Genomic DNA, 288,358 nt, shown 5'->3' with positions numbered 1-288,358 from the left:
CGCAGCAGACCAGGCAGCATAAGAAGAGGTACAGTTGACGTTTCCGGCCAAGACCCTTCATCAGGACTAACTGAAAGAAGAAATAGTAAGAGATTTGAAAATGGGAGGGGGAGGGGGATATCCGAAATGATAGGGGCCTACATTCATTGGATATTCCTTTAGGCTGTGGTTACGAGTGGCAGAGACATTCATCATCACAAACTCTCACTGCACTAATCCCTGTATTAGCAAAACTGATGCACGAGGAGAGGATTAATCCTGTGGAATTTTACAGGTTTAGGAAAATGAGAGGAGATTCCACAGGAACCTGTAAAATTCTAAAGATGATCAGATTAGAAACAGGGGTAATGTTCCAAACAAAATCTCTTGAAGCTGAGTCAAATTATTTTTGCTAATTGATCTGTAAAGACCTTAGAATATTGTATTCTGCTAAAAGGTGCTAAATTGTTGCTGCTTATTTTAAAAGTTTGTTCCTGAGTTCGTCAAGTTTGTGTTCCAGGTGCTCAAATGTCATAAGAATCCAGAGTAAGGGGTTACAGCCTCAGGATATGGGGTTATACCACTTACGACAATGTTAGGAGAAGGTGAATCTGTAGAAATCCCCATCATCAAAGGCAACACAGGTCAAATCATCACAGGTATTTAAGAAAGACGTAGATGCTGTATTTTTTTTTATCCTTAGGAGATCAAGGTTCATGGGGAGAAGACAGGTTTAAGGTGCTGGGGAGCAGGTACAGAGGAGATGTCAGGGGTAAGTTTTTTACGCAGAGGGTGGTAAGTGCTTGGAATGGGCTGCCAGCAATGGTGGTGGAGGCGGATACAATCGGGTCTTTTAGGAGACTTTTAGATAGGTACATGGAGCTTAGAAAAATAGAGGGCTATGGGCAAGCCTAGTAATTTCTAAGGTAGGGGCAGGTTCAGCACAACTTTGTGGGCCGAAGGGCCTGTATTGTGCTGTAGGTTTTCTATGTTTCTAAGACGGGAATGGGGTATTGAAGTGTATAATTGGTATGATTCAGGCTCACTCCTGCTCCTATTTCTACGTGAAGCTCTATGTTTGTTAGCAATGTGGATCTAATAGAAAGAAACTGTAGATATTTCAAAGATTTTAATGCCAGTGCTTAAAGATCAGATTATTTAACGACAGTCACAATAAAAGGTTTATTACCAAAATTTAACTTAAATCATTGAAAGTGAAATTAACATGATATGAATCAGAATTAGGTTTAATATGACTGAAATATGCCATGAAATTTGTTGTTTTGCAGCAGCATTACAGTGTGATACATAAAATACCATAACGTACAATAGGTTATATATATATATTTATAAATGAAATTAAATAATTAGTGCAATAAGTGAGCAAAAGTGGTGAGATAGTGTTCATGGGTTGGCTCTTTGTTTGGAAGTCTGATGGCAGATGGGAAGAAGCTGTTCCTAAGTGTGTATCTTCTGTACCTCCTCTCTGATGGTAGTAAGTAATAAGAATAGAGGTTGTCCTGGATGATGGGGGATTGTTAGTATAGTTGCTAACTTCATGAGGAATTGCATTTTGAATAAGTCCTCAATGAAGATTTAGAGCTATCAATATTCTTTAGGAGAATTAGAGTACGTTTGTCAGAAAACATTGTTTCCTTCTGTTTCCTCTCAATGGCTCTCCCTTTACTCTTTCTTTGTACTCCATGATGAACTGAAATTGACAATCCATTGCTGAATAGCATTACTTTGTAAAAATAGCTCATATTTAGGACCACCTAATAGATAAATGTCTTATGAATGAGGCAAAGAATATAACCATTTGATACCATTATGGAATATTTATAATTGGAAAATCATTGTCATAAGGGATCCTGAGAGTTGAATTTCCAACTATCACTTCTTAAAAGCTGAACAATGAAATACATGTGAGGAATTTAGGATTCTAGAAAAGATGCGTTACTTGATTTTGTTTATTTGAAGTTATATATTTTAGGATGAACTTAGCAGCTTAATAATTCTATCAAGTCATGCAAGCCTTTACATATCCCTTTGTATGATACCTATAAATAGTACACACTCACAGACAGTCGGAAATTTATGTATTATCACCACTGATAAGCCTGAAAATAGATCGGAGAGATTGTTGCCAGAATAATATGCATAGATTGAATTTCTGCCAAAGTTCTTCTATAGGAGCTTTATTTGAGTTTTCCATTAATCTTCAACTGTCATTATGGCAGGTAACTGGCAGAAGCCAAAGGGAGGATTCTAATGAGGCATTAACATGGTTGGCAGAGATCTGAATGAAATTGGCTTCACAGAGCATCCAGAACATAGTGGTGGACTTTGCATTTTAACCTCTTTCAACTCCAAGACTTTGGCCTCAATACCTCCTTGTGCAATTGGACCCTCGATTTCCTCACTTGCAGTTTGCATTCGGTTTGGATTAGCAACAATATCTCCTCCACGATCTCCCAGCACAGGTACACCAGAAGGTTGTGTGCTTAGCCCCCTATTCTACTTGCTTTACACTTATGACTGTATGGCTAAGCACAGCTCCAATGCCCTGTTCAAGTTTGCTGGCAACACCACTGCCATAGGCCGAATTAAAGGTAGTGATGAATTGGCACAAAGAAGGGAGATTGGAAATCTAGCTGAGCGGTGCCATAACAACAACCTCTTACTCAATGTCAGCAAGACCAAAGAGCTGACTATTGGCTTCAAGAGAAGGAGACCAGGGATCCCTGACTCTGTCCTCATTGGAAGATCAGACATGGAAAAGGTCAGCAAATTTGGAGGACCTGTCCTGGGCCCAGCATGAACGTGCAATTACAAAGAAAGCACTGCAGTGCCTCTACTTCCTTAGGAGTTTGTGAATATTTGGCATGACATCTAAAACTTTGACAAACCTCTATAGAAGCTTAGTGGAAAATATATTGACTGGCTGCATCACAGCCTGATATGGAAACACCAATGCCCATGAATGGAAAGTCCTCCAAAAAGTAGTGGATATGGCCCAGTCCATCACAGATAAAGCTCTCTCCATCACTGTGCACATCTACATGGAGTGTTGTCGCAGGAAAGCAGCATTCATCATCAGGGATCCCCACCATCCAGGTCATGCTTTCTTCTCAGTGCTGCCATCAGGGAGAAGATACAGGAGCCTCAGGACTCCTGTCACTCTGTTCAGGGACAGTTTTACCCCTCAACCATCAGACTCTTGAACCAAAAGGGATAATATCACTCATTTTCACTTGCCCCATCTTTGAAATGTTCTTACAGCCTATGGATTTACTTTCAAGGAGTATTCATCTCATGTTCTCGATATTTATTGTTTACTTATGTATTTATTATTATTATTTCTTTCTTTTTGTGTTTGCACAGATTGTTGCCTTTTGAACACTGGTTGAATGCCCAAGTAGGTACAGTCTTTCACTGATTCTGTTATGGTTATTATTCTATTATGGATTTATCGAGTATGCCCACAAGAAATGAATGTCGGAGTTTTATATGATGACATATATGTACTTTAATAATATATTTACTTTGAACAATGACCATTGAACTTTTGGCCAATACAGAGAGATGGTTAAAGATTCCAGGGCATTAGAACCAGTTCTGGAAGATGTGAGCCCGGTAAAAACTGGAGACTCTACACCAGGGGACTGGGATCAATGTCCCTGGGGGATTGTTTGGTCATGCTGTTGGAAGGGAACATGGCAGGGGACTGGAATCCAGGCAAAAAGACAGAGGGAGGCAATGCAGAGACAGAAGGAGATGTTAAGAAAGAGAAAAGTCAGAGTAGAGTACACAAAAATCAAATTTAAAGGACCCAAAGGTTACCAGGTTTCAAGCACTTTATCCAAATGACCATAGTATTTGATACAAAGCCAGTGAATTTGTGACAATAAACAGTACAAGGTAGTTATATTTGGTGGCCATTACAGAAATGTGGTTGCAGGGTGGAGATGGTTGAGAATTGAATATCTAAGGGTATCAGATAATGTGGAAGGATAGATAGGAAAGGAAGGCAGGTGAGGTGGTACTCTTAATTAAGGATGAGTTCAGGGCGATAATGAGAGATAACATAAGATCTAAGGAGCAGAATATTGAGTCCATCTAGGTAAAGATTATAATCAGTAAAGGGGCAAAAGGTTAATGGCAGTAATTGTCTACAGGCAACCAAATAAAAACATTACAGTGACATGGACAATAAACCAGGAAATATCTGATGCATGTAAGAAAGGAACAGCAGTTGTCATGGGGGACTTCAACTTGCATATTGATCAGGTGTATCAAGCTGGCCGAGACAGTCTTGAGGAGGACTTCATACAATGCATCCATGATAGTTTTCTTGAACAACATGTTAACATAGAAAACCTACAGCACAATACAGGCCCTTTGGCCCACAAAGTTGCGCTGAACATGTCCCTATCTTAGAAATTAATAGGTTTACCCATAACCTTCTATTTTCCTAAGCTCCATGTACCTATCCAAAAGTCTCTTAAAAGACCCTATCGTATCCGCCTCCACTACCATTCCATGCACTACATGCAAGGGAAACATACAAGGGAAAATGTTATCTTAGATCTGGTCCTCTGCAATGAGACAGGTAAACTAATGATCTCGTAGTTAGGGATTCTCCTGGAAAGAGTAAACACAATATGATTGAATACTTTAAACAAATAGGGTTTGATTTATGACTAGTATGTTATTCTTAAGCAAGGAAGACTACAATCGGATGAGGGAGGAGATGACTAGAGTAGACTAGGAACTCAAGCTAGATGGTGGGACAGTTGAGGAATAGTGGAAGACTTACGAAGAGATTTTTCATTGTGCTCAAAAAAAGTTCATTCCAGTTAAAAGCAAGGGTGGGGAGAACCAGCCTTGGATAACTAAGGAAATAAAACAAAGCATCAAACTAAAAGCTCATGCATACAATGTCACCGAGAGTAGGGAGAAACCAGGAAACCTTAAAAAACAACAAAGAACAAGGAAAGGGAAAATAAATTATGAAAGTAAACTACTACAAAATATAAAAAAATGGATGGTAGCAGTTTTTATAACGATATAAAATGGCTAAAGCGAATGTAGGTTCCTTGGAAGATGAGAAGGAGGAATTAATATTAGGTAATGTGAAAATGGCTGAGGCCTTGAATTACTATTTTTGTATCGGTCTTCACTGTGGAGGATGCGTCTAGCATGTGACAGAGAGATGGTATGGATGTGATGGCAGATGAGGACCTCAATACAATTGCAGGGTACTGAAAAAAATGGTTGAAGTTTTGTTAGATGCATTTGTGATAATTTAGCAGAATTTTCTGGACTCTGGACCAGTCCTGGGGGATTTGATGACAGCAAGTATCATGCCACTGTTTAAAAAAGGATGTAGACAAAAGGTGTATAACTGTAGGCCAGTTAGCTTAACAAAATTGGAAAATGCTTGAAGCTATCATTAAGGTTGAAACAGCAGAACATCTGGTTAGAAGTGGTTCCATTAGGCAGGCATGGCATGGATTCATGAAAGACAAGTTCTGTTTGACAAACCTGTTCGAGTTCTTTGAGGATATAATGAATGCAGTGGATAGAGGAGGACAGGTGGATGTCGTATACTTGGATTGCCACAAGGCATTTGATAAGTAGCTGTTGGAGAACTTATCAACAAGAACATAAGACATAGAAACAAATTTAGGCCATTGGCTTATTAAGACTGCTCTGCTATTCGATCATGGCTGATTTATTTTCCCTCTCAACCCTGACCCCATTTTCCTGTCTTCTCCACACAAACTTTGATGCCCTGAAAAAACAAGAACCAATCAGTCTCTTTTTTAAATATACTACACCAATGATTTGGCTACCACAGATGTCAGAGTCAATGAATTCCATAGCTTCAGCACCCTCTGGCTAAGGGAGTTCTCCTCAGCTTTGTTCTGAAGGGCTGTTCCTCTTTTCTGAGGCTGTGCCTTCTGGTCCTTGGCTCTTCTGTTATTGGAAACATCATCTCCATGTCCACTCCATCCAGTTCTTTCAATATTTGATAAGTTACAAACATACGGATCCATGAGGTTAAGGGTAATGAATTAGCCTGGAGGGAGGAGAGGTTAACTAGTAGAAGGAAGGGAGTTGAGATAAATAGGTTTTGCTCTGGTTGGCAGTCAGTGGTGAGCAGAGTGCCGCAGATGCTAATGTTGGTTCCACAACTGTTCACGATATACATGGAAGAGGGGAACCAAGTGTACCATAACTAACTTGACTGCTGATACTAAATTGAGTGGAAAAGCAAATTGTGCAGAGCATGCGGAGAGTTTGCAGCAAGATATAGGTAGATTAAATGATTGCCGAGGGTTGGCAGATGGAGTACAATGTTGGTAAAAATGAGATCATCAACTTTGGAAGGAAAAAAACAGAAGATCAGATTATTATTTAAACGGTGAGAGATTACAGCATGTTGGTATGCAGAGGGACTTAGGAATGTTGGTGCATGAATTGCAGGTGCAAAAAGATATCAAGTGAGCAAATTAAATGTTGGTCTTCATATAGAGTAGTGCTGTAATATTGCAATTTTGCAGGCAATGGGTGAGGCCACACCTAGAGTACTGCATTTCCGTACTTCAAGAAAGATCTATTGGCTTCAGAGGCACTGCCGAGCAAGTTCACAAGGTTGATTCCAGAGATGACGGAACTAACCTCTGAGGAGAGATAGAGTTAACTGAGACTATACTCCCTAGAATTCAGAAGAGTCAGAAGGGATCTTATAGAAACATACTATATAAAATTATGAATGGGATTGATAAAACAGAGGTAGGAATGTTGTTTCCACCGGTATGTGAGACTACAGCTAGGGGACATAGTCTCATAATTTGTAGGAATAGATTTAGGATGGAAACATGGAGAAACTACTTTTCCTAGAGAGTAGTAAATCTCTGGAATTCTCTCTCTATGGAAGCAATAGAGGCTACCTCATATCAAAGGCATCAAAGGGTATGGGGAGAAGGCAGGGGAGTGGGGATGACCAGAAGAATTGGATCAGCCCAAGACTGAATGGCGGAGCAGACTCGATGAGCCGAATGGCCTACTTCTGCTCCTATATCTTATGGTTGTATATATTCAAAAATTTTGTATAACAGTGGCATTAGGGGTTATGAGGAGAAGGCAGGGAGGTGGACCTGATTCCAAAGCCAGATCACCTATGATCTTATTGAATGGTGGAGAAGGTTGAACAGGCCAGATGGCCTGCTCTTGTTCCTATTTCTAACATTCTTCTGTTCAATGCGGTTGAAAGTTTTCAATGTATTGTTATGTACCCCTAGGGGTCATATTTTCTATGGACTATACCTTTAAAAAGAGAGAGAGAGTTGTACAACACAAACACCTTATTATTAAGACAGAGAGAGGCGAAGACTGCTTTGAGGTGGTGTTGTGGTTTCTCTGCAGCATGTTTACACTTCTGCAAGGACACTGTCAGCTTCTAAGTTCTTACAGAGAGAGAAGGGAGAAGCTACTTGATGGACAGCTGGTGTTCAGCATGGTGAGATAAATAGGTCAGATGATAGACTCACCGACACATGGTTTTGGACACTGGATGAGCTTTGTTATGCCCACAGAAAGGTGGGTTTTTGGAGGAGCGATCAGTGGTTCTCGCAGTGTGGAAAAGGTGTGACCGGTGGGAAATTATTCGTGTGTCCAACCCTCGCCTGGGTTGATAACTCTAGCACAGAAGACGGTCTCCTTTTTTGCGGTCACATTCGGTGACCTTAAAGAAGAGAAGAGGGGAGAGGAAGGTTTGAAACAGAAGAAACCTAGTGACAAAGAGGTCACTGTTTGGACTCTCTCTCTCTCTCTCTCTCTAACTAGCCTAGTAGCCTAATGTAAAGGTGAGATTGAGTTCCATTTGAATTCGAAGGTGTGACTGTCACGTAGTTAATCCACAAGAGTGGGTTCTCTGATGAGGGGAGTACCTTTGTGAATACCACTTGTGTGTTACCCTTGTCTGGGTGTGGTAGTTCACTGAAGAAAGGCACCCCTGTGGCAAATCACTGTTGGAGTTATTTTTTATGTCGTGGAACTGGATAAGTGGCTATCACATTGTGTGTTTGGGGTTGGTTCCCTTGAAGAGGGTCCCCTTAGTGATAAGCTACTGTTGGTGATAATTCATATGTGGATTCTGTTTGAGTATCCTGTGGCCACCACTTTGGGATGACCCATAGCTGAATTTGGGTGTGGTACCACTTGTGTTGAAAGGGTATTTGTTGAAGATCACTGTCGGTGATATTTCGTGTGTGGAGTGGAACAACTTCAGAGATAAAACCTACTATTATTGTTATTTTGTATTGCTGTCGGGCAATCCATCGAATGTCGACGTAATAGCCTTCTCTCGACATTTACCTTGGATTACAAATATCTCTCTCTCATCACCTATTCCGTGGATGAACTGAAGTTTCATACTTTACCATCTCAAGACTCTAAGCCTTGTTTCCCCCAAGCTCAATAGTTTGGGAGTTACATTTGTACACATATATACACGTAACACTGCTAACTTGTTTGATTTATCCGGTTAATAATGACTGTATTATGTAGTTACTAATAAAAATAGCTTATGTTAACACCAATACCAGACTCTAGCTGTTGTCCATTTCTGCTGGTTCTTTAACCTGTCACAGAGTGTGTGACAGTATACAAAATTAATTTCTGAAAACTCTAGTTTTGCACTTCTGCCAGAAATGCTTTCAAAGTAGAGTTTGTGTTGCAATTTTTGACTCTGCTGTAAACAAAATTTCTAAAACATTGGTGAAATAGTATAGCACTCTGCCAACAAAAAATCCTCAATAAACAAGAGAAATGACTGTCATGTTCAGAAAGAAGTAGTTTATATCGTGTTTTTTCCAACCCATTAACTTCCATGTACTTTGGGCCTGAATTAAAGTGTTTTGTACATTAGATTTAGATTATGAGGACACGCAGTCCTCTTTTATTGTCATTTAGTAATGCATGCATTAAGAAATGATACAATGTTCCTCCAATATGATATCACAGAAACACAAGACAAACCAAGACTGAAAAACTGACAAAAACCATATAATTATAACATATATTTACAATAGTGCAAAGCAATACCGTAATTTGCTAGATTACAAATTATAGACCATGGGCACGATAAAAAAAAGTCTCAAAGTCTCTCGAAAGTCCGACCATCTCACGCAGATGGTAGAAGGGAGAAACTCTCCCTGCCACGAACCTCCAGCGCCGCAAACTTGCTGATGCAGCACCCTGGAAGCACCCTGGAAGCACCCGACCACAGCCGACTCTTGAGTCCAGCTAAAAACTTCGAGCCTCCAACCAACGCTCCGACACCGAGCACCAAGCACCATCTCTGCCGAGCGCTTCGACCCCGGCCCCGGCAACAGGCAATAGGCAAAGCTGAGGATTTGGGGCCTTCCCCTCTGGAGATTCTTGATCGCGCAGTAGCAGCAGCAGCGAAGCAGGCATTTCAGATGTTCCTCCATGCTTCTCACGTCTGTCTCCATCAAATCAGGATTGTGCACGATAGCTACTTAATAAATACCGATATCATTTCGGAGCGGCCGTGCACGCTGCGTCGCACCACCATCTTCTCCTCCCCTCATTTGGGCCACTACTATCACTTAAGTATTTTTGTGAGTTTCCCTATCCACATATTAAATATCTGATAGCACCAAAGCAATGTGCTGCTCACTTTGGGTAGCAGGAGGTCACTGTTCTCTATAACCTTTGGGTTTAGACTGGTGTTGCTGTATCAAGATAGCTAGTTGGATGCTCTAGGAAAATGAGTGGCTCTTGTCTAGTTATGAAGGATGGGGTTAATAGGTTTAGATAAGACTACCTCTGTTTGCTGCCGCCCTACTGATTCAACCTTGGTTTTATTGTTCCGCATTTCTTTTTATACAAAGTAATTCTTCTCCTTATTCTGCAGTTAACCCAGAAGGGGATAAAGATGCATCTATACAGATGGCTCTGTGGTATGTGGACTTTTGATGAAATCTACTTCCTCTTTAATGCCATGCCTAGGATGTGTGTGCTTGCACTGAGGAGCGGATTAAAGTGAGATTTGAAGGTATAAATATATATTTATATCTGGAGTAGCAATCATTTTGTTCTCCTTTCACTCATGCACTGAAGAATGACCATAAACAATCGTGAGCACAAATCTTAATGTCCATCTCCAAAAGCAGTTACTTACTTACAATGACACAGCACAGAGAGCTGCTGCCTCATAGCTCCAGGGCCTAGAATTCAATCCTGACCTCCAGCACTGTCTGTGTGGAGTTTGCACGTTCTTTCTCTGTGACCAAGTTTCTTCCAGGTTCTCCAGTTTCCTTCCACACCACAAAGACATGCTGGCTGCAAGAATATTTGGCAGGAGTAAAACTGGGTTGCAGCAAAATAGGCAGGGCAGTGGGATTGATGGAACTGCTTTGAGATTTGATGGGCAGAATGGAATCCTATAAGAAAGGACAAATAACTTATACACTTTAATTAGATCCTGTCCTATCCATTTCTGTCTTTTCCCCAACTTTGCTCCTCTTTGTTTCTTGCTGCCCTTCTATGTTTGCACCCTCACATCTCTCTCACACTAATCTGAAATGAGCCAAGGTTAGTTTGAGAAATCCCCAACAATTTCCAATCACAGCACAAGCAGCTTGGAGATCAAATATTAATTGACTCCAAGTTGTCTTTCTGACTTAGAAAGGTCACGGGGTAATCCGAGGTCAAGCAGTACTTTTAAATATGCTTTTCCTTTTGCATATACTTTTGAGGCTGGAATAATGAACAAAACAAATATATTATTCTTTAAAAAATGTTAAACATAATGCAAGCAGTATTTTCTAAATGTACATGACAAAGCTAACTCTACTTATAATTATTCCCAAACTTTTGGGGATTGGAGTTAATTTCAATGAAAAATGTAAAATTCACAAGGACTTCTCGGGGATTGCTCCCTACATGACTCCCTTGTCCACTCGTCCCTGCCCACTGATTTCTCTCCTGGTACTTATCCTTGTGAGCAGAACAAGTGCCACACCTGCTCCTACACCTCCTCCCTCATTACCGTCCAGGTCCCCAAACAATCCTTCTAGGTGAGATGACACTTAACCTGTGAGTCTGTCGGGGTCATATACTGCAACCACAAGGGATCCCAGTGTGGCCTCCTGTATATCGCTGAGAACCAACATAGATTGGGAGACTGCTTCACTGAGCACCTTCGCTCTGTCCGCTATAAGAAGTGGGATTTCCCAGTGGAAACCCATTTCAGTTCCATTTCCCATTCCCTTTCTGACATGTCTGTCCATGGCCTCTTCTACCGTCACAATGAGACCACTCTCAGGTTGGAGAAGTAAGACCTTATATTTTGTTTGGATAGCCTCCAACCTGATGGCGTGAACACTGATTTCCTGAACTTCCAGTAATTTCCCCACCTCCTCTCCTTCACCATTCCCCATTCCTGTTCCTCTCTCCCACCTTATCTCCTTCCCTGCCCATCACTCCTTCTGGTGCTCCTCCCCCCTCCCTTTCTCCCATGGCCTTCTGTCCTCTCCTATAAGATTCCCCCTTCTCCAGCCCTTTATCTCTTTCACCAATCAACTTCCCAGCTCTTTACTTCACCCCTCCCCCTCTCCCGGTTTCACCTATCACCTGCCACCTTGTACTTCTTCCTTCCCTCCCCCCATCTTATTACACTGACTTCTCCTCTTCCTTTCCAGTCCTGAAGTAGGGTCTCAGCCTGAAACCTCAACTGTTTACTCTTTTCCAGAGATGCTGGCTGGCCTGCTGAGTTCCCCAGCATTTTTTATTTGTCTAAAGCTAAGGACCATCTCTTCAGGAGAAAGCGTGGTTCATTTAGGACTGATTTGAGGACTTTTTTACTTAACACTCCAAGGATGCTCAGAACCGGAGCATCATCAAGATTATAATGGATAAGTACCAAAGGAAAGAAAGGATATGGAGATTCAGCTGGAATGTATAGTTGGGGCAGAAATTCATCCAGGGTCTTAGCCAAGGTTTGAATAGCCTTAATATCCATAGTTAACATCTGTTTTTAATTCTTTGGTCCTTAGTAATGGCAAAATTCCAGTGGTAAGGAAAATGGTTTTAAAATCCTGGATAAACTTTCAAGGGTTCTGTTGCTGTCAATGGAGAACAAAAAATGAAAGGTGGGTTGCAGATCAGGATTGAAAAGGTATGAAGTATATTTATGCTGGGAGAAAGTAACAGTCATAGACCATAAGACCACAAGGCAAAGGAACAGAATTAGGCCACTTGACCCATGTTGCACCATTCCATCATGGCTGATTTATTACTGCACTCAATCCCTTTCGTCTGCCTTCGCCCCTTAACCTTTGACATACTTACCAATCAATAACCTATCAACCTCCACTTTAAATAAACCCAATAACCTGGCCTCCACAGCTTTCCGTGGCAATGAATTCCATATATTCACCACTTGCTGGTTAAAGAAATTCCTCCTCATCTCTGTTCAAAAGGAATATCCTTCTATTCTGAGGCTGTGACTTCTGATCCTAAACTCTCCAACTATTGGAAACATCCTCTCCATATCCGCTCTGCCTGAACCTTTCAATATTCAATAAGTTTCATTGAGATTCTCCCTCATTCTTATAAACTCCAGTGAATACCAGCCCAGAGCCATCGAACGCTCATTTCATCCCTGGAATCATTCTAGTGAACCTCCGGTGGCCCTCTCCAATTCCAGTGCACCCTTTGTTAGATATGAGCCCAAACCTGTTCACAAGACTCCAAATTCAGTCTGACTAATGCCTTATAATGCCTCAACATTACATCCTTGCTTTTGTATTCTAGTCTTCACACAATGCTTTCCTTACCACTGGCTCAACCTGCAAGTTAACGTTTAGGAGATCCTGCACCCAAGTTCTCTTGCACCTTTGATTTCTGAATTTGCTCTCTGTTTAGAAAATAGTCTATGTCTTTTTTTCCTTCTACTAAAATGCATGACTGTGCACTTCCCTACACTGTATTCCCTCTGTCACTTCTTTGCCCATTCTCCTAATCTGTCTAAGTCCTTCTGTAGGCTCCCTGCTTCCTCAACACTGCGCGCCCCCTCCACCCACCTTTGCATCATCAGCAAACTTGGCCACAATGCCATCAATTCCATCGTCCAGATCACTGACATTGAACTTGAAAAGAAGTGGTTCCAACACCAACCCCTGCGAAGTGAGAAGTAAAACGGTGACATTTGAGACAATGTTTTGGCACGAATTGGGTGATAATGATACAATGAATTTTAGGAAAAGCAAGATCATTACTGGTAATTCAAAAGAAGCAGATAATTTTTAGGAAGATCATGGAACTGAGAGCTGTGGGGAGCTGATACAGAAGAAAAGAACTGTGGGGAATTGGAACAGGTAAATTGGATAACAGGACAGGTTTGAGGGGTTGAGTAGCATACCACTGTTTCTATTTTCTAGTATTTACATGAATCCCATGGCTGCTGATGGTAAATAGTAGATTTGTTTATTATTGTTTACATGCTCTGAGATACAGTGAAAAGATTGTCTTGCATATTGTTCTTGCAGATCAATTCATTACACCAGTACATTGATAAAACAATAGCAGAATGCAGAATATAGTGTTAGTAACAGAGAAAGTATGGTGCAGATTAACACTAAGATGTAAGGTCATAATGAATTTAGTTTGTGAGGCCAAGAGTTCATCTTATCATACTAGGGGATTGTTCAATAGTCTTAAAACAGTCCTACAAAGGATAAACGGAAAGTAAGAATGTTGTCGATGACGAAATGATTCACTGAAATAGTGGCAGGGATGAGGGCTAGACTGGAGCCCGCAGTACACCAGGTTAGACTGGAAATGTAGGGCTTGGACTTTTTGGAACAAGGAAGGTTGAAAGGAAATTTGACAGAGGTGTATGAAATAATGTCAGATCATGAGGCTAAGCAGAAGCTGTTCCAGTTACTGGATGGTTGAAGAACCAAGGGAGGGAGGGTTAAAATGATGGTAAAACATACAGGAATGAAGGGAAAATCTGTGCAGAGAATGGTTATGCTCTGGAACTCAGTCCACTAGAGTCAGGGCTTTCAAAAGGAACTGGTCAGAATTTTAAAGAAAGAATCATTAACTGAGCTGTGTGGAAAGAGCAGGGAAGTGCCCTAAGTGCAGTGTTGAACATATAAGAGCATTTCCTATAGACAAAGACATAGATTTATACAGCGTGGAAATAGACCCTTCAGCTAACTCATCCACGTTGATCAAGGTGCCAAGGTGAACTAGTTCCATTTGCCTGCATTGCCTTACATCCATCTAAACCTTTCCTACACACGTACCTGTCCAAGTGTTTTTTAAACATTGCTGTTATATCCACGTCTACACTACTTCTGACAGTTCCACATGCCAACTGTGTGAAAATCTTGGCCCTCAAGTCCTCTTTAAATCCGATTTCACTTTAAACCTAAAATGTAGTTGGAAGTCCTGATAACACACGTGGTCTTCCTGCACCACTAGATACATAGCAAATGGCACCTTCATCTCCAGATATTCAGGGGAAACCACAGCTTCCAATTCCCTTGCAATAATTCCTAGATCCCTATAACAGCTTCATAATGTCACACACACCGAAGGTTCCCTTGTGCTCAGGTAGAGTGTGGTTTACTGAAACAGAAGCTGCTGAAGATTCTGATTCAGCAGATTAGGATGGAACCTGGGTTTCTGGTGATGGAAGGTGACACCGATGCCACCATCACCAGCTATGCCACCCTGCTGCCCACTCTCCTCCTCGTCTAATTCCCTGACCATGATTTGACCTTAACTTGTAACCATGGGATTACAAGCTTTGTCATGGCATCTGGAAGATGAGAGTGAAGGGGTAAAAGAGCAGAGTGAAAGCAATCTAGTATATTGATGTTTAAAAAGAAATATTCATTAATAGAATCAGAAGTGTAACCCAGACTGATGTGAACCTAATTGTTAACTTAGACCAGCTGGGGGCACCTGTGAGCTCTCAATAACAATAGCTTGAATCCCTGAACAACTTTTCTCAGATCCTTCGAACCCCGCCTTACTATTTTATGTGTTTTAATTTCACCAGAATAACCAAATGTACCCAATAAATTATTAAACTATTAAAATAAACACCATACAAAACAACTGCACAGTGGGGTAGATGCACAAACTCAGCACTAGTTTTCCATCTAGACTAAAATGGAAAAATACAGAGGAAAGACAAAAAAGGATCCAGAATGTCCTTTTACTACGTTGAATGGAGTTGCCAGTTAGATTTGATACCATTTTAGATATAAGGACTAATTTTGGGTGATAGGTTTGTGTCTACTAGGAATATAGGTGGAAACTAGCCAGAGATGTGTTATTTCTCAATTTTACAACAGTAGAGGACATGAAACTGGCTCTAAACCCAGATCTCACCTGTTAATCTGTGTGTACTCCAAAAGAACCAGTAGATGGCTACCTAATAGTGTAATCCAGCAGTGGTGACTTACTTCCTCTTTTGTATAATTCAGCATATTTAGAAAAAAGATTTAAATGAGCACTTCAGTGAAACAATAAATTTTATTCATAATAAAAATATTTACAAGAATAAATCACTCAATGCCTTTTCTTACTTACATTCATAGTCGATGCTTTCAGTACTGTTCTATTATATTCCTACATACCGACAGCACAGCTGCCTCTCATGTGACCTCTCCCTGGGGTTGTACGACAATAATTGAAGGGATTCCTCACCCAATCCAGCTCCTCCCACTCCAGTAGTGGAAGAACCCAAGATTGTGGTCCTCACCATCCTACTTTGAAATTGGAAATGTTTGAAGCCTGCTCCAGCTGCACAACTATTCAGTACAGTTTCATAAGGTTCTTACTGATACTTTCACAGAGGAAAGATCTGATAGATTTCCCCCTACTGTAAGGACAGAGTTCTGTAAAATGGATCTCTTCATATAGAATAATAATGGATCCATGTGTTTAATGTATAATATCAATTCTATTCTTCTTTACTTGAAAATCACTGGAGTTATATCAAACCATATGGATCACAGACAAAGATGTTCAGTCTTGGTATTTTCTTCTTAAGTGGTGTTGTTTGATTATATGAGCCAGAACTTTGGACTCCATTTTCCCATAAACCACATAATACAGGTCAGCGTATTTAATTCTGCTCTCAGAGCACAAATCAAACCAACCAGAACTGGCACTCTCTCTCTACTTGGTTGCCACACTTGCACGCAAAGTGCATGCCCTCTGTAAATGTTTTGTTGTACAGTCACCACAAAATTGCTGTCTATCTTCCTAGAGAATTGTGGATTTCCAGAAATAATGTCTCAGGGACAGTTTTGCGCAGATTGTGCATCTTTCGAGCTACAAAACCTTTTATCTCATAACTGTGTTGTGAGACAGGATGCAGACCCTGCAGTGTCTGAACCGGCTATTATCTCTCCCTGATATGATCTTCTCTCCGAGCATATTGACTGTCGAATTTTGCTATGTCCAAACTATCCGCCGGATTTCCCTACCTATTGGCAGCAATTGCTAAAATTTCCACTGAAAATAAAGTGCTCTGGAACATTCTGAGGTAATTCAAATACAAGTTTGTTTGTTTTCTTTGCTGCACTGGTATTGTGCACAAGTGTAATGTTGAGAAAACTGAGACAATTGCTATGAATAGAGTGGGGGGGGGGTCACAGAAGCAACCTGGGAGGCCTCTTCTTTTTGATGGAACTGGTTATCTTTTCCTGTTGGGGATTACTATAACAGACTCCTTTCAAAGTCATCTGATATTAATTTTCCCTGTCTTATAGGATCTATATGGAAACACTGAACAGTAAAAATGTTTAATATTTCCATCCTTTCAAGAATTGAACTGCTCAAAATAAATGCTGTGCTAAGGTTACAATCTCATTTAAAAACACCTCACTGGGGCCCAAACTTAATCTACAAAAACAAAGCAGAATATACAGCATATACTAAGTGAGTCCAGACAGTAGGGAGTATAAATCTTCCTGTCATGAAACTGGTTTAAAAACCACTTTGAAATCATAAATATTCAAATATTAAAAATAAATTTCAATAATTGATCATTGGTTTGTTACTGTCACTTGTACTGAGATACTGTGAAAAGCCTTCGTTTGCTTGCCATCGAGACAGATCATTCCATACATAAGTATATTGAGTTAGTACAAAAGGAAAACAAAACAGAATGCAGAGTATAATGATAGTTACAAAGAAAGGATCCGGGAGCACCTGTATTCACCATATACATTTACATGTATTCGGAATTTGCTGTGGTGTGTTGGTCAGGGTGCAATGCAAGTGCAGCACGGGACGAATAACGTGAAAGAGCCATGACGATATAAATGGAGAGATCAAAAGTTCATCTTCATCATATAAAGTGGTCCCTCAATAGTCTTATAAAAGAGGGATAAAGCTTGTCTTTGATGTTGGTGGTACATATTCTCAAGTATTTTTATCTTCTGTCCAGTGAAAGTGGTGAGAAGACAGTCTGCCCAGGGTGGGAGGGATCTATGGTTACATTGGCTACTTTCCAAGGCAGTGAGAAGTGTAGACAGAGTACATGAAGGGATAGGTGTTTTCTGTTTTGTGAATGACCCTCTGCAATTTCTTGTGGTACTGGCCAGACCGAGCTGTGATGTATCCAGATAGGTTCGGAAATATCAGATACAACTGGTGAGGGTCAATGGGGGCAGGCTGAATTTCCTTTGCATTTGACGAAGCAGAGGCATTGATGTCCTTTCTTGGCCAGTGCATCTATGCGACTGGCCAGCATAAGCTATCGATGATGTTTACATCTAGGAACTTGAAAGTCTTAATCATTTCCACTTCAGCAAAATTGAAATAGGGTTGTGTACTCCACTGCACTTGAAGTTAATGACTAACTCTTTGGTTCTGCTGACATTAAAGAAGAGGTTATTGTCTTGACACCATTCTACTAGGCTTTCTCCTTCCAGTACCCCATCTCGTCATTGTCTGAGATCTGACCCTCTGTATCATCTGCAAACTGGAATTAGAGCAGAATCTGGCTAGGCAGTCATGAGTGTATCGGGAACAACATGGTGGTCTGAGGATGAATCCTAGCAGGGCTCCAATGTTGAGGATAACCATGGCACCACTGTGGCTGCCTACATTTACTGAATGAGATCTGTTGGTTAGGGAGCTGGGAATCCAGTTACAAAGTGAAGTGTCAAGTTCAAGGTCTAGGAGGTTAGAGGTGAGTTGGGAATTATGGCATTGGAAGCAGACCTACAGTCATGTTCTATGGCACCGGAGTCTGACATAGGTGTGTTTGCTATCCAGACATTCCAGAGATGACTGTAGGGCCGGGAAGATAGCATCTGCAATGGACCTGTTTAGCAACGGGCAATTTGCAATGGGTCAAGGTTGCCTGGGAGGCTAGAGTTGATACAAAGCATAAGCAGCCTCTCATAGCAATTGATGATAAATTTCAGAGCCACAGGGCAGTAGTCATTAAGGCACATTATTTTTCTTTGACAGCTGAGGTTCCCACTATCTTTTTAAAGCAGGTTGGAGTAGGAGAGGTTACAGATGTCTGTGAATATTCCTTCCAGCTGATCTGAGTGGGTTTCTAAAGACACAACCGGGGACTTCATTCCAGCTAGTCATTTTCCACATGTTTATGCTCAGGAAGACTGGCATGACATCTGGGACCAGCGACAATAAACAGAACTAATGATCATTAAGGGAAAGCATTGATTAACTACAAGTAATCAAAACTGAAACATTATTAGACTGTTTCATAGTTTTCATGCTGAACATAGCTCCACCCCAGCTTCATGGTTGTGACAGCCAGCTGTGCTACACCATCTCACACCTAGCTGCTTTTCAAACTGGACCACTCTTTGAACTCAAAAAAGTAAGGGTTCAAATATAATTCTCACAAACCATCAATCAGAAAGGAAGATTATGACACCATTCAAAAGGTGACAAATGGAAATTTTGTACTTCTTTGTCATCCGTTTATCTAAAACAAACAAAGCCAGGAAGAGATGCATGCAAATGCTGCATGCAGAGGATTGATGGCCAGCTGTTGATATCTGGGACAGCCAGCTGAACTACTTCCACTTCTCTGTGATGTTAAACTTGAAGGCAGGTACTCACTAATGTGACTCATTAGTTGTACATGGGAATTAAAGCTACTAAGTTCCAAGAAACAGCAAAGGAATTGAAAATTATAAATTAAATTTGGGTTACACTTTGGGAGGACAAACTAGCATTGGAGAGAGATCGAAGGAGGCTTATGAAAATTATTCCAGAATTGAATGGCTTGTCATAGGAAGAACATTTGATAGCTCGGGACTTGTATTCACTAGAATTCAGAAGAATGAGTAGTAACTTAATTGAAACCTATCGAATGGTGAAAAGTCTTGATAGAGTGGATGTGGAGAGGATGTTTCCTATGCTGGGAGAGTCTAGGACTGGAAGACACAGCCTCAGAATAGAGGGGTGTTCTTTAAGAATGGAGATGAGGAGGAATTTCTCTACTGAGAGAGTGATGAATCTGTGGAATTCTTTGTCACAGTCATTTGTGCAGGCCAGGTCTTTATGAATATTTAAGGCAGAGGTTGATAGATTCTTGATTGGTCAAGACATGCAGGGATGTGGGGAGAAGGAGGAGATTGGGGCTGAGAGGAATAATAGATTAGCCAAGATGAAGTGGCACAGTAGACTCGATGGGCCAAATGTCCCAATTCTACTCCCATATCTTATGGTCTTATGGACTTACACAGTGAATGGTAGAGCACTGTGGAGCATGGTAGAATGGCGGGATCTGAGGATATGGATGCATATTCCTTGGAAGTGGCGCCACAGGGAAACAGGGTCATAAAGAGAACTTTTGGCACGTTGGCCTTCGTAAATGGAAGCATTGAGTACGGAAGCTAGGCTGTTAATACTGAGGTTGTGTAAGATGTTGGTGAGATCTAATTTGCATTATTGTGTGCTGTTCTGGTCAACTACCTACAGGAAAGGTATTAATAAGTTTGGAACGAGTGCGGAGGAAATTTACACAGATGTTGCCAGGACTGGAGGACTTCAGTTACAGAGAAAGATTAAATAGTTTAGAACTTTATTTCCTAGACCATGAGAGAATGAGGGGAGATTTGACAGTATTAGACAAAATTATGTGTGGCATAAATAGAGAAAATGCAAGCAGGCTCTTTCCACTGAGGTCCACTTGAGTTATGGGTGAAAGGGGAAATATTTAAGGGGAATATGAGGAGGATCCTTTTCACTCAGAGGGTGGTGAGAATGCGGAATGAGCTTCTAGTAGAACTGGTAAATGTGGGTTCAATTCCAGCATCTGAGAGACATTTGGATAAGTACATACATGAGAGAGGTTTGGATGGGCATGGTCCAGATGTATGTAAATGAGACAGTTTAACATGGACTAGATAGGAGGAAGGGCTTTTTTCTGTGCTGTACTGCTCTATGACTCTAAAATCCTCAGCAATATGTGAATATCTACCAATGGAACAACTTAGCAAATGAATGAAACCAAATATAATCTTCTGTGTATCATCCTAATTTTTCAATAACCGAAGGATTTCATGCCTAATATACTGTTTGTAATAATGTTTATAACACAGTAAATGTTATATAATAATTCAAAATTATTGTTGAATTAATACTTTAAAGGTAGGCTTTAACTCATTTATACTTAGGTCAGAGATGGATCAATTGTCTCCATTCAGAAGCCCAGCCTTGTCGCAAAATAACTTGAGGTTCATTCCCTCCTCTAAGCCACCAGCAGAAAAGGCAAAATCAAACAGCAAGCTGACAGAAGGTTCTGTGCAATTGTGTGTCTTTTACTCTAAGTATAACCTTTGTTACTGCTACACAATTCATCCTAACAGGCTGCTGCACTCTTAATGAGATCGTTTCATTCAGTACAAGCTGTGCTTTAATTAAGTGTTTGTCCTTAATTAATTTGAATCCACGAATTATGGCTTCGAAACTCAATTCAGAAACCTGAGCATAAGAATACTAACTGAGATTGGAGCGGGGTACTGAGGGAGTGTGGCACAGTTGGAAGTGCTCTCTTTTTGAGTAAAGTATTCAATAAAGACCATTTTGACCCTCTCAGGTAGATGTAAATGACATAGATGGCATTACTTTGATTAAAGAGAAGTTTATTATGTACCCAAGTCAATTATGTTTGCTCAATCAACATCACCAAATCAAACTGTTTGGGTATTATCCCGCCGCTATGGATGGTCCTGATGGAGGGTCTCCGCACAAGGCATTGACTAAAATGTTTTAGTACTATAAAAGTACAAAAAAGTGGCCACTGAATGTATGTCTGTGGTCTTCCGCTACTGTAGCCAATCCACTTCAAGGTTTTATGTGTTTTACATTCAGAGACACTCCTCTGCATATCACTATTGCAACATGTAGTTATTTGAGTTCCTCTCTTAAGTTCGAAGTTCAGAAGTTCAAGGTAAGTTTATCAAAATATGTATGTATCACCATTTACAAGCCTAGGATTATTTCTTTTGTTATTTTATTTATTTACTGAGATACAGCAGGGAATAGGATCTTCCAGCCCTTTCAGCCGCACCTTCCAGCAACCCCCAGTTTAACGCTAGCCTAATCACGAACAATTTACAATCACCAATTAACCTATCTAGCTGTACATATTTAGACTGTGGGACAAAACTGGAGCACCTGAAGGAAACACACTGTCACAATGGTGGGGCATTGGGAGCAAGGGTGGACCCAAATGCAAGACACATCTTATGAGGTTCATTCAATTTAGTTTATTGTTCGATACCAGTTGAGCAAGGCAGGAGCAGGAATAGCGAACTGGACAGGGACTCAGGACTACGACTAGGCTGGGACCAAGGGTCTGAGCTTGGACTTGGAATCAGATCCCCAGAACTAGAGTAGACATGAAGAGGCTAGGGTATGGACTCCGAGCCCGAGACTAGGCAAGGACCCAGTACCTGGGTCTTGCCTCGGGCTCAGACCCCAGAACCAGGCATGGACATGACATGTGCAAGGGAGAGGAGGAACATGGGAACACAGAGCCTCGGTCTCAGGGAGCGGGTACATGGAACCATGGACACATACACAGAACACAGAGTCGGGACCCCTCCTTGGGTACAGGACATAGGGCTGGGACTCACACACAGAACTGAGAGCCAGGACCCCTCCTTGGGTACAGGACATAGGGCTGGGACTCATGACCCCCCCGCAGGGCAACGGCAAGATGGCGTGAGTTACCCCATGGAGGCGAGGACAAGACAAGACAAAACATGACCCCCGCGGGGCAATGGCAAGATGGCTTGACTTACCCCATGGAGGCAAGGACAAGACAAGACAAGACATGACCCCTCGCGGGGCAACGGCATGACGGCCAGACTTACCCCACAGAGGCGAGGACAAGACAAGACAAGACCAACACGAAAGAACACCAGACCGTACCTATCTAGCTCCGGCGATAGAACTAGACCGAAGTGCAGGCGAGGGCTGCAGACGAGGGTTAGAGGCGAGAGGGGCAGAGAAGGGATTCAGACGGGTGGGGTAGGACAGGAATCACAGACCGCCAGGGCCAGGACTTGACTCGGAACTGGGAAGCTGCCAGGGCCAGGACTTGACTTGGTACTTGAATGCCGCCAGGACCAGGACTTGACTTGATACTTGAATGCTGCCAGAGCCAGGACGTGGTACTTGGAACCTCCGGGTATTGGTGAGCTCTAGACTCAGTCCAGGAACAGTGGACAGCGGCTCCTGATCTATCCGGCGGGTTAACTGATGGACCCACCTTGATGAGGAAACTTTGCAGGCTCGCTTCGGTGAGGTAACTGGACAGGGTTGCTCTGGTGAGGAAGGGAAAATTACCAGCACTCGCTTCAGCAAAGACTAGGCTTGCTCCGGCCAGATGACATCGGCACACCGTACCTTTGATGAATTTGCAGATGCTCCCGCGCCAAACGGCTGAAAGCCGGAGACTATAAACTACCGGTTCAGCCGAGCGTTAATTGCCTCTAATCGCCAAAGCCGAGCAACACGGGAAAACAGGGAATCAGCGGTCCGGATCGTAACATAAACAAGGTAAATTTAAAGGGACCCTGATCCGGACCATGACACACACGTGGTCACAGGGAGAACATACAAACTCTTTATAGTGACAGGACTTGAACACATTTGTCTGTACTGTAATGCATTGTGCTAACCACTGCAGTGCTATGCCACCACATTCACAATAAAACAAAGGAATATACACAGTGACCACTTTATCAGGCACCTCCTGTACCAATAAAGTGGCCACTGAGTGTACATTTGTGGTCTTATGCTGCTGTAGCCCATCTACTTCAAGGTTTGATGTGTTTTGCATTCAGAAACACTCTTCTGCAAGCCTCTATTGCAGTTAAACATAGAACATAGAATAGTACAGCACAGTACAGGCCCTTTGGCCCACAAAGCTGTGCCGACCTTAAACCCTGCCTCCCTATTACCTCCACTTTAAATTCCTCCACCTTAAATTAATAGATTTGTTTACAAATGCTGTCTGACATGTAACTTGCAGTTATTTGAGTTACTGCCATCAGCCTGCTTGAATCACTCTAGCTATTCTCCTCTGACCTCTCTCATTAACAAGCTATTTCTGCCACTCACTTGGGTGCTTTTTTTGTTTTGATTTGTTTCCCACACCATTCTCTGTAAACTGCAGAGTGAAAATCCCAACAGATTAGCCATTTCTGAGATACTCAAACTGCCCCACCTGGCACCAACAATCTTTCTCTGATCGAAGCCACTTAGATCACATTTGTTCCCTATCCTGCTGTTTGGTGAACAACAACTGAACCTCTTGAGAACGTCTGCCTGCTTTTCTGCATTGAGTTGCTGCCACATGATTAGCAGATTAGACATTTACATTAACCAGCTAATTACAGATGTACCTAATTAAGTGGCCACTGAGTCTACAATAGAATCGAAACTACACACGAAGACTGACAAACCACCAATGTGCAAAAGAGGACAATTTGTGCAAATTTTTAAAAAGTAAATAATAAATCAATAAATACTATTGCTAATAATAAATTGTACTCCATAGATGCTGCCTGACCTGCTGAGTTCCTCCAGAATTTTGTATGTATTGCCCATAGATGAGATTTTGCTTTTCAGAAATTGGCTCCCCTTTCTCACCACCTTTCAAAAGTGGATAATAGGCCAAAGAGGGGTTAGGTAGTTAATAGGTAAAAGAGAGTGTAAATCTTCTCTAGCACAATACTGACTAGGTAGGAAATGGTTACAAAGTATAACTGATATTTTGTTTACAGCTAGTTCAAGTCTAATTTTGTAAGCACATTAGGAAAAAATCTTCATTTTAAAAAAAAAATAAGCTGCCAATTTACAAAACAATCCGTAACTTGCTGTATAAAACCATCTTCCCATTTTGTTGCAGCCGGATATGTGTTTAAGCAGGGTCCGGTAACAGACCGTGAGGTCGCGAAGCAACGGCAGTCGGCTTTTCTCAAGTGTCTAATATCATGTATCCCGCGCTATTAAATGGGCATCTCTGGTAATCCAATGGTCTTAAAATGTCATGGTATTCCTCTCTGAGAACCAAAAATTGCGTTTTTGAAATTGCCTTGTTTAGCGTGGACCTGTTGAAAAAAAGATCCCAGGCGAAGTTTGATTACTTCCAGGAGATAAGTGAACACTTCTGGGCTCCGGGGCAGTAAAGAATTAAATTACCGATACGCCTGCCAAATCACACTGCTACTGTTATATTGATGTACGTCCAAAGTGGCTTTGCACCAACGAAGCGGTGATTTAGTGACGTGCTGACTATGTGTGCAGGCAAAAATTGGCTCAAGTTACCCAGGGTTGAAATATCTAATTCCAGGTGAAAGTGGGGACAGGTCATTTCTAATTATCGCAGGATATGCCCGCATAAACTCCTCGGGCCAGACGCGTTTCTTCTTCCTGTCCTGTGATGAAATAAAGGAGTATAAGGGTGATTCTTTCGGCAGTGACCTCTGCATGCAGAATAAAGTGCACTGCATGGTAGAGACAGTCGAGGGTGCGTGTAAGTTAAGCGGTTTCCAATGCAAACTGTAGCTGAAAACCCATTTCTTCATGTGCATCTGAGGGCGAGTGAGAGGGTGGTATAGGCCGACAGGCAGAAGGAAAGAGAGCAACTGTCAGTGATTTGGGAAGTGGCGGCTATGGGCGGGGTGGGAGAGAGGGATGCCGGAGCCAAAATGAACCGAGAGGAAGCACGAAAATAGAAGAGAGCAGAATCGAGTCAGAGAAGTTGAGGATTGAGACAGCTTTTTTTAAAAAAAACATAACTGGGAAGGAGGAAGTCACAGGCTGGGAGCAGCTGGAGGCTGCGGAAGAAGGAGAAAGAAGGGCGAGACCGCGAGGGAAAGGGAACCAGGAAGGGGAAAAACCAGATGGAACAGGAAGAGGAAGGAGGGACACAGAAAGTGGGGCGGTAGAGAAAGAGAGGGAGGTACAAAGTGAGAGGGGACATAGAGAGAGGGGCAAAGGGAGAGAGGATGAGCAGGGAAAGAGTTGCAGAGGAGAAAGAAAGTGAAGGGGGATAGAGACAGAGGGGCAGAAGCAGAGTGTGGAGAAAGAGAGAGAGAGAGAGAGAGAGAGAGAGAGAGAGAATGCAAAAAAGCAAGTAGATAGTAGTGTTAAATGTTTGGCTCAAACCCTGTTGCCCGCAGCGCTGAAGTATAAAGTTAATGACGCAAGGCTTCGTCTGTTCTCATACGGCGGCCAGTAGAGAGGAGTTTGCTGGCTTCTTTCGAGCTAAATGCGTTTGCTGAAAAATGAAAATTTCTAAAGCCTTCAAAAGGAACGCCGCCTAACTCTGCACCTCCCCGCCTCCAGAAACCCGCGGCCCTGGCGGACTGACGGTTCCTAGCCTCGGAAGAATCGCGTCCGAGTTCCTACTGAGCCGGATCTGGGATGATTAAATGTTTCTCCTTAAGGAAGTGGCCGTTCGCGTTTGAAGAGGACAGTGCGGCGGATCAGTACCCAGGACAGCGGTTGGCGGCAGCCTGCCACTGGCCCTTGCGGCGGAGTCAAAGTTAAAGGTCACGGCAGTTCGTGTGTTAATATCGGAACAGAACCATTTGACTGGTTGCTGGTGAGCGGCGCATTTCCGCGATCTCTCTCTCTCTCTTTCTCTCTCCCTCTCTCTGTCTCCCTCTCTCTCCCCCCTCTCTCTCCCCTCTCCCTCTGTCTCTCTTTTTCTCTCTCTCCCTCTCTCTTTCTCTCCCTCCTCTCACACTCACTCACTCACTCTCACAACTCATCAACAAGATGAGCTGTCACCAGCTGCGGTCGGACACTAGCTCAGAGAACTGAAGCCAATGCTTTCATAAGACACCTTCATGTCCACGCACATCCACGGATATATACGGATGCCATGGTCAGTTCTGTTACGGTAAGGAGTTTACTGTTCGTAGTATTATGCATGCTTTAACGTTGCAAAGTTGGAAGGGGAGAAAAGGGTTTAAATTGCGCTGCGTGAGCAAATGTTACTTATTGTGTAGAGGAATTTGGTTTATTCGATGTATACTCCAAATACTTGGAGACGTCTGGTATGCATGCAGTGCGGGCAAGGCAGTCCGTGCAGGATACATACGGTTTGGATTAAGGGCGCAGTTTCTTTTAAGGTTGCCGGGCCTGTGGCGGGGGGGGGGTTGGGGGTGGCTGCAAAACCGATTCCCCCACCTCCACACGTGAAAAAGTCCTTCAGTACATGGCTAGGGCGAGGGCGGCCTGGGCTAGAGAGAGGGGTGTGAGTGTGTCCGTGAGGTTGTGCGCACCGTGCATTAAGTTAGAAAGGTGGAACTAGGGCTGGAGTGAACCAGACTGCAGACGGATATCCATCGCTGCAGGTCTGGTGGGTTGAAGAACCGAGTTTATATCGCACTAAGTCCATCAGCCAACTCTCTGGTTTCGATGGCGCCGATGAAATGCAATATAAAATATCTACTTGACACGTTTGGCAGAGCGAAGGGGTGCAGATGGAATGAGAGGCAAACCTCCGGTGGGGAAGGTCCTGTTAAAAGAGACGAACCCGTTTTCGCTTCCCAGTAAAGTTATTTAAATAAGTTTCGCTTGAAAATAAAACAACCTTCACAATAACGTGCCGAAAAGCAGCGGAGGATTCCAAGAGAACAAAGTAAGAGTTCAATTCGCTCCACGACCTAGTTTTTTTTATAGTGTTCAGTTTATAATGGGACAGCAGATCAGCACGCTCGATAGACCTCCTCTCTCTGGCGACCACCCCCGCCCTTTTCATGTTGGCGTAAAGTAATTTCAGCATTGGATTAGAACTCCGGAAGCGACCGGCAAAGGCAGCAGCCGGGCAGGGACGCCGAGCTCCAGAGCTGGGCGTGCAGTAACAAGGTCCCGCGGACGCGGTAGAAGGACTAATCAATTCTCGGAACTCCGCATCAAAGAACCTGCAACCATTGTCAACAACCCATTTTTCTTCCACCTTTAACAGATGAGCCATACATATTTATTTTATTCTTAGGTGACATTACGCCTTGCTAGGAACATTTATATAGATACACGTTCTATGTGCATAGTGCTCGTTCAGAGAACGAATCCGGCTAAAAAGTCAGGTCAAGAGCCTTCTACGCTTTTAACTAAGTTTATTTTAAAAACGCTGGTGTTTGAAAATATCCTCGATTGCAACGAGATCACAACACATTTGGTAGTCGAATCCTACACTTTTACTTTCAGGGTAATTCCATATCCTGTTTCTGGTACTGTAATCAATCCCACATTAGACATGCTTGGCCAGGCTTGAACATGACATCTCTTTGAGCATAGTTTAAAATTTAACATACCGTAACGATCCTAATTTTCAGTTTGGGTTTAAAACAGCGAACTGTTCATTACTGCATGGTATGAAACGAGTTCAGTCCTCGGCAGTCAAGGGTGAGATCAATTTTTAGAACCTCTTCCTTCAACTTTAAGACACAGCTGCCCAGCGGCGGTTTAAAAAGAGACTGGAGCTCAGGGAGGTTACGATTACGCTTTCTGGGTTGTGTCGTTGACGCCGAATCTGGGCAGGTCCCCGAGTAACACCATGGACCTTTCCTCATCGCTGGTTGTCCCGTCAGTGAGAGTGTTTGGGTCGGTGCACGAAACGTCAGTCTCCCAAAGCTCTAATTACCAGATATTCTGCAGATGCTGTAAATTTAGAGTAACACACGCGAAATGCTGCAGGAATTCAACAGGTACTGACGAAGGATCTTGCCCCTTATTCCGTTCCATGGATGCTGCCTGACCTGCTGAGTTCCTGCAGCATTTGGTACTCCAAACGTTCTAATCGTGAACATACCACAGGGGAGTACATCACTTTTCTCACCTCATTGAAAGTAAATCCATCACAAATACGCCCTGTCACCTAGACCAGCCACTGAGTGAAGTCCATGCCCGTTAAAGATGATGCGGCGCCGCACATATCAGGTTAAGACTCACTCCTCCTGCGGCACACATAGACTAATACTTGCAGAGTGCAATGGAGCACACAGCCCGGGGTGACCAGAGCAGGAACAACCAACCCCACCTGCATCTTGGACAAGTAGGGAGAGGTCTGCTACCTACTTGATGGCTCTTTCAACCACCCAGCCTTCCCAGGGGAAAGGACTATTCCCCACCCGCACCACTATGTTGTTGGCAAAGAACCCAATGTTTAAGTATACACCGGAAAATCAGCATGACATTCCCGTGTAAGTATCGTCCAAGCAAAAGAAACCCTCTGAGAAATCCTCCAACATACTTGAAAGATTACCTTAATTAAGGTTTCAGCACTAGGAATCACCAAGACAAAGGGAGACATAATCCAAATGTCGATAAATGTACCCAGTAGATTAACGAGGATGCTGCCTGGATTGGGGAGCATGCCTTATGAGAATAGGTTGAGTGAACTCGGCCTTTTTTCCTTGGAGCGACGGAGGATGAGAGGTGACCTGATAGAGGTGTATAAGATGATGAGAGGCATTGATCGTGTGGATAGTCAGAGCCTTTTTCGCAGGGCCGAGGTGGCTAGCACGAGAGGGCGCAGGTTTAAGGTGCTTGGAAGTAGGTACAGAGCAGATGTCGGGGGTAAGTTTTTTACGCTGAGAGTGCTGAGTGTGTGGAATGGGCTGCCGGCGACGGTGGTGGAGGCGGATACGATAGGGTCTTTTAAGAGACTCCTGGACAGGTACATGGAGCTCAGAAAAATACAGGGCTATGGGTAACCCTAGGCAATTTCTCAGGTAAGGACATGTTCGGCACAGCTTTGTGGGCCGAAGGGCCTGTATTGTGCTGTAGGTTTTCTAAGTTTCTATGCTTCGTCTGTCGAGGGCATGGACATGGTGAGCCGAAGGAAGACACGAGAGACTGTAGATGAACACAAAATATTCCACGGATGCGAGAAATCTTGAGCAACACACACAAAGTGCTGGAGGAACTCAGCAAATCAGGCAGCATCTATGGAGGGGAATAAGCAGTCATTGTTTCGGGCTATGAGCCTTCATAGGATTAGAAAGGAAGGGAGAAGAAATCAGAATAGGATGGGGGGGTGGAAGGGTGGGGGAATGAATTGATACGGCTGATGCTGGAATCTGGAACAACAAAACTTCCTAGAGGAACTCAACCGGTCGAGCAGCATCTGAGAGGTGAAAAAAATTTCCATGAACCAGGGTTCCGACCAGAAACGCCCGCAGTTACTTCCCTCTGCCCTCCCCCCAACAGATGCTGCTCGACCCACTGTGTTCCTCCAGCAAATTGTTAGCAGGGCCTGCTTTCGCGATGGAAACGCCGAAGCTCAGTTTATACTTCGGGAAGTCCGAATCCCGGGAAGTACGGGGGAATGGGGCAGGATTTTCCTGACTGAGTGAACTGACTTACGTGTCACCGCTCTAGTATTTAGAACCCCACCCCCACCCCCACCCCCCATCCCCCGTCCCCCATCCCTAGCTCTGTACATTGGGGTGTTTTACCTTTGGGGGAGGGTGAAGGTCAGAAAACATATGCACGGAGTACCGAGAACACTAACTTTTATAGCCGTCTCCCCTGGGAATCTCTGCAGTGGGAGAAAAGTGTTCAGTACTGTAAATTGTGCGGCAAACCACACCTGATGTATAACCATAATCATTCCCCGTCGATACTCAGTTAAATATAACTGAGTTTCTGTTGTTTAACGCCCCCTACCCCCACTTCTCGCACGCACACATCCCTTTAAATCTGCCAAGAGGCATTAAAAGCATCAGAGGCAGCTCATTGCCTGGAATATTTGCTTTGTCTCCGTCTGCCACACGGACAGAACAAGCAGTCTGAGAAATTACTTAAAGCGAGAGCAAAAGGTCAAAGCGAATAAAAACAGGTATTAGGCCCCACAGGCCAAAACAACACACGCACAACTGTTTTTTTTGTTATGAGTGAACCTATGAAAATTTTCCTCTTCTCCAGTTCACATCATACAGAATAACTGGGATAAACATTAAACAAGGCAAAACCATATATCATATTCATGTTCTGTGAAAGTGCAACGTCAGAGGTTTCAGCATGCAGCCGTGGGTGAAACGCGGATCAGCTCATCGGGGTCACCGAGTTCAGCGAACATAATTCACAGTGGCCAAAACGCCGTAAAACTTCACACAAAATACTTTAATCCCATTGGCAAATCCAAAGATCGCTAGGTTGCTAACCGGACGCTAGTGTGCAGTGATATGGCTATCTAGAGGAATTAAGTTTCAAATTCTGTCCTACAGTAAACTTAATGTGATCTTCGCCCGGTTTTTGGTTGATTTCAAAGATTTAGTTAGCGAACTAGGAATCCATTACTATCAATCTCCATGCCAAGTGTGAATCGTTGTAATTATAATCTTCATAACATTATGCATCATATTTTTAACTGAAAATGTTAATGAACGAGTGAGGGAGACCATTGGGAATTCGAGGATTTCAAGATTTGGGTTGCTGGTTAGTTTCTCTGAATGCGAGTCAGATAAATATTTTCGAACTATATCTGTTTCTGTTTTAAGTTTGAGTGGTGCTGTAAAATTGTTTCAGGTCGGTCAGGATAGCCTACAGGGAGCTGAGCACCACCGCCATTCGGCCTGGTTTCCCTTTAGCAGACATGTTTGTGTAAAGGTGATTGAGGAAAGTGACTGCTGAGACTACAACCGACCCACCTCCTCGGATAAGAATGTCTTTTAGTGGTTCTTCATCGCTACTTGCAGAACGCAGTTTGCATGGTTGAGAAGGCGAGTCTGGAGGATGAGAGGACGGCAGGGGTTCCATCTCAAGAGAGGGTTCTCTTGGGAAAAGGAAAAATTATTTCAGTGGGAAAGAGCGACACCTTTCGACGAATCAGCCGAAGTCTAGCGCCTCAGATCAGATGCTAAACCGGCCAAAATAATTTTACATCTGCTAAGTAGTTACATATGTTTAATTTCTTAGAAACAGAAAAAAGCGCTTCTTCCCTTTAAGTGTGACGTAATTCCAGTTTAATTATGTACATACAGCCTTGCCGATGTTATATACATGCGCTCCGAACCAGCTGCGTTAAAGTTACCGCCCCACCTATCCTTTCGTCTTTGCCGCTTTTCTTGATAATTTAATCCGTCTCCTAAAACATTAGCATCATATAAGTGCAGATAACACACACGAGTCGCCACGCAGAGAGGGAAAATGTGGGGAAATTTTCTTTTAATTTTCAAGACAAACAATTAAGATCAGCTCTTGGGATGTCGGTTAAAGTTCTGTTTACAAAGAGGGTGGGATGCTAAGATTAATATTGTGCCCAAGCTTCTGATTCATAAATTTGTAGAATCATATCACTGAATTATTATTGTATACATTTTTTTGTGTGAGATCAGAGCATAATTGGTGCTATGTTTGATAAGGTTAATCGTCGTTCTTAAGAATCTCCACCGTCAGTGCGTGGTGAATATTAATTATACTGTGTGTAAAAATGCCTATATACCTTACTCTACACATTTTTACGCGCAGTATAAGTTAGCTGTTGTGCAGAAAAATGAAGGGGGCGCATAGAAGATTGACTTCAACTTCACAGAATGCAAAAAGACACAGAAGATTTCTGTCTTGGGGTGTTCAAGGACATCGTCAATTTTCACTGTTGCGGTACAAAGTCAAAAGGGCATCAAGCATACCAGTATACAAAAAGAGCAAAGTAAGCTGTCTCAATGACCATTACTCCGTGGCACAACACATCTACTGTGCTGAAATACTTTGAGAAGTTGGTCACGTCTAAAATTAACTCCTGCTTGAGTGAAGACCTGAACCCACTGCAATTTGCTTACTACCACAGCAGGTTTGCAGTTGACACAATCTCATCGGCTGTCTGCTCTGCTTTGGAGAACCTAGACAACAGCAAACCATATGTCAGGCTGCTGTTTACTGATCGCAGCTCAGCATTCAACACCATCATCCCAGTATGAATCAATGTAGGACTCTGTAACTGAATCCTTGACTTCCTTCATAGTTAGCGCAGATTAGTGATAGCATCTCCTGCTCACTGACAATCAAAACAGGTGAACCTTAAGGATGTGTGCTTAGCCACTGCTCTACTCTCCCTCAACACTTATGACTGTGAGGCTGGGCACAACTCAGACACCATCTATAAATTTGTCAATGTCACCACTGTTATTAGCAGAATCTCCGACAGCAATGAGGAGGCATAGAGGAATGAGGCAGATTGCCTGGGTTGAGTAGTGTTTCAATAATACTTTGCACTAAACAACAGTAAGACCAAGGAATTGATTGTGGACTTCAGAAAGGGGAGGTTGGGAGAACACACAACAGTCCTCATTGAGGGGATCAATGTGGGAGGGTAAAGCACCTTAAAGTTCCTGTGTGTCAACATCTCAGGGGATCTATCCTGGTCCCAACTGTCACGATGTGTGGTGGCAACATTGGAACACAAGTGCAGAGGAAAGACAGACTCCAATGTAGAGACAACCAGAGCTTATTCATAAGAATTCCAACAGAACATTGGTGGTTCAGCCAAGCAACACTGCAAGATGCAACATTCTCAAAAGGAGGACCCCACAATTAGTGCTAATCCAGTAGCCACTTAAGTAATACAAGTAACATGAAATCCTCAAGCTTACCAAAATAAACTTAACAAGCTTAAACAGGAAGCACCAGGAGTCACTTGAGGAAATCTAAATGATTAATGACCCTTATTAAACAACAATTAACCAATTTAGGTGCTCTGAAACCCTCGGAGCCCAACACTCTCCAGCTCCCCACACAGGCTGGAAGAGCTCATTACACCAACACATTAATGCAATCACACGGAAGGCACACTAGCAGATATGCTTCATTAGAAGTTAGAGGAGATATGTTATGTCACCAAGGTCTCCTGCAAATTTCTACAGATATATGGTAGCAAGCTTTCTGATTAGTTGCATCACAGCATGGTATGGGGCCTCCAATGCACACAATCACAGAGGGTCGTAGACTCAGCTAGCCCCATCATGGGTAGAACCCTCTTCACCAACAAAGGCATCCTCAGAAACAATGCCTGAAGAAGAAGGCATCCTTAATCGAAGATCCTCACTATCCTAGACATGCTCTCTTCTTGTTACTACCTTCATGAACTACGCTCAACGTGTCCATAACAGCTTCTTCCCCTCCGCCATCCTATCTTCGAATAATTCATGAACCCATGAACACCACTTTGCTTCTCATATTTTTTGTAACTTGCCGTGATTTTTATGTCTTGCTCTGTGCTGCGCCACAAAGCAATACATTTCATGATAGATAATAAATCCAAGTTTGATTCTGCAGAGAGTTTGGAGGAATTGGGATTGTAATCCAAAAAGCAATTTAAAAGCAAAGTGAAGTTTCCAATTTTGATGACTCGAATTGATAGAAACTCATAGGAAGATTGACATGTGAGGAAATTGATAAAACATCTCATTGAGAATAAAGAGAAGCAAACAAACTTTTCACAGTAAGTTGAACTTACACTGTGTTTGAGATGAAAAGTCATTCTCCAGGCCATGAAAAAAGACCAGCGATGGGTATTAGTTGGATTGTTTGTTTGTTATGTGCTGTGGGTGGCAGGTTGGAGATACATCTCTACCAAAGGAGGTGTAAGGTGCTCCTTCCCTCAGCTAGACTGCTGTCACACCTGCGCAAGGTTTAGCACCTGTTTAGCACCCCCCCCCCCAATGGTCGTACAAGCAGCTGGTGTATATCACAAGTCCTGGTTTTGTGACCACTGACAGACCAGGCAGACAATCTCTGAAGAGTATTGATAAGGGTTGGGGTCACCTGTCTTGCAAAGACACTGCCAGAGGGCATGGTTTAAGAATAAGGGATAGGTCATTTAGGACAGAGTTGAGAAGGAACCTCTTCTCCCAGAGAGTTGTGGAGGTGTGGAACGCGCTGCCTCAGAAGGCAGTGGAGGCCAATTCTCTGGATGCTTTCAAGAAGGAGCTAGATAGGTATCTTATGGATAGGGGAATCAAGGGTTATGGGGACAAGGCAGGAACCGAGTATTAATAGTAGATGATCAGCCATGATCTCAGAATGGCGGTGCAGGCTCGGGGCCGAATGGTCTACTTCTGCACCTATTGTCTATTGTCTATTGTCAATGGCAAACTACTTCTGTAGAAAAATTTGCTAAGGGCATCCATGGTCAGGGAAAGACCATGATCAGCCAGGTCATTAGTTGGACATCACTTTCAAAAAGCCAGGTAAGGCAAAATTGAACCTCCCTGGGTGCTAAGTTATTTTGCAGACGTAAGGAGTTAACATGATTGGCATAAATCCGAAATTACAGATTGTGCACTCATACTTTCTCGATTAGCGTTAGTGGTCTATCATAAGCTTAAATAAAACCTACTGTATTCTGACATAAAACAGTAGTTGCATCACATTATCATAGTTGCTACATTTCATAGACAGGAAATCAATCCTGAACAGCAGTATGTAAAATAAGATCAGAGTGAACAAGAACTACTCAGTGGGTCAGACAGCATCTAAAGAGAAAGCAATTGCAGTCATCAGTTATTTAGTTAATTGCCTAGAAACAAAAAAAAACTCTCAGATTTTTTCTCAAATTCTATTAAAACTATTTACTTCATTTAATTGTCATGCAATTCAGTTTTTGTTTCAGGTCAATGACTTTCAATAGAAAGGCAGATGGAGAGATCTAGATCTGGAATTGAATGCCTGAAATGTTCAGATCATTAAGTCCACAGATGGAATGCAATGGCCGCAGGATAAAGAAGGGACATTTTGAATCATTTAATTAATAAAGAGTAGTGCGATTTCCATCAGTCCTGGCCAATATTTGCCTCCTGGCCTTCAACACTGAAATAGATTAGCTGATTGTTTATGAGATCTTTCTATTTATAGATTACCTATCACAGTTACCTCTAAAATAATAGTGAATACACATCCAGAGCAACAGAGAATGAATGCAGGAACTCTGAAATAAAACTAGAAAATATTGGAAGCAGCTTTGCCAATAATCGTGCAAAATAAATGGTATGAATACTTCATGTCAATAACCTCTCAAAAGAAATGTTCCAAAGAAATTGACAGACCTGAAACGTTGACTCTGTTTTGATTGCCAGTGCTGGTGCCTGACCCGCTGAGCATTTCTGAGTATTTTTTACTTCTTCAGCATGCTGCAATGTGTTGACAATGATGGCACTGTGCTCACAATGGTCGTTTGTTTTCCAGCCTCATTGAAAGAACAAAACAAACCGGACTTTGAGGCAAAACTAGTGTGAAGACGAAGCCAGATTAAGCTGCTTGTTTTACAGAGTTCAAAGTAAATTTATTAGCAAAGCACATATATGTCACCATATACAACCCTGAGATGGATCAGGTGAGACATGGTGACATTTTGCAAGCACCAACAAAAACTACAAACTATTCTATTAATTATGCTTCTTCTGGACTACAGTCACTGCAATCTGCAGCCTGTAGTTTCCCTTTGAGAGTTGTGCCTTTGAACCATCTGTACAATCTGGCGTTTTTGTGGTATCCTGAAGGAATCAGTGAACTAGACTCTCGAGAATGCAGGTACCACTGTGGCGGCCATTGCTGGAATGGACCAGGGGCTGGATGGAAAACTTGGACCTGACTGATGCAGTGGGATCTGGGCCCAAGTGTGGAAAATGAACCAATGCTGAGCTGATTTAAGCGCTGAGCCAGATTTATAAAGATTGAGGCATTGAGGCTGAGGGAAAAGGATGAACTAGTGTTCAGCTCCGACTGCAAGAAGTTTTACTTACTTCAGTACTGAACTGCTTCTGTGGCAGTGACCTGTAGCCATGAGGTCCCTGGGCAACTGCAGCACAGAACTGGTTCTGTGGCTGTGGACTCACTTTTGGGGACTCTGTGGTTCATGTTCTGTTGTTATTTGTTTACTATTTTTATTGTTTGCTCAACTTGTTCTTTTTTTTTGCACATCGGATGTTTCCTGGTCTTCATTGTTTTTTTTAATGGATTCTATTTTGTTTCTTTGTTTTGTGGCTACCTGCAAGAAGATGAATCTCAAGATTGTACATGGTATACATACTTTGATAATAAATACTTTGATTCGTTATCTTGCGGGCATTCACAGTAAATACAAGGAAACACAATAGGACCAAGATGGACAAACACCAATGTGCAAAAAATAACAAACTGAGCAAATATAAAAATATTTAAAAATAAATATGGAGAACAAGAGACAAAGAGTACTTGAAAGCGAGTCCCTGGTTTGTGGGAACAGTTCAGTGATGGTGTGAGTGTAGTTGAGCGAAGTTAGCCCCTCTGGTTCAGGAGCCTGATGGTTGAGAGGTAATAACTTTTCCTGAACCTGCTGGTGTGGTTCTTGAGGATTCCTGTTCCTCTTTCCCAATGGCAGCTGCAAGAAGAGAGCAAGGCCTGGATGGTTGGGGTCCTTGATGATGGATGCTGCTCTTCTGTGACAGCGCTACGTGTAGATATGCTCAATTATTCCGACGGCTTTACCCATGATGGACTGGGCTATATCCACTACTTTTTGTGGGCTTTTCCTTTCAAGAGTGTTGGTGCTTCCGTACCAGGTTGTAATGCAACCAGTAGTATACTCTCCACTGCATATCTATGGAAGTTTGTCAAAGTTTTAGATGACACGCCAAATCTTTGCAAACTTCTGAGAAAGCAGAAGATCTGCTATGCTTTCCTTGCAATGGCGCTTACATGAAAGATCCTGGATAGATCCTCTGAAATGATAACACCAAGGAATTTAAAGCTTTTGACCCTCTCCTCCTCCAGTCCCTCGATGAGTACTGGTTCATGGTCCTCTGATTTCCTCCTCCTGTAGTCAATAATTAGCTCCTTGGTCTTGCAGACATTGAGTGAAAGATTGTTGCTGGAACACCATTCTCTCTCCTATATGCTGATTCATCACCACCTTTGATTCACCCAATGACAGCGGTGTCATCAGCTAACTTAAATATGGCATTGGAGCCATACTAAGCCTCACAATCATAAGTATAAAGCATATAGAGCAGGGCACTAAGCACAGTAACTTGTTGTGCACCTGTACTGATGGAGCTGTGGAGGACATGCTGTTGCAAAAAATCTGAACTGATTGGAATCTGTAAAGAAATTGAGGATCCAGTTGCACAAGAGATATTGAGGCCGAGGTCTTGAAGCTTATTGATTAGTTTTGAGGGGATGATAGCACTGAATGCCAAGTTGTAGTCAATGAAGATGCATATATCAATGAAGAGTATCCTGATGTATGCATCTTCACTGTCCAGATGTTCCAGGGTTGAGTGAAGAGCCAATGAAATAGCATCTGCTGTTGACCTGTTGTGATGCTAGGCAAAATGGAGTGAATCCAAGTCGTTACTCAGGCAGGAGTTAATATGTTTCATCACCAAACTTGCAAAACACTTCATCAGTGGAGTAGATGCTGTTGATCAGTAGTTATTGAGGCAAGTTTCTGTGTTTATCTTACGCACTGGTATAATTGAAGCCTACCTGAAGCAGGTGGGTGCCTCAGACTGCTAAAGTGAGAAGTTAAAGACATTTGTGAACACTCCAGCCAGTTGATCAGCATAGGTCTTTAGTACTCTGCCAGTTACCCAGTCTGGGCCAATTGATTCACCCTCCTAAAGGATGCTTTCATGTCAGCCTCAGAGACTGAAATCACAGGGTCATCGAGGCTGTGGGAGTTTGTGAACTTGCCTCCTTGTTTCAGTGGTCAAAGCAACCATAGTGAAGCATCATCTGTGTGTTCGCTCTGAAGTAGGTTAGAAAGCCAAGAGACTTTGCACAGCTATTAGTAATTGCCCCATGTTTTCCTTGTTCAGTTGCCTTAGGATAACTTTGTTATGCTTGTTAACTGAGCAATATCCGGGAATTTGCATCTCTTACATGATACAATCATTCTGTTCCTGCAGTAAGTTTACAATCCAGAATTTGGAAGTCAAATTTACTGGTGATATCATGAAGATTAGACATGCATTGTGTACCATGATATGAAAAACCATGCCTGTATTTAGAGCACCTGATGTGGGATATTCATATTACACTCCTTTTATTGTTTTCTTTCTGTGCTAGTATAAAGTGATTACAATTTAGTACGTGAAATGATGAAATATTTCACCATTACTTTTCTGTGGAACTCATGATTGGTCTTATCAGTTCCTCCTATCTGTAGTGGATCAATCAGTCAGTCATTGTACCAAAAATGACATCAACTCTTCCTGTTTTGGTGTTTGGATTAAAATCATAGAATCATAGAAAACCAATTTTTGGTCACAGAATGAGGCCCATCATGGGGCGGCACAGTAGCGAAGTGGTTCGCACAATGCATTATAGTACCAACAGCCCAGGTTCAATTCCCACTGCTGCCTGTAAGGAGTTTGTATGGTCTCCCTGTGATCATGTAGGTTTCCTCTGGGTGCTCCAGTTTCCGCCCACAGTGCTGGTTCAGTTACAAAGGTTTTGGGTGACACTCAACTGTGGTATAAGCTGACATGAGGAACATTCAGATCCCTCCAACTCCTTGCCATCTTACTTTTATACCATAACTGTATCCTATTTGCAGAAATGGCAGAACATAGTCAGTTGGGCCGAAGGGCCTGTTTTCAGGCTGAATGTCTACAATTCTATGTCTCTGCAACCCTGAGGCTGTAAGTAATACCACTGCATTGACAAAGGCAGAGTGTGGGCCCAGTTAGGGGAAATCGTAAATACATATTGGTATCTAACTTGAGCATTCATTTTAAATGCATTCATATTCATCAAAGCTGACGCACTGTCGATTTCAGCACGGAGCCGTAAAGCCAGGAAGCAGGCCTCATAGCCCGACTCATCCACGCTGACAGTGTTGCCAGTGAGCTCGTCACACTTGCCTGTGTTTGGCCCAAAGCCCACTAAACCTCTGCTATCCACGTACTTCCGGTATGTAGATGGCTTTTAAATGTTACTAATGTACCCATATCAACCACAACTTCTGGCAGCTCAATCCCAGTATGCACTACACTCTGCGTGAAGAAGCTGCCCCTAATGACCCTTTTAACTCCCTCACCTCTGATCTTAAACCTTTGTTCTCATGTTTTTAGCAAACCCCTCTCTGAGAAAAAAAGACTACGCACTTTCACCCTATCTATGCCCCTCTTGTGATCTTATATACCTCTATCAGGTCACTCCCCCCACCCCCGAATATCTTATGTTCCAGGGAATCGAGTCCTAATCTACGCAGCCTGCCTTTGTGACTTGGACGTCCAAGTCTTGGCAGCATCTAAATAAACCTTTTCTGCACTCTTTCTAGTTGAATAACATCTTTCCTACAACAGGGTGTCTAAAACTGTACACAATACCTCGAGTACCTCGAGTGGATAACTTCAGTCACCGCAGTGTTGAACTGACTGCACAACCTATAAACTCACTTTCAAGGACTCTACAATTTATGTTCTCAGTATTATCATTTACTTTTTAAATTATTTATACAATTTTGCCTTCTTTTGCACATTGGTTTTTCATCAGTCTTTATTTATCTATAGCCTTTCTATTGTATTTCTTAATTTTCCTCTACATGCTTACAAGAAAAAAATGAACCTCAAGGCAGTATATGATGATATATAAAACATTTTGCTTTGACTTTGATTTAATGTAACTGCAATATAACTTACCAACTCCTCTTCTCAATACCACGTTCAGTTTCTGAAGGCTGTGAACAATCTCCCAGCTAAGATCTCAAATCTGACCTAATCATTGAATATACAATGCTTCACATAAAACATGTTGCATTCAGGATCATATTAAGTGTAGTTTTATTCTATATAGACCCTATACATTGAAGGAGCCATTATGAAGATAATAAGGGGGCCAGTACTGGAGTTTATGTTTTTACAGGTAAAGGAGATTGGAATGTGCTGTGTTCTGCCAGGTGAAATTCAGAAAAAGCTAGTGAATGGCTACAGGCAATCAGCATTTTTCCAGCTGCTTCTTCTCTTGTCTGTATTTTGTACTCTGCTGTAATCCTTGTCAAATGTCCTCATTACCTGGCTGATGTGCAGCATGCAGATCAGGTATGAGAAATCAATCTTTTCAAAACCCTTGATGTCCTGCTGAATGGGTGAGGTGCAAAGCACAAAAATAATTTAAATATCCTTCATATTTTAGGATTGAGAAATCAATTTGAAAGTAGTATATTTATTGTGAAGGAAAAGAAAATTGCCTTTTAAACTCACGAGAGAGCATAGGCCATCAACTTTTTACTGTTGATGTTTCTGTAGCAGGCGATTTCTTTTTCACGAAGTCAAGTTGCTAGCTCAACGCTCAACCCAGCACAGATGGAAAGCATGTCTGGGGAGACGGCTGGGTTCGAACTCGGGAACCTTCGCTCCGAAGTCCAGCGCTGATGCCACTATGCCACCAACTGGCTATATTTATTGTGAAGGTCACCATAAAAATATAGGGGCTGGGGGGGGCACGGGAATTGAAGATCTGCTTTAATATGGCAATGTTATACCTCTCTCCAGGTGCCTTGCACTTACTGTGGAAGCATAATGACTCCTGAAAGCACAGCAGCCAATATGTGACATTGTGCAAATGATCATATGTTAACCCCCACTGGCTGCCATTATCAGTTACAGTCTGCTGGTGTGAAACTGATAAGAGAATTTGGGGGTAACACACACTAAATGCTGGAGGAACTCGGCAGGTCAAGCAGCTTCTATAGTAGGGGTTCCCAAACTTTATTATGCCATGGGCCCCTACCATTAACTGAGGTGTCTGTGGACCCCAGGCTGGGAACCCTTGGTTTATGGAAATTAATAAATAGTTGATATTTTGGGCCAAAAGCCTTCATCAGGTAGGAGTCCTGATGAAAAGTCTTGGCCTGAAGCCTCGACTGCTTGCTCCTCTCCATAGATGCTGCCTGACCTGCTGAGTTTCTCCAGCATTTTGTGTGTGTTACGCTAGATTCAATCTTCATCTACATGAACACTAGATTAAATGTTTTGGGCCGAGACCTTTCATCAGGACTAGGGGATTAGGGAACTGGACTGATAACTCCTCTCCCTCCTCCAGCCTTGTATCTCTTTTGCCAGTCAACTTTCCAGCTCTTGGCTCCATCCCTCCCCCTCCTGTCTTCGCCTATTATTTCAGATCTCCCCCTCCCCCTCCCACTTTCAAATCTCTTACTATCTCTTCTTTCAGTTAGTCCTGACGAAGGGTCTCGGCCCGAAACGTCGACTGTACCGCTTCCTAGAGATGCTGCCTAACCTGCTGTGTCCACCAGCATTTTGTGTGTGTTGCATGAAATTTCCAGCATCTGCAGAATTCCTCGTGTTTGCGTTGATAACTTCCCTATACTGCTTTGAAATATTGCCATGTGATCTGTAGCATGCGTTGAGAAGGGAGATAGTGAGTTGATTTATTGACTCATCCCAGCAGACATCACTCTCTCCCAAATTTAAAGGAGGATTAGGCTCAACATTGCGAACTGCAAGCTGAAGAAGACGGCCCGTCCTGGGGTTAGAGGACTTTGTGTGTGGGTGGAAGGAAGGGATGACTGAGTTTTGTTTTGCTGTTGTTGCTTTGTTGCTTGGCTGTTCTGTTGTGATTTTTGTTCTTCTGCTGAACATTGTGGGCATACTATGGTGGCACCTGAATAGAAACATAGAAAACTCACAGCACAATACAGGCACTTTGGCCCACAAAGCTGTGCCAAACATATCCTTACCTGAGAAATTACCTAGGCTTACCCATAGCCCTCTATTTTTCTGAGCTCCATATACCTGTCCAGCAGTCTCTAAACAGACTCTATCGTATCTGCCGCCACCACTGTCACCGGCAGCCCATTCCACGCACTCACCAATTTCTGCGTAAAAAACTTACCCCTCACATCCCTGTACCTACTTCCAAGCACCTTAAAACTGTGCTTTCTCGTGCTAGCCATTTCAGCCCTGGGAAAAAGCCTCTGCCTATCCACACAATCAATGCCTCTCATCACCTTGTACACCTCTATCAGGTCACCTCTCATCCTTTGTCACTCCAAGACAAAAAGGCCGAGTTCACTCAACCTATTCTCATAGAGCATGCTCCCCAATCCAGGCAACATCCTTGTACATCTCCTCTGCACCCTTTCTGTGGTTTTCACATCCTTCCTATAGTGAGGTGATCAGAACTGAGCACAGTACTCCAAGTGGGGTCTGACCAGGGTCCTATATAGCTGCAACATTACCTCTCGGCTCTTAAACTCAATCCCACGATTGAAGAAGGCCAATGCACCATATGCCTTCTTAACCACAGAGTCAACCTGCGCAGTAGCTTTGAGTGTCCTATGGATTCGGACCCCATGATCCCTCTGATCCTTCACACTGCCAAGAGTCTTACCAATAATACTATATTCTGCCATCATATTTGACCTACCAAAATGAACCACCTCACACTTACCTGCGTTGAACTCCATCTGCCTCTTCTCAGCCCAGTTTTGCATCCTATCAATATCCCGCTGCAACCTCTGACAGCCCTCCACACTACCCACAACACCCCCAACCTTTGTGTCATTAGCAAATTTACTAACCCATCCCTCCACTTCGACATCCAGGTCACCTATAAAAATCATGAAGAGTAGGGGTCCCAGAACAGATCCCTGAGGCACACCACTGGTGACTGACCTCCATGCAGAATATGATCCTTCTGCAACCACTCTTTGCCTTCTGTGGGCAAGCCAGTTCTGGATACACAAAGCAGTGTCCCCTTGGATCCCATGCCTCTTTACTTTCTCAATAAGCCTTGCATTGGGGACCTTATCAAATGCCTTGCTGAAATCCATATACACTACATCTACTGCTCTACCTTCATCAATGTGTTTAGTCACATCTTCAAAAAATTCAATCAGGGTCGTAAAATACAACCTGCCCTTGATAAAGCCATGCTGACTATTCCTAATCATATTATGCCTCTCCAGATGTTCATAAATCCTGCCTCTCAGGATCTTCTCCATCAACTTACCCACCACTGAAGTCTCACTGGTCTATAATTTCCTAGGCTATCTCTACTCCCTTTCTTGAATAATGAAACAACATCCACAACCCTCCAATCCTCCAGAACCTGTCCTGTCCCCATTGATGATGCAAAGATCATTGCCAGAGGCTCAGCAATCTCCTCCCTTGCCTCGCACAGTAGCCTGGGGTACATCTCGTCTGGTCCCGGTGACTTATCCAACTTGATGCTTTCCAAAAGCTGCTGCATATCCTCTTTCTTATTATCTGCATGCTCAAGCTTTTCAGTCCACTGTAAGTCATCCCTACAATCGCCAAGATCCTTTTCTGTAGTGAATACTGAAGCAAAGTACTCATTAACTACCTCTACTATCTCCTCCGGTTCTATACACACTTTTCCACTGTCACACTTGATTGGTTCTATTCTCTCATGTCTTATCCTCTTGCTCTTCACATACTTGTAGAGTACCTTGGGGTTTTTCTTAATCTTGTCCACCAATGCCTTCTCATGGCCCCTTCTGGCTCTCCTAATTTCTTTCTTAAGCTCCTTCCTGCTAGCCTTATAATCATCTAGATCTCCATCATTGCCTAGCTTTTTGAACCTTTCATAAGCTCTTCTTTTGCACTGTTACATGTGTTGGCTGCTAACTCAAACTACTGCATTTCACTGTATGTTTCAACGTACATATGATAAATTAATCTCAATCCGATCAGTGGAGTGGGACGTGTTCTGAGCCTTCCGAATCTGAGACAAAAGTGCTAACAACTGAGGCTAACAAGTAACCCCAAAGAGAAGGTGGTTCGTGGGAATTGTGGGAATTTGAGAATCAGGAACTTGTCATTTGTGCGAGAGAAAACCTGAGGGATTGGGGGGGAATGTTAACCACAATTGGTCCTGATCTGGTTTGGAGTTAATGGAAAGAGAGGCACATAATGTTAAGTAAAATGCAGAGAAAAATAATAGCTTTTGATTGACCTATTCAAAAAGGGCTTGTCAGCAGTGATGCTCTGCTGCTAAGCTCACCAAAGGTTATTATGGAGTCTTTGGCTGTCAGAATTGTGTGCAAATTGAATAATCATGATTGGCATTTATAATCCCTACAGTCAAATCTCCCATAGAGAACATAAAAGACAAAAATACACTTTAAAGAAATTAAATTGTTCTTAAATACTGAAACATAAAAAGTGCACTTAAAGATACAACTGAATATTCAAATTAAGTGAGTTAAATGAAATAAATCAGACTTTCTACCATTTTGCTGGCAACTGTTTCCCCCGATTCATTTCAATGGAGCCTTTGTCCTTGGGCAGGCTGAACTTGGTGCTGCTCAGAGAGTCCATCGGCCCAGTGTCGGGTGGAGGGAGAGACTGTTAGCTGGAGTAGCAAACTGCTCTTCAGCCTGGAGCTCCGATTCCTCAGCTTCCTTAATGTCTGATTAAGTTGTTTAATTTCAATGCATTCAATTATCTTTTTCAGTGTGCATCAGTATTCATTGCTATTTGATTTAAAATATCGTGTTAGAAGTTCACAGATCCGAGAAGATCTGCTGGATTGTAAGTGGTGCATTGTTTTATTGTAGCTAGATAGCCATTGTCCTAACAACTCTCACTGTTTTTCAGTGATTATCCTCAGTTATGCCCTTTAGTGGTCTTTGAACTAATATTTCCTCACGTTTTAAAATCAAAAATGCAATCTAGTTTTAAACTAAGATATTTGATACTTGTGGAAAGAATTTCAGTTTTCTAATCTACCATCTATAGTCAACAAGGCTTAGTGCATGGAAGGCGGGTAGGAGGTGTCTAACCAATTTTATAGAGTTTTTCTAGGAGGTTATCAGGAAAATGGATGAACGAAAGGCTGTGGATATTGTCTACATGGACTTTAGCAAGGCCTTTGACAAAGGCTGGTCCAGAAGTTTCATTTACTTGGCATTCGGGATGAAGTACTAGTAAATGGATTTAACATTGGCTCAGCATGAGAAGCGAGAGACTGTAATTGGTTGCTTCTCTGACTGGAGGCCTGTGACTTGTGGGGTACAGGGTCCACTGTTGTTTGTCATCAATATTAATGATTTGGATGGTAATATGGTAAACTGGATCAGCAAATTTGCAGCCAACACCAACCACTGTGGGCCTAGGGCCTAGTGGACAGCAAGGAAGGCTATCAAACCGTGCTGCGGGATCTCGACCAGCTGGAAAAAATGGGCTGGTAAAATGACAGATAGAATTCAATTCAGGCAAGTTTGAGTTTTTACACTTTGGAAAGAGAGACCAGGGCAGGACTCATAACAGTGAACAGTAGGACGCTAAAGATTGTGGTAGAACCAAGGGATCTAGGAATACAGATCCATAAATTCTTGAATATTGTCTCACAGGGTTGTAAAGAGAGCTTTTGGGCACATTGATTTTCATAATTCGGAGTACTGGGTATAGAAATTGGGACGTTATGTGGAAGTTGTATAAGATGGTGGTGTGGCCAAATTTGGAGAGTTGTGTGCAGTTCTAGTTACCTACTTACAGGAAAGATATCAATAAGATTGAAAGAGTACAGAGAAAATTTACAAAGATGTTGCCAGGACTTGAAGACCTGAGTTGTAGGGAAAAGTTGAATAGTTTAGGGCTTTAGGAATATCAGGAGAAAAATGAAAGGATTTTTGTTAGAGATATACAAATTATGAGGGATATACTTCGGATAAATACAAACAGGCCTTGAGTTGATATTAAAGCAGTAATGAAATTCATACAAACACAAGAGATTCTGCAGATGCTGGAAATCCAGTGCAAAACACAAAATGTTGGAGGAACTCATAGAGAGGAATAAACAGTCAGTCCTGATGGGGGCCTCAATCTGAAATGTTGACTGAAATTACTACTGCTTGTTGTAATTTATGTGCAAATGGAAATGTAACTTTAGATGTCAGTGAACCCAAAATCTAAGTGTGCATTATGTCAACATTAGTTACATAAACATGTCATGTCATAGTTTCATCCTCATTAAAATTGGTCTGAAGTTGCTACATCCATGCATTAGATTTAAACTAAAGTTACTTCAGTGACCCCTCAGCCTTTGTATAGTTAGCACTGTGATATATGTACGTTCTCTTTTTGTGAAAATTAACTATTATAAAGTAGAGAAATGTTCCTTTATTTTACTTGTTAAAAGTTGCAAAATTATAAAACTTTGGATTTTTAAAGGAAATGTTTTCTGTTCTGTTTTTCATTCTTCCTTTAATTTCAGTATTCCTTTCCCTTTGTTATTTTGTCCTTGAGTACTGAAAAGACATTGAAATTACTCAGTTCTGATCTGATTGGTTAAAGAGATAAGTTTACATATTAGTCATGCCCATTCCAAATTCCCTCTTCCCTCACTGCACCATTGTTACTTTGCTCTTTCAGCAATTGGTCGTGGTGGCATCCGTTAGTCTCGCGAGACCATGGATCTGCGCTTGGAAAGTCTTGCTTCAGTCTGTGTTAGAGCAGCTTCTGTTGTGGCTGTAGAGGCCCACACAGGAGTGACAGTCTTGGCTGCATCGACTGCACTTGAAGGCGCTGTCCTCCAGTGTTGTCTTGGTATTTTCAGCACTAGGTGTACAAAAACATTAGCAAGTGAGAAGAGTTCTTGTGTGCCCCCACAGTAAATTGAGAATATGCATTCTAACTCTGACTAAATCACTGATTTTCACTTTTCAACATTGATTTTTTGCTCCCATATCTCACTGCCACTTATGAAACCTGGGCTTTACAAATTCATCTGCCTTAATTCTTAAACAACAGGAATTCTGCAGATGCTGGAAATTCAAGCAACATACATCAAAGTTGCTGGTGAACGCAGCAGGCCAAGCAGCATCTATAGGAAGAGGCGCAGTCGAAGTTTCAGGCCGAGACCCTTCGTTCTGACGAAGGGTCTCGGCCTGAAACGTCGACTGCGCCTCTTCCTATAGATGCTGCTTGGCCTGCTGCGTTCACCAGCAACTTTGATGTATGTTGCCTTAATTCTTATTATCTTTGTTTGTGTGTAGTTTTTTATTATTTCATTGTTCTACTGTGAATGCCTGCAAGCAAATGAATCTCAGGGTTGTATATGGTGGTATATATGTACTTTCATAACAGTTTTACTTTGCACTTTGAACTCAAACACTCCATTCCACTTTCTTGCCCTTATCCCCACCCCCTTCATTTTCGTGTTGATTGTTATTATCTTAAATCTCTGTGCCAAATTTTTTTTCTATATAATCTTCTCACCTGACTATAAAATAGATCACTCTCTTCTTCATAAGTAATTTCACTTTATATTCATATTTGTTGTTTTTGTACTCTGTACTTAAGCACAACTATAAAACACCAGGGTCTCAGAATGAAACGTTGACTGTTTATTCCTCTCCATAGACGCTGCCTGACTTGCTAAGTTCCCACAGCATTTTGTCTGTTGTTCTGTACTGTCTTTATTGGCCACCATGTAATGCATCATTCCTTTCACACATTGTACTTCAGTTTTATCACCACTTAACGTTCCTGTCACCATAAAGTACTTTTTGTCAAAATCCCTATGAACAATCACTTAAATTCAAACACTAAAGCATGTTTATATTATCAGAGATCTTTTGCACTTGTTGGACATGGCAGGTTCATTGGCAATGCATGCTTGCTATTCTAACTGGAGTATGCCTTTCCAATAGACAACTACAATTATCTTACAATCTCTGGTAGTTTATTACTTTTATTTTGTGGTGTTACTGGCAACACCTGTGTTTATTGCCTCTTCCCATTTTCTCTAAATTGACAGCCACTTAACGGGACTTAAAATTCATGTCTGGAAAGCTTCTCTCTTTAAAGGACATTAGCTAACCAGATGGGTTTTTAATGAAAATCCAGTAAGTCCTTGATTATGCTCCTGAGATTGTATTTTCTTAAATTCTAGATTTTTAACTACATGAATTTTATAGTGCTATGGTATGATTCAAACTAATATTGCTAGGCTAAAGGCTTAATGGTGCAGAACGCTGGTTCTCATTTAATAACCTAACCACTAACCTGTTAAGTCCAATATCACTCATCTCCTATTGAAGACAATTTTTCCATTTATGATATTCATTAGCGTTCTTAAAATATTAATGTTAGTTATAATCATTGCATCTCATTTCTTATTTCTTCTAATCTTCCTTATCTGCCTCATTGAATTCTTCAGTTCATTGTGTTGTGTCTTGTTTTCAGTCATTCTTAACTATCCTTAATTTCTTTCATTCTAATTTTGCTTGTACCTTGTTATTTCTTCATCTAAATTCTTTGGCACAAACTGAAGGAAAATATATTTTTTCAGCATCATAGAAATCACATCACGACCCATAAGTTGTTTCTTTACTATTGTGAATGTACCCCCTTTTTCAATTAATCTTAACATTAAGTGTTTATAAAATTTGTCACCCATTGTGATTATGTTATTTCCGTCATTTTAAATCTTGTTAGTTTATTTGCTCTGGGTTTAGTCATTTTTATATCAATTTTTACGAATAGTATCTCAGCTCCTCAAAGAAGTTCCATATTTTTGCTGCACTGCAGTTTTATCGTGTTACCTGATCATCCATTGGATTGATTCTCATTGTTTGTAATCTGTCTTGTTGCCAAGTTGTTTTAAGTGAATATCTAGCTCATCTTCTTAATTGAACTTAGCCTTCTTTCAGCCACTAAAATAATTCCTTATCAATTTTTGTATCACATCCAGGTATAAAAACCTAATTAATTCCCTTGACCTCATTTTACTGCCTGCTCCAGGACTGTCCCTTCAGTGATGGCAGGTAATGATAATGTAGTGTTGTGCGGCTATGGCCAAAAGGCACGGCTTCGGTCTGTGCGCAGCGATGCACCAAATCAGGGACAGAAGTTTTGCAAGTCCAGGAACTAATCCAGAATTACAGGCTTTGTTTGACATTTGTGGATAACTTCACTCACTGCAACTCTGAACTGATTTCACTTCCAAAGACTTTACAACTCATGTTCTCAGTATTATTTATCTGCTCTTAGGTTGTCTGCCAGTCTTTGCTTATTCATAGTGTTTCATAAATTCTATTGTACTTCTTATACCTTAACATATACATACTTCAATAATAAATTTACTTTGAACGTTGATACACAATCCAAGAAATTGATCCTTCATTGCTACCTTCTGTGCTTCCTTTATTCCCTTATCAAATCCACATTTAATGATTAAAGACGCATCTTGGCTTGCACCAGAACTGCAAGTAGCTGTTGATGAAAAAGGGCAAGATATTCAAATGAAAGATCTTTAAATGCTCTTTGAGGGTCAGATTGGGGCTTCCATTGGTCGCTTAAATACAGATTCAATGCATGTTTCAAAATTTTCGTGAGTTTTAAACTGCCACTGACAGACAAACTGCAGCTGTTGGTTCATCCCGTCTGAAAGCACCATGAATGTATGTATTTACATTAAAGTGCTTTTGGGAAATGAATAGTGAGCTATATGCTAACCAGGCATCTGTGCTAGAAACCTCCTTCAATAATGGCTACCTAGCCTAACACCTTCGTCAAAATTTAGGAAAAATACCTCCTCTGTCCATGCATGGCAATAAACAGGAATGATCATTGAACTGACTTTTAGCTTTACAACTTAATGATAAAATGACTCAATTATCAGGTATAATGTGCTCATTGCCGTTTGTTTGTTATGTGCTGTATTGTATGACATAGATGATTATGGTCTTTCCACGACCATGATTGTTCTTGGCAAATTTTTTTCAGAAATAGTTTGCCTTTGCCTTCTTCTGGGCAGTGCATTTTACAAGACAGGTGACCCCAGCCATTATCAATACTCTACATAGATAGTCTGCCTGGCATCAGTGGGCGCATAACCAGGACTTGTGATATGTACTAGCTGCTCATACAACCATTTATCACAGGGGTGGCCAACCTTTTACGTTCCATGTGCCAATTTTTTCATGCATGAGTTCAGATGTGCCTTCTAACTGTTGTACCCCCGCAATTCTTGTAAAAATATGTTAATATAGAACTTGTGCGTGAAAAAATTGACGCATGGAACATAAAAGGTTAGCCACCCCTGATTTATCACCTGCTTCCATGACTTCATCTGACCCTGATCAGTGGGGGGGGGGGGCTGCTAAGCAGGTTCTACACCTTGTCCAAGAGTGACCTGCAAGGCTAGTTGAGGGATGTAGTGCCTTACACCTCCTATAGTAGAAACATATGTCCACCCACCACCCACTCATTGCAGTACTGGCTTTATAACTGCTAAACTCTGGAATCAAAACAGAATTATCTTATTTCCCAGACACTGGGCTGAGAGCTGAGTAGCAGGGGAATGGGGATTGCAGGTAGGTGGTGGTTGGGGATTGGTAGTTAAGGATTTGGGAATGCTGGGTCTTAGTAGATAGTAAGAACTTTGTTATAAAGTTGATCATCCAATATAAACAGAGCTTGTCAGAGGTTTGAGGGGAACAGAATGAATGTTACAATTTGTTTGAAGAGACTTTGACACAATTCTTTCATTTCAATGAATTACCATCGAAACGCTACTCATGATTAAATTAATAGAATATGTATTGTGTCCACACTTGAATGAATTAAATGAAACTTTTTCATATCTTTATAATTAATCCTAGCTTGGAAAATGTTTTGAAATATATGAGAGAATTTTCATAAAGATGGATTTCTGTAACTCAGGTCATTGGTGCCCTTCTGTATTTAACTAAAGAACACAGTTCAGAAATAAAAATGTTGGGTTCAAGCTCTGGTTATAAACATTTCCAAATAAACTTTCTTTTTTTGTAACTGTAGATGTTGGCTTGAAGCTAAAATTTTTATCTCACCTGGTTGTCTTGTGGATATAATATACTGTTTGTACTGAATTGAAAAGCAAAATACTGCCGATGGTGGAAATCCAAAATGAAAGCCATTGAATATTGGACTTACTCAGCAGGTCTGGTCATCAGAATCAGGTTTATTATCACTGAATTTTGACATAAAATATGGCATTCTGTGGGAGCAGTATGGTGCAAAGACATAAACATCTGTAAATTACAAAAATATGTAAATGCAGTAGTGCAAAAAAAGCATAACAGAGTAACATTCATGGGTTCATGAAATGCTCAGAAATTTGATGGCAGAGGGGAAGAACCTGTTCCTGAATCATTGAATGAGGGTCTTCAGGCTCTTGTACCTCCTTCCTTGATTGTAGTCGGCATGCCCTGGATGGTGACAGTCCCTCATGATTGATGCCAACTTTTTGAGCCATCAGTTCTCCTCAAACTTCTAAAGGCTGGTGGTGTGCCATCTTCATGATTGTATTAATGTGTTGAGCCCACTATGGATCCTCTGAGATATTGATGGCCAGGAATTTAAATCTGTTCATGCTTACTGCTGCTGACCCCTCAAAGAGGACTGGCACGTGTGCTCCTGACTTCCCCTTCCTAATGCCCATTGTCTTGCTGATGTTGAATACGAGGTTGTCGTGACACCACTCAGCCAGCCAATCTAGCTTACTTCTGTATGCCTCTTCCTCATCATCTGAGATTTTGCCGACAATAGTGGTGTCATCTGCAAATTTATAGATGCCGTTTCTGCTGCATCTAGCCGCACTGTCATGAGTGTAGCCAGAGTAGAGCAGAAGCTAAGCACACATCTTCTTATTGAGATGAAACTAATTCTGGTTGAGCTGACTGTGCCATGGGAGGAGGGATGGGAAGAGGCCCACGAGAGAAAGGCCTTGAAGTACCAGCCCTTAGTGCAGGAGTGTAAAGACAAGGGATGGCAGGCATGGTTGTTCCCTGTGGAGATCGGCTGCAGAGGTTTCCCAGCCAAATCAGCATGGCGGTTGTTGTCAGATCTGGGCCTGGACGAAAGGAGCAAAAAACAAGCAGCTCGTAGGATGGGGGAAGAGACAGAACGAGCCTCTTGTTGGATTTGGAGTAGGCGAGAGGAGGGGATCTGGAAGTCAGGAGCAGATGGGCAGTGATTTGGCCACCACTGCTGGCCCACCAACTGGAGAGTGTCTTGGTTAAGGGTCGAAACACTCGGTGAAGGTTGGAAACCACCTGATGACATCTGCTCCTGGCTGAAGGCTACGGTTACCTTATAAGGTAACTGGAGAATGCACCCGAACAGGTGTATGTAACAAGGTGTGTCTATGTTGATAGTCAGTAAGGAGGAGTTGTTAATACCAGTCTGCACTGATTGTGATCTCCCAATAAGTAAGTCAATGATTCAGTTGCAGAGGCAATTGCAGAAGCCCAGGCATTGAAGTTAGTTTATTATTACTGGGAGGGATGATAGGGTTGAATGTCAAGCAGTATTTGATGAACAACAGCTTAACATATGTCTTATCTAGGTGCTCCGCAGCAGAGTGGAGAGCCAGTGGGGTTTCATCTGCTAACGACCTGTTCCAGTGGTAGACAAAATGCAGCATGTCCTCAGGCAAGAGTTAATTCTAGTCATAACCAACCTCCCAAAGATCTTCATCACTGTAGAAGTCAGTGCCACCAGCTGATAACCGTTGAGGCAGCTCATCCCACTCTTCTGGGACATTAGTATAATTGATGCCCATTTGAAGCAGGTAGGAACCTCAGGCTGCAGTAGGGAGAGATTGAAGATGTCCCTAAAAGTTCCAGTCAGCTTGTTGGCACAGGTTTGTCATACCTGGCCAGGTACACTTTCGGGGCCTAACTCATTATGGGGTTTATCCCCTTGAAGAATGTTCTGACATTGGTCTCTGAGACAGAGATTGTAAGATTACTGAATGATATGGGCATTTAAAGTATATAGGAGTAGGATTAGCCTTGCTTTCAAAGCAAGCATAAAGCACAGCTATTTAGGCTGTTAGGTTTCACCTCAGAGGACGTACTGGAATGCCAACCCTACCACAGCTACCATGCATTTGATTGTAGCAACTGTGGTAGTAACTCAGGACAGAGAAATATTATTAACATTTTAGATTGAATGACCTTTTGTTAGAACTGAAAGAATTAGGAAAACTGGTATATTTTAAGTTCAAAGTTCAAAGTAAATTTATTGCCAAAGTACGTATATTATATCAACCTCTAATCGGTCTTCTTACAGGCAGCCACATAAACAAAGAAACCCAATAAAACCTAATTAAAAAGACTGTCAAACATCCAATTTGTTTCCTTTTTATTGTTTGTCTGAAAAAAAGAGCAAATTATACGAACAATAAAAAGTAAGCACAATAGTTAGAACTAAAGGTCCACAGCTACGCAGCCAGTTCGTTGCTGCTCAGAAGGCAGAGTTGAGGGGTGAACAAAGGGAATGTCTGCAATAAAGACCAGTGTCAACTGAGAGACGGTGGTGAGGGGTTGTGAAGTGCAGCTAATGCATCTGGAAGGGACATCAAAGGTGAGAGAAAAACAAAATAAAAGAATTGCTGGAAATATGAGATAGAGAGCACCATATTTGCTGGAAATCTGTTATAAATGGGAATGCAGGAAATGTCCTGTAGGTCAGGCACATCTGTGGTGAGAAAAATACTCATCTGCCTGCCCACCACATTAGAAGAGTCTAGGCTTCCCATATTTGTTCTCGCTTGTAGGGGAGCTCTCCAGTTTAACACACACCAAATGCTAGAGGAATGTTGACTTTATTCCTCTGCATTGATGCTGCCTGACCTGCTGGGTTCCTCCAACATTTTGTGTGTGTTTTCTAGACTTCCATCATCTGCAGACTCTTTTGTGTTTATGATTCACTATCCACTGTAATTCAATTTTCCATCTCTTGGCTCAAAGTTTTGTACATAATGCTTCCTGCAAAAAACCCTTCAAGTCCAGGGAGGGCTCCTGCCTTTAGCACTGTGTTAAGCAATGTTATTAACCAGTTATAACTGTTTCTTCATATTCCAGATTATTAATTAAATTAAATTCCACAGCTCTTCTGGTGAAATTCAAACTCAGGTCTCCAGAGAGTTCATCTGGGGCAGGGTTCCCAAGCTTTTTTTAATGCCATGGAGTCTTACCATTAACTGAGGGGTCCATGGATGCCAAGTTGGGAATCTCTGACCTAGAGGAAGGAAGAGGTGTCACCAAAATAGTTGTGAGAGCCTTTGGTCTTCTAATGGATTTTGGTCACTCAATTGTCTTCTGATATGGAAATTAAAGAAAGAGAATAGCGGAGACTGCAATGGATGAAGTGAAACTGCGAGAAAGGTAGAAACTGGCAACCAAAGTGATAAAACTGCATGCTCTAAGCAGGAAGCAACACCAAAAAGTCACCAACGTAAAAGCAAAAAGAGAAAGGGAGGAGTCCTGAAGAGAACTGAGACAGTGACTGTACCACACACCCCACAAAAACATAGGCAAAGTATGAGTACTTACGTTTGGGTTTAATGTGTGTGCTGTGGTTTCATTTCATCTGAACATTCAAATAAACAAATAATGCAAATCAAAGCAGATACGGAGACCATTGTTTTTGTTTAGAATGCCTGAGTCCAGATTCAACAAGTTGCTTCATGTGCAAAGGAGTTTTTAAAGTGGCTGAGACATTTTTAATTATTATTCTTCCGTCCCTGTATGAAGTCAACATTAACCTAAATAGATGCATGCAAACAATTTGTAATGCACTAGGCTACGCATTTAGAAAATATTTATGGGAGGGATTAATGTTTTGTACAATGCTTTAGTGGAAAACAGCTAGGGAGCTGTAGTACTGGGTAACTTTCATTGCCATATTGATGGGATCATACCTTTCCGTAGGATACTGGTGTATTACAGTGGAGAGACCGGAGGTATGTTACTACAGTTTTGGACACTGAATGGGTGGGTCACCATATCACAAGGGCAACAAGGTTTTATGTGGTGCACTGGTGCATATGTTATCTTGGCAGGGGAGTTGGGGTTGGTTACCTGGATGAATGGTGTCAGTTATTTATATATGATGTTCTAGTGGACCTTTTGCATTGGTATAGGACATTGATGGCTGTGGTAGTTTGTGACAGAAGATGATAGTTATTTTGCCTCTCTATGATACCAATGAACATGCTAGGTTTTTACAAGGTATTGGTGACCCTTCTGCACACCACTGTTGTTATACCAAAGGGTCTCAGCCAGAAACGTTGACTGTACTTTTTTCCATAGATGCTACCTGGCCTGGCCAGTTGAGTTCCTTCAACATTTTATGTGGGTTGCTCAGATGTCCAGCATCCGCAGATTTTCTCTTGTTTGTTCGAATCCATGGTTATTTGAGTTCCCGTCACCTCCCTGTCAGGTTGAATCAGTCTGGCCAGTCTCCTTTGACCTCTCACAATAACATGGCATTATCATGCTCCTCACAAAATGTTTTTTTCAAATTTTGTTTTTGTTTTTTTTGCAGCATTCTCCGTAAACTCTAGAGATTGTTGTGTATGAAAATCTAATGAGATTTTCAGTATCTGAGATACTCAAACCACTCCATTTGGCACCATCAATGATTCCATGGTCAAAGTCACTGATGTAGATCACATTTCTCCCCCATTCTGATGTTTGGTCTGAAAAACAACTGAACCTCTTGACAATGTTTGCATGCTTTTATGCATTGAGTTGCTGCCATATCATTGGATGACTAGATATTTGAATTAATGAGCAGGTGTATAGGTGTACATAGTAAAGTAGTCACTGAGTGTATATTACAATGTGATGAAATTCTAGAGTTACAGTTTCATTGAGAGATACAATAAAGAAATAGACCCTTTGTCCCATTGAGTTTGTATCAGTTATTAAGCATCTATTTAATAATCCTGCATGGACCTGTCTTTACACTCCCCACATTCTGCCGCTCATTCACACACAAGGGGCAATATGCAGTGGCCAATTAACCTACCAAGTTACTCGTTTCTGGTGTGAGGAGACCCAGGTGACTGCATGGAGAATGTGGCAAAGCACTGGAGGTCGGGATTGAACACGGTCGCTGGAGTTATGAGGCGACACCTCTCCTTACTACAGCTATGCCTCTGTACCACCCAGACTGATGGGCAACTTCGCCTCAGAGCATTTTAACAGTGCTAGAAATGTTTCCCTACCAATACCATTCTTTTATTAATATCTTTAATGCGATACAGCGCAAAATAGGCCCTACCAGTCCTACAAGCCATGTTGTCAGTGATCTCCTGATTTAGTCCTAGCCTAATCATGGGACAGTTTGCAATGTACCAATGAACCTACTAACCTGGATGATATCCATATGGGTGGAGAACATACAAAGCTCCTTCTAGGCGGTGGCGGGAATTGAACCCCAGTCAGCTGTACTGTAAAGCATTGTGCTAACCACTGTGCTACCATACAGCCTTGCCCATTATAGTGCCTTAATCACAACTAACATCCCCACCTTAATGCCTTCTAAATGTTAACATTCTAACAAAACTTCTAGGGACGATCTAAAGGGAGGTTTCTTTGACGGGCCTGCATTTACAGATCACTTTTTGTTTTGAAGTCACATGTTCTGTGAGGGAAAGTTGTCCTTCACTTTTAAAGATTTGGAAGAGGTACCCTGAATAGAATTGTGGCCAAACCAGAATTGCAGCTCTTAATTCATGAGCTGTAAATAAACTAACAAATTACAAGTTTCAGGGAGATAGGAAATAGTTAGTTAGGGGTTGTACCAAGAAATTCACTTATGCTGCCAAGGGCAGGTACAAAATCTAACAATGGCCCACCTGCATAATCCACAAATGTTGCAGAACCATTTGCCCTTTGTAAATGTCGTAAACTTGGTTCTCCTGCCCATGAGCTATGCTGAGCAGATATTTAAATCAGAAAACTGGGTAGTTAGTATCTTTGCTACATGCTCTCACATAATCCTTCTTCCTTATGTAAGGTAATCTCATGGGCCAGAATCTCTGACTGTCACAATCCATTCTAAATCACTGAAATTGCCTCAATGTGCTGATATTATTTATCAGAGATATCACTTTCAAAAGGCTTCCAAAGGGGTTGAGACACAATATTTCCTAGTCTCATAGGATCAATATCCATGAATGGTTACGTGACAGCTCAGTTTCTGTGCTGTTTGACTCTGACAGGAAAATGGAAGGCTATGTGGGGGGAAGGGTTAGATTGATCTCAGAGTAGGTATAAAGGTCGGCACAACATCATGTGCCGAAGGACCTCTACTGTGCAGTAGTGTTCTGTGTTCTGTGGTCTTTAATTCTATCATGGGCAAAAATGATCTGGGGCATGTCTTATTGATATATTTCTTAAGAGTTAGCATTAGAGTCATGGAGTCATAGGAAAGTACAGCACAGAAACAGGCCCTTTGACCCATCTAGTCCATGCTGAAAGCATTTAAACTGCCTACTCCCATCGACCTGCACTGGGACCATAGCCCTCCATACCCCTACTATCCACATACCAATCCAAACTTCTCTTAAACTTTGAAATCAAGCTCACATGCTTCACTTGTGCTGGCATCTCATTCCACACTCTCAGGACCTTCTGAGTGAAGAAATTTTCCCTCATGTTCTGCATAAACTTCTCACCTTTCACTCTTAACCCAAGACTTCTGGTTATAATTCCCCCGACCTCAGTGGAAAAAGCTTGCTTTCATTTGCCCTATCTATACCCCCCATAATTTTGTATACCTCTATCAAATCTCCTCTCAATCTTCTACGCTCTAAAGAATACAGTCTTAACTTATTCAATCTTTCTTTATAACTCAGGTCCTCCAGACCCGGCAACATCCTTGTAAATTTTCTCTGTACTCTTTCAACATTGTTTACATCTTTCCTTTAGGTAGGTGACCAAAACTTCACACAATACTCCAAATTAGGCCTCACCAACATCTAATACAACTTCAACATAACATAAACACGAGGAAATCTGCAGATGCTGGAAATTCAAGTAACACACACAAACCGCAGCAGGCCAGGCAGCATTTGACGTTTGCAGAAATTTAAATATGAGTGTTTACGTCGGGCCACATGAAATATCCAAACACAAATACAGTGAGCATGCATTATTGAATGAGTGGCAGGGTGAGTGTGGGGCAGGTACCTGCCTCTGTGCATGTTTCTATTGATTGATCCAGGGAGAAGAAGGTGAAAAGATACACCGCTAAAATAATCCCCACAACAATTGTAAAAACCTTTTCAAATAGCACATTACAAGTTTCAGCAGCTCTCATAGAACAAGGTGAAACATTTGAGGTATTATGTATTCTTTAAAAACCGTTCTATATAGGTAGATTTCTATAAAAAACTACTTCACACTGTTCTCTGCATCTGAAATTTGTGGATCCAAATCCCATTTCAGAGAAAGCTCTAGGCTGATGTGTCAGTGCTAGGTTGTTTCGGATACGCCATCAAGGATCAACTTTATTTGCCAAGTACAGTACATTTACATGTATTAGGAATTTGCTGTGGTGTGTTGGCCAAGGTGCAACATGCAACTAAAAACATCAACATCCAACAATTATAAAGTTAGGGGTTAAAGGACCAATATAGAATTAAATGTGCATAAATAAATAAATACCAGCATATAAGAACATAAGAAATAGGAGCAGGAGTGGGCTATCTGGCCCATCGAGCCTGCCCCCATTCAATAAGATCATGGCTGATCTGTCCGTAAACTCAGCTCCATCTACCTGCCTCTTCCCCATAACCCTTAATTCCCTTACTATGTAAAAGCCTATCTAACTGTTTCTTAAATGTATTTGGCGAGGAAGCCTCAACTGCTTCCCTGGGCAGAGAATTCCACAGATTCACCACTCTGGGAAAAACAGTTTCTCCTCATCTCCGTCCTAAATCTTCTCCCTTGAATCTTGAGGCAATGTCCCCTAGTTCTAGTCTCACCCACCAATGGAAACAACTTTCCTACTTCTATCTTATCTATCCCTTTCAAAATTTTGTATGTTTCTATAAGATCCCCTCTCATTCTTCTGAACTCCAGAGAGTATAGTCCCAGGCGACTCAATCTCTCCTCGTAGGTTAACTCCTTCATCCAGTATATCCTTCCTCAAGTATGGAGACCAGGACTACACACGGTACTCCAAGTGCGGCCTCACCAGCACCCTGTATAGTTGCAGCATGACCTTCCTGCTCTTGTATTCAATCCCTCTAGAAATGAAGGCCAACATTCCGTTTGCCTTCTTAATAACCTGTTGTACCTGGAAGCCAACTTTTTGCGATTCATGAACAAGCACTCCCAAGTCCCTCTGCACAACAGCATGCTGCAATCTTTCACCATTTAAATAATAATAAAAATATTAGTAATAATTTACAATATAAATTGAGGGAAATGTAAAACTTCCATTGGTACTACTTGGAGGAATGGAGCAGAGCTTCCCTAGTTTTACGAATATTATTTGATTATCAGTCAACAGCTCTAAAATTAATCCCTACTTATTATCTCGGCAGTGGTTATGAGAATTTAATTGGTTTGAGAAAGCATTCAAAGTGACATCTTCAGAATCACAGGAAACGTAAGTCTGTTATGGACCTTCATACATATTTAGCACAGCATTAGTCAGAAGACCTAGATTCAATTAAGATTTGTTGGTGCTTAATTACATAAAGAAACTGCGCCCTTCCAAGAAACTTACTGCAAACAGCAGGCACCCTGATATGTTACTTAAAGGTATGATAACTCATACTGAGAAATACTTCTGCAATAGACAGTGGTCCATTGTTTGTTGAAGGAGGAGGAGATACTGCATGTTTTGTGTTTAACCTGGATGTATTATGTAACATGGAGGCACTGTTGATTTCATACAAATTCCAAACAGGTGACATAAGCCAAGTACCTTATCAAAGACACTTGCTCATAAATGGATATTGGTGTATATCTGTCAATGTGCCTAATGAGCAGATATGGTTCATCTGGAGATCCTTTCATGATATGTCTGGTGTCTAGGTCTCGTAAGATTAATGTTAATTCATCAAGATTAATGTCTTCCATCTAGGATGGTCTCTGAAACAAATTTTCTGCAAATAATCTGCAGTAGTTAATTCTGTTGTATGAAATGGTGACATTCCTAATGAAACTGAAAATCAAGGACCTGCAGATGCTAGAAATCGAAATAAAATCAGAGAGTACTGGAATACTTAGGTATGACAATATCTATGGAGAGATGAAAACATAATTAATGTTTCAGATCGCAAACCCTTTTTCTGTATTTCTGATGAAGGTTCTGATCACGGTTCTTGTCAACGTGAAACAAAAGCACTCTTTTTCCTTGAAAGACATACATATTTCTGGAGGTACTTGGCAGGTCAAGCAGCATCTCTGGTGAAGAATAAACAGTCTGTGTTTTGCACTGAGACCATTTATCAGGACTGGATCTTAGCCTGAAACATCATCTGCTTATTCTTCTCCATAGATGTTGCCTGACTTCCGGAATTCCTCCAGCATTTTGTGTGTCTAGATTTCCAGCACTTGCAGAATCTCCTGCGAGTTTTCTTTTTCATTCCTCAGATATTGTCTGACCTGCTAAGTGTTTCCAGCATTTTCTGTTTTAATCAGGCAGCACCTCTAGAAAGTAAAATGGAGTTAACATTTCAGGTTGCTGACTTCTCAATGACACTGAAAAAAGTCAGCAATCAAGCATGAATTATATTGCAGAGAAGGGGAGACATAAGGTGAGCTGAGAGAACTTCTGTGAAAAACAAAGCTCTGTTTTCACTTTTCATTTCCAGCATTCTGTAGAAATTGTTCGGCTTAACTTTGGTAATATTGTTGCATGTGTCACTTTAATGCGGCTTGATAGAACTGGTGCAGCACAAATCGGAGTTGAGCTCTTTTGCACCAGAAATATAAGGTGATGAGACGTTTAACTGGTTCAACATGATGTTTGAAACAGGCAGGTTGCAATTTTGCAGGGGCATGCACATGAACAAAACCTGAACCGCTTTTAGGGAGGAGATGGATATTACACATTCTTACTCTGTTAACTGATTACTTGAGGGGCCGAGGGACCTCGGCGGGTGTGCAGTGGAGATTAATGCCCTGAAAAACGTTGACATTTCTGAATGTGGTAATGGCGATTTCACCATATGCCTTTTGATCTCCCCATCAAACAATCCTTTCCCCATCCCTGTTAGTTATGAACAGAAACTGTTTAAAGGGCATGGTGATACCTGTACGGTCTGGTGATACAGTGTGATTTTTTTTCTCCCACTTGTTCATGGCATCCTTCATTCCTGGGCATTCCAGTACTATCCCAGAGAGGTGCTAATCCTCCTTGCACAGGTTCTCATAATAGATGCAGGTACGGAGCATAGCACAAGGTAATGGGCTAAGCAATCAGCAAGGGAAAAGATGGGTTGTTCAGTGGATGCTCTTCTCAGTCCCACCCCACTACAAACACCCCTTCCTACTCTGAGAATACTTCACTGATAGCAGCAAGATGACGTTGACCTCTAATTGGATAATTTAGGCAGTGAACCATTTAAGTTTCAAGCTGCTTAAAAATATTTTACATATTGTGTCTAAGGGTGAATTCAATGCCCTAGTGCACACAGAGTGAAATCATACAGGGAGGGAGGGCAGGAAGCACCTGTCAAGTAGACACCATGGCACACTAGGAATCTTTAACCATTGATTAGGTACATTTCTCTGCCTTCAACCTGCATATAGATTGGGGGCAGTACCTTTGATACGAAAGGCACAAATTGTAACTCAAAGTCAAAGTAAATTTATTGTCAAAATATGCATATCTCAACATATACTACCTTGAGATTCATTTTCTTAGATAAAACATAGAGCCATAGAAAAGTGCAACACAGTGCAGCCATCTAGCCAATGCCATTCAACTGCCCTGTCCCTTCAACCTGCACCCTGACCATAGCTGTCCATAATATTTTAGCCATCTTGCATGCATTTACAGTAAAATAAAGAAATACAATAGAACTTATAAAAGCTATACATAAACAAAGACTGACAAACAGCAAATGTGCAAAGGAAGACGCATTGTGCAAATAAAAAAGGAATATGGGTTATATATAAATAATTAAAAACCAGTGACTCTGCGTTCCTTGTGTGCATGGCCCATATTAAAGCAAATTCATAGGGCGTTAGTGTTAAACTTTTATATTCCGCCTGGTTCTGATCATGAGGAAATGTGAGTAGATGTTTAATGGGAATCATATCATGGCGAACAACACAAGCAGAATGAGAAAAATGTGATTAAAAACAAAAAAAAATGCAGGGAACAGATCTGTGGATAGGGAATCTGTTAAGGCAGGAAACATCAATACTGTTTGTCTTTCCCCAGATGCCCCTTGACTTGCTGAGTGTTTTAACCCAGCACTTTAGATTTTTGATTCTGAACATTAGCATTTTTAAAATGTTTCATTTATTAACACAAGTATAGCATTGACGGGGACGTTCTGTGGGGCTAACGTTAACACGGTGGGGCTGGGGGTGGGTTGGCGGCCGACATCAGGTGCGAAGGCAAGTGATCCTGAAGTAGGGGCAAGTAAAAGGCTCAGAGGGACCCTTGTGATGTGCAGGCGTGCCTCCTCCGCGGACGTGGACTGACCGGTGTGTGCTTCCCTTTCAGATATTACAGGTGAACAAAGTAATGTCTGTCCTGTTGTACGGCATGCTTCTCACTTGTCTCGGTGGCATCCAGGCTACTGCCATGGACAAGGAAAGTTCTTCCGAGGACTCGGTGAGCTCTCTCATCATCAAGATCCTCCAGGCGGACATCCTGAAAGGCAGACTCTCCAAGGAGAGCGAGGGGGTGGAGGAGAAGGACCAGGACTCCCGGGCAAAGAGTGACGCTCAGAGGAACGCGGGCTCCTTGGGAAATACAATCTCTGACTTCCAGGCGCTGGGCTCGGTCAGCGCTGAACTGCTAAAGCAGAAGAAACGCTACCATTCGCCCCGAGTGCTGCTCAGCGACCGCCCGCCCTTACAGCCCCCGCCGCTCTATTTAATCGAGGATTTCACGGGCGCCGCGGAGCTGGCCAACCGAACAGCCAGGAGCAAACGGTACTTGGATCACCGGGTTCACCGCGGCGAGTACTCGGTGTGTGACAGCGAGAGCCGCTGGGTGACGGACAAGACGGCGGCAATCGACATTCGGGGCAGGCAAGTGACCGTGCTGGAGGAGATTAAAACCGGCAACTCTGCCATAAAACAATATTTTTACGAGACGCGCTGCAAAGAAGCCAAACCGGGCAAGAACGGCTGCAGGGGCATCGACGAGAAGCACTGGAATTCCCAATGCAAAACCAGTCAGACGTATGTCAGGGCACTGAGCAAAGAGAACAATAAGTATGTGGCGTGGAGGTGGATCAGAATAGACACCTCTTGCCTCTGTGCATTGTCCAGAAAACTGGGCAGATCGTGAGTCCTCCACTCCCTCTCTCACCCTTCCCTCTTACTGTGTAAATATATAAATTATTACTTTAAATTATATGACTCTGCATGCAGCATATGAATGTTTATATTATAGTATAGTTCATAGTTCTTATTTATTAAATAAAACATCCGATGCAGAAAGCTTCTTCCAACTGGCCAAATCAATATTTCTAAGTTGTGCCTTGCTTTGGTATCTGGCCCGAGCCTTGGCCCGCCCTTGTCACTCCCTCCCAACCCATTTTTTAAACAAAAAAATCTTTACTTAAGTCCGTATCAGTGATTTGGAAAGGCCGGCGATAGGAGGTAACTCCCAGTCACGAGCCGGCACCGTTCATTCGTGAAAGTGCAGATAAAAACGCGAGGCATCTTGAGAGCGGCGTTTGCAGCGAAACTGGGAGGAGGAAGCTGAGATCAGAGAGATTGCTGGCGTGGCCATCTGTGTACATCAAGCTGTTCCATATGCTTCACCCAGTCCCGGAGAGTTATGCTGTCGGAACAGCGTATCATCGTTGCAAAACTGGCAAAAAGACTGCTGTGATCCCCTATCCCTCCCCCAACCAATTACTCTGCACACAATCTAATGTCGACATTTTACTTCACCGATGTACCATTTGCTGTTTTAAACCGATTGGACTCCCCTTGCTACAAATTCTCTTCCGTGTTAAGTCCCTCTAAAGTCGGCCCCTCATTCGGAGAGAACTGGACCCCTTAACCTCCCGTTTCCTTCACTTGACACCGAGTTCCAGGTTAGCTCAACCCTGTGATTCCTCTCCTCAGGAGTTTCAGCCTGTGGAATGGAAACTGCTGTGTGGTGCTATGTATTTGAATGCTTTATATTTTGTACTTTACAACAAGCTGCTCTGTACCGGTGAGGATTGTGGAAGATAATCCCCGTATGCCACAATGCCAACCCGCCGAGGTAAAAGGCTGAATCTTTTCAGTGTTATCCTTGGAATAACATATGGGTTCCAAATTTGAAATTCTGCCAGTCAACCAGTGTAACATTATTCTTTGGTATAGAAAATTCCACTACAGCTGGAAATTATTTGTAGAAAAATGTTATTACTTTCAAATTTCTCAAACAGAAAAGTAATCACAAGATGAGGCACATACTGTATATTCCTTTCCCCCTTGGTGAAATTGATTTAGGTGATGAGGCCACTTGACTTTGAGTAAAGGAGAGCTGGGTCAAACTCAGTCACAAATTGGGTGCAAAGCTAGCAATGAAAATTATAATGACTCTGCCTTCCCACAAAGGAGCACTTTTCACTTTCACTGTTTTGCTTGCTGTAACACAAAGAGTATATCCATATTAGTGTAGCACAGCAGTTTTCTTCTTTAGCTCACTTGGCTGTTTATTCCCAAGATGACACAGAGAAGTTAATGTTTATTGTATCACAATTCACCAAAGTGCTCAGTTTTGAGATTTAATATCAGTCCCTAATCCAAAGAAATATAATCATAACAACATGAACCATCCTGCTTCTTTGATGGATTTCTCAGTACTGTATGGTGTTTGATTATTCAGGCCAGATTGCTTCCACATTTTTTGCTCTGTATTGAATTAGCTACTCTCCATCAAGGACAGCGAAGGCTCAGGTGAAAAGTGTGAGCTACTGTAGGATGGACAGGAACTGAGGGAATGCACCAGAAAAAAAAACCCATCAGATTGTAGGGATGATAAGTTTGAAATAATATTTGTAGTCAAGCATTTTTATGCACTAAATCGGGAATGGAAAACAAATGTCAAGGGTTGGTTCTGTGTCCATATAAACAGATGTCGGATCTTCGCCTCCTTACAAGAATACCCTTTCCAGGCATGAATTAGGATGACATTTGGTGTACAAAGAAGGCATTGCCTTTCATATCTAATATTAAAGCCCATATTAGGAGGATATAAACACTTTAACAAAAGGTTGTTGCTTTCTGCCTATCATCGTAACAATAAGCAATATCACTGGGAAATATATCACAAGTCCTTTGCACCAGCTGTAGGACCTTGCCATGGGTAAACTGGGTGCTGCATTTCCCCATAAAGACCACATTCTCAAACTGCCATTGGATGTAAAGTGGTTTGAGATATCCTGAACTGGTAAAGGATTTATGCATGGCTTCTGGGACATCTAAGGGGAAATGGGATATTGCTAATTACACTCTTTCAAATTCTAACCACAGTTCAACACTTAGAAAGACTTAATAATTCTTTCAAATCAATTAAAATATAGTTATAATTCCATGTAACAAATGTTTTGGTGATACTTCAAGCTGGGATATATTTTACTAATAAGAGCACAGATTGAACACAAAACATTACAGACAGCATCAAAGGAATTCTATGAATTTTTGCCCCCATTGTCTGCTTGTGCAGATTCTGTGACTAACAAAGTGCATTATTTGACACTTTGAAGTGAGACAGGCATTGACGTGTTCACCATTATACTAACCATCCGCCTGATTGTGTCTGGTGAAATAGAATCATTTTAAATGAACTTTAATAGGTTACAGAAAAACAGCATTTAAACTTAGGATCTAGACCATAAGACATAGGAGTAGAATTGGGCCATTCAGCCCATCATGCCATTCTATCATGGCTGATTTACTACACACTCTCAACTCCATTCTTCTGCTTCTCCCTGTAATTTTTGACACCCTGATTGATCAAGAACCTATCAACCTCCACCTTAAATATACTCAATGACTTGGACTGCACAGCCATCTGTGACAATGAATTCCACAGATGCACTACCCCCGGCTGAAGAAATTTATCCTCACCTCTGTTCCAAATGGGTTTCCCTCTATTCTGAGGCTGTGCCCACTAGTCCTAGACTCCCCGACTATAGGAAACATCTTCTCCATATACACTTTATCTAGACCTTTCAATATTGGATAGATTGCAATGAAATCCCCCCTCATTCATTTGAAATCCAATGAGTACAGGCCCAGAGCTATCAAATGCACCTCATATATTAACTCTTTAATTCCTGGGATAATTCTTCTGAATTGCTTCTGGACCCTCTCCAATGCTATCACATTTTTTCTTAGATAAGGGGCCCAAAACTATCAGTACTCCAAGTGTAGTCTGACCAATGCCTTATAAAGCCTTAGCATTACATCGTCGCATTTGTATTCCAGTCCTCTCAAAATGAGTGCCAACATTGCATTTCTCTTTCTTTCTACTGACTCAAACTGCAAGTTAATCTTTAGGGAATCCTGTATTAGGACTCACAAGTCCCTCTGCACCTCCGATTTTTGAATTTTCTTCCCATTTAGAAAATAGTCTATGTCTTTATTCCTTGTGCCAAAGTGCATGACTGTGCACTTCCCTACATTATATTCCATCTGCTACTTCTTTGCCCATTCCCCCAATCTGACTAAATCTTTCTTTAGACACCCTGTTTCCTCAATACTACCTGCCTCTTCACCTACCTTTGTATCATCCGCAAACTTGTCCACAAAGCCATCAATTCCTTCATATAAATCATTGACATAGAATGTGAAAAGAAGCAGTCCTAACACTGAATCCTGTGGCACACTACTGGTCTCCTGCCAACCAGAAAAAGACTCCCTTTATTCCGACTCTTTGCCTCCGGCTCTGGCCAATAAACAATCTTCTATCCATGCTAGTATCTTTCCTGTAACACCATGGGCTGTTATCTTGTTAAGCAGCCTCATGTATGGCTTCATGAAAGGCCTTCCGAAAATTCAAATAAATAACATCCACCGACTCTGCCTGTTATTTGTCTATCCTACCTGTTATCTCCTCAAAGAGTTCCAACAGATTTATCAGGTAAGATTTCCCCTTTTTAAAACAATGCTGATGTCTACTTTATCGTGTGCTTTCAAGAACCCCAAAAGTTCATCCATTAGTAATATACTCCAACATCTTTTCAACCACTGAAGTCAGGCTAATTGGCTTATAATTTCCTTTTTTCTACCTTCTTCCTTTCTTAAAGAGTGGAATGACTTTTGCAACTATCCAGTCCTCAGCAACTATTCCCGAGTCCAGTGATTCTTGAGCAACCATTACTAATGTCTCTACAATCTCTTCAGCTACCTCTTTAAGAACGCTGGGGTGTACTCCATCTGGTCCAGATGACTTATCTACCTTCATGTATTTCAGCTCTCCAAGCACTTTCTCCGTAGTAATAGCAACGACACCCACTTTTGCCCCTTAACACTCGAATTTCTAGCATTCTGCACATGTCTTTCATAGTGGAGACTGATGCAAAATACTTACTGAGTTCCTACACCGTTACTTTGTCCTGCATCATTATCCAGCAGTCCAATATCCACTCTTCTCTCTCTTTCACTCTTCATGTGTCTGAAAAAAAATTCTCTTTTATATTATTGGCTAGCTTATCTTCATATTTTATCTTTTCTCACTTTATGGCTTTTTTAGTTGCCTTCTGTTGGCTTTTAACATTTTCCCACTCCTCTACCTTCTTACTCATTTTTGCAATATTATGTGCCTCACTTTTGTTTTTATGCTGTCTTTGACTTCCCTTGTCAGCCACGGTTGCCTCATCCTCCCTTTAGACTACTTCTTGATCTTTGGGATGAATCTTTCCTGCATCTTTTGAATTTTCTCTGTAAGCACAAGCCATTGTTTTTCTGCTATCATCCCTGCTCGTGACCTATTCCAATCAGCTTATCTCTCATGCCTCTGTAATTCACTTTACTCCCTTCAATTTAATCTTCTCCTCAAACTGCAGGGTGAATGCTATCATATTATCATCACTGCCTCCTAAGGGTTCCTTTACCTTAAGTTTATTAATCAAAACTGGATTATTACAAAGCTCCCAATCCAGAATTACTGTTCCCCTAGCAGGCTCAATCACAAGTTGCTCTAAAAAGCCACCCTGTCGGCATTTTACAAATTCCCACTCTGGGAATTCAGTATCAACCGGGTTTTCCCAATATACCTGCATATTGAAACCCCCCTGATTATTGTAACATTTCCCCTTTTACATGCCTTTTCTATCTCCCATTGTAATCTGTGCTCACATCCTGTCTACTCTTTGGAGGCCTGTATATAACTCCCTTCAGAGTCTTTTTACCTTTGCTGTTTCTTAACTCTACCCTCAAGGATTCTGATCCTATGTCACCTCTTTCCAAGGATTTGATTTCCTTTTTTTTTACCAAAAGAGCCACCCCAACCCCTCTTCCTACCTGCCTGACCCTTTGATACAATGTGCATCCTTGACTACTAAGCTCACAGTTTTGATCTTCTTTCAGCATGCCTGCCAATCTCTGCTCCACAAGATTATCTACCTTATTTTGTATACTGTGTGCATTCAAATATAACACCTTCAATCATGTATTCATCACCCTTTTTGATTTTGACCAACATTACATTTTAACATCCCACTGTCTGCAATTTTGCCCTGTCCTAACTCACAGTCTCATTTCACACTGCATCAAGTTGCATACCAGCTGCCCCATTACTCTCGTTCCTGTCGCCCTGCCAAATTAGTTTAAACCCACCCCCTCAGCTCTATCAAACCTGCCCACAAAGACATTGGTCTGCCTTGGGTTCAGGTCTAACCCATCCCTTTTGTACAGGTCATACCTTCTCCAGAAGAGATCCCAATGATCCAGGAATCTGAAACCCTGTCCCCTGCACCAATTCCTCAGCCACACATTCATCTGTAAAATCAGTCTATTCTTACCCTCACTGGCACACGGCACAAGCAGCAATCCAGAAATTACTATGTTGGAGTTCCTGCTTTTCAGTTTACTGCCTAACTCCCTATATTCTATCTTCAGCACCCCCTCTCTTCAGACTCAGTGCTAGAGACCTGGTCACTCTCCCCCGCCCCCCACCCCACCGTCCCCCAACTCCCCCAACAGTATCCAAAACAGTGTACTTACTATTGAAGAGAATGACCACAGGGGTCATTTGCACTGACTGCCTATTCCCTTTCTCTCTCCTGATAGTTACCCACAGACCAGCCTCCTGCGACTTAGGGGTGACTGTCTCCCTGTAGCTCCTATCTATCACCTCCCCATTCTCCTGTGTGAGTCAAAGGTCATCGAGCTGCAGCTCCATTTCCTTAACACAGCCTCTAAGGTGTGGCAGCTTGGTGCACTTTGTGCAGGTGTAGTTATCAGGGAGACTGGAATTCTCCCAAATCTGTCCCAAGTCCCTGAAAATAAGATGGTAGAAACAGCGTTACTCACTCCATTTGCTTTGTTTTGCTGTTTTGGTCCACATGCATAAGTGCCTCTTTTGTTTTCTAATAAATCCATAGCAATAAAGAAACAGATTTGGCCCACTGACTCCATGATGATCATCAAGCACACATTTACACTAATTCCACACTAGGCATATTTTATAGAACCCCCACCCCCATTCCCATCAATTCTCCGCCTCCTCAATTCTATCACCCACCTACATTAGCGGTAATTTACCGTAGTTAAATACTGCAATCTAGAAGCCCATAATTCCTGGGAATGTATGAGGAAACCAGAGTACCCAGAGGAATCACAATGAGAACATGCAAATTCCATACGGATAATTCTGGAGTTCTGAATCGGACCCAGGTGATTACAGCAGTGCAGTTACAGTTCTGCCAACTGTACCACTGTGTTGCCCTGTGCCATTCTATTTCCTGTTAAACAAGCAACTTGCTCTTTCTTATTTGAATGTCTGCATTGAATCCATAAATTTTTGCTGTAAATTTCACTCACCTGAAGTGTAGAATTAAACAATTTATTTAGCCAGAAGAATGTGTAAAAATATCTGTTAAAGCTGAAGCCTATAAGAAAATCTCAGCAGTATTGATCATTTACCTCATTATGAAGTGGTTTAATAAAATCACCTTCTTGATATATTAAGGAGCTTTACTGTAGATTTAGTAAAAGTAATGTTTCCTAGAGGTGGGGTAGGCATCACAGAAATGACTGATAAGATGATAAGAAGATGAAGCACCAGAGTTCAGGTAGGTAAACTCTGCTGTGTTAATGTGTGGGTAACATTGGCTCATCCTCTAATCCCCGTGCCAAATGGCTTCTGCTTTCAACTCATGAATCCTGAGGAACTACTGAGCAGAGCTGGGAACAAAGCCTTCACTGGGCCATGCCCTTTAAATCACTTCAAAGTTTTATTTGCTGATGATAGAACACAATATCCACAACCTTTCAGGAAGAACAAAAACATACAGTCTCAAAATAAAGCATTCATTATTCCACAGAAAAGTTTGTTTGTGGAGACAGTTCAAAGCCAACCAATACACAAGCCATTTCCATTTTTTAAAGTTTTGATATTAATCAAAAATAAGTAGGCCACTAGAGAGCAGTATTTCCTTAGCTTTAAGCAATGGATAATCTGATAAATTATTTAATATCTTAAAACACTATTCTACTTTATTATCTTCAATGATAAACAAACCAGCCATCCAAATGCAACTTCAGTTTTGAATAAATGATTCAGGTTTTTCAGATTTAATGCCAAAGTAAGTGGAACCAATTTTCCAAAGAATACTTTAACTCATCTTGGTCACCAGTGAACTATCTAATGTGGCATTAAACGTTCATGTAAATTGAACAGTCTCTGAAGTACTTACTCACCATGAACGTAGTTTCCTTTGTCAATTAAATTTAAACAACAGTATGTGAACATCTGACCAACGCCAAGGAGTAAATTACATAAGTTTCAGGTGTCATTGTAAATTACAAAGGCAGCTGAGGAGTTAAGAATGGAATCTAAACTTTTGTTAGATTGAATCACTTTTAAGCTCACTTTGGGATACTGTTGTATTTTAAAATATATAATCCTTTTCATTTTCTCTCTCATAAGTGCGTTTTGTAATTGGAGCATATTTATCATGGGGTTCCATTTACCTTTTCATTAAGAAGTATTTCAAGTTCAAACACCAGTTTCTAACATATGGAGTCAGAGTATGCATTAAAGACATTGAATTTTCTCTAGAAGCCTTAGCCGAGATTATAAATGAATCAGCTAGCAGAAAGATTGTATCTTACCCAGGCATTCATATTACTGTTAATAAACCATGCGGGCATAAACATTCAACAGATGTACATCATGGAAAAAGCATTGAACAAAATGATTATGAACTTTACCTCAAAGTTACAGGCAAAATATCACAATGTCAATCACTTAAGATCTCGGTACATTAACATCAGTCTTGTGAAAGCCACTATGGCAGAGACACAGCCAATATCAGCCGAGAATTTTGTTACACATTCGCGCTCTATGTTGAAGAAAGAATGGTGTTACAGGCAATATGTCACAATGTCAATCATTTAAGATCACAAAGAAATATGAATATTGGTCCTTTAAAAGTCACTATTGTCTACAAACAATATCGGCAAACTACTTTGTTACACACCTACATACTACATTCAAGGGGGAAAAAAGTTTGGAAACCTAACCTATTTGAATTATTCCCATTTATGTTGCATTGTTAGTCAGCAAAACGATCACAAGATTATTAATGCAACAAGTGTATGCTTATGAGTACATCTGAATAGCAATTTCCCGATTATTCTACTGTGTTTTAATCAAAAGTACTCAAATGTGAGAATGGACCATGTATAAATTGAATCCTTGCAGCCACTGGTATGTTTTGAAGGATCTGTGCATTAGCTCCAAATGTACACTTCACTTAAAACAAAACAGAAACCCCCCCCCCTAAATTTCTTCCTTTTTCCCCTAAAAAAGTCAATAAATTATAATCCTCTTGATAAGTGAAGTTACGGGCGGTGTGGAAGGACTTCATCTCTGGTAACCCATCTGAAAAGACAGCCAAGTTGTGTAAGTGCAAAATAATTAAATAAGGTATGTAAATAGCTTTTATTCAAATTGTAATTTATTTTTTCAGTGTCTGAGAAACTGAAATTCTTTATTTTAGTACAGAAGTTGTAAGTTCTCTATTTTGTATGCATTGCCTGCTTGCAGTTGTTTTCCTGATTTGTAAAATGTAATAAAATATCACTTGGAATGTAAGCCCAGAAGAAGCTTGCCATTGATCATGAAACATTATGAAGCCTGAGGCCTAGACACAAATTTCCGTCAGCTTTAAAAAAAAAGCAAATGAGTAAATGGCACCTCTTGTTTATATTCAATGTTCTTCTGTTTAAGAAACTAAGATTTGGTTGTGATGTTTATGGAAAATAATGCACCTTTAGCACCATTGCTGTACAAAAAAAAATCAAATGTCAGTACTTCCTGTAACTTCAAAAGATTTATTACTAACAACCTAGTATTGATCAAATGTCTATTCCAAGTGACTGCACTATTTATATCTACCATGCAGAAATAAAACATTCTAAGTGTTCTCCAAGTGAATAGTGTCAAGAAACTCGTATTCCTTCTTGCAGACTTTAGATTAATTCTAGTTTAATTTGAATATATTTGTATCTGAGAGCACGTGGGTCCAGAGACTATGTGACTTCTATGCAAATTATTTAAAGAGTAATTTGTAATGGGGAAATGTATTGCAGTAGGATCAGCTTTTGCAAGTGTCTTTTAATTCTGAGGTGCTTTGGGAAAAAATACACAGGAATATATTCTGTACACTCTTGAAACACTGTCATACTTCCATTATTTTCACTTTTAACTTATTTTTTATTTTATTTTTGCGATACAGCGCAGAGTAGGCCCTTCTAATCCGTCAAGCTACGCGGCCTCAGCAACCCCGACGAACACGATTAACCCTAACCTAATCACGGGACAATTTACAATGGCCAGTCCACTTACCCTCTAGGCCTTTGGACTGTGGGAGGAAACTGGAGCAGCAAGGAGAGCCCATGCATTCCTGGGGAGGACATATGGAGCCTCCTTACAGAACGGTGTTGAAATTGATCTCCGAACTGCAGAACGCCCCGAGCTGTAATAATGTCACACTAATTGCTACGCTACTGTGGCTTTTGATGAAAGTCTGCACCACTCGGCTAATTCTTCATTATCACTGTCACATAAATTTATCCACATCAGTTTGTGTGATTACTTCCACAACTGAAAGAGCAAAAGGTATTTGGAAAACTGGATCAGAATAGATATTGCTGTTTAAAACTCCTTGACAGATAGAAAAATTTGAGACCAGGGTTAAGAGAAAAATCAGGGTGTGAAATAGATTTGCCAAGCTGGGTGAAAGACAATACCAAGAGGCTCTTAAGTAATATTAACCATAAAGGGTTTGTTCTCTTAATGACTATCAGGACTACCTATGTGTGGAGCCGCAGGAGATAGCTGAAGTTTTTATTGTCTATTTCACTTTAGTGCTTAGTCGGAAGAATACAATGGATGTCAAAGCAAATTTCCATGTAGCAGGTTGATCTGGAAGACGAGGTCTCGTAAGATTCATGGGAGTGAGGAAAGTAGATTCAGTATTGGTTCAACGATAGGAAATAGAAGGTGATAGTTGAAGGTCAGTTCCCTGACTGGAGGCCTGTGTTTAGTGTTATGACCTCTGATATTATTTATTTATGTAAATGATTTGAATAACAATGTCCATGGCAAGCGCAACGAGTTTGCTGGTGATATTATAGTAGGGGTTCTTGTTGACAGTGGAGCAGGTTACAATGAATTGCAAAGATATCTTGATCAGTTAGTGAGATGGGCTGCAGAATGGCAAATGGATTTCAACTTAGCTAAGTATGAGGTGATGCACTTTCAACACAGTCAAACTGGGATAGGAAATGTAAAGTGAATGGCAGGATCTGGGAGTGCAAGTGCACGATTTTTTGAAAGCAGCCGTGCAAATAGAGAGGGTGGTCAAGAGGATGCTTAGCACGCTGGTCTTCATCAGTCAGGGCATCAAGTTTAGGAGTAGGGACATTATGTAGCAGTTATATAATTCAGCGGTGAAGCTGCACCGAGTATTGTGTACAGTTTTGGTTACCCTGTTACAGGAAAGCTATCTGTTAAGCCGGAGAGGGTGCAGAAGAGATTTATCAGAATGCTACCTGACTAGAGGGCTTGAGTTATATAGTGAGGTTGGCCATGTTGGATCTTTATTCCCCGGAGTGCAGAAGGATAGGTGACCTCACAGAAGTTGTTAAAATCATGAGGGATTTCGACGGGATGAATGGTTTTAGTCCTTTCTCCAGGGAGCCTAAAACTAGAGGGCACAGATGCAGGATAAGATGGAAGAGAGTTAAAAGAGAACTGAGCGGTGACTGCTTAACGCAGAAAGTAATGAATACCTGGAATGAGTTGCCCGAGGAGGTGGATGAGGCGGGTACAAATGCAAAATTTACATGGCATTTGGAGAGGTACATAGAAACCTTGGAGGGTTATAAACTGAATGCAGGCAACTGGGAGTAGCAGGGAGAATGCTGTAGACAGCACGGCCTAGTTGAGCCAAAGGGCCTGTTCTATGCTGCATTTCTTTACGACTCAATGACATAACACTTTATACACTTGAGAATTCATTCTTATGCACGTCATTTTCTTCTCCTGAAATGATTTGCTTCTGCTGACAACTTTTAGGTTGCCTCTGGACCCATAAGCAATTGTTTAAGAAACACTCATTCTGTAAGGGAGTGAAGGCTTTCTACTTCCAGGGTGGTGGCGACTATTGTCTTGCCTTCCACTTTCAATGCCAGTAACGTTCCGAAAGTCATAGCGAAGCCTGAAGTATTGAGAGTTTCAAATCCCTTCTAGCTCAACAAAAGAGATGTGAAAAGTGTCATAGTACAAGTTCCTCCCTTCAAAACTATACAATGATTTAACAGGGCATTTTTTTCTTTAGTTATTGTAATATTCTGTCTGTTTTCATTGAGCAGGTTGTCAACTTGTACTGAGCAGTGGATGTTTCTGACTGTATTTATTAAAATAGTGTTTCCAGGGAAACACATTTGCTAAACAGTATGATGAAATATGTTTCATAATAGTTACCATTGGATTGTACAATAATTGTTGTAATGACAAAAGTATTTGGTCACCAAGGTCAATCAATTTTTAAACATTTATTTTTTTTAAAGAGATGTCATTCTGTTTTTAAGCAACACACATAAAATTTGCTGGTGAATGCAGCAGGCCAAGCAGCATCTCTAGGAAGAGGTACAGTCGACGTTTCGGGCCAAGACCCTTCTGTTTTTGTTGTTTTAGGCTGATCAATCAGGGAAACAATCATCATGTTAACATAGAAAAGAGTCACATTTCTTATCATTTTCAGGTGCCCCTTTTGAAGATAAAAATATAACAATGATTTTGACTTGGCCCCAGTATGATTTTAGGAAACTAAATCCAGTAGACTCCTCTGTGAGGAGGAACAAATAATACAATATTTTAAGCATTAAATCTTAATTAAATCAAATAATTATATCACTCTAGGTGAACCAGACACTCTAGAGTGCACACCAGATCCAGAAGGCAGCAAGCGTTGCGTATTCACTGTCAGCAGTCACTTCGACTGATCTGCTGCATATTTTCAGAGTTTTGCATATTAATTTTAATTTGTAGTGTTTTAATTTTCCTTCTCTTAATCACAACACTAATTGTTAGGTTCTGGTGGCAGCTGATATTAGCTGTTAGGTTTGCTGCCTTTGTATGACCAGATGTTTGACCAGATGTCAGGAAATTCCGAAATGAGGCACTTTTCCAGACACACAAATCAATAAAGGCTGGGCTACACTTGAATGGGCTGGGATTAGAATTCAACAGACCTTGCCAACCAATTTAAACTTAATTGGCAAAGGAACAACACCGACAACTCAATGGAGAATGGAAAGTAGGGGTGAAAATTTGTTTGAATTTAATAAGGTATGTTAGTTTACTTGTAAAAAGTTTTTACTTTTGAATGAAATCTATCAAGTATGATTTATGACGACCAGATCTTTCTTGAAAATTAAGCTAGAGTTTTAGGTATTTTTAGCAAAATGCCAATTACTGAAGTAGATTAATGAGATACAGATGTTGACGAGACTTCTGCCATATATTTAGAGTTACAATTAACATATGGGGTGACCAGCTCCCTCTTTGACAACTATGCTTGTCCTTAGGTTTATGCCATTGCCTGTTTCAACAAGTCAAATAATTTTGATGGCATGTCATACCCGGAAAAGAATGGATGCCTTTAGTGTTCACTCTGCTCCTGTCAATCTACATAATCTTGTCGTAGCACGCTTGCTTCCATCTCTACAATAGTTTATGTAGGAAAGTAACTATTTAATTTTCAGACATTTGAACATCTCACAACTGAACTACTTTGCAACAAGAGATGCAACTACATTTGGCAATAGTTCAGATGAAAGTAGGTCCTGAAGCCTTCCTTAACATTTTTAAGCATGTGCCTACACCTCAGTCATTATTTTTGATTTAGCACTTCCGGAGTTCAGTGTAAATTTCATGTTCCTGTGCTCCCTGGAGAAAATAAACTCATTTAACATGGGTTGCAGAAAAGTCATCTCATTTAATTTGACTATACTTCTCTGACTCCCAACTCGCTCTGTTTAAGATCTAAGTATTGTAATAATAGCTCGATACGCTAAGTAGCCACTGTATCGGGTACAGGAGTGTGGCACTTCTGCTGTTGTAGCCCATCCATCTTCAAGGATTGATGTGTTGTGCATTCAGAGATGCTTTTCTGCACACCACTGCTGTGATGCATGGTTCTTTGAGTTACTGTTGCCTTCCTGTCAGCTTGAACCAATCTGGCCATTCTCCTCTGACCTCTCTCATTAACAAGGCGTTTTCATCCACAGAACTGCTGCTCATTGGATGTTTTTTTTTCGCTTTTCGCACCACTTTCTGTAAGCACAAGAGATTGTTATGTGTGAAAATCCCAGGAGATCAACCATTTCCAAGATTCTCAAACCACCCTGATTACATTCCACAGTAAAAATCACTTCGATCACACTTCCCCTCCATTCTGATGTTTTGTCTGAGTAACAGATGAACCTCTTGGCCACGTCTACATGCTGTTATGCATTGACTTGTTGCCACATGATTGGCTGTTTAGATAGCAGATGGGATGGTGTACCTAATAAAGTGGACACTGAGTGTATACAAAGATGTGCCAGTAAATTCAGTATTTTATGTATTCAACCTTGAATTAAGGTTCTGTAGTGCTTTTTGACTAATTATATATACGGTTTTAAATCGATGAGGGTTGAGGAAGAAAAACTGGCAATAGAAATATTGATGGGAGGAAAATATTGGCCACAAGATCAGAAAGAATGTAAATGATTAGGATAAGTTACTTGTATTTACGTACGAATAAGATTTAGTGATGTGACAGTAAGTCATAGAAACCCCAATACAAACATGTCACGTAATCATTTTCCCATTTAAATTCCCACAGAATAAACCTCCAGCAAACAGATTAAGCAGAATTTATTAAACTGTTCACATGCTTACTGGAGGTTTGTTCTAAAACAGTTTGAATTGGAAAATGGTTAATTCTCATGGGGCTGCTGAGGTCTCCATATCCTGCTGCCATGATCTCTATTTAATAGTTAAATAAAAATAACTTTCCTACGCCAGTGATATTTTGTCTAATTTTTCCACTAATGCTCTTCTCCCCTCAGGAATTTTCTGTTTGCTAAGTACACATGAGCTTTGAAGTAAGGAAGGCAAAGCTAATTGATTAAAGACCCAGAATAATTTTATTCTTATATATGAATTCTGAGTATAGGTATAAATAATCCATATATAAAATTAAATGGAAGAAAGTAAAAAGGGAGGTGGGAATGAAGTAGTCATTGTTCCAGAAGGAAATCAAAGGTGATTAGAAACTGGAAATTATATTTTAAAGTAGTGGGTTAGTTGTTGCTAACACCATAAAAATGACAATTAAACTGTCTAATTGATGGAAGCATCGTTTAGAGACGGGAAGCCTCTGTCTCTACCTTCTGTGCCTAAACATGATTCATTCTAACGAATGCCCTCTAATATTACACTCACTTATTCAAATAATCTCTTAAAGGGCCATCATTATTGTCATCTTATGTTTTGTCTGAATATTGCCAGTAGAAGCTCTGCCTGTATCCTAAGTACAACAAAAATCAAAAAGGTTGATTTGGGAAATTTAGCAAAGTAATTAGAATATTTTCAACTAGCGTAAGGTATTAGGCTAAATATATTGTTCTGAAATGTGAGCAGCTACATGAATGGTGACTGTAGCATTGAATTCAATGGTGAGCAGAGTAATGGCTACCATTAATTACACATGTACTATACCCCACACGGAGCCTTTGTGTCAATGCAATGGGCTTTTCACCGGCTGATGGGTTGATGTAAACCTGTAATATTCAACAAAATTCATCCCAATTTAAACATAAATCCTGTACTTGGTGGTGCTGCATCCTAAAAGAATGTGTGTGTGCAATCACAATGCAGGTATGGATAGTGGCAGGATTGTACTTGTCTCTGTTTTGACTTCCACTAGTGCCTTTGATGAAACAATTTCTCATTAATGATACTTTATTTTTGTTGGCTTTCCCCAACTCATCATTATCCCTGCCACTCCCATTCTCTGACTACAGCTTGTTTCAAAATAAGACAAGTATAATTTGTTATTTCATTAATAGCGGAACAAGATCTCAGTGAAACAAAAAGTGCACTGACATAGAAACTGCACTTCTGCCAGGTAACTTACAATCCAGGTAGATAAACAGGCCTGAGAGACGAAGTAAGTGGTTGTTGCTATTGCACAATGCTCAAGAGTTTTTCAAAACCTCTTATGTCTATCCAGTATTAATGGTGAGAAACATGCTCCACCTGGTCCGAATCCCCTCAGAGTTTGTTCAGTATCCAAAGTACTTATAGTGAACTGTCTCCATAATGGCAGCATCCCCAGTGATGTTCATAGTTGCCTGAACCTTTGCCACACCTTGCTGGACTTGCAGGTTTATATCCGGACATCTCTTCCAATTGAATTTCTATGCACCTACATCTTCAGCAGATGAGACTGAGTGGATGGCTGTCCACCATTTCACACAGACAATATTTCATTATTTTACATTTACTTACTTTGCAGCTCATGTATTTTTGAAAGGCTGGAACAAACCTTGTCCTTGTTTCTTCACTTCATCTCTTTCCATTTTTCCTGGAGCTCCCTGAGGCTTCTTCACCACAGCATTTTCCCTCAAAACGTTGGCAAGTTTCCACTTGCAGACCGAAATTAGGCCTAAAGCTTGTGGAGCAAACATGACTAGTCAAACCATGCAAGGTTGCATGGCAGCAGTAACTTCCATTTATTTAGAATCCTTTAGATCAAAATAAATGCGCTATTATATTTTTAGGGGAGTAAGGAAAAGCTGGATGCAGAAACAAGTATCGGAATGAGTAACGAGGTACTTATAGATGTTTTAAGAAGTATTGTTATGGTTTTATCCCTGAGAAGTTAGCGCCCTGCATCACCACCCATGTTGTGATGTTAGTGTGCACCTAATTAAAATATGAGTGTAATAGGGTATTTGATTATGATGGGTTCTGTCACCAAGTCTGTCTTATTTTCTTCCAACACCCATATAATTTCTGGGAAAACCACCCAGCGTGCACTCATAAGTCCCCTGAAAGGAATCTGTAAAGGTACCTATCAGGATTCATCTGAGACAAAGTCCTGAGTCCTTGAAGCCAACAAAAGAATCCAGCTAGTACTCTGGATGAAATTAGCTAACTTGGCACGAATTAATCAGTCAGATATTAAATTAAATATAAAAGATTTAGACAGTTTCTCAACCCAACAGATGTGTCCTATTACGTACTGGGTGCTGGGTAAAACATGTGCATGCCTTGTGGAGCAAGGTTGAGCATCATACACAGATGAACTGTTCAATCTTCCTCACTTTCCATCTCAGTTCAAAGAGTCTGAAAAGCTTTTGTGGAATATAATATTACAATAAATGACTTATCAGTTTGGCTGACACAGCCAAGGAATGGAGCGTGTAAAGGATTTTCAGGATGTATATATGCTTGAGGTTGTCTGTGAGAAACATATGATAGTTATTTTCCAAGCTGTTTAATACCATTGAAGTTCCTTTTCCCTGACAGCCTTGGCAGATGGGCCCCTAATTTTTGCAGTTGGGGCCTAGCACACAATGATGTGAAATTCATTTGTCTTACAATAAGTGTGTTTGCTGTTTAATGCAATTCCCCATCACATCTCAATTTGATCTCTGCTCCTGAAATTTTATATTGTGTTAACTTGATAAGTCAAGGGAAGAAAGAATTTCTCCATCTAATAATCAATAATTAGAGGAGAGAAATTTATTTTTGAATGAGAGGGTTACAGCTTTTTTAAGAATACAATTTTTATGCCATGGAAATGACTTGAAAAACTGTGTTGGAAGTGGGCCCATAATTTGTCATATCATGAAATTTATGCAACAAATCTTTCTCTCACTTGCAGCACACTTATATTTGAATGTCTGTTCTATTATAAATCTTGACATACATATTTAAAAAGATACTGTATCAAAATTATGTTGGGATGAGATCTTCCTGTCAATGGAAGAACTGTAGTTTAGCGTTCAGCTGATGTCTACTTTGGAAAGAAAACCCTGCACTCTGACTAACTCAACCTTATTGCTACTTAATTTGTTGGAAACTTTGCTACTTAAACCATAAATTAGAATAAAATGTTTAATTACAATATAAAAATGAAAGGAAGTATAGCTTCAGATTGACAACTGAATTATTATTGGTTCTTCCAAGCCCTATAACTCCCTCATAACTGTTGGTCCTAACTTCCTGTATACATTGCTGAAATACTCTTTAATAAGCAATGAAATGTTCTCACTTCTGTAATGCCTATGATATTCTTTACAGAATATCCCAAAAGGAAGCAATGAAGTACTTTAAAGGTGGAATCTCCATCAAAAGAGGGAAAACACAGCAGTCAGCTTGTGTAGAGCCGTGCAACATGAACCAGATAATCTTTATTTCAGAAATGTTGGCTGAGATGAAGATATTTATCTAAAATGAATAGATATTTGAAAATAATGATGCAGCCACAACAGTGCCACCATAGAGCTCCAGGACCTAGGCTTGATCTTGACTTTGGGTGGAGCCAGAGGAGAGTTTTCAGGTTCTTCTTATATTCCTATTGGTTTCCTCTGGTGAACTGGTTTCTCCCACATCCCAAGAATGTGCTGAGAGGTTAATTGATGATTGTACTGTGTATTTTCACTCAGTATTAGTAAGAGGGTATGTGAGCGGGATTAAGTTGTAGGGTCACGGGGGAATTAAACAAAAGAGAATCGGACTGAGGTACAGTCGACGTTTCGGGCCAAGACCCTGATGAAGGGTCTCGGCCCGAAACATCGACTGTACCTCTTCCTAGAGATGCTGCCTGGCCTGCTGCGTTCACCAGCAACTTTGATGTATGTTGCTTGAATTTCCAGCATCTGCAGAATTCCTTGTGTTTACGGAATTGGACTGAGGTGGCTGGACGTAATTGAAGACAGCATTGACCAGAGACAGAATGGCCTCTTGCTTTTTGCTAGAAAGTAAATATTAAAAAGTATGAAGGAAAAACAAATGAGTCCCATGGAACAGTTCTTGAGGAGAACTAGATTAGAACTGAGAAATAAATGGCATCCTTCTGCAATGGCAAATTATAGGAATGAAATCCAGCTTTGCTTCCCAACCTCACCCATCAGTATTTGATTATACACTGAGGTCAGTGGGAAAGTATGTCCAGGGCTGAGTACATCCAACAGGTGATACCCCCATAGCCTTTGTGAACATGGAAGAATTTCATTAAACTGAAGAGGCTGATTATAGTCCCTCAGTTTTGATTAAAAGTCACCCAAATATCCCCCTTCTGAATGAACAAGATGTGAATTTTATTGTTTTAGAACTAATTTGATCTATCTGGAAATCAAAAGCATCAAAAAAGGTTATTGGTTTTAGAACAGAAACATTACCTCGATTTAAAAAAAACTGTTGGAAGAATTCAACGTGCCAAGCAGCATTTGTTTGTTGGACCTACATTAGGTCCCGCTGAGTTTCTCCAGTGGTTTATATCTTTGCTCCAGGTTCCAGCACCTGCAATCTTTTGTGTCTCTGTTATCTGTGTTTCTCCTTCCACATTCGCTGCCTGACCTGCTGGGTGATTCTAACATTTTTTTTTTGGTTTTCTTTCATCATTCCAGCAACTGTAGCCTTTTTGATTTGCATTCGAATTTGTTGGATTAACTTCTGTGACAGGATTATGAAAAAATTTAGCAGTGACTATTCCATTCAGGACTGATTCAATGTAGTCTGATGCCAGGAGCTCTTTTGTTTTATGCTAGTACTTTCAGCCATATTATCTCTACTTTGATGAATTATATATCATGACAGGCAGATGCAGTTCATTGTTTCACAGCTCCAATGACCCGGTTTAGTCCTGAATTACAGTGTGACCTGTGTGGAATTGCTAACCATCTGGGACTCCTTCAGATGCTCTGGTTTTCTCCCGCATCTCCAAAACATGTGGGCTGATAGGTTAACCTGTTCCAATGTTCAGGCAAGGGCTGGAAATTGGGTGGAGTTTTTTGGCATTACAATGGGATTAGTATATAAATGGGTGTTTAATGGTCAGCATGGGCTTTGTGGGCCGAACAGCCTGTTTCTAAACTCTTTCTCTTAGTGACGCTAAACTTTTTTTTGTTATCAATGCCACTTCCTGTATTTATGTGCTCAGGTCCCAGAGGATTCTTCCATTGTTCAACTCACATTCGCATTGCTGAGCAAACAGGGTAAAAAGACCCTGGCCTGCTGCTCCAGTCTGCACAATGAATCCAGAAGCAGAGGCCCAGACTAGCTGACTTCACACACTACACGTGTCTAACATCTAGCAAACTACTCATTAAATCATTACATATAATATTATGAAAAAATACCATTTAATTAAAGGTAGATTGAAACACAATCAAGTATTTTCTTAAGTTAAAAAAGGGGAATAAAGCAGACATCCCACCCTGCAAAAACTCACTTCAGGGAGGTAGCACCATCAATTTGCAGGAGACTCCCGGAACTTCCGGGAGAGGTGGGATATCTGCAATAGAGCAGCTTCTTAGCAGCTAGCCAGCTAGTTTAAATAACATTAGCTATGCTAATGAACGAATGACACCTGTTAAACTCACCTCAACATGTCTTTTACAGTCCTAACCCACCATGGGCAATAGAAAAGTCACTGTTGCAAACAGTGCAGCGAGCAACACTGTCATTATTTTTGACCCCTATTAGGCAGGGGTACACTTTAGTGTCGTCTGGGGTGAAGTGCATTTTATATTTTCTTTTTTTGAAACACTCTGCCATTGCGGTGCAGGACACTAAATTGAGCTAATGGAGAGACAGAGGTCGACTGTATAATCCACCCACAGAGAAAACTGATAGGTCTACCTAGCATAAAGAGAGACTAATCAGGACGCCCGCTCCCGCTCTCCCTCTCATTTCCGGGATATTGTATATAATTTGCGGGCGTCAGGGAGCTGCTATTAATATGCAGGAGACTCCCGGAACTTCCGGGAGAGGTGGGATGTCTGATAAAGAGACTAGTGAAAACTTAACTGCACTTACCTTTCTCACAGGATCTGTGATCACTTTCAAATGGACAGGTGCAGTAGCTGGACCTGCTTTCAGGGCCTGTCTTCAGTGGGTCACACTTTCACTATAGGGCTCAGGACTGCAGCGAGTGTCAGAACAGACAGTTAGGTGCAGCCAGATCTGACTTTCAACAGGTTGCAGACTTTCGTGTTTGACTGCAAGTGTACAGCAGGTATGAACAGCCATCAGTCAGCATAATTCAGCCCAAACTCATTCCATACCATTGTTAAATAGAGTTTGTTATTTTTATGGCTCAATTACTGCTTAATAGCAAATACAGACCACTCCTTTGCAGCATAATTCACAATAGTTAAAGATTTTGCAATGTGAAATCATTTTGTTGAATGTTTATATGAAGCACTTTTAGTGAAGCTATCAAATCCAACATCATACTTTAAACATCTGTACATGAATTAATAATCTGCCTCGAGTCTGAAGGAGAACACATCGGGTTAAGCAGCCCTTGTTCGCACTGAGGCATATCTCTTTGATGTTGCCCGTAAACTAAAAATAAACGTTTCCAATTAACACTACATCAAGATATTATTCCATACGCTTTGCAATGCCCTTTTTGTTTTAGCTTCTGGAAAGAACACTTAACCTGTTTATGAACAGCAGTGCAGGAAAAGACAAAGAAAGAAGCCAGTGGAATTTTGGCCCAGAGCTAGTGTGAAGCTCCAGAATCTTCTAATCCTTACTCTGTTCCATCGCCTCTCATAGTTCACTATGAAAAGAATTTTGCTTCATGCACTTGCTTTTAGATTAAACTGGAATAAATATAAATTATATATATCTGTATGAACATTGAGATCCAGTTCCACATTCGGTGTTAATATGCATTCTTTCTACCAAAAAAATCTGGAGAAGAACTGGATATCTATGTCCATAATTGGCTGTACCATCAATCATTTCAGTGACCGACTGCATTGCAACTCTGCGAGACATTCCGAGTCCAATTGCCTGCCTGTAACGTGCTGATCAAAACTGGACAACAAATGAGGAAATGCTGGGTTAGAGGACAGATTATTCAACCGACTTTACATGGAGGGAGTGGAGTGTGACAGTGAGGAAGGGTGAGGTTTATTACTGATGATATGTACTCACTAAAGTAAGCATACGGCTATTTTATATCCTGGTTCTTTGGGGGGGGGGGATTATATACTTAGTTCACTAGACGCATTGCCTATAGGACTGTAAGTTAAACAGAGAGTAAAATCAGAAAAGTAGATGAAACCGGCATTGTGCCTAAACACACACACTCAGCACATGGAAATAAACTGAACTTTGACTCAAGCAAAATAAAGGGAAGAAGGTGATGGGAACTGGAAGGAGGAATGGGGAGAACAGGAGAGTGGAAGAGGGGAAAGAGAAGGAATAATTTTTTCCTCTTCCTGCTGTTTCTACTTTGATCACATAGATTCAACTTATAAAACCAACTAAAACAATTAAACTAATTATTATCCTCCTCTTATCAACCACCACTCCTTGTCTGCATTTTTTTATACTGGCTATCTCCCACTTGCTTTCAAGTCCTGATGAGGGCTCTCAACCCGACTGTCCATTTCCTTCCATAGATGCTGTCTGATCCATTGAGTTCTTCCATCATTTTGTGTGTTACACCAACAATGAACCTATGCAAAGAGAACATCTTTCCCTCCCCCGCCGCTGCTTTCCGCAGGGATCGCTCCCTACACGACTCCCTTGTCCATTCGTCCCCCCCCCCATCCCTCCCCACTGATCTCCCTCCTGGCACTTATCCTTGTAAGCGGATCAAGTGCTACACATGCCCTTACACTTCCTCCCTTACCACCATTCAGGGCTCCAAACAGTCTTTCCAGGTGAGGCAACACCACCTGTGAGCCGGCTGGGGTGATATACTGCGTCCGGGACACTCTATGTGGCCTTTTATATATTGGCAAGACCCGACGCAGACTGGGAGACCGCTTTGCTGAACACCTACGCTCTGTCCGCCAGAGAAAGCAGGATCTCCCAGTGGCCACACATTTTAATTCCACATCCCATTCCCATTCTGACATGTCTGTCCACGGCCTCCTCTACTGTAAAGATGAAGCCACACTCAGGTTGGAGGAACAACACCTTATATTCCATCTGGGTAGCCTCCAACCTGATGGCATGAACATCGACTTCTCTAACTTCCACTAATGCCCCACCTCCCCCTTGTACCCCATCCGTTATTTATTTTTATACACACATTCTTTCTCTCACTCTCCTTTTTCTCCCTCTGTCCCTCTGACTATACCCCTTGCCCTTCCTCTGGGTTCCCCCCCACCCCCACTTTGTCTTTCTCCCTGGGCTTCCTGTCCCATGATCCTCTCATATCCCCTTTGCCAATCACCTGTCCAGCTCTTGGCTCCATCCTTTCCCCTCCTGTCTTCTCCTATCATTTTGGATCTCCCCCTCCCTCTCCCACTTTCAAATCTCTTACTAGCTCTTCCTTGAGTTAGTCCTGATGAAGGGTGTCGGCCCGAAACGTCAGCTGTACCTCTTCCTAGAGATGCTGCCTGGCCTGCTGCGTTCACCAGCAACCTTGATGTGTGTTGCTTGCATTTCCAGCATCTGCAGAATTCCTGTTGTCAAAGAGAAGCTTGCTGGAGGAATTTAGTGGATTCAGCAGGATCTGTGGGGGGTGGGGGGAAGACGTTTCAGGCTGTAAATCAGCCTCGGGGCTATGAAGCTAAATTTGACACTTGTAGAAAGGGACTGATTTGATAAACTTTGCCCACACAATGTTGTTCGACTAAATGAAAGACATTGAGTAATTTGAAGGTTAATCTGACCTGCATTAAGGAGCAGGTGCTGTTAAGAGCATAATGCACATTGAATAATTCACTGGAGGCAACACAGCGATGAAGACAGACACACAGCCTAACTTTAGTGACCTATCAAAGTATGGCCAGGAAATGATTTGAGGCTAAATTGGAGCAAGACTGAAAAAAAAAGATAAACATCGCCTTTGCAAACAGTGAACTTGTAACGAGTTATTTCGTTTCTAAACTTGAACACAAAAGTGAATGAAACTTTAGAAGTTTCACAATTTTCTGTACATCAGCACAGAAGCTATGTAAAAATCACTATGCAGTCATGCTGTGTCCTGTAAGACTCAATTGGCACCTTGACTAAAATGTGATAAGGAAACAAAGACTGGAAATATGCAGCCCATTTTAATCATTTGTTAACCAGAGGCTGCTTTGATGAAACACTTCAATAAAATGTGATGTTGCCTCACGTTCCCACTTCAAGCAGCAGCATAAAAGAACAAACTGAAAATAGTGATGGCGAATCAACAAAACTAAAATAAACAGGCAATACAACATGCTAACTTGTTAACAAAAAATAGGAACAATATAGCACATTGATCTTGCTCCCCATAAAAAAAAGATCGTGTTTGACCCACCACTGTAAGCACGCATAAACATCTGTACTCTAAATTCCTCAATTTCCATAATATCAGCATAAAGTAAAGGCATATATGGTTATGATAAAAGGAAGGGTGCATGAATCAAGGCAGGTCTTGAAATGACTTGGAGAAACGTAAGCACCCAAATATTTGTCATGGACTTGTCTGAAGTCACTTTGCTTAAGGCATGTAGATACTTCACCAATGTGGAACACTGAAATTGCATGCAAAGAATTGAGGCAAACATTTTGACATCCTAGCTTCAAGGACTAGCTTCAAAGTCACAGAAAAATATAGCAGATAGGTGGTATTGACTGCAGGAAATTAAGCCAATTATGAAACCAAAGAAAGAATTATCATCACTTTATATATCTGTTTTGGATCTGATGAGATTATAGACTTGAAATTGCTCCCTTGACTATCTTTTATTATGTCACTAGATTTGTAATTTGGTCCCTGTTTTTGGTGTTAGCCCAAAGCTTCAGATACTGGAAAGAGCACAACAGAGCCTTCAAAGATGGACATGTACTAAGACAGAGAACAAGAAGTTTTTTACCAGTTAATGCTTTAGTTGCTGGACCTTACTTTTTGAAGGTGGGCTGCCCACTAAGCGTTTTAATGAACATGACATCTCTGTGGCCACACATCTGGTTTCCTGATGTACCTTCGCCTGGGTGAGACAACAAACTGGGAGAATTTGTGAAATTATTGGTTATAGTCTCACCCAAGGTGGAATTAAACAAAATATTGAAGGGAAAAATACTGATGGATGTTGAGAAAAGGCATAGAAATCAGATGGTAAGAGAATACATCTGGCATAATTACTTACTGATATTTAGTTGTTTATTTGCTGTTACTAAGGATTGAACAAAGTATGTTTCGGTTACTGAGTAGGAGTACACTGTATTCTTGATAGTTCAGCACTACGAAGGTGGGTGGTTGTCACGGACACAGATAATAATTTATTTTATGCTTTACGTTTCATAAAGTTGTTATGAAATAAAAAGATTGGCAACTGTGAAGCAACTATTGGAAACTTGTCAAATATTAATTAATGAAAGAGTAACATCTTTATAAGGGGCAAAGTTTCATCCCTGGGTGTGGGAGCATCTCTGATTTGTGTATCAGAAAGGGTACTTCAATCGGATTTCCCAGGTTGAACATGGAATGGCCACAACAACAGATTGTATTCCATTTTGAAGAAGAGAGTGGGGTAACAATAAGGATTGCAAGAGGATGCTAATATGAGAAAAGGATAGCACAAAGAGATAGAATATCAGAAAATAAGGGCCATAAGATAGCAAGCAGAGAGGAGAGAGTGCTGAAGACGGAAGTTGTGTTTTGTTTAATCAAAGGCCTCTGTGCTTGTAGTGATATAGAAAGCAATGTGAGAAGAAATGTGATCAGGGAAACAAGACCCAATATTCTTTCTCCTCATGTTGAGCAGAACTATTGAAGTATGTTATGCCTAAAGTAGCTTGAGGACGAAAGGGATACATGCAGTGCATTGCTTCCAGATGAGCTTTATAAATGATTTCCTTGTCTAAAACAAGATTTGATGTAGTTCTCAGTGCTCAAAATCATGATTTGCTTTTCCTAGTCAACAGCTAAACCCTGACAGTTAAAGATATATGCCCTAGTGTATGATGATAGCTCCAACAAAGACTACTGCCATACTGCACAGAGGATTATATATTTTTTTATTTCAAAATATACTTTATTCAAAAATAAAATTATATACGATAAACCATTCAATGATTCTCAATCCTTTACATATGTTTCCATTATGGTCTCTACATATCCACACTTTTAGCCACCCACGTGGCAATCCGTTGTTTCACCTTTCCACACCATTGTTGAGGGGTATACTTCCCGCCACCCGACCCCTCCCACTCCCGCGGGAGAAGAACCCTAAACTGTGGTCCTTCCCCACCAAGCCCTTGCGGTGGCTACACCAAGTTTCAGTGCGTCCCTCAGCACGTACTCCTGCAGCCGCGAATGTGCCAGTCAGCAGCATTCTCCCACGGACATCTCCATGTGCTGGTAGATTATCAAGTTTCGGGCCGACCAAAGAGCGTCTTTCACCGAGTTGATGATCTGCCTGCAGCACCGGATGTTGGTCTCCGTGTGCGTCCCCGGGAACAGCCCGTAGATCAGAGAGTCCTCTGTTACGCAGCTGCTGGGGATGAAACGTGACACTAGCCCGTCCATCCTCCTCCTCCCCCTCTGCGAACAGACAGTGTGCAAAGAGGAGGGTCACAGACTCTTCCTCACTGCAGTCCTCCCGTGGGCAGCGGGGTGTGGAGACGACGTTCCGGGCGTACAGGAGGGAACTGATTGGGAGGGCCCCTCTCACTGCCAGCCAGGCGAGGTCCTGGTGCCTGTTGGTGAGGTCTGGCAATGAGGCATTTTGCCAGATAAACTGGACGTTCTGCTCAGGGAACCACCCCACTGTGTCCATCACGTCCTTCAGGCAGTGGTCAACACTGAGGATTATATTTTTTTTAATTTCAAGATATACTTTATTCAAAAATAAATATATACAATAAACCATTCAATAACTTTCCATCCTTTACATACGTTTCCATTAAAGTCAGTACACATCCATATTTATGGCCACCCACGTGGCACTCCAGTTGTTCACCTTACCACACCATTGTTGAGGGGTATACTCCCCGCCACCCGACCTCTCCCTCTCCCACGGGTGGAGAAACATATAGAAACATAGAAACATAGAAAATAGGTGCAGGAGTAGGCCATTTGGCCCTTCGAGCCTGCACCGCCATTTATTATGATCATGGCTGATCATCCAACTCAGAACCCCGCCCCAGCCTTCCCTCCATACCCCCTGACCCCTGTAGCCACAAGGGCCATATCTAACTCCCTCTTAAATATAGCCAATGAACTGGCCTCAACAGTTTGCTGTGGCAGAGAATTCCACAGATTCACCACTCTCTGTGTGAAGAAGTTTTTCCTAATCTCGGTCCTAAAAGGCTTCCCCTCTATCCTCAAACTGTGACCCCTCGTCCTGGACTTCCCCAACATCGGGAACAATCTTCCTGCATCTAGCCTGTCCAATCCCTTTAGGATCTTATACGTTTCAATCAGATCCCCCCTCAATCTTCTAAATTCCAACGAGTACAAGCCCAGTTCATCCAGTTTTTCTTCATATGAAAGTCCTGCCATCCCAGGAATCAATCTGGTGAACCTTCTTTGTACTCCCTCTAAGGCAAAGATGTCTTTCCTTAGATTAGGGGACCAAAACTGCACACAATACTCCAGGTGTGGTCTCACCAAGGCCTTGTACAACTGCAGTAGTACCTCCCTGCTCCTGTACTTGAATCCTCTCGCTATAAATGCCAGCATACCATTCGCCTTTTTCACCGCCTGCTGTACCTGCATGCCCACTTTCAATGACTGGTGTATAATGACACCCAGGTCTCGTTGCACCTCCCCTTTTCCTAATCAGCCACCATTCAGATAATAATCTGTTTTCCTATTTTTGCCACCAAAGTGGATAACTTCACATTTATCCACATTAAATTGCATCTGCCATGAATTTGCCCACTCACCCAACCTATCCAAGTCACCCTGCATCCTCTTAGCATCCTCCTTACAGCTAACACTGCCACCCAGCTTTGTGTCATCCGCAAACTTGGAGATGCTGCATTTAATTCCCTCATCCAAGTCATTAATATATATTGTAAACAACTGGGGTCCCAGCACTGAGCCTTGCGGTACCCCACTAGTCACCGCCTGCCATTCTGAAAAGGTCCCGTTTATTCCCACTCTTTGCTTCCTGTCTGCTAACCAATTCTCCACCCACACCAATACCCTACCCCCAATACCGTGTGCTTTAAGTTTGCACACTAATCTCCTGTGTGGGACCTTGTCAAAAGCCTTTTGAAAATCCAAATATACCACATCCACTGGTTCTCCCCTATCCACTCTACTAGTTACATCCTCAAAAAATTCTATGAGATTCGTCAGACATGATTTTCCTTTCACAAATCCATGCTGACTTTGTCCGATCATTTCACCGCTTTCCAAATGTGCAGTTATCACATCCTTGATAACTCACTCCAGCAGTTTCCCCACCACCGACGTTAAGCTAACTGGTCTATAATTCCCCGGTTTCTCTCTCCCTCCTTTTTTAAAAAGTGGAGTTACATTAGCCACCCTCCAATCCTCAGGAACTAGTCCAGAATCTAATGAGTTTTGAAAAATTATCACTAATGCATCCACTATTTCTTGGGCTACTTCCTTAAGCACTCTAGGATGCAGACCATCTGGCCCTGGGGATTTATCTGCCTTCAATCCCTTCAATTTACCTAACATCAGTTCCCTACTAACATGTATTTCGCTCAGTTCCTCCATCTCACTGGACCCTCTGTCCCCTAGTATTTCTGGAAGATTATTTATGTCCTCCTTAGTGAAGACAGAACCAAAGTAATTATTCAATTGGTCTGCCATGTCCTTGCTCCCCATAATCAATTCACCTGTTTCTGTCTGCAGGGGACCTACATTTGTCTTTACCAGTCTTTTCTGTTTTACATATCTATAAAAGCTTTTACAGTCTGTTTTTATGTTCCCTGCCAGTTTTCTCTCATAATCTTTTTTCCCCTTCCTAATTAAGCCCTTTGTCCTCCTCTGCTGAACTCTGAATTTCTCCCAGTCCTCAGGTGAGCCACTTTCTCTGGCTAATTTGTATGCTTCTTCTTTGGAATTGATACTATCCCTAATTTCTCTTGTCAGCCACGGGTGCACTACCTTCCTTGATTTATTCTTTTGTCAAACTGGGATGAACAATTGTTGTAGTTCATCCATGCAACCTTTAAATGCTTGCCATTGCATATCCACCGTCAATCCTTTAAGTGTCATTTGCCAGTCTATCTTAGCTAATTCACGTCTCATACCTTGAAAGTTACCCCTCTTTAAGTTCAGAACCTTTGTTTCTGAATTAACTATGTCACTCTCCATCTTAATGAAGAATTCCACCATATTATGGTCACTCTTACCCAAGGGGCCTCTCACGACAAGATTGCTAATTAACCCTTCCTCATTGCTCAAAACCCAGTCCAGAATAGCCTGCTCTCTAGTTGGTTCCTCGACATGTTTGTTCAAAAAACAATCCCGCATACATTCCAAGAAATCCTCTTCCTCAGCACCTTTACCAATTTGGTTCACCCAGTCTACATGTAGATTGAAGTCACCCATTATAACTGCTGTTCCTTTATTGCACACATTTCTAATTTCCTGTTTAATACCATCTCCGACCTCACTACTACTGTTAGGTGGCCTGTACACAACTCCCACCAGCGTCTTCTGCCCCTTAGTGTTACGCAGCTCTACCCATATCGATTCCACATCTTCTCGGCTTATGTCCTTCCTTTCTATTGCGTTAATCTCTTCTTTAACCAGCAACGCCACCCCACCTCCCCTTCCTTCATGTCTATCCCTCCTGAATATTGAATATCCCTGAACGTTGAGCTCCTATCCCTGGTCACCCTGGAGCCATGACTCTGTGATCCCAACTATATCATAATCATTAATAACAATCTGCACTTTCAATTCATCCACCTTATTACGAATGCTCCTTGCATTGACACATAAAGCCTTCAGGCGCTCTTTTACAACTCTCTTAGCCCTTATACAATTATGTTGAAAAGTGGCCCTTTTTAATGCTTGCCCTGGATTTGTCGGCCTGCCACTTTTACTTTTCTCCTTTGTACTTTTTGCTTCTACCCTCACTTTACACCCCTCTGTCTCTCGGCACTGGTTCCCATCCCTCTGTTGTGAACTAACCTCCTCACGCCTAGCCTCTTTAATTTGATTCCCACCCCCCAACCATTCTAGTTTAAAGTCACCTCAGTAGCCCCCGCTAATCTCCCTGCCAGGATATTGGTCCCTCTAGGATTCAAGTGTAACCCGTCCTTTTTGTACAGGTCACGCCTGCGCCAAAAGAGGTCCCAATGATCCAAAAACTTGAATCCCTGCCCCCTGCTCCAATCCCTCAGCCACGCATTTATCCTCCACCTCATCGCATTCCTACTCTCACTGTCGCGTGGCACAGGCAGTAATCCCAAGATTACCACCTTTGCGGTCCTTTTTCTCAACTCCCTTCCTAGCTCCCTATATTCTCCTTTCAGGACCTCATCCCTTTTCCTACCTATGTCATTGGTACCTATATGTACCACGACCTCTGGCTCCTCACCCTCCCACTTCAGGATATCTTGGACACGATCAGAAATATCCCGGACCCTGGCACCAGGGAGGCAAACTACCATCCGGGTCTCTGGACTGCGTCCACAGAATCGCCTATCTGACCCCCTTACTATCGAGTCCCCTATCACAACTGCCCTCCTCTTCCTTGCCCTACCCTTCTGAGCTACAGGGCCAGACTCTGTGCCGGAGGCACGGCCACTGTCGCTTCCCCCGGTCCTTCCCCACCGGGCCCTTGCGGTGGCTGCACCGAGTTTCAGTGTGTCCCTCAGCACGTACTCCTGCAGCTGAGAATGTGCCAGTCGGCAATATTCTCCCACGGACATCTCCATATGCTGGTAGATCATCAAGGTTCGGGCTGACCAAAGAGCATCTTTCACCGAGTTGATGATCTGCCAGCAGCACCGGATGTTGGTCTCCGTGTGCATCCCCGGGAACACCCCGTAGATCAGAGAGTCCTCTGTAACGCAGCTGCTGGGGATGAAACGTGACACTAGCCCGTCCATCCTCCTCCACACCCTCTCTGCGAACTGACAGTGTGCAAAGAGGTGGGTCACAGACTCCTCTTCACTGCAGTCCTCCCATGGGCAGTGGGGTGCAGAGACGACGTTCCGGGCGTACAGGAGGGCTCTGACTGGGAGGGCCCCTCTCACTGCCACAGTGGGGTGGTTCCCTGAGCAGACCGTCCAGTTCATCTGGCAGAATGCCTCATCGCCAGACCTCACCAACAGGCACTGAGGATTATATGTGACAAAAGGACTGCTCTAAGGAACTGATATCTATTTCAAGAAGCCTGACGAAATAGAGCATATAACTTTTTCACTCTCCATCACGTTAATAATGACTGCCCCAATCACAAGGGCGATTTGAATGTTGTTTATTTTCTTCACACATAACCCAACAGTGAATTCTCTGCTGAGGTGACTACATAGCAAGGCTGTGGAAGATCAAGTGCAGCGTTCACTGATCATGTGTTGAGTGGACCTATCCAGATTTCCTGAGATCAGCCACTTACTAGTGGAAATTTCCCAGTCTATTTTGCATCTGGCTTCACTTAAAAGCTTGGGTGCATGCTTAGCAGAAGCAAACCAAATTATGACACCTTTACCAAAGATTACAGGTAAAATATTTGTCAGCCCTACCAAAAAGTGTATGGGGTAAAGTAATGATGGGCAAATCCACAGGGGAAGGTCTGAGAAATGTCAACAAGTGAAGAAGCTGCAGAGCATGCCTCAATCCTTACGAATTAATTCCTGTGATTTAATCCAATCTGCATTCTTCATCAGTAACATGAAGCTCCTCTTCCCACTGTGTGTGTAAATACTATCCTGTGAAAACAAATGAGTTCTGTGGTACCCGATTCTATTCCAGACACACAAGTTGTGAAATTAAACCATCTAATCATAAATTGGTATAAATCTGGTCAACGATTGACACATTAAGTGGCTTGAAGGTTGCATTGAACAGTTGTACTCTTAGAGATAGCCGTTATCTCTAAGATGCCTGTATCAGGATGCTCGTCATCGATTACAGGTCGGCATTTCACACCATCATCCCCTCAAAGTTAATCAATAAACTCCAAGACCTGGGCCTCAATACCCCCTGGTGCAATTGAATTCTGGATGTCCTCACTTGTAGGCCTCAGGATTGGCAAAAGCATCACAGTCTCCCTCAGCACAGGAGCTCCGCAGGGATGTGTACTTAGCCCCCTGCTCTACTCACTTTACACCTATGACTGTGTGGTTAAGTACACCTCCAACACCATATTTAAGTTTGCTGACAACGCCACTGTATTGGACTGCATTGTAGATGGTGATGAATCAGCATACAGGAGGGAGATTGAAAACTTGGCTGAGTGGTGTAATAACAATAACCTCTCACTCAATTTCAATAAAACCAAGGAACTGATTGTAGACTTCAGGAGAGGGAAACCAGAGGTCCATGAGCCATTCCTCATTGGAGGATCAGAGATGGAGAGGGTCAGTAACTTTAAACTCCTGGGTGTCACTATCTCAGAGGACCTGTCCTGGACCCATCATATAAATATAATTGTGAAGAAAGCATGACAGTGCCTCTACTTCCTCAGGAGTCTGTGAAGGTCTGGCAGGATATCGAAAACCTTGACAAACTTCCATTGATGTTTGGTAGAAAGTGTGCTAACTGGCTGCATTAGGGCCTGGTATAGGAACACCAATGCCTTTGAGCGGAAAATCTTACAAAAGGTAGTAGATTCAGCCCAGTACATCACGGGTCAAACCCTCCCAACCATTGAGTACATCTACATGAAACGTTGGCCATAAAAAAGCAACATCAATCGTCAAAGATCCTCACCACCCAGGCCATGATGTTTTCTCGCTGCAGCCACCAGGTAGACAAAACAGGAGACTCAGGACTTGCACCACCAGAATCAAGAACAGTTACTACCCCTCAAGCATTAGGCTCTTGAACAAAAGGGGATAGCTACACTCATTTAAGGACTCTGTTATATTGTTATTTCATGATTATTATTTATACCTGCATTTGCACAGTTTGTTTACTGTTAACAGTTCCTGACGTTTCCAGTTTCCATTTGCTGTTCTATAGATTTGCTAAGTATGCCTGAAGAAGAAAAAACTCAGGGTTGTACATAGTGACATGTATGTACTCTGACAATAAATTTTATTTTGAACTTTGAAATTTGAACTATTGTCACATTTCTCACACATCTACTATCATTCTCCCCTCCCTCTCCCTTGGACTAAACATGTATATAGTTTTCTTGGTCCTCACTTTTCAGTTCCCTACCCTTTCTACCCAGTCTATTATTCTTGGCCATTTTTGAGGGCTCCAGCAGGATTCCACCACCTCCCACTTCTTCCCCTCTCCTCTCCCATTTTGCCTTCTACAGGGATCTCTGTCTCCATGACTCTCTGGTTTGTTCAACCCTTCCCACTCACCCATCCCCATCCCCCGGACTTTCTCCTGCAATTATAGGAGGTGCAACACTTGACCCCTCACCTCTTTCCTCACTGTAAATGCCCCTTCCAGGTGAGGAAGAGATTCATGTGCATCTTGTCCAGCCTTTGTTGCTTGCATTGTGACCTCCTCTACATTGGTAATACCAAGCATAGACTAAGGGTCTGTTTTACTCCGCACATGCACTTGGTCTACGATGGCCAGCTTGAGTTTCTGGTTGCACATCATTTCAATTCCCATCTGACCTCGGACTCCTCCCCTGTCACGGTGAAGCAAAACCAAACACAATCTAGAAGAACAGCGCTTTAAATTCCCGTAGGGTTGTTGACAGTTGAATGGTATGAACATTGAATTTTTCAGTTTTATATAACCCAATCCACATATTATTTGCCAACTTTCACCAGTACACCTATGTTCTCTAGACCTTTCTTTACATTTTCCACCCAAGCCCATCCTCTTTTGTGATCTAGATCTGTTATCCTCCCACGCCTGCTCTTCACAAACCTACCCTTCTACCTGGGTTTCTACTTCCTTCTTTCATTTTCCTTATGGATTCCTCTGTCCATCATAACTGCACCCCCATATGGTTCTATCTAACACCTACCAGTCTCAGTTTCATACCTCCTCTCACCTCTATATAATGGCTATCTTATCTCCATGTTTTTAGTCCTTCATCTGAAATGTTGACCATCATTTCACATCCAGAGTTGTTGCTTGATTTGCCCAGAGCTTATTTTTTGCTCCTGATTCTAACATCTGCAAACCCTTGTGACTCCATTATTGCGGCATTGCCTTCTACAGATTGTGGATATTTTCCAAACAATTATTCGACTTACATGTTTAACTATTATTTCTCTTATATATATAAATAACATCTTAGATGTTTCAAGATGTTTCTGCTTATGCAAAGGTTTTGCATGAAGTTATTATATTATTTCTTCAGGATATATGAATGTTTTATTGTTGACAGAAAGGTATTAACTCACCGTGTCAGTTTAGTCTAATGTAATTCTGTATAGACTGCTTGCAGCATTCAGTTTAACCCAATGGGCTTCTGTATGAAAGTCTATAATACATTACTGCTAATCCTCTGAGGTGTTTACACTGAAAAACATTAACTGAAGAGCTTTATAAAGTTCACTTTTACGGTGAAAGCTTTGAATAAGAAAAGAAATTCCTGCTGCACAAATAAAGGCTCATCTAGATCCAGCTGTAAACACAAGTAGGTTTGATGTAATCAGTGATCTTTTGTTTATGCTCTACTTTTAATTTTGAAAATGGCAAGAATATAAACACAAGAGGCTCTGCAGATTCTGGAAACTCAGAGCAACACGCAATAAATGCCCGAGGAATTCAGCATACCAGGCAGCATCTATTGAAATGAATAAAGAGTCGACATTTTGAACTGAGACATTTCTTCAAGACTGAGCACTTCTTCAGGACTGGAAAGGAAGGGGGAATGACAGCAGAATAAAAAGGTGCGGGGAGGGGAAGGAAGGTCAGCTAGAACATGATAGGTGAAGCCAAGATGGTGGGAAAGCTAAAGGGCTGGAGAAGAAGAAACCTGATAGGAGAGGAGAGGGGACCATAGGAGAAAGGGAAGAAGGAGGGGCATCAGTGGGAGGTGATAGGCAAGTGAGAAGAGGTAAGAGGTCAGAATGGTGAATAGAAGAAAAGAGAAGGGAGAGGGAAATAAATTACCGGATGAGAAATTGATGTTCAGGCCATCACATTGGAGGCAAACCAGATGGAATATGAGGAGATGCTCTTCCACCCTGCGAGTGGCTTCATCATGGCAAAAGAGAAGTCCATAGACCAACATGTCAGGAATGGAATGGGGAGAGGATTTTAAATGGTTAGCCTCTGGGTAATTCCACTGTTGGTGGATGGAGCAGAGGTGCTCGACAAAGCACTTCACCAATTTATGTTTGGTCTCACCAGTGTAGAGGAGGCCACATCGGAGGTACTGGATACAATGGACAATGCCAACAGATTCATAGTGGAAGTATTGCCTCACCTGGAAGGACTGTTTGAGGCCCCAAATGGAGGTAAGGGAGGAGGTAACTGGGCAAGTGTAGTATATCTGTCACTTTCAAGTATATGTGCCAGGAGGGAGATTAGTGTGGAGAGAAAAATAAGCAACTATTGGCTATTTAGTGGCAGTGGCAGAAGTAATTATTGTGTTGACTTATTGATGGTAGCTTGGTGTAGTACCAACGTCCTTGCTTCTAGGTCAGAATGAATAGGGTTTAAAGCCCATTTTGGATCTCAGCATATCTTTTGAAGATGATACTTCACCTGGCGCTGAGGAATGCAGAGTCAGAGAGGCATTTTCTTTCAGCATAATTGTTTACTGAAGTACTCTACAGAGTGGTGTAAACACCCAGAGGACAAATGGGAAGAAAAGATAAGCTTGTGGCATGTCATCCTCAAGGTCTGGCCTCTCTAATCTCAGCACATGTGCTGCTCAGAATAGAGGAAAATGTATGCTGGTGATTATTCCCTGATTGATCATTTAATCTAGGAAGATTAGATATAATTACAAACAGCATAATTTCTTTCTTCACTTGATATCCATGTTAGCTACTACTTGAACAAGAATTTTTAGCTCCATTACTTCACTCTTTCCCCTTAATTCTGATTTTACCTCCCTCATATTGCTATCCTACTTTCTTTTTGATTGAATATTTTTCTGTAACTGCAGAAAGCGTGAGTTCCAGATCTCTGGGCAATAAGTTACTGAGACCATAATGTTGGGGCTTCTACCAGACTCAGGGCTGGGCTAGTGAGGTGGATGGCAGGCTATTACTGGTCCTGCTGACAGTACATGTTATCCAATGCACACCTTTTTAAATGAGAGTTCCGATCTCTTCTTTATAAACCTCAATGGAAACTGTAATTGAGATACAAATAAAAAAACGGCCTAAACTACTATCAGACTTAGACCTTCACCTCTGGTTACTGAGGCTTGAGCCCTGGCTGGTTTTATTGTTGGAGATTTCACAAATGAGGAGAATCTTTTATCGGATCTTATATTTCCAGTGAGGTGCCATATGTAGCAGATGGATAGTTGAATAATAAGGAATGTACTGCCTTGTCCTTTATCACTAAGTGTACACACCAGGTGCAAAGTGGAATCTGCAAAACTCACCTAAAGATTTCATCCTCCTTCGCCTGAGGTTAAAGGACATGAGGTTAATGTAATGTGATACAGCTGAGATTTAGTCTTAATATGTATCTGGAAGTCAGAACTGAACAAACCACAGTCATGGTTTATTAAAGAAAACAAAAATATCCTTGACCATGATTTGGATTAAAAACAATATTTGGTTTAACCTATAATGGACAAACATAAACATTTTGCATTTTACATAAAAAAATTTACATTTCTCAAAGCCAACATAACAGCCAAGGAGAGAGCATACAATACAGCAAAAACTAATGAGAAGATAGAGGATTGGGAAGCTCTTAAAAACCAACAGAAAGCAACTAAAAATAGCCAAAATGAGGGAAAAGCTGAAGTATGAAGATGAACTGGTCAGTAATATCAAATAGGGTACCGAAAGTTTTTTTCAGATATGTGAAGAGTAAAAGAGAGGTGAGAGTAGATATCGGATCTCCGGAAGATGATGCTGGAGAGGTAGTAATAGTGGACAAGGAAATGGTGGACAGACTGCATAAGTTTTTTGCATCAGTCTTCACTGTGGAAGGCACTAGCAGTATGGCAGAAGTTTGTGAGTGTCAAGGGGCAGAAGTGAGTGTACTTGCTGTTACTAGGGAGGAACTGCTTGGGAAGCTGAAAGGTCTGAAGATAGAAAAGTCATCTGGACCAGATGGTTTACACCCCGGAGTGCTGAACAAGGTAGCTGAAGAGATTGTGGAGGCATTGGCAATGATCCTTCAAGAACCAATAGATTCTGGCATGATTCCAGAAGACTCAAAAATTGCAACTATCACTCCACTCTTCAAGAAAGAGGGAGGCGGGAGAAAGAAAGTTATAGGCCAGTTAGCCTGACCTCAGTGGTTGGGAAGACATTGACGTTGATTTTTAAGGATGAGATCTCAGGGTACTTGAAGGCACATGATAAAACAGGTGCAAGTCAGCATGGATTCCTTAAGAGAAAATCTTGCTTGACAAATCTGTTGGAATTCTTTGAGGAAATAGTAAGCAGGGTAGACAAAAGAGAATTGGTGGATAATTGTATACTTGGATTTTCAGAAAGCCTTTGACAAGGTGCTGCACATAGAGCTGCTTAACAAGATAAGAGCCCATGGTATTACAGGAAAGATACTAACATAGATAGACAATTCACTGACTCGCCAGATGCGAAGTCTGGGAATAAAGAGAGCCTCTTCTGGTTGGCTGCTGGTGACTAGTGATGTTCTACAAAGACCTGTGTTGGGACCGCCTCTTTTTATGTTTTATGTCAATGATTTGGATAATGGAATTGACTGCTTTGAGGTCAAGTTTGTGGACAACACAAAGGTAGGTGGAGGGGCAGGTAGTGTTGAGGAAGCTGGGAGGCTGCAGAAGAATTTAGAGAGATGAAGAGAATGGATAAAGAAGTGGCAGATGGCCAACTACTTTGGTAGAAGGAATTGAAGTGTAGACTATCTTTAAGCAGGGAGGAAATTCAAAACTCTGAGGTGCAAAGTGAAATTTTGAGAGTTAAAAGCTTGAACGTACCTGTCAGAATAAAAGGTAAAATTAACAGGTTTAGGGAATCTTGGTTTTCAGAAGATACTGAGGACCTGGTTAAGAAAAGAAGGAGGTGCATAGCAGTTATAGGGATGTAGGAACAAATGTGCTACTTATGGAATATAAGAAATTCAAGAGAACTCTTAAGAAAGAAATCAGGAGGACTTAAAAAAAAGCATGAGGTTGCCCTCGCAAACAAGGTGTAGTATAGTCTTGAGCGATTCTACAGATATGTTAAGAGGAAAAATACTGCAAGGGACGAAATTGGTCCTCTGGGAGATCAGAATGGTAATCTATGCATTGAACCAAAAGAGATGGGGGAGATCTTAAGTGGATTTTTTGCATCTGTATTTACTCAGGAGATAGACGCGGAGTCTATAGAAGTACAATAAAGCAGCAGCGAAGTCATGGACCCTATACAGATTACAGAGGTGTAGGTGTTTGCTGTCTTGAGGCAAATTTGGGTCATCAGAGTCTGACAAGTTCCCTCAGATCCTGTGGGAGGGAAGTTCAGAAAATGCAGGAGACCTAAGGATATTTAAACCATCCTTAGCGACATGAGGTACAAGAGGATTGGATGATAGCTGATATTGTTCCACTGTTTAATAAAGGAACCAAAAATAAGCATTATAGGCTGGTGAGTTTGACATCAGTAGTAGGAAAGTTATTGGAAGGCATTCGAAGGGACTGGATATACAAGTACTTGGATAGACATATATTGATCAAGGATAGTCGGCATAGCTTTGTGCATGGTAGGTCATGTCTAACTTATCTTACAGAGATTTTTGAGGAAGTTACCAGGAAAGTTGATGAAGGTAAGGCAATGTATGTTGTCTACATGGACTTTAGCAGGGCAGTTGATAAGGTTCTGCATGGGAGGTTGGTCAAGAAGCTTCAGTCTCTTGGCATTCAAGATCAGGCAGTAAATTGAATTAGACAAGCAAAAAACATAAAAGTTGCTGGTGAATGCAGCAGGCCAGGCAGCATCTCTAGGAAGAGGTACAGTCGACGTTTCGGGCCGAGACTGAAATGTTGACTGTACCTCTTCCTAGAGATGCTGCCTGGCCTGCTGCATCAACCAGCAACTTTTATATGTTTTGCTTGAAATTCCAGCACCTGCCGATTTCCTCGTGTTTGTGTTTTTAAATTAAATTAGACGTTGGCTTTGTCGGAGAAGCCAGAGAGTGGTAGTAGATAGTTGCCTCTCTGACTGGAGGCCTAGTGGAGTGCCACGGGGAATGGTGCTGGGTCCATCGTTGCTTGTCATCTATATCAATGATCTGGATGGTAATATGGTTAACTGGAGCAGAAGATCTGTGGATGACACCAAGATGACGGGTGTAGTGGACAGTGAGGGAGACCATCATGGCTTGCAGTGATATCTGGACCAGCTGCAAAAATGGGCTGAAAAATGGCAGATGGAATTTAATGCAAACAAGGTGTTGCACTTCAGTAGGACTAACGAGAGTAGGTCTTACACACTCAACGGTAGGACTCTGAGAAGTGCGGTAGAACAAAGGAACCTAAGAATACAGGTTCAGTTTCCTTGAAGTTGGTGTCACAGGTAGATAGGGTCATAAAGAAAACTTCTGGCACATTGGCCTTCATAAATCAAAGTATTGAGTACAGAAAATAGGATATAATGTTACGTTGGTAAGGTCTAATTTGGAGTATTGTGCGCAGTTTTGGTCACCTACCTACAGGAAAAATGTAAATAAGGTTGAAAGAGTACAGAGAAAATTTACAAGGATGTTGCTGTGACTGAGGACCTGAGTTATAAAGAGAGATTGAATAGATTAGGACTTTATTCTTTGAAACGTGGAAGATTGAGAGGAGATTAGATAGAGGTATATCAAATAATAAGCAGTATAGATTGGGTAATTGCAAGCAGGCTTTTCCCACTGAGGTTGGGTGGGACTAGAACTAGAGGTCATGGGTTAAGGGTGAAAGGTAAAAAGTTTAAGGAAACATGAGGGTAACTTCTTCACCCAGTGGGTCGTGAGAGTATGGAATGAGCTGCCAGTACATGTAAGCCCGATTTCAACATTTAAGAGAAATTGGGATAGGTACATGGATGGTAGGAGTGTGGAGGGCTATGACCCAGATGCAGGTTGATGGAAGTAGAGGGTTGAAATGGACTAGATGGGCCAAAGGGCCTCTTTCTGTGCTGTATTTTTCTCTAAAAATTATCCACTGGAAATTACCAAATTAATTTCCCCCACATTGCCACATTTAGTAAGCAGTTCAAAACTGTATTTCAGTAGAATGTAGTTGTGGCTGTTCTTCAACTTTTATTCTGACTGACAGTCCAAGGAACCTGTGCCAGTTTAGGACTGGCAGAAGAACAAAGTCACTCACAACACGTTGGAGGAACTCAGCAGGTCGGGCAGCATCCGTGGAAACGATCAGTCAACGTTTTGGACCGGAACCCTTCGTCAGGACACAAAGTGTTGCTTTGACCCCAGCGTCTGCAGAGTATTTTGTGTTTAAGAAGAACAAAGTCTTTGCTTACAGAGGAATGGTTGTAAGGAAAAAGGTAACAATTAGCTAATTTAGACCTTTTGTATTAACTTTATTCAGATCCATGCTTTTATTTGTTTTCTGTTAGCTTAAGAGTTTTAATTTTGATAGAGGCCGCACCTTTTAAATTTTTAAGTTAATTTTCATGTCTTTTAAATGAGCTTGGACATTCAGAGCAAAAAATGTAATTTTCGATAAGCTGGGCAGTTGGCTAAGGCAGGGCTTACTCGACAGACAAAAGTTTTGTGGATGAACCACCAATGGTGATGTCTATTTAATACTACATTGATACTATTGGATCTTGCTGCTACGTATCAGGATGCCTCGGTGCAGCTAGTTCAAGCTGTCAGATGTGAATTTGGTAGGTGCACTGTGAATAGGTAAGCAATATCTATAATGATGTGGGGCTGGGGAGTTATAGGGGAAGTGGCTCACTGTACATTGAAAATTTAGGTCAGTCATCAAAACCGTAGACTTTATTTGCACTTTATTCAGCATTGTTATTTTCTTTACCTTATCCTGGCTCAATGCACTGTGTAATATGATTTGTATAAAAAGTATGCAAGAGTTGCTTTGCTCAGTATCTTGGTACATGTGACAATAATAAACCAATAGACCAATAAGGTAATATCTTAGAGCACTGAAACTTTTCTGTGTAAGTCTTTGTGAATGCTTTCTAAGCCTGAACGAGCCCCATCCACATCTGTCCAAGCAATATTTCTTGGGCTGAACTTGCTGGGAAACTAGTAGACAACAAAAATATCTCCGAAAAATTCTGACATCAACAAATTAAAATTATTCTCTAACTATTTAACCATAAATCAAACTAACAACTTCTAAGCACTTTAAATACCAGATAACACAAAATTAAATAAATACACTTGGTGGCCTCTTATAAGCTACCTCCTGAACCTAATAAAGAGGTCACCCAGTATATGTTCATGGTCTGCTGCTGTAGCCCATCCACTTCAAGGTTTGATATGCTGTGCATTCAGAAATGCTCTTCTGCTCATCACTGTTGAAAGGCATGGTTATTTGAGTTACTGTCGCCTTCCTGTCAGCTTGAACCAATCTGGCTCATCTCCTCTGACCTCTCTCATGAACCAGTCATTTTCTCCCACTGAACTGCCAGTCACCGGATACAATTTTTTTGTTTTTTTGCACAATTCTCTGTAAACTCCAAAGATTGTTGTGCATAGAAATCCCAAGAGATTAGCAGTTTATACTCAAACCCCTCCCCTATCTAACGCCAACAATCAATCTATGGTCAAAGTCATTTAGATCACATTTCTTCCCCAATCAGATACTTGGTCTGAACAACAACTGAACCACTTGACCAGGTCTGCATGGTTTTATGTATCGAGTTATCACCACATGATTGACTGTTTAAATATTTGCAGTAACAAGAAGGTGTACAGGTGTACCTAATAAAGTGGCCACAGAGTGTACATTTAAGGTACATCGGTGATGCAAAATCTTGCACATTTCCCCCTAAAATTCTTGCTCTCTATTAAAATGAATAGCACTCCTAAATCTGCATCACATCTGATCTGGCATCAGTTCAGCAAATACATTACTAATGTAACTACCAGGGAACATCTGGAACTTGATGTTCCACAGCTGGACCATGTCCATACAGATTTGAGGATCTTTGTTGATACCGCTCTGTTCGTGATAGATCTCCAAGGCCCATAAATAGAAAGATAATTAAGTAGGAAAATTTTCAGCACTGGTTGAGAAGTAAGCCACATCAGAGAATAAACTGTAGTGTCCCACATACAGTTCTGGACAACAAATGACAATAGGAATGTTATGTCATTAGAGATTTTGGGGACTTTGTTCAGGACAGATGAATTTCGGTCACGTGGAAGGATGGGTTAAGCTGGGATTGTTTAGATCAGAGGAAGTTTAGGGGCAATTTTGCAATGAGTTGTAAAATCCTGAGGCCCTTGGATTCAGAGTTATTTATCACATCTATGTTGAACCATACTGTGAAATGTGCTGTCTGCTTTAAGACTAACACACCTGTGCTGGGGGCAGCCCGCAAGTGTTGCCACACATTCTGGCACCATCATAGCACGTCCATAATGCCCGGCAGAACATAAAAAAACAGCACACACCAAACACCGAGACAGCAACAGCAAAACAAGCCCCTCTCCTCCACCCACCCATGCACACACATGCGCACAAGTGGACAGTCCCCCAGCTCCAGCGCAGGTTTCCAACCTCCAGTAAATGAACAAGAAATTCCTATTTCCCTTAGCAGCAAAATTTCGTAACCAGGAGACATTCCTAGGAGGCAACTGTTACGCGGTTAGCGTAACAGTAGGGCATCTGAGTTTGGAGTTCAATCCTGGCATCCTCTGTAAGGGTCTCTGCGCATCCTCCCGTGGAGTGCGAGGGCTTTCTCCTCCAGCTTCCTCCCGCAGTCCGAAGGTGTGCCGGGAAGGGTAATTGGTCCCGTGATTAGGTTAGAGTTATATCAGAGTCGGGGCTTGCTATGCGGTGAAGTTGAAAGGACCAGAAGGACCTTTCCACGCTGTATCCCTAAATAATTAAAACAAACAGGGGGAGATAAGGCAAAGAAAATCAGCAAAAGTGTGAATCGCATGAGGGTGCTCAAACACTCTGTCTTATTATGTTAAGGCAGACACTTGACCTCACATTTGATTTTGTTATGATCTTGCACTTTATTGTTCACCTGTGCTCACTTTCTCCGTAATTCTAACACTTTATTCTGCATTGTTGTTGTTTTACTTCGTGCTAACTCCATGCAAAATGATTTGAACTGCATGAGCAGTGTGCATGACAAGCGTTTCACTGTATCTCAGTACATGTGACAACAGTAAACCAAACCAATTATAATTCTGTTTTGTGTCAGAGTGCAGTATCAAGATCTTCCTTTATCTGTGAGTCTTTTGGCTGGTGAGAGGGGAGCTGATCAGCTAAATGCTTTGAGCAGATAAATTCAACCTTTCCTGTAAAGTAAGTCCAGGCATGTTTACAGCTTATGATATACAAGGAGAGCTGCCACAAGAAAGTAGCATCCATCATCAAGGACTCCCACCATCCAGGCCATGCTGGCTTCTTGCTACTACCATTGCACAGAGGTATTGAAACCTTAGGTCGCACACCACCAGGCTCAGAAATCATTATAACTCTACAGTCATCAGTTTGGCTCCTGAATCAGCATGAATAACTTCACTCACCTCAACTCTGAACTGATTCCAGAAACTACAGACCCACTTTCAATGGCTCTATAATTTATTTTCTTAGTATTATTTATTTATTTTATTTGTACGATTTGTATTCTTTTGCACAATGTCAGTCTTTATGTATAGTCCTTCATAAATTCTACTGTATTTTAAAATTTTCCTGTGAATGCCTGCAAAAAATTAATCTCAAGGAAACGTATGGTTACAGATGCGATAATTGATAACAAATTAATTTTACTTTATACAGTATATGGAGTTTTGTAAAGACGAGAATTTTTATGTATGCTGCTGATGCAGAACATTGATGGGACCATATATCTTGAGATTAAGGGTATACACATCACAACATGATAGGACTGCATATGAAATTTCCCTGTATGGGCTCCTGCTGGGTAAGGTTCCATGGGACATTCAGAAGTTTACCCTCACATTAAAATATTTCATTGATGTGTTAACGTGAAATAATTGGGTTGAGGGAAGGTCTCACGGTGACAGGAATCAGGTCAGGGGTCAGGAATGTGCTTTTTATGGTCACAGGAAAACACTTCATTATTTTGCCGAAACCTAAAGCTTTACCATATGTGGTGGAAGTGCAGAGCCAAGTATTCTTCAGACATGCTTTTATCTTATCTCATTCCAGAGGAAGCTGCAGGTTGTCAATTTAATCTAATCCTTCGGCTACAGGCAATGACTCTCAGATACTTCTGTAATGCTTATTGTATTTTAAATTCACAGCCACGGATCATGTGTCTGAAGCAGAATGCAAAGTGCCGAACAATCAACATGTCACTGTAATCCTCTCAGTGAAATTAAGTATTAATCCTTAAATAGCTATTAAGCAGTAATAAAATATATTTCAGAAAACCATAAGGCATTAGGCTATTTGGCCCATCAAGTCTGCTCCATCATTCCATCATGGTTGAATTATTATCTCTCTCTCCACCTCAGTCCTCATGTAACTTTAGATGCCCTGACTAATCAAAAAATTATCCAACTTCTTTATCTCGTGACTAGGGCTCCACAGCTATGTGTGGCAATGGATTCCACAGATTCACTACCCTCTGGCTGAAGATGTTCCTGCTCATCTCTGTTCTAAATGGACTTCCCTCTATTCTGAGACTGTGTCCTAGAATCCCCCACTATAGGAAGCATCCTTTCCACATCCACTCTATCTTGTCTTTCAATATTCAAAAGGTTTCAATGAGATCACACCTCATTCTTCTAAATTCCAGCCAGTACAAGCCCAGAGCTGTTAAGCTGTCCTCATACATTAACCCTATCATTCCTGGAATTGTCCTCATGAACCTCCTCTGGACTTCTCTCCAATGACTGCACATCTTTTCTTAGACACGGGGCCCAGTACTGCTCACAAAACTAGAAGTGTGGTCTGACCAGAGCCTTTTAAAGCTTCAGAATTATAAGATTCCCCATTAAGGAGATTGTGTTGACTTTGGCCTACATTATCATGTGCCTCCAAATACCCTCATTCTTAATAATGGAATCTAACATCTTGCCAACCACTGAAGTTAGGCTAACCGGTCTATAATCTTGCCTCCCTCCCTTCTTAAACAGTGGAGTGATATTTCAGTTTTCCAGTTCCCAAGAAGCTGAAAGGTCTGAAGGTAGATAAGTCACCTGGACCAGAAAGACGATACCCTAGGATTCTAAAAGAGATGGCTGATAAGATTGTGGAGGCAGTCATAGTGATCTTTAGTAAGAGTAATGACACTTCTGCCCTCTGACACTCTCGAATTTCTGGCATTGTGATAGTGTCTTCCACAGTGAAGACTGATGCAAAATACTTAATCAGTTCATTCTCTATTTCTTTGTCCTGCACGACTGCCTCTCTAGTGTCAGTTTGTAGCATCCAATACCCACTCTTTCCTCTCTTTTACTCTTTATATATCTGAAAATTCTATTTTTATCCTTTGTTTTATGATTGGCTAGCTTACTTCCCTATCTTTTCTTTCTCTCCTTATGGCTTTTTCAGTTGCCTTCCATTAGCTTTTAAAAACTTCCCACTAATTTTCGCTATATTACATGCCCTTTACTTCCCTTTTATACTGTCTTTAATTTCCCTTCTCAGCCACAGTTGCATCGTTCCCCCTTTAGAATATTTCTTCTTCTTTGGGATGTATCTATCCTGCACCTTCTGAATTGTACTGAGAAACTCTGTAATAGAGTCAACTGAAAGAAATTAAGAAAGGCACTAGACGATGGCACAGCTATCTCCATGCTGTACACCATGAACTGTTGTCCAACAGAGAGCAAATAGGTGTTGGTACCAGCCTTCTGTGTCTCTGGTCGGAAAGCATTTTGGACAAAGGAAGGACCACACCGCTCAGAGGAATTGTGAAAGTGATGAAAGCAGTGGTTCAGCTACAACAGCTTTCATAGCAACCTGTCTGAGAAAGCTTCTGATAAGTTACTCAGGCAGTTACTCATAAAATGTGGTTTGGTTTTCAGCTGGGAGAGAATTTAAGGAACTTCTGGAAAGTTGCAAACTCCACAAGGAGCTGTCTCTAACTCTCTTCGATTAGCCCACTCCACAGATTTCATTGGTATCTCCACTAGGAACCAATGGTTTTGAAAATGAAATCTTTTCTTCTGATGGAACTATCAAGTTTATCTTATAATCTTTTATTAGTTCCAGTTTAAATTCAGATGATCACACCACATTTAGCTTGAGCTTCAAAAAGGCACTGTCAACATAGAAATGCATCTAGTGTATGCTGGAACTCACAGAAACCCATGTTATTGTATTGCTGGTGTACAACAAATGAGAGCAAAGATAAAGACAAGAGATTCTGCAGATGCTGGAATTCTTGCACAACACACACAAAATGCTGGAGGAACTCGACAAGTCAGGCAGCATCTATGGGAATGAATAAACAGTCAATGTTTTGGGCTGAGACCCTTCATCAAGATCGAAAATGAATGGGGAAGAAGCCAGAATAAAAAGGTAGGGGAGGGAAATGCGTTACAAATTGGAAGGCGAAAAGTGAGACCAGGTGATGGGAAGGTAGGTGAGTACGGGATTTCGGGGAATGAAGTAAGAAGCTCGGAGGTGAGTGATTCTGGGTACCTTTTTACCCCTTCTTTTATCCTAACATGCACATCACCTCCCTCTGATTCCCCTCCTCTTTCTCTTTATTTGACACTCCACTGACTTCTATCAGATTCCTTCTTCAGCCCTTTACCTCTTCCATTTATCCACTCCCAGCTTCTTTCTTCATGCTCCTTCCCTCACTCACCCACCTTTCCCCTTACCTGGTCTCACCTATCACCTGCCAGCTTTTACAGCTTCCCCTTCCCCACTGCCACTTCTTCAGTCGTACCCCTGGCCCTTTCCTTTCCAGTCTGATGCAGAGCTTCAGCCCAGAATGTTGACTGTTTATTCCCCTCCATAGATGCTACCCGACCTTCTGAGTTCCACTCAGCATTTTGTATGTGCCGTGACAAAGTTGAAATGTGGTTGTTTAGATTTGTCATGTTCAAATCAATAAAGAAATATTTGGTGAATGCTTTCGCTCTATTTGTAATGTCAACTTCTATTTTTAAATCTTGAATATCTGGAAATAACCACTTCCTTTTGAGTACAGTAGTCCACAGGTTAAGATTGGGTTCTGTTTCTGAGAAATATTCATAACCTGACATATCCATAAGTCTGAAATGGACAAAGACAGAGGATCACAGTCGTAGGTGTGACAGGAGGTTGTACAGGCATGGGAAGAATAGCCACCAGCCAGCCTCACTGTTTCACCGTGTCAGGGTCTGCTCCATGCTCCCACATTTGCTCTATTCATCCCTGCTCCTAAGTATTGTGACTCTGGGATGGCGGGGGCAGGGGGGGGCAAGGAAGATGGGGTAGTTGAGAGGGAAGGCACATCGTGCCTTATTTCCATCCAGCAGAAGATGCCTGCAACCAGCAATCCATCCCCATCCATTCCACTGATCTCCAAAATGATCATTCATATGTACCCAATGTCCGTAGGTCAGGTGTTCATAACCTGAGGAGGATGGGTGCAGTGTTGTACAGGTGTACAGTCAGCGCACCTACAAATAACATACATACTGAGTACATGCTGAGAACCCACTTCTCTCAGCACACAAATTGCATGCTCATAACATGCTGGCCACTGCAAGAAGTAAATAATGATTTGTGAATAAAAAGGTGGAGGATTATCAGCAAGACACAAATAAAAGGAGAAACTTTTCATTAGCTGTGAATGAGTGAAGGCTACAACGGTCGATGACCAAACAACAACTTACAATAGCATGATTGATTTGGCAAGGTGGGAAATGTCCTTCAAAACTTTGTTTTTCTCCATACTAAATAAGACATTTGAAGTAAAAATTATTTCACAGAATCTGAGCAGATCTCCCATTTTGGTATTCTTGAACCAAAATCCACAATATTTTGACAATTGGTTGTATAATATTTATGTTTACTGTAGTTAGATCCAAAAATCAGGATGGGCTAGGTAGAGTAAAAGGCAAGTCTCCTTGGTTCTCAAGTAAATTGCACATGTTAAAGGAGTTCATTAATTTTGAAATTATTTTTAATTCAACTAACAGTTGCTAATTTTGGATTAGAGTATTTTTTTTTCATAGTTTAACCTTCCTATGCTTGCTTCTAATTTTTATATTTTCTCCTGGATGTGTGTCATTGTTCAGAGAAATTTCTGTAGATGTAGGAGTGCTGATTCTGTAAGTTTCTCTACAGCCTGTATCATGCCACTGAACTTGATTATTTCATAGCTTATTCCTTTATCACTGGAATGTCATGTTACCTCTCTGGTCTGAGCAGTTTTAGCATAAGAAAACCACCATTTCTTTGTTCTTTTTCTTTATCCTTCGTTGTTCTTGTAACACCTAATAATTAGCCTTAACCAGCAAGAGTTATGCCTTCGTCTGAAGAACCTCTGGATCACAATATCACCAGATCAAACACTCGTACTTCAGTGGGCTGGTTATATGCTCAAATTAAGTAAGTGGCAAAGTGGCTGAGAATTTGGTTTCCCAAGAAGAGTCTTTGAGTAAAGTTGGTTTAGGAACTGACAGTTGATAAATTTTGGGAAACATTTTAATCAAAGTGCTTAAGATAAACCAGTAGAAAAAACTTCCATCTAAATTACAGAATTAAATTAAGACTTGTACTATATGAGAATCAAGACACTGGATCAAAACTGTGCTGTTGAGTGGAAGAGTTAGAAGCAAAGACACTGGGCTTAACTTGGCCACCATCATATGCAGTTTCTCAAGCAAACGTTTGTTGCAGACAGTAATCTTAAAAGTGTAGTTTAATGATATAAGGTAACCAAATGCTATGCCAGATCTTGTGAGAAGGATGTTCTACATTTTTTTTTAACTAAGAGCAATAGCTAATGCACACAAATACAATTACCTCCACTTATAAAGTGAACCATATTAGAATGCAAAAATGAAAGATACCAAAGGACACCTAGAAGAAGCAAAATACAAAGCAAGGATGTACAGGCCCTATGCAACAGAAGGTATGACCACATTAATGGGGTTGTATTATAGACCTCCTAATGGTCAGCAAGAATTGGAAGAGTCAATCTGCAGAGAGATAGCAGACAACTGCAGGAAACATAAAGTTGTGATAGGGGATATTAATTTTCCACATATTGATTGGGATTCCCATACTATTAGAGGTCTAGATGGGTTAGAGTTTGTAAAATATGTTCAGGAAAGTTTTCTAAATCAATATATAGAGGTACCAACTAGAGAGGATGCAATATTAGATCTCCTATTACGAAACGAGTTAGGACAGGTGGCAGAAGTGTGTGTAGGGGAACACTTTGGTTCCAGTGGTCATAATACCATTAGTTTCAACCTGATCATGGATAAAGATAGATCTGGTACTCGGGTTGAGGTTCTAAACTGGAAAAAGGCCAAATTTGAAGAAATGAGAAAGAATCTAAGAAGCGTGGATTGGGGTTCTCTGGCAAAGATGTGATTGGCAAGTGGAGGGCCTTCAAAGGAGAAATTTTGAGAGTGCAGAGTTTGTATGTTCCTGTCAGAATTAAAGGCAATGTGAATAAGAATAAGGAACCTTGGTTCTCAAGGAATATTGAAACTCTGATAAAGAAGAAGAGAAAGATTAATGACATATATAGGAAACAGGGAGCAAATGAAGTGCTTGAGGAGTATAAAAGGTGCAAAAAATACTTAAGGAAGAAATCAGGAGGGCTAAAAGGAGACAAGAGGTTGCTTTGGCAGTCAAGGTGAAGGATAATCCAGAGAGCTTCTACAGATATATTAAGAGCAAAAGGATAGAAAGGGATAAAATTGGCCCTCTTGAAGATCAGAGTGGTTGACTGTGTATGGAACCAAAAGAAATGGGGCCTATCTTAAATGGAATTTTTGTGTATGTATTTACTAAGGAATAGCATGGAGTCAATGGAAATAAGGCAAATAAGTAGTGAGGTCATGGAACCTATATAGATTGAGGAGGAGGAGGTGCTTGCTCTCTTGAGGGAAATCAGAGAAAATAAATCCCCAGGACCTGACGGGGTATTCCCTCAGACCTTGAAGGAGACTAGTGTTGAAATTGCAGGGGCCCTGGCAGATATATTTAAAATATCGGTATCTACAGGTGAGGTGCTGGAGGATTGGAGGATAGCTCATATTGTTCCATTATTTAAAAATGGCTCTAGAATTAATCCGGGAAATTATAGGCTGGTAAATTTGACATCGGTAGTAGGTAAATTATTGGAAAGAGTACTAAGAGATAGGATCTACGAGTATTCGGATAGACGGGGACTAATTAGGGTGATTCTACATGGTTTTGTACGTGATATGTCATGTTTAACCAATTTTTGAGGAGGTTACCAGGAAGGTGGATGAAGGAAAGGCAGTGGATGTTGTCTACATGGACTTCAGTAAGGCCTTTGACAAGGTCCCGCATGGGAGGTTAGTTAGGAAGATTCTGTTGCTAGGTGTACATGGAGAGGTAGTAAATTAGATTAGACATTGGCTCAATGGAAGAAGCCAGAGAGTGGTAGTGGAGGTTTGCTTCTCTGAGTGGAGGCCTGTGACTAGTGGTGTGCCACAGGAATCAGTGCTGGGTCCATTGTTATTTGTCATTTATACAAATGATCTGGATGATAATGTGGTAAACTGGATCAGCAAATTTGCTGATGATACAAAGATTAGAGGTGTAGTGGACAGTAAAGAAGGTATTCAGAACTTGCAGAGGGATTTGGACCAGCTGGAAAAATGGGCTGAAAAATGACAGATGGAGTTTAACTCAGACAAGTTTGAAGTATTGCACTTTGGAAGGATAAACCAAGGTAGAACATACAAGGTAAATGGTAGGGCACTGAGGAGTGCAGTAGAACAGAGGGATCTGGGAATACAGATACATAATTCCCTGAAAGTGTCGTCATGGGTAGATAGGGTCATAAAGAGAACTTTTGGTACGTTGGCCTTTATAAATCAAAGTATTGAGTATAAGAGTTGGAATGTTATGGTGAGGTTGTATAAGGCATTGGTGAGGCTGAATTTGGAGTATTGTGTACAGTTTTGGTCACCAAATTACAAGAAGGATATTAATAAGTTTGAAAGAATGCAGAGAAGGTTTACAAGGATGTTGCCGGGACTTGAGAAACTGAGTTACAGAGAAAGGTTGAATAGGTTAGGACTTTATTCCCTGGAGCAAAGAAGAATGAGGGGAGATTTGATAGAGGTATATAAAATTATGATGGGTATAGATAGAGTGAATGTAAGTAGGCTTTTTCCACTGAGGCTATGGGAGAATAAAACCAGAGGACATGGGTTAAGGGTGAAGGGGGAAAAGTTTAAAGGGAACATTAGGTGGGGGGCTTCCTCACACAGAGAGTGGTGGGAGTGTGGAATGAGCTGCCAGATGAAGTGGTAAATGCGGGCTCACTTTTAATATTTAAGAAAAACTTGGACAGGTACATGGATGAGAGGTGTATGGAGGGATATGGTCCAGATGCAGGTCAGTGGGACTAGGCAGAAAAATGGTTCAGCACAGCCAAGAAGGGTCAAAAGGCCTGTTTCTGTGCTGTAATGTTCTATGGTTTTATGGTTCTATGGTTCTATACACTAATTTACAGGTCATTATTTCCCAGTAGTACCGGAGGGGATAGTGCACCTTTATGAAGACTGGTGGATTCTAACTTTCAAATCTTACACTGTCCATCAACATAATTAAATAAGTTGGTTTCTGGTCAAAAACTATAACATTCCATGACAGGATGTTCTGCTGTCACTTCCCTCCTTGAACAAATCCATGGCATCTACCTTGATGTAATGCTTGCTTGTCTGTTATACAAGTATTGCAGTCTGACATGAAACTGCTACATGACAATTCTAGAGTCAAGCCTTTGGTTCAATGATGTCAGATCAAGATGAAGAAAAGCATGCTATGCATTGGCTATAATTCTATTTCGGTTTTGATATAAAATGTAAATAGAACACATTGTAGGCAGTTTAATTTCCTGCAGAAATTGGTCTTAACTAGTTTATAGGATTATGTCTATTGAAAATATAGCACACACAAACCAAATCAGCCCATTGGGCCTGTTCTGGTAGACAAAGTCGTCACAGAACTAAAAACAAACAAGAGAAAATCTGCAGACATTGGAAATCAAAGCAACACACACAAAATGCTGGAGGAGCTGCAGGTCAGTTGCATCTGTGGAAAAAAGTACAGAAAGTGTGAACTAATCCCACTATTGATACTTACCTGCAGCCCTGCAGGTCACAGTTATTCAGCTATATAGCCAAGTATTTTGTTTAATGATGGTCTCTTTCCCTTCCTCCCTAACAGACCCCTTCACCTTCTGGAAGAAACCACTATCCTCATCTGCCTCTAACACTTTACTAATGAATTTAATTAATTGTCATTTGTATCCAATCCACAGCAGCCCTTCTTCAACCTGTCTTGGCCTTTGGTAATTTTATACACTTTGAGAAGGTCTGTAATCGGCCTCCACTGTGCCAAAGATAACATCTTGAACTTATACATGAGGAAATCTGCAGATGCTGGAATTTCAAGCAACACACACAAAATGCTGGTGGAACGCAGCAGGCCAGGCAGCATCTATAGAAAGAGGTACAGTCGACATTTCGGGCCGAGACCCTTCGTCAGGACTAACTGAAAGAAGAGATATTAAAAGATTTGAAAGTGGGAGGGGGAAGGGGAGATCAGAAATGACAGGAGAAGACAGCAGGGGGAGGGATGGAGCTAAGAGCTGGAAAGTTGATCGGCAAAAGGGATACAAGGCTGGAGAAGGGAGAGGATCACGGTACGGGAGGCCTAGGGAGAAAGAAAGGGGGAGGGGAGCACCAGAGGAAGATGGAGAGCAGGCAAGGAGTTATTGTGAGAGGGACAGAAAGAGAAAAAAAGAGAGAGAAGGAAAAAAAAGGGAAAATAAATAAATAAACAAACAAACAAAAAAACAAACAAACAAACAAATAAATAAATAAATAAATAAATAAGGGATGGGGTAAGAAGGGGAGGAGGGGCATTAATGGAATTTAGAGAACAATGTTCATGCCATCAGGTTGGAGGCTACCCAGACGGAATATAAGGTGTTGTTCCTCCAACCTGAGTGTGGCTTCATCTTTACAGGAGAGGAGGCCATGGATTGACATATCAGAATGGGAGTGGAACGTGGAATTAAAATGTGTTGCCTGTGAGTCAGCTGGTGTGATATACTGTGTCCGGTGCTCCCAGCGTGGCCTTCTATATATTAGTGCGATCCCACACAGACTGGGAGACCATTTCGCTGAACACCTGCACTCTGTCCACCAGAGAAAGCAGGATCTCCCAGTGTCCACATATTTTAATTCCAAGTCCCATTCTCATTCCGATATGTCAATCCATGGCCTCCTCTACTGTCAAGATGAAGCCACACTCAGGTTGGAGGAACAACATCTTATATTCCATCTGGGTAGCCTCCAACCTGATGGCATGAACATTGATTACTTTAACCTCCGTTAATGCCCATCCTCCCCTTCTCACCCCATCCCTTATTTATTTATTTGTTTGTTTGTTATTTTTCTCTCTCTCTCTCTTTTTTCTCCCTCTGTCCCTCTCACTATAACTCCTTGCCCATCCTCTGGGCTCCCCTCTCCCTTTCTTTCTCCCTAGGCCTCCCGTCCCATGATCCTCTCCCTTCTCCAGCCTTGTATCCCTTTTGCCAATCAACTTTCCAGCCCTTAGCTCCATTCCTCCTCCTCCTGTCTTCTCCTATCATTTCGGATCTACCTCTCCCCCTCCCACTTACAAATCTCTTACTATCTCCTCTTTCAGTTAGTCCTGACGAAGGGTCTTGACCCGAAATGTCGACTGTACTTCTTCCTATAGATGCTGCCTTGCCTGCTGCGTTCCACCAGCATTTTGTGGATCCTGAACTTATCTGAGCTTCAATCCTAGATTTAAAAATATCCATTCCTGGCAACGTTCTCTCTTTCTTCAGTGCAATCAGGCATTACAATGTAGAGATCAGACATATGTGTGGTATAGATGTTAGTAACTATCTCATTGATGTGACCAACAACCTTTAAGGATCTGTCCAAGTACACTCTAAGGTTCCTCTCGCCTCCATATCAGTCAGAATCTCAAACAACAGGAATTCTGCAGATGCTGGAAATTCAAGCAACACACATCAAAGTTGCTGGTGAATGCAGAAGGCCAGGCAGCATCTCTAGGAAGAGGTACAGTCGACGTTTCAGGCCGAGACCCTTCGTCAGGACTAACTGAAGGAAGAGTTAGTAAGAGATTTGAAAGTGGGAGGGGGAGTGGGAGATCTGAAATGATAGGAGAAGACAGGAGGGGGAGGGATGGAGCCAAGAGCTGGACAGGTGATAGGCAAAAGGGGATACGAGAGGATCATGGGACAGGAGGTCCGGGAAGAAAGACAAGGGGGGGGGAACCAGCGGATGGGCAAGGGGTATAGTCAGAGGGACAGAGGGAGAAAAAGGAGAGTGAGAGAAAGAATGTGTGTATAAAAATAAATAACGGATGGGGTACGGTGGGGCAATAGCAGAAGTTAGAGAAGTCGATGTTCATGCCATCAGGTTGGAGGCTACCCAGATAGAATATAAGGTGTTGTTCTTCCAACCTGAGTGTGGCTTCATCTTTACAGTAAAGGAGGCCATGGATAGACATGTCAGAATGGGAATGGGATGTGGAATTAAAATGCTGGAGGAACTCAGCAGGTAAGGCAGCTTCTATGGAGAGAATAAATAGTTGATGTTTCGAGTCAAGATGCTTCACTGAGTCTGGACAGGAAGGGGGAAGAAGCCAGAATAAGGAGGTGGTAGAGGGGACGGATTACAAACTGGTAGGTGATAGTTGAAGTCAGGTGAGGGGAAAGGTAGGTGGGTGGAGATAATTCAGTAATCGGAAGTCTATTGGTCTATTTCCAACAGGAATCATCATGCAGATCAGAAGTGTGAGACTTGGCTGATTTCCTCCTCCACAGTTTGAATTCTTCAAGGTTAACTATTGGGTGCACAGACTGTGGATTCAAAACCACATACTACATAATTAAAGAAAAATGGGTGCTTTATTTTACATATTAAAACAATTTTTATTGAGGAATATTGTCTATATTTTAGCAGAATTTTACATAATGATCCTAATCTGACCTTACATAGATCTTTTAACCCATGTGGTGAAAGACCATGAGACATTGAAGCAGGATTAGGCCATTCAGCCAATCAAGTTTTCACTGCCATTCGATCATGGTTGAGTTATTTTTCCCCTCAGCCCATTTTTCCGCCTCTCCCTTTAGGGAATCCTGAACTCGGACTCCCGAGTCCCTTTGCACTTCCGATTTCTGAATTTTATCCCCTTTTAGAAAATAGTCTACGCCCTTATTCCTTCTACCAAAGTTCGTGATCATATACTTCCATATGTTGCATTCCATCTGCAGCATCATCGTCCATTCTCCTAATCTGTCCAAGTCCTTCCGCAGACTTCCTTTTTCCTCAACGCTACCAGCCCTTCAACTTATCTGAATATCATCTGCTGACTTGAACACAAAGCAATCAATTCCACCATTCAAATCATTAACATATAAAGTGAAAATTAGCAGACCCAATACCGACCCCTGCAGAAAAGCATGATTCACCAGCAGCCAATCAGTAAAGGCTTCCTTTACTCACACTCCTTGCCTCCAGTCAGTCAGCCAGTCTTCTATCCATGCCAGTATCTTACTTAAAATAAGATGGGCTCTTCTCATGCCATCAGCTTCATGTACTTCTGAAAATCCAGGTAAACAACATCTACTGACTCTCCTTTGCCTATCCTCCTGCTACATTTTCAAAGAATTCCAATAGATTTATCAGGAAACCAAGCTGACCTGAACTTATTTTATCACATGCCTCCAAGTACACCAAGAAGTCATCCTTAGTGTTGGACTCCAGCATCTTTTCAGCCACTGAAGTCAGACTAACTGGTCCATAATTTCTTGTCTTTTAACTCTCTCCCTTCTTAGAGTGGAGCAACATTTGGGATTTTCCAGTCTTCCAGACACATTTCATGAGAGATCGCCTCTGATGCCTTCTTAATCTCTTCAGCAGCCTCCATCAGAACCCTGGGGTAAAGTCCATTTTCTCCAGGTGACTCATTTACCTTTAGTGCTTTAGTAAAGCAGCAACGATGCTAGTGATGCAAAAACTAAATAAACTCATCAGTAAGGCTAGATTAGTTCTTGGCTATGGCCAAGTGGTGGAGAGGAGGTCACTAAATAAACTGTTATCCACTATGGACAATCTGACACCTCCTCTCCATGACCTACTGAATAAGCAGTGGAGCACCCTTTCGAACCGACTCATTCAGCTCCGCTGTCACAAGCTTCAGTACAGGAAGTCTTTCCTACAAATTGCAGTTAGCATATACAACAGTTCATCTCTGTGTGACAGTAGAGCACATCATAGTGCAATAGTCTCTGTTTAAGTATTTTATACATCATTATTGCACATTGGTGAAATATTTTAGTGTATAATAAAATATTATTATTACTTTATTATTAGTTAGGTCTGCGCACTGCTGTGTGTTTTTAAATATTGCTGCTGTGACAAAAGAATTTCCCACTCTGGATCAATAAAGTACAGTATTTATTATTATTGTTGCTGTTGTTGTTATTATTATTTTGAAATATCTTCTCCTTAGTAATTACACTCACTTCTGCTCTCTGACTCTCATTTCTGGCATATTGCTGGTGTCTTGCACAGTGAAGACTGACACAAAATACTTATTCAGTTCTGCCACCATTTCTTTGTTCCCCGCTACTACCTCTCCAGTAGCAGTTTCCAATGGTCTGATGTCCATTCTTGCCCCTCTTTTGCTTCTTATATATCTGAAAATAAACCAAGTTATATTTAATCTCTTCTCTCCTTATTACATTTTTAGTTACCTTCAGTTGGTTTTAAGAGCTTCCAAATCCTTTAGCCTTCCACTAGTTTTAGTGATATTCTTGCCCTCTCTTTTGCTTTTATGCTGACTTTGACTTCCCTTGTCAGCCATAAGTGCCTCACTGTCTCTTGATTATGCTTCTTCTTCTGTGGGTTGAATTAATCCTGTGTTTTCTGAATTAATCCCAAAAACTCCAGTCATTGTTGTTCTGCCATTACCTCTGCTGGTATTCCCTTCCAAACAACTTTGGCCAGCTCTTCTCTCCTGCCACTTTGATTACCTTTACTCAACTGTGATACCGAATCATCCGATTTTAGCTCCTCCCTCTCAAACAGTATTCTTTCATAGTTTTACTTTAAGCTCCCTAATCAAACCTGGTTCATTGCAGAACACCAAATCTAGAATTGCCTCTTCTTTAGTGGCTTGAATACAAGCTGCTCTAAAAAGCCATCTCATAGGCATTCCACAAATTCCTTCCCTTGGGATCCAGTACCTACCTGATTTTTCCAATCTCCCAGCATTTTGAAACCCTTTACGATCATCATAACATTGCCATTTTTAAATGTCTTTTTCATCTCTTGTTGTAATTTATAGTCTGCATCCTGGGTACTATTCAGAGGCCTGTATATAACACCAATCAGGACTTTTTTACGCTTGCAGCTTCATTACTCAAACACAAGGATTCTAAATCTTCTGATCCTATGTCACTTCTTCCTAATGATTTGATTTGATTTTGTTACCAACAGAACCACCTCACCACCTCTGCCCACTTGCCTGTCCTTTCAGTAGGCTGTATAATAGGCATGGTGGTATAATGGTTAGCACAACATCTTACAGCATCAGTGACCTGGGTTCAATTCCTGCCACTGCCTGCAGGAGTTTGTACCTTCTCCCCGTGACTGTGTGGGTTTCCTCCAGGTGCTCTGGTTTCCACACACAGTCCTAAGATGTGCCAGTTGCTAGGTTAGTTTTTTTTTGTGCCATACTCTGCCAGAGCCTCAGCGACCACTTTTTTTCCCAAGTGGTTGTCTTGGAGGAAAGATTCTGTGAGTGGTCCCACACGTCCTTCTCACAGCGCAGTTTCTTTTTTCTCAAGGCCGAGTTGCGAGCTTGACACTCAACCCAGCACGGATGGAAAGCTGGATTCGAACTCGGGAACCTTCGCTCCGGAGTCTGGCGCTGATGTCACTGTGCCACCAGCCAGTTAATTAGTCATTGTAAATTGTCCCATAAATAGGTTAGCATCAGATTACGGGTCTAGGGAGCTGGAAGGGCCTATTCCACACTGTATCTCAATTTAAAAAAATATATTCCTGGATGTTTATCACAACTCTGTGATGTCCACAATGTCAAACTTGCCAAATTCTAACTGTTCTATAAGCTCATCTACCTTATCTTGAATAGTGGATGCATTCAATTATAAGACTTTCATTCCTGTATTCACCATCCTTCTTCTCAAATTTGTCTCCATGTTGCCTGAGGTTAATTTCTTATCCCTTTCTAAACTGTCTGCCTTATTCTTTATTCTGGAGACTTCAGTCACCTCTCCTGTACTCTCCTCCCCTTTGCATTATCCATACTTTTCCAAGCTGTTGAATCCACTCCCTGCTATTTAGATGAAAGGCCCTATCCACGACATTAGTTATGTGATTCAGCGGGGCCCTTATCTCAACATAGTTCAAGTGGAGCTCATCCTATTGGTGCTGGTAACCCATGAATTCATACCGCTTCTCCCACACTAACCTTTGAGCCATGCTAACTCTCTGACTTTATTAATCCTGTGCCAATTTGCACATGTCCTGGGTACCAATCCACGGATTATTACCTTTTGATTCTGAATTTTAATTTAGCCCCCAGCTGCCCAGATATCCTCATTGGTACCCACATGGACCACCACAACAACTGGATCATTCCCCTCGCACTCCAAATTCCTCTGCAGGCCAGTTGAGTGGCCAAAGCTGGGGCACTAGGCAGGCAGAATACCCTCTGGGACTCTCGATCCTTGCCACAGAGAATTGTGCTTATTCGTCTGACTCTACCACCCCAATTACAACCATATTTCTCTTCTCTCCCACTTCCTGAACCACAGTGCCATGGTTTAGTTCAACGGTCCCTAATCACCGGGCCGTGGAGCATGTGCTATCGGGCCGTGAGGAAACAATATGAGTCAGCTGCACCTTTCCTCATTCCCTGTCACGCACTATTGAACTTGAACATAGGGTTGCCAACTGTCCTGTATTTGCCGGGACATCCGTATATTGGGCTAAATTGGTTTGTCCCATACAGGACCGCCCTTGTCCCGTATTTCCCCCGCTAAGGTAAATTGTTCCTATGAAACCTTTCGTGTCAAAATGGTGTAAAGCAAAGAAGGAATTACCATGAATTTATAATGGAAAATTTCTGAGCATTCCCAGACGCAAAAAATAACCTACCAAAACATACCAAATAACACATAAAACTGAAAATAACACTAACATATAGTAAAAGCAGGAATGATATGATAAATGCACAGCCTATATAAAGTAGAAATAACGTACGTACAGTATAGTCGGGAAGATGAAGACAAAACCGATTTGTGGGAAAAAAATTCAGCACGTACGCGCATGCGCACGTCACGCATGTGCACACAGGTGCCCGTGCAATGCTTCATGGTCATGGTAGTCTTTCTGGGGTAAAGTATCCCAGGATTTGACTGCTACTTTTGTCCCTTATTTGGGAGTGAGAAAGTTGGCAACCCTAACTGTAAAAGACATGTTGAGGTGAGTTTCACCCTACTTGAACACAAGCACCCCCACCCCCGTCAGCCGGTCCACAAGAATATTGTCAATATTAAACCGGTCCGCGATGCAAAAAAGATTGGGGGCCCCTAGTTTAGTTGATCATTCTTCCTGTAGCCTCCACTGCCATTCAAAGACTCAAAGTATATTGATTATTAAAGCAGGAGTGCAGTCTACAACCCTGACATTTTCCTTTCCACAGACAGCCACAAAACAAAGAAACAGCATGGAACCTGTTTAAGGAAAACATCAAGCACACAACACGCAAGAAAAGAGAACCTGCACAAATGTCAAAAAACAGTCATTGAAACATTCTAGGAAGGTTTTGTCTAGATCAGTTTAGTTCAATTTAGCGCTGTTGTTCGTTGACTGCAGGCCGCAAAGCCAGTCCGCCTTGATCAAAATCACAATTAAAAAAGGAGTAACCAGAAACTAGAAACACATCATAAAATTAACTACAAGAGTCCAGTGCATAATTCACATTGATTAAACCTTGCCCAAGTCCCAAGACTCCGGCACCGTCTTCCAGCAGCATTGAGCGAGAGGGAGGGAGAAATAGGTCAAACACAGGCACCTTCCCTTAGGAGCAGCAAGCAAGACCAGGAGTGAAACCAGCCACACGCAGGCACCTTCCTCTGGCAGCAGTGAGCAAGAGGGGGAGAGAGAGACTGGTCAGACGGAGACAGATGACACTGAGCATCCACTCACCTTCCGCTCTCGTCCTCACTGATCTCAATCTTTCTTGATGCTTAATCGGCAAGATCAGTGAGAAATGGCGTCGATCATGGGCTCGTGTCCTGTCTCCAGACCACACACTTTGCTTGAAATCACACTGAACTCTGTCGGAGACCACAAAGTCCCGATTGCTCAATTGGCCTGAAAACACACCATCAAAATAGAAATCAGGGTTTCCAATAGCCGCAGAATCATATTCAAAAGAAGAAGAAATAGAAGTAGTTTTGTGAAGTATCTGAAGGACTTGGGCTTTGCTTGCTTTCGTTGCTGGCACCATCTTCTAAAGTGGGAGTCAGAACAGGAAACTCACACAGGGAGCAACAATCTCAGACCTGTTGGGCAAGCTGCTAGCTGCTAAGGCTCTCCACCACGACCTCTTGGATCCCCTTACCTGCCTCACTCACAGTCACACCCTCCTGTCCCTGAGCACAAATCAAATTCAAAGTAGTTAATCCAATGGGTGTGACTGCCTCATAAAACACTGTATCCAGTGTGGTAAACCATATATATGTTGTATCTGGGTTAACTGTTTGGACACGCCCCTCTGCTGACTGCCCCTGTGGCACCTCCCACAGATTCCTGAATAAAGGTGATTCCGCCTTGCCCATCCCCCTCAGTCCGGGGGCAGACACTCACCATGGAGGTCGTATTGCACAGAGAATAAAAGTCTTTCAGTATTTTACGCAACTTCAGTCTTTTGGAGTTATTGAAGGTGCTTCAATTTTATTCGCTGTACATTTTAAAGCATGGAACAATCTCTGAGACCTGACAAGTTAGACATCGATCCGCAAACGCCTGAAGCTGGAAACGCTTTCGAACTCTGGCTGGCCTGCTTCGAAGCATACCTAGAGGAGATTAAAGCGACCGACCCCGTAGCGAAGCGCAGAGTTCTACTCTCCAAGGTCAGTCCACGGGTCTATTCGCTGATCAGAGACCAGCCGAGCTATGATGGCGTGATAAGCGCCCTCAAAGGACAATACCTGCGGCCGATAAACAGCGTCTACGCGCGACATTGCTTAGTGACACGGCAACAACGGCCCAGGAAATCAAGTGCTGAGTTCATCCAGGCCCTACGGACGCTCATGCGAGCCTGCAATTGCCAGGACCTGACGACGGCACAGCATGCAGAACTCCTAGTGAGAGATGCCTTCGTCACGGGGACCAGGTCAGTGTATGTGCGCTAGCGGCTGTTGGAAAAAGCCAATCTTACCTTAAGTTCGGCGATCGAACTGGCCAACACGCTGGAGGCCGCTCTGCACAACTCTGAGGCTCTCCAGTCACGCGATCCCCCGATGGCCTCGTGGGCACCGCAGACCCCGCAACCCACCGGTGAATCGACCTCGGCTGCTGCCAGTCGCGAGTCTGCGAAGTGCTACTTCTGCGGACTCGAGAAGCACCCCCGGAAAAGCTGCGCGGCCCGACAAGCTACCTGCTCCAGCTGCGGAAAGAAGGGCCACTTCGCCAAGGTCTGTAAGTCAAAACTGCAAGTGGGATCGATCAGCACCACGTGCGAAACATGAGGGTCGCCATCTTGCCTGCCGCCATCTTCCCTGCACGCCGCCACCACGTGCGAGGCATTGGGGCTGCCATCTTCCCTGCACGCTGCCACCACGTGCGAGACATGGGGGCGGCCATCTTGGTTGGCGCCACCTCCCACCGCCTACGACCAATGGGTGCACACGGGGCACCCCACCACGCCAGACCAAGACAGCGACCCAACCCTGGCTTCCGGGACCCTCGACCAAAGCGCTTCCCACCAGCTTGCAAGGTCAATGATGGACATCCTGGTGGAGGGGCGCAGGACAAGCTGCCTATTTAACACAGGAGGCACGGAGAGTTTTATCCATCCGGACACGGTGCAGCATTGCGGACTCATGATACGGCCGGTAAGTCAGAGGGTCACCATGGCTTCTGGGTCGCATACAACAGACATCCGGGGGAGTTGTGTAGCGACGCTAGTGGTGCAGGGCACAGAATATCGGGACTTTACGTTACTGGTTATGCCTCAACTGTGTGCCCCTGTGCTATTGGGCGACTTCCAGAGCCACCTGAAAAGCGTGACAATGAAGTATGATGGGCCCCTCCTACCAATTACTGTCATAAATCCCGTTTTGTAGAGATACGTCACGTACCCCGCTACTGACCACACACACACACTGACCCGCACATCCCACCCAACATCATGCCAACTGCCGCACTACCGACGCCACTTGTGACCTCTCTACCCTCAAGATCCCTCCCCCACCGCTGTTCGCCAGCCTGAACCCCGACTGTAAACCTGTGGCAACTAAAAGCAGGAGGTACACCGCGGGGGACAGAGCTTTCATTAAGTCGGAGGTGCAGCGGCTGCTCAGGGAGGGGGTCATTGAGGCAAGCACAAGTCCTTGGAGGGCGCAGGTGGTCGTTGTTCGGAACGGGGAGAAGAATAGGATGGTCGTGGACTATAGCCAGACCATCAGTAGGTTCATGCAGCTCGACACACACCCTCTACCCCGCATTGCGGATATGGTCAATCAGATAGCACAGTACAAGGTGTACTTGACCATAGACCTAAAATCCGCTTACCATCAGCTACCCATCCGCCGGGAGGACCGCCCTTACACGGCCTTCGAGGCGGACGGCAGGCTTTATTACTTCCTGTGTGTCCCCTTTGGTGTCACGAATGGTGTATCTGTCTTCCAGAGGGCAATGGACCAGATGGTGGACCAGTGCCAACTAAAGGCCACGTTCCCCTATCTGGATAACACCACCATCTGCGGTCACGACCGGCAGGATCACAGCAACAACCTCCAAAAATTTCTCCAAGCGGCCAAAGCTTTCAATCTCACCTATAACAAGGACAAGTGTGTATTCGGGACCATCTGACTTGCTATCCTTGGATGGAGAATGGAGTCATTGGCCCTGACCCCAACCGTATGCGCCCCTTGTTGGAACTCCCTCTTCCCAACACCCTCAGAGCCCTCAAAAGGTGCCTGGGCTTCTTTTCATATTACGCCCAATGGGTCTCTAACTACGCAGACAAGGCCTACCCCCTGGTCAAGTCCACCACATTCCCCCTCTCTGCCGAGGCCTGCGCGGCCTTCAGCCGCATAAAAGGGGACATTGCCAAAGCAGCAATACATGCGGTGGATGAGGCCATTCCCTTCCAAGTAGAGAGTGACGCCTCCGACTTTGCGCTGGCTGCTACCCTCAACCGGGTGGGAAGACCAGTGGCATTCTTCTCCTGTACCCTTCAAGGCCCTGAACTTCGGCACTCCGCACTGGAGAAAGAGGCCCAGGCCATAGTGGAAGCTATTAAGCACTGGAGGCACTATCTCGCTGGCAAAAGGTTCACCCTGCTAACTGACCAGCGCTCAGTCGCATTCATGCTTAATAACCAACAGCGGGGCAAAATCAAAAATGATAAAATTCTGAGGTGGAGAATCGAACTCTCCACCTACAACTATGACATCCTGTACAGGCCTGGGAAGGACTTGAGGCATCTATCAGGTGAGTGTCAAGTCACAAAGTTCCTCTCTTAGATCAATTCTTTTGGCCTTCTGGAAGCCTACCTGCAAAATGTGCTCAATGTCACAATTAAATTTATAAAAACCATTATGCATTGCCTTCTTCAAGGAGTTGTTTATTGAAGGAGATGCATCTTAAATAATGCCCTTATTTAACTTCAGTCTTGTTTTTGTTTTCTCAATCTTTTATGTGGTAGGTATGACTGGTGAGCCCAGTGCTCATTGCTCATCTTTCACTGGCTTTGGAATTTCAGGATTGCGTTTGGTATTGATGCCAGGTCCGACTGTTTATTTCCATGTCATGTTGGTGCACCACATGAAAGGGAATCCTCAGAGATGATTTTCCCATGTGCCTTAGGGCCTTATTCCACTAGAAATCATAGATTTGGGAGGAGTTGACAGAGTAGCGTACGTGAGTAACTACAAAATGTTCTGGAGCAGCCGGAGGCAAGTCTCTTGACACAGGACCTGCTGACCTGCTCTTGCAGCCCTGTTATTTACTTAACTGTTCCAGCTGAGCGTCTGGTGACTGGGAGCTGATGAACTGAATTGACTTTATTTCCTACATCCTTCACATACATGAGGAGTAAAAATCTTTACGTTACATCTCCATCTAAATGTACCATGTGCAATTGTAGTAATTTATAATAATTTATAAGAAATAGAACAGTCAGTGTAATATAGAGTACACTCAAATCAGCGTGAGTTCATCAGTCTGATGGCCTAGTGGAAGAAAATGTCCCAGAGCCTGTTGGTCCTGGCTTTTATTGTGTGCAGTTTTGGTCCCCTAATCTGAGAAAAGACATTCTTGCCATTGAGGGAGTACAAAGAAGGTTCACCAGATTGATTCCTGGGATGGCAGGACTTTCGTATGATTAAAGACTGGATCGACTAGGCTTATACGCTCTGGAATTTAAAAGATTGAGGGGGGATCTTATTGAAACGTATAAAATTCTAAAGGGACTGGACAGGCTAGATGCAGGAAAATTGTTCCTGATGTTGGGGAAGTCCAGACGAGGGGTCACAGTTTGAGGATAAAGGGGAAGCCTTTTAGGACCGAGATGAGGAAAAACGTCTTCACACAGAGAGTGGTGAATCTATGGAATTCTCTGCCACAGGAAACAGTTGAAGCCAGTTAATTGGCTATATTTAAGAAGGAGTTAGATATGGCCCTTGTGGCTAAAGAGATCAGGGGGTATGGAGAGAAGGCAGGTACAGGGTTCTGAGTTGGATGATCAGCTGTGATCATACTGAATGGCAGTGCAGGCTCGAAGGGCTGAATGGCCTACTCCTGCACCTATTTTCTATCTTTCTATGTTTCTGTGTTATGCTGCGGTACTGCTTTTGGAACGGTCGCAGCTGGAATAGATTGTGGCTGGGATTACTTGGCTCCCTAATAATCCTGCGGGCACTTTTTCCACAGCTGTCCTTGTAGATGTCCTGAATCATGGGAAGTTCACAACTAAAGATGTACTGGTCTGTCCACACCACTCTCTGCAGAGTCCTGCGATTAAGGGAGGTACAGTTCCCATACCAGGCAGTGATGCAGCCAGTCAGGATGCTCTCAATTGTGCCCCTGTAGAAAGTTCTTAGGATTTGGGGGCCCATACCAAACTTCTTCAACCGTCTGAGGTGAAAGAGGCGCTGTTGTGCCTTTTTCACCACATAGTTGGTGTGCACAGAACACGTGAGGTCCTCGATGATGTGGATGCTGAGGAACTTGAACCTGAGCTAACTTGAAGTTAGCCCATCTCCATTCCTCTTGTAATCCACAACCAGCTCCTTTGTTTTTCCAACATTGAGGGAGAGGCTATTTTCTTGACACCACTATGTCAAAGAGATGACTTCTTCCCATAGGCCACCTTATTATTGTTTGAGATAAGGCCAATCAATGTAGTTTCGTGGGCAAATTTAATTAGCAGATTGGAGCCGTAGGTGGCAATACAGTCATGGGTATACAGGGAGTAAAGGAGGGGAGTCAGTACGCAGCCCTGAGGGGCTCCTGTATTGAGAGTCAGATGGGTGGAGGTGAGGGAGCTCACTCTTACAACCTGCTGTCGATCTGACAGGAAGGCCAGGATCCAGCTGCACAAGGCAGGGTCAAGGCCGAGGTCTCTGAGCTTCTTGTCGAACCTGGATGGAACAATGGTGTTGAATGCTGAACCTGTAGTCCAAGAATAACATTCTCAGATAAGCATCCTTCTTCTCCAGATGTGACCCCTCAGGATGTGGGGACACCATAAGACATAGGAGCAGAATTAGGCCATTCAGCCCATTGAGTCTTTTCCGGCATTCCATCATGGCTGATCCCAGATCCCACTCAACCACATATACCTGCCTTCTCACCATGCCCTTTGATGCCCTGACCGACCAGGAAACAACTAACTTCTGCCTTAAATATAGGCACTGACTTGGCTTCCACTGCAGGTTTTGGCAGAGCTTTCACAGATCCACTACTTTCTGGCTAAAGAACTTCCTCCTTACTTCTGTTCTAAAAGGTCACCCCTCAGTTGTTTTGAGGCTGTGCCCTCCAGTTCTGGATATGCCACCACAGGGAACATCCTCTCCACATCCACCCTATCTAGTCCTTTCAACATTCGGTCGATTTTAATGAGATCCCCATGCATTCTTTTGAATTCCAGTGAGTACAGACCCAAAGCTGCCAAATGCTCCTCATATGTTAACCCCTTCATTCCCAGAATCATCCTCATGAACCTCCTCTGGACTCTCTCCAATGACAACACATCCTTTCTGTGATAGGGGGCCCAAAACTGTTGACAATACTCCAAATGCAGTCTGACTAGTGTTTTATAAAGGCTCTGCATTATCTCCTTGCTTTTATATTTGATTCCCCTTGAAATAAATGCCATCATTACATTTGCCTTCTTTACCACAGACTCAACCTGTGAATTAACCTTCTGGGAGTCTTGCATGAGGACTCCTAAGTCTCTCTGCACCTCTGATGTTTGAACCTTCTCCCCTTTTAGATAATAGTCTGCTCTATTATTCCTTTTACCAAAATGCATTATCATACATTTCCCAATTCTGTATTCCATCTGCCACTTTTTTGCCCATTCTTCCAATTTGTCTAGGACCTGCTGCAATTACATTGTTCCCTCAGCACTACAAACCCCTCCACCTATCTTTGTATCATCTGCAAACATTGCTACAAAACCTTCAATTCCATTATCCAAATCCTTGGCAGACAATGTGAAAAGTAGCGGTCCCAATACTGACTCCCTAGGAACACCACTAGTCACTGGCAGTCAACCAGAAAAGGCCCCCTTTATTCCTACTTGCTGTCTCCTGCCTGTCAGCCATTCTTCTATCCTTGCCAGTATCTCTCCTGCAATGCCATGGGATTTTATCATGTTAAACATCCCCATGTGTTGCTCCTTATCAAATGTCTTCTGAAAATCCAAGTAAATGACATCCACTGCCTCTCCTTTGTTCATCCTGCTTGCTACTTCCTGGAAGAACAGAATCGTCAGGCAAGATTTTCCTTCACAGAACCCATGTTAACCTTGGCTTATTTTATCATTAATGTCCAGGTAGGCTGAAACATCATCATTAATAATAGACTCCAATACTTTCCCAACCACTGAAGTTAGGCTAACTGGCTTATAATTTCCTTTTTTTTTTGCCTTCCTCCCTTAAAGAGTGGAGTGACATTTGCAATCTTCCAGACACAATGAAGGTAAAAGCATTAAAGATCAAAAGTGTGTGGTTAAACTCTGTCTTGTTCATTGCAGTCCCGATCTGCTCACTCACTAAGTCAGTGGTTTCCAATCTTGCTTTATGGTATCGTCCATGTTATGAAAAAAGGCTGGGAACCCCTGCACTAAGGAGCTGCAGACAGAATTGAACATTGGGCTATTATCCTTCTGATGGAAGATCGGTCAGTGATGAATCATCTGATTATGGCTGGGCACTGGATAGTGTTTTGAGGAGCTGATTGACCATCAACAACTGCAACCATAAGACAGAAGAACAGAGTTAGGCTATTTGGCCTGTCGAGTCTGGCTCCGCCATTCAACCATGGCTGATTTATAAACAAGAGAAAATCTGCAGATGATGGAAATCCAAGCAACACTCACAAAAAGCTGCAAGAACTCACCAGCCCAGGCGGCATCTATGGAAAAAAGTATAGTTGACCTGGTGATAGGTGAAACCATGAGGGGGAGGGATGAAGTAAAGAGCTGGGAAGTTGATTGGTGAAAGAGATACAGGGCTGGAGAAGGGGAATCTAATAGGAGAGGACAGAAGGCCATGAAGAAAGTAAAGTGGGGAAGAGCAGCAAAGGGAGATGATGGACAAGTAAGGAGAGAAGGTGAGAGAGTGAAAAGGGGTTGGTGATGGCATTTCCAGAAGTTTGAGAAGTCAATATTCATGCCATCAGGCTATAGGCCACCCTGTTCAAATAAGGTGTTGTGCCTTCAACATGAGTGTGGCCTCATCATGACAGTAGAGGAGGCCATGGATTGACATACCGGAATGGGAATTAAAATGGGTGGCCACTGGGAGATCCCACTTCTTCTGGTGGATGGACCGTAGGTGTTTGGCGAAACAGTCTCCCAATCTACGTCGGGTCTCACCGATACACAGGAGGCCACACAGAGAGCACCAGACACAATATATGATCCCAGCAGACCACTGGTGAAGTATCACCTCACCTGGAAGGACTGTTTAGGGCCCTGGATGGTAGTGAGGGAGGAGGTGTAGTACTTGATCCGCTTGCAAGGATAGGTGCCAGGAGGGAGATCAGTGGGGCGGGGTGAATGGACAAGGGAGTCGCAGAGGGAGCAACCCCTCAGGAAAGCAGAAATTGGGAGGACGGAAAGATTGCGTGGTGACGGGATACCGTTAGACATGACAGAAGCTCCAGAGAATTACGTGCTGAAACACTTTTCCTTTTCATTCGACTGCTCCCTCTCTAGCTGTAAGGAGATGTTGAAGAAGTTGCTCACCGTCATGGGTGAAGGTCAGCTTTGAACAATGGACATGAAATTCCTTGATGCTTTTCCCACTGGAACTATTTCCACTTTCCCACTGGACAATTCAGATACCTATGACGGGATGCCATTTATCCACTGCAGCTCAGCGTTTTTAACACAATCATCCCTACAGTTTTGATCATAGGGCTCCAGAACCTGGGCCTCTGTACCTTCCTCTGCAACTGGATCCTCGACTTCCTAACCGGAAGATCACAAGCTGTGCAGATCAGAAATAAAATTTTTACCTCGCTGACGATCAACACTGGTGCACCTCAGGGAGGTGTGCTTAGCCCACTGCTCTACACTCTCTACACCCATGATTGTGTGGCTAGGCACAGCACAAATGTCATTTATAAATTTGCTGAAGATACAACTATCGTTGGCAAAATTTCAGATGACGAGATGACATACAAGAGTGTGACATATCAGTTAGTTGTGCAGTGTGGCAGCAGCAACCTCACACTCAATGTCAGTAAGACCAAAGAACTGATTGTGGACTTCAGAAAGGGTAAGCTGAGGGAACACACACAAGTCCTCAAAGAGGGATCAGAAGTGGAACGAGTGAAGAAGTTCAAGTTCCTGGGTGTCAAGATCTCAGAGGATCTACTTTGCAACCAACATATCAATGTAGCTACAAAGAAGGTACGACAGCAGCTATATTTCATTAGGAGACTGAGGACATTTAGTACGTCACCAAAGGCACATGCAAATTTCTATAGATGTACCATGAGGAACATTCTAACTGGCTGCTTCACCATCTGGTATTGGTTGGGGCGGGGGAGAGGGTGGTGCTACAACGCAGGATCAAAATAAGCTGAAGAGAGTTGCAAACTTAGTCAGCTCCGTCATGGGCACTAGCCTCCATAGCATCCAGGACATCTTCAGGGAGCGATGCCTCAGAAAGGTGGCATTCATTATTAAGGACACCCATCACCCAGGCCATGCCTTGTTCTCATTGCTTCCATCAGGAATGAGGTGCACAAGTGAGAAGGCACACATTCAATGTTTCAGGAACACCTCCTTCCCCTCTGCCATCTGATTTCTGAATGGATATAGAACCCATTGTCACGTGACCGGCAACAATGAATATAGAAATGAGTCAGGTTTTATAAACAAATAAACATTTATTAAACTCGGCTCAAAATTAGTAAAAAGATAAACAAACAAAAACCTTAACCGGAACTAAACTGCTATGTGGCCATTTAACAAATCACCAAACTCAGTACTAGTCCTTAAAGCAATATATGCGAACACAGTTCTTAGAATGGTAAATTAGAACACAGTTCTTAGAATGATGAATTTGAAAGTCCAAGAGATTTATACAGTCAATTAGGAGAGACTTTCCTGAAGTAAAGAATTCCTCGAAGACTCGACATTGCTGCCGATCCCAGCTGGAAACCGCCTTGTCCGCAGGACTCACGACGAGAGAAATAAAACAGTTTAAAGGCACTGACCTTTTCCTCCGTAGGCTAGATACTGCACAACCTTTTCTGCTGCTTTTAGCAGAGGTTATCTCATGCAGATCACTCTTACTTGAACAAATGCAATATTGGTCGATCCACTCCAAAACCGCTGACTGACTCCTTAAGGTTCCTGTCTTCACTCTCCAATACTACTGAAAAGATACATCAACAAACCTGTCAGCGACTGGTAAAACTACCAGCCCAACACTTCTGTATGTTACAAAAGAAAGTAAGACACCGTTTTAAAATGAAACTGCGTCATAAAAAAAAGCGCAGCAATACGGAGTAACTGATGAACTTAATTTAAAGCTCAACTTGGAAAACTAACTGTGTCACCAGGGGTCTACCCTTATATATACCTGTTGAGAACAGGTCATCACGTGACCTCACGTCGGCAGGAAAATTTACATCATGTGACCTCCGCAAGACCATTACATCATCCTCATAAGACAGTCACAAGCTATCCATCAGGTATGTAATGCCATGAACACTACCTCACTAGTTTTTTTTTATTTCCCCCTCCTCACGTCACTAATGTAGTCCAAGGTAAGGGCAAGTGCTGATACAGCTTTGCACAAGTGTCGTCGCTGAGGTTGCCAGAGTGAAGTTGTAAGCAACACCAAACTGCCTTAAGGACCCCGGCTCTGGATTTCTTCCTCGGGGTTTACTCCCGAAGCCTTTTCCATGGGTGGGTATGGCCACAAGGCAGCAGAGGTTTAAAATCAGAATTTTCCTTCTCCTAGTCGGGCTGCCATCCAAGGCTGACGAGCCCCACCTGCCCGAAGCAACTGGTTTTAAGGGGCCAGTGGTCCGCCTTTGCCCCTTACTTTGTCAGTGGAAACAGTTCTGTTGGGCCTAGTAGCTAAGCCACACGTGAAGGCCAAGAGTTGGACTTGGTTGTCAGAGGCTGTTAGTGACACACACCATTTGGAGCTCTTTATAGGTGGTGGGAGATTATCCCCACTACCACCCCAGCTATGACAACCTTAGGAAGCCATCACCCAGGTATATATATACTTATGTTAATTCACAGTCTTTTTCTCTATTATTGTGTATTACACTGTACTGCAGCCGCAAAGACAACAAATTTCGTGACATATACTAATGATATTAAACCAGATTCTGATTCACCAGTACGGCTTTGCTGGAATAGTGACATAAACCTATTTGGCATGTCAAATTGATTGAATGGAAAAAGCTGTAAGATATTTCACACTGACTGTAGCTATTTTTTGTTATAAAAGTTTACAAAAAAACAAAATGTACCCTGAATGGACCGCATGACTACCTTCATAACTACAGATTATATTACATGGAAGACGAGCGAGACTGACACCAGCACATTTCCTTCTTGCTACGAGCCACACTGAAAATGGATGAGTTTAATGCATTTCCACAGAAGAGATATTCACTGCACTGGCTGCAATCCAGTTCCGCCTGGGAAGAAGGAAGGTATGAACTGGCATACCACACACGGCAAAATTATCCCAGTGTGCAAGGGGACCTTTTGTAACACCAAAACCATACACCCTGAATCAGAATCAAGTTTATTATCTTCGACTTACTTGAAGTGAAACTTAATGCTATGCAGCAACAGTTCAGTTCAAATACATCAAACTACCTTTAATCTCTCACCTTTCAAACCAGAGAGCTGTAAGCATCCACGGTTGCAATGAAGCCAATGTAAGAGAAAATGGAATAAAGGCCAGTCAAATGACTGGATTACTACTGCCCACTTCAAACTAATTTAAACCCCAGTGTTCCTATATAATCTCTTTCAACTAAATGTCTTTCCAAGTCTTTCATTCTGATTGTGAGTATAACAGGCTGTGAAGTAAAGAAATATTTATTTTTAAAAACTATGATTGTTTTTCCCTTATGTTTGAAAGTACTTATGCAGACATACTGCTGAGCACAATATAAAGAACAGGTATTTTTTTTTTATTGCTGGGTATGCTCTTAAAAAGGAAAGGAAATGCACAGATGTAATTTAAGATTTACGTAACAAGACTACACTAGATTCATAAAGCACAGAAAAATGCCTTTTGGCCCATCTAGTCCGTGCCAAGCTCCTCCCATCCATGCACTTATCTAAACTTCTCTTAAGTGTTGCAATCAAATGCACATCCATCACTTACCCTGGCAACTCGTTCCACAGTCTTACCACCCAGTGAGTGAAGTTCCTTCTCAAGTTCGCCTTAAGTATGTCACCTTTCACTCTTAACCCTTAAACTCTAGTTCTAGCCTCACGCAACCTCAGCTCCTTTGCCCCCACATTTTTATTCTGGCATCTTTCCCCTTCCTTTCCCCTCAAGAAGAAGGGTCTCGGCCCCCAACATCAATTGTTTGTTCATTTAATTTCACTGCTTTATTTACCTCCATGTTTCTGTGGTAAATTACTCTTCATATTATCTAGCTCATCTTTTCTTATTTCCCGAGCCTCTATGAGCAGGTATATATATGAAAGGTAATCCAATTGTTCCCACTGTGTAAGTGCTCACTATTACCACTATATTTTCTCCTATCTAGATTTTGTTTCTGGTCAAGGCCAGTTTATTGCCTTGTTTTGCACAATAACATTGTCTTCCACCGCAAGGCCAGTTTTTTTTTGCACAGTGAGTATTTCAATCACATTGCCTTCTACCTCACAATTCACCTGAACCCATGGTAGCTATTTAGTAAAAGAAAGCCTCACATTTATGTGGAACCTTTCGAAATCAGGATCTCCAAAGCATTTAACAGGTATCAATGCTGGTTAGCCGGTTCAGAATGTCTTTTGTTCATGATAAAGAATCACAGCGAATGCCATCCTGAAGTTCTGCTGATAAAGACCACAGGCAGGATAATTTAAGCAATATGGGTCCTGACGCATTGAAGGTATTCCCCAACCTATTCATAAAACTTAGGAGTGGAATTAAGCCATTCGGACAATTGAACCTGCTCTGTTATTTCATCATTGTTGATCTATTTCCCTCTCAGCCCCAATCTCCTGCCTTCTGCCTGTAATCTTTCACACTCCGACTAATCAAAAAGCTATCAACCTCTGCCTTAAATACACCCGATGACCTGACTTGTCAGGCAGGCAGGCTGTCTATGATGAGAAGCCATGTGATTGAAAATAAGAAAGCCAGGAATAAGGAAGAAGCAAGAGTCTGTTCCATGCAATATCTCGAAATAAACAAAACCAAATAAAACCCGAGAACCCAAGGCATTTGCAAACCTTTCTAACAATACCTTGACTTAGTTTTTTTACCAAGTTGGGAAGTTTTTGACTTCAGAGGTGAAACTTAGTTACTGTCCTTTCAGAATCAGAATGAGAATCAGGATCAGGTTTAATATCACCAGCAAATGTTGTGAAATTTGTTAACTTGGTGGCAGCAGTAAAATGCAATACATAATAATAGAGAAAATATCATGTAGATCAATTACAGTAAGTATAAATGTATATTAAATAGTTAAATTAAAAATGGTGCAAAAACAGAAATAATAAAAGTGAGATAGTGTTCATGGATTCAATGTCCACTTAGCAATTGGATGGCAGAGAGGAAGAAATTGTCCCTGAATCACTGACTGTGTGCCTTCAGGTTTCTGTACTTCCTTCCTGAGGGTGACAATGCAAACCAAGCATGTCCTGGGTGATGGGGGTCTCTAATGATGGATGCCACCTTTCTGAGGCATCGCTCCATGAAAGTGTCTGGGATACTACGGAGGCTAGTGCCCAAGATGGAGTGGACTAACTTTACAACTTTCTGTAGCTTCTTTTGGTCTTATAATTTAACCTCCTCCCCCATACCAGGCAGTGATGCAGCCTATCAGAATGTTCTCCATGCTACATCTGTAGAATGTTTCAAGTGTTTTAGATGACAAACCAAATCTCCTCAAACTCCTAATGAAATATAGCTGCTGTCTTGCCTTCCTTATAGCTGCATCGATATGTTGGGACCAAGTTAGATCCTCTGAGATCTTGATACTCAGGAACCTGAAATTGCTCACTCTCTCCATTTCTGAACCCTCTATGAGGATTGGTTAGGGTTCCCGCGTCCTCCCCTTGCTGAAGTCCACAATCAGCTCTTTGGTCTTACTGACGTTGAGTGCCAGGTTACACCACCGTGACACCACTCAACTAGCTGGAATACCTCCATCCTCTACACCCTCTTATCTCCATCTGAGATTTTGCCAACAATGTGTCTCATCAGCAAATTTATAGATGACATTAGAGGTGTGCCTAGCTAGACAATCATGGGTATAGAGAGAGTAGTGCTGTGGGCTAAGCACACCTCCCTGAGGTACACCAGGGTTGATTGTCAGCAAGGATCTCTATGTCTCCCCTATTTTTCCCAATACATTTTTCACTATATCTACTATTTCCCACATATCAAATAAAATATTACTTATGATTTTTTTCTAACTGTTTATAAATGGCAAAATTCACTTGTAAATGTGTAGGTTTTCACAAATAAAATGAAGTGGGCCATTTTATGTTTCAGAAAAGCTGTAGTAATTCATTTATTGAACACCGAAAACAGAACTTACAGTGTGGTAAAAAGTCTTATCATCATGTGATGTTGCCAACTCACGTCAAGAGCCATCCGGAGCATTCGTGTATAGCAACCATCTAGAGACTTTCGCATAGTCTTGGTGAGTGTCCACGCCTCACATCCGTACGTGAGAATGGACTCTGTGACTGCTATGAAAATCCTCTTTTTGAGCCCTCTGGTCAGTGTTCAGTGACCAATAATTATTCTCTCCATTTGGGTGTTCTAATAGACTCACCACTCTCGCAGCCATGGAGTAGCTGAGCGACACTACCACATAGAAATATTTGGTGTTGTCGGCGGAGATTTCTTGAAGCATGTATTGAGCCTCTGCTTGTATGAACCAAGTGAAGGCATTTCCCAAAACTCTGGCAGTTTGAAAGCGGCTGCATTGGCCGACATGTTCAATAACTCTGGAATTGTGCCAGAGCATCAGGGTCACCAATGTAGGTTTTCACAAATAAAACAAAGTGAGGTGTGTTTCAGAAAAGCCGCAGCAACTCATCTATTGAACACAAAAGAACTGACCTCAAAGCGCGCTAAAAGCCCTTCATGCAATTACATCATCACTTCAGATTTAAAGTGAAACCCCAACTCAATGTCGGGTGGTTGTGAATTATGTACATTTCCACCAATTATGTTACCCTACAATTGAACACACTATTGTATATTTTGTTTCCCTCTTTGAACATATTTCCCAGAGATTACGGTATTTGTTGTAATTCACATGCTACGGTTATTGGGCAAAAGTAAAACTTCACAGAGTACTGTTGATTGTTGTGTTCTCTCTTGTTCTGCCAGGGATCGTGGGCATGCTTTGTTGGCATCAGAATATGTGGGACACTTGCGGACTGTTCTCAGAATATCCCAGGATGTGTAGATTGCTAATGTAAATGACACATTTCACTGTACATTTTAATATTCATGTGATAAATAAAATGAATCTGAATATGAACTGGCGCTGGTATCTTCATTGGACCACTTACCTCAGTGTGTCTGATGTTTATTCAGCATCATCGCATGGCTAATAACATCACAAACCACTCAGTACACTTCCTGCACTGCCAGCAGAAATCAAGCTCTTATTGCAATCTTCAACTTCTGTTGTTCACTCACTGAGAAAAAAAATCTAAGAGGACATCATACAGTGACCAGAAATCAGACACCAATTAAAGGGTCTTCACTGTGACGCCAATGTCTTGCACCAAAATATGCCAGGTTCAGTTTTCAATGGTCAACGTTCTGGAAACTACATCATCCTCTCAGCATACAAAGGACTGTTTCTCTTCAGCTCTGTGGTACCCTTTACTGCAGCTCTTCTATAGCTAAGCTGGTGAGCATTCCTCAAGCTCTGATTGGCTTCCAAAATATCAGGGTATCAATGGCATGGTAAGTGAGAGCTCTTTAGACAGTTACTAAAAGCGACTGCCCAGGTCCTATTTTGCCACAGGATTCTGGATACAGATCTCCACAGGACTACAGTAATGGAATTTCATGCCATTTCATGTATTTTTGCAAAGGACTGGAGTACCATTGGTGGAACAAACAGCACACATTTCATAAAGCAAAAGAGAGTGAATCCCAGTAGGTGTCATATTCTGCCTCAAATATTCTTTAAGAGTTGGGATGTCTTGTTGCAACTGTACAAAATCGTGGTTAGACTGCACTGCAAGTTTGTATGCAATTCTGTTCACCACACTACGGTAAGGACGTGGCAGCAACAGAGAGTGCAGAGTCCAGGATGAAGCGTGAAATGGAAGAAAAGATTTGTGATGTGTGATTAGACAGGCTTAGGTTATTCTCAATGGGACATAAGAGAATGAGTGGAGCCCATGCAGAGGATTATAAAGTGATGTGGGGTTTAATTTGGATAGGACATCAGAATTTTTTCCTAAGGTTGTGTAAAGTGGATATGTAGGGCATTGAGGATTTAAAGTGGGAGGAAAGAATTTTATTTCTTTCACACAGTGTGGAAGATGTCTGGAACAAGCTGCAATAGAAGGTGGTGGAAACAGATACAATTATAGAACAAAATCCATTTGGATAGGAAAGGAATAGAAGGATGTTGGCCCAATGCAGAATTAGCATAGACACAATATGCATCACAACTGGCACAGAAGGGGATGGATAAAAGGACCCATTTCTGTGCTTTACGTCTATCTGATTGATCTAGAAGTAACTGAATTGCTATCAAACTGGAGTAAAGAGATTCAAACAAATATGAGCAATTATCTTTAAAAGCATTCAGTTTCAAATATCTATCCAATCTATGTGAGAAAATAAATGCTGTAGATGTATGTGATAAAGATACAATTTTTACCAGAGTCCCACCTTGATTTTGAATTGATAATCTGTAAAAATCTGGCAACTTTCTTGGAAGACGTTTTATAGTCAACGGAATGATCAGAATGTTTACCTGGAATGGAGAAACAATGATACCATTAGAAGAACCAGACTGACTACAGATAAAAGCTTTCAATCCTAAATTGCCATGAGTCATTTCCCCCCCACAGATGCTGCTTGACCCATTGACTTCGTCCAGAAGTTTGTTTTCCACTCTGGCTTCCTGTGTCTCAAAAAAACCAGACTATACACAATGCAAATAATTACACAGAATTCTCCAGTCAGTGAGAAATGCACGTTTGTTTTGTGAGATTTGGTAAGACAATACCTTTTTGAAAAGTGTTCAGGATGACAGGCTTGTTTTTAAGAGAAGACAGCATAATGTGGAATCTACCCTAGCAAGCTTGGATTGTTTAGGAATTCAGAGAGGAAAAACAAAGTACATGTTATCGCAAGACAATGAGTTCCAGCATTTCAATCATTCTGCATTTTTTCTACATTGCCTTACAGATCTGTGCATTTGTGATTCTAGTTACCAGAATTCCAGAGATCTGCGCAGCTGCCAGAATCAGCCAGGCCATGAATTTCTGTGATATCTTTTACTTAAAACTTCTGTATTGGATCATTGAAATTATAGTACAGATACATGTTGCACCTCTCTAAATGGACCTGGTGACCCTAATTCATTATGCCTTTCTTTCTTGTCTTTAATATAATTTCATTTATCTCTATGATCTTGTATTTTCAAGGAATGTTACTTATTTAAATAACACTTACTGTTCTTCAATAAGTTCAGACAATGCTTTAAAAAGGGCCACTTTTCAACATAATTGTATAAGGGCTAAGAGAGTTGTAAAAGAGCGCCTGAAGGCTTTATGTGTCAATTCAAGGAGTGTTCGTAATAAGGTGGATGAATTGAAAGTGCAGATTGTTATTAATGATTATGATATAGTTGGGATCACAGAGACATGGCTCCAGGGTGACCAGGGATGGGAGCTCAACGTTCAGGGATATTCAATATTTAGGAGGGATAGACATGAAGGAAGGGGAGGTGGGGTGGCGTTGCTGGTTAAAGAAGAGATTAACGCAATAGAAAGGAAGGACATAAGCCGGGAAGATGTGGAATCGATATGGGTAGAGCTGCGTAACACTAAGGGGCAGAAGACGCTGGTGGGAGTTGTGTACAGGCCACCTAACAGTAGTAGTGAGGTCAGAGATGGTATTAAAGAGGAAATTAGAAATGTGTGCAATATAGGAACAGCAGTTATAATGGGTGACTTCAATCTACATGTAGATTGGGTGAACCAAATTGGTAAAGGCGCTGAGGAAGAGGATTTCTTGGAATGTATGCGGGATGGTTTTTTGAACCAGCATGTCGAGGAACCAACTAGAGAGCAGACTATTCTGGACTGGGTTTTGAGCAATGAGGAAGGGTTAATTAGCGATCTTGTCATGAGAGGCCTCTTGGGTAAGAGTGATCATAATATGGTGGAATTCTTCATTAAGATGGAGAGTGACATAGTTAATTCAGAAACAAAGGTTCTGAACTTAAAGAGGGGTAACTTTGAAGGTATGAGATGTGAATTAGCTAAGATAGACTGGCAAATGACACTTAAAGGATTGACGGTAGATATGCAATGGCCAGCATTTAAAGGTTGCATGGATGAACTACAACAATTGTTCATCCCAGTTTGGCAAAAGAATAAATCAAGGAAGGTAGCGCACCCGTGGCTGACAAGAGAAATTAGGGATAGTATCAATTCCAAAGAAGAAGCATACAAATTAGCCAGAGAAAATGGCTCACCTGAGGACTGGGAGAAATTCAGAGTTCAGCAGAGGAGGACAAAGGGCTTAATTAGGAAGGGGAAAAAAGATTATGAGAGAAAACTGGCAGGGAACATAAAAACGGACTGTAAAAGCTTTTATAGATATGTAAAAAGGAAAAGACTGGTAAAGACAAATGTAGGTCCCCTGCAGACAGAAACAGGTGAATTGATTATGGGGAGCAAGGACATGGCAGACCAATTGAATAATTACTTTGGTTCTGTCTTCACTAAGGAGGACATAAATAATCTTCCAGAAATACTAGGGGACAGAGGGTCCAGTGAGATGGAGGAACTGAGCGAAATACATGTTAGTAGGGAAGTGGTGTTAGGTAAATTGAAGGGATTGAAGGCAGATAAATCCCCAGGTCCAGATGGTCTGCATCCTAGAGTGCTTAAGGAAGTAGCCCAAGAAATAGTGGATGCATTAGTGATAATTTTTCAAAACTCGTTAGATTCTGGACTAGTTCCTGAGGATTGGAGGGTGGCTAATGTAACTCCACTTTTTAAAAAAGGAGGGAGAGAGAAACCGGGGAATTATAGACCGGTTAGCTTAACATCGGTGGTGGGGAAACTGCTGGAGTGAGTTATCAAGGATGTGATAACAGCACAGTTGGAAAGCAGTGAAATGATCGGACAAAGTCAGCATGGATTTGTGAAAGGAAAATCATGTCTGACGAATCTCATAGAATTTTCTGAGGATGTAACTAGTAGAGTGGATAGGGGAGAACCAGTGGATGTGGTATATTTGGATTTTCAAAAGGCTTTTGACAAGGTCCCACACAGGAGATTAGTGTGCAAACTTAAAGCACACGGTATTGGGGGTAAGGTATTGGTGTGGGTGGAGAATTGGTTAGCAGACAGGAAGCAAAGAGTGGGAATAAACGGGACCTTTTCAGAATGGCAGGCGGTGACTAGTGGGGTACCGCAAGGCTCAGTGCTGGGACCCCAGTTGTTTACAATATATATTAATGACTTGGATGAGGGAATTAAATGCAGCATCTCCAAGTTTGCGGATGACACGAAGCTGGGTGGCAGTGTTAGCTGTAAGGAGGATGCTAAGAGGATGCAGGGTGACTTGGATAGGTTGGGTGAGTGGGCAAATTCATGGCAGATGCAATTTAATGTGGATAAATGTGAAGTTATCCACTTTGGTGGCAAAAATAGGAAAACAGATTATTATCTGAATGGTGGCCGATTAGGAAAAGGGGAGGTGCAACGAGACCTGGGTGTCATTATACACCAGTCATTGAAAGTGGGCATGCAGGTACAGCAGGCGGTGAAAAAGGCGAATGGTATGCTGGCATTTATAGCGAGAGGATTCAAGTACAGGAGCAGGGAGGTACTACTGCAGTTGTACAAGGCCTTGGTGAGACCACACCTGGAGTATTGTGTGCAGTTTTGGTCCCCTAATCTGAGGAAAGACATCCTTGCCATAGAGGGAGTACAAAGAAGGTTCGCCAGATTGATTCCTGGGATGGCAGGGCTTTCATATGAAGAAAGACTGGATGAACTGGGCTTGTACTCGTTGGAATTTAGAAGATTGAGGGGGGATCTGATTGAAATGTATAAGATCCTAAAGGGATTGGACAGGCTAGATGCAGGAAGATTGTTCCCGATGTTGGGGAAGTCCAGAACGAGGGGCCACAGTTTGAGAATAGAGGGGAAGCCTTTCAGGACTGAGATTAGAAAAAACTTCTTCACACAGAGAGTGGTGAATCTGTGGAATTCTCTGCCACAGGAAACAGTTGAGGCTAGTTCATTGGCTATATTTAAGAGGGAGTTAGATATGGCCCTTGTGGCTACGGGGGTCAGGGGGTATGGAGGGAAGGCTGGAGCGGGGTTCTGAGTTGGAGGATCAGCCATGATCATAATAAATGGCGGTGCAGGCTTGAAGAGCCGAATGGCCTACTCCTACACCTATTTTCTATGTTTCTATGTTTAATGCTACTTACTAAACGCTGCCGAAGGGTCTTAGCCAGAAACATCAACCGTACTTTTTTCCATAGATGCTGCCTGGCCTGCTGAGTTCCTCCAGCATTTTGTGTGAGTGGCTAAATGCTTATTAAATTACATCTTTGACCCTTCCTGCCTTGTTAAATTGTCTATTATGTTTTTGGTCTTTATTAACATATTCCACCATTTGTCAAACCTATTATTTCTGTGTTAGCAACAAGCATTATTATGATTCCTATCACAAACAAGAAAAAAAATCAACAGATGCTGGAAATCCAAGCAACACACACAAAACGCTGAAAGAACCCAGCAGGCCAGGCAGCATCTATGGAAAAGAGTGTCAGAGAGCAGGAGTGAGAGCCATTGCTATTATAAAGGAAAACGTGCTGGGCAAAATCAAAGGTCTTAAGGTGGGTAAGTCACCTGAACCAGATGGACTACATCCCAGAGTCCTGAGAGAGGTTGCTGAAGTGATAACGGATGCATTGGCCATGACCTTTCAAGAATCACTTCATTCTGGAGAAAGGGAAGATTGCAAATGTCACTCCACTTTTTAAGGGAGGAAGGCAAAAGAAAGGAAGTTATAGGCCAGTTAGCTTAACCTCAGTGGCTGGGAAAGTTTTGGAGCCTATTACTAAGGATGAGGTTTCAGGGTACCTGGAGACTAATGATAAAATAAGTCAAGTCAGCATGGTTTCTGTAAAAGGAAATCTTGCCTGACAATTCTGTTAGAGTTCTTCGAGGAAGTAACAAGCAGGGTGGACAAAGGAGAGGCAGTGGATGTATTTACTTGGATTTTCAGAAGGTATTTGATAAGGTTCCACCCTTGAGGCTGCTTAACAAGACAAAATCCCATGGCATTGCAGGAAAGATACTGACATGTATAGAGGAATGGCTGACAGGCAGGAGGCAGCAAGTGGGAATAAAAGGGGCCCTTTCTGGTTGGCTGCCAGTGACTAGTGGTTTTCCTGAAGAGTCAGTACTTACATTGTTTGTCTATAATTTGGATAATGGAATTGATGGCTTTGTGACAAAGTTTGCAGATAATATGAAGATAGTTGGTGCTGAGGAAGCAATACAAATTGCAGGTGGACTTTGACAAATTGAAAGGATGGGCAAAAAAGTTGCAGATGGAATGCAGTGTAGGGAAATGTTGGATAATACATTTTGGTAAAAGAAACAATAGAGAAACTATTATCTAAATGAGGAGAAGGATCAAACATCAGAGGAGCAGAGAGACTTAAGAGTCCTCATGCAAGACTCCCAGAGGGTTAATTTGCAGGTTGAGTCTATGGTAAAGAAGGCAAATGTAATGTTGGTATTTATTTCAAGGGGAACAGAATAATCAAAGAAATAATGCTGAGGTTTTATAAGACACTAGTCAGGTTGCATTTAGAGTATTGTCAACAGTTAGAGCCCCATATCTCAGAAAGGATGTGTTGTCATTGAACAGAGTCCAGTGGAGGTTCACAAGAAAGATTCCAGGAATGAAAGGGTTAACAAGGGTTAATTCCTGGGATGTCCGGACTGTCTTACGTAGAGAGGTTAGAGAGACTGGGCTTGTACACGCTGGAGTTAAGGAGATTGAAGGGGGATCTAATTGAGACATATAAGATTATTAAGGGATTGGTCAAGATAGAGGCAGGAAATATGTTCCAGATGCTGGGAAGGTCCAGTACCTGAGGGCATGGTTTATGAATAAGGGGTAGGTCATTTAGGACAGAGTTGAAGAGGAACTTCTTCTCCCAGAGAGTTGTGGAGGTGTGGAACGTGCTGCCTCAGAAGGCAGTGGAGGCCAATTCTCTGGATGCTTTCAAGAAGGAGCTGGATAGATATCTTACGGATAGGGGAATCAAGGATTATGGGGACAAGGCAGGAACCGGGTATTGATAGTAGATGATCAGCCATGATCTCAGAATGGCGGTGCAGGCTCGAGGGACTGAATGGTCTGCTTCTGCACCTATTGTCTATTATCTATTATCTATTATATGAGGAGAGTTTGGGCCTGTACTGACTGAAATTTAGAAGAACGTGTGGGGACCTAATTGAAACCTACCTAATGTTGAAAGGACTAGATAAGGTGGATGTGGAGAGGATGTTTCCTATGGTGGTGGTATTAGAACTGGAGGACACAGCCTCAAAATTGAGGGATGACCTTTTAGAACAGAGGTAAGGAGGAATTTTTTTAGCCACAGAGTAGTGAGCCTGTGGAATGCTCTGCCACAGACTGCGGTGGAGGCCAAGTCCGTGGGTATATTTAAGGTGGAATTTGATAGTTTCCTGATCGGTCAGGGCATCAAAGGATATGGTGAGAAGGCAGGTGTATGGTGTTGAGTGGGATCCAGGATCAGCCTTGATGGAATGGTGGAGTAGACTTAATGGATGACTGGCTTAATTCTGCTCCTATGTCTTATGGTCTTATGATGCTTCCAGGATTGGATATTGTATCATGTTGTATGAGGATAGGTTGAAGGAACTGGGGCTTTTCTCTTTCAAGCAAAAAAGGATGAGAAGTGATTTGATAGAGGTGTACAAGATGATAAGAGTTATAGATCGAGTGGATAGGCAGAGACTTTTTCCCAGGGTGGAAATGCCGAATATGAAGGGCATAATTTTAAAGTGATATAAGGAAACTATCAATGGGATGTCAGAACTACGTTTTTCCCCAGAGTGGTGGGTATCTGTTACTTGCAGCCAGGTGTGGTGATAGAGACAGATATATTAGGGACATTTAACAGACTCTTAGATAGGCATATGAGAGAAAGGAACGTGAAGGGCTATGTGGGAGTGTTAGATTGATCTTGGAGTAGGTCAGCAGGTTAGAACAACATCACGGGCTGAAGGACTTGTACTGTTTTATGTTCTTAAGCCTTATGCCAGAAAATATAAAATGTCCGTATTGAGGACTTGGCGGTTTGGTTTTCCTCGAAAGCACTTCTGAGTCAAGCATTGAATTACTTGGTTACTGTTACCAATACATACATTTAATCTAGAATAATTTAATCACCTGAAACTAATATCCTTACTTGACACAGTAGATTTTAACTATTGTCTCTGGATATCTGGTTGATTAACATAACTGCACTGTTCCTATTCGCTGTCCTTTGTATCATTATCCCATCTGCATTTACTAGTGTAAGGGGTTTCTTCTTTTATGCTACTGTGTAGGCTAATTAAAATGGCTTCTTTGTTACGTTATAATTAAAATGGATTCTTTGTTATGTTAACTGCTGAGAAAGTCCTCCCGCTAGCAGTTTGTTTGGAGTATGTTATTGATAAGAGAGCGAACAAACTGATTGGGATAGATGTTATTCTTTCTAGTGTGTCTCTAAGTTATTATGATGCATGGGTTTAGGGGCAGAAGGCGCGAGAGAGCAAGAGCGAATGGATAAGGTGCTGTGAGTTGGCTAATGGGGTCAGACCCGAGCAGGAGTCCGAGGTCCAGGGTGTTCGGCGAGGAGAGGAGATGGAGACGGACTCGTGTGGAGCGTCTGGTCGACCACCGTTGTTGGTGCCAGGCGGCAGGTTGAGGTGGGGGATTGCAGGGTGGAGAAGGAAGGTCCCAAGCTCCAACTGTTTGTGCACGAAGAGATTGAACTTTGATAAGTGTGATGTCTTTTATCTTCCTTTTATATTTTATCTCTATTAATTATATAGTTCCAGTAATATCTATAAACTGTAATTCATTTAATCGTATCTGGTGTATTGTTTGTTATTTGACGGGGTAGGGTACATCGCACAGCATCCACACAAACTAATTACCCAGTTCGGCGGGGCCGAGGGCTGTTTCCCTAGACGACAGTGAGCTGAGCGACCCTGAGGCTTGCCGGGGGGCTACACCAGTCTTCATTTTGCTCTCTGAATGCCTTTTCAAAGTTATCCGTATTTGCCCCTTCATATTTCTTGATTTAGAATCTAAATGCGTCACAATCAAAATTCTGATTGTTTGAAGAACTTCATCGGGGTTCTTCTGCTCACACACACCACAGGTGCCACACTGGACAAGATAGATAGATAGCTAGATAGATAGATAGATAGATAGATAGAAATACTTTATTGATCCCGAGGAAAATTGGGTTTCATTACAGCTGCACCAACCAAGAACAGAGCATAAATATAGCAATACCAAAACCACAAACAATCAAACAACAATATGCAAACTATGCCAGATGGAAATAAGTCCAGGACCAGCCTATTGGCTCAGGGTGTCTGACCCTCCATGGGAGGAGCTGCACGTTCGATGGCCACAGGCAGGAACAACCTCCCATGACGCCTAGTGTTGTATCTCGGTGGAATATGGCCGGAGTCCAACAGTAAAAAGTTCAATATCCGGTCTACAAACATGTTCCTCGATCGTGATATGACCAGGATTGCACCATCCGTTGTTAACCAGAACAGCAAGCCCCCAACTCCTTGACACTTACTGCTCTCAGTGCCCTTCCGGTCAGCCCGAACAGATACAGATTCTGTTTCAGCTCTTAATCTTAGTGAGACTATGGGCAAATGTCAGCAAAACCCCCTTCCTTTGTCACGGAAAACAAAATCTGTCAATATAATCAAAATGCCGTAAACATTTGAAAAATGAAGAAAAATGACTGAAAATAGTCAACTATCCAGGTGAGGGAGAAATAGAGCTAATGGTTCAAGTGGTTGACCTTTTATCAGAATTGTGTGCAATAGATTGAATGGACTATTCTATAGTAAGTCCCTCACTTCCATTAAGATTAGTATTGATATGAGATTTACTTTGGTTGGCACTGTCACTCATAACGTTGCTGTTAGGCTCAATTTATCAAAAGACTTTCCAATGCATTTAGTTTAACTGGCTTCCTTCATCAACCTTCCTCAACACAGCCAAGGGCAGAGCTGATTATTATATCCTCAAAAAGCCCTTTGTAAAGTAGGAGAGATCTCAAATTATAGGAACGCTGTCACTAAATTTAAATCAGTTTGGACAAGCAGCTTTGCTCACTTTAGAATGAGGTTTTATTTCTAGCTGATGAAACCATTTAAGATTCTCTCTGGATTTGCTTCAATGGCATTGAAATTTAAACTGCACTGTAATCACAAAATGAAAATGAGCTGACTCCCATTAATAAATCAGTTCAACTACTGATTTATTCTGAAGTCCACAGGTAGATTCGATTCCCAGATTGGCAAATTTATTATAATTAATTTGGGTAAGTGTTTTTTGAAAAGGAGTCAGGTAAAACTCCTTCAACAATGGACCTTGGATCTCACTTCTAGTCTGATTATTTTCACACTCCCAATGTCATTCCTATTAAAAAGAACATCTAGCAAGGCATTTTCGCAGCCTCTTATAAATAAATCTTTACTAAATAAAAAGAGGTAGATGCAGCTGCCTCAATAATTTAGAAATGAACAAGCAGTTTTAGTACATGAACTTCCTTCATATCATTCAGCAATCCCAGATTCCTCACAAACATTGCAGGATTTATTTGTGTTTCATGATCCATCATTCTGAAAATTGCTTGTCAGTCATAAGTAGATTTGTCATCACTTTACATCACATGTTGAGAAAATTCAAGGGCTATTTTTATTCATGGTAATATAATTCACGAGGAATACATTATCAGCAGAAAAGGATTGGTCATCCTACATGAGGGGTATTGATAGGGTAAATGCAAGCAGATTTTTTCCACTGAGGTCGGGTGGAACTATAATCAGGCGTCAAGAATTAAGGGTGAAAGGTGAGAAGTTTAGGGGAAATCTGATAGAAAACATCACTCTGAGGGTTGTGAGAGTGTGGAATGAGCTTGCAGCACAAGTGGTGCATACAAGCTCAATTTCAACATTTAAGTGAAGTTTGGTTAGATACATGGATGGTAGGGATATGGAGGGCTATGGTCCTAGTCCAGTTCGATGGGAGTAGGCAGTTTAAATGGTTTTGGCATGAACTAGATGGGCCAAAGGGCATGTCCTGTTCTATACTTCTCTATGATTCTATGTAATACATTGCACTCATTCACTAAGATGTGACTGTCCATTGAAGTTTTCACATGGCGACTTGGAAAAGTAAGGAACAATTAGAATAAATGTTTTCAATCCATTACACTAATTATGCTGTCTAAGTTGCATGCCAGCTCAGACAATGTCTCCCATCCACTACATAATGTACTGGGTGGGCACAGGAGTACATTCAGCCGGAGACTCATTCCACTGAGATGCAACACAGAGCGCCATAGGAAGCCATTCCTGCCTGAGCCAATATGCTGGTCCTGGACTTATTTCCTGGCATAATCTACATATTACTATTTAACTATTTATGATTTTATTACTATTTAGTTATTTATGGTGCAGCTGTAACGAAAACCAATTTCCCCCGGGATCAATAAAGTATGACTATGACTATGACTATGACTATGTCACTAGGATAGTAATCCAAGGGTTTTAACTAGTAATCCAGAGAAAGTGAGTTCACTCTCTGGGGAAGTTGGAAAATTTGAAAATAATGGGAAATAAAGGGCTGATATCTGTAAAGGTGAGCACAATGTTGTTGATTGTAATTAAAGTCTGTTCACTAATGTCCAATGGGAAGGACATTTGGTGTCCATACTTGGTCTGGACTATCCAGTCCAATCGACAAAAGTGTCCTCAAAGTGGCCAAGAATGGTTTTAATTACATAAAACTTCAAGGCTATTTTAAAAATGAATTTGCTTCTAATGTTGTTCTAATGTTCGAATGTAAAAAAAAACATTGCACCTGGTTATTCCAAGGCTTTTGGAGTTCAGTACATCATGGGGGGAATCAAAGCCAAAATCCAAGTGGATTATTATGGTGGGTGCTTGTTATTGTGCCCTGAAAGCACCAGACAAATCAGAACTGTTGCAAAACTCTTCTGGCAGTAATCAAGTCTTTCTTCCTCACCTTAGAAACTACACCATACTGATTACTGATTATAATGACTGAATTTATTTTATTCTCTGAGCTGAATAGTTTTGCCCTCCCCTAAATGGCACAGAATAAAGCTACACCACGTGCCCAGCCATCTCAAAGTGGCTCCTTCGAAGAGAATTAAAAAATAGCTGAATAAATTATATGACAGTACCCTTATAGAACAATAACTTTCATGCATCATGTTGGTCATAGCGTGCTTAATTAATCTGAAATGATAAGAAATATTGGCACCAAAATTGAACTGAATGGCAATAGTTTCTGTAATCCTGGGAGATCTATGTATAAACATGCAATCTCTCCATATCTACCCCATGGAGGAAATTAAAGAACGATCAGCTATCTTACAACTGTCTCCAGGCCATGCTGAATTAAAATCACTTATAGATTTCTTTTCCTCAAACTCTCTTTAGCATTCCTCGATAACCTGTATTATTCACTTGTAGACCACAGTTATAGTCTGAAGTACTCTGAAAACCTAATTACACCATTTTAAAGAAGATACACAGGACTGTAGATGCTGAAATCTGGAGCAAAAGATAAACAATCTGGTAGAAGAAATCAAAGGGCCAAATAGCCTCAGTGGAAGCTGAGGAATAGTCAGCATTTAAGATTGATACCGTGCATCAAAGTTCAAAGTTCAAAGTAAATTTATTATCAAAGTACATATATGTTTCCATATACAACCTTGAGATTCATTTTCTTGCAGGCATACTCAAAATCCATAATGGAATCGGTGAAAGACCGTACCAACTTGGGCATTCAGCCAGTGTGAAAAAACTGTGCAAAAACAAAAAGAAATAAATAATAATAGCAAATAAATAAGCAATAAATTTTGAGAACATAAGATGAAGAGTCCTTGAAAGTGAGTTCACAGGTTGTGGGAACATTTCAATGATGGGCAAGTGAAGCTGAATGAAGATATCCCCCCTAGTTCAAGAGCCTGATGGTTGAAGGGTAATAGCTGTTCCTGAACCTGGTGGTGTGAGTCCTGAAGCTCCTGTATTGAGAAAAGAACATTACCTGGGTGGTGGGGGTCCCTGATGATGGAAACTGTTTTCCTGCAGCAAAGCGTTGTGTAGATGTGTTCAACGGTGGGGAGAGCTTTACCCATGATGGTCTAGACTGTATCCACTACTTTTTGTAGGATTTCCCATTCAAGGGCATTGGTATTTCCATACCAGGCTGTGATGTAGCTGGTCAATATACTCTCCATGACACATCTATAGAAGTTTTTCAATGTTTTAGCTGTCATGTCGAATCTTCGCAAATTACTTAGGAAGTTGAGGCACTACCGTACTTTTTTAGTAATTGCCCTTATATGCTGGGCCCAGGACAGGTCTTCTGAAATGATAACACTGAGGAACCTCTCCACCTCTGACCATCCAATAAGGATTAGCTCACGTGTGGTAAACCATATATATGTTGTAACTGGGTTATCTGTCTGGACACACTCCTCTGCTGACTGCCCCTGTGGCTCCTCCCACAGAATTCTGAATAAAGGTGATTTCGTCTTGCCCCTCCTCCTCAGTCCAGGGGTAGACACTCAACATGGATGTCGTATTGTTCTGCAGAGAATAAGAGCCTTTCAGTATTTTACACAACCTCAGTCTGATGGAGTTATTGAAGGTGCTTCATCGTGGACCTCTGGTTTCCTCCTCCTGAAGTTAATAATCAGCTCCTCGGTCTACCTGACGTTGAGTAAGAGGTCATTGTTATTGGACTACTCAGACACATTTTCAATCTCCTTCCTCTATGCTAAATTGTCACTACCTTTGATCTGGCCTATGACAGTGGCGTTGTCAGCAAACTTGAATAGAGCATTGGAGGTATGCATAGCCAAACAGTGTTAAGAATAAAGTGAGTAGAGCAGGGGGTTAAGCACACAGCACATGCACTGATGGATATTGTGGAGGAGATGTTGTTGCTAATTCAAACTGACTGGCGTCTGCAAGTGAGGAAATCCAGGATCGAACTATACAGGAATGTACTGAGGCCAAAGTCTTGAAGCTTATTGATTAGTTTAGAGGGGATGATAATCTTGAATGTTGAGCTGTAGTCAATAAAAAGCACCTTTTTCTGTCCAGATATTCAAGGGTTGAGTGAAGAACCATTGAGATGGCATCGGCTATGGATCTGTCGTTCTTGCAGGCATATTTAAAACAGATCCAAGTCGGTTCGGTTCTCAGATTGGAGTTGATATATTTCATCTCTAAACTTTGAAAACACTTCAACACTGTGGATGTAAGTCATACAGGATGATGGTCATTGGGGCACTTATAAACACTGAAAGCTTAAAAACTGTCATTTCACACACTTCTAGAATTATAGGGTTTTATTCAATTGGTTTAAAATTGATCCTGCATATATTTGCATTTAGATTGTCAAAGATGTTTAATTTCTTTATAGAATGCATTGTGCTTTGGTGTATTCTATTAAAAAGTAACAGTGCAGTGGTTAAAAGTTTATTTCAAGGTACCTTATTGTTGGATTTACTTTTGAGAGGAATTTGAAACGTCTAATAATATTTGATTTGGAGGAGAAATTGTGAAATGAAGTACACTTGAGGTGGAAGCACTTCCAACACTCTCTCACATATCCTGTGCAATTTCTGAGGTCACGCAAACGTAGAGCAAAGCATTTGATAATTCACATGAAATTACTGGTGAAGATAAACTGAAAATCAACACAAACTCTAAAACTGGACAGAAAAGAGAACTGTGCAAAAACATTTAGAATTAACGTTAGGATTTTTTTAAACAACTGCAGGTGGTGAAAATCTGAAATGAAAACAGACAATGCTGGGGTCACTCAGCAGGACAGGCAGTATCTGTGCTGAAACTTTCACTTGGAAGGAAAAGCAAACTAAGTGTTTTGAGTCAAAGATGAGGCCTGACCTGCTGTATCTTTCCAGTATATTGTGCTTTCATTTTTTTAATTCACAGCGCAAGTTGTTTGATGTGTGAGACAGACTGAAACTGGAGAACAACAGAATAATGGAAGACAAGGCTATCTTGGGGAGTAATAATTCATGGCTAATAATTTTTTGATGAGGCTCTATGGACTAGATTTCCTATTTTCACTCCTGTATGCTTTCATACATTTAAATGGCATATAAATATAAATTACTAAATATATTTGTTCCAGGCCAGAGTTTATGCAAAATGCTACTGGGCAGTTTTCCATCGAAACTGTTCAATAAAAGCCAATGGTTTTTTTTTTCTCAACAATAATACACTGTACTGCCATCCAAACGTTGTACATGCTTCATTGACATATTCCTTCAGGGAGATGTCCCATTGTCTTGTGTAGTGAAGAGCACAGGAAATTTGCCTGGAACCAGATGCTGAAAAAAAAACGATCCAGTCTGTGAATTAGAGCAAAGCTGAAAGTCATTTTTCATCACCACTGACATAACAAATCTCAAATGTCTTTTAGAGATACAGGGATTCTACAAATGCAGGAAGTCTTGAACATCACACACAAAATGCTGGAGGAACTCAGCAGGGCAGGCAGCACCTATGGAGAGAAATAAACAATTGATATTTCGGGCCGAGATGCCTTTTCTGGCTTATTTTCTTCCCTTGTTTAAGTCTCTTTTTTGAAGTATTAATATGCATGCAATCACACACAGAGTTTGTTTCACTTCGGTTGCTTTTTGGACTATCTTTAATCAGTACTATTATTGCAAAGTGGCATCCTTTTGGAGTTAACTATGACAGGAAAAAATACTTGTGTTGGTTTACAGTAAAGTGCAATCATTAATTTATTTCTCAGCATATGTTTTGATTAAATAGGTAAAACCTCAGAAAAATCTGAGCCACAGACTTGAAATAGTTATTTACTCTGCTTTATTTCTAAGGCTGTTTACTCTCCTCCCCAGATGCAGCCTAAATTACTCAGTTCCTCCATTATTTCCAACCATAAGACATAGGAGCAGAATTAGGTCATTTGGCCCATTGAATCTGCTCTGACATCCAATCATGGCTGGAGGAATTCCAAGTGGCTGCCTCTTCGAGTTCATCTGCAGAAACAGCTTAAACTCCTCTCTTTAATGTCTAATTTTTTTATTTTTCAAGGTGGTTGGGGTTCTATCGAGGTCCTAATCTGCAAGTGGCGCTTAAACTGTTTTTTTTTACTGCGGATAAGTTCCTGTTCATGGAGCTCGCCGGCTGACCATTTTCCGACATTCTCCAGGTGCGGCTTGGAAGATGGCGCCTCCGGGACGCAGCCCTGTGGGCAACCGATTTCAGGCCAGTGTTGCTGACCGAGGCTTCGCGAGGAGATGGAACATCAGGATTTCCCTGCCGTGGATGTATGGACAGAGGTCTCTGTCGTCCAGCAAATCGCACACCCTCATTCTTCCAATGGTGGCAAGAGTTTGCTGCTGATTCTCGAGCCAGGAATCTCAGAATAAAAAAACAATGCTACAAACAGTAATATCGTAACCGTCACTGTCAGCCTGCCCCCTTTGCTGTGAAATAGGTGATATCTCTCTGTTCCTTGTTAGTGAGAGAGAGAGCCTGTGTCATGTCGAACTGTCCGATAAACAATAGTTTTTGTTGACTGCGGATCACGGTCTTTCTTTGCCGTCACTTGCCAGCTGGTGGGCTCAGGCGCTTTTTGCTGAACCGGGTGGGTGGGAGGTTGATGTGTTGATGCTTGCGGGGGGTGGGGGCTTTCGGGTTGTAATGTTTTTCTGTCATTCATTCTTTCGGGGTCTTTCTGTTTTTCGCGGATGTCTGCGAAGGCCAGTATTTCAGGTTGTGTACTGTATACACAATAAAAGGAAACATTTGAATTCAGAAGGTCCAGCAGCATCTACAGAAATGAATAAACAGCTGACGTTTTGGGCTGAGACCTTCTTCAGGATAATGGAACAGCAGTCTGCTCTGGTGGCCAAGGACTCTGGCGAAGCAGCAGTAGAAATGAATGCTGTCGTCCTCTGACAGGTCATCGGAATTGTACTTCATGATAGCACCATTTTTCCTGGGTAGTTCTAAGCAATACAAGTAAGAAAGACGGCTGGACTCCATTGGAATCTGTAACGCCATTTGAGCATAATGGCAGTTTTCTGAACTTGTGTCATCTAGGTGTAAAAAACTACAAAAAAAACCCTCTGATACAGGATATTGTTTCTGCATTTTACCAGATTCTGCAGTATGTCTCCAAGCTGGCATGGGAATGCTCCAAGGCTGGGCCTGCATTCTCCCATGCTCTGAAATTTGCAGCCATCTGCACAAGCACCAAGCTCTGCACTGTTCACATCCTGCAGCCAACTCCTGCAAACGCACTCCATATGACATTTCTGCTGTAGAACACAAGTGTGAACCAGAGAGGGGAAGAGGGGGATTAGGAGGGAAATTAGTTGTTGGAACTTACAATATTGCACTATTAGACTAAATGCAACTGCCTTTTTTCTGAGATTTACTTGCATGATGACATTCTCATATGAAGTTGCAGGGAAATGGAGCACAGGTGAATAAGTTAATCAGTTATAATTAATTGCCCCCTGGCAAAAGTGAAGGGCTAAGTGTATGAAATGATATTCCCACTGTGGAATCTAGCCTGGGGACCAGAGTCCATGTGATGCCTAGATAGGGATGGAATTGGCCACAAAATTTGGCAGATGTGCTCCTCATAGCCAAGATTCCAAGTTAGGATTGTGATTTTTTTTCAACTTTTCACTTCATACAGCTGGTTTGAAGAATAAAAGCAAACTAATTTGAAATAAGAGGTTTATTTTACCCAGAGTTGGCATTTTTGGGCAGGCATATTAAACATCTGCCTTGGTTATGATCCAAAGGAACCATTGTAAACTGTATATTGCCTATTTAAAACTCCTTTTTTAAAATGCAAACAGCAATTTACTTATTATTTTAATGATGAACAGTACATGATTGCAAACATTTAAATACATCACATGACTGATCTCAACAACTAACCCTAATAGGCTCAAACCTATCAACTTCCCTTTAGGTCCCTTTCTGACTTTGCAGTCAAGTTAAATGAACAGCCATCTGTTTACACTGATATCTTCCTATTATTTTTCAGTAAGTTCTTATCCACAAAGTTGTGTACTTGTGACAAGGTGCAGTCTTGCTTTTCCTGTGGTCTTGCAGTCCAGTCCGTACACACCACCATGATTTTCTGGTAAGAACATCATAGTTGCAGCTTATCTCAGATAGCAAACTTTCTCTTGTTCCCCCAATGTCATAATGTCAAGTGCACAGGGGTTAGTCCTCTGAATCACTGTAAGCTCAGACATCGGTGTGCCTAAGGCTATATGATGTCAACTTGCAATGCTGATTTCTGTTGGGTTGGGAGAAGCTGGCTGCTCGAGCCTTTCGAATGTCACTGCTGGGGTTTTTCTTCTGCCTGTCCCGCACCAAAAAGCTTTCAATTAGATGAATTTTCTCCCGCTCTTCCTTCAGGAACACATCGACGAGAAGACTCTTCTCCCTTTTCATGCGTACGCTGATGTCCTTGGGAATATCGGGTATCAGCCAATGAAGAACATCACTTAAAAACATCACCAGGTTCTGAAAGTTAAGAAAGAGAGCACTGGGTGATTACAGGGTTCACTTATGACAGCCTCACATTTCCCCTCAGCGCCCTCCAGGGTGTGAAGTATAGGCAGGGGAAAAAGTCAGTCTTAATTTGTGTTCAGCAGGGGGTAAATTACCGAGAACATTTATTATAAACTCAGAGAGAAGAGTCCCAGTGCATTGAAGACAGTCCTGTGCTGACTCTTTGAAAGAGATGCCACAAAAACACAAGATAATCGCTACTTCAGCCTGTCCCAACTTTCAGTATTATTATGATGAATCTATGCCAGGCCTCTTCTCTGCTAGCTCCACACAGCCCTCAGTTCCCTGATCTTTGAAAAAAATTACCTGCCCCCCTCTTTAAATACTCCCAATGGTTTAACCTCCACCATACTCTGGGACAGAGAACTCCAAAGGTTCCCCACTCTCGGTAAGAACAAATACTTAAGTTTTAGATGAGCATTCCCTAATCTTATAACTACGTCATGCCATTCAAGACTCCTACTAACGGAAACACCCTCCAGTTAAGATGGCGCTGATTTGCAGTCTCTATTGAGGTCATGGCTCAGACTTAGTTGATGTCTAAGTTCATGGAGGTGGTTTAGGGGACAGAAAGGTGATTTAGGGCTTAGGACAGGGATGTGGAGGGGTTAAAGGTTAGGCTGCTGCTCCATGCTCTGCATTTGAACAGAATGATGTGGATGGGTGGTGAAGAACATCTGGAGTCTGTGCCTCCACTCCACCCTCGAAGACCTATGATGTGGACATGGGCCAAAGGACATCCGGAGTCTAGACCTCCTCCCTGTCTTCAAAGGCCAGAGACGTGGACGTGTGATGAAGGACAGCTGCAGACATTGGGCTGGCAAGTGCTGTGGACGAGGAAATGGTGGCTCACTGGGTCAGCGAGTCCCCTCAGGTCATGGTTCCCAGGATTGGCTTTCCATGTGAATAGGAGACACGAGATTCACTGACCCCCTAGCTATATAAGTCAGTGAGTCTGGAGTTTGAGGCCGGGAGTTGGGGTCCTGTTATTGGGTAGTTTTGGGATTGATACCAAAGATCGAAGCCCGAAGATCACTTGGAAGTCCATAAGTCAAAGCCCAATATCTGAAGCCCTGGATCTAAGATCTTGAAAGCCCACTGGGGAAGTCGAAGGCCCAATTGTCTGCAAATCCCCGAGTCTACTGGAAGCTGGAGGCCCAGAGGCCTGCCCGAGTTCGGAGGACTGTCTGTGTGTGCAAGCTGATGTGTGGGTGGCTGGGGGGGAGGAAATGTCTTGTTTTTCTGTTGTGTTGCTGCTGCTATATTCTGTTTTGTTGTGTTCTGTGTTGTCCTGCTGAGCATTGAAACATTCTAAGTTGGCACTGGAATGTATGGCAACACTTGCTGGCTACCGCAGCATATCTTTGGGTTTTGCTGGTTTGCAACACAAATGATCATTTCACTGTATGTTTCGATGCACGTGGTAAATAAATGAATCTGAAACTCAACATCTACCCAATCAGTCTAATTTCTGATTCCTCCTCATAATGATGCAATCAATGTCTCTTTTCAAGGATATAACTTTGGATGTTAGTAGTGAATGTGTTTGCACCAATGTTTTTTAGTTCCCCTCTGATTGTTATGCCAACTGTGTCCTCTAGTTACTGATTATCTTACTGGCAGAAACTTTTTTTTAAACTTTATCAAGGTCCTCCAGATCTTTCAGCACCTTTATTGCACATACCCTGACCTGTTCGCATTCAAAACTGCAGTCCTTCATTTCTTTAAAATTACACGTATTCTCTTTTCCAGGTCTTGGCATCTTTCTTATAATGCAACATCCAAAACAACAATACTGCCACTTTCTTACACATTTACTCTGATTTTCCTGAGTTGGGGCTGCTGCTCATGTTGCCTGCCTGCATTTCCCTTGGCCTCAGTTTGTGTTTCTGGATTTGGAAGACTAGTCCTGTTGGTGGAGATGGTCCTAGAGCCCAGAGGTCATTCATTAGCAGCGATGAATCCTGAGTGACATAACTGGGTAACTAAGATGGGGCAAAAGACTGCTGCCCACAACATGCACCTGTTTAATGTCGACAAAAAGCAGAACCAGCTCCAACCTCATCTCTAGCTCTGCCGTACATCATAGCCCTCAAAAGCCTTGATTCCTTTACAGGCGGATTTATGACATTCCAGGATTGATATCCATATGAATAGGAGACACGAGATCCATTGATTCCCCCCGCCCTTGGCATTATTTCAAAGAACAGTGCTAAGTGGTTTGGAATAACTTACTTGATTGTTCAACTCAAGTCTGAGAAGTTAGATCCAAATGTATAAGAAGTCAACCATACAATCAAAGCAGTGTTTTCAGATCAAAATGCATTCATTTCAACTTCTTTAAAAATCAAAAACACTGTGGTACTTTCTTTTAGGGAACATTATTTTGTGCCTTGTGGTGCTGAGTGCTTTGCAGTCATTTAGTTGATTGTGCAACTTAATTCTGAGAAGTTAGATCTACATATGAATATTCACTAGATCATTATCACTTTAACGTGGAGGAATTGGCTGCATCAATACTTAAATTACAACTCTTCTGAGAGGCAGGATGGTGCTTTAGTCACGTATAACTAGGGGAGAAAATGCAGTAACCTCTTATTTTATTTCAGCACAGGTATCCAGGATGATTCAATAGGATAAAATGAAAACAACAAAAAAAAAGAAAACCAACTTGTTTTCCTTACTTAATCTCGGTTTCTGTCATGGACAATTTCATCAGGAAGCTTACCACTTACCTTGATCTGTGATTTAGTTTAGTTCTTCTCCCTTGGCCACAGGCCACTTTCAGTGTGCCTTACGTAAGTGAAATCTCTTTGAAATTATGTCACAAGTTCTTTAGAGGCAGCAGTCCTAGTAGTACATTACTACCTCTGTACTACACAGCAGTATCAAAGTCAAACAACTTGACATAGTGGATCAGATTTACAGCAGTCAGAGCTATGTGGATGTCAACCACATAAATTGCTTCCCATGTCTCCACTTAATTTAAAAAATGTCTTTAGTACAATGCTAACTGGGCTGCATGCACACCATAGCCTAGATTATTAGTGCTCAAGTTTATTGAGAGAGCATTGAACCCAGGATCTTGAGAACCTAATGACAAGAAATACCACATCTGTAGCTACAGGTGACAAAACAGACCCTGATGACTGCTGTGGTGCAGTAAACCCTGATCAGTAATACGAGTGCATTAACATTTCCTTGTCAGTGTTAATCTGCCGATGGAAGCTTGGAACTGTGCATTGACAAATAAAGACAATGTGTGGTCCAGATCTACCAAAATCAAAGGACTGAGTGAAACTAAAGCCAAGATGTTTGATTTTGGTCATATGATTATCAGCCTAAGTGGCTTCCCCAAAGCATCTGACCCCTTCATCTATGTCAAGCCCACTACTGGCAATCACTATTTATGTAACCCATTTCCTCAGTAGTATCCTCTCTGGGAATGGATAGCACTGGTTCATAGCTGTGAGGAATTGGGTCATAGAATCATTGAGATGTACAGCACCAAAACAAGCCCTTTGTACCATTGTGTCAATGCCAACCATCATGTCTACCTATACTATTCCCACTTGCCTGCATTTATTCCAAATCCCTCTATGGCCCGCTCATTTAATCATCTTTCTAGATGCCTCTTAAATTTTGCCACTGTTCCTGTCTCCATCATCTTCTCTGGCAACTCCTTCTGGATGCCAGCTACTTCTTGTATGAAAAAATTATCCCTCAGATCTCCTTTAAGCCTTCTCCTTCTCGCCATAAAACCATGTCCCTAGTTCTGGACACCGATGTGAGAGCAGGCCTTCCTACGGTTAACTGAAAGACTTGGGTCAGCAGGACAAGCATCAGCTATGAGAATCTTTAGCTGATGGCAAAGCCCCAACCCATTTTCCAGAAGCACTAAAAATTAAACAACTGAAGGAAATACTCTATGAAATAACAATACATGAAACAGTGTTATACAGCACAGAATCACACTCTTAGTCCACAAGGCTCTGTGCTTAGCTTCCTGCTTTGTACCTATGATCTTGTGGATAAGTACAGCTCCAGTGTCATATTCAAGTTTGCTGATGATACCATTGCTGATGGCTGAATTAAAGATCGTGACAAATTGGTGTATGGGAGGGTTATTGAAAATCTGGATGAATGGTGTCACAATAACAACCTCTCAATCAATATCAGCAAAATCAAAGAACTGTGGGCTGAAGTACCTGTGTTGTGCTGTAGGTTTTTTTTTTAACTGATTATCGATTAAAGGAGGAAGAAACCAGAGGTCCATGAGCCAGTTTTCATTTGGGGATCAGAGGTGGAGAGGGTCCAGTAATTTTAAGTTCCTTGGTGTTATTGTATCAGACAATATGGGGCAAAGTGGAAGTGTAGAGGTTAGTGCAACACTTTACAGTACCAGTGACTCAATTCCTGCCGCTGCCTGTTCTCCCCGTGACTATGTAGGTTTCCTCTGGTGATCCAGTTTCCTCCCACAGTCAAAAGACGTACTGGTTGGTAGGTTAACTGGCGATTGTAAATTGTCCCATGATTAGGCTACAGTTAAATCGGGGAAATTGCTTGGCGGGGCGGCTCGAAGAGTTGGAAGAGCGTACTCCGCGCTGTATCTCAATAAAATAAAAGACCTGCCCTGGGACCGGTATGTAGTGCCATTACAAAGAAAACAATAGAGTGCCTTTACTTTCTTCTGCAGATTCAGTATATCACCTAAAACTTTCACTAACTGCTATAGATGTACAGTGGAGAGCATCCTGACTGGTTGCATCACAGCCTGGCATGGAAACATTAATGCACAAAACTGGAAAAGCCTACAAAAAGTGGTGGACACAACCCAGTCCTTCATAGGCAAAACCCTCCCCACCATTGAACACACCGTTATTACCCTTCAACCATAAAGTCTGCTGAATCAGTGTGGACAATTTCACTCACCTCAACTCTGAACTGATTCCACAACTCATTTTCAATGACTCCACGACTCATGTTCTCAGTTTAATCTATCTATCTATCTGTGGAGTATATCTTATCTTGCACTTTGGTTGTTTGTCAGTCTTTGTGTGTAGTTTTCATTAATTCTATTGCATTTTTCTGTCCTACTCTGAATGCTTACAAGAAAATGAACCTCAAGGTACTTTAACACGAGGAAATCTGCAGATGCTGGAATTTCAAGCAACACACATAAAAGTTGCCGGTGAACACAGCAGGCCAGGCAGCATCTCTAGGAAGAGGTACAGTCGACGTTTCGGGCTGAGACCGAGTCCTGACAAAGGGTCTCGGCCCGAAACGTCGACTGTACCTCTTCCTAAAGATGCTGCCTGGCCTGCTGTGTTCACCAGCAACTTTTATGTGTGTTGCTCAAGGTACTTTGTGGTACTTTGAAGTACTTTTAGGTAAAGTCATGGTACTTAAATTAAAAATTTATGTTGAACTTTGAACACTGACCATTTATACTAATCCTATTTTGTTATCAATCGCATTTTGTTATCCCCATATTCCTATCTAAACCTGCAAGATTCAGCCACTTGCCTACACGAAGGCAATTGATAGTGTCCGATTAACCTACCGATGGAATGTATGTGGGATGTGGAGGGAAACGTCAGCAGTCAGAGGAAACTATGCAGTAATGGAATAAAGATGTAAGTTTCACACAAGCTGCACCGGAGGTCAGGGTTAAAACTGGCTCTCTAAAATGCAGCTCGATTATGAGGAAATCTGCAGATGCTGGAAATCCAAAGCAATGCACATAAAATGCTGGAGGAACTCAGCGGGTCAGGTGGTATCTATAGAAAAAGAGTGCGCAGTTGACGTTTCAGGCCAAGACACTTTATCAGGATTGGGAAAAAATACGAGAAGTCAGAGCAAGATGATGGTGAAAGGAGAGGAAGTAGTACAGGGTGGTAGGTGATAGATGAAACCGGGGGGTGGTGTGGGCGAGGGGCGGTGAGGGATGAAGTAAAGGGCTGGGGAGTTGGTTGGTGGAAAGGATGAAGGACTGGAGAAGGATGAAGTGTATGTTGCAGATCTATTAGCTGTGCTGCCCCATAATTCTAAAAAACATAAAAGGAAATATAATTAAGAAACAATGGTACCCACATTATCCTTTCCTTTCATCCTCACAGTACCATAATCCCCAAAACTCGATTGTGAGTAAATCCCCAAGCACATCATGAAGGATCACACCCACCACTCTAATAGGCTGTTTGTCCCACTCCCATCAGAAAGGAGGCTACACAGATTTCACGTCAGGACCACAGGACTCAGAAACTTCCAAAAAGCCATCAAGGCTATCAACATCTCCACCATTAACCCACCCCACCACCACCACACCACTACCACATACACATCACCTAGCATTGCATTATGTATATATAATCAGTCTACATACAGTACAGTGCAACAGTCTTAGGCCTCAGGGCTGGTTGTGTCTTCACCCATGTCGCTGGCATTCCAAGTTACAGACAAGTAAATTCAGGACTAATATGTCTGTGTGAAAGTTTGCCTGCTAAATTCTAGCAATTCTACAGTATATGGAACTGCTGGCGAACCCGGGAAAATGCAGTCTTAGATGTGTCTTTAGCTACTTGAGAAGGTATAAAACATTGAGTGCAGGGTCGAGAGAGAGAATATAAACTGAGCAGATTGTGAGAATGCCAACAGATATTTATGTATATCTACGTATTCAGAATGGGAACTCAAGAAGTGAACCAAAATACACCCGAAGTGCTGGAGGAACTCAGCAGGTCAGACTTCCATTGAAAACGATGTTTTAGGCTGAGACCCTTCATCAGGACTGGGAAAAAAAGAGATTAGAAGTCAGAATAAAAAGGTGGGGGGAGTCGTGGAAGTTCAAGAAATTGACTTTAAGGCCACACAGGTCGGAGGAGCAACACCTTACATTCTGTCTGGTTAGCCTCCAACCTGATGGAATGAACATTGATTTCTCGAACTTCTGGTAATTCCCCCGCCCCCCCCCCCACTTCAGCTTTAGCATTTTGCATTCCCATTTCCCTTTCAGATCTTATCTCCTTATCTGCCCATCACCTTCCTCTGGTGCTCCTCCCCCTTCCCTTTCTTCCATGGCCTTCTGTCCTCTCCTATCAGATTCTCCCTTCTCCAACCCTGTATCTCTTTCACCAATTGACTTCCCAGCTCTTTACTTCACCACCCCCGCTCCTGGTTTCACCCTATATCACCTACCACCCTGTACCTCTTCCTTTCCTCCCTCCACCTTCTTACTCTGACTTCTAATTTTTTTTCAGTCCTGATGAAGGGCCTCAGCCCAAAACGTCAACTGTTTAATCTTTTCCATAGGTAGTGCCTGGTCTGCTGAGTTCCTCCAGCATTTTGGGTGTATGACTTTGATTTCCAACGTCTGCAGATTTTCTCTTGTTTGTGATTCAAGAAGTGAACAACTTCTCCGCCCTGCATTCTGCACTACCAGTTCTCCATGTCAAAGTGACACCATCATTCACAAAGAATACTGCTTTATAGACAATCTGTTCCTTGCAGTTACCTGAATTACTGATACAAAGCACACAAAGATCGCCTGCAAAACATTAATCACATTGATTCTCTCTCTACAAGTACTGATTCAACCTTCAGGAGATATCAGGCAGTTGCCCATATTCTTTCTGAAATCAACAACAGCCTGGAATAACCTTCAGGAATAATCAACGATAATGGATAGTAGAAACGATTAAGCCATAATTAAGGGCACACAGGCTGACTGAAACGTGGATCCTTCAGTTAAACACCCTACCCTAGGTAAATGACCTACTGTCAGAAGGTCCCATTATTAGCTTAGTAAACTGCAGAGCACTAGGAATCTTAGGACAAAGGAGCTTGCAGCCCAGAAACCCAATAGTTCTATGAATAGCTCACCAAAGGCTTCCCCATAAACATTACTTCCTGCCATTTTCCCATTCTGCTGAATAGTTTACATTTGCCTCTTAAACTCCACTTTCACATTTTGATTCTTCAGCTAGATCTCAGAACAGTGGGTGATAATCATCCAGTCCTGTTTTGACCTGTGCTTCCCTTCAGAGCAATTGAATTGAAAGGGATGACAACATTATTGACTGGCTGATACCTGCAGCTTGTGTTCCAACGGGTAACAAATACATTACAAGATGTCATCCTCTTTTCAATTTATTGTAAATACTGATATTAAACCTCAGTCACTTTCTGCTCAATTTTGAGCACAGAACTCTGCTTGTTGGGTGCCACAGTGGCAGAGATGAAAGAGCTGCCGTCCTCACATCTCCAAGAACCTTGGTTCAAAACTGACTTCTGGAGTTTACACCTTCTCACCATGGCCATGAGATTCCCAGTGACATAAAGATAAGCAGAGTGCGGCCATCTTAAAATTAATACAATAATGCGAAGCTCCGGCAAATTGATTTCACCCAGGGTAAATATGAAGTCATCCATCTTGGAACAGAATACTATCATATCAGTGGACTGACTGCAGACACAGAGGGCACAGAAGCTCAGAATCTATTCTGTTGAATTTAATTGGGTAGGGTATGAATTAAGAGATAATTTGTTTGAGGAACAAAGAGAGAAACTGATGGGACGAAGGAACAGATTTTTTTAAAGTTAGGTTTTTTCAGGAATGAAAATAGAGAATACTTTGTAATGTTGAATATGTTGAAGTTTAGAACTCACCACTGCAAAAAGCAATTGCAGTTATTGCTCATGTATGAGTATGATAGATTGTTCATAACTAAAGTTGTTAAAACCTATTGAGTTAAAGAAATGGACATAGATCAACTATTATCTCACTGAATGGTCCAACAAATTCAATGTGCTGACTAGACTTTTTAAATGTAACACACTGATTAACATGCCCTTTCAGCCAAGCCTGTGAAATGTTCCCTTGACAACAGTGATTGCCCAGATGAAGGATTTCGAACTGAAATGTTGACTGTCTATTTACCTCCCTGCCTGACTTGCTGAGTCCTTCCAGCATCTTGTGCGTCACATCAGTGATTGTTCCATAGCGAAAACTGAGGAAGTATTCAACCAGAGGAGAATACTGCACTGAAGTGCAATTATACTAATCCACATAAAGAAAGCTCCCTGACCATAATCAACTGATGCTGGGGAAACATTTCTTAATGTTTAATAGATGGAAAACTGAAAGAAAAATCATCGAAATTTACTTTTCCACCAAGTCAAATATCAAGCAGATTGGAAACTCATCTGCTTTTAACCTGGCTGTGGTTGTAGTGAAACCCTTCGTCATTCTCAGCTACAGTGTGCTTGTGACAGCCTGTCAGGCCAAACAGTCACTTTCTGCTTCCAAGTGTGAATTGGTAATGGTGAAACAGAGTCAACAGGGCACCTAAAACCTTTGTGGAAGGTGTGGACAGCAAACAATTTCCCCAATTAGTTATATTTGAGGTCTATGTTCTGTGGAGTGCAGAAGACTTGGGGTTAAGTGACCTACAGCATCCAATTTGGTGCATTTTTATGCCTTATTGAGCAGGGCATATGACTATGCAACACAATTAATGTGACAATTGTCAAGTTATTTTGGTAATGAATGATTATGGTCTGAATTAAAGTTATCTCTCTGGTTTCCATTTCTCTGGTTGGTTTGTTCTGCAATACCTATCATGACTTGTACTAAGGATGGGAATGTCAAGAGAGGCTGAGAAAAATGAGCCAAGTCGCCTGGTGAAATGAAACACTTGCTCTGTGTTTCCCATTCTCTAGGTTATGTGTCAGGAACAATGAGTGATTGATTGCTTGAACAGGAAAACATCGATTTAATCTTGTTCAAAGTGAAACATGATGCTTCACTTGATGAAATACTCCACTGTGCATCTTAATATGGCTGACTGGTGCAATTGTTTCCAATGAACCTTACCTTGAATTCCATGAGCAAATTTTCATTACTAATTAAGAGTGGAGTTCATTTTCTTTAAACATTAGTCCTTCAAAGCATCTGCCTACCCAATACTTCTCATGATCCATCTTCTCTTCCTATACCAAGTTCTCATTTTATCTTAACTGAGTTCCAAAATGTTTCTAATTCTCAGGCCTATCATTATTTCTGGTAATTTAATTAGGGCTCTTTTCATTTCGAATTGTTGTTAGTTTCTTTTATCAATATTTGATTACTTTTCCTTTGGGTTCTTGTGCTTGGTTGAATATTGACGCTGATGATGACAATCGTCATAGTGTGGGGAGGTTATTTGGTTTGCATTGGAAATATAAATTTTCAGGCTGCTCATGTGAACTGTCTTTCAGTCATTGAGTCCACGTTGAACTGGTGTGACGATACATCTCTCCCATGCTCAGTTGATAGTCTTCAAAGTCTTCTTCTGCCTATGGTCACTGCTGATCTTCATACTCTGTCTCGTGTCCCTCAGGCAGAGAAGAGAATAAGAGAATGCCTGATCTTTTCAGGGATGCACTTGAACTCCTCGGTCCCTCTGTTCTGTAACACCTTCCGGGACCCTGTACAAATCCTATCCTGGTTTGACCTCCCAAAGTTACGAGCATAAATGGAAAGGATCTTTGCACTGTTTTGTCCTTTGTGTGTATATATGATATTTTAAAAACCCTATTATCTGTATTGAAAGCCATTTTCCATTCTTCACTTAGCCCACATACCCAGCTGATCAAAACCCTCTGCAATTTTTCATAACCTTCTACACTGTCTACTGCACCACCTATTTTAATATCATCCATAACATTACTAATCGCGCCTTGTACATTCCCACCTAAATATTTGTAAATAAATTAGAAACCACAGAGGTCCCTGAGGCACACAAGTAGACACAGGTTTCCAGTCTGAGAGACAACCCTCGACCATTCCACTCTGTTTCCTACTACTGAACCAATTACGAATCCAATCTGTATTCTCCCCCATAATCCCATGTGATCTTATCTTCCACACTTGCCTGCAATGGGGGAGCTCGTCAAAGTCTTTTTTAAGGTCTATATAGATAACATCCACTTCCCTACCCTCATCTACACTGAACTCTAAGAGATTTTTCAGACATGACTTCCCACACACAAAGGTGTGCTGACTGTTCCATATGAGACCTTATCTCTCCAAGTATTAGTAGATGTTGTCCCTCAGAATCCCCTCTACCAAATTTCTCACTAGTGATGTCATTCTCAGTGGCCTGTGATGTCCTGGCTTGTTTATAAAATCTCTTTTTAAACAAAGGAGCTCATTAGCCACTCTCTAGTCCTCCAGAATCTCACCTGAGCCATACATGAAGCAAAAGTCTCTGAAAGGGTCTCCACAACTTCTTCTCCATCTTCCCACAAGGTCCAAGAATGCACTAGGTCAGGCCCTGGGGATTTATCCACCCGAGGGCACTTCAAGGCTTCCAATACCTCCTCCCCGCTAATTCATATGTGGTCCAAGAAAATATCAGTTACATCCCTTATTTTCTTAGCTTCCATCATTCTCCCCACACTAAAAAATGAAGAGCAATAGTCATTAAAAATCTCACCCATTTCCTTTACTTCCACTTATAGATGTCTATGCTGATCTTTAAGGGAACCCATTCTCCCAGTAGTTATGATTTTAATCTTAATATACCTATAAAATCACTTGGGATTTTTCTTCATTTTGCCTGCCAGATCTATCTCATATCATCTTCTTGCCCTCCTAACTTCTCTTCTAAGTGCACTCGTTCATTTCTTGTCATCATCACGACGATCACTAGTTCCTCAATGCTCATGCACAGTGTATGCCTTGTGCTTTTTCTTAACTAGAGCTCCAATACCTCTTGTCAACCAGTTTTCTGAAACTTGCCAGCTTTGCCCTTCACCCTAACAGGTACATGCAGGCCCTGAACTCTTGACATCACATATTTAAAGGTATCCCACTTGGAAGACACTCCTTTCCCTTTAAAAAATATTGCCCGAACAACCACCGCAAGATCCTGTTTACTGGCTCCAAAAGTTGCTCTGCTTCAGTTCAGGATCTTAATTGGTCAACCCACCAATTATTTCTCTATAATTAATTTTAAGCTAATAGAATTATAGCTACTAGACTCACCTACAACACTTTGCCCGCTCCATCCACCACAAGTGGAACTTTCTGGTGGTTAAACATTTTCATTCCGATTCCCATCCCCATACTGACACGTTAGTCCATGGTCTCCCCTTGTGCCAAGATAAGGCCATCCTCAGGGTGGAGGAGCTACACTTTATATTCTGTCTGGGTAGCCTCCAACCTGATGGCATGGATATTGACGTATCCTTCCAGAAAAAAATTATCCCCCCTCCTCCCTTGCCTATTACTTCCCTTGTGTCCCCTCCTCCTTCCTGTTCTCCTATGATCCACTCTCCTCTCTTACCAGATTCCTTCTTCTCCACTCCTTGTCCTTTACCACCCACCAGGCTTCACCTATCACATTCTAGCTGCCCTCTTTCCCCTCCCCCTACTTTTTTATTCCCCTTCCTTCTCTGTCCTGAAGAAGAGTCTTGGCCCGAACTATTTAAATTTAATTGCACAGAGGCTACTTGACCAGCTAGGTTCCTCCAGCATTGTGTATTTGTTACCTTTTCCAATTGCCCAACCTCATTTCCCAGGAGGATGACCAGTATAGCACCCTCTCCAGTAGGTCCCTCTATATATTGATTGAGAAAGCTTTCTTGGACCTGTTTATTTCGAACTAAGGTCTAACCTACCTATAGCAATTGATATCTTCAAAATGTGTTTATTTTTAGAGAACCTTGTTGACTTTGTTACAATTATTGCTCCACTTATGTACAAACGGTATTGGTACTGTTAATCTAACTGCAAATCACTTACCTGGAAGATGATAACAAAGATCAAGCGAGCAGCCAGGATTGTCCAATACTGCTTGGAATAGTCATATGCATGATCAGACCATGGTGGCTCTCTGTAATCCTTATACCTGTAGCAATGTGTCAGGGTGGGAGAGAGTACAGGTTCTACAATTAGTTAAACTAAATTGCAATATTAGAACCATAGAACATTACAGCACAGAAACAGACCTTTTGGCCCTTCTTGGCTGTACCGAACCTTATTATATAAGTAAGAAAGAATACTTATGCAGTTATATATCCACAGGAAAAAATGTTCTTTCGAAGAAAAACAAAAAATGTATAATTGTTGGTAGGATCAGATTCTGCAGTTTGAATCACCAAGAAGAACTCACAAATGGAGGTCAGTAAGAGTTACTATGGGCAGTCTCAATACCAAATACACAAGTGATGGAACCTCCATCTCTTTTAAATGCTTTGCTATGATTGCAGTCATTAGCAACTTGGATTGCAGATCACAGGCCCATCATTTGATTGAAGAACTATTTCTACAGCTCAATTAATGTAAAGTATTGCACAAAAGCATTCCTTTTACCAGCTAAGTGAGAACTTCACATTGCTACACCAATTAAGAAAAAGAATATGGAGGGAGACATTAATCTTGAGAGAAAACTTTAAAAAATATTCAATCACTGGAAATCTGAAATAAAAAAAGAAAATGGTGGAAAACTCAGAGGTCAGACAGCACCTTTACAAAGAGAATCAGTTAATGTTTTATATCTGAGACCCTTCCCCAACTCTGAGAAAGAAGTTAGTCCAGTCTGTATAGTCTGGTCTACTGGGCACATCCCAGTAACCAAACAATGCAACATCATACAGACTTTACAACATTGGCAACACATTACACAAAATAACATAATCTGTCCCTTAAAAGCTACATCATTTCACCCTATCAGAAAACTTTCATAATCCACCCATTGCCCTCTCCACCCTCTGTAATACATGAACTAACTTCTTTCCCAGTCCTGACGAAAGATCTTGGACCTGAAACGTGAACTTTTTCACTTTTCGTAGATGCTGAACATATTCTGTATTTATTAGATGCTGTGAACTTTGGATTTGGAGGTGGTAACATTGGGTGGGGACTGGGGTGGGGGCATCTTTGTACTTTTAGCATATCCCTAAATGTGAAAGCAGAGTAGAGCCTTGAAGCTGTCCAGTTAAATTTATTACCACTGATGCGTGTCATGGAAAGTTGTTGTTCTGTGGCAGCAGTACAGTGCAAGACATAATCATTGCTATAAATTACAAAAGTGCTCTACAGCAAAATGCCAGGACAACTACACTTAAAGTCAGTTACTTTCGCCAAGCAGTAAAACTGATCAACACCTCCATCCCCACCACCACTACTTTATCATTTCCTGTCAGAGTCTCCTTATTTACTGAAAGACACTTCTGTGCCTAGCGACACTTTATGGGCATACAATCAATCTATGAATGTAATATCTTATGCATTTGTATTTATTCTATTTTTTATTATTGCATTCCTTATATTATTGTATTTTTTTGTACTGCATCAGATCAAGAGTAGCAATTATTTTGTTCTCATTTACACCTGTGCACTGGAAATGACATTAAACAATCCTGAAAATAAATAACTTGTGCAAAAGACAAGTAACAAGGTGGTATTCCTGAGTCCATGAATCACTCAGAAATCTGATGGCAAACAGGAAGAAACTGCTGTTAAAGTGCTGAGTGTGGGTCTTTGTGTTCCTGTAGCTGCTCCCTCTGGAGTGATAGCTTGGAAGCTTCAGAATAATGATCAGCTCTCTGGAGCAATCTCAAAAGGAACTTATGGTTCTGACTAAGAGTGCAGAGTTTCCGGGCACAGTCCAGTACTAATGCATAAAGAGTTGACAAGCGAATCTGGAAATGAACACTTCAGTATCAAAGCTGTTTCCTTGAATGTCAAGGAAAGGCTTCCCTCGAGATTGTTGATAGTCTGTTTAGCAAAAGAGATGTAAGCTCACTTACGAATTTTGCTATTCTTTTGCTAAATGAATTGAAGGCTTTAGCCATAACTCTAGCAGTGAACAAAGATTGAACTTCGTTGACCCACCTCAGAACCATAACCTGAAGAGATGCAAGTGACCTCTTGTGTCAAGTGGTGGCAGATATCGGAATCAACCTTAATCAGAACCTGTTACCCGCAGAACCTGCTGGCTACATTTCATCAACGGGTACCACTTGATCAATGCTCTCACCTTTTCTTAGCCTTATCATCTATCCAACTCTTGGATGGAGATGTGCAAAGGAGATGATCTCCACCATCTCCTGATCATTGAGTCAGCCACACGTAGAAGCCAAACTGCTTCATCTCCAGCTGTGGAAGGGCAGAACTCAGCCATCGGGGCATGAGACAGGAACTGATAGTAAAGGTGTGTAGAGAGCAGAGGACGGATGGAACACTTTGATTCAAGTGCCAACTTTGGTGTTCTTTGTTACCAGAGAGATGGTTATCGTCTTCAGGGGAATGTATACACTCACACTCTCCGTTACATTGGCGCCGCAGCGGTGGAGACTGCAAGCAGCTTCAAACCCCTGAGAGTGTACATCAAACACATCCTCTCGTGGCCCTAGAACCCACCCTACACAGTCAGGAAAGCTCACCAGGAGGAGGCTGAAGAGAGCTGGACTTTGCACATCCATAATCACGTCATTCTGCAGATGTGGAGTAGAGAGCATCCTTACAAACTGCATCACTGCTCGGTACAGAAACTGCGGTGCAGAGGATAAGAATGCTCTACAACTGATAATCAAAACTGCCCAATGCATCACTGGCACCACCCTACCCACCATCGAGGACATGTATACAGAAAGGTGTCTGAAAGGGCCAGTGGGCAGAATCTTACATACCCTGCTCATGGACTGTTTGTCTCACTCCCATCAAGGTGAAAGCTACATAGCATCTAATCAGGACCACGAGACTCGAAAACAGCTTCTCTCCCCAAGCAGTAAGACTAATCAACCCACTAACTCCACTAGAACTTGACTATTTCCTGTCAGTATTCAATAGGTTTCAATGAGATCCCCCCTCATTCCTCTAAACTCCAGTGAGTATAGGCCAAGAATCAAATGCTTCTCATACATTAACCCTTTCATTCCCAGAATCAATCTAATGGACCTCCTCCGGACTCTCTCTAATGCCAGCACATCCTTTAATAGATAGGGGCCCAAAAATGCCCAGAATACTCCAGTGAGATCTGGCCAATGCCCTACAAAGCCTTGGGATTACAACCTTGCTTCTAGTCCTCTTGAAGTGAATGCTAACTTTGCATTTGCTAACACGGTATATTGGAAAGTTATATCTCAGCTTGAAGGTTAGAATAAGGCAGGCCTTTTCTGAGAAAAACAGTAATCAAGCATCAGCAACAGTTGAAAATATATTGAATTACCTGCAGACTTTAATATTGGTGAAATGTGATGATTGGGGATGTGTGGTCTGTTGAAATTCACTGATATTGAAGTATGACAAGGTATGATTCACAAAGCCATGCATACTGCCATCATCACTGTACATGTACTGGTAAGCAAGGCGTGGGATGAAGTCTGATGTGATAGCGATTACAAATGCCTGGATGATACACAAATAAAATATTTTAATGCCATAATTCAACAGATGCAAGATCAATTCCAATGTTAAACTAAATAGGGTTACTGTTTTCTCTCAGTAATGGACATTAATTTGTTGTAGAATTATATGAAACAGGTATTCACTAACAGCTGCACACAGAAAAAATCCTTTCAGTCCATTGGGTCAGCAAGGGTACATTCAAATTTGTCCCTCTCCCCTGTTCCTTCATTTATTTATCCAACTGCATTACAAAGACATATTAAACATACATCCACTGTCGGCTTAAGCACTACTTTCCACTTCCTCTCCAAAAGACATATATTCTGTTATTGGTTCTTTAGTCAATGCTCTTAGGTCAGTGGTTATTGGCATGTTAGTTATTGGAAGTAATTTGTCCTTAGGTACTCCATTTGCTCCTTCATAATTTTATGAATTACAGAGGCATAGAGTCATAACAGCACAGAAGGTGAATATTTCCTTGATTTTTTATTCTTTACTCTAATATTCAATTCATGTATCATGGTCCTACACCATTCCTTGGAAAACACCAGTAATCACCATTTTCCTCTCCAAAAAACTACTTGCTTTTTGTTCATAAGCCAACTTTTTTGTTTACCTAAGTCAACACTGATCATTCCACTGCATTTTTCTAACGAGTTTTTTATGTGGTACTTCATTCACACAGTTTCTCAAAACCTATATAGATACTATGATTGCATTCCCTTCTATCAATTCTCTCTTGCCTTCTTTGATTTAGAGACAACCCCAACTTCTGTATGACTAATCCATCACTTCTGGGACTTCTAATAAACTTCCTCGTGCCGTCTCCAAAGTCTTCATTTTTTTGTGTGCCTAAAATGCAGTGCCCAAGATGGATCAAACCAGTGTTTATTATAAGTTTGTATAAAAGTCATCCCTTTACTTGCTGTGCTTATATCATGTGGAATGATTGTTAATCATAGCACATATATCATTACAGAATCTGAATATCAACAGTACACATTTGAAATTTTACATTTGGACGGTCTGTTGCCAAGAAGGGCATTCTCGTCCTTTAATTGTCCACTCTGTTGTTTCTGTAAAATCTGTTCAATAGTCCAGAATTTTGGTGTGTGGATGCTGAGTACTTTGAGAAGCCTGACCTAGGGCCTGATTATCTGAATAACTCAGGATTAGAGCCATTCTTCAGTTTCAAGCATAGTTCTCCCTCTGCCTTGAAACGTCAGATCACTATCTACAAACAGGAAAAGGTGCATCCCCTAATGCAACATTAAGGGAAGGCTTTCCACGGCACAGTCTGCCTTAGGACATCTCAATTAGTCCTGAAATGAGATCAAGATTGTTTCTTTTTCACTAAGGAAGTTTACATTGAGCTCTGCCAATTTGTTAATTTTACTTCCACAAGGGAATATATTCATTAAGTCAACAAATCTAACATTGGCCTCAGTACATCAGTGCAGAGTGTTCCTTATAAATCAATGCTGGAAAATATAGCTTCCTGCACAATTTACTTGAGTTTTTGTTGATGGATGCCACAACAGCATAAAAAACTATGAAGAAATAAAGAAAATTAATGGACACATAACAGGCAGAGCCTGTGTTAAATTTGCTTCAAGTTAAACAAACACAGGAAGTCACTGTTTGAACAGAAAGTCAACATTTCTAGAACTTTCAAATTAAACCTGCCATGTAAGCAGTTACATCATTTGACTTTGAAGGAGGCTATTTGGCTCATCGGGTTCCATCGGAGAAATTCCTGAGCCTCAAATTCACCTCTCCTTATTTCCCAGTACCTCTTTGACTTTTTTTCTTTCATAATCAAACTTCCTTTGATTCTTTTTTCACTTACAGGAATCGATAACCTTGCAGGAGGGAAATGAAGCAACTAGTGAAAGCCCATACAGTCCCAGAAAAACAACTCCACTTGTACTGCACTCCAGGATTCAGGGTTTATGAGTAGAACCAATAAGAGCAGAATTTTCCATTCACAGTTTAGATAAATGATAATTATTCTGATTTTACTCTACAAATTGTTTAATAAAAAGGCAATCATTTGTGTCACTTCAATTATGGCTAAACCCTGTTTCATATAAATGAAGATTCTATTTGTTTAGTAAAGTTAGCAGAAAGTTTACTGACTTACATTGATGAAAACTGAGAGTTTCCCCAGTCCACTCAGAATGTTATACCAGATGCCTATTAGATAAAGAAGACACACTTATATAAAAATACAAGACCATCAGTGCAAATCACATTCACAGGCATGATTTCCAGTGAATTGTAAATGCATATTTTTTAGTGCAGACGTACCTATGTCTTTTGCACGCTCTGCATTTGGCCTTCTTAGCTCAGTGACAAATTTTTTGGCATCCAGCCGTATTTCAATGATGTTGTTTAGAAGCGCAAACAATGGTGCCAAGGGAAAGGATGCGACAAAAAGCGTCACAAAACCAAACTGGACAACTGGAAAAAAATAATGTTTATTAAAGCCTCTCAACGTACACAATTTCAGTTCTCTGTATCATTCAGTTAAGTGTGGAGTAAGGAGAACAAAACGTTGGTCTCTACACTACCCGCACACCACAATAATTGATACCATTTGTGAAATCTACACCATCAAATTACACGGCTTGTCCGACAGTATCTCCCAAATTTCTTATCCTTATCCGTCTAAAAGGAGAACAGGTGCTTGGGATTGAAATCAACTGTGTTCTCCTCCAAGTCGTCCATCATTATGACAAGGCGATACACCGGCATTCCTCCAAGGTCACTGAGTCTACGTTGTGTAACCTACTGCTTAACAACTTTCAGACAGGCTGCAGTGATTCAACTTTCCACTAGGTTCTCAAGGACAGTTGGATTTGGAGAATAAAAATTCCCCAGAAAATTATGTCTACATATGCTTAGCCAGCCTCTTCTTAAAAGTATTGGCACTATTCACTTCATCCACTGCCTGTGGTGGTGACTTCCATATTCTCAGCATTTCTTGAATAAAGAAGTTCCTTTTGAATTCCTTGTTGGATTTCTTAGTGACCATCTAACATTGATGGCCCTTTGTTATGCTCTCCTCTCATTGGCAAACATTATCTCTCTATTCACTCTGTCAAAAAGCATTCCATTTCCTTGATCTCTATCAGGTCATCCCTATGCCTTCTTCTCTTCAGAGGAAAGTAAGCCAATCTGTTCACCTTTCTCTGACCCTGGTACCATCCTTACACAGCTTCTTTGCACCTTATCTAATGACCCAATTTCCTCATATAGAACAGAAATCAGTATTGTATGCAATAAACATTATCTAGCTTAACCAAGGCTTACACAGGTTAAGGAAAACTTACATTCTTTATAATTACATACATAAACCCTGCTGCCTAGTTAACCTTGGCAACCAGTGATAGTAACTGTCAGTAATTAGTGTATTGTACTCCAATATCATTTGTTCCTCTATCCCACAAACTCACATCTTCTAAATTATACATGGTCTCCCAATTTTTCCTCCTGAAGTGCAGCAGGATGCACTTTTCAGTGCTGAACTTATTTTCCCATTATTCACCCATCCTGAGTATTCCCTCACATCCCAATGTGTTTTCATCCATAAATTCAAAAATTTAGAATGAGGTTTTATCCTCCTTTAGGTTTTAGATTTTTTTTCCAGGATAGGAACATTGCTATTAATGTCAGTATTTACTGTCCAATCTTCTTTGCTCCTAAAAATAATGGCGGTGAGACAACTTCTCCAACCACTGCAATCGTTCTCATGGGAATTTCCTGGATTCTGTTGGGCTGGGAGTTCCAGGATTTACACCGGGCACTAACAATTTATTTCATAGTCAGGATGGTGTCTAACTTGGAGAGAATACGTAGGCCTTCAGAACTGCAGCTGGTGTGCTATTTGGAGCGTACCCATTGCTGAACCTAGTGCTCTCAACCACTTCTTGATATCACATGAAGTGACTTAAACTGATGTAAGATTGGCTTCTGGGATGGTGAGTCAAGAGGAAGGTTATTTTGCTGAAGATGGTTATGAATTCTTCAGCTTTAGTTTCCACTTTCATGCAGGGCCCCATCATTACAGAGACTGGGAAAGTTTTCGGAGATTTTTAATTGTCCCCTGCTCTTCGGAATTAGATATAGCCGGGCAGCAGAGCTTTAATATGATGTGTCAGATTGTTTAACTTCGTTTATTGCATGTTTTCCCCCTGTTTGGCATAAATCTACTCTTTGTGTTGCAGCTTGATCAGATTGGTAGTCTATTTTTATTTTATTTAATGCATACTGTTCCACTCCTTTCAAATTGTTCATCACTCATCATACTTCTCGTTTTGAATGTCATGTTCACTCTTCTATTCCTCCTAGAAAATATTGATATACAATTATAATTTATCATTTCTTCCATTTTCCTGCTGTTACTTGTACTATTGTCTCATCTGCCCCTTAATGGCCTTTTCCACATCCTCAATCTTCGTATTCTATTAATGCGCTACTAAAATAATTCTATTATTTTTATGTTCCCTGATAATTTAACTTCACCATTCCCCTTTGCCTTCTTAATCATTTCTTTTACTTCTTTGAATTCTTTCAATTTCTTCTTAACAAATACTCCCAAGCGGTCTATAAACACTTTTTTTTTTAGGTACACCTGCTTGTTAATGCAAATATCTAACCAGCCAAACATGTGGCAGCAACTCCACTCAAAAAGCATGCAGACACAGTCAAGAGGTTCAGTTTTTGTTCAGACTGAACATCAGAATGGGGAGGAAATATGATCTAAGTGATTTTGACCATGGAATGATAGCTGGTGCCAGATGGAGTGGTTGAGTATCTTAGAAATAGCTGATCTCTTGGGATTTTCACACACAACAGTCTCTAGAGTTTTTCAGAGAAAGGTGATAAAAGCAAAAAAAAAAAAGCCCACTGAGTAGCAAAAGCACCTTGTTAATGAGAGAAGTCAGAGGAGAATGGCCAAACTGGTTCAAGTTGACAGGAAGGCAGCAGTAACTCAAATAACAATGTATTACAACAGTGGTGCGCAGAAGAGCATCTCTGAATACACAACATGTTGAACCTTGAAATGGATGCAGATGAACAAACCAGGTTCTACTCCTGTACTAATAAGTGGCCACTGATTGTATTAAATATATGTCTCTTTCCTCATCACCTTTGTTCCCTCATATATTCATTCATCTTGATTCATGGTTATTTTAATCATTTTACTGGACTGTATTTTGCCTGTACCCTATTGAGCACCATTTTATGTTTTCCATTATTGTTCTACAGTTTCATTTTCTCAATATTTTTGCTCACTAATTCTTCTTAAATTCTATTTTAACACATCAAAATCAGCTCTACTCCAAACCATTAACCTGACCTTCAATATGCTTATATCTTCCACTATTGTCATCTTCAAGTGTATCTTCTCCTTGCTGTTGCACCTAAAGAATACCGCTTAGCTCACTGCTCTACTCCTTCTGCACCCACGACTGTGTGGCTACGCACAACTCAGATGCCAACTATAAATTTGCTGAATACACAACTATTATTGGCAGAACCTCAGACGGTGATGAGAAGGTGTACAGGAGTGAGATAGATCAGCTGGTTGAGTGGTGTCACATCAACCTTGCACTCTGTTTCAGTAAGACAAAGGAATTGATTGTGGACTTCAGGGAGGAGAAGTCAAGGAAACACACACCAGTCCTCATTAAGGGATCAACAGTAGAAAGAGTGAGCAGTTTCAAGTTCATGGGTGTCAACATCTCTGAAGACCTATCTTGGACCCAACATATTGATATAAAGAGGTCATGACAGTGGCTATATTTCATTAGGAGTTTGAGGAGACTTGGTATATCGCCAAAGACTCTTGCTAATTTCTACAAATGTACCATGGAGATTCCAACTGGTTGCATCACCATCTGGTACAGCGGGGCCACTGCACAGGACTGGAAAAATCTGCAGAGAGTTGTAAACTCACTCAGCTCCATCATGGGCATTAACCTCCCCAGCACTGAGGACATCTTCAAAAGGTAATGTCTCAAAAAGACGCCATGCATCGTTAAGGACCCCCATCACCCAGGACATACCCTCTTCTCATTGCTACCATCAAGTAGGAGATACAGGAGACTGAGGGCATACAGTCAAAGTTTTAGGAACAGCTTCTTCCGCACCACAATCAGTTTCCTGAATGGACAATGAACACATGTACACTACCTCACTATTTTGTCTCTCTTTTTCTTGCTCTCTTTTTGCACTACCTATTTAGTTTAATTTATATATATATATATTTCTTATTGTAATTTATAGTTTATTATTGTTATGATGTATTGCAATTTACTGCTGCCACAAAACAACACACATCATGATATATGCCAGGGATATTAAACCTGATTCTAATTCTGATTCTGAAACATTTAGGTCATTGTGCTTAGATATTCCCCTACTTTTATTTCTTTTATTTATTCTGCTTTATTTTTTATTATTAGATTCAAGAGATCCTACCCTGTTGCTTTTTTTTGTAAAAGGAGTAAATAAGAATCTTGTATATATTGTAGGGACTCGTTCTCTGATTGTCTTTATCTACCTCTTCTTGCCTATCAACAACGCGGGAGATACAATATCACAGAATAATTACTTTACATTTTTAAAGAATAATGGATTTGTTTATTTATTGCATTGCCTTTAGATCATGTGTCCTCTTTGTTTATCAGCATCATGGACTCAAGAATTGTCTTCCTTACAAGTGTCTCTGTTTCTACTACCTTATAATCACCAAAGTTGGCTGTACTCCAATTCTGAAATATATAAACTCACATTTCTAATTTCTCTGCGCTCATGTCTCTGTAATCCTAAATATATCTGGGATTTGTGATTTCCTCCAGCTCCCCTGCTTTATTATGGACATTGTACATCTTGCTACACCCACAGTCTAATTCTTCTTAATTCAAATCAAGTTATGGAACTGGAGGCTAATAAGATGATGATCTTTCTTATTAGATGTCTAAATCTGTAACATATTTCACGCCCTTGCTATCAATGGCTTTCCATACTTTACACTGTTGTTGCTCTATTTCATTGAATTCAGTGGGAAAGAAAATTCACTCCTTCTCACTGTCATACAAAATGAAAGAAACCCCATCCTATCATGCGAACAGCCCGAACTAGCCGTGAATTTGTTTATCTACTAATTAAATTTGTGAAATAAGTGTCTTATTCTGCAATGTTTTGTTCATCTCATGCAACAAACATTTCCGACCACATTTCAAAACTGGTAGATCCACTTGAAAGTATATAAGCAAGATTCACAATCAATAAAAAAACTCACTCATCTCCATATACTCTGGCGTCAGACCAGTAAAATGCTCCAAATTATAATCCAGATCCCATTGTTGTGGTTCCCTAATAGCATCTGGGATACTCGATATGTTGGTTTCAGTCCTTTCATCCTTTAGCTTTCTGAACAATTTTTTTATCCTCCTGTGAAAAAGCCAAAATTAATATTTCTGTAACTGAGGCACAAAATTGGAAACATGACCTTTGACAAGATCATGCATTTGGTGCAGCAGAGTGTCAACTCCTCTCTGAAATTATAGCAATCTAAAAATTTAAAAATTAAAATGGGATTAAAAGAGCATTTTACAGTCAAATTCCTTCATGTCTGCAGTATAAAATGCTTGAGCACAGTGGGGCTTTTACCTTCTAATTTGACATTTAATTCAATTTTGCAAACATCCTATCAATTTTTTTGTGTAGCTGCATAAATGACCTTAAAGCTTTCCGTAACTCATTATAAAATAATGTTTGTCTTTCTCATATTTATATTTCCCATCATGATTGCAACCTCATCATTGTTCAAGATCAAAACACAGTCCAGGACTGTAGCCCATTTGCTTGGTCAGTCATTCTAAATTCATTTCCTCCACCTTCAAATTGTTTTCAAGCTCGACAACGCCACCCAAGCACATAATCGCTTATCTTGTAACAGATCGAGGAGAGTAACAACTTGGAACATCATCACCAGTAATTTCTCCTCTAACTCAGGCAACATCCTGACTTGGAAATGCGTCACTGTTACCGGCTCACAGCCCAGCATTCTGCTGGAGGATTTCTTCCACTGACAGCTTGTAACAGATGAAGCTGGCATATCATCAACAAGTGCACAATTAGCAACACTGCCAACTGGCCAGTGGTGCTGGTGCCTGCAACCCAAGCATCCTGAGTAATGAGGGCTCCTTGGCATCTCTAATTTTGCCCAGCTTTCTGCTCCAGCACTACCTTTAATCAAAAAGTTTGCATCCTGTGGCACCTATAATAGAACATTCTATCTAAGACTCTCAGTTTTCCTTTACTAATTGAAAATACTCAGAAATTTTGCCCTCAAATAACCCTTCTCCTTCACTAAGAGTCTTGTCGCCTTCACCATTATGACTACAGAGTGCGGCAGCACAGTAGCATATTGGTTAGCACAAAACTGTACCGTACCTGCAACAGGGGTTCAATTCCTGTCCTTGCCTGTAAGAAGTTTGCACATTCTCCCCGTGACTATGTGGGTTTCCTCCAAGTGCTCTGGTTTCCTCCCACAGTCCAAAGACATACAGGCTGACAGATTAATTCGGCATTATAAATTATCCCATAATTAGGCTCGGATTAAATCAGGGGATTGCTGGGTAGCGTGGCTCAAATGGCTAGAAAGGCCTGTTCCATGCTATATCTCAATAAATAGATAGATGGATGGATGGATGGATAGTTCAATAGATGAATAGATGGATGGATAAATGAATGAATGAATAAATAAATAAAGGCATTTTATTACATTGAGAAATGTCATATAGTTGCAGGCTTAATCTTTCAGTTTGGAAGAAACTTCTGGTCTGGCTTCAAATCTTACTGCTTATCTCAGTGTTCCTCCTGAATATAGCAAGATATAATCGAACGAGTTCCCACCAGTATTTAGCACAAGTTGCAAATGTTTATGTCTGACTGTTGACCAGGGTCCTCAACTCTGTTACACATTACTTAAATCAAGTCTAATCTTGTTCTTCCTGAAGAAGACAACACTATCATGACTGTAGGTAGAAACTTGGTCAAAGGATAGATCACAAAGCATATGAGACCAATTTTCCCCTCTATATTATTGTCCTGAATTAATGCCCATACATATATCAAAGAGATATTTCAGGTCTATAGATATAGTTAGTAACTGGACAAGTTCACCAAGTGTTGCCTCGGCTTCCTTGCTGCCTTGCATACAATATATGAAGTTGCAATATGAGGTAAAGAAATATCCTTTTGGTTAGAAAACAGTTGAAGAACAAACAGAAGCAGTGATAGTACGTACGGAACTCCAATTTCGAAGAGATTGTTTTGAATAAGTTGCTTTCCAAGCATAATAATGCTGAGCTGGATACAGAGCTCAATCAGACAACCTCCAGGGGCGCACTGGTTAGAAGTGAAGGGAAAGTGAAAGTATTTTATCTTGAAGCATATAAAGCATTAAATTTTATATAATGAATTCCACAGAATTATTCAATGCTACAGTAACACCGTGCATAAAATTTGTCCTCCTACCTCTTCCATTCGATAGTTGTGAAAGACATAAACATATTTCCCAGGTCGACCAACAAACCTGCCGTGGAGATATACTATTATCATGTACTTCAACATACAACTGTGCTTCTCACATTGTTTATTCATTTTAATATAAATGTCATATATATAATTATATATTTAATATAAATTTAATATTCATTTGAATAAAAGCAGTAAATCATCAGATGGTCAGTTAAATCATAAGATTGTGGCTTCACTTCAAGGTTAGACCATCCACAACAATAGCAGCATACTATTACTTTCTAATGCACAGATAAATACTCCTCAGTGAGACTAACAGCTGAGGATGAATAAAATGCTATTTTTGTGTTCCTTCTGAGAATACAAAATACAGCAGACACTCATCTTATGCAGTAATGTAAAGCAAATTTCCATCATATTGGCAGCCAGTTATCTTTATCTACAGTTCCATTGACTTCAAGTAGAGTGCTTACCAACAATAGCTTGTATTTATATAGCATCAAGATATCCCTAAACAGGAAAACTATCAAGTAAAGGTGACCTGGGTAGCACTCCCAATTACCAGTTCCTCATGAGAGAAATGCGCATCAACAATTTGGTTCAAAACATAAAATCCTTAGAATTTCTAAATGCTCAGATCAATCAAATCTAAATTGAGGAACAAAGTGCCAGTTCAGTTGAAGCTGTACCAAGTTAAATAAGTCAATTATTCGGAATGGGCCATAAACTTAGAGTCCTGGCAATCAATACAAGCACAGCCATTGCCAGCTTTCCATTCCTTTTAACACTATTACAGGGAATGTCCTTGGTGGTTTTCCTGATCAACTTTCATTGTGCAGGAAGATTGAGATAAATCTCAGAAACAGCAAATTAACAATCTTCCTTTAAGATTCAATGTAGACTATACCATTTATTCTTTTCAAAGAATATTAAATCATTGAAATTTACCGTCCTTTAAAAAAGGCCACATAGAAAATAGAAGCATAAGAGTTGACAAATTTTAAGAGGAATGCTTTCAGAATTAATCTTTCTTCAAAGATCTTTTCTGTTTTGGGAACTTCTGAAAAAACAAACAGATAACAGATAACTCTAAGTATATTTAATAGGTTTTGATGAGCTATTAGTATCAGAACATGTTCAAAACTATTAATACTCATCTTTTAACTCTATTTGAATATCATGCTTCACAAGGCTTCCTACTTTGCATGAAAGTTGAGTCATGAGAGTGGGAAAAAGTCTTTGAAGTTGTGCCAAGTCTGAGCCAGGGTTTCTATGGGCTTAACCCGTTCACTGACATACAAAGCATTAGACTGTTAAGTATACTTCAATAGCAAACAAACCATATAGCATGTTATTACCAGATATTTATCAGAGTTTTCGTGTACTTCGTCATTAACTTGCTTTAATTCTTTTCCCATCCACAAAGCCATAATCCAGTAGCCACTTTATGCTGAGTTAATAGTCTATTCAGATACGGCACAGAATAGGCCCATCTGGCCCTTTGACCCACACCGCCCAGCAATCCTCCAATTTAATTCTAGTCGAAACACGAGGCAACTTACAATGACCAACTAACCTACCAACCGGTATGTCATTGGACCGTGGGAGGAAACCAGGGCACCTGGAGGAAACCCACATGGTCACTGGGAGAACATACAAACTCTTTACAGGCAGCACTGGGAATTGAACTCTGGTCACCTGTACCACAAAGCATCGGTTGCTGACCACTATGGTACAGTGCTGCTGTCATGGAACACACTCCAGAACAGTCCATCTGCCTCAGAGGTAGAAATCTGGGGCTTCAGGTCGCACACTCAAGACTAGAGGATAGGCGTGCACTCTTATACTTGTGTGCAACGCTGATGGTGCATTGCACAACGAAAGGTGTCATCTTTTAGATGAGGAATTAAATCAAAATTCAGTTGCTCCTTCACTGAATACTAAAGTTCACATGGAACTTGTTTGGGAAGTGTTAAGGAAGTACTACCATTGTTCAGGCTACAGTTAACCCTCAAAATCATTACAAAAAAGTGCACACAATTAAGCTCTGTTAATCCAACACATTTTGGCGGAGCTGGACTGGTAACCTTCTGGACTATCTGATGTTATTTTCCTTTAACAACATTTCTAATGCATGTTTTTTTAATACAACACAGCAGTAGAATAAACTTCCCTGTCAACCTGGTTAATTTAAAGGGAGAGAGGGAATCAGAACCAGGTGAGCTTGGGAAACAGGACCCTGGTGAGTTTGAAAGGATTGCTGGATCTAATGCCCCAGTGTTTGAAAGGGAGTGGGGAAACCAGTGGTCTGGTATGTTAAAAAGGAACACATGAAATAGGAAAGCACCAAGTTTAAAGGGAGTTCAGGAACAAGAGCTCCAGATGTGTTAAAGGGAACATAGAATCAGATGCCAAACCACTGGGATTTCCAAGCAGTGGAAGAGAGAATGATCAGAGCTTGTCTGTAATGGTTCATAATTCTGATGCAGTACCTGAAGGAATGAAGGCTACAGATTGTCTCCCACCTTACAGTGGTAATTATCTTTTAAAAGTACAGCATTAGACACAGGTTGGTTTGGGACCTTGCAAAAGCAGTCACCTGGAGGCAAATCTTTTCTGTAAGAGAAAAAGAGTTTGCACCTGTGCAGAGCAACGTCATATTCATAGTTTATGCCTAAGTGCTTCATGATAAGGAATTATTTCTAAAGTGCAGCCATTGTTGTTATGCAGGCAAAGCTGCCCACTGAACTAAGCTGAATGGTATGGGCCAATGGAAAAATGTTGATTCGGACTCTAAAAATATTTTGTTTAGTTTCAGTGTCCTGCAAGCTTCACATCTACCTGGACAGGTACACTGGGCACTGAGCTTTATTTTCATGCCTAAAATAAAGATCTACATAGTCTGGCCATCTTCTCCCTTTAACTCAGGCTTTTTTAGCCCTGTTAACCCTCTCTACACTCTTCCCAATTTGGCCACTTTTAGCAATAATAAGGCAACCAAAACTGCACACAGTGCAATTCTTTACATATTTAAAAATCATTCATTCTTTAACATATGGAAATATACTGATCTCTAGTCTAGAATATAACCAGTGTGTTAACCTCCAGTCAATAGCTTCAATGTCCCAGAAATAAATTTTAAAGAACTATAATCCTCCAGAAGTGTTTTTATCCCATCTGAACAAAAAATTCTTTTAAAAACTGACATAATAATTTATTTTATTGTTTTAGAAACATTAACCCCAATCATTACAATCTTAACAATGTGGACGAAGGAATGACCCCAGAAGGTTTCAGTGACACCTCACTGAATATTTGACTCCTTCTGGACGGACCTTGTCATTTGGACGTACCCATTTTCGTCAGCCACTCAGCAACAGCTCCATAAATCTCATCCAGGATAAGAATCAGCAAAAGGTTAATGATAACAGCAGTTGTAGTCACTGTGACCCGGATGTTTGACTTGCTGCCCTCAGTTGCACTTATTGCCATGGCTGTGGCTATGGAGATTCGATATATAATGACTCCAAAGACAGCAGAAAATGTCAGACCAATCTGCACATAAAAGAAAAGTAGTCAGGATTATCGGCTTTCACAAACTTCACTCTGGGCAGCATTACCTCCAACAACAGCCCTTGGCTGGACTTGAGGCACTTCTCGTTCTTGACATTTTGTTTTAAACACAAACCTCAAATTCCATTTAGTAAAATGTTGCTTCAGACTGATACTGTTAAAAAAGAAGTGCCACTGATCCTACCATGAACAGAATCGAGACAAAGTTCCCCAGGTAGCCAAGAACTCGATCCCGCCAGGTCAGCTTCTCATTCTCAGCCTGTTGGTTGGAAAAGGTGTGGTTAGAGGGAAGGTAAAGTATCCACACAGTAATTAACAAGCGGTCATTGAGAGACAGTCTGCTGTAGTTTCTGTATGTTGTGAGCATCCTCTCATTGGCTGCAGTCTATCATCACTACAGGGCTTACAAAGTGACGGGTAGGAAAATAAAAACCATCCCAGACACTACCCACTTAGTGAGCTGCCTTTTCTAAATGCTCCCTTCAGGAAAGTGCTAAGGATCTAAAATAAAAACTTTAAGCCAACCTCAGTGTTTCTTCACCAGGAAGCTAATCTGATCAACCATTCTAGTTACCTCCCCCACCCTCTCTATCAGTTACCTCAGTCACTGCACTGTACTGTAAACACTGTAAACTAGTTTTTATAATGCTATTTACATTGTAACTACCTCCATATCTATACTTCTATCTTTATTTTTATATAATTCATTATTCTTTGTAATTTCCAGCATCTGCAGAAACTTTAATGTTTATAATTGTTGATTTTTTGTTGTTGTGCCAACACGCCACAGCAAATTCCCAATACATGTAAATGTGTTTAGTGAACAAAGTTGATTCTTGATCCTTGTTTTATATCAGAGCCAGGTTGGGGGATCAATAGAAAATAAACTGGAGTTTCATTGGTATAGTTTCACTTCCAAGTCGTAATCCCATCTAGAGAGACACAGACACACACGAGGAATGCTGCAGATGCTGGAATTTCAAGCAACACACATCAAAGTTGCTGGTGAACGCAGCAGGCCAGGCAGCATCTATAGGAAGAGGTACAGTCAACGTTCACCTGCTGCATTCACCAGCAACTTTGATGTGTGTTGCTAGAGGGACTCACAATACCTCAGAAACTGTCCTAGCTGGGTTTCAATGCCTCCCTCCGTAACTGGATCCTGGACTTCCTAACAGAAAGTCCGCGTGGGTAGCAACATCTCTAGCTCTTTATGCTGAGCACTGGCTCTCCCCAGGGCAGTGTGCTCAGCCCACTACTGTTCACATTGCCGATGCATGACTGTGTCGCAGGATTCAGCTCAAACCGTATCATCAAGTTTGCGATGACACTACAGCGGTTGGCTTCATCAACAACGACGGTGAGTCGGAGTGCGGTGAGCAAGTGGAGCGGTTGGTGAACTGCTGTGAGAACAGCCAAAATTTGAATGTAGGGAAGATCAAGGAAATGATTGTGGACTTTAGGAAGGTGCAGATGCACCATCTCTCTCTGTGTATACAGTACATGGCTCCTCTGTAGACAGAGTTAACTGCACCAAGTTCCGGGAATTCACATTGCAGGCGACCTCACCTGGTCCTTCAATATCACCTTGCTGAATAAGAAGGCACAGCAGCACCTCCATTTCCTGAGGACATTGAGGCAAGCGAGGAACCTTCCCCCATTTTAACTGAATCTTACAGGAGCACCATTGACAGTGTTCTGACAGGTTGCATCTCCATCTGGTTTGGGAGCAGCCGAGCATCAAACTTGAAATCCCTACAAAGGACTGTGAGAATGGCCAAGAGGATCAGAGGAGTCTCTCTACCATCCATCAGGGGCATTTATCGGGGGGGGGGCTGCATACACAGAGCCCTTAGTATTATCAAGGATCCCCCCCCCCCCACCCATCCATCCAGCATCCTCTTTAACTTTCAACCAACAGGCAGGAGGCTACGATTCATAAAATCAAGAACGGTCAAGATGAGGAACAGTTTCTTCCCAAAGGCCATCAGGCTTCTGAACTTCCTGCTGCATTGTATTTAAAGTGACACTGAATAATTTGTACTGTACCCTACTATATTTAGACTCTGAGACAGGCAAATAGATAAATGAAAACTGGGAAGTTATGAGGGAGGGAAGCTTTAATTGAGATTGGCATAGGTGAAAAGGTTGGTTTAGCATTGTGGGTCGAAATGCCTGTACTGTGCTGTACTGTTCTGTGGTCTATGCAATTACAAGTATACTTCAAGCCAAATTTGTAAGTGTTAATTGCAATACATCACCTGCCTGCTTATGTTTGACACTATCTACTGACTGCGTAATCATCACTGCTTGTCTGTCTGCCTACAGCAGACTCTATCTCAGAATCAGAATCAGAATCAGGTTTATTATCACTGGCATGTGACGTGAAATTTGTCAACTTAGCAGCAGCAGTTCAATGCAATACATAAACTAGCAGAAAGAGAAATAATAATAATAATAATAATAATAAATAAAATCAAAACATAATAATAAATAAACAAGTAAATCAATTAAGTATATTGAACAGATTCTTAAAATTTGCAAAAACAGAAATACTGTATATTAAAAAAAGTGAGGTAGTGTCCAAAGCTTCAATGTCCATTTAGGAATTGGATGGCAGAGGGGAAGAAGCTGTTCCTGAATCGCTAAGTGTGTGCCTTCAGGATTCTGTATCTCCTACCTGATGGTAACAGTGAGAAAAGGGCATGCCCTGGGTGCTGGAGGTCCTTAATAATGGACACTGCTTTTCTGAGACTCTGCTCCCTAAAGATGTCCTGGGTACTCTGTAGGCTACTGCCCAAGATGGAGCTGACTAGATTTACAACCTTCTGCAGTTTCTTTCGGTCCTGTGCAGTAGCCCCTCCATACCAGACAGTGATGCAGCCTGACAGAATGCTCTCCACAGTACAACTATAAAAGTTTTTGAGTGTATTTGTTGACATGCCAATTCTCTTCAAACTCCTAATAAAATATAGCCGCCATCTTGCCTTCTTTCTGACTACATCAATATGTTGGGTCCAGGTTATATCCTCAGAGATCTTATATTAAAAATCAAAAATGCCGAAAACACTCAGCAGGTCAGGGCTCTAGAAACAGAGTCAACGTTTCAGGTCAGAGTTTCTCTGTCCACAGGTGCTGCTTCACCTCCTGAGTATTTCCAGCAAAAAGTTTTGATTAAATTTTATATTTGCAGCATTTGCAGTTTCATTTTGACTTTCTGTCTTATTTATTTTGCTTTTGTGTGTAGTTTTCTAACTATTACTTGTCTATCACTGACTTCAGAAAGCGTAGTCTGTTGATTAGTACATTATACCCATGGAGCCAATATAAAATTGGAGAAACAATACAAAGTCCGTACTCACCTTGGCAGGACTGTATTATTAACTATTACAACAGTGATTACCTGTTCACAGTAGTGGATTTTTCCATCTCTCAATTATCCTCTCTGAGACTATTTTGTTTCAATGCATTTCCTTTCAAAAACCTTCCCACAGCCCAGGCCTACAATCTAACTTATAGTCCACAACTTGTTCTTTAGCAATTTTAAATAAAAGCAGGAAATGTTCAGCAGGTCAAGCAGAATCCGTGGGGAGAGAGATAGAGTTAATGTTTCAGGTTAACTACCTTTCACTCAGAAGGAGAAACACAGCGGTTTGTGACTGGGCACTGAAGGCAGAAATTGTGAAGTACTGATAATGGTTCATGTGTCTCTAAACGGGAGAAAATAGAAGGCCTGGTCCATCTATTTTCACCCATTTTGAGATACTCATATCGTTTTCAGTACTACATTCCTTCAAGCTTATACTGTCATCCAGTATGATCACAGCAGGTAGTCGAAGTTCCTTATTTTAGCTTTCTTGCCATATTCTTCGATCTGTCTAGGTCTAATAAGTAATTTAACCCCACTTTGAATATATTTAACAAAGTCAAGTCAAATCAAGTCAAGTTTATTGTCATTTAACTATACACATGTATACTGTCAAATGGGACAATGTTTTTCCAGTCTAGGGTGTAAAGCACAGTAGTACACATAACACATTCATAACATACAATAACATAGAAAAGTTACAAATGAATTACACATAGATAAACAAAGTGGTGCATAAATTAACTATTATAGGGCACTGTAAAAATTATCTGGTTGAATATGATGAAACAGGGAATTCAAGAGCCTAACTGGTTTGAACTACCTTCTGTAGCAGAGTGGGAAACAGACAGAACTATATTTTTGTTTCCATTTCCTCATAGAGTATCATAAAGTCATACAACATAAAATCAGGCCTTTCAATCCACCTAGTGCATTCAGACCATCAAGCACTCATTTCCATTAACCCCCTTTTATTCTCCTCACATTCCCATCAAATCTCACAGATCCCACTGTACACTTGCACACAAGTAGCACTTTTACAGTGGCCAGCGAATCGCTGTGCAGCACAACTTTGGATGTGTGTTGAAACTGGAGCTGCCAGGACACAGAGAGAATGTATAAGCCTCAATGGGCAGCACGTGAGGCAGCAATTGGTCTCGAAAGTGTGGGTATAATTTAGAATGAAGGTAATTGTGCATCCAACATCAAGAAAGGATTGAATTAGAAGATCATTGGGAGATGAAGAAGTGGATGAAGTCAGAGAGTAAAAGAGGATATAAAGTTCAATAATATTTCCGTTCAAGAAACTCATTACAGCAAAAAAGATGTTGGAAGTATGTGAAAGATGTAAAGATGGTGAGAGAGATATGGAACTACACTGGTCATGTCTTAATCCAGTTTTGGGCAGCATGGTAGCCTAATAGTTAGGTTAGATTAGATTAGATTAGATTATGAGGACACGCAGTCCTCTTTTATTGTCATTTAGTAATGCATGCATTAAGGAATGATACAATTTGTTCCTCCAGAATGATATCGCAGAAACACAAGACAAACCAAGACTAAAAAACCACATAATTATAACATATAGTTACAACAGTGCAAAGCAATACTGTAGTTAGCGGCAGTGATCCAGGTTCAATTCCCACTACTGTAAGGAGGTCGTACATTCTCCCTGTGACCATGTGAGTTTCTTCTGGGTGCTCCAGTCTCCCAAATCCCAAAGGCATACAGTGAATTGGTCATATGGGATGTAATTGGGCAGTATGGGCTTGTTGGGCCGGAAGGAAGTGTTACTGTGCTGTATCTCTAAATAAATCAATAAAATCAAATCAATGTCAACAGCTATTTTGGCCATGGACCTGCTACTTAAATATTCAGCAATGGCTGATGCTCACAGTGTCAGCTGGCCTTACGCCGTGAAAGGCCTTTTTTTCCCACAGCCCTTTCCAATACCAATCTCATGGCAGACAACAGGTGAGGCTGGGGTTTGGGAGAGTGTGAGGATTGGCTGGTGAGTACTGGTGAGGCAGCATTTTAGGGAAGAGGACAACTGAACTATTTGGAGGCTGATGACAGGGATGCAAAGCTTCAGTGAGACAGACGGAGGTCACTTACTTGGCGTAGGGTTGTCCCTGTTCTGTGTGAAGCCTGTCAAATGTACCTAACGAGGTCTGTGATCATATATACAAACATGTATTTTTCAGAAGTCATTAAAGACTGGTGAAATCCCTAAGGACTGGAAATGGGCTAGTGTTGTCCCAGGATATAAGGAGGGTGACCACACTGACCCTGGTAACTATAGACCAGTAAGTTTAATGTGTATTGCAAGCAAGATAATGGAAACAATAATAAAGAATGAGATGGAAAGGCAACTGGTAAGAACAGGCATATTGGCAGAAAGCCAGCGTGGGTTCAGAAAGGGGAGATCATGTTTTACTAATATGGTGGAGCCCTATGAAGAGGCAACTAAAATTTATGATAACAGTGGTGTTGTTGATATCATTTACTTGATCTTTCAGATGGCTATTGACAAGGTACCCCATGAGAGGTTAATAATCAATTTACAGGAGGTGGGAATTCAGGGTAAGATGTGTGAATGGGAAGAATTGGCTCAAAAACAGGGAACAATGAATTACAATGAGAAGGTCATTTTCACACCTAGAAGACGTTAAAGTGGGGTTCTGCAGGGATCAGCTCTGGGACCACTGCTGTTTCTAATTTACATTAATGATTTGGATAAACACATAGGAAACTATTAAAGTTTTTCGATGGCACAGAACTAGAGGGACAGACTGATAACATTTTGACAGCAGAATCAATACAGTTAGATCTGAACAAAATCTGAAGATCTGAACAAAATAGATGTGGGCAGGTAGATGGCAAATGAAATTTAATGTAAATAAATGTAAAGTATTATATGTAGGACATAGAAGTATCAGAATTAAATATACATTTGGTGGGGGGGGGGTAGTCTTGAGTCAAAAAGCACACTGTATGAGAAAGATTTGGGCATCCTGACAGACTCATCACTGTCAACATCTGGACAATGCACAGAAGTGATAGGGAAGGCTAATAGAACGTTGAGCTATATAATACGCTCAGTGGAGTTCTAGTCAAGAGAAATTCTCTTCAAGCTGCAAAATGTACTTGTGAGGCCACACCTTGAGTACTGTGTACAATTTTGGTCTCCATATTGTGTGTGGGATTTGAAGGCACTGGAGAGAGTCCAGAGATGGTCGACTAAACTCATTCTAGGTTTGCAAGGTATGAGCAATGAAGAAAGATTGAAAAAATTAAATCAACTATAGCCTGAGTAGATGTAAAATGAGAGGAGACATGATAGAATCATTAAGGGTATAATTAAGGTGGATGCCAGCTGTTACTTCAGAATTAATCCATCAATGAGGACACAGAGTGATAGGTGGAAATTGGCTAAAGGGAGATTTCAGACTAACATCAGGAAGCATTTCTTTGCACAGCGAGCTGTGGACACATGGAACAAACTAGCTAGTTGTGTAGTTGAGAATAGTACCTTAGAGACTTTCAAATCTAAACTTGATAATTATTTCAACACAATATGCGAATAGGAATTCGGCAAGCTTTGTTGGGCCAAATGGCCTGTTTTTGTCAAAAACTTTCTAATGTTCTAATGTTTTAAAAATTCTGGAGGTAGAGGATCAACCAGTTGATAGTTTGGGAAGGAAGATAGGTTTGAGTGCGGAGAACAGAAAGCCAACCTATTCTGTTCCTGGAAACATAAATCTATTATATACAGCCCTGGGGAAAGCAGCACCACATGTCCATACTGCTAACCATATATTTTAAGACAAACAGATAATTGATGAAGACAAACTGAGTTGATTTATTTGGAGTGGTGGAGACTGAGTGGAGATCTGATAGAGATTGAAAAGATTATGAGAGCGTAGATAGAGAAACAATATCTTTTTCCCGGGGTTGAAATGTTTAATACCAGAGGGCATGCATTTAAGGTAAGCTCAAAGGAGATGCGAGTGGCAAGTTTTTTTACACAGAGAGTGCTGGGTGACTGCAATACGCTGCCTGGAGTGATGACGCACTGGGGAATTTTAAGAGATTTGTAGATAGGCACATGAGTGAGAAGGTAATGGAAGGATATGGACATCATGTAGCCAGAAGTGATTAGCTGTCCATTTGATTACTAATTTAATTGGTTCGGCACAAGATTGTGGGCCGGTAGGTCCGTCTTTGTGCTGTACTGTTCTATGTTCTATGTTTGGACCAGTATGGGGTTTCACTGTAAGCTGGCTTTAGCTTGTTTGATCTGCTTTTCACCTCTAAGCAGGTAACAGATCCACTGAGTTGAAGTGGCCATAATAATTAAAGAAGCCTTTTAGGTCCAACACAACACACACAAAATGCTGCAGGAAATGAGTCGATAGTTGACATTTTGGGCCAAGCCCCTTCTTCAGACAATGAATCCAAATCCCATTGGATTCCCATTGCTCTTAACAAAATCTCTAAGATTCCTCTTGTCCGGCTTTTTAGTCTACCTTCATGAATTGCAGGGTGATTGCAAAGGAAATTACTGTTTTCTGAGACACTACATAATAAAAATACAGGAGTAAACAGGCAATATTTATGGAAAAAAAGGTTAAACTGCTTGGTTGCAACTGCCTAATACAATTACACAATACAGAAAACGTGACTTCATTTTACTCATATCACATGGTTGTTGGGAAGCTGTAAAGTAAATAAAAAACAACTGGAACAATCAGATGAAATAATATCCTCTGGTTATATAAACTGAATGATTCACTTTCCCTATCCAAACAGAACTGTTTAACAACAAGCAGGGTGCCTCTTGGTATCTCAATCATACAAAAATATCATTATGCATCTGTTGCCATTGCCAGCAAATTACTCATGTTCAATGAAGTGTAACTAAGGGAACAAGTCAATTCTAAAGACCAACAATTAATGAACTACAGTAGTGCCTCTGATTATTTTCCCTACTAGGATCATCTCCCCATCATTTACAGTATAGGAAAATCCATTTTCTAGCCTTAGAGCACTTGAAGTTTATTGAGCCATTGCTGACTCTTGGAAAGTGTTACCCAAGCACTCAGGGTAACCTGATCATTCCCACATGCTTCACTCTTCTTCTTCTTCTTCATGCATTGAAGGGGAGAGGGGTGCTAATTTAGGACTTACAGCTTGATCATAGGAATTATATGGATTTGTGTGGGGAGATTGTTTTTCTCATGTGCTATGTGAATGGTTTGCATTTGACATATTTGAAATTAGCAGCCAATGCAAAATATGGCAATGTAATATCTAGTGCGCAAGATAACCAACAAATTTAAACACAAGTGATTTTGCAGATGCTGGGAATGCAGAGCAACACACATAAAATGCTAGAGGAACTTAGCACGTCAGGCAGCATCTATGGAGAGGAATAAACAGTAGACATTTTTGGCCGAGGCCTTCACCAAGACTGGAAGGGAACTGGGATGAAGCCAGAATAAGAACAATGGAGTGAGAAGCCGGGAGTAGGTAGGTGGAAAAGGTAAAGCCTGCAGAAGGAATCCACTAGGGGAGCTGAGTGGGCCAGGGCAAAAAGGGAAGGAGGAGTGAACTAGCAGGAGGTGATCAACAGATGAGGAGAGAAGGGGTAAGAGGGGGGCCAGAAAAGGGAATGAAAGAAAGAGGGAGGGGTGAAGTTAGAGAATTCAATGTTCATGATAAGAGGTTGGAGGTTACCCAGGCAGAATATTGATCCTCAAACCTGAGAGTGGCTTCATTGTGGCAGTAGAGGAGGCCATAGACCTACATATCAGAATGGGCATGGGAAATGGAATTAAATGGGTGGCCACCTGAAATCCCGCCTGTGTGGTGGACAGAGTGAAGGTGCTCCATCAGCCCCAGCTTTAGGAGCCTACAAATTTAGGATTGCAGAGGGAGGTTATTGAAATGGGCAGTCACACTTCAAACAGAGTTTGGTAATGCAAAGTATGAAGTGATGCACATCGGCGTGGAGAGGTCATGTAAAATAAATGAATTGTATTAGACAGGCTACAAGAGCAACGAAACATTGATGTGGATGATAAGTTACACTTAAATTTTACAAATCTAGATATAGCCAATGGCAGAAACAATTAAGTATAGCAGGTAGCAAACATCACTGATCTACAAACAAAATTACCTGAAGACCAATGAAGGAAAAGAGTTAACATTTCTCCATACAGTCAGCTCCCATGATTCAGAGCACACATCCTGAAAGAGTGGTGAAAGCACATCCTACAGGAATTTTCAAAGGCCAACCGAACACTTACTCAGAGTCATAGAGGGATACAACATGGAAACTGGCTCTTTGCCGATGCGTCAGTACCAATCATCAACCACTGATCCAGCATTCAAACTTGAAGGGAAGGTAAAAGTTTACAGGGAAAATCCAGAGACTCAGCTTTGACTTGGTACCACCTCCAATAATCCAGCAAAAACACTATAGGCCAAATAAATTGTTAGAGAGCTGCCGAAGCCAATAGTTCTGTGATTACATTTGTCCTTTACCAAAACTGATGAGTTAAAGATAAAAAAGTGTGAGACTTTAGTGTTGCCATCTCACAAGTTCAATGATCTGAGTTCAATCCTCACTTCCCATGATCTCTTTATGGAATTGGCACACTCTCCCTGATACCTCATCACCTTCCTGTGAGAGCGCCATATCCTCCAGTTCCCAGGGCCAATGCGAATTATACCTCAGTGCAGATGAGTGTCGGGCAAGTTCAGAATAGATTACAGGGCAAGACCTGGAGGAATGGGACAGACAGAATTAATCTAGTAATTAGTAGAGACTCAATGGGCTGAATGGTATTGAGTATCATGGGGAAAAGAGAAGCAACTTTTCAATCTGGAAAGGTGTGAAGTTATTCACTTTGGAAAGTTAGACTTAAAGGCAGAATACAGGGTTAATGGCCGGATTCCTACCAGTGTGGAGGAACTGAGGGTGTCACTGTCCCAATCGCTAATTCCCTATCTTTCTCCTAATTTCCTTTGATTGTGCCACGGTTCTGACCGTTAATTTCCCATTTGCTTCTAATTCTCTTTGATGACGGCACACCTGGTTTCCATCAAGACCTTCAGCGTAAGAACCCCAGCATTACAACCACTATTCACCAGATCGTTGGTTTTGCCTGTGTGGTAATTAATGTTTCCCAGCTGCTTAGGACTGTGTGTTCAAGGTTTTGCTCCAGTTTCAAGGTTTACCTATGAAACTCCGTCTCTCCATGTCAAGATCCCTCCTATTTGCTGCTCAACGTTCACGTCCACGTAAGCATCGTAACTCAATCTCCGTGCCTGTGTCCTGCACTTGGGTTCGCGTCATTTGCTCATTGTAACAGAACGATCTGGCCACAATGGACCCAGCGGACATGAATACTCTGCAACAAGCCAGGGCTCCCTACTGGGTCTACACGATCGGCTTCTCCGGGATGTCATGGAGAACCTCCGTTCCCTGTCTGCTGATGTAACAAAGATCGGTGACCAGGTGGACCGCGTATCCACTCATTTTACCCCATCCACTCCTGGAACTCTGTCTGACCAGCCCAGACAGCCTGTAGTGGCAACCCCCTACGTGTCAGCAACACACCCGCCAAGAGAGCCACACGTACCTGAACCAGAACACTACGCTGGGGATTTGGGCAAGTGGCGGGCCTTCCCTCTGCAATGCTCCTTGGCATTCGAACAGCAGTCATCCTCGTACTCCACAGGTAAGTCAAAGACAGCTTATATCATGGGGTTGTTGCGGGGAAGTGCCTTAGCGTGGGCTACAGCTGTTTGGGATAATCAACCGGATATCTGCTCTTCTTTCCCTACCTTTATCGCAGAAATGAGAAAGACCTTTGACCACCCCGTCCATGGTAAAGATACCGCTAAGCGTCCACTCACTCTCTGTCAGGGCTCACACACTGTTGCCGAATATTCTGTGGAGTTCCGGACGTTAGCAGCCAAATCAGGGTGGAATGAGGAGGCACTCTAAGGGGTATTTAGGAATGGTCTCAGTGACATGGTGAAAGATGAGTTGGCAAGAGATGACAGTGACAGCCTGGATTCCTTGATCTCTCTAGGCACGTTGGACGATCGTCTTCGAGAACGCCATAGGGGAAGAACTGGTCGTCCACCACCTTTGGCCACTCCATGGCACTCATTACCATCTCCCACCAGCCCAAGCCTCTCTTCTCCTCCTACTCCTAGAATAGCTGCCAGCCCAGCCGTTTCCTTCGCCCCGGGAGAGGAACCCATGCAGCTGGGACGGAACTGTCTTTCTCCCATAGAGTGACTCCAGAGGTTGAGAGTGGGGGAGCGTCTATATTCGGCCAGTCTGGCCACTTCCGTGCTACCTGTTCCCCTCGGTCAAAAGGAAAGGCTCACCAGTAGAAAGGGGGACCCTGGTGAGCCAGACAACATTCCCTTCCATCCCCCGAACCCGGACGCAGATCCCAGCTACCTTACGTTACAACCAACAGGCCCTGCCTCTGTCAGCTGTAGTGGACTCTGGCGCTGAAAGAAAGCTTTTGGATGAAACCATAGCCTCCCGGACCGGAATTCCTCGGGAGCCGTTGAGTACACCTCTGGAAGCCCGGGCACTGGATGGTAGACTCCTGGCCCGAGTCACTCAGTGCACACCACCCCTGTCTCTTATTCTCTTCAGGAACCATTGGGAACAGGTACAACTTAACCTAATTTCCTCTCCTCAAGCTCCTATAGTTCTTGGGTACCCCTGGTTAAGCCACCATAATCCCCACACTGACTGGTCCATCGGGAAGATAGTCAGCTGGAGTCCGTTCTGTCTCTCCACTTGTCTACAATCGGCCCTTTCCCCTGTGAAAGTCACCGCGATCTCGTCTGCCTCTGAAACCCCCGACTTATCCAAGGTTCCAGCAGAGTGTCATGATCTGGGAGAAGTATTTAGCAAACAACGGGCTCCTTCCCTGCCTGCACACCACCCTTACGATTGTACAATTGACTTTCTCCCCGGAGCCCCTCTACCCACAAGACGGCTGTATAACCTGTCCCGACTAGAAAAGGAAGCAATGGAGGCTTGCCTAAATGACTTTCTTGTGGCGGGCATTATTCAACCCTTATTTTCCCCTGTTGGTGCAGGTTTTTTCTTTGTGGGGAAGAAAGACGGCTCACTGCGCCCCTGCATTGACTATCAGGGCCTGAATAGCATCACCATATAGAATAAGTATCCACTGCCCCTTATCAACTCTGCTTTCGAGCCCCTTCACGGAGCCACCATCTTCTCTGAGTTGGACCTACGAAGTGCCTACCACCTGGTCAGGATAAGGGAGGGAGATGAGTGGAAAACAGCTTTTAACACCCCTCTTGATCACTTCGAATACCTGGTCATGCCATTTGGTCTCACCAGTGCCCCCACCGTCTTCCAAGCTCTGATAAACGATGTCCTTAGGGACTTAATTAACTGTTTCGTTATTGTTTATTTTGTTTATTTTTTTGTTTATCTTAATCTTCTCCCACAATCTTCAGGAACATATCCACCATGTCCGTCAGGTTCTGCAGAGGCTTTGGGAGAACAAACTATTCGTGAAGGCTGAGAAGTGCGAGTTTCATGTCCCTTCTGTCAGTTCCCTAGGGTACATCATCGAGAGTGGGCAAGTGAGGGCAGATCCCAAAAAGATCCGGGCGGTGGCGGTGTGGCCAAAACCCACGACACTCAAGCAACTCCAGTGACTTCCGGGGTTCTCAAACTTTTATCGTCACTTCATCAGGGACTACAGCTGGGTGGCAGCACCCCTTTCTCGACTCGCCTCTCCTACCACCCCTTTTCACTGGGACCCCGAAGCGGACTCAGCCTTCTCGGAGCTGAAGAAGCGTTTCACCTCCACTCCCATCCTGGTCCAACCTGACCCCTCTCACCAATTCATTGTGGAAGTCGACGCCTCCGACTCTGGGATGGGAGCCGTCCCCTCCCAACGCTCTGTCCCAGACCAAAAACTCCATCCCTGTGCCGTCTTTTCTCGCCGGCTATCCCCTGCTGAATGGAACTACGACATAGGGAACCAGGAGTTACTGACCATCAAGCTCACTTTGAAGAGTGGAGGCACTGGCTGGCAGGAGCGGAACATCTAGTCATCGTCTGGACTGATCACAAGAATCTTGCATACATCCAAACCGCCAAACGCCTGAATTCCCGCCAAGCCCGTTGGGCATTATTTTTCGGTCGTTTTAGATTCACACTCACCTGTCGTCCGGGGTCCAAGAACAGGAAGCCTGATGCTCTCTCCCATCAATACATCTCCGAGGAGAGCCTTCCCAACCCCGACACCATCCTTCCACCATCCTGTGTAGTGGCTGCCCTCACCTGGGAGATCAAATCCATAGTCAAAGAGGCCCAACGAACTCAACCTGACCCAGGCAATGGACCCTCCAATCGCCTCTTCGTGCCTGACTCTGTTCGGTCTCAGGTTCTCCAGTGGGGGCACAGTTCTCGTTTCGCCTGTCATCCCGGAACCGATCGAACTCTGTCCCTCCTGAAGAGACATTTCTGGTGGCCCTCCATAGACGCTGACACTCGTTCCTTCATCTCTGCCTGTTCTGTTTGTGCCTCAGGAAAAGACTCCTACTGACCAACTGCTGGGTTGCTTTGACACCTACCTGACCCCAGCCGCCCTTGGTCTCACATTGCGCTGGATTTTGTCACCGAACAGAGTCAGGCACGAAGAGGCGATTGGAGGATCCATTGCCTGGGTCAGGTTGAGTCCGTTGAGCCCCTTCACATGGGAACACTGCTGTATTTATCGAGGGGGACCACTTCTCTAAAGCTGTGCATTTCGTAGCCCTTCCCAAACTCCCTACAGCCCATGAGACAGCCAACCTCATTGTTCATCATGTCTTCCGCCTTCATGGAATTCCCTCTGACATTATTTCTGACTACAGTCCCCAATTCATCTCTCAAGTCTGGAGATCCTTTTGTCAAGCCCTTGGAGCCTCAGTAAACCTGTCTTCTGGCTTCCATCTGCGGACTAACGGTCAAACAGAATGAGCAAACCAGGATTTGGAAGCAGCACTGTGCTACATAACCGCCAACAACCCGTCATCCTGGAGCACCCAACTCGTTTGGGTGGAGTATGCCCACAACTCTCTGGTCAGCACCACCACTGGAATGTCTCCCTTCGAATGCTCCCTCGGTTACCAACCCCCTCTGTTTCCCGCACATGAAGACGACATTGTTGTGCCTTCTGTTCAGGCCCATCGTCGCCGGTGCGCAAGATCTGGAAGGATGCACACACGGCCCTGCTCCGCTCAGCGGACCGCAACCGGAGGATTGCCGATCGCCATCGAATTCCTGCACCAAATTATCGGCCTGGGCAGAAGGTTTGGCTCTCATCAAAATACATCCCCCTCAAGAATGAACCCAAGAAACTAGTCCCTCACTACCTGGGACCATTCGAGATTGAAAGTGTCATCAACCTCTCAGCGGTCAGACTCAAAGTGCCCAGATCCATGCACATTCATCCCACATTCCACATCTCCCAACTAAAATCTGTGTCTGTCAGTCCTTTGTGCCCTCCTGCCGAATCCCCTTCACCCGCCCGGATCATTGACGACCACCCAGTGTACACCGTCCGGTGAATACTGGATGTGTGCTGCCGAGGCAGGGGCCTCCAGTACCTGGTCAATTAGGAGGGATACAGCCCAGAGGAGCGCACCTGGATTCCCCACTCCTTCATCCTGTATCCTTCCCTCCTCTGTGATTTCCATCCAGACAATCCGGACAAGCCTGGTGGTTCGCCTGGAGACTTCCATTGGCGGGGGATGGTGGTATTGTCATGGTCCCACTCATTAATTCCCTATCTTTCTCCTAATTTCCTTTGATTGTGCCACTGTTCCGACTGTTAATTTCCCATTTGCTTCTAATCCTCTTTGATGATGACACACCTGGTTTCCATCAGGACCTGCAGCATAAGAACCCCGGTGTTACAACCACTAGTCGCCTGATCATTGGTTTTGCCTGTGTGGTAATTAATGTTTCCCGGCCGCTTAGGATCATGTGTTCTAAGTTTTGCTCCAGTTTCAAGGTTTACCTATGAAACTCCATCTCTACGTGTCAAGGCTCCGTGTCAAGATCTCTCCTGCTTGCTGTTCAACATTCACATCTGTGTAAGCATCCAAACTCAATCTCCGTGCCTGTGTCCTGCACTTGGATTCACTTCAATCGTTCATTGCAACAGAGGGATCTTGAGGACAACACCTATAGATCCCTCAAAGCTGTTATACAGGTTGATAGGATGGGGAAGGGTGCCTGGTGTGTTAGCCTTCATTAGTCAGAGATATTAATTCAAGAACAGCAAGGTAATGTTGCAGATCTATAAAACTCTGGTTAGACCACATGGCATATTGTGTTCATTTCTGGTTGCCTCATTATAGGAAGGATGTGGAAGCTTTAGAGGGGGTGCAGAAGAGATTTACCTGGATGCTGCCTGGATTGGAGAGCATGTCTTATAAGGAAAGATTGAGTGAGCTGGGGATTTTCTGTTTGGAGTGAAAGAGGATGAGAGGCAACATGATAAAGGTGAACAAGATGACAAGAGGCATAGATAGAGTGGATAACCAGAGAACATTTTCCCAGGGTGGAAGTGGCTAATATGAGTGAATGTTATTTTAAGTGGATTGGAGGGAAGTATAGACAGGATGTCAGATGTAGTTTTTTTCACATGGAGTTCTAGGTGCATAGAATGCGCTGCCAGGTGTGGTGATAGAGGCAGATACATTAGGGACAGTTGAGAGACTTGGACAGGCACATGGGAAAACTGGAGGGCTCTAAGGGTAGGAGCAACTAGATTGAACTTGGAGCAGGTTGAACTTAGATTGAACTTGGTACAACATTGTAAGCTGAAGAGCCTGTATTTTGCTTTACTGTTCTATGTTCTAACTTGACCCTTTTTAATGAGTTTCCTGTCGTGGCTAGCAGAAGCAGAATCAGAATCAGGTTTAACACACGGTGAAATTTGTTGTTTCATGGCAGCAGTACAGCGCAATACACAATAACATGGATTACAATAAGAAAATATATATATTTAAAAATTAAATTAGATAAGTTGTGCAAAAGGACTAGTAAAAGTAGTGAGGTAGTGTTCCTGGGTTGACTTATTGTCCATTCAGAAATCTGACGGTGGAGGGAAAGAATCTGTTCTTAAAACTTTAAGTAACAGATACAAAATGCTGGAGGAACTCCGCAGGTCAGGCAGTGTCTATGAAAGTGAATAAACAGTCAAGAATTTGGGCTGAGACCCTTCATCAGGACTGGAAAAGAAGGGGGAAAAGCCAGAAGCAAAGGGCGGTGGGGGAGGGGAAACAGTACAAGTAGCAGCTGAAGCCAGACTGGTCCATGTGTTCTCTACTGCCACAATGAGGCCACTCTCAGCTTGGAGGAGCAACACTTCATACTCCGTCTGGGTAGCCTCTGGTTTGACTTCATGGACATCAATTTCTCTATCTTCCGGTCATTGAATAATGTTTAATGTTTCACCCAAAACAAGTCACCTCAAATATTGCAGCATTATGTGCTGACATTCCAATGTGTGTGCTTTTTTTAACCAATGGCCTTTTGAGCTCCAAGATGCTAATTGCCAAAATCAATTACAATTTAAATATTTCTGTCCCAGGATATGAGACAGCAGTTGATGGGGATTTTTTTGAAGAGGAAAATATTGGTCAGAAAACCGAATAAGATTCTGGGTGTTGCTTGAAAATAAATGCCAAGCGGGGTTTACATGTACCCATAACCGAAGGGATCAAGACTTTACCACTTATCGAAAATTTCAAGTTTTTATGCAGATGGATAGATTGTCTACACATGCACACCGCCTAGTGGCAACATTCACTTCAAAATACATCATTCCGCACACGGAACTGTGACAATTACAAACTCTGGTGAACTGAAAACCTTTCTGTCATAAAATTCTACTCTAATGCACAGAATCATGAATTACAAGAGGTGGGGGCTATGATTAAAAGGCATCTTGAGCTAATCATTACTCTGTGATTTCTCAAGTAGTGGTGAAGAGCCTGGTGACAAGAAAAGCGATTAGTCTGCAAACCAATACTACTGATGTTGGTCACATCTTGTATTATATTTATTACATGTGCATTCAGCAACCTCCTGTGTGATATAACTGCAACATAAAGGCTTGGGTTGATTGTGAAATACCGTGCGAATTCTACCTCCAGGGTGTCTCACTCTAAAGGCTCACTTAAACTTGTGCGTACTAACTTATGCTGTAGCCTACGCAAGTGGGCGACGCCATTGTGAGCATTTATACTTATGCGTTGGTGTGTCTGCGTCTCTCTGCAGTTCACCGCCAAAACGCTAGTTGGCGGTGGGTTTCTATGCCAAAGTGTTGAGTTTCTTCGTGTTGAAACTCAACCCGGAGAAACTCAAACTTCGAACAGTGGCGACTGAAACTGAAGCAGGGTGAAGTTTCTGTGCTTGTCCGGCCAATGAGAGACATGGACGAGGAAATGCATTTCAAATATTTTCGGATGTCGGCAGGTAGATTTGATGATTTGATTCGTCGTCTCCAACCATTTATTTGGCATCAGTATACGCACAGTATACTCAGAGACTGGCAATCACCATTCGAGTTTTAGCTTCAGGTGGAAGTCAACAGACTGTAGCAGCTAGCTACAAACTGACGTCAAGCACAGGGTCCTCCATAATTTCGGAGGTCTGTACAGCTTTATGGAAAGCATCGCAGCCAGAGTTCCTTCCCTGCCCTTCAGTCGCCCAGTGGGAAGCTATTGCAGTGTAGGAGGAAATGCGATGCTACCAAGCGACCGATCACAGTTACATTTTGGGAGAGGTGCGCGTTAGGCTACGGCGTAGGGTTCGGCGTAGAGTACAGCGTAGGGTACGCGCCTACATTGTACTTATGACGTACATTTGACGCACAAGTATAAATCAGCTTTAAGGCTCCTCTCAAGTCTAAACCTGAGTCCAGACTCAGTCTTGAGTTAAACTAAGTTTACAAACTGTTTGGTTTGAAATACAAGTTTAGCACATGGCTGGATTTCCCAAGATACCTCCTGGCAGCTGGTGCTACCGTTAGAAACACAGCCTTGTAAAACATTACTCCTTGGCTGAGAAGCAGAAAGTGGATTTAACACCATAAATTCCAAGAGCCAGTTCACTGGTGCTGGACCTCCCCAGGTTCATCATATTCCACCAAAATAACAGCAGCTGTTTTCTAATTGAAATGCCTCCCTTCTTCAGTTCAAATCCACTCAGAGTGGTTTGGGTCCTATGGTGGTAGTTAAAGGATTATTTGTCACATGAAAACCAAGACATACAATGAAATTGTTCACTTTGCGTCAATGACCAACACATCCACACAGAAACTGCCGATTTGGTATCAGGCCTTGTAAACACCCAATAAATGGGCTGCTTTGAACTGTAGCAGAGGTACCAGAGGGAATGAGTCTCAGAATGACACCTGCTACACCTCAAGGGAATCAATACAAAAAAGATAATTTATCTGGGCATCTCAACAACCAAACATAGTTCCTCTAATAAGTAGACATACAATACCCCTAGCCTAACAGCTTCTTACTGGGTCCCACTTCTTTCCCACTTATTCTTGGCCATTGTTGCCCTTAATCTCCCAATCTCATGTTCATCACTACTTAAATTCTCAGGCTGGTGGCAGAAGATACATATTGTATTTCTCAGAACTCTGTTCAAGCTATGAATTTGAAACTATCTGTGCAGATACCTCTGCTCATGTCTGGCCTTAAACTCTATTCACAGATTAATATGCTTACATTCAGAATGTATTGTATTTGGGATGAAAGTTCTCTGCTAAATTATATTCTGTAATACCATAAAATATAGGAGCAGAAGTAGGCCATTCGGCCTATTGAGTCTGCTCTGACATTCAATCATGGGCTGATCCAATTCTTCCAGTCAGCCGAATCCCCTGCCTTCTCCCCATACCCTTTGATGCACTAGCTAATTAAGAACCTATCTATCTCTGCCTTAAATGCACCCAATGACTTGGCCTCCATAGCCGCTCGTGGCGACAAATTCCACAGATTTACCACCCTCTGACTAACGTAATTTCTCCGCATCTCTTTTCTAAATGGACATCCTTCAATCCTGACGTCATGGCCTCTTGTCCTATGTGTGCATTTACCCAAGCCAAGTTTGTCTTTATTAAGACCAAACATAGCAGGTATGACTTAACTGTTGTGACTCTCAGTTTTGCATCACTCACTTCAAGCTTCAAGCTGACATTTTTTAGCATATATTCTGCCTCAGATAATGTCACCAATTCAGCTCTGACTGGAGTTCTGCTTGTCCCAATACTGTAGCTGCTCCATTACACACATAGTCTGCTCATGACCCTGACTCCAACTATTCCTCTGTTCAAACTGACTTCCCTACTTCTGAAATCTTCACATTTCCAAAACTCTTTTGAACTGTTTCCCATCATCCGTCTTCTGTAAACCTGACCAATCCAAAACTCCATTTTCCATGTCCTGGTCTAATTCTTGTTCACTCACTACTCCAGTATAAGTACTGCTTACTGAAACATACATCACAAGAAACTGCAATGCATACAGCTGGCCAGAAGATGTCACTGCACATGAAACCTCACAGTGTCTTTGAAGAAACCTTTTTTCAAAATTCTGGGGTCAAGAGCAAAGTGTTCTCTAATAGACATCTGACTACTATTATACACAAAATGCTGGAGGAACTCAGCATTTCACCAATCAACTTCCCAGCTCTTTACTTCACCCCTCCCCCTCCCGATTTCACCTAACGCCTTTGGTTTCTCCCTCCCCTCCTCCCACCTTTTAACTCTACTCATGGTTTTTTCTCCAATCCTGCTGAAGGGTCTTGGCCAGAAACATTGATGGTTCACTCTTTTCCCGACCTGCTGAGCTCCCCCAGTGTTTTGCGTGTGTTGCTTGGATCTCCAGCATCTGCAGATTTTCGCAAACACGAGGAAATCTGCAGATGCTGGAAATTTAAGCAACATACATAAAAAATGCTGGTGAACGCAGCAGGCCAGGCAGAATCTCTAGGAAGAGGTACAGTTGACATTTCGGGCCGAGACCCTTCGTCAGGACTAACTGAAAGAAGAGATAGTAAGAGATTTGAAAGTGGGAGGGGAAGGCGGAGATCCAAAATGATAGGAGAAGGCAGGAGGGGGTGGGCTGGAGCTAAGAGCTGGAAAGTTGATTGGCAAAAGGGATACGAGGCTGGAGAAGGGAAACGATCATGGGATGGGAAGCCTAGGGAGAAAGAAAGGGGGAGGGGAGCCCAGAGGATGGGCAAGGAGTTATAGTGAGAGGGACAAAGGGAGAAAAAAGAGAGAGAGAGAAAAACTGTGTGGAAGAGGATATTGCCAGTTTATCGTATGTTCCTTCTAACTGGGATGCCTCAAAGATCAATTAAATCTCTCACCGAAAAAAAAGGCACTACTGTCTGACAGCTTTCCGTGTCACCCACTCCACCTGTTATGAGAGTAAGCACAGCCATCCCTTGTCTCAGTCCTCAGCTGTGGACCTTTCATTTCTCAGATTCACAGGGACCCCTGGCAGATGGAAGGGACCTATACAACAGGACCATAGCATGCATTTAATTCCAAAGCTTTGGTGGAGTCACATCTTCCTTTCATTTGCAGTCCCCTTGTCCCTATGTCTTGGAGTACTGTGTTCAGTTCTGGTCACCTCACTACAGGAAGGATGTGGATACTATAGAGAGGGTGCAGGGGAGATTTACAAGGATGTTGCCTGAATTGGGGAGCATGCCTTATGAGAATAGGTTGAGTGAACTTGGCCTTTTCTCCTTGAAGTGATGGAGGATGAGAGGTGACCTGATAGAGGTGTATAAGATGATGAGAGGCATTGATCCTGTGGCTAGCCAGGGGCTTTTTCACAGGGCTGAAATGGCTAACACGAGGGGGGATAGTTTTAAGGTGCTTGGAAATAGATACTGAGGGGATGTCAGGGGTATGTTTTTCACACAGAGAGTGGTGGGTGTGTGGAATGCACTGCTGGCGGCAGCGGTGGAAGTCGATGCAATGGGGTCTTTTAAGAGACCCTTAGATAGGTACATGGAGCGTAGAAAAATAGAGGGCCAAGTGGTAGTTCTAGGCAGTTTCTAGAGTAGATTACATGATCGAGGAGCCTATAAAGTGCTGTAGATTTCTATGTTTTATGTTCTATGTTCTATAATTTCTGCCATTATTAAGGTTATGGCATCTGTCATAAATTGTCAGATTACCAGTTTGAATAACACCTATTCTTGACGGTTGAGGCCAGTAATGCAACACAATGTGTTGTCACCTCACAGTAATCCGAGTTCCATCGGGGACAATTTTGTTAACTAGTGAAGAGTGAGCTTTGAAAATAGAGGTAAATTCCTACCTAATGACCCGGTGTTTACTTCATTTGTTTATAATTTCAAGTTTTAATTTATAAGCCAGTCTGACCATGTTTCTCTCAAAAACTGAATATCCACAGATCTAACTGACGCTTGTGATTTCAAACGACTTTTGTTAAAAAACCATCCCTTAAAACAGGGGTTCCCAACCTATGTCCAAGGATCCCTTGGTTAGTTTTAGCGGTCCATGGCTTAAAAAAGAAAGCTGGTAACACAATCATGCTTCTTCAATAGAAGAGGAGTTTGATGGAAGATCAGAGCTGAAATAGGCCACAAAGGATCAGGAACAAAAGAAATCCAGAAGTCCAGGTAAGTAATTAGAAGTTAATTCAGACTGTTGAGTTGATTTATTTTAAAACTTTAACGTTCTTGTCAGAAATATTCTTCACCCCATACTGGGTGGGACTAAAACATAAATGTCCCTTTCTGCTCATGTACTGTATTATTCTGACAAATTTTGTGATCATTTCGTAGATTTGTATTTGGAGCAATCTTCACCACCTTGGCATGTTCACAGTGCTTCACAGCCAAAGCATTTTTTGAAATACAATCACTGTTATAATGTTGATTGCATTCATTAAGGTCACAGAAACAGCAATAAATAATCATCAGCTAATTGGGTTATTGATACATGCTGAGGGTTAAATAAAGTGTTAATGACTCACTGGAAAGAGGGGACCTCTGGCCACATTACCCTCTCAATCTTGAATACAAAAAACTGGAGTCTCAGCCCAGTTTAAAACACTGTAGTGAATTGGAGATGGAAATGGTGTCAATAAGCTATGGCTGACATCTCAATGAAGGAGCCAGTCCCAAGGGCATTTCCAGCATTATCCAGCAGTTTAATATTTGCTTCCCCAGAAGGATTTAGGAGATTATCTACTAATTAACCACTAATGTGAGATCATGTCTCCATGGAAAATCTAACGTCGGCTCCTTGGACGTACTTGATGGAAGTTAGATCCTGAATTCCAATATCAATAGTGGCAATCAGTTTGAAACTGATTGGTAAAAAAGATCAAGTGGCTACTTCACTGCTCAGAGATTTGAGTCCTTTCTGCAGAACCTATTAGGGAGACAATCTTTCTTACACTCTTGAAGAGTTCTGGGGAAGGTACACTGGCAGTATTCTATTTCAAAGCAATTCCTTATTGCTGACACAACACACTTCATATTTCAGAAGTGTGGCCATTATCATCTGCACCTGTGGCAGGATAAAGGATTATCAACAAACATCATAACACTTAACAGACCCATGAATACATCCTGGTTTTGATTTGAATAACTCATGCATTTCCAATTACAGCAGAAATGTGCACCAAAGCGAGAGAGAAATCATTTTAACGTGGTGTTACTGACTGCTTTCTGTTAGATGATTCTACTGCCTATGTAAGCACAAGCAGGTGAACGTGGTTGGAGAGTGAGGAAGACCACGGGACAGGATTGACAAGTCTTTGGTTTATACACATACAGTTGAGGTGGAAATTTGGTCTATATGGTGCAAAAACTGGGTGGTGGGGTGGAGATATGTCTCTACCAAAGGAGGTGTAAGGTGCTCCTTCCCTCTGCTGGCCTGAAGGCCACCCTTGGGCAAGGTGTAGCACCTGCTTAGCCCCCCAGTGATCAGGGTCACATGAAGCTATGGTGGCTGGTCGTATGAGCAGCTGATTCATGTCTCAAGTCCTGGTTATGTGACCACTGATGCCAGGCAGAGAATCTCTGAAGAGTATTGATAATGGCTGAGGGTGCCCGTCTTGTAAAGACACTGCCCAAAAGAAGTCAATGGCAAACCACTTCTGTAGAAAAATTTACCAAGAACAATCATAGCCAAGACCATGATCGCCCACATCATATGACACAGCAGATAATGATGACGATGAGTGCAAAAGTAGCATTTGAATGAGGAATTAAACATGAAGAGACTGCAGGAAAGTACATGTATACCTGTTATCGCTAGCTATTTAAGAAGAGATACTTAATTAGCAGTTAATCTTTATGCAGTTGTAATTCTACAAGCTTTGTCCTGGTCTTGGTCAATGCAAAGAGGCACATGGATTCCACAGTATTCCTCCGAATGATATTATCACATCCTTGGAATACTCATTGTTGGAAGCACTACGGGAGATACAAGGCTAAACAGCTTATGTTCTGGTGGAGATATTGGGGTTTGCTAAAGGTTAGTCGTAAAGAAAGCCTCCAAGGACGACACCAGAGACACTGAAACAGCTGGATAGCTACAAGCTGAGAGATCACCAGAGTTTTAGGTCTTCACACGCAAAAATCATACAGGTTAATGATAGCAGAAATGACTAATCGCAAGCTCATTTGTACATAATTGGCTCTGTACTGATAATCATACATGCATCAAATGAAGATAATGTACATTCTTTCAAAGCGTCCATAAAAATGTTGTATATTATTGCATTGTACTTTAAGACAGACTGCACAGGCTCCAGCCCCGAAGGCAAATGGACTGTTCCCCCAGCTGCTAATTTAGATTGTTCATAATAAATGTGCTGCTACTTGACCACTTGAATGGATAGTCAGAGAGAATCTTTGCTCCGTAACAACAGATTGAGATTATTCAGTCAACACTTCATGTTTGTGATTTGTTAATCTGAATGATGTTACTACTGAAATAATTGGAGATCATGAATCACACGCTTTCTTATGGGGACTTCCATGTACTGAATAAGACAATGTTTCTGAACACATTAGACAAAGTCTATCCCATCTAGTCCTTTTACTGTACGGGAGTCCCAGTCAACATGTGGAAAGATAAAATCACCTACTGTAACAGCCTTATGTTTCTTGCAACAGGCCATGATCTCTCTGCAAATCCTTTCCTCTAAATCCCTTGGACCATTGGGTGGTCTATAATACAGCCTGATTAACAAAGCTATACTTTTCTTATTCCTCAGTTCCACCCACAAAGCCTCACTAGACGAGTTCTCTGGTCTGTCCTGACTGAGCACTGCTGTGACATTTTCCCTGACTAGTCACTAGCTTTCTATATTTAGTTCCCCCTAGTGTGGGAAGGACAACGCATATTTGGGATTTGAAGGTAAAACCAATGAAGTTTACAACTTACTTTGTTGTTCATTGTTAATAAATGGAAAGAAAAGCATGTCTGCAAAAAATCAGTCAGTTAGTCTCCACATTCATATATTAAAACTGCTTTCCCTTTGTGCATCCCAAGAGCAATGAGTGTTAAATCAGGAAATTTACCCAGCTTGTTACCTCATTACTGAGAAAGAGTAAAAGCTGAAGAGAATCTAGCAAGGTCCATTGTGGTTCTGCAACGGTAAACGCAATTTTCTCTGCTGTTTCATGGTGGGCAATGCATTCTACATCACAAACAACACCTTCATATTTGTCCACTCCCTAGCCTTAGCTGAAAACAGCTCATTTATTCTCTATGACCCATAGACTATCAACCTATATTAAAAAAAAGCCCCTTAACTTGAATAAGCTTATAATCACCTCGGGCCATTTCATGTTCAAATATGGGTCACTATACCAGCAAACACATGAATAGACCACCTCCACACAAAGAGTGTTTAATTTTCTTCAGAAATTAGGCATAAAGAGGCAGAAACACAAATCAGCTGACTGCATCCCTTGGCAATAAGTTTTTAATTCATCAGCTGTGGTAGCTAGTCCCAGTACTATGTTTCCCCATTAACTGCGAATAGCCATATTATCAAACTTCAAAGTACATTTATTATCGAAGTATGTATACTTGATACAACCTCGAGATTCATCTCCTTGCGGACAGCCACAAAACAGGGAAACCCAACAGTACTCGTTTAGAAAAAAGAATCTCAGCCAATGAGCTGAGAGAAAAATAAAATCATGCAAGCAATAAAAGTAAGCAAATAGCATGCAGAACTGAAGTTTATGAAAGTGAGCAGAAGTTTAAGAAAAGTTCTTAAACAGGGAAGTAAACAAGAGTTCAGCACTTTATCGGTATCAGAAAGGTAATGTGTCCAAGTTCCTCGTGTTCTCTATACTGCTTCCTGTAACTCAGTGCAGAGGATTCATTGTGCTGAGGTTGCTAAAGGGTGTACATAATGCAAATCTTTTTTTAATATCCTTTCTGTTCCCTGGCCATTGCATCACATCTGCAAAAATATAATCTCATTTTCTAATCTAATTCACTAGCACAAAAGATGATTATGACGTGTATTTTAATGCTGCTAATTAGATGTTTGCACCATTTAAATGACATAACTGTGACAGATGTAGATTTATAACTTTCTCCAAATTATTGAGGCGGTAAATTCAGAAGTTTCATAAAGAAGCTCGGAGAGTATTTGTCACACTTTATCGGGGGAGGATCAAAGAACAAACTGTAAATTACAGTTTTCTCATAAAGCTCATATGTGCTTATGAATCAAATTAAATGGTTTTGATATTAACTGCAGGCATACCTCATGCACCAATCCCAAGAGAATGAAATTGCTTTGATGATTCACCACAACACCACAACATAACAGACAGATATTTACCAAGAGGGTGCTTCATTTATCAACCTTGGTATTCACAAACAAGGGCCACAGCTGACTAACCAGCTAATAGGTATATTACAAATCACTCATTGTATTGAACAGTACAGCACTGGAACAGGCGTTTGGCTGTCAATGTCTGTGCAGAATTCAATGCCAAATTAAACTAAATCTCTTCTGCCTGCATATGGTGCATATCCTTCCATTCCCTGCATTGCTAGTCTATGCCCATTTACAGAGGAAACTCATTCCCTCATTAATTTTCCTTGAAAAACTGCTACCTTGACATTCCCATTAACTCCCCCAGAATCTACCATTTACCCAAACACGAGGGGCAACTGAGAGTGGCTAATTAATCGACCGGCTCACAGCTGACCTCATTATAACTTCAACTCTACACCCTCAACTAACCATTTTGTCAGCTTTCAGTACAATTCCATTTCCTCAGTAATTTTCCTGGCAGCCTACTCTTCCCTCAGATTCTACCAGCCATTTACACTTGGGGCAAAATACAGTGGTCAGCCAGAACATCTTTAAAATTTAGGAGGAAACCAAACCATCGCAGGTAATCTCACACAGTCAAGGGAGAAAGTACAAGCTCCACACTGAAAGAACCAGAGGCCAGACTGTACCCAGATTTTTCAAGTTGTAAGGCATGAACTTGTGCTACTGTGCCATCCTCTACACACAGATGTCTCTGGCTCTCAGAGTTTTGCATTCATTTGCCTTGTAGATAATATGTTTCTTTATTTTTCTAGTCAAAAATCTGGCCAATTTCCTATCTTTTCACATCATAGTGCATTTGCCAGATCTTTGTACACTCACATAACCTATCCGTGCATCTCTGTAGCCTTCATGTCATCTTCACAAATTAATTTGTTGTTTATGTCATCAGCAATTTTAGCCAGCATTCCTTCAGTCCCTTCATCCAAATAATTCATAAACTGTGAACAAATTGATATCCCATTCTGAAACCCAGTGGCACATTAACCATCATTATATTAAATTGAGGTTTAGGGTTAACCTACCCAACCATAAACAAAATATGTATGCCTATTCTCTACTTCCTGTTAGCCAGCCAATCTTTATCCACACCAATAAGTCACTTACTTTTATTTTCTTCAACAACCTTTATCCACCATAAAATTCCTTTATCCACAGCACGTTACTTCCTCAAAAAGTCCAAGGAACTGGCCAAACATGCATACCCTTTATTTAAACCCCAGTGACTTGGTCTGCACAGTAGGGCAGTGGCTAGCATAATGCTGTACAGGACTAGCTACCCGAGTTCAATTCCTGCTGCTGTCTTTAAGGAGTTTGTACGTTCTCCCTGTGACCACGTGGGTTTCCTCCCACAGTTCAAAGACGTGCTGGTGGTAGGTTAATTGGACATCGTAAATTGTTCCATGATTAGGCGAGGGTTAAATTGGAGGTTGCTGGGCTCAAAATGCAGAAAGAACCTATTCTGTGTTGTAACTCAATAGAAAAATTATATTTCTTTTTCCCTTACGTGTGCTATTGTCTTTAGTAATATTTTCTGATATTTTCCATGAGACATATTAAGCTAACTGGCCTCTGGCTTCCTACTGCCTATCTAATTTTCTTTTAGAACGAAGAAGTTACATTTGATGTTTTCCTATTCAGGAATCCAGGGAATTTTAGAAATTTAAAACCTACTTATCAACTATCTCACTAGCCATTGAGATCTAGGACCAGGTGAGTTCACAGCTCTAGTGATTTGTTCAGAGTAACTCCCCTCATGACCATAATCCTCCCACACTCCACGAGTTCCTCCCTTGATCCTTTAATTGAATTTGCCAATGCACCTCAGTGAGGTGAACTGGCAAATGCCCTCATAAGTACCCTTACTTAAAATAAGTGTATTTGACTCATTCTTCTCTCCCTCAATGAACATAAGATTCAGTCACATTCGGATAGATAGTCCCTCAAGGTACCTTCATTAATTCATTAGTCATTAATCAATTCTGTCTCATGGCACAGTTAAATATACTTTCTAGTTGACTTCAGGATCTACTATTGTAAAAAAACTATCTTGAAAATACTCAAAGAACTCTTCATCTAAGCTTCATTTACCATCTGAACTTTCCACTCTGTGCAGATTAAAATCTTTTGCCGACTCCTATGTTAGGCAGCACCTCAGAGCTATGACACAGATTGTCTCCCTTATCTTCTCCAGGATCAAATTCTGTCTAGTATATTTGATTAAGTCTTAAACAAGGATGAATCTGAACCTCAAACATTAATTTATTCATCCCAATGAACCCAAGATGTAAAACAAGGAAAAGTAAATCTATTCCTTTCATCCCTTCAACATATAAATTACAAAGGAAGACCAAACATGGCCCAATAAATGTTGCAGCTAATTCAATTTAGGTTCAGCATTAGACAAGTATGATTATTATAAAGGGTTATAGTTACCAGGTTCAGCCCACCCATGGCTGACAGAACTTTGTCTCTCCATTTGTTACTGTCTTTTGTACATCCTTCCTGCTCCTTTTCCTGTTGTAAAATAATGTTGTTTATTAGTATTGAAGGGCAGGCGGTGATCAAAGTCAAACAGGCATCGATAGCAAAATGATAGACACAGATCTTATTAAAGCAAGGATTCATCACAGAAAATTTTAAGCATGAGCCACAATCATACAAGCTCTGAATACTAATTTTACAGAATAACGACGTCAAGATAGAAACTCTCTTATGCACAAAAATATATTGTTGAAGCAACACTCTCTGCACAGTTGTGAGGTATGTAACAGCTCACTGAGGCTGTGGAAGCAGTAGCTTCATTGATGCTTTTCATTACAAAGGAAAACAGATCTGTCAGTGTTGCTACCTATGAGTTCCCCCCAAAGTCACACACTGTCCTAACTTGGCATTGTCAATGTCTGAAACCCCTACCCAACTACTTCATGTGAGTACCTCCTTCAGAATGACTGGTGCTGTAGAAAGTACTTTACTTTATTGTCGCCAAACAATTGATATTAGAGCATACAATCATCACAGCGATATTTAATTCTGCGCTTCGTACTCCCTGGATTACAAATTGATGGTAAATATTAAAAATTTAAATTATAAATCATAAATAGAAAATAGAAAAGTGAAAGTAAGGTAGCGCAAAAAAAAAGGCAGGTCCGAATATTTGGAGGGTACGGCCCAGATCCGGGTTAGGAAATGGCTCATCACAACTTATCTTAGAGTATGAGGCCATGTCAACAATTAATATTCCAATTTTTAAAGTAAACACGAGAAAGTCTGCGGATGCTGGAAATCCAAAACAACACACACAAAATGCTGGAGGAACTCAGCAGGTCAGACAGCATTTATGGAAATATCTGTCTATGGACAGTCGACATTTCAGGCCGAAACCCTTCTTCAGGACTGAGAAGAAAGGGGGAAGATGGCAGAATAAAAAGGAGGGGGGAAAGGGAAAAGGGCTGGCTGGAAGGTGAGAGGTGAAGCCAAGTGGGAGGGAAAGGTCAATGGCTGGAGAAGAAGAAATCTGATAGGAGAGGAGCATGGACCATAGGAGAAGGGGAAATAACCCAAAGGGAGATGATAGGCAGGTGAGAAGTAAAAGGTCAGTGTGGGGAATAAAGTGGGCAGGGGGAGAATTTGTTTGTTAGAAGGAGAAATTGATATTCATGCCATCAGATTGGAGGCTACCAGATGGAATATAAGGTGTTGCTCCTTCACCCTGAGGGTAGCCTCATCTTGGCACAGAAGGAGTTGATGGATGACAAGACAGAATGGGAATGGGAATCCTAATTAAAATGTTTGGCGACCCGGTATTCCGCTTGTGGTGGGTGGTGTGGAGGTTCTTGACGAATCAGTCTCCCAATTTATGACGGGTCTCACCAATGCAGATGAAGCTGCATCAGGAGCACTGGACACAATAGATGACTTATTTTGAATGTTTTTGTTCAGGCCCAGCTATAATCTGATGTGTACAGCATCATGGTAGGAGTTTGTTATAGATTTTACCTCAAATGGCTGGTTGGAATTTTTTCTCCAGTCTTGCCGAAGGGTCTCGGCCCAAAGCGTCAACTGTACTTTTTTCCACAGATGCTCCCTGGCCTGCTGAGTTCTCCAACATTTTGTGTGTGTTGGCTGGTTGGAATATGGTGACAGAATATGCTCATCTGATGGCCATTGTCATCATGATAGATATCCAGGAGAGGCATTGTGGTGGTCAGGTGTGACAGATCTCAGGAAAAAGGCATTGTATGAAGACTTAATTCTGCAATTGGGTTGATGCTTTTCCCAAATCAATATTCTCTTACATGATAGTCCACTCCTAGTAGCCTTTGTACGTGAGCATTTCTTGCTGCTAACAGACTCAGGACTACGATCTCCCAAACCGTGCCACTCCTCCCAAAGTTATCAAAAGGGCTTCAGATAGACTTCTTCTGCAGTAAAAATATGATCACATAACTTACGTGTAGTTCTTTTTTTTCTTTTAGAAGTTTCTTCTGTAAAAGTTTAGTTTCATATTCAGGTCTTGGATGCTCCTAAAACAAAGCAAAACTTGTTAAGAACAATTCAAGAAAATTGAAACGATGAACTATTATTCCCAGTCAGAAGCATCACAGAGCTGGAAAATGCTTTCCCTGCACTGGTACTTTTTGAATTTGAATTTTGCACTATTTTTGAAGGAAGGAAGGAAATTTTAGGAAAATGGCTCTTTTCATAAAAGATCCCGAAGAGGACGTGGTTTCTATTCTATGATTTTAAGTAGGTGATGGTATTGCTGGTAAATTAACCCTAATCTTCCAAAATCCTAATAATGCAACTATTGATTTTGGAAAATTGTATGTGCAACTCCTGAACACAGCATAGATTGTGGGGCAAAAATTAAGCACAAAGAATCTGACTGGAGGGAACCAATGTGGGTTTGTAAACAGGTTATATCTGTGACACTTCAGTAAAATCTTTGTGCAGGTAACCAAAGTGTCAATGTCTATGCATTGACATAATATCGAGTTCCACGATATCTCATAAAAGCTAAAATGATTGAATTGAAGGTAAATGGTTAGAAAGGTTAGGCTTTAGAAGACTAAGATTAGGTACAATGTGTATCTCAGATAGGAAGGAAGGGATTGCTGTAATCTTAATAGAATCTGTGCTGGACCTTCAAATATTTACATTTTTGTCTAGTGACATGGATAACAAAACCAAGTTTGCCAATGACACAAGGATGGTATTATAATTGACACAAACAGAGATAGAAAGACACAAGAAACTAAGTGAATGGTCAAATTTGTGGCAGATGGTTTTCATCATGTTTGAGGTCATTCTGAATGGAGTGCTTCTTGTTTAAGAAAACTGTTTGAAAATAGTAAACTGTTAATAGAAAAAGAGGAACTGCGTAAAGATGGAGTCAATTTAGACAGATCACTTAGACATTGTAGACAGATTCAGAATAATCAGGAAAAGGACGAAACGGAACTTCACATACAAGGTAGATTGAGAGTACTTGTTTGGCTCTGTGTAAAAGTCCAGTTAGATCATATATAGTGCTCTGTACACAGTTCTGGACCACACATTACAATAAAATCATTCATCTGGGAAGGACAGCAGTACAGATTCTGCAGAATGATGTAATTACCAATGCTGCTGAAATGTACTAAAAGGCAAACAAAGAAAATGTCTACATTCAAACAATCTCAAACCTGTATACGTTCCTTGATGCATAATTGGCAACAAAAGAGAGAAAGGAACCAAATTTAAAATAAAATCTTTCATAGCAGAAAAGAACATTTCTAGCACAGGGATCATGTTAGTGGTAACAGTTCCAATAACACATAATGGCTATAAATGTTGCACAAATAAAGATTGAATGGCAAAAGTACAGGTTGGCATAATCCAAGCATCCATTTTACAGTTCCATACATGTTATCTCACCTCAGTTGTTAATCAACATGTTAATACCCCCATAAATTTAGAACATAACAAATATGGTGTGAATATGAAAAACGTTATCAAGATTATTTTCATTAGATCTTAATTCCTTTTTCTGTCCTTTTAACCATGTAGCTGACACTTACTGTTTTGTTATGTACTCCAGCTACAAGAATTTTGTTAATGACTTTCGTGCCATTTCTTCAGCCAATACAAGTCAAACACAGAGTAATACTCTTCCTATTTCATTGCATTAGATAACCCGACCCTAACCAGCTCACCATGACTAACACTTTTTTTCACATTTACAAAAGTGCCACCCAGGCCTCATCACATATGAAGCATTATACTCTTTACTTTTAAACGTGTCATAAATGCGCCTTTTTTATTTGTGTTAATATTGCTTTATGTGCTGTGTGTTTGTTATATTAACTGTGTTGTACACCTAGGTCCAGGGGAATGTTGTTTTGTTTGGTGGTATACATGTATACAGATGAATGACGATAAACTTGAACAAGAGCTTAAGGATCATTATAGCAGCTTACGTGGACTGTCAATCTGATGTCAATTTAGTTCTAAGCAATGAGTAACAGTGTGATAGGGATCCTCAGGAACAAATAATAATTGATTGTGCAAGAGGAATGCTTTTAGCTGACTGAACTATTCCATTAGCCTGGATGGATTGAACCTCAGATCCTAAGACGTAAATAGACTTAATGCTCTATTCAGTTATTCAGATTTTTGAAATTTCTTTTGAAGTCTGGGGCATTTTAACTGGTTCTACAGATACTTCAAACATGTATGAAGGATAACTCTGTGCTCTTTTAGTGAACTTCACTTGCAAACTAATATCTGAAGAAAATAGGCCAGATAAGGTTACATCACTGAATCAATGGAGAATGGGAAATGTTAGAAGATCCAGTTTCTTTTCTTGCTTAAAAGCTAAAATCTATTCAATCTGCTTTTAATCTCAGGATGGCCATGGAATCCAGACCTTAAAATCAATCAGGTTGATGGAATTGCCAAGGACAAGTGCACCCACTGGAAACACACAGGAACAAGTGAGGGCAGCAGACCAGATCTAGCTTTTGTAACTTGCTGTACAAAGTATAGATGTTAAGAGTTCATTGTATCCAATAACATGCTATAGTGGTTGAAAAGTGTTATTAACCCCTTATTACATTAATGCAAATAGTTTGGAGTTTAAAGTGACACCAAGAACATGACAAGAATGTGACATGCATGGCTGAAGGGTGGTGGATGAATCCTAGGAGCTTTGGCTTTTGTTAATACGCCCAAGTCTGATGAGACTTGGCTTTAGTCGAAGGACTCCATCGATATTTGTTGAGAGATTGATGGTATGAGCAGGAATTAATTTAGAGAGAAAGAAAGAAGAGGTTACCTTCCTCATGGAGCTACTGGCATTGTCAGCTACCTGTAACTCAGAAACCTCACCATTTCATGTGAGCAGTGACGTTACAGATGCTGGGTGAAACTCAGAGAGCTTATCCACACATTTTTAGCTTTGTAAACCAAGGGAAATGGTGACCCTGAGAACACTGAGCTGTTAAGTGTCGCTAAGTATCACAACATTTACTTCATTACTGACCTGATTTGTACGGCAACTTGTGCTGCTTTTAGGAGTTCTATTATAATGTTGGGATTATTCCCCAATACTCACTCCCAGTGGGTTGATGATCATAATGAGAGCACACAATCAGTATTGCTCCTCTAAGGAATATGGAAACACTCAGCAGCTTCAGAGCATTTGTGGAAAGGGAGTTGACATTTCAAGTCAATGGTCTATATTATAGTTCTACACACAGATGCTGCCTGACCTGCTGAGTGTTTTTGGATTTTATTGCCTTTATTTCCAATTTCCAGCAACTGCGGCACATTTGTTTTTATCTGTACCTTGCTGCATTAGTTCCAGCATTATTCCTCTCTGACAAGGGTTATTGAATTAGTTTGTGTGGTTTTTAAATGCTAGATATATATTCAATGTGAAAAGAAATTTAGTATTTGCTCACTTCTTCCTCTTCCAGACCAGTCAAATCCCACTGGTAACATAATCTCATCTGTCGTCGCTTCCAGCATTCAAGGAAAAAGGTTGCTGTGAAGAAAGCAATTTTAATGAAAGATGTTAATAAAAAGTAGTCAGATTGTAAACATAATTGGCAGCTGCTGACTTTTTCATTTCTTTCTCAAATGCCAGTTCCAGGAATAGTTCAGCAAGGCATTCACTCTATTTACTGCCTTTGGTACCTCAATACTGTAAAGTAATTGCTGTGTTTTCTTATAGAACTGCGAGTGGACCAGAAGAAACAGAGTGAATATGAAGTACAAAATTCTTGTTCTTTCTATATAGTGACAAACTTTTGAGGGACCATGAGTTCAAATAACAGCATAGGTGTTAACCCAACTCAGATTATCACCAGTCAGTGAGTTTTACAAGTTACACATTTGTCTTTAGTGCACTAAAGCGCTACCTTCCAGACCCATGACGACTACCATCTAGAAGAACGAGAACAGCAGATACCTGGGAACGTGACCGCTTGGAAATCCCCCTCCAAGTCACTCACCGTCCTGACGTGGAAACATATCGCTGCTCCTTCATTGTTGCTGGGTCAAAGTCATGGAATTCCCTCCCTAACAGCACTGTGGGGGTGCCTACACCTCAGGGACTACAGCGGTTCAAGAAGGCAGCTCATCACCACTTTTCATGGGCAGTTAGGGATGGGCACTAAATGTTGGCTTAGCTGGTGATGCCCTCATCCCGTAAATGAATAAATAAAAAATATTGAATTACACTGCACATTTATAAAAACAAACTGACATTTTCTTAGATTTCCACCTGAAACATTGACTATAATCTTTTCCATAGATGCTGTCTGGCCTGTTGAGTTCCTCCAGTAATTTGTGTGTGTGGCTTACATTTTCTAATGCCTTTATCTTAAGTCAGAGTTCTGTGAAATAGCACAGAACGTCTTACATTAGAATGGCTGGGCTTTTGCAAAAAGCTACACATCGCTTCACAGAACTCTGATTAGATAAAATGGACATCAAGTCAAAAAAGGTGACTGAAAACTTGCCAATGTTGTACAGAGAGGATCTCAGAGGTGGAGAATGAACTGAAAAGGCAGAGAGGTTTCGGGAGGAAATACATGAGCACTGGTGGACCAGAGATGTGACTCCCAATAGTGGAATGAAAGATATGGAGATCCACAGGAGGTCAACAACAGAGGAATGCAGGGCTAGAGGGAATTCTGACTGGAATATACAACAAAGGTAGTTGAAAGACTGGCAAGTAGAAAGGAAAGGAATAGGATTTGATATAGGTTAGGAGTTGGCAACAGTTTTGCATGAGCTTAGATGTGTAAATGCTGAAGACAGGAGAATAGCAACACAGGCAATAGACTAGCTGCACTTGGAGATGCCCAAGGAAAGATTGTGAGTCTTAGAAATAGATTGGCAGAGAAAGGCAATGTCATAAGATGGAATAGATAGTCTTTCTGATGGAGAAGAATTGGCTTCACATTTGCAATCACAATCTGATTCACTCTGTGGCCAGGAATCAGAACAGAAGAATATAAGTTTATGGTTGGGACAGAAGGTGGAGAGTTAGGACATCTTGATTTTGATGAAAATGAACAGTGATTCTCCTAGTGCTAAATATTGTATGAACCAATAGACAGGGAAGAAATGCAGGAGTGAAGGCATGGGTCTGTATTTTTCCAACAGGAGCAAATTAAGAAATCATTCTAGGGCTGAGGAGGAGATTGAAGACTCAAGAACAGAATGGCATCAAAGACTTGGGAGATGAGAATAGGAATTGGAAATGATTCTCAAGGGAGATTGGAGAAAGTCATGTTTGCAAGGTCAATTTTTTAAAGCTGGGGTGTAACAATCAAAACTTAATGTAAGGGGATTTACGAGAAGAGTGCTCATAAAATGCTGCATGGGACTTCCAAATCCAGATGGTTATTGTTAAAATATTCTAATATATTGACTTTGAAAAGCCTGGCTATTAATCAAACTCTCTTAATTCATGGTAAATTAACCTAAATAAAAAATGTGATGCTATAGTTCAATCCTCCTTAAGGTTTTAATATATAAAACAATTACTTACAGGAGATTGTTATGTATTAGAAACATATAGGTATTCAACTGCTAGCCACTGCCTAATATCCTTGGATTTCTGAAACTATTAACCAAATGTCATTATTTCTTTAAGCAGAGTTTGGTTATATTTATTTCAATATATAGTCAGGAGAGGATGAGATTGTCCATAAAATGAAGGTTTTTCCTCGAAACCTTTCTCTTTATGTGAGTCAAGAAAACGGATCTGCACACACCGAGATTTATATCAATATTTGGAAAATTGGGAATGCTGCAGATCAGGACCTGACTGACAGCAAGATGAGGACGAGATGAATTAATTAACAGTATTTCACAGTGGTAGGGCTGATGCATTCCTGCTTCATGGAGAATGGCTAAAATCCTCCAAATTTCCAGACCCAAAGTCCTATTCTGCCAAATGTTCCATGGGCAGAAAATCTAGGTCGAGCTGAGATTACTTTTCAGAATGCCATGGCAGATGATTGTGATGTAACGAAGTTCTCCCATGGCTCCACTCACCGTGAAGTCTGGTACGGCTGCCACTACACCACTAGCCAGCTATGACCTGAAAAATTGAACCTCTGGTACAGAATACTTTTCCTAACAGAATCATCTTGCCATCTCTGAGAAGAATTGTAATCACTTGATATAAACTGAAAATAACATGATTATGGTAGAATAACTGACCTGGCTAAAGCCATGAAATTTTACTTACATATTTTGGCACAGGTTTACAATACAAGTAAAATAAGATTAATGTTTTTTTAAAATTTCCCATTGTCGCATTATTCTCTTCATTATTCCAAGCTTTCCCCTATAATAATTCTCCGTTTGGGCTAGACTGAATGCAGAGTTCAATCACTCCAGTTTACACCTCCTTTCTCAGTGCTTGTGCTATTAGTTTTACAATCCTTCAATCGGATCGAATAAGGGCTACACAGTCGGTCACCCAGTCCACTTTGGCCCCAAATTCCCTGCTACCCCACGACAATATAGTCAGCTTATATTTTTTAGTAACATAGCAGGCCAGAAAATGAAAATATGATCAAAGCCACTAGGCTTTACAACCTGAGGTGAATTGTTTGCCTATGAGGAGAAATTAAGTAGACTAGGCCTAGGCATTCTTGAGTTTAGCAGAGTGAGAGTTGATCTCACTGAAGAGCACAATATTGTTGACTGGACAGAGGTGTATCTGATATTTCTCATGGATGACATGAATGAAAGCAGGGCACAATCTCAAAGTAAGTCAGTCAAATCAGAGATTAGAAGAACTTTTCACCCAGGTGGTGGTGAATCTTTGGAATTTTACATCCAAGAGGTTGTAGAGGCTCAATCATTGAACATAATCTGGATAGAATCATAGAGTTGTAGAGCACAGAAAACAGGCCCTCAGCCCATGAACTATTTTGCCCATTCACACTAATCCTATTTATATGCATTAGGTCTGTATCATTCTATATTTTGCCAATTTAAAAGTCTGTCTAAATGCCTCTTAAGCCTAGAACAGGGATACCAATCTTTTTTATGCCATGGACTAATACCATTAAGCAAGGGGACCATGGATGCTGGGTTGGGAACCTCTAACCTAGAAGAACATAAGGGACCACAGCAGAGGAACGTGATGTCTTCGCCAGACAGAACGTCAAATTAAAATAATTCTCTTCTGTATGCACATAATCCATATCCCTCTGTTCCCTAAATGTTCATATGTGTATTTAGCAGCTTCTTAAATGACACTATTACATCTGCTTCCACCATGACTCCTGGCAGCCCGTACCAGGCACCCTCCACTCTCCGTGTACAAAAAAAATGTGGTGTATCTGCCTCCTTTAAACTTTCCCTCTTTTACCTTAAATGTGTGTCTTCTAGTACTTACATTTCTCCCCTGGGAAAAATATACTGGCTGTCTACACCGCCTATGCGTTTATAATCTTAGAATCTTCTATCAGGTCTCCTCTAGCCTCCGACACTCCAGGGAAAACAACTCACATTTGCTCAAGCTCTCCTTAAAGCTCATATGCTATAATCCAAGTGGCATCCTGCTGTACATCCTTTTCAAAGTCTTGACATCCAGAATTGCACACAATTATATATGATTTCACAGCCTCCTCTTACAGCAAGTTCCAGGTGTCAACCACTGTGTTAAAAATAACTTTCCCTTCAAATTCCCATTAAAACACCTTCTTCTCACATTAATCCCACACCTTCTTGTTTTTAATATCCCAAGCATGACAGATAATTCGATATTGAGAATCGAGAGATAGGTGGATGAAGGTGATGTTGAGAGAAAAAAATAACCAATAATTATATTGAGCGGCAGAGTAAACACAAGCTGAATTTCCTACTCATGATGTTTCTTCTTATATTTTTACTCTATATTAATTTGTTAGCATGTTAGTTACCTTAACTGATGAACTCCTTGGAAGTATCAATGGTGGGCTCGTAATTGCTAAACTTTATAGAAACATAGAAAACCTACAGCACAATACAGGCCCTTCAGCCCACATAATTGTGCCAAACATGTCCCTACCTTAGAAATTACTAGGCTTACCTATAGCCCTCTATTTTACTAAGATCCATGTACCTATCTAAAAGTCTCTTAAAAGACCCCATCGTATCCACCTCCACTACCATTGCCAGCAGTCCATTCCACACACTCACCACTCTCTGAGTAAAAAACTTACCCCTGACATCTCCTCTGTACCTACTTCCTTGCACCTTAAACCTGTGTCCTCTTGTGGCAATCATTTCAGCCCTGGGAAAAAGCCTCTGACTATCCACACGATTGATGCCTCTCATCATCTTATACACCTCTATCAGGTCACCTCTCATCCTCCGTCGCTCCAAGGAGAAAAGGTCGAGTTCACTCAACCTATTCTCATAAAGTATGCTCCCCAATCCAGGCAACATCCTTGAAAATCTCCCCTGCACCCTTTCTATAGCTTCCACATCCTTCCTGCAGTGAGGCGACCAGAACTGAGCACAATACTCAAGTGTGGTCTGACCAGGGTCCTATATAGCTGCAACATTACCTCTCGGCTCCTAAATTCAATTCCACGATTGATGAAGGCCTACCATACACCTTCTTAACCACAGAGTCAACCTGCGCAGCTGCTTTGAGTGTCCTATGACTCGGACCCCAAGATTCCTCTGATCCTCCACACTGCCAAGAGTCTTACCATTAATACTATATTCTGACATCATATTTGATCTACCAAAATGAACCACTTCACACTTATTTGGGTTGAACTCCATCTGTCAATTCTCAGCCCAGATTTGCATCCTATCAATGTCCCACTGTAACCTCTGACAGCCCTCCACACTATCCACAGCACCTCCAACCTTTGTGTCATCAGCAAACTTACTAACCCATCCCTCCACTTCCTTGTCCAGGTCATTTATAAAAATCAGAAAGAGTAAGAGTCCCAGAACAGTTCCCTGAGGCACTCCACTGGTGACCAACCTCCATGCAGAATATGACCCGTCTACAACCACACATTGCCATCTGTGGGCAAGCCAGTTCTGGATCCACAAATCAATGTCCCCTTGGATCCCATGCCTCCTTTCTTTCTCAATAAGCCTTGCATGGGGTACCTTATCAAATGCCTTGCTGAAATCCATATAGACTACATCTACTGCTCTACCTTCACCAATGTGTTTAGTCCCATCCTCTAAAAATTCAATCAGGCTCGTAAGGCATGACCTGCCCTTGACAAAGCCATGCTGACTACTCCTAATCATATTATACCTCTCCAAATGTTCATAAATCCTGCATCTCAGGATCTTCTCCATCAACTTAAGTAAGACTCACTGGTCTATAATTTCCTGGGCTATCTCTACTCCCTTTCTTGGATAAAGGAACAACATCCGCAATGCTCCAATCCTCTGAAACCTCTCCCGTCCCCATTGGTGATGCAAAGATCATCGCCAGAGGCTTAGCAATCTCCTCCCTCACCTCCCACAGTAGCCTAGGTTACATCTCATCTGGTCCTGGTGACTTATCCAACTTGATGCTTTCCAAAATCTCCAGCACATCCTCTTTCTTAATATCTACATGCTCAAGCTTTTCAGTAAGCTGCAAGTCATCCCTACAATCACCAATATCCTTTTCCATAGTGAATACTGAAGTAAAGTATTCATTAAGTACGTCTGCTATTTCCTCCAGTTCTATACACACTTCCCCATTGTCACACTTGATAGGTCCCATTTTTTCACGTCTTGCTCTTCACATACTTGTAGAATGCCTTGGGGTTTTCCTTAATCCTGCCCGCCAAGGCCTTCTCATGGCCCCTTCTGGCTCTCCTAATTTCCTCCTTAAGCTCCTTCCTATTAGCCTTATAATCTTCTAGATCTCTAACATTAACTAGCTCTCTGAACCTTTTGTAAGCTTTTCTTTCATTCTTGACTAGATTTATTACAGCCTTTGTTCACCATGGTTCCTGTACCCTACCATAACTTCCCTGTCTCATTGGAACATACCTATGCAAAACTCCACACAAATATCCCCTGAATATTTGCCACATTTCTTCCATACTTTTCTCTGAGAATGTCTGTTTCCAATTTAAGCCTCCAGTTTCCTGCCTGATAGCCTCATAATTCCCCTTACTCCAATTAAACAATTTTCTAACTTGTCTGTTCCTATCTCTCTCCAATGCTATGGTAAAGGAGATAGAATTATGACCACTATCTCCAAAATGCTCTCCCACTGACGAGATCTGACACCTGACCAGGTTCATTTCTCAATACCAAATCAAGTACAGTCTCTCCTCTTATAGGCTTATCTACATATTGTGTCAAGAAACCTTCCTGAACACTGCTAACAAACTCCTAAACCCCTTGCTCTAGGGAGATGCCATTCGATAATCGGGAAATTAAAATCTCCCATCAGGACAACTCCGTTATTATTACACATTTCCAGGATCTATTTCCCTATCTGCTCCTTGGTATCCCTGATACTATTGGGCGGCCTCTAAAAAACACCCAGTAAAGTTATTGACCCCATTCTGTTTCTAACCTCCACCCACAGAGGCTCCGTAGACAATCCCTCCATGGCGTCCACCTTTCCTGCAGCTGTGACACTATCTCTGATCAACAGTGCCATGCCCCCACCTCTTTTGCCTCCCTCCCTGTCTTTTCTGAAACATCTAAATCCCGCACTTGAAGTAACCATTCCTGTCCCTGAGCCATCCAAGTCTCTGTAATGGCCATCACATCATATCTCCAAGTACCGATCCACGGTCTAAGCTCATCCGCTTTGTTCACAAAACTCCTTGTGTTAAAATAGACTCATCTCAAACCCATGGTCTGAGCACGTCCCTTCTCTATCACCCGCCTATCCTCCCTCTTGCACTGTCTGGAAGCTTTCTGTATTTGTGAGCCAACCTCCTCTTCTCCAGTCTCTTCAGTTGGGTTCCCACACCCCAACAATTCTAGTTTAAACTCTCCCCAGTAGCCTCAGCAAACCTCTCTGCCGGGATATTGGTCTCCCTGGAAACTGGAAACTCTGCATCATTTCAGAAAATGATACTTATGCTTTAACTCTGAATTTATGATATATTCATTGTGAAGAAAAAATGATGTTGCTGTATATTTATTCCAAGTTTTAAATAATTAATCAATAATTTTTAACAAGTGATTTTTTTTGTCATTTTCTTCTGGACTATAAGCAGTGTTCACAGGACTACTTTCAGGCTTTTAAACCTTCATTAACCAACTGCAGTCTTAAAACAGGACTAGTGGTCTTCTGCTTCTGTAGTCATTCCACTTCACAGTTCGATGCTCTTCTGCATACCACTTTTTAAATGTGTGTTATTTGAGTTACTGCCACCTTCCTGTCAGCTTGAACCGGTCTGGCTATTCTCCTGTGACCTCTATCATAAACAAGAAGTTTTCACTCAAACAACTGCTGCTCACTGGATGTTTTTTTTCTGTTTCTCACACCAATCTCTGTAAACTCTAGAGACTGTTATGCATGAAAATCCCAGGAGATCAGCAGTTTCTGAGATACTGAAACCACCCTGTCTGGCACCAACAATCACTTCACAGTCAAAATCACTTAGATTGTATTTCTTCCCCATTCTGATGTTTGGTCTGAACAACAAATAACCCCTTTTCTTCTTCTTGTAAAGTTTAATAGCGGTTGGCAGACCAACATAAGGTGCATTACTGCCACCTACTGAGGTGTAGTGTAGAGAAAAGAGACAGGAAGTATACCCATTAAATTCCCCTCCCCAAAATAAATTCAAACAATATCAAAGAGTCTAAAGCTTTTCAGAAAGTCAAACACACATCATCCTGATATACATCACGATGGCAGAGATATCCTAACAAACTTTTCATGTTAAACTGTGTCTGTCCAAAGATCTATTAGATGTTTCCTTTACATCTCATAGGAATGGCATTTAAACAATATATGCTCATCATTTCCTGACAAGCGCACGCTGTACAAATGCCCGTATCATGCATATTAATTCTGAACAAGGAACTATTCAAACTAGAATGTCTAATACATAAATGTATATGTATAACCTCTTCCCTCTTTTTATACTCATCTCCAAGTTGAGTTCCCACCATCCCCCATCGAAATTTTATGTAAAAGCTGTCCTTTCTTTTCTTATCCCAACTTTGTTGCACAATTTTTAATTATGAACTGACCCTCTTGAAAAAGTTTGCATACTTTTATGCGTTGAGTTGCTGCCACATGATCGGATGATTAGATATTTGCGTTTACAAGCAGATGTACAGGTGTACGTAATGAAGTGGCCACAGAGTATATAAACGGCCTGGAGTGACAGTGGTTCCCACAGGCTATAAGCCCAGCTGAAGCAGTGTCTCCTTCTCAGAAGCGGGCAATAGTACTAACACAAGACAGATTGCTTTTAAGTACACTTTATAAAAAACTCCCCTCATTAGACAAACTGGAATAGCCGCGCATCTGGCAATGAGTTCATCAGCTGTCCAATCAAATCCTAAATATAAAGCAGAACATTTTGCTTTCAGAAGAGATCCATCTGAGGAAGATTGCAAGCCACTTGCTTTCAAACAGTGGCGTGACCAACCCAATGGGATGTCTAATATGAAAACTCCACTGGAATGTTTCCTCTGGTTGTTTATTTTCGTGTATAACATCAATCAATAAAGGATACTTATCTGTTCTGAAATATGGATTCCTTATCCGCAAGTACAAGATGCGAACAAACAAACAAACAGCCGAGCATGGACCACTGTGCAAGCGGTTTACCCTCAAAGTGGTTTCAACTTTGCCATGTAGACTATCATTAGCCAAGCATTTTGTCCGGTCATTGTAAGGTTCACCTGAACTTCTCTTCATTTGGACTAGAACATGAGGATGACTAAGATTATTCCATGAATGAACACAAGAATGCAAGAAAGGAGGAGAAGACGCTCAAGCCTGACTCTGTCCTGTTATAAAGATAAAAGATGGTGCCGCACAGAGTTGCAGTGGCTACTCTGGCTCCCAATAATGTTGTTAGCTTTAAATTCTTAGATATTGTTTCAAAGTTTCTGGTCAGGGTTTCAGTCATCCAAAGTTCTGTGAATATAGCGTCACTGAACTCTTAGACAAAATGACATTTAATTCTCCTGCAGTAGAGTTAATAGCGAGGCTAACAGAGGAGGGAGTTTACAGACACCAGACCTAGCGACAGCGACCTGCCTGAGTGGCTCAGCTGAGGAAGTGGCTGTCGTAGACGGTGTGAGAGGAAGCAGAAATATGACAAGAGTGCTGGGGCTCTAGCTCAGCTGACAACTAACTAACCAAACAGTTGGTACCATCACTTTTCCTGGCCAACGTCCATTCACTAGATGATAAAATGAACTTAATGAGACAGAGAACAACCGTACAGAAAGAGATGAGAAACTGCTGCATTTTGGTTTTACTGAAATATGGCTAAACAATAACATGCACAACACAGCGTTTCAACTCAATGAGATGACTCTGTTGCACGCAGACAGAAACTCCCTGTCAGGGAAGTTCAAAGGAGATGGTGCACAAACTCAACTGTAGTTAGCAGTCACTCTTCTGGGGAAATTAGGCATCTTACCATTAAGTGCTGGCCACATTATCTGCTCAGGGAATTTACTGTTGTGTTCATCACTGCTGTCTAAATCCAGCTGGCTGAGCACGAATACCAAGGACACACTGGGAGAGCTTTACAGTATCACCAGCTCTTTACAAAACAAGCACCCGTACAGTCTCTTCTGAATGCCCAGGATACTGCCTTCATGTGCGGTGACAGAACAGCTCTCAGAGCACCCAGGTGAAACTTCATCTTAGGCATCAAGAGGACAAAGGTGCATGCATTCAAAAAGTTAAGGAACACCTGTCTGATAACGATCCCTGGCATATGTGGCTGGGCATCGAGAGCATTATTGACTACGCAAGGAAAAACAGCGTTGATTATACCAGTGACACTTCCAGCCCTGATACTCTAAGTAACGTTTTTGCACGCTTTGAGGAATCCAACGTCATGCCGGTCACAAAAGCTACCCCTCTCCCAAGTGAGCAGCCACTGTCTGTAGACAGCGAGATGGACTCTGCAGTCAATCACCATAACGCAGTCAGGCCAGACAACATCACAGGCTAAGTGCTCAGGGAGTATGCACACCAGCTCACTGACATCTTCACAGTTCTTCACTCATCCAGTTTGCTATCCTCAATGTGCTACAAATCAGCCACATCATCCCTATACCAAAGAACGCTACACCTTCAGAGCCAAATGACTAATGCCGGTTAGCATTGACGCCAATCATCATGAAGTGCTTTGAACGACTGATAATTGCACCTATCAAAAACTCCATTCCTGCCATATTGGAGACTCACCAATATGCTTACCGACAGAACCATTCTATGACAGATCTGTCATATACCCGGCCCTGACACACCTAGGAAACAAGGATGCTTTGTCAGAATGCTGTTTCTGGATTTCAGGTCAACACTGTTAAGTGGCCAAATGGTTAAGGTGTTCATCTAGTGATTTGAAGGTCGCTAGTTAGAGCCTTTGCTGAGGCAACGTGTGTGTCCTTGAGCAAGGCACTTAATCACACATTGCTCTGCGACGACACCGGTGCTAAGCTGTATGGTTCCCAATGCCCTAACCTTGGACAACATCGGTGGCATGGAGAGGGGAGACTTGCAGCATGGGCAACTGCTAGTCTTCTAGACAACCTTGCCCAGGCCTGCGCCCTGGAAACCTTCCAAGGCGCAAAATCCATGGTCTCATGAGACTAATGAATGCAAAAAAAACCCCCAAAAAATCGACTATCCCACATTCCTTGGTGAACAAACTCCTACTCCCCGCTTTAAATACACCTCCGTGCAAATGCACTTCCTAACCAACAGACCTTAAATAGTCAGGATACACAGCCACTACTTCCTCCCCACCATCCTCAACAAGGACATCCCCCAGGGCTATGTGCTGAGCCTCTTTCTGTACACTGCTCACACATGACTGCAGGACCAAACACCCGAGCAATAATCATTATACACCAGTCATTGAAAGTGGGCATGCAGGTACAGCAGGCGGTGAAAAAGGCGAACGGTATGCTGGCATTTATAGCGAGAGGATTCGAGTACAGGAGCAGGGAGGTACTACTGCAGTTGTACAAGGCCTTGGTGAGACCACACCTGGAGTATTGTGTGCAGTTTTGGTCCCCTAATCTGAGGAAAGACATCCTTGCCATAGAGGGAGTACAAAGAAAGTTCACCAGATTGATTCCTGGGATGGCAGGTCTTTCATATGAAGAAAGACTGGATGAACTGGGCTTGTACTCGTTGGAATTTAGAAGATTGAGGGGGGATCTGATTGAAACGTATAAGATCCTAAAGGGATTGGACAGGCTAGATGCGGGAAGATTGTTCCCGATGTTGGGGAGGTCTAGAACGAGGGGTCACAGTTTGAGGATAGAGGGGAAGCCTTTTAGGACCGAGGTTAGGAAAAACTTCTTCACACAGAGAGTGGTGAATCTGTGGAATTCTCTGCCACAGCAAACTGTTGAGGCCAGTTCATTAGCTATGTTTAAAAGGAAGTTAGATATGGCCCTTGTGGCTACAGGGGTCAGGGGGTATGGAGGGAAGGCTGGGTTCTGAGTTGAATGATCAGCCATGATCATAATAAATGGCGGTGCAGGCTCGAAGGGCCGAATGGCCTACTCCTGCACCTATTTTCTATGTTTCTATAACGTTTGCCGATGACACGACACTGGAACAACGGTGAGACAGCCTACAGAGAGGAGGTGAAAGAGCTCGAGGCCCGGTGCCAAGCAAATAACCTCTTCCTTAAAGTCAACAAGATAAAGGAGATGAATATCGACTTCAGGAGACCTCACACCACACATGCCTCCCTTTACGTTGCAAGCAGTTTCAAACTCTGGGGAGTAGTCATTACACACAACCTCTCATGATCTCAGAACACATCTTACACAGTCAAGAAAACTGTCCAATGACTCCACTTTCTGAGGAGGCTGAGGAGAGCTGGACCTAGCACATCCACACTGACGCCATTCTACAGACACATAGATTGTGTGCCCATAAATTGATGCTAGCCTGTACAGAAGGTGACCTACAGGAAATAATACAATAGTGGTGGATTTAGTGGGTGGAGGTATTGATCAGTCTTACGGCTTGGGGAAAGTAACTGTTTTTGAGTCTGGTGATCCTGGTGTGGATGCTATGTCACCTCATCCCTGACAGCCATGAGCAGGGTGGGTCAGATGTTACTGGCTGTTTTCTGGAACTTTGTATTTATTGTGGGTTTTATTATTATTGTGTTCTATGTGCTGAATCTGATCCAAAGTAACAATGATTTTGATCCCTTTCCTTGGGCCGGCCGGTAATGTAACGGCTTCAGCACTGGACTTCGAGGCAGATGGTCCTGTGTTCGAATCCCAATCTGGTTGGAATCCCAGATGGATCCTAATCTGGGCAGCAGCCGTATATGCATGGAAGAAAGGGCTGGCAATGCAATCTATTTCTGTATCTTACCACCAAAACAACTATGGACAACTACATGAGTCAGCGACAATTCGACGGGTCTCTACAACACTTGTGTTCAGGAAATTATCTTGAATCTTATAGAATAAATTGTTGGTTTTAACTTGCCAAATCCAAAACTGCTGGATCTCACCTTAGTTTAGACAAAGTCTCACTGATTCTCCGGTATATTTTATGACTTGGAGTATTGTGAGAATTTTTGGGCTTTATATCTAAGACAAGATGTGCTGGCATTGGAGAGGGTCCAGAGAAGGTGAATGAGAATGATCCTGGGACTGACAAGGTTAACATATGAGGAGCATCTGATGGCTCTGGGGTTGTACTCACTGGAATTTAGAAGAATGGGGGGAGATCGTATTAAAATCTACCAAATATTGAAAGGCTTTGAGCAAGGGTTCCCAACATTTTTTTATGCCATGGAGCCTTACCGTTAACTGAGGGGTCCATGACCCCAAGCTGGGAAACGCTGGCCTAGGGTATTTCCAAAAGTGGGCGAGTCTAGGAGGACAGGGTACAGCCTCAGAAAAGGATGTCCCTTTAGAATAGAGATGAGGAGGGATTTCCTTAGCCAGCAAGTGGTGAATCTGTTGAATTCATTGCCACAGAGACTGAGGAGGGCAAGACATGACTATGTTTAATGCAGAGTTTAACAGGTTCTTGATTAGTAAGGGTGACAAAGGCTACAGAGGGAAGGAAAGGGAATGGGTTGAGAGGGAAAATAAATCAGACAAGATTGAATGGCAGAGCAAAGTCAATGGCCCTAAATGTCCTACTACTGCTCCTATGTCCTCATGAACTTGGTATACACACATTTCTTCATTAAAGATTAACAAACTTCGAGAAAATATCCCTTCACATCTTAGTCTTATCTTGAAACAGTGCTTCAACATTCAAACTCATCTACCAAAGGAAACATTCTCTCTCATAGCTTCCAGCTTAAGAAGCTCTCGCAAAACAATACACCTCAAAAAGAAATAACTTCTGATTCTTCCAAAACTTAAAAGAACATTTTTGACTGGAGATCAATCCAATCCAAAAAAGATTAGTCCCAACTCTTTTTTATTTCCAGAACACATTTACCCAGAACCCCTTGAATGTTGTTAAAAGCCTCCTATTGTTCTGACGCTTATTTACTTTGAAGTAGGTACTTTCAATTCTCTTTTGTTAACTCTCCTCCCAGTAAAACTGGCCTTATCATAATTTAAGACTCTCACTCCTATTTTACCTTTGCCTTTTTCCATAACTATGCTAATTCTAAAATAATTATGGCCACCACCACCAAAATGCTCTCCCAGAGACACTCCTTTATCCGGGCCACCTTCATTCCCTGAACCAAATCAAGAATTCCCACCACCATCTGTTCCCTTGCACCAACTACATCCCTAATCCTGACTCCTACCTGATTTGCTCTCCATCAGCTAAAAAAAAAGCTCAGAATAAAGCTTAAGAATTCTGTGCCCTCAATACTTTCTGCAGTGTTAATATTAGGCTATTGAATTCTCTGCCCTAGAACACTTGATTTTTAGAAATAATACCTACACATTTATTCTTTCCTCTCCCTTGGATTGCCTGGAAGTCTGCAGCACATTACCAGCAGTGTGATTACCCATGTTCTTTAATTTAATCTATGTTGTCTCCTTAGGATGGTAATGACATTAGTCTGGCACACTGGGTGAGATATGCAGCTGAGAACAAAGATTTTAAATATCTACACAACGCTGCTTTTCTTTGCATAGTCAATAATGCCCTTGATGCCCTGCCACATATGCCAGGGATCATTATCAGACAGGTGTTCCTTAATCTTTTGAATGTGTGCACCTTTGCCCTCTTGATGCCTACACAAGCTGTTATGCAGCTTGTAAAACAGTATAGAAATCCACAAGAGAGCCTGCAGATGCTGGAAACCTGGAGCAGCAGCATACACAAATTTTTGGAGGAATTCAGCAGGTCGAGCTCGTATCTATGGAGGGAAGTGAACCGTTGACATAACAGATTGAGACCCTTTGTCAGGACACTTGAAGCCAAACTCCTGATGAACAGTTGCAGCCTGAAACATCAACTATTCCTTTCCCTCTATTGATGCTGCCTGACCTGATGAGTTCCTCCAGTACTTTGCATGTATTGTATAGGAAACCACATGCTCAATCTGCTCAAGAGGTTCTGGAGAAGCTGACAACTAGCCAATATGCACTTGCAGTATCCAAAGGCTGAAAACCACCAGGCAGGAATCAGTACCACCTGCTATATAATTATTATTTAACTAAAAGCTGAACAGCAGATAATTCTTACCCCAGAGGACCATAAAGATAGAAAAAAAGACAGTAGCAGGATTATCAAACAAATGGCTGGCACGGGCTGTGGCACACGCTGTGCTGAGATGCCAATAGTCACAGGACTTGTCACAGAGTGGGCACATGGTGAAGTTATTCTGCTCATTACACATCTCCATACTGAAACAAAGAAAACCAAAGGACATTGAGAATCTGAACTTAGCCAACACAATCTTATTTCCATTTAAGTCAGTTATCTGTTATGCAAATTTTCAAAATGGGAAGAGTTTTTAAAAATCTCCTTCCTTTATTATTCCCATTATGAACCCCCAGGAATTCTCATCCTCTTAACTGAGGTCTCAGGAGTAGTGGGTGTGATGGGGGAAGCCAAAGGGCCAAGGGAAAGTAGGGGACTTGCCTGAATGTAGTCTCACTTTAGCTCTGGATTGCACTGGGGATGCTCAATAAATTAAGTTAATGTCTCCATTGACACTGTGATTAGAATGGAGACTGGTGAATGAAGTCATCCCATGTGCACATCTCACAGAAATCAGGCTGAATTAAATGAGGAATTGAATGTTTCTGTACTTAAAATGTCAACATTTCCCCCATTTCCATTGTAACTGAAACTGGCCTGAACAAGTGCTTTCGATGCTGAGTATAATGTACTTCAGCCTGCAAATATGCATGGTTCTTTGTCCTTTCAGCCGTCTAAGGAAAGAAAGAGAAATGGCCACAGAACAGAACAATTTCCAGGCTGCATAATCAGTCTAAACTGCTGCTTGTTATCACTGATCACAAGGAACTTTCAACCATAATCTGTATTCAAAGTGTGGAACTTTTATCAGTTGAGGTTATTGAGGTAAATGGATGTTTTGAGGGTGAAGCATGATGAGTACAGTGCATACTGATAATGTAAGGTAAAGTATGGTAGAAACAAACCTGTGAGGAGCATTAATAGTTGTATAGACCTCAGGGCTGAATGGCTTATTTTTCTATCATCAGTCTCCTATCGTTCCATGTGCCAATAGTTTTTGATGGGTATTACAAATCACTCAATTGATAATCTTCTTCTTTTTCCCATTACACCGCTGGCGTTTAGGGCAGCAATGAATGTCCTCCATCTCTGGCGGCATTCAGAGCTTCCTTTACTGTGTCAATAGCTCCCTCTCGGTTTACTGTCAGTCATACAAGTCCTGGGTGGAGACTCAGGAATACCATCACACAAAGATGTAGAAGGATTCTTCATTGCTCCTTCCGTGAAAGATTTTTTTTTGACTAGTCAGGGTTGTCAGCCCTGAGCTGAACCCTGAACCCGAAGGTCCAGTGGACCACTCTTAGTCTGGCCTCTGACCTTTGACCTGTTTGTTGTGGGTGAACCTACCAAGAGCCAACACTAACTGATGGTTCAACAGCACTTTAAATGGAACAATATTATACAACTGCGATTGTATAATATATGATTGTATAATTCTGCTAGAACGAGACAATTCAATAATATTAATAGGATTAACTGCTCTTATTTCTCCTCAATAAATGATAAGATATTAACAAATTTCTCTCTTTTTGTTTACAGTAAAATCTTACCTTGGTATATCATTGCCTATAGTAATACAACCATAAAAAAATACGATGATCCCAACCAGTGATGCTGGCATCAGCATTTTCGTGTATAGTCCCAACCATGCAAAATACAGGCCAATCTTCTCACCAAAGTACTTCCTATAAAAGATGTGATAAATGATTAGATGTTAAATTAGTAGAAAGTAGGACACAATATTCCAGATTTTCCCTGATTTCAGCAAGGGACCTTGCTCAAAGAGACCACACATGGAAAAATCAGTTATGGATGTAGCGCTCTCCCTAACATAATCTGTCTGAGTTTGGCCCCTCACTGAGCACATGAATCCAACAAAAAAATCACAGGAAGATTATTGGGTTTTAAATGGTTCACTGAAATACATAATAGAAATGTCAATCTTATAATACTTAAATACGTCACAAATCATAATCGCAGGAGATTCTGCAGATGTAGGAAATCCAGAGTAACACACACATGATGCTGGAGGAACTCAGCAGGTCAGGCAGCATCTATGGAAAGGATAAACAGTTGACAATTCAGACCAAGACCTGCCATCAGGACTGATGAAGGGTCTCAGCCTGAAATGTTGACTGTTTGTTCCCTTCCTGACCTGCTGAGTCACAGAGTCCATTCTCACGTACGGATGCGAGGCGTGGACACTCACCAAGACGATGCGAAAGTCTCTGGATGGTTGCTATACACGAATGCTCCGGATGGCTCTTGACGTGAGTTGGCAACAGCACATGATGAACCTCGAGTTCTATGATGACCTACTGATGCTCTCCACTAAAATCGAGGTGAGAAGACTGCAACTAGCGGGGCACTGTCTACGCCACCCCGAGCTACCTGCCAGCCTAGTCATCATATAGGAGCCCAAGCATGGGAGGATGAACCCTGGGCGCCCACCCAAGACTATGGTCAACACGCTCCTAGAAGACAGCGGCGCGGCTAATGTAGATGAACTGAACACACTGATAAGGGAGAAGGAGAAGTGGAGAGTCCATCATAGTGCCCAACGCTGGCCCCCTGGGCCTGAGTCGACGTAATAGTAGTAGTGGCCTGCTGAGTTCCTCCAGCATACTCACAAATCATAATGCTGTTTTTAAACTAAAGTACTTGATAATTATAAATTCAAATATTCCAGAGAGGAGTAGCATTATACACAGAATGGCTTATAATTTTATGTGAAGATCTTTAAGGAATTGTTATATGCATCAGGAATCCAGATAAGAACATTTCATTCTTTGGTCATACTCTTTAGGTTTTTAATTTTATTAGACAGAAGTTTATATAATCAGAAACCAGCACTCGAACCTCCATGACAGCGTTCTAGATTTATTCTCCCACCATATAAATTCAGTGAGTGTATCTACTTAACAAGATTTACACCAATGATTCTTCAGTGAAGAATTTTGTTTTCCACTCCACCAATGATTTGGTGCATGATGCTTTAGCACAGAACGTTATTGATAGTACAGAAACAAGGGCAGGTTGATAGAGGACAAATGAACTGTAGATGTTGAAGGAAAGGCCAATCCTTTCTTTGCTTCAGTGAAAGAATCAGTGGTTGCTTTGAATTGAGCTTCTGAGCACCCACAAATGCAACTCCTCTCTCGAGGTTTAGGTAACCTTGATTCTGGAGCGTAGTTGTTCTTGTTTAAAGAGCTTCTTTTTAGAAACATAGAGCATAGAAACATAGAAAACCTACAGCACAATACAGGCCCTTTAGCCCACAAATCTGTGCCGAACATGTCCTTACCTTAGATATTACCTAGGGTTACCCATAGCCCTCTATTTTTCTGTGCTCCATGTACCTATCCAGGAGTCTCTTAAAAGACCCTATCGTATCCGCCTCCACCATTGTCGCCGGCAGCCCATTCCATGCACTCACCACTCTCTGTGTAAAAAATTTACCCCTGACGTCTCCTCTGTACCTACTTCCAAGCACCTTAAAACTGTGCCCTCTCGTGCTAGCCATTTCAGCCCTGTGAAAAAGCCTCTGACTATCCACAAAATCAATGCCTCTCATCATCTAATACACCTCTATTGGGTCACCTCTCATCCTCCGTCGCTCCAAGGACAAAAGGCTGAGTTCACTCAACCTACTCTCATAAGGCATGCTCCCTAATCCAGGCAACATCTTTGTAAATCTCCTCTGCACCCTTTCTATGGTTTCCACATCCTTCCTGTAGTGAGGCGATCAGAACTGAGCACAGTACTCCAAATGGGGTCTGACCAGGGTCCTATATAGCTGCAACATTACCTCTCGGCTCCTAAACTCAATCCCATGATTGATGAAGGCCAATGCACCGTATGCCTTCTTAACAACAGAGTCAACGGCACAGCAGCTTTGAGTGTCTTATGGACTCGGACCCCAATATCCCTCTGATTCTTCACATTGCCAAGAGTCTTACCATTAATACTATATTCTATCATCATATTTGACCTACCAAAATGAACCACCTCACATTTATCTCGGTTGAAATACATCTGCCCACTTCTCAGCCCAGTCTTGCATCCTCTCAATGTCCTGTTGTAAATTCTGACAGCCCTCCACACTATCCACAACACTTCCAACCTTTGTGTTATCATCAGATTTACTAACCCATCCCTCCACTTCCTCAGCCAGGTCATTTATAAAAATTATGAAGAGTAGGGGTTCCAGAACAGATCCCTGAGGCACACCACTTGTCACCGACCTCCATGCAGAATATGACCCATCTACAACCATTCTTTGCCTTCTGTGGGCAAGCTAGTTCTGTATCCACAAAGCAATGTCCCCTTGGATCCCATGCCTTGCATGGGGTGCCTTGTCAAATGCCTTGCTGAAATCCATATGCACTGCATCTACTTCTCTACCTTCATCAATGTATTTAGTCACATCCTCAAAAAATTCAATCAGGCTCGTAAGGCACAACCTGCCTCTGACAAAGCCATGCTGACTATTCCCAATCATATTATACCTCTCCAAATGTTCATAAATCCTGCCTCTCAGGATCTTCTCCATCAATTTAAGTAAGACTCACTGGTCTATAATTTCTTGGGCTATCTCTACTCCCTTTCTTGAATAATGGAACAACGTCCACAACCCTCCAATACTCTGGAACCTCTTCCATCCCCATTGATGAAGCAAAGGTCAACACCAGAGGCTCAGCAATCTCCTCCCTAGCCTCCCATAGTAGACTGGGATACATCTCATCCGGTCCCAGTGAGTTATCCAATTTGATGCTTTCCAAAGCTCCAGCACATTCTCTTTCTTAATATCTACATGCTCAAGCTTTTCAGTCCGCTGTTGAAGAGTAGCTTGAATCTTCAGAGAAGTTCAGTGGAGGTAAAATATAATGCCATGGCAAGGAAGATAGAGAAAATTTCTGGGGCAAAGAGGCAATGTTCATTGACATTGGCATTCACTGACAATGAATCTGCTGTAGATCTATTGGTTAGTACCATGGTTTGCATATTCTTGCTTGCAAGGGTAAGATAGAGATGAATTTCCATAAACAGATGAATTTAAGGAGGAGGTTCCATCATCTGATTGATGAAAGAAACTGCTTGGTGAGATTGAGAAAGGCCAGGCCTAATGACCAGTCCAGTGATAATAAAAGTTCACAGACCCTGAAAAAAAAACATCTTGGGAGGCTTCTCTCAGCAAGGGCAAACATTAATGTTGAAACTCACCACTACCTTCAATGAGCGAACAGAGCCTTTGGTCAATTAATGAAAGGGGTATTTGAAGAAGCTGGGATTCTCACTGGAATATAGCGGGCTGGATTGAGGTTTTTAAATTTATGAGTAGGCTGTCGATGGCTTTGCTCAGCTCTTCAGCAATCAGCAATGCATCCAGTTCCTCCATGACAGGCAGGCATACCAGGGCGTCTAGCGCGCTGCCCGTGATGCTGTTTTCCCTGGAGGAGAGTTCAGAGTAATGTTACACCCATCTCTCCATCTGCTTGCCTTTGTCATTGATGGTCTCGGCTGTTATTGTTTTCAATGGTGTTGTCTTGCTCTGGGTTGGCCTGATGGCTTTCTTGATCCCCTCGTACACTCCACGGATGTTTCCTGTGTCAAATGATGACTGAATGCTTTCGCGTAGTTGTAGCCAGTAGTCATTTGCACAGCATCTGGCTGTTTCCTGGGCCTTGCTTCTTGCTGTCCTTAGTGCTTGCAGTGTTGCCTGGGTGGGGTGGCATTTGTGCTCTAGTAGTGCAACATGCTTTACCTCGATGACACCGGTGAGCTTACTTGAGCTCGCTTCAAACCAGTCCTGTGTCTTACCCCGTTTCTTCCCGAAGGCCTTAAGTGCAGTGCTGTGGATAGTGTCCCTGAGAGAGTCCCATCGCTGACCATCTCCTTCTGGTGGGTCTGCAAGGAGAGCATCCTCCAGTGACCTGATGAACTCTGCAGCTTTGTCTGGGTGTTATGTCTTACTGGCATCGATGCGCTGCTTGCCTGGAGGCTTGGCGCAGTGCATCTTCTTCGGCCGAAGTCTGATCTTGAAGCAAACCAGAGAGTGATCTGTGTCGCAGTCGGCGCTCTGAAAAGAGCGAGTCATGAGCACGTTTCTCAGGTGACGGCGCCTTGTGATTATCAGGTCTAGCTGGTGCCAGTGTTTGGAGCGGGGATGCTGCCAAGACACTTTGTGCTGAGCTTTGGTCTGGAAGTAGGTGTTGGTGACGCACAATTCGTGGAGCATGCAAAGCTCGAGCAGTCGTTGCCCGTTGTCATTCATGCTGCCAATCCCATACCGCCCCAGGCAGCTTGGCCAGGAGTCATGGTCGGCACCCACTCTGGCGTTGAAGTCGCCAAGCAGCAGCAACTGTTCCTGACTTGGGATCTCCTGTATCATCATTGAGAGCCAATCGTAGAACTCATCCTTTGTGTCTTGTGTAGAGTAGAGGGTTGGGGCATAGACGCTGACAAGGTTGACAGGCCCGTCGGATGTGTGGAGTCAAAGTGAGAAAATCTGCTCCTCCCTTTCTTGCTAGGCTCTACCATCTTCAGCAGCGAGTTCTTCACGGCAAAGCCTGGTGCACTGGGAAGGCACCAGGATTGGATGGCATTCCACCAGAGGCCATCAAATGGGCAAAGGGCGACCAGCTAAACCACTTGCATGAGCTACTGTGCCAGTGCTGGATAGAGGGAGCAATGCCGCAAGGCATGAGAGACTGCAACACTGTCACCCTATATAAGAACAAAGAGGACAGAAGCAACTGTAACAACTACAGGGGAATCTCCTTGCTGAGTATCGTTGGGAAGATCTTTGCCCGTGTGGTCCTGAAGAGACTGCAGAAAGCAGCCAAAAGGGTATATCCCGAGTCTCAGTGCGGTTTCAGGTCAGAACGCTCCACAATTGACATGATCTTCTCCCTTCGACAGCTACAAGAGAAATGCAGACAGCAAAGACAACCACTCTACATCGCTTTCATTGACCTTACGAAGGCCTTCGACCTTGTGAGCAGAGACGGCCTGTTCAAAATCCTCACCAGGATTGGTTGTCCCCCGAAGCTTGTCAGGATAGTTCAGTCATTCTACACAGACATGAAGGGTGTCATTCAGTTTGACAGCTCTTCTTCGGAGGCCTTCGACATCCGCAGCGGTGTGAAGCAGGGCTGTGTTCCTGCCCTCACCCTGTTTGGCATCTTCTTCGCAGTCATGTTGAAGCACGCCTTTTGAACAACAACTGATGGCGTCTACCTCCACACCGGATCAGATGGGAGACTGTTCAGTCTGTCCCGACTGAGGGCAAAAACCAAGGTTCGTGAAGTACTCATCAGGAACGTGTTGTTTGCAGACGATGCGGCACTGGCAACACACTCTGAAGAGCAACTGCAATGCCTCATGGTCAACTTCTCAAGAGCCTGCCAGGACTTCAGCTTGACCATCAGCCTGAAGAAAACCGACGTGTTGGGCCAAAGCACTGAGCACCCCCCGCCATTACCATCAACAACTACGAGCTGGAGGTAGTCCACGAGTTTACATACCTTGGCTCCACCATCACAGACAGTCTCTCCCGGGACCCTGAGATCAACAGAAGGATTGGACGAGCAGCCTCAACATTTGCTAGGCTGACAAAGAGAGCCTGGGAGAACAGAAAGCTGACAACGCACACCAAGGTTGCAGTCTACAGGGCCTGTGTCCTCAGCACACTGCTTTACGGTAGCGAGACCTGGAGCCTCTACTACAGACAAGAGCGATGTCTCAACGCCTTTCATGTTCGCAGCCCGAGACGCATCCTGGACATCAAGTGGATTAACCAAGTCACCAGCAATGAGCTCCTGGCCCATGCCCAGATACCCAGCCTCTTCACCCTGCTCCAATAACACCATCTCCGCTGGCTGGGCCATGTACACCACATGTCAGACGGGAGGATCCCAAAAGACTTGCTGTACGGGGAACTGGCCTCCGGCAAGAGTGCACAAGGGTGGCCCCATCTTCATTTCAAAGATGTCTGCAAGAGAGACATGAAGTCACTGAACATGAGCGTCGAGAGGTGGGAGGACATCGCAAGCGATCGCTGTCACTGGAGGCTGGAACTACGCAAAGGTCTAAAAAGAGGAGAAGAGAAGCTGAGGCTTGCTGCTGAAGAAAAGCACACTCATCGGAAAAACAGCACCAAGACAACACTAGAGGACAGCGCCTTCAAGTGCAGTCGATGAAGCCGAGACTGTCACTCCCATGTGGGCCTCTACAGCCACAACAGACGCTGCTCTAACACAGACTGAAGGAAGACCTTCCAGGCGCAGATCCATGCTCTCGCAAGACTAACGGATGCCAGCACCAATAAATTTATGAGGGACATGGATAGAATAGATAGTAAAAGAAATTTCTGCTAGAAGAGTCTAGAATTAGACGGCATTGCTTAAGGTGAAAAGGGAAAATTCTGAGGAGATCTGAGGTTTTCCACACAGAGGGCGATGAATCCTTGGAACAAGCTACTAGAGGAGGTGGTGGAGGCAGATTCAATTAAAATGTTTAAAAAGGTAGGTACTTGGAAAGGAAAGGTGCAGAGAGATACGGGGTTAATGCTGACAAACGGGATTAACGTAGACAGAGGTGACAGTCAGTGTTAACAAGAGGGACTAAAAGTGCACAATTACATATTTCTAAGATCAAGACCTCAGATCTGGCATAAAACTAATTGTCCTTTGGCTACCCACCTATATGCTACTAAATGCCACAGCAGGCAGCACAAGTCACTGGAAAATACCTTAAAATCATTTACATTTACAGAAAGGATAAATAAATCATTGGCAGCACCTTCTCTGGGCTAAAATTCCTACTACTGTGGCTGTAGTTACCACTTTGGCCATTTTTAGTAGGCTGCATCTTTTATATGATAGGAACCAGATTTCTAAGCTAGCTATTATATAACAAGCTCATTCAAAGGAAGAGATATCCAAGTAAGCGAAAGAAAAAAATTAAGGGTGTGCTCAAAGCTCCTGGAAGAATTACAACACCACAATCCCACTGGAGAGAACTGCTCAAAGTGAAGAATGTACGTTCAAGATGGTATGGAAAGCTTCTAATCCATGAAGTGGCAGCACAAAGACCCCCTGTGTGAGTGGTGAAAGGTACAGACCGTATCACAGACTGCTCACCCATCTCCCACTGTCAGCCATCTGACTTCCATTCTGTGATTCCCTCATTGGCTTCATAAGTCACTGATGAACCCTCAAAACTAGAGAGTAAGTTATCTACAATCCTAGGGATTGTCTGAGATGATTATTACAGTTAAGAAAAAACTATATTTCAGGAATCTGAAAAGAACATGTCAGAAACTACCTTATGAGATCAATTGGCTGGTATTTATAAAATGCTCCATATTGTGCCCACTCTTGGTACAGCAGCTGTAATGTCAAAAGACAGTATTAATACTTTGGAAGGCATCTTAGTATTTTAACAAATATTGTGTTACATCAAGCTAGCAACACAAACCTATCAAGTAAAATAAAGTTAATGGTATTTAGTTTTGTGCTGCCCACTGTATTGAATATGCAATAGCCAGCACACTTAGTAAAGTTACATAAAAATTGATCAGCGTAACTATTATCAATACATTTCCACCTGTTTCTATTCTAACCTGTAAAGTGCAAGAGCTAGTATTAGTAAGGAATATTATAGATGACTCTCTTACCCTGCGCTCATTCTCCTCTGGGTCAGGTCTGTCATAATCACCCTTTATAAAACAAATATTACATGGAATTATACAGAATAGTGCAAAGGCCTTTTTACCAATTAAGTCCACGCTAGTTTTAAAGTTCCATACATTTCTCCTCCTTCATTTTTTCATTGAATCTTATTAGAGTAACCTTTTCTTCAACATCTGGGGTTCCTAATCTTCTTTTATGCCATGGACCCTCTACCATTAACTAAGGAGTCCAAGGACCCCAGGTTGGAACCCTGCTCTGCATACAATTATCTAGCCCCCTCTTAAAATCTTACATATTCTTTGCCCCATACCACCTGAGGTAGCAAGTTCCATGATTGTCAGTGAGTTCCATAGCCTTATGTAAGGGGTTTCTTCTTTTATGTTACTGTGTAGGCTAATCAAAATGGCTTCTTTGTTATGTTAACTGCTGAGGAAGTTCCCTCTCTAGCAGCTTGTTTGGGTTATAAAGAGAGTTGTATTCATTTGCTCACCAATTGGGATAGATGTTATTCTCTCTTGTGTGTCTGTAAGCTATTGTGTTGCGCGGGCTTTGGGGCAGAAGGCGCGATGGGGACAGAGGGAGGAGACACGATGCTGTAAGCTGGCCGATGGGATGGAATCTGAGGCCCAGGGTCTTCGGCGAGGAGAGGAGACGAAGACAGACTCATGCAGAGTGTCTGGTCGACCACAGTGGTTGGTCCCAGGCGGCGGGTCGAGGTGGTCAGAGGGGATCGAATGGTGGAAAGAGGACCCCGTTACCTGAACTCCAACTGTTGTGCACGAAGTGGTTGAACTTTGATAAGTTTGGCATCTTTTACTCTCCTTTTATATTTTATCTCTATTAATTACATAGTTCCAGTAATATCTATAAATTGTAATCATTTAATCACATATGATGTATTGTCTGTTATTTGGCAGGGTGGGGTACATCACACAACATCCACACAAACTCGATTACCCAGTTTGGTGGGGCCGAAGGCTGCTTCCCCGAGACAAAAGCGAGTTTAGCGAGCCTGAGGCTTACCAGGGGGCTACATTTGGGGGCTTTGTCCAAGATTGAAAAGAGGATGCTGTCCAAGTTGCATGCCATCTTGGACAATGTCTCTCCCATCCACTACATAATGTACCAGGTGGGCACAGGAGTACATTCAGCCAGAGACTCATTCCACCGAGATGCAACACAGAGCGTCATAGGAAGTCATTCCTGCCTGTGGCCATCAAAGTTTACAACTCCTCCCTTGGAGGGTCAGACACCCTGAGCCAATAGGCTGGTCCTGGACTTATTTCCTGGCATAATTTACATATTACTATTTAACTATTTATGGTTTTATTACTATGGTGCAACTGTAATGAAAACCAATTTCCCCGGGATCAATAAAGTATGACTATGACTATGACTATGACTATGACTATTGGATTCAGTGGTGTGCTGTGTGATTGCCCTGTTTAAATCAGTGCTGCTATGTCTCTGTGGGATTGCTGGTTATTACTGCATGCATATTGGGTGGGGTCTTTGTTTGAGTCCAGACTAGCACTGATGAGTTGGTGGTGGGACCGCCAATGTCAATTGGTGCTCTAGGTGAGATGGGATCATGGGCTGTCCATACTTTTAAGAGGGAGAGGAAAGAGTGGTCTGATTCAGAGGTACTGTCTGCGAATAAATGTTCCAGTTATGGCAGGCTCCGCCTGGCTTTTGGGATATTGTCCACCTCTAAAGAGGCGGAGGCATACGAGACGTGGGCAGAGCGGATCCCTCAGTTGTTAGATGAGTGGCAGTACTCGGTTGAGGGAGAGCGACAGGGATTGGTTGTAAGTTTGAGTAGGTGGGCTGTTGATAGTGTTAGAACTGTCAGGTTCAATTACCCCGTAGTGACAGCTGCCAGTTATCTGAAAGCAGGGGAAAATGCTCTGGTTCAACTGAAAGTAAAATGCAGTGCCTGGGGGGCTTTCCGTACCTGTGTCAGGAGATTGGGGAAAAGCTTTCAGTGTATCTTCTCTGGCTAGGAGGGCAGCTAAATTGCTTGCAGTGCCAGTGGGATCATTTCAGGGGATCAGCCCCTCCTTCAGTTGTTCAGCTGATCAGAGAGGAATCGGGAAACTTAGTGGAGGCCCAGAGGGGAACATCTTGGGGTCTCTGGGGGAGCACATTTCCAGCAATGTACCAAGGAACTTTCGAAAGGAAAAGACCCTATTCTTGAAGGCTTAGCGGGACCATGCCCCCGTGTATAGTTACGGATCGATGAAAGCTATGCTAAAGCCATCCTCGATACCGGGGCGCAGGTCAAGTTGTTGTGCGGTTCATTTTACAACCGGTGTCTGAAGCATTTACCCTTGACAACATTAAGAGCACTGGAGATTTGGGGTACCAGTGCCAGTGATTATCCAGAAGACGATTATTGGTTAGTGAAACTGGAGTTCATGGGGGCATTGTCTGTGCACCCAGTGCTTTGAGCTGCTTGTGAGGACGTGTGTAGCAGCCTTGGGCCGGTACCGAATTTAAACGAGACCCGATTGTGGTACGGCCTGGGGGAAGCATCTGAGGGTGAGGCCCACTTAGTAGATGCTCCGAAATACCATGAGGGAGGGGAGTTGACCGCTGAAGACACCTCGGTGAGAGAGAGGTCGCGGCGACTGGACTCTGTAGCCGTGGAAGACATAGGCAACGTGTGTGTGGATTATAGGACTCTGAACAGGCGCACTGTCATTGACCAGAATACGGCACTGAGGGCCGAAGACGCTATGGTCTGTCTGAATGGTGCGACGTGGTTTAATGTGCTGGATCTAAGGAGTGGATGTTGCCAGATCCCCATGAGTGAGACCGACAAGGAGAAGATGGCCGATATAGGTTCCCTAGGATTCTTCTGATCTGAAAAGATGCCACAGGGCATATCCGGAGTCCCTGCAACCTTCTCATGGGGCATGAGGAAGACCGTGGGGGATGTGGAGGTGTTTGGAGTTTTGGCGTATGTGGATGATCGCCTAGGGTTTGGATTCGCCCTGGGGGACGATGATGTGAGGCGAGTGCCAGAGCCCGGGACAACCAGTGAAGAATTGGAGTTCATGATTGTCAAAGTGGAGACGGAGAAACGGAAATCCAAGCCAAAACTGCGGCCATGTACTGATGAATTAATCCAGAGAGGCGAAACAATGACCAACCTTCGAAAGGATCAGCAGAAACTTAAGAAATTGATCCAGAACAGATTGGAAGAAGCTGGTGGTGTAATTGCATCCCAGATGGAGATGGACACGAAGCGTGGGTCAGAACTGCTGAGACTGGGGCGAGAGTTGGAGGAGTCAGAGAAGAAGCTGACGTCTCGACTGCAGGAGGCTGAAGAGGCTGCTGAGGCAGCCCAGACTAAGTGCTTCAGTTTGGAGAAAATCAAACAGTAGCTACCGATCGAGGGAATGAGGAAGAATACGGCTTCGAAGGATGATGTGCGGGATGTGTGTTACATGCTGCCTTTCGCTAACTTCCCCGTGATTGAGGAAGAGACTTTTGGCCCTTCTCCTACTGAGTCAGGTGTAGTGGGGAGGGCTAGGTGTCGGCAGCCTGGACTACAGCAGGACCCTGAAGGAAAAGAAGTGGGGCCCCGGACACGGGAAAGGGGGCTCCGAAATTCAGTGGAGGCATGAGTGAGAGATTGAGAGAGGAGTTGACAAGCAGACCCGAGGTATCCCCAGTAGTGTTCGAGTCTTAAGGGTTTGGGTGAGGGAGTATGGAGGTCTCGGAGGATTAGGAAACTCCCAGATAGGTTGGCCTATGTAGCGCCCGTGGAACCATGTGACTGTTTGTACCTGGATTGGGTTTTTGTGTCGGCAGGAATGGTTGGCGAGTTATTTAGAAATCATGAGGACATGACCTTTTTTGGTGGGGGGAGAATGTAAGCGGGTTTCGACTTTTATGTTACTGTGTAGGCTAATCAAAATGGCTTTTTGTTATGTTAACTGCTGAGAAAGTTCTCTCTCTAGCAGCTTGTTTGGGCTATAAACAGAACTGTATTCATTTGTTAACCAATTGGGATAGATGTTATTCTTTCTTGTGCGTCTGTAAGCTATTGTGTTGCGCGGGCTTTGGGGCAGAAGGCGCGATGGGGACAGAGAGAGAAGCCACGATGCTGTAAGCTGGCCGATGGGACGGACCCCGAACGGAAGTCCGAGGCCCAGGGACTTCAGCGAGGAGAGGAGACGAAGACAGATTTGTGTGGAGCATCTGGCCGACCACCGTGGTTGGTCCCAGGCAGCGGGTCGAGGTGGTCAGACGGGGTCGGATGGTGGAAAGAGGACCCCGTTAATTGAGCTCCAACTGTTGTGCACGAAGTGGTTGAACTTTGGTAAGTTTGGCGCCTTTTACTTTCCTTTTATATTCTATCTCTATTAATCAGATAGTTCCAGTAATATCTATAAATCGTAATCATTTAATCACATATGGAGTATTGTCTGTTATTTGGCGGGGTGGAGTACATCACACAACATCCACACAAACTCAATTACCCAGTTTGGCGGGGCGAAGGCTGCTCCCCCTAGACGAAAGGATTTGAGCGAGCCTGAGGTTTACCAGGGGTGCTACACTTATATTAAATCTATTATTTAACGTGCATTAATATTACTCATGACAGTCTGAACATGATTGTTATTATTTACTGCCTCTGCTTGTTTACTATATAACTTTTCTTTTCCCTAATTAAGCAACCTTATTTTTTCAGGTATCTGAATTTCATTATCTTCAAGTTGTTACCTTTAAAATGCTGGCCTCAATAAAACTGCAAATCAGACGAGTTACGTTGCAAAAAGCTGACTTCTGCTGTTTATCGTACACTCACAAAGTCAGAATAAACCCTTCAGCTGTAAGCATTGCTCCTTAACTCCATTCACTTTCCCACTCTCTTTCAGCACATGCTCGTGGTAAGTCACTCAGTTGTCTGACCAGTTTGTTCCCCTGTGTTGAACAGCAACAAGAAACTCCACCACCAAATAATGTATTATTGTGCAGTGATCCCTTTAGGAAAACAGATTAAACAGCAAGTGTCAGACTTACATCATGAAGAGGGTAAGCTGACTCATAGACACCATTTGCTATTAAAGTTGTTATACCTGAAAAGCAAATTTACAATATGAATTTCTACCACACATCACCTTGTAATGACAAATGAACCAGCTGATAAAGACAGCTTCACGTTGCCATTTTTTGGCATCATGCTGTCATGACAGCAACGCTCCCCACTAATGCCCTTCCCCCAATGGTCCCCACCCCCTAGCAGGTCCATAGCTTCCTAACCACAAACCCCATCCTTCTCCTGCACCTACCGCCAGGATTTGCACCTACCTAGGCCTCCCCACCAATATCGCTGTTTTGGCTGCTGGGAAGAGCAGCACAAATTCCCCAAAAGCATAGTTTTAACTCAACGTTTTAGCTGCAACAGAATTTTTAGGCTGGATACTTTGGTATAAAAACAATGTGGAGTTCGATTATAAACACAAGAGGTTCTGCAGCTGCTGGAAGTCTTGTGCAACACACATAAAATGCTGGAGGAACTCAGCAAGTCGGGCAGCATCCATAGAGGAGAATAAACAATCGATATTTCAGGCCAAGACTGTTTATTAGGACTGGAAAGGAAGAGGGCAGAAGCCAGAATAAGAATAATACAAATTTCCCCATAAATACCTATATCTATTTTAGCTACTTAAGGATTACACTGAAAGAGGTTTTCAAGGATTGTGAAACAATCTTACCCATGTTATATCTGGCTCTTGCACATGATGTTCGTTTTAAAATTTCATAAACCTTTATGGAAATTAAAAAAGAGTCAATAATCCAAAGTTAAGCTGCATTAGCATCATCAGAAGAGAATATTAATGTCTTCAAGTGCTGCTGTGACACACAAGCTACAGGTAATTAAAATATTTAGTATTAAGGTTGCAGAACATATGGAAATATATATAAATTAAAAACTGGCTCATTTCCAACTCTTGTATCATCATATACATTTTGATTTCAATGTGTTTTTAGCATAGACAGAATTAAATCACTGTGATATTGGAAGTTTTTAGAGATGTTTGTTGAGTTGCTTTTGGCACACCAAATTTTGTTTCTGAAATAATCGTAATTGGGCTCAGTTTTGGGGTCATGATTCAAAGGGAGGAATGAGAAGTACAGCTTTGTTTTTGAAAGATTCTCACTTTATCATATTGAAGCAATCCCATTGAATCATTGCATAGTTTGGAAATAATATTTACTTACCAATTAAAATAGATGCCTCCCCAAGGCATCCCCAAAAAAAGTGAGCACTAAGTCAACAAATTCATGAAATTCCAGCCAGACAGAAATAAATACCAATCAAAAGTAATTTGTTCAATAGTAACTTTCACAAGTGCTTAGGCCAAACATAACGCCATTTGGTATTAAACTCAGTATCAGTGTTGGGGCTGATTCATCATTCTGGCTGTTGGCAAGAACTAGGTTGTGTGGACAAACTGTGAATTGAAATTTGAATTCATCCTGATTTCTGGAAAATAGATGGGAAATAAGCAAAAAATATGGATTCAAGGTCTATCATACAAATGTGTAGATACACTGTGGGCATACTGGCAGCTTTTTTCAAACCAAGCAATGAGTTAGAATAGACTTCAACTGGTGCTTTCATGGTCAAGGTATTTGTAACTAGATTTACGATTTATTTTGATAATTTGACTTACTATTCGACTTCGAGTTGCATTGTCAAAAAATGTTTCCTTATTGGTTATGTTGTACCTATAAATAACAGAGAGATTGTTAACTATTTATGCATCTGGTATAGAAGTATTTTGCCCCTGTACCACCCTCTCTTTTGCCTCTTGACATCCAAACTTCTAGCCCTCGCTGCACTCTGTACTACATAATCACCATTACAACTAAGATTCAACCCACACGCTATTCTCCATTCCTTTATTTCTTTGTTTATTGCTTCATCAGTTCTTACTACAGTATTATAACAATAACAGCTCCAGAGCAATGGTGAAGGATGGGACTGGTACCAAGAAAATTTCCACCAAGTTTCTTTGGTGTAACTTGGGCAGATAACCATACAATCCACTGGAAAACAAGGAAGGACAGGATAGGATAACGAGATTGAGTCAACTCCATCAACAACACCTTCGAGGGGCAGTGCCTCAAAAAGGCTGCATTCATCAGAGGACATACCCTCTTCCCGTTACTACCATCAGGGAGGTGATACAGAAGCCTGAAGGAGGAAGGGCACCAGAGGGGGATGATGGGCAGTTGAGGAGAAGGGGTAAGAGGGGAATCAGAATGGAGAATGGAAAAAAAGAGAAGAGGGAGGAGGAGAAATTACTGGAAGTTAGAAAAAGCGATGTTCATGCCACCAGGTTGCGTGCTACCCTGACAGAATATGAGGTGTTACTCCTCCAAGCTGAGAGTGGCCTCATCATGATAGACACATCGGAATGGGAATGGGGATTGGAATTAAAATGGTCGGCCACAAGGAAGTTCTGCTTATTACGGACAGAGTGGAAGTGCAGCCTTTCTCTGACTACTTCCTCATAGTGCAGTGGTACAAAGCAATATATCCAAGGAGCTTTGAAAAGTGCAGGGAAGGGAAGTTGTCTCTGGAGCACTGAGCTCCCTGGGGGCCTGGCTCTCTGTCATTGCTCTGGCATTGGTGACCACTGAATGAGAAAACTGTCAGTCCAGCTCAGATGTAAAATCCAACATGACTCGGAAACTTCCACTATACTGCTAGTGTCTTCCACAGTGAAGACTGATGCAACGTACATATTCAGTTTGTCTGACATTTCCTTGTCCCCATCATTACCTCTCCAGCATCATGTTATGCATCTGAAGAAACTTTTGGCGTCCTCTTTAATATTGGGCCAAGAACCTTCATCAGGATCATGGCAATGACCATTCATTCACTTTCCTCCATCTGCTAATATGCATGCCTGGACCCCTAAACGTTAGTATTATTAAAATCATGGACTTCCATGCAGTACTTACAAATGGACCTTGTCCCTGCTGAAGGGGTGTGATAGGTGCTTGCTGCTCTGGTTCAGCTGTCCGACCTTGGGTTGAAAAGGCTTTGTGAATTTCTGCAAAACTGAGTTCATTTTTGCTGTGATTCCACCATCGCGTTTTATTTCAAGTATCTGGGAAAGAAGTGAGAGCAACTCAGGTTAAACACCGAAGTAAAATCCAGTCAATAGATCTGCTGAGATTCATCAGAGTATTTCTTCATGAAGAGGATTTTTTTACTAGGATTTCCTAATTATTAATTATGAGTGCAGAGCTTCACATTGAATTTGAATCTGAATTATCTTCTCCTTCCTACCTTCAAAGCCTTGAAAGGGCATGGTTAATGCTTATAACAACTCGTTAACCAAGCTGGATATTATCTGTGGTAAAACAAAGAATCATAAAGAAATACTTCTTCAGAATAACTTGTTCACTGTCAGAACAAGAATATTAATTGATGCATTCCTGAAATCCAACCTTGTTGATCGCAGATTGCACCTTTTACAATTGTTTGCCAAGATGGTTAAAGAAGTTTGGGCAGTCTGTTCTATCACTAACTCAAGAAAATTTCTTAATTGAAACATATTATGTCATTTACAAGATGGCGCTGGTGAACTATGGCAATGTTCTACAGGCTACATATAATACATATCTGTCGAGTATCCCGCAAGAAAATTAATCTCAGGGTTATGTATGATGACATGTATGTGCTTTGATAATAAACTTATTCTGAACTTTTTATAAATATGCTATATCTTGGAGAATATTTAAAAGAGAGAATTTAAATTTTATTGACTGTGGTTAATAGTCTACATCCTGAGATTTCAAAGAGGACACATTATCATCACAAAACTTCCACCAAATAAAGAACTTCAGATAACTTCAGATACAGGCCCTTTCGTGACCCCAGCTCTGGCCAATTTCACCGATTAAAGTGCCGAGGAAGATTGAAATCATCCAGGCGGGTGCAGAAGGTGAGCGATTGTTCAGTGCCGTCAGGCTCTCACTCACAGCTGCCGGAAAAGGTGCCTGCATGTGATGGTTTCTCATTTACTCTCACATGTTGTTCCAAAGGGAAGGTGTTTGCATTTGAGTGATCTCTCTCTCTCTCTCTCTCTCTCTCAATGCTGTCAGTGGGTGGTGCCAGGGCAAGTCTTGCAGACTTGGACTCTGATTCAGTTTTAATGATGTCTTCTACAAATGTAGTTTCCAGTTCTAGTTCCGAACTCTCGTTTTCATTACTAATTTTGGGCAATTTTTGAATTGGAGAAGCCTGCAAATAATGTACACTGAGATGATCTGAACTGAAATATGACTTTTGATTTTGAGTTTTATATTCTGAGTTTTTGCTTGTTTAATTTTTGCTGCCGTTTGTTAATTTCTTTTGTGCGTGGGGTTTGATGTTTTTCTTTGAACGAGTTGGTTCTATGATTCTTCCTTGTTTCATGTCTGTCTATGGGGAGTCCAATTTCGGGGTTGTATACTGCATATATAGTAAAGGCATCTGTTAGTCTTGCGAGACCATGGATCTGCGCCTGGAAAGTCTTCACTCTCCAGGGCGCAGGCCTGGGCAAGGTTGTATGGAAGACCAGTAGTTGGCCATGCTGCAAGTTTCCCCTCTCCACAACACCAATGTTGTCCAAGGGAAGGGCAAGGGCCAATACAGCTTGGCACCCGTGTTGTCGCAGAGCACTGTGTGGTTAAGTGCCTTGCTCAAGGACACCATACGCTGCCTCAGCTTGGGTTCGAATTCACGACCTTCAGATCGTTAGTCGAATGCCTTAACCACTTGGCCACGTGCCCACTACATATATACTTTGTATTTTGAATCTTTGAATCTTGAATCATGCAAACTCAGCTATTCAGTAGCAGTAGTTACAGCACAGACAAATTAGTAATACGAATTAGATTATTATCCTCACAGCCAGAATTGATCCAGAGATGCAAGTTCGAGTCTGCCATGGCTGTTAGGGAGTTTAAGTTTGTCTTAATAAAGTAATCATGAAACTCCTGGATAATCAACTAAACCCATATGGTTCATTCAAAGCACTAAAGGAACTCTGTGAGTCAGGCAGCATCTATGGAAGGAAATGGACAGTTGACATTTTAGGTCAAGACACTTTATCTGTACTTGAAGAGACTTTGCAGTGGAGCAGCATATTGGGGATATTAGAGGCTAGAAATGCTGGAGTCTGAAGCAACACACAAAGCACCTGAAGAACTCAAGGGATCAGGCAGTACCTGTGGAGGGAAATGGACAGTTGACGTACTTCCCCTTTGCCGAAGCAAGTGTGCCTGCCTTACCCAGTCTACCCTATATTGATCTCTTGGATTGGATCTCAAATGTCTGCTCAGTTCAGAGGCAAATAGGGATGAGGAATAAATGGCCACATTGTTAGAGAAAGCCATATCCCATGCATAAATAAAATAAAAATTATTCATCGGTATCCATGATTCTCAGCATATCAATTAATGAAAAGTATGATCTTAAAAGATTTTGCTTTAAACTTGAGAGACAACTAAATTATGTAATGAAATGTAAATTGTGGCACAATGATTGTTTTAATTCCTGATTTTTGTCACTATAGTCAAAAAAGTCATCTTCTTCTGTCTGCTTTCAGATTAATATTGCTCTGTTGCAGAAAAATGCATTTTTATGTTGTACCAAAGGTTTTTGTCAAATGAAGGTTTGAAGGTTTGACGTGAATTGATGATTTTCTCTCAGTGTTCAGATATACAAAGAGCTTCAGCATTGTACAGATGTCTGACTTTGCCTAACATTGTCACACTTGCGATACTGGCTGAGAAATCATCTATCAAACTTGCACAATCCGATAACATCATCATTTAATGAAGATGCTGGAGTTCATCCTCACAGAAGTATCTATTACATGCACTTGTATCCCCAAAACTCCTTATTTAAAGACTGATTGCCACGAGCTGGCCCTGAACAAAGAGGCTGGGGTAGTGCTAAATGAGAACCAAGCATTCCTCTTCTGTCAAATTTAAACTTCAGTCACGATAGCTGATGGAAAATGTATTTGGTTAAATATTTTAAAATGCTTTTCAGATAATTCCAATATAACAGCTAGCACATACCAGAGGGGTTTTAATAAATACAGAACTACCGTTTGGTCTGGCAAGATTGCAGGTAATTAGAGATTCCAGATTCAATTGAAGCAAAGGAGTGATGAGGAACCAAAATATGCAGGAATATGGGACTTGATACAGATGTACAATGTTTATTTTTACTATTTTGGGGATAAGACATGGCAGCGGAGGTCACTGATTCAGTTCTTCAAAGCTTTGGTATCGTAATGATAGGCCCATTGATCAACCTAATCAATACCACTCCCTTTAGGTTCTTTGCTGTGTGGATAAACATCCTGAAAACTTAGTATTTTCATAAATATTTAACTCAACTGTTAGCTTATTATAAAACTGTACAAAGCAGAGGATTGCTGCTTCCTTGTAATAGCTGTGACCTAGGTCCTAATCTCCGGCGCTACTGGAGTGAAGCTTGGTTGTTGTCCCCAAGACAGTCTGGGTTTTCCCTGGGAGCTCCACTTTCTTCCCACATCTAAAAAGCTGGGTAAGCTAATGAGCTACTGTCAACTACCCCAGGTGTAGGTGGGTGGCAGGAGAATAAGGGGAAATTAATGGATACATGAGAGAAAAGAGCTTACAGGGAAATGGGATTTCTTAGTCAGTCCTTTGGGATTCAGTTTGATTTGTTTCCACTTGGGTTTTGTGGATTCTGAAGTAGCTAATGAGGGTGATATGGAAAATGCAGGCTCCGTTCTTGTTCTCAGTGTTACCATCAGGAAGGAGGTACAGAAGTCTGAAGACACACACTCAACAATTCAGGAACAGCTTCTTCCCCTCTGCCATCTGATTTCTGAATGGACATTGAACCCGTAAATGCTACCTTTTTATTTCTATTTTTGTACTACTTATTTAACTTAACTATCAATTTCTATTATTACGTGTTGCATGGTGTTGCTGCCACAAAAAACAACACATTTCACAACATATGCCGGTGATATTAAACCTGATTCCGAGATGGGGCAGGTCAGATGGCTGATGGTTCAGGCTGCTGGTCATCCATAGTGTGGTACTGTCCTCCCGTTACAAGCTCCCAATATGTGGTCACAAGGTTTTCAATATGCACTTTGCTGATGCACCAGGAAGCCCCTGAACCTCTGAGCATTTCCTCAGATCTTTCTGCCTATCCTCTCCTTATTACTTCAGGGGTTGTGGACAGTAAAAGCAAGTATAACAGCAGTAGTCCATTCCTCATTTCTCTTCCTCTTAACTGAATAAGAATCCATCGAAAAGACTGGAACTACTAAAATCTGGAAATACCCAGAACCCTGTATCAAATGATCAAATAATGCGTTCTGGAGCTTGAAGTTCAGAACACCAGCACAGGAGGGCTTAGCTCATAACTCCAGTATAATATTTTTCTTTGTGTGTGTGTGTGAGAGAGAGAGAGAGAATGAGAGAGAGTGGGAGTATGTCCATGAGAAAGAGCATAAGCATGTGGTGTATGTGAAAGAGTGTGTGGGCGTGTGGTACGTGGGATAGGGAGAGCCAGCGTGTGGTGTGTGCGACAGCGTGTGCATTCACTGTTAATCATAGTGCATAAATGAGTGCTAAGATCTGGAGAGAGTTAACAGAAATCTGGAGAGAATAAGGCAGAGTAGAGTAGGATTAGTGTAAATATGTGCTTCGTGGCCAGTACAGGTTTAGTGGGTCAAAAGGCTCATTTGTTTTGGACTGTATGTCATGGAAAACTACTTAATGACCATTCAGCCCATCAAGTCTGCTCCACCATTCCATCATGGCTGATCCCGGCTCCCACTCAACCCCATACACCTGCATTCTTGCCCTATCCTCTGATGCCTTGATGAATCAGGAAATGATCAACTTCCGCTTTAAATATACCCATGGGCTTAGCCTCCACCACAGTCTGTGTCCGAGCGTTCCACCGATTTACTACCCTCTGGCTAAAAAAATTCCTCCTTACCTTTGTTGTAAAAGGTCGCCCCTTAATTTTGAGGCTGTGCCCTTTAGTTCAGGATACCCCCACCATAGGAAACATCTTCTCCACATCCAGCCTATCTAACCCTTTCAACACTTGGTAGGTTTCAATGAGATTCCCCCCCCCCAACATTCTTCTAAATTCCAGTGAGTACAGGCCTAAAGCTGCCAAATGCTCCTCATATGTTAATTCCTTCATTCCCAGAATCATGTTCATGAACCTCCTGTGGACTCTCTCCAATGACGACACCTCCTTTCTGAGATATGGAACCCAAAACTGTTGACAATACTCCAAGTACGGCCTAGCTAGTGTCTTACAAAGCCTCAACATCATCTCCTTGCTTTTATATTCTATTCCCCTTGAAATAAATGCCAACACTGTATTTGCCTTCTTTATCACAGATTCCACCTGTAAATTAAGCTTCTGGGAGTCTTGCACAAGGACTCCTAAGTTCCTCTGCACCTCTGATGTTTGAATTTTCTCCCCATTTAGATAATAGTCTGCACTTTTGTTCCTTTTACCAAATTGCATTAAAACACATTTCCCAACACTGTATTCCAGTGTCACTTTTTTGCACATTCTTCCAATTAGTCTAGATCTTGCTGCAATCGCATTGCTTCCTCATTACTACCTACCCCTCAACCTATCTTTGTATCATCTGCAAACTTTGCCACAAAACCATCAATTCAATTATCTAAATCACTAACAACGTGAAAAGTTGTGGTCCCAATGCTAACTACTGAGGAACACCACTTGTCTCCAGCAACCAACCAGAAAAGGCCCCTTTTATTCCCACTCGCTGCCCCCTGCCTGTCAGCCATTCTATTTCTCCCCTGTAACGCCATGGGATTTTGTCTTGTTAAGCAGCCTCATGTGTGGCATCTTATCAAATGCCTTCTGAAAATCCAAGTAAATGACATTCCCTGCCTTTCCTTTGTCCAGCCTGTTTGTTACTTCCTTAAAGAACTCTAACAGATTTGTCAGTCAAGATTTCCCTTCACAGAAACCATGCTGACTTCGCTTATTTTATCATTAGTCTCCAAATACCCTGAAACCTCCAAGACTTTCCCATCCATTGAGGCTAGGCTAACTGGCCTATAATTTCCTTTGTTTTGCCTTCCTCCCTTCTTAAAGAGTGGAGTGACATTTGCAATCTTCCAGTCCTCTGGGACCAAGTCAGAATCAAGTGATCTTGAAAGATCATGACCAATGCATCCGTTACCTCTTCAGCAACTTCTCTCAGGCCTCTGAGATGTAGTCCATCTGGCCCAGGTAACTTATCCACCTTAAGAACTTTGAGTTTGCCTAGCACTTTTTCCTTTGTAATAGTAATGGCACTCACCCCTGCTCCTTGACACTCACAGACCTCTGGCGCACCGCTAATATCTTCCACCGTGAAGACACTACTGTCATAGATGAACACAAAATCACTGAATAACATATCCCCTTTGGGCCATTCATTCATTGGTTTCAACTTATGGTCATTGTGGTGTTACACACTGTCCAGATTGCAGATTCTTATGTGATGCGATGAGTTACTGCAGACTCAAATAATTATTGGCTAATGTCCCCAATAATGGATAGGGGATAGGAGATACATCTGAACTAAAGCACCACAAATGCCAGCAATCAAGCCTTGTTTTTGGCTGTGATCGATGGAGAAGGAGGTGGTTAAAAGGTGCCCAACCAAATACTGGATGTTCCTTTTCAATTGCAATGGCAGCCAAGGTCAGGGTGCTACAATAGCAAGAGTTAGCCCTTTTGCTTTTTCAAGCTTTAGTATAATGAGCTACAAGCTGGAGTTAATAATCCAAGAAATACCTCAGGCAAGATGTCAGAGATGGAGCTATTAATCTAAATTTTCTTTCAGTGAAGCATTCACCTTCAAGTATCTCCACGTTCGATCCAACAATAGCTATTGCCATTATTAATAAACCAGCTAACCAATTGCAGGGGCAGCCAATTGCTGAGACCGCTGTTAGTCTATACCACAATAACAATCATTCCTACTGATGAACCTTAAAGTGGCCATCATTTCTAACAGTCTCTAACAATGACCAATGCTGTCATCTACCCAAATTCAAAGTACCCTTATGTAGCAAATATTGTGGAAGAACATAGGAGACAATTAAGTAACTCTTTGAAACAATAAGTGTGCTGCAGCTGGCAATGTTACACAATTATGAAGGCAATTTCTCAGTGGATTCTAGCAACAGATTTCAGGTTCAAACTGGAGATAATACCCATGAGATATGACCTATATCTTTATTAAATACATTGCCTCAAACGGCTTAAAGGCCTGGCTTCTTGATCCAATAACAAAGGAATTGCTCAGCTGAGGACACAAACAATGTCTCTAATTGAGATATTTAATAAACATGCAGTAGTAGGGCTATTCAAAAACCCCTGGAAAATGCTTCATCCTATCCGTTATTGATTTTACGGCTTTTTCTTTGCACATTAGCCATGTCTACAAATTTAAATTAAATCAGTGAAATCAGATGAAGGCCTTTCAAATTAATGCCAATCCAGAACATTAACAACAGCTGACTGACTGACTGTGGAATGCAAGACAAGGAGTAAGACAGGATGCCGTGTAACCTGAGCTACAGGAATATATGTGTTTCATCAAAAATGCTGAAGGAATTAGTTAATGCTTTAGGAACAGCTTTTTCCGCTCCATCATCAGTTTTCTGAACAGACGATGAACCAACACATGAACACTATCTCAGTCTTTTTCCATTTCTTATTTAATTTAATTTAATTTATTTTATACATATTTCTTATTGTAATTCTTAGCATTTTTACAAATTGCACTGTACCTCTGCCACAAAAGCACAACTTTCTTGACATATTCCTGTGATATTAAACCCAATTCTGATAAAAGACGCCTCTCACGAGCAAGATAAAAGAGACCAGGTTCATTTACAAGGGAGTATGAAAACAGAAAATACTGGTAGGACTCAGTAGCTCAAGTAATATGTGGAGCATGAAACAGAGTTAATGTCACAGATCACAGACTTTTCTATAGGTCTCGCACATGCTCCTTATCCTGAGTTAACCAAAGGAGAAAACGTCACTCAATTTCCCTTGCCCCATCACTGAAATGTTACCAGAACCTATGGACTCACTTTCAAGGACTCTTCATCTCTTGTTCTCAATATTTATTGCTTATTATTATTATTATTATTTCATTATTTGCAGTTTGTTGTCTTTTGCACACCGGTTTACCCCTCGCTGGTACAGCCTTTCACTCATTCTGTTACGGTTACAGTATTGGATTTATTGTGTATACCAGCAAGAAAGTTCTGACATATATGTACTTTGATAATAAATTTACTTTGAACTTTTAACTTTGAGAAAATATCCATTTTTAGAGGTATTTCACAAAAACAAGAGACTAAAGATGCTGGGATCTGAAGCAAGAAGCTGCTGGTAGATCTCAGCAGACTGATCAATATATGTGAGAGGAAATGAACGGTCAATGATTTGGGTCAAAACCTGCATCTTGAGACCTGGTGCAGGGTCCCGACCTGAAATGTTAGCAGTTCCTTTCCTCCGATAGATGCTGCTCAACCCACAGAGTTGCTCCAACAGAGTGTCTGTTGCTTTAAAAGTATTTCTCCTGGTATTAGGTCAGAAAGATTAGGATCAGTTTTACCTATTTTTCTTTATTATTTTGTGAAGAACAATTGCTGAATGGCAATAGATTTAAGTCCCAATGCATCAGCCACCATGGCCTTTGGAGGCTTGGATGAAAAGTTTGCATTGCATATATTCAGTTAAGCTTTATAATAAAACAAAGGGATTCCATGTGGTGTTCAACATTTTTACTGGAAGTTATAGGTCACAACCTGATTCACGTTTCCCAAGATCTCTCAACATTCTTTCGGCCCTGTCTTTCTGCCCTCCTGAGGCCAACACCTCACCCTCCCTCCTTGACATAGACAGATCCCCAGGATCCTGCATGTACTATTTCCTTACCATTCCATTTAGCCTGACCTACCTCTCTCTTATTTTTGTGGGATCATTTCCCCATAAGCCAATATTATCCTGGGTCTTAGCATCCTGTTGCCATTGGTTATGAAATAGATCTTACAAGTGATTTCAACCATCCTGTCCATTGGAATGTGAAGCCAGTCAGGTGTCTGAAAGGCATCGGAGAAGTTGTCTGCACCATCAGTTTCATGCCACTTGCAGACCCTGCCATGCAAGTTTTGTTTGAGACAGTTTTTAAAGAATAGCAGTAATCTCCCTCAGCAGTGTTCATTTTGAGAACATTTAAAAACCTCTGATTTCTTCAGCTTCTCTCCTTGTTACCCATCTCACTTTCTCCATGTTCTCACAATGCAATATTGAAGGCACCAGATATCTATATGAAAAGTTATGTTTATACAAAATTGAATCCTATAAAATCAGAATCAGAATCAGGTTTAATATTACCGGCATATGCCCTGACACTTGTTAACATTTTAGCTGCAGTACAATGAGATACATGATAAATAAACATAGAGAAAAAAGCTGAATTACTATATATATATATATATCTATTAAATAGTTAAGTTAAAAATAAGTAGTGCCAAAAAAACAGAAAATTAAAAAAAAGTGAGGTGGTGTTCATACGTTCAATGTCCATTTAGAAACCAGATTGCAGAAGGAAATGTGCTGTTCTGAATCACTAAGTGTGTGTCTTCAGGCCTCTGTACCCCTTTTCTGATGGTTACGATGAAAAGAGAGTATGTTCTGGGTGGTGGGGGTCTTAATGACGAGCACCACCTTCCTAAGGCACCGCTCCTTGATGACGTCTTGGAAATTACGGACGCTAGTACCCATGATGGAGCTGATTAATTTTACAAGTCTCTGCAACTTATTTCGATCTTCTGCAATAACCCCATCTTCCTGCCTCGACACAGATGGTGATGCAGCCAGCCAGATGCTCTCAGTGGTACATTTGCAGAGGTTTTCAAGTGTTTTAGTTGACAAACCAAATCTCCTCAAACTCTGAATGAAATATACCCAATGTCTTGCCTTCTTTATAGCTGCGTCAATATTTTGCATCCAAGTTTGGTCCTCAGAGATATTGACACCAGCATCTTGAAGTTGCGCACTCTCTCCACTGCTGATCAGAATTCTTAAGCTTCTATTAATTTTACCTACTTGTTCAAATTTATCTTCTAGTTTTGAAGGCCAAGATTCCTTCCATGTTGTAATCAGCAGGTATATTGGAAGTTATATGTTGAGGCACTCAACAGGATGAAGTCTCGCTGCCTATTGGACCTGAGAACTACTTGAGCAAGGTGGATGGACAGGTGGAAGGGTGTAACATTTTGTAGAGCTGTGGCTGAGGCACTGAACATCACCCATACAACAGGCTTGGATCTGAAACTCTAAAGTAAGAGGGGGTAAACTGGGTTTCAACTAACCCGCTCTGCTCCTTTGCCTGGTCTGGATCTTTTCATCTCTGATTGCCAACGAGACTGTAACCATTTCGATTTCAACGCTCCTCTCTCCTCCTGCAACCTGACCCCTTCAAAACGCACTGGCCTCCATTCTCCCAGCACCAGTCCCAAGCTCACCATTAAACCTGCAGAAAAAGGGGGTGCTGTTGTAGTGTGATGTACCAACCTCTACCTGCGGAGGCCAGGCAGCAACTCTCAGACGCCTCCTCATACCTACACCTCGAGGAGGACCCCACTCCACACCATCAGAAAACTGTCTCCGACACCATCCCTGACCTCATCCACTCTGGAGAACTCCCAACCACTGCCACCAAACTCATAGTCCCCTTACCCCGCACTGCTCGTTCTACCTCCTACCCAAGATCCACAGACCAGACTGTCCGGTTAGGCCCATTGTCTCTGCCTGCTCCTGAACTGGCGTCCTCATATCTCAATTCCATTCTATCGTCCTTGGTTCATTCCCTTCCCACCTACATCCACAACACTTCTCTTGCTCTCAATCTTCTCAGTAACTTTCAATTCCTTGGCCCTGACCGCCTCATCTTCACCGAGCTTTCAGTCCCTATACACTTCTACCCCACCTCAGGAAGGTCTCAAAGCTCTCTGCTTCTTTCTTGACAAAAGGACTAACCAATCCCTTAACACCACTACCCTCCTCCATCTGGCAGAACTGGTCCTCACCCTCAACAGGTTTTCCTTTGGCTTCTCCTACATTCTCTAAACAGAAGGGGCAGCCATGGTCACTCACATGGGTCCAGGCTCTGCCTGTCTCTACGTTGGCTATGTAGAACAGTCTTTGCCGGTTATACTCCCTTACTCTACCTCCACCACATTAACAACTGCATTGGTGCTGCTTCATGCACCCATGCTGAGCTCATCAATTTTATCTCTAACTTCCACCCTGCCCTTAAATTCATTTGGGCCATCTCTTAGACCTCCCTCCCCTTTCTTGCTCTCTCCACCTCCATCTCTGGAAACAAACTGTCAAAAGACATCTTTTATAAACCTGATGACTCCCATGGTTATCTCAACTACACCTCTTCCCACCCTATCTCCTGTAAAAGTGCTATTCCTTTTTCTCAGTCTCTTTTCCTCCGCCGGATCTGTTCCCAGGATGTGGTTTTCACTTCCAGGACATCAGAGATGTCTTCCTTCTTCAAAGAACAGAATTTCCCTCCCTCTACTATTGATGCTGCCCTCACTTGCTTCTCCTCCATTTCCTGTACATCCACACTTACCCCATCTTCCTGCTGCCGTAGTAGTGATAGAGACCCTTTTGTCCTTACCTACCACCCCATCAGCCTCTGCATTCAACACATTATCCTCTGCAACTTCCACCATCGCCAAAGGGATCCTACAACTAAACATCTTTACCTTCTTTCCTCTCCGCTTTCTGCAAGGAACGCTCCCTCCATGATTCCCTTGTCATTCGTCCCTCACCTCTGCTCCCTCTAGGCACTTGTCTCTGCAAGCAGAAGAGACCTGCTGTGCTACACCTGCCCATACACTTCCTTCCTCACCTCCATTCGGAGCCCCAACAGTCCTTTGAGGTGAGGCAACAATTTACCCATGAATCTGCTGGGGTCATCTATTATATCCAGTGTCTTCTCTACATCGGTGAGACCTTTTGTAAATTGGAGGACCACTTCTTCGAGCATCTCCACACCTTCTGCCCCAAGGGTGACTTCCTGGTTCCCAAATATTTTAACTCTGACTCCCATTCCTGTTGCAATGCATTGATCCATGACGTCCTCTTGTGCTAATATGAGGCCAGCCTCAGAGTAGAGGAGCAATACACAATATTCCATCTGGGTATCCTCCAACCTGATGTCATGAATATCGATTTCTCTTTCCAGTGAACAAATTCTTCCCTCTCTCTATTGCCCATTCTGAGCTTTCACTTCTTTTCACCTGCCTATTACTTCCCACTGTGTCCCCTCCTCCTTCCCTTTCTCCTGTTGTCCACTCTCATCTCTGTCAGATTCTTTCTGCTCCTGTCCTTGACCTTTCCCACCCACTTCGCTTCACCAATCACCTTCCAGCTAGCTTCCTTCCCCTCCCCCCAACTTTACATTCCGGCATCTTCCCCCTTCCTTTCCAGTCCTGTTATAGGGTCTCGGCCCAAAACATTGACTATCTGCACTTTTTCATAGATGCTGCCTGACATGCTGAGCTCCTTCAACCTTTTTGTGTATGTTGGTTTAGATTTCTCATGTTTTCAACTAGACTGGCCGGGCATAATTTAAAACCAGAACCCAATGGAGAGGTCAATGGATGGCTAATTTTAAGTGACTCAATGCCAGTTTAAGCAGCATTGGGGAGTCCTCTGTGTTCGCCAGCATTAGGAAGCAATAGGTTGTAATGTTTGCTAAGACGGTGGACAATGGAATCTAGAGACCAAAAAAAAAGGGGAGGGAAACAAGCCAATAAATTTTGTCCCAGACTATTACCACCCCAACTGAAGTGGTCTACACATTTATTCCTGCCTGCCTTACTGATCTTTCTCAAGCCTTCTAGGGGTTATTATTGGCATAACACTTGCTCATTATTCAACAGGTTGATTCACTGCTTCCTTGGTGCAGCTGAAATGGGAAGGGTGATAAGGCATGTATAGACAGCACCAAAAGTTTCAAAAGTCCATTAAGAATGATTATTGAACATGCAATGGAGCAAGACAACAAAAGCTGCTTTCATTTTCAAGTGGGTATATTCAGAGACTAGAGGATAAAACATTAAGACTTGGGGAAATTTTAAAAACAAGCTGTATTACCCTTCTAAAGTCTTTTGCTATTTGGTTGTAATATTTGGTTATTAGGTTCCGAAGAGTTGCAACAAAAATAATTTCAAAATATCAGGTTTGCAATGTTCTGTGTTATTTGTACATTTTGATTCAATACCTTAATTCTCTTGGGTAAAGTAAAATCAGAGTAATTCAAATATGACAAATTCTGGCAACTATGGTCAGAAAATAGTACCAGTCACACCTTTTTAATATTGATTTATTACCATGGTATGCTAAAAATTACTGGCCCTTTAAAAGTATAAAACCATTTCACGTGAAACATACTTTAAAACACTGAATACATATGAGAGAATCTACATGAATCTACTACAAATCAGAAATGCTTTTGGACATCTCTCCACCATCATAAATTGAAGTAACCAACTTTCTTAATTGTATACCGTATTGACAAGGACAGGTAATATTTGCAACTTAGGTCATGAAAGTGCCAGTGAAATGGTATTCCAAATGCTAATTACACAAAAAGAGCACAGCATCATTCAATAATTCATAACAATAAAACTCCAAAAGATTAACTTCCATAACCATTAAATCTGGAGCCCAAATTTACTAAAGCAGAACTCATGATTCCCATTCATACAAGACTCTGACATTACAACACAAACAAGAGGAAATCTGCAGATGCTGGAATTTCAAGCAACACACATAAAAGTTGCTGGTGAATGGAGCAGGACAGGCAGCATCTGTAGGAAGAGGTACAGTAAACGTTTCGGGCCAAGACGTCAACTGTACCTCTTCCTAGAGATGCTGCCTGGCGTGCTGCGTTCACCAGCAACTTTTATGTGTGTTGTCTGACATTACAAACTCCCTTGTGTGTGCACCGTCACAATAACTCACAATATCAAACATCCTTCCTTCACAATACTACGAGATTACAATATCATAATATCACAATGTTAGATTATTTTCAATCAACTTGCAATTATATGTCAATATCATAATTGTATTTATCTGTGTAAATACTACCTGTCTTTTCATTCAGTCACCTCGGATAATTGTAGCAGCTGCTCAACTTCAAAACAAAAATTCACTTTGATTCTTTCTAACAGATAAGGTGTTTCATTGAATCATACCATACCTTTCTGGTCTGAACCTTTATTTTTAGAAACTCTGCCTCTCGACTGAGGACCTGCCAAGGGGCATGTATCCTGACATAGCCAATGCCATGGGAGTTACACTGAAAGAATAAAACAAAGTAAATTAAAATTAGTTACAAGTAAGTGTTCAGAAGAGTTCAAGAAAGGTAAAAAATCATTACACAAAATTCACACACCCCATTCTTTAGGGTATTAATGTCACCCACCAAGTCACCTGTTCTCCCAATTTTCCAAAGGCTCAGATTGGTAGAGGAATCATGCATCTTATTGCTTCATTCCTCTAGATCTGCAGTCTCCTTCTGAAACTCATCTGATGCTACCATAACCATCCCAAATATCCTTGCTGTTCTAAGTTACTCATCCAAGTTTAAGGTGAGTATCTCAGCCTTTCCTTCACCATTTAAACACAAAGAACACCAACAGGCTGAAGCCAAAGTGGAATTTTAGAACAGATTACTGCAAACAGAGAAGAGGATAATTTATCCTACAATCAATGCCACTTTATTCAGTACCTCCTCTACCTCTCTCCTTAAACTTTCTCCATAACAAGACTTTTTTTTTGCCCACAGAATGGTACTCACTAGATTTTTTTGTTTGTTTTTGCACCATGCTCTCCAAACTCTAGAGACTGTTACATGTGAAAATCCTAAATCAGCTGTTTTTGAGATACTCAAACCACCCCATCTGGCACCAACAATCATTCCATGCTCATAGTCATTTAGATCACATATCTTTCTCACTTTAATATTTGGTCTGAACAACATCTGAAATTTTTGACCACGTCTGCACGCTTTTATGCATTGAGTTGCTGCCATGTGATTGGCTGATTAGATATTTGCAATAACAAGGAGGTGTATAAGTTTAGCTAATAAAGTGGCCACTTAATGTATATTGTCATTTTCTGGAGTAACATGAAGGAACTAGGAAGGAATGGTATTGTAGAAGCAAGTTGCTAAAGAGGTATTGGAAGAAGGCATAACCAATATTTTCAAAAGCAGATTAATTGAGTTGGTGAGTAAGTATGAGGAGTTCATATCAGAGTCACAGAAGAGGAAATGCATACTCTTGGCCAGTTCAGAGAAGTTACATTAAGAAGAAATTCACTAGAGTGCTCCTCCTGGATGTAGGCGATCTCAGTTATGAGGAGAGACTGGTTTGTTTTCTTCCGAGCAGTGGTGGCTGAGGGAGAACCCGGGAGATGTACAAATCAATGATGGTCATAAACAAGATGTATAGTGAGAACTTTTAACAGATCAGAGGTTTTTAAGGTCGGGGGCACAGATTGAAGGTGAGAAATATAAAGTTTAGACGGAATCTGCAGATTTTCCCCCTCACTCGGACAATGAATGTGATCCAGACCACACTGTCCAAGAAGGTGAAGGAGGCAGGCACCCTTTCAATAGTTAAAACACATCGAGATGAGCACTTGAAATCTCCAAGGCACAGAGTTTAAGGCTATGGAACAAGTGAGATTGGTGGAGATTGGTATTTGATGGTCGGCATGTACACGATGGGCTGAAGGGCCTGCTTCTGTGCTGCATGATTCTGCAGCACAACAACTCTAAGAAGGCCAGAAACCAAACAATGGGAACACAGACGGTGGGCTGGGAATCAAGAGTGAAGGTAAAGTTAGCATCAGGAGGAAGTGTTAATTATAAAATGGTGAATTAAGAAACTTTGAGTACTTAATACGTAGAATGTACAAACAAAACAAAAGATCGAAAGATTACCTCGATGAAGAACAACAATTCTATGCATACAATGGATGAATACCAGTTCCAATGGTGGGAATATACCTCAGGTAAAAGTACTTTATCAAATGCAGGAAGCACAACACTTTAGGAGCTCAAAAGGATCAGAGTTTTAGAAGCATTATTGAAGACCTCTGCTACTTATTCCACGATCTCTTTGACCCACTATCATCAGGAAGGAGGTACAGAAGCATCAGGACTAGGAGTGCCAGAATGGGTAACAGTTTCTTCCATCAGACTGTGAGACTAGTAAATACCCTGCCACCACTGAGGTCTCATCACTAGGATAGCAAGATGTTTACTGTTTACTGCTTATCTGTGCTGTGCACTACATGAATTTTGAATTATGTTTTATGAGCTTATTTATGGTGATACTTTAGTTTATGTGCTGTGTGTGATGTATGTTTTGTGTGTGCATCGTGTTCCAGAGGAACATTGTTTCGTTTGGCTGTATATATGTACGGTCAGATGACAATAAACTTGAACTTCAGAATTCGAAATAAATTTATTATCAAAGTACATATATGTCACCATATACAACCCTGAGATTCATTTTGTGTGGGCATAATCAAAAAATCTATTGAATAATAACCATAACAGAATCAATGAAAGACCACCCTACTGGGAGCTCAACCAGAATTCAGGAGACAATACATGGTGCAAACCCAAAATGAAAGAAATAATAATCATCATCAATAAGTAAGCAATAAATATCAAGAACATGAGATGAAGAGTCCTTGAAAGTGAGTCTATTGGCTATGGGAATGTTTGAATGATGGGGCAAATGAAGTTATCCCCTTTGGTTCAAGAGCCTGATGGTTGAAGGGTAGTAACTGTTCCTGAATCCGTTGGTGTGAGTCCTAAGGCTCCTGGACCACCTTCCTGATGGCAGCAGTGAGAAGAGAACGTGTTCTAGATGGCAGAAGTCCCTGATGATGGTTGCTGCTTTCTTGTGACAATGTGACAATGTTTCAGACAGGTATGCTCAATGGTGGCAAGGACTTTACCTGTGATGGACTGGGCCGTATCCAATACTTTTTGTAGGATTTTCTGTTCTAAGTGTTTCCATACCAGGCTGCCAATCAATATACTCTCAACTGCACATTTATAGAAGTTTTTCAAAGTTTTAGATGTTATGCTGAATCTCCACAAACCCATAAGGAAGTATAGGTGCTGCCGTGCTTTCTTTGTAATTGCACTTATGTACTGGATCCAGGACAGGGTCTTCTTAGGCTTGAATGTGAGCACTCAGCTGAACGATTCTCAGAAGGCTGACAAACAAAACTGAGAGCAGCAAGGTCAGATAGTTTTCAACTGGGAAGGAAATCCAAATATGAGGACAAAAACCCTTAATTCTGTGCTCTCCATTTCTCAGCATGTGTTCTGTCAATCAATCTCAAAGTCTTGTATCTTTCAATAGGTGTAGAAATTGACACCCTTTTGTTGGTATAAAATAACAAATGTGTATTCCAAGCAACACACATAAAAGTTGCGGGTGAACCCAGCAGGCCAGGCAGCATCTCTAGGAAGAGGTACAGTCGACGTTTTGGGCCGAGACCCTTCATCAGGACTAACTACAAGAAGTGCTAGTAAGAGATTTGAAAGTGGGAGGGGGAGGGGGAGATCCAAAATGATAGGAGAAGACAGGAGGGGGAGGGATGGAGCCAAGAGCTGGACAGGTGATTGGCAAAAGGGATATGAGAGGATCATGGGACAGGAGGTCTAAGGAGAAAGAAAAAGGATTGGGCAGAGAAAAAACTAGAGGATGGGTTAGGGGTATAGTGAGAGAGACAGAGGAAGAAAAAGGAGAGAGAGAAAAAGAATGTGTGTATATAAATAAATAAACAGATGGGGTACGGGGAGAGGTGGGGTATTAGCGGAAGTTTGAGAAGTCAATGTTCATGCCATCAGGTTGGAGGCTACCCAGACGGAATATAAGGTGTTGTTCCTCCAACCAGAGTGTGGCTTCATCTTGACAGTAGAGGAGGCCGTGGATAGACATATCAGAATGGGAATGGGACGTAGAATTAAAATGTGCAACTAAAACCAGCAACTTTTATGTGTGTTGCTTGAAATTCCAGCATCTGCAGATTTCCTCGTAAATGTGTATTCCATTTCAGCAATCCAGTCCTATAAAAACCAATGGACTAAATCTTGGAATTACAATGACAGCACCAACTACAAGTACATCTAGGGGCTTGTGAATTACAGAAGTTTATTTGGCCCATCAGAACAATTCTAGCTCCCAGCAGAACAACCCTATCAGTCCTGTCCTCCTTCCCCTAATTCACTTAACATAAATGACCGGGCATGAAGAGCTTGCTCCAGAAAGTCAAGCCAATCAGCCATTCCCTCAATTCCAAATATCCTACTAGTTGACTGGAGCATCAAGGGACCAATGAATCACGACTGCCTCCCACATAACATGCATTTATGTGGATGAAATTGGACACAGTGATTCAGCATTAATTAAGTCCCCTTTGGTTGAATGAATATCATGGGCCAGGGAAGGAGCACCAATGGCCACCTGAGGACAACCTAAAGCTTCAAGTACTCATGAAGGCCCCCAATCTACCAAAAATTAAAAGGACTGCTCATTCAACTGTCTCTCCCATGTGAATAACTATGCCCTGTTACATTAGTCTGCTTGAAAAATAGTGATTAATTAATTAGTTCATTTGAAACTGTGCACAAGCTGCTCGAACCGGTTAGTTCTCTCTGGAATTTCCATAGCACTGGCTAATTAGGTGGACTAATGACGTTATAAACTACAGAGAATGTTGCTCTCTTCCTTCAGAAAGCTTACATCTCTTCATGTAAAATGGTACAAAACATTTTCAGACCCTCAGGAAAGAAGCAGAACCAAATAGCACAAGTGCTCAGAGATTGCCAACCAGGTTTTCAGGTCTGTACACATTTGGACTGCTCGTGGTTTCTGCATCTCTGCCTTCCAAGTCCAAAAACCCAGTCTCTGCTATTTATTCATTGCTTCTTGCTAAGAGGAAGCCTAACTGAAAACCTGCACTGTGCTAGAGAAATGATCAAAGGTAAATATTAAAGGTACTTTATAAATAAAGTGAAAATCAAAACTGAAACGAGCCAATACAAAACAGGTCATAAACAACTATCACTGCGGATCCTGGTTACCACAATAATAACATAATAGTAATGGTTACAAGACAAGATCACAAGACAAAGGAGCAGAAGTAGGCTATTCGGCCCATCGAGTCTGCTCCGCAGCTCCCCCATGAGCTAAACTATTCATCCATCTAGTTCCAATTTCCGGCTTTTTCCCCATATCCCTTGATACCCTGACTAATTAGATACCTGTCAATCTCCTCCTTAAACACCCTCAATGATCGGGCCTCCACAGCTGTATGTGGCAACGAATTCCACAAATCCACGAATCTCTGGCTAAAAAAATTTCTCCTCATTCTCTGTTTTAACTGGGAACCCTCTAGTTCTAAGACTATGGCCTCTTGTCCTGGACTCACCCACCAAGGGAAACAACCTTTCCACATCTACTCTGTCCAACCCTTTCAACATTCGAAATGTTTCTATGAGATCCCCTCTCATTCTTCTATACTCTAATGAATACAGTCCAAGAGCCGACAGACGCTTCTCATATGTTAGCCCCTGCATTCCAGGAATCATCCTCGTAAATCTTCTCTGAACACTCTCCAACATCAGTACATCCTTTCTAAGATGGGGGGCCCAAAACTGCACACAGTATTCCAAATGAGGTCTCACTAATGCCCCATAGACCCTCATCAACACCTCCTTACTCTTATACACTATTCCTCTTGAAATGAATGCCAACATAGCATTACTGCCAATCCAACTTGGTGGTTAACCTTTAGGGTATCCTGCACGAGGACCCCCAAGTCTCTTTGCGCTTCCGATTTTTGAGTTTTCTCCCCATCTAAATAATAATCTGCCTGATTATTTCTTCTTCCAAAATGTACAACCATACATTTTTCAATGTTGTATCTCATCTGCCATTTCTTTGCCCACTCTCCTAAACTGACTAAGTCTCTCTGCAACCTTTCCATTTCTTCAACATTTCCTGCTCCTCCACCTATCTTGGTGTGTGACGAGAATACACATAAAATTAAGATGTTTGCTGGCCTGGGTTAGCATCAGTGACATCAGCAAGTGGTCTGCCACCTGCCCTCAGGGGAAGGAGAGATAAGGAACAATGGAGCAGCGTCTGGAGATGTGTAATGAAGGGACGTGGGAGAAAGAGAGCTGTCTGGAGCGGCTCCCCCTTTGAACCCTGAACTGTTTGAAGTGATGGACAGGCGATACCCCAGCAGGGGGATAAAAAGGGACAGGTTCGCTAAGGCAGGACACATGCCACCCGAGGTAACGAGACCCTGGAAGCGGTACGCTTCTCACGAGTCGGTGAGAGGTATCGGACAATGGCCAGGGTGGAAAGGTACGATCAGCGGGAACCCAGTGTGTGTCCGCCCTTGCCTGGGTGCCAGGTTTACTGCAGAGGATCGACCGCATCTGGAGGAGGGGTCACAGTCGGTGACCTCAGGTGACATCACCAAGGACCCGCCCAAAAGTTGCTTGTGAGCAATCTCGCCGGTCTGTGAGTGAAGCCGTTCTGAATGATCAGTTGTTCCTGTTCTATCTCTCTCTTCCCCAACTTTGTCCATCGCCATGGCAACGATTACTGCGAACTGAACTACTAACTGGACTGAACTTTGAGTCACTTTGAAATTTGGTCATTTACCCCTAGACAACGATAGAGCTTGATTGATGCTGTTATCTTAATTCTGTGCACATGTGTGTTTATCATCGCTGAACTGTTGCATTTATTATCCTTTCGATTACTGTGTTGCTTGTTTCTTTAATAAAACTTTCTTAGTTCTCGTACTCCAGACTCCAACTGAGTGATCCATTTCTGCTGGTTTGGCAACCCAGTTACGGGGTACGTAACAGGTGTCATCCGCAAATTTAGCCACAAAACCATTTAATCCATAATCCAAATCATCAATATACATCGTAAAAAGAAGCGACCCCAACACCAACCCCTGCGGAACATCACTGGTAACCGACAACCAATCAGAATAGGATCCCTTTATTCCCACCCTTTGCTTTCTGCCTATCAGCCAATTCTGCACCCATTTCAATTTCTTTCCTACAATTCCATGGGCTCTCATCTTATTAAGCAGCCTCACATGCAGCACCTTATCGAAGCCCTTTTGAAAATCCAAATACACAACATCCACAGCCTCTCCCTTGTCAATCTTATTCGAGATTACCTCAAAAAATTCCAATAGGTTGGTGACGCAGAATCTTCCCTTCATGAAACCACACTGGCTTCGGCCTATCTTGTCATGCATCTCAAGGTATTTCATAACCTCGTCTTTGAGGATTGACTCCAATTATCTTTCCAACTACCGATGTCAGACTAATAGGTCTGTAATTTTCTTTTCGCTGTCTCCTTCCTTTTTTAAATAGCGGAACTACATTTGTGACCTTCCAGTCCTCCAGAACCATGCCAGAGTCTATTAATTCCTGGAAGATCATTTCCAATGCTTCCACAATCTCCAAAGCCACTTCCTTCAGAACCCTTGGGTGCACCTCATCCGGACCGGGAGACTTATCTATTCTTAGTCCACTCAGCTTCCCAAGCACTTTCTCTCTAGTAATCTTGACTGTACCTAATTCTATTCCCTGATACCTCTGGTTATGAAGTATACTGCTCATGTCTTCCACTGTGAAGACTGATGCAAAATACTCATTCAGTTCCTCCGCCATCTCTTTGTTATCCATTATAATTTCTCCAGCATCATTTTCAATCGGTCCCACATCTACCCTTGTCACTCTTTTACTCTTCATATATTTAAAAAAACTCATAGTATCCTTTTTTATGTTAATCGCCAACTTCCTTTCATAATTCATCTTTTCTTTCCAAATGACTTTCTTAGTTTCCTTCTGTAAGTTTTTAAAAGTCTTCCAGTCCTCATTTTTCCCACTAATTTTTGCTTCCTTGTACACTGTTTCTTTTGCTTTTATTTTTGCCTTAACCTCTCTCGTTAGCCACATTTGTGCCATTTTTCCATTCATGATTTTCTTTTTTCTTGGAATATATTTTTCCTGCATTTTCCTTATTTCCTGTAGGAATTTCAACCAATTCTGCTCTGCCATCCCTCCATTTAGCTTACTTTTCCAATCGACTTGGGCCAGTTCCTCTCTTATACCCCTGTAATTTCCCTGTTCCACTGAAATATCGATACACCTGATACCAGCTTCTCCTTTTCAAATTTGAAACTGAACTCAATCATATTATGATCACTACTTCCAAAGGGTTCCTTTACCTCCAGCTCCCTAATCGCCTCAGGTTCATTACACAGCACCCAATCCAAAACAGCCGGTCCCCTGGTGGGCTTCTGGACAAGCTGCTCCAAAAAGCCATCCTGTAGGCATTCTACAAACTCCCTCTCCTGAGATCCATTACCTTCCTGACTTTCTCAATCCACTTTCATATTAAAATCCCCCATAATTACCTTGACATTTTCCTTCTGACATGCTTCTTCTATTTCCAGTTGCAACTTGTAGTCCACATCCCGGCTGCTGTTTGGAAACCTGTATATAACTGCTATTAGTGTCTTTTTACCCTTGCCGTTTCTTAATTCTACCCATAAGGATCCTACCTCTTCTGATCCTATATCCCTTCTTTCTATTGATTTGATATCGTTACTTACAATCAGGGCCACGCCACCCCCTTTACCTACCTTCCTATCCTTCCTGTACACTGTGTATCCTTGGATATTCAGCTCCCAATCACATCCATTATTTAGCTATGACTCGGTGATGGCCACAATGTCATATCTTTTAACCTGCAGCTGTGCAGCAAGGTCATCCACTTTATTTCTAATGCTGTGTGCATTTAAGTACAGTACATTTAGATCAGTATCTGTTGCCAATTTTGCTATATTTCTATTTTGCAGCAAATTATCCTGTATATTCACCGGCCTGTCCTTCTTGCCATCTTTGCTGCACAGTATTTTTGACTTATTTCTATTTTCCTCTTCCTCGACCCTAACACCTTGGCTTCCTTCCCCTTACCAACTTGGTTTAAACCCTCCCTAACAGCTATATTAAAGAATCCCGCCAGGATATTAGTACCTTTTGAGTTCAGGTGTAATCCATCTTTTTTGTATAAGTCATCCCTTCCCCAAAATAGATCCCAATGGTTCAAGAATTTGAAGCCTTGCCCCCTGCACCAGTTACTTAGCCACACATTCATCTGCTTAATTCTGCTATTTTTACCATCATTAGTGCGCAGCTCAGGCAGCAATCCTGATATTATTACTCTGGAAGTCCAGCTTTTCAATTGTCTTCCTAGCTCCCAGTAATCTTTCTTCAGGACCTCCTCTCTTTTTCTGTCTATGTCATTGGTACCAACATGTACCAAGACTTCCGGCTGCTCGCCCTCTCTCCTCAGAATACTCCGGACTCGATCTGAGACATCCTGTACCTGGGCACCAGGGAGGCAACACATCATCTGGGTATCCTTGTCCGGCTCGCAGAATCTCTTGTCCGTCCCCCTTACGATGGAATCCCCTATAATTACCGCATTTCTTCTTGCTCTCTTGATTTCGGCACTGGGCAGAATGCCAGAGTTTCATTCACTGTGGTCCTCCTCTGTCAGGTCTGCCTCTTCAACAGTATCCAAAACGATGTATCGATTTCTGAGGGGGACTGTCACAGGGGTGCTATCCACTTCCTCTCTATAGGTATTATCTATCACCTCCTCACTTTCCCTAATTAGCCAAAGGTCATCAATTTCCATCTCCAGCTCCTTAACACGGTCCTACAGGAGCCTCATCTCAGTGCACCTGGTGCAGATGTGATCCTTGGGGAGGCTGGGAGTCTCCCAGGGTCCCCACATCTGGCACTCCAAGCACAACACTAATCCTAGATGCATACCTCTAATGCTACTGTTTGTACTAAATACCAAAAAACTGAAACTTACTCCATTACTATGAGACTCGACGGTCGCAGGAAGCCTCTTCCCGTCTCCGCCGAAGCCCATTGAGCCAAAGCCCTTTCACTCTGCACACTCTCTTTCCGCAGCCCTCTCCGACGCTGTCTGCTGGATATGGTGGTTTTCTTTTTAAACTGTTCGTGCTCAACTGGCTGACGTCACGCGCCTGTGCAGTCTGGCCTCTCTCCTACTCCCAGAAATAAAATGTCTTCTCACTGGAAATCCTTAGCCTCTTACCACTGTCTTCTTGATCCGAAGAGAAAAAGTTTGGGACTTCCTTCCTCTTTTTAAACTGTTCGCGCTCAATTGGCTGACGTCAGGCACCTGCGCAGTCTGGTCCCTGTCCTACTCCGAGAAATAAAATGTCTTCTCGTTGGAAAACCTTAGCCTCTTACCACTGTCTTCTTGATCCGAATAATATTGTTTAATATAATATAATAATATTGTTTGTGTAGGGTGGGAATCACAAAAATTGCTCATGTCAATGTAGGTTCAATCTTTCAGACTCAGAATCTAAAACTATATCTATGTACCCATAACCAAGTTCTAAACAGTCATTGTTTAAAATCATTACCCGAAGATGGCTTGCCTCTATAAGTAGAACAACTCCAACTGAGTCAATGTTCTCTGATCAATATTTGCTCTTCACCTCCTTCTGGTGCCTGTCCTCCTTCCCTTTCTCCCATGGACCACTGCCATCTCCTATCAGATTCCTTCTTCTTCAGCCCTTTGTCCCTTGTCCACCTATCACCTCCCAGCTTCTACTTCAACTGCCCCACTCCCTCCTACCCACCTTCCCCCTCACAGGTTTCACCAATTGCTTGCCAGCTTGCCCTCCTTCTCCTCCATACACCTTCCTATTTGGGCTTCTCCCTTTCTTTTTCCTCCTTTAGCATTTTAAACGTCTTTTTTTATGATCGCAAGATCATAATGCTGTACGTTAAGAACTTCAAGTACTGCAAGTCTACCCCATTAGCAAGTTGCTCATTGGCAGAGGAGCTGGACTGGTGCTACTCAAAGGCATCGGGGTTGGTGCATGAAGGTGGTGTGCAGTCTCACAGCGAATGATTGTCTCAGGTAGCTTTCTTGTGATTGCAAGACCCTGTTGGACATTAGTGATGTAGAATACAGCAAGTCTGGTTCACTGGTTTATTGAAAAGACCAAAGGCGGGGGAGCTGCGTAGCCTCACTTATAGTGTGGACTGGACCTCATGCCATGGGGTCTCCTGTTGTAGCCACCCAGGAAAGGATATGTCAGAGGCGGTGTGCGGCGGCGTCCATACTGTGTTGGGGGCTGCCCCCTTCCATTGGTGCTTCCCTCCAGTGTTCGTTCGCTGGAAGACAAGCTGGGTTGTGTTCATCTGCAGAGTGCTGTGGGCCCTTTGTTGCTGACAACATCCATGTAGCATCAAACTACAGGAAATGACTCTCAGCGGATTGAGCTAGATTATATTTTTCTGTGTGACTGTACACTCACTACTATTTTATGTGTGCTACATATGTTTGTGTTGTGTTATGTATGACTGTTGGCACAGTGCTTTGCACCTTGGCCCAGAGGAACACAGTGTCAATTGGTTGTTTATACATATATAAAACATACATAAAGAGAGTATCAGCTATTTCCTCACACAATTCATGTTACTATTAGGCTCTCCTCTCTCAATTTCCTGTGGGTGGGAGCGATGGACTGAGTGGTCTGTTTTTCTGTGAATTTAAATTTAGTAGTTAAATAAATCTTGCTACTGAAGCAGACAGGGACTGAGTTTTCTGAAATAAATTGTTCACCTAATAGTTTATATCTTTCCAATATATGCAATGGAGATGAAATGTTTGAATGCTCTGTACTTGATTAAGTGTATCTTCAACATCACTCAAAGAGGTCAACCCTGTGAGTATGGTACTGTTGGTTAACTTACTGGACTAGTAACCTAGGCTTTATCATTGAGGTCCCCCATAATCCATCATTAAGTACCCCCATCACCCAGGCCATGCCCTCTTCTCACTGCTACCATAAGGGAGGAAGTGCAGGGGCCTGAAGACACACACACACACACACACACACACACACACAATGTTTTCAGAACAGCTTTTTCTCCTCTACCTTCAGATTTCTGAATGGACAATAAACCATCAACCCATGAACACTACCTCAGTATTTTTGCACATATTGCTAACAAAAAAAAGCATATCTTTGCCCGTGAAGACTTTGCAAATTGCCACTTAAAAGATATTGTGAAGATGCGGAAGGTCTTGTGGTCAGATGAGACTAAAGTGAAAAATTTTGGCCTCACCACTAAGCGGTACATATAGCGTAAATTTAATACTGTGCATCAGCCAGATAACAGCGTTCCTACTGTAAAGTATGGTGGAGTTGGCTTCATGCTGTGGGGATGCTCTTCAGAAGAAGGGACTGGAAATCTAGTCAGGATTGATGGGAAGATGAATGCTGCTAAGTACACAGAGAGATCCTAGATAAAACCTTCTAGCCTGTGCCAGAAAAGTTAGGCTGGGAGGAAGTTCATCTTTCAGCAGGACAACAACCCAAAGCACACTGCCAGAACAACCATGGATGGCTTCAAATGAAGAAAATTGATGAACTTGCATGGGCTTAACCTGATTGATAATCTCTGTGAAGAGCTCAAGATTGTTGTCCATCGCCGCTCCCCAAATAACCAGGCACAGCATGAGCAAGTTTGCAAGGAGGAGTGGGCAAACCTTGTTCCATCACTTTGTGCAAAGCTAATAGAGACTTATTCAAAAAGACTACTAGCTGTAATAGCTGCGAAAGGTGGTTCAACTAAGTACTGAGCAAGGGGGGATGAGTAGTTTTGAACTGCTGACATTTCAGTTTTTGAATTTTTAGTATTTTATACTTCCCTGTTTTTGGCTTTTACTGTGAAAAATGGAGCATGGAGCATATTCACAAACAAAAGTTCTGAGTTAAATTGATCAAAATTCCTCGGTCATTTATGTGAACAAAGGTTTGGGAGCTGCACACTTTTTCAAGGCACTGAATACCTGGATAATTACCTCTATTCTCCAAAAGAACCACAACTGTAGTTTGGAGGCTTTTGTGCCTCGATGACCTGGAGAGCTATGTGGCTGGAGTCATGGCCTCATGCTTTGGCTTTTGGTAGGGTCACCCATGACAAACAGGCTAAAAGGTAGAGGTCAAGCTAAGGTGGCCCACCAGTCCTCTAGGTTTGAGGGTTCAGCTCAGACAAAACTGTTATGGAAACAGCAATGAAGAATCCTTCTACATCTGTGTGAAACTGTATTCCTGAGTCTCCACCCGGACTTGCATGGCTGACAAATGAGAAAACCGAAAGGAAGCTGCAGGCATGATGAGGGAAGCCCTGAAAACACCATCGAGAACATGGCCAACTTTGGGTTAGGACTCTGAACTACACTTGTGGCATAATAGAGAAGATGGCCAAGGACGAACAGTGATGGGGGATTTTCACTGCTGCCCTTAAATGCCAGCAGGCTTAATGGGCAGTAAGTAAGCAAACAGGAAATGACCTCCATGTTTACACAAGAGAATGGGAGAGCTGGGTGAAAGAGCAGTGGTAATATATTAGGTGGAAAGGCTGCTGTTACTGGGTGCAGTGGCAATAGACTGGAAAGCTTGGAGGTGCCAAGATTCTATCTTATGAAAATGTAATTCACTTTTTAAAATTCTATGCCTGTGCACATATATGTGCGTATGTCTGCATGTATATCTACGTTAAATTTCAACAATTAAATGTTACAAACAGAAGGAATCAGACATTTATTTGTAGGAGTGGTATGTGTGCCCTTCACTTCCTGCTGACCCATCAGGACGCTCAAATGAATACTTGTCTTCAAGAGCCAGCTGCATCCCCTCCAGGCTCTGGAAATCTCACTACCAGCTGTTAATTTAAACTTAAGTTGCCAATTGCACAACAGGGATCTGGTACAAATGTTATAATAAAGTCTTTCACAATCCAGAATGGGACAACCCATCACTAAAAATATCTTTGCACATTCTTCGTTTTTAACTCCATCTTGTGCGACATTGTTGTCAGCCAACATTTGTTTCCGTCTTTCAGTGCACAGAGATCATTGTAATTAATGTACTGTATTTCTTCAAGGACAAACCTTACTTTGCTTATTCCTAATAATTAATCTATTGTCAGCCATCAATGCATTATGATGATGAATTGTGCGCATGTTCTTGGTTTGAGACATTGCCAAGCTAAAGTTAAGTATGGCAGCCAGAAAGGACCACAAATCATCTCAATGTTCAGGATCAAATAAAAAGTACAAAAGGTTTTTCACTTTTTTTAAAAAGAGGAATTCAATTACAAGTTGTGAATCTCATTAGCTAGACCAGCAGCCAATATCCATCCTTAAATGCCTCTGAACAGAGTGATTCATTGAGCTTAGAGTGTAGATGGGGTTGCCAGCAGCTCTGCCTGATAATCAGGCCTAATAAAGCTCTGTTAAAGGACTATATGAATGTGAAGCAGGAAATAGACAGAGCTGGACAATCTCACTATGTGCAACAGAGTCAAACAGCACAGAAACAGGCCCACCACATCAATGCCAACCATTTTGCCCATCTATTCTAATGCTATATGCCTATGCAAGATTCACACCCTTTATGCCTTGCCTTTACAAGTGACTGTCTAAATGTCTCAAAAAGATAATACTGTCCCCTCCTGCAGCAAAAGTTTCTGATATCAACCAAACTAAAAAAAATCTGAAACAAAGGTAAAAAAACAAGCTGAAAACGCTCATCAGGTCAGGCAGCAAATGCAGAGAGTAACCGCTTCAGATTCGAGACAGGGAACGTGCTTATCTTTTCGCTGATGTTGCCTGAGTTACGGAGTATTTCCATTTATCTTTCTACTTCTGTATTCCTTTAAATAGTGCAGGTACAAAGTCTAATCCCACTCTCCAGGCTTGATTTCTACATGTAGGTCACTCTGGTGTTGATTGGATTGAATAGAGGTGAATTAAGAACACAGCAGGGTATTAAATTTGTATTGCACACAGAACAAGAACAGCTCTACACATAGGTCAAGCAAGGAAAAACGCAACTTAATCATGTCATTGCTTACACTTCATGATCAATTTTACGGGTCAGTATAGTGCTTAGAAGTATGCACTCTACAAATGATCTTTTCACCCACTTCTTATGTACGAAACCTTATCTGTTCAATAACAGAGGGCAGATAAATTGACTTTTCCCTTAACTGAGCCCATGTGAAAATTTCCCTTTGTCACCAGTGAAATTGTTTATATATCATTTTGCTGTTTGTGAATGGAAAATATTTAGTATTTAAATGGAGAATAAAAAAATCTGCCATCTATAACCTGCCTCACAATTGTGCAACACTGGGCCCACTAATGTGGGCAAATCTAACTTCCATCTTGGAGACTTTGAGGATGGATTTCAAATGTAGTTACTTGTGAACAAACAGCATACAGAAGATCCAGACAACGATTTTCATTAAAAGGAACAGACCCTCAATAATTGATGATCGTTCTTAGGGACGTGAGTGAACAAATGGATTATTTGACTTTGAATATGAGAAACAAATTTAATGGGGTATTATAGATTGAGATTATCAGATGCAGATTCAGATTCAGATTTATTTATCACAAGTAGATAGAAGCATTGTTACGCTATGCACCAGCCTCTAGGTTTGAATATCTGGAGTATGGATACCAGCGCAGTCACTTAAAGATTCTGGCTTGCTTCGCTAATTGGCGGCCATGTTTTGGTGCCAAGATTTGGATACTTAATGAGCATTTGAACTCAGGTTCAGTGCTCAATCATCAGCTCAACATTGATTCAGTCTGTGATCGTGGGATTCTGTCTCGTTCAGATTCGTGGCTAGTCTCGTCAGGTTCTCATTTAGCATCTAGTCAAGAAACCTGTTCCTGTCTCAGTTTTGAAATCATGTGTTTGTACTAGTCTCAGATATTCCAGCACTTGGGTCCTCACCATCCCTTGCCTAGGCCTCTTGTCACAAGCATACTGTGAAATATATCATTACATTAATACACCTAAATATGTACTGGGGACAGCCTGCAATGTGATGTTACAAAAGTTCCTGACAGCAGAAATAGAGAAATTATTTCCACCAGTGAAAAGAATGAATATCATGGGACTCATATTTTAAATAACTCTCAAAAGAACCAGGTTGGATTTGTGTCACAAATTGTTATTGTGCAGACAAGCTGCAAAAGCATTTTGACAATAACTTTCAAAGAATTGAATATATAATTGCAACAAATTTTAAGAGCTACTGGGGAAGACTGTGGATTGGGACTGATCCTGTAATTGTACAAAATTTGTTGAAGCAGGTAATCTTTTTATGTCTCTTTATCCCATCAAAATACTGAGATGCAACTTATAAATTAATGTCTCTGCTGTTTGTTTCTGCACAGGAAGCTTGGCTTAACTTAATGAATAGTTACTTAAAATCAGCTATGAAAAATAACATCTGTTTAAACATAAATGGATGACTGGTTTACTGAAACAGAGATGCAGAGAATTAGAAAGAGATTTATTTAACATTCCTGCATATTACCTTGGAGTAGAAATTTGAAGACCTTTCTAATTATAGAGTTCCATGTTTTATTTTCTATTTTTAATTGACTACAAAAGTTTATCTTAGATTTAGGAAAGAATTTTGTAATAAGTAGGATTGAGCCTGAGAAACGGTCTCAGCCCGAAACATTGACTGTTCATTCATTTCCGTAGGTGCTGCCTGAGCTGCCGAGTTCCTCCAGCATTTTGTGCGTGTTGCTCTAAAATTCTAGGAATATGAACGGAGTTTAAAAACAAAATCCAATCCAATTGTCCAAGGGCTATCAAAATCAAAAAGCACTTTATATTGCATTCACTTGCATATTAGCTCATTGCACACAAAAAGATACTGATGCCAGTACAAATTAAAAAATGCCAAAGCATTGACTTGTTACACAAGTTTAAATACAAAGAAACTGGAATTAGTTATCCCAGTTTGGCATTATATGTTCAAAATAAAATTAGTAGTTTATTCCATCAGATTACTTTTGGTGAGTCTGTGATTAACTGTCCCATTAACAAAATGTAGGGGAGAATTTGCTGATAGAACGGAAGACTTCTGTACCATACAGTACATTCAGTGATCTGCGGGATTTCTAATGTATTACAGATAGATTGCTTTCCAATAGACTGCTGTGCCTACAGCTCAAGTTCTGGATATTACTGCACAAACATCTTTGCCCATGGCCCACCTTTATTTTTTTTAAACCTCTGTTAAGGTACGGTGAGGGCACGACACCTAAATTGTTGGGTAAGTAACCCAGAAGCCTGTACCAATAATCCAGAGACTGAAGTTCAAATTCCAAACTCGGATTTAAGGTTTAATAAATTTCTTATCAGAGGACAATTCATATTCTCACCGTTTTGTCTTTCTCTATCTCTAGTCCGCTCTCCATGAGGTTCTTCTCAAATTCTTCTCTACGAGCTCTCTTTTCTTCCTCCACAGACCCATGCGGAATGCCAATCTCCAGCACAACCTCTTGTTGACACTCTTGATGTTCTGCGTGGTCTTTAACTTTGTGCAAAGTTGTTGCAGATCCATTCAGGACAAAAGCTCCTGTGGACAACGAAGTGACTTTTTTGTTTTGATAAACCAAGACATAGTCTACCTTTCTCTTTCCATCTCTGAAATACAAGCCTTTCTTACAGTCTTGTTTTTCATTATCTTCAATGTAGTTGTTAACAACCTAAGGAAAGAGAAAAAAAAACGCCCATGAAGTTTTTATCTGCAATTTCCCATTTTTTATAACTAGTAATGACTATTTAATGAATCTAAACAAACCAAAATCACGACAAAACATTGTTTTGTTAATATTGTTATTTAAGATTTAGATGCATACGATTTGTTTTTCTATAGTTTCAGTATTTGTAATATATACATCAGCAAACCTTTTGTATAAAGAAATAAATTTTGATTTCCTGCAGGATGAGGAAAATGAAACGAGTCATTACAAGTGTAACTAATTTTGAAATCTCATGAATATCCCTGGCACCTTGTTGTTGTCTGATATTCACATTAATGGAATTCAGCAGAATTGGCGGCAAAGTAGATAGCACAGGTGATTTACTTAGTGTCTCTTTGCAAAGCAAAATACAAACTAGGACTCTCTCAAATCTAACTGCAGATGAGTTCTAAGAAATATTATTCATAAACTTGTAGAGAGGGAAAGTTAAAGACAGAAATTATCCAGCAAACTCATGTCTTTATATTAACATTAATACAAATATATCCCCAACACAATGAAGCACAGATGAAGAGACAAATAAAGATATGACATCTTTCACCTGAAACAGGCTACCTGTTATTATACTCACAATACAACCAGGAGGAGTAACAAGATCCATGAGACAATTCCAATGTTAGTTGAACAAACAACGTGAAGGCAGCTGGTGCAGAACAATTCAGCAGTTCTTCTTTGCCAAAAGAAGCAGCTTATTTCCATCAATTTTCAACTGAACAGAGCAGACATTTTTCTTACATCTCTCCTCCCCAAAAGAAGATCTGCTGAGGGGTGGAAACCAAATGGAAGAGCCAGCACTTAACATTGCAAGTGCTAACCATTAACCACTGCTTTGTTCTGGTTAGGTGTTTTTAATAGTCAGCCTGTTACAGGCAAATCCAGGGAGATATAATCTTCATTTACTGTTGCCAAGACAACCCTGGTAACAAGATACTGTTTAATTATACACAGCAGGAGGTACTCAGTGGGTCAGACATCATCTACAGAGGGAAATGGACAGTCCAAATTTCAGGTCAAGACCCTTCATCTGCATTGAAAGATAGTGGGATAGTGGAGAAAGCCAGTATAGAAGGGT

General features: G+C 41.9%; 2 protein-coding genes across 3 annotated transcripts; one reads left to right on the top strand and one right to left on the bottom strand.

Annotated features, from left to right (window-relative positions):
- Window positions 1–25,764: 25,764 nt before the first annotated feature.
- On the top strand, window positions 25,765–64,485 carry ntf3 (neurotrophin 3). Of its 2 annotated transcripts, none has more exons than XM_063072129.1 (2): window positions 25,765–26,458; window positions 63,009–64,485. In XM_063072129.1, the coding sequence occupies exons 1-2, from the start codon at window positions 26,441–26,443 to the stop codon at window positions 63,801–63,803; spliced, it is 813 nt and encodes a 270-aa protein (XP_062928199.1). In that variant the 5' UTR covers window positions 25,765–26,440; the 3' UTR covers window positions 63,804–64,485. The 2 variants fall into 2 exon arrangements, with proteins under 2 accessions (XP_062928199.1, XP_062928198.1); XM_063072128.1 differs by lacking the exon at window positions 25,765–26,458 and adding an exon at window positions 55,134–55,266.
- Window positions 64,486–157,587: 93,102 nt separating this feature from the next.
- Window positions 157,588–288,020, bottom strand: LOC134359176 (anoctamin-2-like). Its single transcript, XM_063072127.1, has 25 exons — window positions 287,858–288,020; window positions 286,903–287,229; window positions 269,703–269,801; window positions 255,304–255,452; window positions 254,007–254,061; window positions 253,044–253,095; window positions 252,349–252,404; window positions 247,299–247,340; window positions 246,947–247,011; window positions 239,170–239,304; window positions 237,602–237,762; window positions 222,213–222,295; window positions 218,721–218,792; window positions 216,703–216,783; window positions 188,122–188,196; window positions 187,718–187,919; window positions 185,313–185,424; window positions 184,362–184,419; window positions 184,132–184,232; window positions 182,119–182,270; window positions 177,117–177,269; window positions 176,950–177,002; window positions 174,628–174,806; window positions 171,198–171,303; window positions 157,588–158,362 (listed from the first exon to the last, which is right to left on the bottom strand). Exons 1-25 carry the CDS (start codon window positions 287,885–287,887, stop codon window positions 158,081–158,083), a joined length of 2,880 nt encoding a protein of 959 aa, XP_062928197.1. The 5' UTR covers window positions 287,888–288,020; the 3' UTR covers window positions 157,588–158,080.
- Window positions 288,021–288,358: the final 338 nt, after the last annotated feature.

Source organism: Mobula hypostoma, chromosome 20 (genome assembly GCF_963921235.1).
Source record: "Mobula hypostoma chromosome 20, sMobHyp1.1, whole genome shotgun sequence".
Lineage (NCBI taxonomy): Eukaryota > Metazoa > Chordata > Chondrichthyes > Myliobatiformes > Myliobatidae > Mobula > Mobula hypostoma.
This window is presented reverse-complemented; position numbering and strand designations above follow the sequence as displayed.

Excerpts from the sequence above, each read along its gene's own strand:
- ntf3 (XM_063072128.1), top strand. The coding sequence starts at position 55,213 with ATGGGATCATACCTTTCCGTAGGATACTGGTGTATTACAGTGGAGAGA. Across the intron at positions 55,267-63,008 it reads TTACAGTGGAGAGACCGGAG|ATATTACAGGTGAACAAAGT; the intron begins GTATGTTACTAC and ends CTTCCCTTTCAG.
- LOC134359176 (XM_063072127.1), bottom strand. The coding sequence starts at position 287,887 with ATGGATCTTGTTACTCCTCCTGGTTGTATT. Across the intron at positions 247,341-252,348 it reads CAGCTTACCCTCTTCATGAT|GGTGATTATGACAGACCTGA; the intron begins GTAAGTCTGACA and ends TGTTTTATAAAG. Across the intron at positions 188,197-216,702 it reads CCATGGGTGGGCTGAACCTG|GCTGAGAATGAGAAGCTGAC; the intron begins GTAACTATAACC and ends TCCAACCAACAG.